A 288,358-nucleotide genomic window follows, 5' to 3' on the forward strand; every position below is an offset into this window, starting at 1 on the left:
GCTTAGCAACTAAGCCCGATGGAACTGCTCCTACTGACAGGAGAAGGGCAAAGGTGAGTTACTGGTGCTTTAAAACCAGTTGCTTTGGGTAGATGAGGTTCATCAGCTGTGGGTGCAGTTCATGTAGGAGAAGGAAAACTCGGATCTCAATCCTTTGCTGCCTTGAGGATATGCTCACTTATGGGGAAGGCTTTGGGAGTAAACCCCAAGGAAAAATCTGGAGCTGGAATCCTTAAGGAAGTTTTACGTTGAGTTCAATGATGACTAGCAACTCCTGTGACACTGCTGATGCCAAACTGTATGAGTCTCTGCTGTTCTTTTGCATTCATCAGCTGTCTGGAGAGGGGGAGCCTGATGCATGGGCAAACCCTTGCTCTCCATATCATACAGCCTTGTCTTGTCTACCGGTCCGTGTATCAACTTAGATAGATGAGAGGCAGTATCCATGGTCAAATCCAACCAACGGAGGGCCTATGAATCTCTCACAATTTGCTTGGATTCAGATTCAGATTTGTTTATTTATCATATGCAAATTGAAAAATACAGAGACATATCCAAAGATTCACTATGATATGAAGAGATATTGTCTTGTCTCCATACTCAAAGGCTAACCCCTGGTTTTACTTTACTTTACTTTATACTTTATTGTCACCAAACAATTGATACTAGAACGTACAATCATCACAGTGATATTTGATTCTGCGCTTCCCGCTCCCTGGATTACAAATATTAAATATTAACAATAGTAAAAATTAGTAAATATAAAAATTTAAATTATAAATCATGAATAGAAAATATGAGAGAAATTTGAGACTATGAGCCCACTCCCCAACTTTTCTACTTGTATAATTTTATTTTTCCTTAAATTCCATGTGTCAAAAAGACAAGCCTTGTTCAGTAACTCCAGGCTCGATGGGCTGGATGGCCTACTTCTGCTCCTATTTTTCATGTTCTTATGTAACTCACCAAAGATCTAAATGAGGTTGACTGACACACTCGAGTTGGAAATAACACCAATACCAATGTTATTCAGAAGCAAGAGATCTGCCATTGATCCAATATTGATACAATTAATGGGGGATATTGATAGAATTACATTTCATAAAGTCCTCTTCTGTAACATTCCACCTCAATAATGTTCTTTTAGAGATAAATCCCATAGACTACCACTGAAGAACCAGAAACATTAGGAAATATGCAGAAAGAAAAAACTTCATGCATTCATCTGATTTGTACATTATTTCAACAAAAAAAACTTCTTTAATGAACAAAATCCATTGAAAAGATACCTCTTTTTAAAGTCATTATATCTGGCCAGTGGTAAAGTGATATCCGCACTGGACTTCGAGGCAAATGGTCCCGGGGTTTGAATCCAGTCAGCTCCTTGCAAACTTTCCATCCGTGCTGGGTTGAGCATTGAGCTAGTGACTTGGCCTCATAAAACAGACAAACTTTAAAGAAGCAGCAAGGTTGTTGCCCGATGCATCAGTAAAGCACGGGAGGATATTTATTATATTATTATAAAATCATTCTGATGACTTTAATAATTAAAAATAGAATTCTGGAATGCTTGACACTTGAAAGTGTGTGAAGTCAAGATAAAAATTGCAGTTAGGAGTATGTGTTGCCCTCTGTCATTTGGTGAGAGGGAATACGGCCCTTGAAGGACCTTTGAGAATGGCAGCTTTCTGTAGTTCTCTCATCCTTGCTGCCTCGTCTTTGCTCTCTAGTCACAGTTAGATAATGGAAATTGGAATGATGAGGTCAAGATCTGAGGTGCTTATTATTCCACCAAAAATAAAATATAAAGTAGTAACATGGATATATTAATGCATCTGCTCTTTAGAAGATAACCATTTATCGCTCCGTACCCTAACAATCTTCCACCTCAATTTAATGCTTGATGAATGGGGCTTGTTTTATTCAAAGAGATTGTTGCCTTTTGATTTCAATATCTCCAGGTTTTTTAGTGCTTTAACAGTCCAAAAAGTCTTGTTGAAGAAAGAAGGAAATAGAAATTTCTATGCACTAGAAAGCATACTTAATTCCTAACACAATAAATGCGCTTATAATCCAAATAGTCAACAATGGTATGACTGAAAATCAACACTCATGAGACTTTAGTAGTGCCAAACTGCGGATTGTTCAGACGATGGGATATTGCTCCTATTAATAGCAATGATTTTCCAATTCTTCATAATATTAGCTTTATTTATAGAGCACCTTTCATACAAATGATGTAGTTGAAAGTGTTTTACAAACAGATAAAAGTACAAACACGAAAATAAAATTATAATTAAAAATAAACATGAAAGTAAAAGACAAGAAAACATTAGTTAAAAGAAAGTTAAATAAATAAGTTTTGAGCTGGCATTTAGAAGTGTCAAATGAATCCGCATCGCTATAGTTTTAAGTATTGAATCCATAGAGGTTATATAGCAGTATAGTAAATATACAGTATACTGTACAGTGGTATAATAATGTTTCCGGTAGACTGTGGTCCAGGTGAGTTTAAAGGCAGTGTGGAAATCCTGGTGGTATCCGGGAGGGGTTGATAGGCATATGGGTAGAATGAAATATTAATAAATATGCAGAAAGAATGAACTTAGTGCTTTTAAAAATGCAAACATGAGAAATTCTGCAGATGCTGGAATTTCAAGCAACACACATAAAAGTTGCTGGTGAACACAGTAGGCCAGGCAGCATCTCTAGGAAGAGGTACAGTCGACGTTTCGGGCCGAGACCCTTCGCCAGGACTAACTGAAAGAAGAGATAGTAAGAGATTTGAAAGTAGGAGGGGGAGAGGGAGATCCAAAAAGATAGGAGAAGACAGGAGTGGGAGGGATGGAGCCAAGAGCTGGAAAGTTGATTGGCAAAAGGGATATGGGAGGATCATGGGATGGAAGGCCTAGGTAGAAAGAAAGGAGCAGAGGGGAAAAAAACCCAGAGGATGGGCAAGGAGTATAGTGAGAAGGACAGAGGGAGAAGAAAGAGAGAGGAATATATATATATAAAATAAAGAAATAAATAACAGATGGGGTATGAAGGGGAGGTGGGTCACTAGTGGAAGTTAGAGAAGTCAATGTTCATGCCATCAGGTTGGAGGCTACCCAGACGGAATATAAGGTGTTGTTTCTCCAACCTGAGTGTGGCTTCATCTTGACAGTCGAGACCGTGGATAGTGCTTTCCACGCTTAGTGCTTTCACTTGATTTGTAAATCATTCCAAACAACTAGTGTCAGTATAGTTTGATCACTCTGGGCTTATACTCACTAGAATTCAGAAGAATGAGGGGGGATCTCATTGAAACCCATCGAATTTTGAAAGGCCTTGATAGAGTGGATATAGAGAGGATGTTTCTTATGGTGGGGGAGTCTAAGACTAGAGAACACAGCCTCAGAATAGAGGGATGTCTACTTAGAATGAAAATGAAGAGGGATTTCTTTAGCCAGCAAATGGTTGCAACCAGGTGACTGTTGAATATAATTTTTTTTATTGTTACAGTGCACTTACGTATTCGCCTTGGTAATGCTAAAATAGCTGCCTGCGCCTTTCAGAGAAAACAGTGATGTCATTTGCATGGGTGGAGTAGAACAAACAGTTGCCAATGTTCCAGAAAGGACGACGTTCAAATTCTTTTCCCAGGATTGGTGAGGAAAGATTTTCAAGAGTAAATTGATCAGTGCTGGATTGTGTGATTGGGTGCTGTTCCTTATCGGCCTACTAGCATGAGCGAAGAGAACTTATTCCAAGGTCTAGCCTATATGTGTTTGGAAGTTAAGCACGTGTGTGCCAAATAATTGCCACTACTATACTGGTTTTGTATATTTTGTTTTAGTTATTTTCATGCTGCATACGTAACAAAGGTGTGGTCCGAAATTAAGCTGAGATTTTAACAGCGGGAACTGTATTTTTGAAATTTATTTTGTTGTTTTTATTTTGATATCCTCTTTCTGCAATAAAATATCAAAAAGAGATAAAGGAATTTAAGATCGGAAAAAGTATTTGTTGTTCTGCGTGTGTATTTTTCCCTAGGCTATAAAATGGTGAAACTGTGATATTCATTGCCATGGGTGGTCATGAAGGCCAAGTCACTGGGTAAATTTAAGGCAGAGTTTGATAGATTCTTGATTAGTCAGGGTATGAAGGGATACAGGGAGAAGGCAGGAGATTAGGGCCAAGAGGGAAATTGGCAGAGCAGTCTCAATGGGCCGAACAGCCTGATTGTGCTCCTATGTCTTATGGTCTGATGGTCTCAATGAGTGTTTGATAGTCCGCATGAACTCAGTGGACTGAAGGCCAGTTGCAATGCTGTATGTCTCTGAAAACACAGAGGGAGACATTTCAGCCCATTGCTACAAGGTCAAAATTAGTGAATTGGTTTATTATGATCATATGCACCAAAGTACAATGATAAACTTTGTTTTTTAATTACATTCAATGGTGATAGAGGTAGAAACATTAGGGTCTTCTAGGAGATGTTTATATAAGCACATGTGTGTGAGGTAAATGGAAGGATATGAACATTGCGTAGCCAGAAGAGATTAGTGAGCCATTTGATGACTAATTTAATTGGTTCAGCACAACATTATAGGCTGAAGGGCCTGATCCTGTGTTGTACTGTTCTATATTCATTTATTCTGAATTACAGCACAGTAATAGGCCCTCTGGCTCAATATGTCCACACTGACCAATTACACACATGTGACCAATTAATCTACTAACCCTGGTTATGTTTGGAATGTGGGAGTAAACCATAGCACCCAGAGGAAACCCGCATTGTCATGGGGAGAACATACAAACTCCTTACATACAGTGGCGGAATTGAGCACAGGCCACTGGTGCAGTAACATTACACTAATGACTACGCTACCACATTTTGTATGGCATCTGTAGTGTATTTAATATTTCAGTAATATTGTAAAATATATTCTTTGAGAAAGCATTATTTATTTATTATGAGTTATGTGTAAAAAGTACATGAATTGCATATGGTGTCACAATAGACAATAGACAATAGGTGCAGGAGTAGGCCATTCGGCCCTTCGAGCCAGCACTGCCAATCACTGTGATCATGGCTGATCATCCACAATCAGTACCCCATTCCTGCCTTCTCCCCATATCCCTTGACTCCGCTATCTAACTCTTTCTTGAAAGCATCCAGAGAATTGGCCTCCACTGCCTTCTTATCATAATACCACATTGTATGTCCACATCTTGCTTAAACGTGGTTAGACTCACACTTCAGACTCCTATGTCTTTTGTTGAATTAGTTTAAATATTTTGAAGTCATTTGAGGTAAATAAAACAGCATCTATAGCCAGCCGGTGGTTTAGTGGCATCAGCACCAGACACCGGAACTCAAATCCGCCCAGCTCCTTGCACACTTTCCTTTTGTGCTGGGTTCAGCGTTGAGCTAACAACTTGGCCTCATTAAAAAAAATAGACAAATGCTAAGGAAACAGAAAAAATGTTGATATGAATCTATGTTCTGAGGTAGTACGAGGGGAGAAAGTAATAGAATTCTGAATAAAGTGCTACTGTGGTAGAGAAAATGCGGTGCAAGTAGTTAGTAAAGTGCAAGGTCATAATGAGATATATTGTGCAGTTAAGGGACCATTCAATAATATTGTAACTACAGGATAGAAGCTGTTCTTGAGCTTGGAAGTACATCCAGTCAGGTGTTTGCATACTCTATTGATGGGCAATGTGAGAAGTGAGAGTTTTCAGAACGGAAGGGAGTATTTGACTATTTTGGCTGCTTTGTCAAGGCAATGAGAAGTGAAAAAGTGGTACCAAAATGAAACCTACTTTCCATCTTGTAATTCATAGTTCTGCACCATCTCACTTCCAGTGTGAGGAGGATTTCAGTCTCTACCAGCTTTTCACACGGCAAGCTTTTTACCTTAAGTGCACGTCATCCGTTTTTAACTGTCAGCTTAGAGAATAGATTCTTCTTGTTGACATCATTTATTTATTTGTTTGTTTGTTTATATTTATTTATTTATTTGTTTGTTCATTTACTTATTTATTGATACAGTGCGGAATAGGTTTTTCTGGCCCTTCAAGTCACACCACCAAGCAATTTAATCTTAGCCTAATCGTGGCACCATTTACAGTGACTAATTAAGACCGTAAGACAATAAGACAATAGGTGCAGAATTAGGTCAATTGGTCAATCGAGTCTGCTCCCCCATTTCATCATGGCTGATTCAATTTTCCTCTTAGCCCCAATATCCTGCATTCTCCCCATATCCCTTTGTGCCCTGACCAATCAAAAATCTAACGACTTTTGCTTAAATAAGCATACAGACTTGGCCTCCACAGCTGCCTGTGCCAACAAGCTCCATAGATTCATCACTCTCCGGCTAAAGAAATTCCTCCCCATCTCCATTCTAAAAAGACACCTCTCTGTTCTGAGGCTGTGCCCTCTCGTCTTGGACTCTCCCAGCACAGGAAATATCCTCTCCACTTCCACTCTATCAAGGCCTTTCACCATTCGTTAGGTTTCAATGAGGTCATCCCTCATTCTTCTGAATTCCTGTGAATATAGGCCCAGAGTCTTCAAATGCTCTTCAGATTACAAGGCATTCGGACCTGGGATCATTTTTATGAACCTCCTTAGAACCCTCTCAAGTTTCAGTACATCTTTTCTAAGATAATAGGCCATTAGTGGCGGACCAATCGATTCACCCAGGGAAAGAGAGAGCTTCGCGCAGGTCGGGGAGAAAAGTTAAAAAAAGGAGCGTTTCGGGGGGATTGACTCATTAGCGCCAGACCAGCTGATTCACAAGAAGAGAGAGAGAGAGAGAACTTTGCACCGGTCAGGGAGAAGAGTTTAAAAAGGAGCATTTTGCGGGGCTCAACGCATTAGTGGCAGTTCGCAATTCATTAGCACGAGCAAATAAATGTAAAGCAGGGTCAAAGTAGAGCAGCCATCGTGTGGGTGCATGAGTGTAGGAGTGGGAACTTGAGGCTTTGGCTCAAAGGGCTTTGGCGAGGAGGCTCATGGAAGTAGCAGGTAAGGCTTTTATAGTGTTTGAATAAGAAATCACTAAATTACAGCTAATTAAATAAAGTAGGGATGATGCAGGATCAGCTGATGTGCTGTAGCTGCATGCTGTGGAAGCTGGTGGACCCCATTGTGGTTCCTGGTGACCACATCTGCAACAAGTATTGGCTGCTCGAGGAACTCAGGCTCAAAGTTGATGGCCTGGAATCTGAGCTTCAAACACTATGAAACATCAGGGAGGGGGAGAATTACCTGGATTCTCTGTTTCAGGAGGTCGGCACCCATTAGATTAGCTGCCTCAAATTCGGCTGTGGTTAGGGACAAGAGGGTGTGACTGCGAGTGAGGCAAATAGTGGGATCCAAGAGAGAAAGGTGGAGGAGCCTCAACCCCTGAGCTTGCCCAACAGGTCTGAGATTTTTGCTCCCTGTGTGGATCAGAGTGGGGGCTGTAAGAAGGACGAACAACCTAACTGTGGCACTGTAGTTCAGAGAGCCATTTAAGAGGGGGGAGAGAAGAGAAATGTAGTGACAATTCAAGATAGTATAGACAGGGGAATAGACAGATTTCTCTGCCGTGAGGACAGAGTGTCCCAAAGGCTGTGTTGCCTGTCCCAGGACATGTAATCTGACCTGCAGAGGAATTTGCAGTGGGAGGGGAGATGATTCACTTGTCGTGGTCCACGTGGGTACCAACAACATATGTAGAATGAGGGAAAAGGTTCTGCTGAAGTAATTGGAGCAGCTAGGGACTAAATTGGAAAGTAGAAACAAGAAGGTGCTAATCTCTGTATTACTACTGTGCCACATGCAAGTTAAAAAGCGTCAAGAAGATTGAGAGTTAAATGCATGGCACAAGGATTAGTGTGTGAGAATTAAGTTTGAATTCATGGGAAATTGGGACCAATATTGGGTAAGGAGGGAGTGGTACCAATGGGACGAGCTCCACCTGAGCCGTGATGGGCCCTGGATACTATTGAATCACATAACTAGGGCTGAGGATAGGGGATAGTAGGGGAGTGGATTCGACAGATTGGAGAAGTATGGATAAAGTAAAAAAGAAAAGTGTGGATAAAGATAAAGTAAAAGTAAAAGCAAAGATAAAAAAAGAGAAAAGTAAGAGTGCAGTGAAGAAAGGACAATTGCAAAAGAGTAAAAGATTACAAGATTTTAAAAGCATAATGAGTGTAAGGTCACTTTATTTGAATGCCAGCAGTATTCGAAACAAGGTCAGTGAACCTGTGACACAAATCAGTACAAAGGGATATGATTTAATGGCTATTACAGAGACAAGGTGGAGAGGACTGGGAATTAAATATACAAGGATAGCAAGTAATATGGAAGGATAGTCAAGAAGGTAAGGGAGGTGGGGTAGCACTCTTAATTGAAAATGAGATCAGGGTGATAAAGAGAAACGATATAAGATCTAAGGAACATAATGTTGAATCCATATGGGTAGAGATTAGGAACAGTAAAGGAAAAAAATCACTGATGGTATTTGTTTATCAGCCACTGAATAATAACATTACAGTGGCACAGGCAATAAACAGAGAAATATCTGAGGCATGTAAGAATGGAACAGCAGTTATCATGGGGGACTTTAACTCCTTAACTTGATCATAAATTGGGTGAATCAAGTTGGTCAAAGTAGTCTTGAGGAGGACTTCATAGAATGAATCCATGATGGCTTTCTTGAACAGCATGTTACTGAACCTACAAAGGAACGTGTTACCTTAGATCTGATCCTGTGCAATGAGACAGGTAAAATTAGTGATCTTGTAGTTAGGGATCCTCTTGGAAAGAATGATCACAGTATGACTGAGTATCTCATACAAATGGAGGGTGCAATAGTTCGATTAAAACCAGTGTGTTATGCCTAAATGATGGAGACTACAATGGGATAAGGGAGGATTTGGCTAGTGTAGACTGGGAACACAGATTATATGGTGGGATGGTTGAGGAATAATAGAAGACCTTCAAAGAGATTTTTCACAATGTGACAAAGGCCCGTCACTGACTACGGACAGCACATGGTGCACTCGGTAAAACACCTCCTCTTCTGTAATCTGTATAGGGTCGTGAAGTGGATGCTCTTTTGCCTCATTTCTATAGATTCCGTGTCTGTCTCCTGAGTAAATACAGATGCAAAATAAAATGTATTTAAGATCTCTCCCATCTTGTTTGACTCCATGCATGGATTACCATTTCTGATCTTCCAGAATCGAAAGGAACTAATTTTGTTCCTTACAATCCTTTTGCTCTTAACATATCTGTAGAATCCCTTAGGATTCTCCTTCTCATTGGCAGCTAGGGCAAAAATCGCATACTTTCTGATAAAAGATCAATATTGTAGAGCATTTGATAATTAAACATGGATATTTCTTTACGGACAAATACTTGATTTAAAAAAAAAATTGCAAGAATCCAATGATGCTAATTAGCTACACTACATAACGAAACAAAACCATTCCCATCAACAGCCCAACCCTTAAAAACAAAGAGTAATATCTCAGGAGACTAGGCTGTTACACAAGATTAAAGTCTCACTGGAGAAGGAAGTGCAATCATCTGAGTGGACGTAGAAGTTCCAGACCCTGCTTGTTAGTCATCCATCTTGGCCCACCTCATACTAGGTTCCAGGCCAAAACTTCAGGGAGGCACAGGCCGTCAGTTAGTGCCCTACCAAGCAGGTCTGGTGATAAAGTTCACACTGAGGTTTACCCCGCTGCTGTGCAATGTGCCCCATGTACATCCGTGATCCTCTGCTGTGACAGATCTCAAGGCAAGGCACTGCAGCAAGGAAGGCCGTTTCACAGTGCTTTGTCACTGGTTATTCCTGGTGTTAGTTTTACCTGAGTAGGAGGTAAGATGCAAGTTGACCAAGCCTTACAGCAGTAACAATGCACACAAGGCAACGGCATTACAACAGCAGGGCTTAACCTCAGCATCCTCCTATCTTGGTAATGTCCACTCCTGATCTTTTCGTTATTTCCATTGTTGTGAACACCTCTGCACAGGTTGGATGAATGCCAATGAGAATGTACAAACTCCTTTCAGGCAGCGGTGGGAAGTGACGGGCCTTCGTCACACACAGTTCTCAGATAAAAGCAAGGGCAGTAAGGGTGGGGAGAGCCAGCCTTGGATAACCAAGGAAGTGAAAGCAGGCATCAGATTAAAAGCTCATGCATATGAAGTGTGCAAAAACAGTGGGAAACTGAAAAATCAGGAAAATTTTAAAAAAGCACCAAAGAACCAATATGATAGGGTCTTTTAAGAGACTCCTGGACAGGTATATAGAGCTCAGAAAAATAGAGGGCTATGGGTAACCCTAGGTAATTTCTCAGGTAAGAACATGTTTGGCACAGCTTTGTGGGCTGAAGGGCCTGTATTGTGCTATAGGTTTTCTATGTTTCTAACCACTAAGCGAGCAATAAAAAAAGCTAGATTATGAAAATAAACTAGCACAAAATATAAAAATGGATAGTAAAAGTTTTTTATAATTATATAAAATGGAAAAAGGTGGCTAAGGTGAACATAGGTCCCTTGGAGGACAAGAAGGGGGAATTGATATTGGGTAATAAGGAAATGGTAGAAGCTTTGAATGACTACTTTGTGTCGGTCTTCATGGTGGAGGACCTCGATACAATAGCTATCGCTATAGAGGTTGTACTGAGCATACATGTGAGCATGAAGATAGATAAGTCCCCTGGTCCTGATGGAATGCATCCCAGGGTACTGAAAGAAATGGCAGAAATTATAGTAGAGGCATTGGTGATGATTTACCAAAATTCTCTGGACTCTGTGCAGGTCCAGTGGATTGGAAGATGGCAAATGTCACACCACTGTTCAAAAAAGAATGCAGGCAAAAGGCAGGTAACTATAGGCCAGTTACTTTAGCATCTATAATTGGGAAAATGCTTGAAGTTATCATTAAAGAAGAAATAGTGAAGCATCCAGAAAGAAATTGATCCATCGGGCAAGAGCAGCATGGATTCAGCAAAGGCAGGTCCTGTTTGACAAACTTACTGGAGTTCTTTGAGGATATAATGAGTGCAGTGGACAGAGGGGAACAGATGGATGTTATTTATTTGGATTTCCAGAAGGCATTCGATAAGGTGCTGCATAAAAGACTTATCCATAAGATAAGGATGTATAGAGATGGGGATGATGTATTAGCATGGATAGAGGATTGAATTATCAATAGAAAGCAGAGAGTTGGGATACATGGGTGAGGAGGAACTGCTTTTCCCAGAGGGTGGTGAATCTGTGGAATTTTATGCCCAATGAAGCAGTGGGGGCTACCTCAATAAATATATTTAAGACAAGATTGGATAGGAGAATTAAGGGTAATGGAGAAAAGGCAGGTGGGTGGAAGTGAGTCCATGGCCAGATCAGCCATGATCTTGTTGAATGGTGGACCAGGCTGGACAGCCCAGATGGTCTACTCCAGCTCTTATTTCTAACGTTCTTATGTTCTTTTGTAAAACTGCTCACAATACTCTGAGTGCTTTAAGAAGTCTCAACATAACATCCTTGATTTTATATTCTAGTCCTTTTGAAATAAATGCTAACATCACATTTGTCTTCCTCACCACAGATAACCTACTAATTAACTTTTAGGGAATCCTGCACAGTCTCTCTGAAGTCCCTTTGTGCCTCAGTTTTTTGAATCTTCTGTGCCTTTAGAGAATAGCCAAATCTTTCATTTCTTTTACCTAAGTGCATGACCATACCCTTCATGTCTCTGTATTCCATCTGCCACTTTTTTTGCTCATTTTCATTATCTGAGTCCTTCTATAGCCTCTCTATTTCCTCAAAACCACATGCCCCTCCACCTTTCTTCGTATCATCTGCTAACGTTGCAATAAAATATCAATTTCAACATCCAAATCACTAATATAAAATATCAAAAGAGTCAGTCCCAACACAGAACTCTGTGGAACACAACTAGTCACCAGCAGCCAACCATAAAAGGCTTCCTTTATTCCCACTCTTTGCCTCCTGCCAATCAACCACTGCTTTATCCATGCTAGAATCTTCCCTATAATACCATGGGCTCATAGCTTGTTAAGTAGCCTCATGTGTGGCACCTTGTCAAAGCTCTTCTGAGAATCCAAGTGCAACCTAACTAATTAATTAATTAACCTACTAACTGGTTTGCTTTGTAATTTGGGAAGGAACCAGAGGAAATGAACAGTCACAGGGAGAATGTTGAAACTTCTTACAGGCAGCGGTGGGAAGTGGGCTACTTATAATTGCATAAAACTCCTTTCATTCTCCTCTGCTCCAATGACAAATACTGGCATAGCTAATCAGTCCCCATAGCTAAACCTTTCCATCCATGGCAATATCCTCGTACGTTTCCATTTTGTCTTTTTGAGTGCTTTCATGAGCTCTCATGACTTTTCGGCCTTAAATGCATTCAAGTAATAGTATTTCATCAATTTGTTACAAGGTTTAGGATAACTTCTCTGAATCCAAAGTCATGTCAATTTTACATGGGTGCAAGTTAGAGCATTCTGGAAATAATCAGCAGCGGAGGCAACATCTTCAGGGAGAGAATATTTTAAGTCAATGCTCTTTAATCTGATCCAGGAAAGTTAAAAAGACTTACATAAGTGTTCCCAAAATTTCTGCTGCAACTTGAGATGTCTCTCCATGGACTCTGCCACCATAGATGAGAAGGAATTCTGTTAGACAGAGGATAGTGAATCTGTTGAATTCATTGCAACAGACGGCTGTCCCGGCCAGGTCATTAGATGTGTTTAAGGGGGCGGTTGATAGCTTCTTGATTAGTCAAAATGTGAAAGGTTATGGGGAGAAGGAAGAAGAATGGAGTCGAGAGGGAAACCATTTTCCCATCATGAAATGGCAGAACAGACTCGATGAGCTGAATGGACTAATTCTGCTCCTATCTCTTAAGGTCTCATGGTCTTACCGCCATGATGAGGCAAAATGCAGGTTGCAAGAGCAACTCCTCATAATTCCACCTGTGTAGCCTCCAACCTAACAATATGAACATTGATTTTGCACACTTCTGGTAAACTCTCCCCTCTCTTTTGTTTTCCCTCATTCTGGTGACCCTTTCACACCTTTTTTGTGCTTCCTCCACCTTCATGACCTATCAATCACCTCTTTCTGGTTTCCCACCTTCTTCCTTTTCTTCCATAATCAACTGTCCTCTTCTATCAGATTCCTTCTTCTTCAGCCGTCACCTCTTCCACCTATCACCTCCCAGCTTCTCTTAACATTCCCTTTAATTACCCCCTCCCCCACTCACCCACCTGGACCCTTGCCTAGACTTGCTTAGATTCACCTATTGCTGACAGCATTGCCATTGCTCCCCTCTCTCTCCCCACTCTTTTTTTCTGGTTTCTGCCCCTTCTTTTGCAATCCTGATGAAGTGCCATAACCCAAAGTATCGACTGTTTATTTCTGTCCATAGATGCTGCTTGACCTGCTGAGATCCACCAGTATATTGTGTGTGTTGCTTAGCAAAACTACACCTACTCTCTTTTTATCTTAGTGATACCAAATTTCAGTGTTTATCCAATACAATTATCACACTGATGTGGGAAAAACAATTATATCTGCCAAGAGATACTAATTCAAAAGTATTGGAAGGACTGAATAATGACACATGGTATCCTGTTGGCACCTCCTAAAGCCACAACCTTCCCTCAACAGGGAGAAGGTCAACAGCCTAAACAGAAGAGATTCTGTAGATGTCATGGTCCGGTCCGTGGACCAGGACTCCGGGTCTTCCAGCTGTCCCTTGTTTGAGTTAATCACAGGCACCTGATTCCCATCTTGGGGCTTGGAATATAAGTCGCCTTGGGGTTGAGTGTGGGCTACTGGTTTGTCTTGTCAGTCCCCCTTTGAGTAATCTGCTGATGGAAGGTTAGTGAAACTATTTGTGGTCTCTATGCCTGGTTGGAGGACCACTACTTCATGAAGCCTTGTTGCCACTTGTTGGAGTAGTCTTTGTGGTATGGGTTCAGCTGTTTCCTGGGCCAGCTGAGTGGCCATCAACCACTCTGAGCTAGGTAGGGATCTGTCTATTTTTGTAGCTAGTGGAGATTGCTGGCTGTAACTGTGACTTGGAGCAGCCCTGAAGCAGAGATAGAACTGTCTGTTGTTCTTTGGTGTTTGTCTCTTGTCCTTGCCTCCATGGGGTAAGTCAGGCTGTTTTGCTGTTGCCCTGTGGGGGACATGTCTTGTCTTTGCCCCTGCTGGGTAAGTCTGGCTTTTCTGCTGTTACCCAACAGGTGGACCTGTCCCACCTTGGTGTAGAGAGGTTGAGTCCCAGCTTGTCTAGTCAAGTCCTGTTCCCTGTACTTCAGTGGCTGTGTCTTGGAGTTGGGTCTGTTCCCAGCACCCCATTGTGACAGTAGATGTTGGAAATCCAGAGCAACACACACAAAATGCTGGAAGAACTCAGCAGGTCAGGCAGCATCTATAGAAAGAAATAATCAGTTGATGTTTCAGGGGAAGACCCTTCTTCAAGTCTGGAAAGGAAGGGACCAATACATCAAATAAGGTGGAGGGAGGGGAAGGAGGAATAGTTTGAAGATATTAGGTGAAACCAGATGAGTTGGAAAGGTAAAGGGCTGGAAAAGAAGGAACCTGTTTGGAGAGGAGAGTAGACTGGGAGAAAGGGAAGAAGGAGGGGCAGCAGGCAGAGGTGATAGGTAGGTGAGCAGATGGAGTAAGAGGCCAGAGTGGGGAATAGAAGAGGGAGAGATTTTTTTCACTGGAAAGAGAAATTGATGTTCATGGCATCAAGTTGGAGGCTACATAGATCTCTGGTGATAGATGGTAAGTGACATTTTATGCCACATACATGGTAGACAATGACAATATCCAGTAAGAGAAACTTCAGCTATTATCTGTCAATCAGTGGCATTACTATTACTGCATTCCCCTACTATCATTGTCCTGGGGTCTACCATTGGCCAGAAACTGAACTGGAATAGCTACATACATAGAAAAGTACAGCACAGGAACAAGCCCTTCTACCCACAATGTCTAAAGGTTAGAGATTAGCTTTGCTTATCACATGTATATCAAAACAATCAGTAACGATTGTGCTGGGCAGCCTACATATGTTGCCAAGCTTCTGGCACCAATATAGCATGCCACAGCTCATTAACCCTATCTATATATCTTTAGACAGTGAGGAAACGTTAAGACCCAGAGGAAACCCATGTTGTCACAAGGAGAACATGCAAGCTCCTTACAGATAGTGTGGGAATTAACCAATCTTTGAGCTGGCACAGTAAACCAATTGTGCTAACCTCTATGCAACTGTGTCATCTATGCCAACCATGCTGCCAAATTAAACTAATCCCATCTGCCTGCCACATGGTCTACATCCCTCCATGTCCATGCGCCTGTCTAAATGCCCTTTAAATTCCACTGTCATATCTGTCCTCACCTACCAACCCTAAGGATGAATTTTCAGTTGCCATGGCCCCTCGATGTTGGGTGTTGCTCCTCAAGTTTGTATTAGACCTCACTATGACAGTGGAAGAGGTCAGAGACAGCAATATTAGAGTGGAAACATGCACAAGTACATCTATGAACAGGTGCTATGAAAAAGCTTGCGTAGCAGCACAACAGCAACATAACATCAGATACACAACATTCACTAGAAAGATATAAATTATCTTTTGTATAATGCAAAAATTATACAGGAATGAGAAAAATAGAACCAAAACAGAACAAAGTCCATTGTAGTGTATGGTGATCATAGTGTTGATATATTGAGGTAGTTATTAGGATTATGCGGTTTGGTTCAAGAACCAAATGGTTGAAGGAAAGAAGCTGTTTTAAATTCGGTGGTGTGGGACTTCAGGCTTTGGTACCTCCTTCCCACAGATAGCTCATAAGAAGATGGCATAGCTGAGATGGTGGTTGTCTCTGATGATGAATGTTGCATTCTTGAGGCAAATTCTGTTGATGGGGGAGAGGAATGTGTCTGTGATGGATTGGGCTGAGTCTACAACTTCCTGCAGCTTCTAACATTGCTGTGCACTCAAAATGTTGTACAAGATGGTTTAATTATAGCTGATGAATCTAGAGGAAATGCCAACAGAAGCTGATGAATGAGAAGGTAATAGTTTTCTTTAATCCTGACTGTCAGTCTAATGTCTGTTTCTTTCTATTTCAATGTCTTCTAAATATCACTAAGTATTATTGACATCAAACGTTTAGATAGTTTCTCTTGTGTTCAGTGCCTCAGTATCCTGATAAGTTGAAATGCTGTCTCTAAGTTATTCTAATCTTTTTGACCATGTGTTGTTTTCAAGTAACTTAAACTTGAATACAGAAAACAAAAGGCAGAAGATAAGATGGGAGAGAATAAAGAGAACTGAGAGGTAACTTCTTTACACACAGCATAGTGGGTGCCTGGAACAAAATGCCACAGGAAGTGGTCATAGTGGGTACAATTGCAGCATTTAGGAGGCATATGGATAGATATATGGAGGGTTGAGGGATGAACATGAGCCATTGGGACTAGCAAGGAGGATGTTGTGGTCAGCATGGTTTGATTGGCCGAAGGGCATGTTTCTATGTTGTAATAACCTGTGATTCAATCTATAAAATCAGCTCATGGTTAAGTCCGGTAAACAGAAAAGCTGTTTACATTTGCAGGTAGTTTAAGAACTGGAGAAAGAGTAGACCATGGGGGTGGGAGTGATGGGTAGTATGGTCACACAGCAGTTAGCATGATGCATTACAGCATCAGTGATTGTGATCAGAGTTCAATTCCTGGAATTCCTGCTAAGCCATTTGTATTTTCTCTCTATGCCTATGTGGCTTCTGTTAAGGTGCTGTTTCCACCCACATTCCAAAGACGTGTGGATTATTAACTAGTGGGAATGCTTTGTTGTGACTGGAAGCATGATGCCCCCAGCACATCCTCAGACTGTGTGGGTCATTGATGCAAAAGATGCAGTTTACCATGTCTGCCAATGTTTTGACATACATGTAACATGTAAAGCTAACCTTTAATTGTTACCTTTAGATTCAAAGTGATGGTTCTAAAGATTAAAGAGGAAAATGAGGAATATGATTTTCTTGGACAAAGAATATAATACTGAACTTGCCTACAAGTTGGGGTGTGCATGGTGATCAAACTCTATCAGAACTAATGTAGAGGGAGCTGGATAAGTTTTGGAGAGACAGTTATGTGCTAACTGTGGCAGAAGAGCAGAGAATCTGAACAGGTATAGTCTAGTGTCTCGTGCTGAAATAAATCTATAATGCTTAATTGAGGAAAAAATATGAAAAATTCCAATCATTCAATTGACTTCATCTTAAGTTTGGATGACTTTTCAGAGAATCTGGTCATAATATTTAGATATTTTCATTTTAGCTTTTCTGGCTTTTCCTTTTAATTCAGATTCATTTGTTTATCATATACTGCATACATTGAAACATAGAGTGAAATGTGCTGTTTGCATTAACACACACACCAAATTGTGCTGGGGGCAGACCCCAAGTGTTGCCACATATTCGGATGCCAACATAGCATGCCCACAATGTTCCACAGAACAACACAAACATTAACAACAGCTAAACAAAACAAGCCCCCTTTCCCATCCCTCCTGTTTCGCCTGTCAACTGGGAGAAACTGGTAGTATGGAAGTCTTTATTTGGCACACACACTTGGAATCACTCAAGAGAGAGGTTCCCTGACCCAACATTACATCACATTTTTACATGTTGAAGAACAAAGATAACGAAAGGACAACTTCTATCATTACAATGCATTTACAATGCTTCCTTTGAGTTACATATACTTTACAAATACCTAGATCTTCATAAGAACACATCCAAAATGAGTGTTAAACACTATAGTCTCTGAACTGCATTCATGCATCAGCAGACATCTCTGGTAAGTAGGGTATTTATTGCATTCATGCATTGAGTATTTCCTCGCTGCAATTAACCCCAAAATGCAGGTGAAGGAAGACAATTGTACTGAGCTTCATTTTAAATTCAATCTATAATCCATATTCAGATCTGAAGACTGGTTGCAGTTGAAATTAATAATTGCTATATTCTATAACCCCAGGATATGCCCTAACACCTTTCAATCCTACCACCCACTCGCATACCCAGACAGATCTCCAACCCCAGGACAAGCACTTGTCAAAACATATAGACCTCTAGATTGGACCATTGTAATATTTGGGATCCATAACTATTTAGGAATTCTGAAACAAACTCCCACTATTTGATTTTCTTCTAATTACCAAACACTTTGAACTTTATTCTGTTCTATTTCCCATGCTAAATGTACATCAAAGTCAAGGTCAACATTCAATGCCTAATTCCAGCTGACCTTCAATAGGAGATGGCTAGGAATCGAATTGTAGGTCTGGAGTCATTGACAAAGCAGATAATGACATTAGATTTCTCCTAATAATACCCTGAAGCTGTTTACTTTGCCAAGCTCAAAAAGGCAAATTTATATAAAAGGCTCATTAAACTGAGCAAACAACTGTGGTGATCATTGCAGCACATGTATGTCTGTAAGCCCCAAAAAATTAATAGGCGTATGGTGTTGTTGCTGCTCATTCTTCAAGAAAAAATTCGAGTTTGCATAGCCATCAGTGGATGAAGGTGGCCTGAGCCCATGTTATTTTTCATTTATGTATTTGTAACCTTGAGAAAAAGCTGGGATTCCTTGGGTTCTCTATGATGACTGCAACTCTTATTAACTTCCAGCTCTTCTCATGTCAAACCTTTTAGCTATTGAGTTCCAGACAAATAACCCTCCCCACCCATAACCTTCTGGTAGAAGAACCTCTACCCCAATCTCTTTCAATTATTCCAACTAATTGTTTATTCACATGCCTCCAGTTGTTGACCTATCTACGAATGCCTTCTAATTGGTGCAATGCAGTGACATCACAATTATCAAGCAACTTGGTGGTGATAAGACATTCCCCTGTCAATCAACTATTGTTATACATTATTGAAAATTTCAAGTTGGTTTTCTGACTGAGGCCATGATCCTCAATATAACCATACAACCATATAACAATTACAGCACGGAAACAGGCCATCTCGGCCCTTCTAGTCTGTGCTGAACTCCTGCTCTCACCTAATCCCACCGACCTGCACTCAGTCCATAACCCTCAATTCCCTTCCTATCCATATATCTATCCAATTTAACTTTAAATGACAACATTGACCCTGCCTCAACCACTTCTGCTGGAAGCTCGTTCCACACAGCCACAACTTTCTGAGTAAAGAAGTTCCCCCTCATGTTACCCCTAAACTTTTGCCCTATAACTCTCAACTCATGTCCTCTTGTTTGAATCTCCCCCACTCTCAATGGAAAAAAGCCTATCCACATCAACTCTATCAATCCCCTAATAATTTTAAACACCTCTATCAAGTGCCCTCTCAACCTTCTACGCTCCAAAGAATAAAGACCTAACTTGTTCAACCTTTCTCCGTAACTTATATGAAACCCAGGCAACATTTTAGTAAACCTCTGTACTCTCTCAATTTTATTGACATCTTTCCTATAATTCAGTGACCAGAACTGTACACAAAACTCCAAATTTAGCCTTACCAATGCCTTATACAATTTCAACATTACATCCCAACTCCTATACTCAATGCTCTGATTTATAAAGGCCAGCATACCAAAAGTGTATGACCGTGCACCAGCTGAAATTTAAATTGATTTAAATACTGAAAGGGGAAGGAGGGGTAGATGGCAAATGAATACTATGCCGTTAAAAGATGAGGATTTTAGTGATAAGTTGGCTGAGGATCTGACTTTGTTTTTTGAATTGAACGTAGGGACCACAGTAAAGCTGTGGTATCTAGGGGTCAAACTCAGTCAGAATTTGGATGAAGTAATCACTATAAATTATCATCCATTATTGAGTAGGATAAGAAATAATCTGGATAAGTGGGGGGCACTGAGACTGTCACTCTGGAAAGTCTCCTCTTCCGGTCAAGGCATATGGCATTGTCTTACCCAGCACGGCAGATTCACCTACCTGGGCAGCATCAATTGGCAGGATGGTGGAACCAAGGACAATATCCAGGGCAGCCTCAGCAAAGCTAGACGCGTCTTCAGATCAACAAACAACATATGGGGATCAACCAAGTGCAGTGTCAAGCAAGGTGAAGCTGTACCAGAGCTGTGTCCTATCTACAATCTTGCACGGGTCAGAATGCTGGCGCATGACAGAACGACTTTGCCAAGCTGTCGTCATTCCACACTATGAACCTTTGGATGATCCTCCTTATTTTCTGTCCAAAAAAAGTCTCCAACCGCATTTCAGCATCACCAAGAAGACATGGCCACAATCATCATGAAGAAACTTTGGAAATGGATTGGGCACGGGATGAGAAGGGAGACCAACTCCATCATCAAGTTAGCACTTCATTGGACCCCGGAAGGGTGGAGAAAACATGGGAGACCTAAAACAACTTTGTGGTGTACCACTGAGCCAGAAATGAGGACTTTAAGCCACACTTAGAGCACAATAGAGAAGATAGCCAAGGACTGACAGAGAGAGGACTTTCATTGCTGCTGTCCTGAAGGCCAGTGGTGTAACAGGCAGTAATTATCTATCTATAAGTCACCACCCTCCACTCACTGTTTATATTGGGAAATGTTACATTCATGAATTTTGTTTCCTCTGTCCTTGAAATAAAACAGTCTTCGTTTTCTTTAAAAAAAAGTCCATTCTGTTTGTTCTGATCTCATTTATATTACCTGCTGTGTTTCAACCAACCAGCTGAAACTGTTGCCAATAGATGCTCTACTTTAGCCAACTTGCACACAGTGCAATTTTTTTCTCGAACTGTGGCATGACTGGAAGAAAGTCTCAGGAGTTTTACTGCACTTGCTCCAAAAGCTGAACATTTAAACTGAAATTTAAAATTAATAAACTTGGAGAAAAAGAGAGTAAATGGACTCCCTATTGTGCATTGTTTCATACAGGAAAACTTGCATGGTTCTACACTGAACCAGTGTTAATAACACTGAGAGCAGATGGTTGTATTACTGTTCTTAAAGTGGTCCACATCCAGTGGTAAATAAAACAGCCTTACATGTGACAAGTCTTGAAGGGTCTCAGCCTGAAATGTTGACTGTTTATTCCTCCCCATAGATACTGCATGACCTGCTGAGTTCCTTCAGCATTTGGTGTCTGTTACTCTGGATTTCCAGCATCTGCAGAATCTCTTGTTTTTATGAACCTAACCCAGCCAGTTTCATGAATTTTAATTAAACATGAAGGATCAGATGGGCAACCTCTGCTTTTATTTTCTTTTCATCCTCTCACTCTACTTGTTCTAAACTCCAACATATATGACCCAGGAAAATGAATCTCTACTCATTCAGCAAGCCCAGTGCTCCAGGAAACAACTGGTGAACATTCACTGCTTTCCTTCCAAAGTAGGTATGCCCTTTCTTAAGTATGGGGACCAACACTGTAAGCAATAGTCCAAATATTGTGTCTCCAAGATCCTGCAGCATCCTTGTCCTTTTTTCCTTGGAGCAACGGAGGATGAGAGGTGACATGATAGAGGTGTATAAGATGATGAAAGGCATTGATCGTGTGGATAGTCAGAGGCTTTTTCCCAGCACAAGAGGGCACAGTTTTAAGATGCTTGGAAATAGATAGAGGTGATATCAGGGGTAAGCTTTTAACACAGAGTGGTGAGTGCATGGAATGGGTGGCTGGCGATGGTGGTGGAGGTGGATATGGTAGGGTCTTTTAAGGAATTCCTAAACAGATACATGGAGCTTAGAAAAATAGAGCTATGGGTAACCCTAGGTAATTTCTAAGGTAAGGACATGTTCAGCACAGCTTTGTGGGTCGAAGGGCCTTTATTGTGCTGTAGGTTTTCTATGTTCTATTCCAGCAAGACATCCCTAACCTTGTAATCAAATTCTCTTGCTATGAAGGTCAATATATACCCAATGGCAACCTTATTAGGTACTTGCTGTACATAACAAAGTGGCCACTGGGTGTTTATAGAAACATAGTAGTTAAGAGCAGGAGTAGGTAAAATTGGACAGTTTCACCATTCAGTATGATCTGGCCTTCCAACATCTGCAGAATCTCTTGTGTTAATGACTTGTGGGTTTTGTAAAGTTGTCATATCTGGGAAAGGTAGTGGGGATAAGCTCCTACTACCTATTTAATGCTCCCAAAGCTGTACATCTCAAATAGCCTTTGACAACCAAGTCCAACTACTGGCCTTCAGATGTGGCTTAGCTACTAAGCCCGGCTGAACAATTTTTACTGGCAAAAGAAGAGGCAGAGGTGAGGTTACTGACACTTTTACAGCAGTAACTTAAGGCAGATGGTTGACAGCACATTTAGGTGAAGGAAAACTCTGATCGCAACACTCCACTGCCTTGTGTCTATACCCATTCATGAGGAAAGCTTTGGGGAAAAATCTGGAGCTGGAGTCTCTAGGGCAGACCTATATTAATTTCAGTGCTGAGTGGCAACTTCTGTGATGCCACTGGTGCCAAATTGTATCAGTCTCTGTTGTTCCTTTGGATTCATCAGCTGCGTGGAGAGGAGGAGCCTGCTCCATGGCTAACAGCTTGCTCTCCATATCGTACAGCTCTGGCTTGCATATCACTTACAGCTAGGATGGAATATCTATGGTTGACCTCAACCAATGGAGAGCTTTATTTTATGACATGTGACAGAAGCTCTTGTTGATTGTATCTAAGTTCTGTTTTGTGCATTGTTAAAAATAAATTTTCCTGTAATTTTATTCAACTCAATTTAATCCTCCCTCAGTCTCTTTCGTTCCAACCTTAGCCTATCTAATCTTCCCTTGTATGTAAAATTCTCCATTTATATGCGGGGGCGGGGGGGGGGGGTACGCCTGCAAAAGAATGACAGACATTGTAAACACCCAATTCAGTTTAAATCTATTGTTTCCAGACGCCTTCCATGTAATATTTCCATTTCTTAGCTGGCTTTGAGCAGCGAGGTGCAAAATAACTGTCTGATCCCCCACAGTTCAAACAACATCATCACACACACTAACATTCCTCATCCTTTTCATATCGTTTTGAGGTTTGGGGGGGGGGAAACAAAATTTGAAATTCAATCAGTCTGCAAGAAGCAGATTGAGAGCAAGAGCTCCTGTGACCTGTGTGTTCTTTCTCAGGAATCAGGCAGTCCTTTCAGTCAATTGACCACCTGGTTGTCTCTGCTGGTTGACTGACCTCTGATGCTATTGTATCCTCACTCCCTACATGTAATTTGAGAGGATTAGAATGCGAAAACAAGGATGTAATGTTGAGGCTTTATAATTCTTCGGTCAGACTACATTTGGAGTGTTGTGAACAGATTTTTAATCAATTAGTCAATTAATTGATTCATTTTTTTTGTCTACTTGTTTGCTTTATCTATTTATTTATGCTTGTGTTTGATGACCTATACTCAAGTGGCCACATTATTAGCTACACATGTACACCTCATTAAGGCTAATAACTAATCAGCCAATCATGTGGCAGCATCTCAATGCATGAAAGGTTCAATTTGTTAGTCAAGAGGTTCATTTGTTAGTCCAAACATCAGAATGTGGAAGAAACCTGATCTAAGTGACTTTGACTACGAAAAGATTGTTGCTGCTAGATAGTGTGGTTTGAGTATCCCAGAACCTGCTGATGTCCTGGAATTTTCACACACAACTTCCTCTGGAGATTAGAGAATGGTGCAAATAAACAAAGAAGGAAAATCCAAACAGCAGCAGTTCTGTGGGTGACAACAAGTTGTTAATAAGATAGATCAGACGAGACTGGCCTGACAGATTCAAGCCAGTAACTCAAGTAACCCTGCGTTACAACAGCGGTGTGCAGAAGAGCATCTCTGACTGCACGACATGTCGAACCTTGAAGTGGATGGGTCACAGCGGCAGAAGACCACAAGCATACACACTTTACCCAGTTTATTTAAGGACTGGAGGTAACTAATAAAGTGGCAACTGAGTGTCTCCACTTATCACTCTGAGGTTCATTTTCTTGTGGGCATTTACAGTATAACACAGGAATATGATGGAATCAATGAAAAACTACATGCAAGTAAAGAATGACAAACAACTAATGTGCAAAAGGAGATAAACTGTGGAAACAAATAAACAAATAGATAAAGGAATGATTAAATGTTTAAATTATTAAACAAAAAACACAAATAATTAAATATATAAACTTAAAACATGAGTTGTAGAGTCCTTGAAAGTGAGTCTGTAAGTGATTAAATCCATTTGGTGTTGAGGTGAGTGAAGCAGTTTGGGAGACTGATGGTTGTAGGGTTGATGGTGGTACCTGTTCCTGCACCTGGTGGTGTGGGACCTAAGCCTCGTTTGCTGCTATTTACCATTGGTTAGCAACAACGCTCGACATGTTCAAGCACAAGTGAACAAGTTGGACTGAAACCCGTTTGCAGCCTCTCTGGGGATGCCATTTGTTCTCTGAATTACTCTTGGTGATAAGCTATTTTATTCTGTTAATGTCGCCAGCTCTTCCACTGCCACATTTTCATTTTCTCTTTATTTCCCTCTGGGTCTCTGTTTTCCCATCTCCTGCCTCTGTCCCTGTGGCTCGGAGCTGTTGCTTTAACTTAGCATTACAGATGGAGCCACATCTCCACTAATCTCAGAGCAATGAGGGTTGCAACAAATAAATACATGCAGTATAATTGAAGAGATGCATAGACTGTACAGTTCACTTCATTTATGATGAGTTATTTTTAATGCTGTACATTTAAGTCATTACTTTACCACATAAACTCTAATCGAAGTGAAACCTTGCTTTTTAAGATTATAAGATGAACTTTATTTGTCACATGTTTAATGAAACATCGAAACATATATTTAAATGTATTGCTTAAGCATCAACAACCAACACATTTCAAGGATATGATGAGGGCAGCCACAAATGTCACCGCACTTCTGGCACAAACATAGCAATCCTGCAACTTACTAACCCATACATCTTTGTGGAACACCCAGAGGAAAGTCACATGGTTGTGGGGAAAATGTACAGACAGTGGTGGGAATTGAACCTGGATCAGTGCACTAGCTGCCACGCTTCTGTGCCACGGTTACACCAGTATTGCCCTCACTGTCTATCACTGGTGCTTTGTGGCGACAAAAGAGATACGCTTTTCCAAATGGCCAAGGCTTGTTTAATGGCACCTCCAAAAACCATGACCTCTGCAACAAGGTCAAGAAAAATAAGTGCAGCACCACACCGGGTCTACTTTCAAAGAAACAAAATTCTGCAGATGCTGGAAATCTTGAGCAACACAAAATACTTCAGGAATTCAGCAAACCAGGTGCCATCTCCGGAGGGGAATAAACAGTCAATGTTTTGGGCCAGACCGTTCACCAGGATGAAGAAATCTCAGTCCTGATAAACATCTCAGCCTAAATCATCTATGGTTTATATTTATACCATAAGACATGGGAGCAGAATTAGACCATTTGGCTTATCAGCAAGAAACCTGGCTGATTTTGTGCTCCAGCACCACCTCAGCTGAAGGCTGTTGAATCTCACCATTGTCCATCTACTGCAAATCTGAGTTATACTGTAATCACAAGTCAAATTTAATGTTCTCGCAGGGGATGATTCCCCTAACAAATACACTTAACCTTGTTTAATGTGGGGAGGTTGATGCATATAGTTATTATTCTATAAATTTGATATGTCTACAAGACAATGAATCTCAGGGTTCCATATGGTGACATATATGTACTTTGATAATTAGTTTCCTCTGAACTTTGGTTGGATTGTTCTTTGTCTGGGACCACCTTAAACCTACGGCCATGGGTGACCCTACCAGATGGCATCATTTTTGGGAACTCAGGAGCTCACAAGCCTCTGCACCATGACAAGGAGATCTTCCTTGGAGAAGGCTCTGAGTTATTGGGAAAGTCTGAGTAGGTTAGGACTTTATCTTCTGGAGTGCAGGACAATGAAGGCAGATCTTGTAGTGGTATACAAACCTCTGAGGGGCATAGAAAGCTTGAATACCCGCAGGTTTTTCCTCTCAGGTTAGTTGAGATTAGAGCTAGAGGTCATAGGTCTAGGGTAAAATGTGAAATATTTCAGGAGAATTTTGAAGGCAACTTCACTCAAAGTGGTGTGAGTGTGGAATGTGTTATGATATAAACCCAACTGCGGCAGCTTCCAGTGTTTAGACACACTAACTCTCTGGAATATCGATAGCTGCTGCAGCCCCTTTAAGGGTTTAGGACCATCCCACAATTTGACAAACATGTTTTGGGTGCCAAATATTCAGTATTTACAGAGCACCTCAACTGATGTTTGGTGTTCAATTGTAATCCTAAACAGAGATATTGTCTAGCATTTTGTTTTTGCTCAGTTGCCGATCCAGCTTAATATTGTGTCCCGATTCCACCCTCAGATACTCCTGCACTAGAACCTAAACCATCTTTGTCAAGGTCTCTCATTACAGAATGAACTGTAAGCAGAAGTGGTACAAGTGTCACTTGTAACATTTAGGAGAAGCTTGGTTAGGGAGGGGTTTGGAGGGATATGGTCTCGATACAGGTAGATGGTACTCGGCTGAATATGCAGTGAGGACTGGATGGGCCGATGGTGTGTTTCAGTGCTGTGGTGCTCTCTGTCTCCACCATTCTATGATTCTAGCACAAGACAAAATGGGAATTACCGCACACAAATAACAACCTTTATTCTTGGTTTTCTCTTGATAAAAATAAATGTATTTGGACTAGTCACATAAAATTATTGCTTCAAAAGCAGGTTAGATGCTACTATCCCCCTACAGTGTGTGACTCACATTGTCTCCACAAAATTCCTCTGAAACAGACAAGAAATTTCATTCCTAAATTTATTTAGGGATACATCATATTTTCAGGCCCTTTTGGCCCATTGAGGCAGAACTGTTCAATTACACGCATATGAACAATTAACCTACTAACCCGTACGTTTTTGGAATGTGGAAGGAAAATAGAGCACCAGGAGGAAGCCCATTTGTTCACGGGGAGAATCTATGAACTCTTTATAGACAGCAGTGGAACTGAACCCAAAACACTGGCACTGTAATAGTGTTATGCTAACCACTATGCTACCATACTGTTCATGTTGGGAGAGGTGGCATATTCTTCAGCTCCACGTGAAAGTGCAGCTCCAAGGAAACAAAAACCCATTGTAGAAACTGCAAAGCAGCCCACTTCTCCTCTTAAGTGCTCACTCTGCCCACCTCTGCATACTGTGCCTGCAGTGTACACCTTGTACAGTTCCACAAGTGTTGTCCCACAGGTCCAGACACTCGTAGCAGTGTCATCTAAAAGGTCCTTAGCTGGTTCAGAAGATGATTGCTTCCCTACAAATGTCACCCCATTATGATCTGGACAAATGCTATCTTTTCCTCAATCAGATCAGCTTTATTTGATGTGTACATCAAAGCATACAGTGGTAAATTTGCATCAATGGCCAACATATCTGAGGATGTGCTGGGGACAGCCCACAAGTGGTCTAATCACTGGGACAAGCTCCTTACCTACCAAATGTGCAACAAGTATTGCAGTGGTTCAGGCGCAAGGGGTCTCCCCTCTATCTTTCCAGATTCAAAATTCAGGACTGCTTAATGTTATTTCCAGTACACAAATATAATGGAGAACAAAGTGTACGGAGCGAAGGCAGCTTTACTACTCGGGGTAAAAGAGGCGAAACTGCGCAGATGCGTGAAGTCAGCCAGTAGAGTGGAAAAAGTTTAAAAAGACCACCACCATATCCAGTGGGCAATGGAGTGAGGTAGCAGTGTGATAGAGCTTTGGCTCAACGGGCTTAGGTGGTAACGAGGTGAAGTAGGTCAACCTGTGTTTGTGGAAAGGAAGTATTATGTGTGTGAGACCGGTTTTCTGCGCTCGGTGTCAGATGTGGGAGGTCCTGGAATCTTCCAGCCTCCTGGATGGCCATACCTGCACCCGGTGTGTCGAGCTGCAGCCCCTGAGGTACCGAGTTAGGGAACTGGAGATGCAGCTCGATGACTTTCAGGGAAAGCGAGGAGGTGACAGAAAGAAGTTATAGGCAGGTGGTCACACCGGGGCCATGGGAGACAGACAAGTGGGTAACAGTCAGGAGAGGGAAAGGGAAGAGTCAGGTACTAGAGAGTACCCCTGTGGCTGTACCCCTTGACAATAAGTACTCCTGTTTGAGTACTGTTGGGAGGGACAGCCTACATGGGGGAAGCAACAGTGGTCGTGCTTCTGGCACAGAGTCCAGCCCTGTGGCTCAGAAGGGTAGGGAAAGGAAGAGGGAGGCATAGTGATAAGGGACTCGTTAGTCAGGGGGTCAAATAGGTGGTTCTGTGGACATAGGAAAGAAACTCGGATGGTAGTTTGCCTCCCAGGTGCTAAGGTCAGGGATGTTTCAGATCGTGTCCAAGATATCCTGCAGTGGGAGGGAGAACAGCCAGAGGTTATGGTATATATTGGTACCAATGACATAGGTAGGAAAAGGGAAGAGGCCCTGAAAAAAGACTACGGGGAATTAGGAAGGAAGTTGAGAAGCAGGACCACAAAGGTAGTCATCTCAGGAGTACTACCTGTGCTACGTGACAGTGAGTATAGGAATAGAATGAGGTGGAGGATAAATGCGTGGCTGAGGGATTGAAACGGGGCAGGGATTCAGATTTCAGAATCATCGGGACCTCTTTTGGGGCAGGTGTAACCTGTACAAAAAGGACAGGTTGCACTTGAATCCCAGGGGGACCAATATCCTGGATGGGAGGTTTGCTAAGGCTACTGGGGAGAGTTTAAACTAGAATTGTTGGGGGATAGGAATCCAACTGCAGCGACTGGGGAAGAGGCGGTTGGCGCACAAATAGAGAAAGCTCGGAGACTGTGTGTGAGGGAAGATAGGCAGGTGATAGAGAAGGGATGCGCTCAGATGGACGGTTTGAGATGTGTCTATTTTAATGCAAGGAGTATTGTGAACAAAGCAGATAAGCTTAGAGCGTGGATCAGTACTTGGAGCTATGATGTGGTGGCCATTACAGAGACTTGGATGGCTCGGACAGGAATAGTTACTTCAAGTGCCAGGTTTTAGATGTTTCAGAAAGGACAGGGAGGGAGGCAAAAGAGGTGGGGGCATGGCACTGTTGATCAGAGATAGTGTCACGGCTGCAGAAAAAGTGGACATCGTGGAGGGATTGTCTACGGAGTCTCTGTGGGTGGAGGTTAGGAACGGGAAGGTGTCAATAACTTTACTGGGTGTTCTTTATAAGTCACCCAGTAATAACAGGGATATCGAGGAGCAGATAGGGAAACAGATCCTGGAAAGGTGTAATAATAACAGAGTTGTTGTGATGGGAGACTTTAATTTCCCAAATGTCGACTGGTATCTCCCGAGAGCAAGGGGTTTAGATGGGGTGGAGTTTGTTAGGTGTGTTCAGGAAGGTTTCTTGACACAATATATAGATAAGCGTACAAGAGGAGAGACTGTACTTGATTTGGTATTGGGAAATGAACCTGGTCAGGTGTCAGATCTCTCAGTGGGAGAGCATTTTGGAGATAGTGATCATAATTCTATTTCTTTTACAACAGCATTGGAGAGAGATAGGAACAGACAAGTTAGAAAAGTGTTTAATTGGAGTAAGGGGAATTCTGAAGCTATGAGGCAGGAAATTGGAAGCTTAAATTGGGAACAGATGTTCTCAGGGGAAAGTATGGAAAGAATGTGGCAAATGTTCAGGGGATATTTGTGTGGTGTTCAGCATAGGTATGTTCCAATGAGACAGGGAAGTTATGGCGGGGTACAGGAACTGTGGTGTACAAAGGCTGTAAGAAATCTAGTCAAGAAGAAAAGCTTACAAAAGGTTCAGAGTTAGGTAATGTTAGGGATCTAGAAGATTATAAAGCTGACAGGAAGGAGCTTAAAAAGGAAATTAGGAGAGCCAGGAAGGGCCATGAGAAGGCCTTGGTGGACAGGATTAAGGAAAGCCCCAAGGCGTTCTACAAGTATGTGGAGAGCAAGAGGATAAGACGTGAAAGAACAGGACCTATCATGTGTGAGTGGGAAAATGTGCATATAACCGGAGGAAATAGCAGAGGTATTTAATGAATACTTCAGTATTCACTATGGAAAAGGATCTTGGTGATTGTAGTGCTGACTTTCAACTGACTGAAAAGATTGAGCATGTAGATATTAAGAAAGAGGATGTGCTGGAGCTTTTGGAAAGCATCAAGTTGGATAAGTCACCAGAACTAGATGAGATGTACCCCAGGCTACTGTGGGAGGCAAGGGAGGAGATTGCTGAGCCTCTTTGAATAATCTTTGAATCATCAATGGGGACAGGAGAGGTTCCAGAGGATTGGAGGGTTGTGGATGTTGTTCCTTTGTTCAAGAAAGGGAGTAGAAATAGCCCAGGAAATTATAGACCAGTGAGTCTTTCTTCAGTGGTTGGTAAGTTGATGGAGAAGATCCTGATAGGCAGGATTTATGAACATTTGGAGAGGTATAATATTAGGAATAGTCACCATGGCTTTGTCAAGGGCAGGTCATGCCTTAGGAGCCTGATAGAATTTTTTGAGGATGTGACTAACACATTGATGAAGGAAGAGTAGTAGATGTAGTGTATACAGATTTCAGCAAGGCATTTGAGAAGGTACCCCATGCAAGGCTTATTGAGAAAGTAAGGAGGCATGGGATCTGAGGGGATATTGCTTTGTGGATCCAGAACTGGCTTGCCCACAGAAGGCAAAGAGTGGTTGTAGGTGGGTTATATTCTGCATGGAGGTCGGTGACCAGTGGTGTGCCTCAGGGATCTGATCTAGGACCCTTGCTCTTCGTGAATTTTATAAATGAACTGGATGAGGAAGTGGAGGGATGGATTAGTAAGTTTGTTGATGACACAGGTTGGAGGTGTTGTGGTTAGTGTGGAGGGCTGTCAGAGGCTACAGCAGCACATTGATAGGATGCAAAAATGGGCTGAGAAGTGGCAGATGGAGTTCAATCCAGATAATTGTGAAGTAGTTCATTTTGGTATGTCAACTTCTATATGATGGCAGAATATAGTATATATGGTATGACCCTTGGCAGTGTGGAGGATCAGAGGGACCTTGAGGTCTGAGTCCATAAGGTGCTCAAAGCAGCTGCGCAGGTTGACTTTGTGGTTAAGAAGGCATATGATGTATTGGCCTTCATTAATCATGGAATTGAACTTAGGAGCCAAGAGGAAATGTTGCAGCTATGAAGGACCCTGGTCAGACCCCACTTGGAGTATTGTGCTCAGTTCTGTTTGCCTCACTACAGGAAGGATGTGGAAACTGTAGAAAGGGTGCAGAGGAGATTTACAAGGATGCTGCCTGGATTGGGGAACATGCCTTATGAGAATAGGTTGAGTGAACTCGGCCTTTTCTCCTTGGAGCAGCAGAGGATGAGACGTGACTTGATAAAATAGTATAAGATGATGAGAAGCATTGATCGTGTGGATAGTCAGAGGCTTTTTCCGAGGGCTGAAATGGTTGCCACAAGAGGACACAAGCTTAAGGTGCTTGGGTGTAGGTACAGAGGAGATGTCGGGTAAATTTTTATGCAGAGTGGTGAGTGTGTGGAATGGGCTGCCGGCAACTGTAGTTGATAACTGTAGTTAGGAGGCAGATTCAATAGGGTCTTTTAAGAGACTTGGGTACATGGAGCTTAGAGAAAGAAGGCTGTGGGGAAGTCTAGTAATTTCTAAGGTAGGGACATGTTCTGCACAACTTTGTGGGCTGAAGGGCCTGTATTGTGCTGTAGGTTTTCTATGTCTTTTTAATATATTTTTAAAATTTTTAGTGATAGTGTGGAGTTGGCCCTTTTGGCCCTTCCAACCATGTTGCCCCAGCAAACCCTGTCCAACTCAATTAACTCTAACATAAGCAGGGGACAATTTGCATTCACCAATTAACCAACCTGGTACGCCTGGTATTGTGCGTGGAATCCGGGGCAAACCCACACATTCTATAGGGAGGACGTACAGGGAGTCCTCACAGAATAGCACCGGAAATGAGCTCCAAACTCCAGAATGCTCAAGCTGTAATGGCGTAATTGTTACTCCAGATCTGATACAGCACAAAAAAACACGGAAGATAAAGAACACAAGAATAAAAAAAACAATAAATATAAATATAAGATGACTTGTATATAAATAATGATTGTATGTTCATAAAGTGACCCTAGGCTATACATGAGGTGACTGATGGGAAATAATATAGTAGTGGTGGAATTAGTAGGTGGAGGTTCTGATCATTCTTACTGGTTGGGGAAAGTTGCTGTAGGGTCTCAGCCCAAAACGTCATCTGTACTTTTTTCATAGATGCTGCCTGGCCTGCTGAGTGCCTCCAGCATTTTGGGTGTATTTTTGAGTCTGGTGGTCCTGGCATGGATGCTACGTAGCCTCCTCTCTGATGGGAGTGGGACAAAGAGTCCATGAGCAGGTTGTGTTACTGACAGTTTCCGGCACCTTTCTGTATATACGTCTGTGATGGTGGGTAGGCTGGTGCCAGTGATGCAATGGACTGTTTTGACTACACGTTGTAGAGCCACCTTGTCTGTCGCAGTGTAGATTCTGTACCAGGCAGTGAGGCAGCTTTTCAGGATGTTTGCTACGGCACAGCTGTAGAATGATGTAAGCCTGCGTGTACAAAGCCCAGCACTCTTCAGGCTGCTGAGAGAGTAGAGGTGTTGGTGAGCTCTCCTGACTTGTGTAGGATCTGTTCTGGGAACATGAGAGTCTGTGTGATGTGCACTCCCAGGGGTTTCATGAGGCAAGTGGTATATTTTATGGCTACTAACAGACACAGTGAGACATGGGGGTGTTTGGGACTCAAGTGAGAAAAAGCAATAACCTCATCACTCTGTGAGACCTAATTGCAATCAGATTTGCACACTACTCAACATATTCTTCTTGTCATCTTCATTAGACATCCAGCTGTCATAAGCAATGTTTCACACATCTGATAATTTGCTCCTTTAATTAAACAGGACCAGCTCCTACATTAGATAGCCACCTGCCGACAAGGGATCTTTGCTCAGGCAATCAGCAGAAAGACTGTTTTGCAATTGCAGGTTATTAAGAGAGATGCAATTTTGTACTCCATGGCCTTGTGATGTCAGGTTCCAACAATATTGAACACTAACTTAGATATTAACACTACAATTTTAGCCTTGTTTTGATAAATCTTCCAGTACCTTGCCACTCCCTCCCTCCATTGTCTCTTCCAGCCCAACAACACTCAAAGAAAACACCAATCAACCTGGTGACCAAGCTCCATTTTAATTGCTCCACCCTTGTGTTTAACTAATTGGGTCTTGGGCTTTGAAATTATTACCCGCCCTCCCTCCTAGCAGCACCAATGTTGTGGTAGTTAATAGTGTTATTCCTATACCAATCAGTTAGCCACTCCCACATGGAAGGCATTTGCATGCTGTACAAACAGGGAGTCAATAAAGTTCAGGTGAATATCCTGTAAGGCTGGTAACCTGTTGTGCTCTCTGCTATCACTCATTATCGAACACAACAGCTACCATAGCAAATCTATCACTCTCTATAGCTCAAGCACTAGAGATTCTGCAGATGCTGGATACCTTAAGCAACATATTAAAAAATTTGTTGGAGAAACTCAGCAAGACAGGCAGGATCTATGGAAAGGAATAAACAGTCACCGTTTCAGGCTGAGACACTTCATCAGGACTGGGGGGAAAAAAGAGACAGACTGGGGAAACTGCTTTGCTAAGCAGTCTCATTGTGACTACCCATTTCAATTAAACTTCAATTCATATTGACATAATTGTCAATGGCCTCCTCTACTGCCATGATGACTATAAAACCATAAGACCTAAGAGCAGAATTAGGCGATTCAGCCTAGTGAGTCTGTTCCGCCATTCCATCACGGCTAGTTCTCTTGCCCTCTCCTGGTAACCTTTGACACATTTACTAATCAACCTCCACTTTAATTATACCCAATAAACTCCACAGCCATCTGTGGCAATGAATTCCACAGATTTACCACTCTCCGGCTAAAGAAATTCTTCCTCATCTCTGTTCTAAATGGACTTCCTTGTATTCTGAGATGTGCCCCCTGGTCTTACACTCCTCCACTATAGGAAACATCCTCTCAACATCTGCTCTATCTAGATCTTCTAACACTTCACTGCAAAATTCCTAATTCATCTAAATTCCAGTGAATACAGGCCACGAGCCATCAAACACTGTTCTCGCATTAACACTTCTTCCCAGTATCATTCTCATGAGCTGTTCTATGAAAAATATACAACAATTTAATTTCTTTAAGCTTCTCTTCCTCACCTCAATTTGAAATTATATATTGCATTTTGCTGCATTTTCTGCAATCAATTTGTATTTCTGGTGGGAAATAGTGCAGTTCTATTGAATGAATAGCTGGCATTTCAGACTGAGAACTCCCTGATTCCCACTGTTAACTACAGCCCTCCTAAGGTGGACGGTAAGAAGTATTGCCTCTATTTACAGTGGAGATAGGGAAGATTGGACAGTTGCTTATAACTCTCATGACCATAAGTTCCTGATATCCATTTACACAGCTCTGTAAAGAAAAATTCTGACACTGTGCTAACCTGTTACATGTCAGACAGCGGAAGATGCATTGTGTTTTCAGATTAAATGAATGCAAATACTCTGTTAGAAACACCATTATCTGCTACATGACTCTTTTCAGTAAAGTGTCTGTTTTGCTAGCAGTCTGAAATACTACCCATTAAATGCCTCTCGGCTCCAGATGAATATTGTGGTGGATTATGTTATAAAATATATGACTCATGCATGCCCTCGCAAAGGGATAAGTATATCTGTAAATTCTTGGAGAGTGATTAGAAAGAATTATTCAGAGGGATTAGGATATATACATGTTGTCTGGAAGAAACGACACAGCAAAAAGCATTTAATAAGCTGGCCAGTGGTGTGGTGGTATCTGCAGCAGATTTCAAGGCAAGTGGTCCCAGGTTCAAATCTGGTCGGCTCCTTACACGCTTTGTACCTGTGCTGGGTTGAGCTTCGAGCTAGCCACAGCCTCATAAACAAATAAAAATGCTAACGAAACATGAGGAGTGCCTCCCGATGCACTACAAGACATGCAAAGGAACAACAACAAAAAACATTTAATGGAAAGATTGAGAAGTAGGTGATGGAGAAAAGGATAGAATATTGAAAAAGGGGAAGTTCAAAGTAAATTTATCATTTTTTTTTCTGTTTAAACACAGGACTAAAATGGTTTCTTCTACTTGCAGGACAAAGATAAATTCTGTTTCAATAGGTATATTTAATGTCAGAAATGTATACAATCCACGAAACAAGAGTGCCTTAAAGAATGAAAGACAGTTAAATGTTAGAACTCCAAAGCCCCCCCCAATGACCCCCTCCCTCCCCCACCAGCAAAAAAAAAGCATGTGCACCCCCGCACCGAGCACTCTAGTGTGCAACAAAGTATCAATAAAGACACAAACTTCCAGTACCCCAAAGTCTATTTGTTCACCCAGTAATATGACATACCACAGTCTCTCCCTCTCTTTCCCTAGTAAGGGAAAAAGAGGTGTCCCTGTTTCACAGCGAGAGGGGAGACATAACAAAGCAACTCGCTGATTTATGGTGTTAAAAGCCTGTTGCGTCACTTTTTCCGAGATCTGTGCCAAAGAACTCTGGTCTATGGGCACACAGCCAGCAGCCAACTTATTGCTTTCGATCTTCCGTGTACTCCCACAACACATCAGGCGGCAGCACCAGCCTTGAATCAACCCATCTCCAGAGCCACGAAAAACCAGCGCCCTGAAAGTGTGCTAGTCTTCCAGGCTGCATCCTTTGCATATTGAAAAGCAACTGGTCGTGAGGCCCCGAGAGCTGTTCCCATTTCCGCAAAGAACCAAAGTCAGTGTGTAACTCCAGGTCAGGGTCTTCAAAAGAACCTTGAGAGGGGAAAAGAAAAAGATATCAAATATAGAAATAAAGAAAGCTGTTTCTGAAGATGCAGGCATCATCTTCCTAAGCTCCATCCACCTAAGTAACATGAACGACCCCTGACAAAAAAGTACCTATATGTCATCATATACTATCCTGAGATTCATTTTAGTGTGCATATTTAAAAAAAAAAAAAAAAAAAAAAAAAAAGTAGAATCAATGAAAATCTCTACGCTAAGTGAGGTTCATGAGAAGTTTAAACATGGAGTGCGACTTCTAGGCCAGACGACCTGTCAAAGTAAAAGAAACTTCATTGTCTCAAAGTACATATGTTACTAAATACTACCTTGAGATTAATTTTCTTACAGGCATTTACAGGAAAATAAGGAAATACAATTAAAGTAACGTAAAATATAATTTCAATCATCTACGTGCTTAAATAGAACAATTTGTTGTTGTGAATTAGTTGGGCCTGTATCCATACTGTATTGCTCTATGACTAAGATGCTGTGTAAAATGCTAGAGGAACTCAGCAGGTCAGGCAGCATCTATGGAGGGAAATGAACAGTTGATGTTTTGAGCTATGGGCTCCTGTCTGTACAGTGCATGTCTGGTACAGAATGGGTCAACTTAAACAATGGAAATAGATCACCTTCTGGATTCCTCCTGAAACAGGCCCTTAAGAGATTTAGGAACAGGATTGTATAATTTTTGTGTTAATTGCATCATTTGTAATCTAATCACCAAAGTTGGCGAGTCCAGAGCAAGAGAGGAAGCCCAGGGCAGAGACTGTAGGTTGGTGGCCTGGCCTGATATCTGCAAATCTGGGAGTCTGGGCCAGAGGCTGGATGGTGCAGGTCCCATGTCAGTGAGTTAGAGGGTTTAGGGTCAAGCACAGGTGACTCAAAGGCAGCCTGTCCTTGAGCTGGAAGCCTGCGAGTGTGAAGGGGTGGACGGATGGGAAATGCGCTTGTTTTTGATGCTGTTGTTCTTGTGTTGTGTTATGGGATGCTATGTTGGCCCTGGAATGTGCTTTAGCACTTGGATGTGTTGTTTGTTAATACAAATGACATACTTCACTGTATATTTCAATGTCTATATAAGATTATAACCATAAGACATAGGAGCAGAATCAGCCCATTAGCCCATTAAGTCTGTTCTGCCATTTTATCATGGTTGATTTATTATTAATCTCAGCCCCATTCTCTCACCTTTTTCCCATAATCTTGGACACCTTTACTAATCATGAACCTATCAACCTCTAAATATACCCAATGACCTGGCCTTCACAACTGTCTGTGGCAATGAATTCTACAGATTCACCATCTTCTGTTTAAAGAAATTCTTCCTCATCTCTCTTCTAAAAGTGCATCTTTGTATTCTGCAGCTGCACTCACTGTTCCTTAGCTCCTCTTCTATAAGAAACCTCCTCTTCACGTCCATTCTATCTAGGCCTTTCAATATTCAATAGCTTTCAATGGGATCCCCCCCTCAATCTTCTAAACTCTGAGCACAAGTCCAGAGCCATCAAATGCTTTTCATGTGCTAACACTTTCAATCCCAGGATCATACTCGTGAACCTCCTCTGGGCCCTCTTTAATGCCAGCACATCCTTTCTTTGGTAAATAAATCTGAACGAGTGAATACATAAAGTCATAGACCAGCGCGCTCTGAGGCAGCTGTTCCACCAGCGCGCTCTGAGGCAGCTGTTCCACCAGCGCGCTCTGAGGCAGCTGTTCCACCAGCGCGCTCTGAGGCAGCTGTTCCACCAGCGCGCTCTGAGGCAGCTGTTCCACCAGCGCGCTCTGAGGCAGCTGTTCCACCAGCGCGCTCTGAGGCAGCTGTTCCACCAGCGCGCTCTGAGGCAGCTGTTCCACCAGCGCGCTCTGAGGCAGCTGTTCCACCAGCGCGCTCTGAGGCAGCTGTTCCACCAGCGCGCTCTGAGGCAGCTGTTCCACCAGCGCGCTCTGAGGCAGCTGTTCCACCAGCGCGCTCTGAGGCAGCTGTTCCACCAGCGCGCTCTGAGGCAGCTGTTCCACCAGCGCGCTCTGAGGCAGCTGTTCCACCAGCGCGCTCTGAGGCAGCTGTTCCACCAGCGCGCTCTGAGGCAGCTGTTCCACCAGCGCGCTCTGAGGCAGCTGTTCCACCAGCGCGCTCTGAGGCAGCTGTTCCACCAGCGCGCTCTGAGGCAGCTGTTCCACCAGCGCGCTCTGAGGCAGCTGTTCCACCAGCGCGCTCTGAGGCAGCTGTTCCACCAGCGCGCTCTGAGGCAGCTGTTCCAATGTTCATGCCAGTTTTGTTATTTAGTTTATTCCAATTTCCTGATCTTTCCCCACAGCCTTGCAGATTGTCTTAAATAAACTTTATAATAACTTATCATTGCCTACCAGGTCAAATAATGTGCATTCCCTTCTTCCCTAGGCTCTCTTGTTTACTTGGTTGGAGTTGTTGACAATGGGCCAGTCCAGTGCTTGGGAGTCTTTTTGTTGTAATGTTATTGAAGGATAGTTCTCTAACCTGAAAAAGGATAGGGAGTTTTATAAACTGTGTGATGTGGATATTGCCATGGTAGTGTAGTGATTAGTCATGTTATTACCATACTGGCAACCTGGATTCAAATCGATTGCTATCTGTAAGGAGTTTGTACATTCTCCCTGTGACCATGTGGGTTTCCTCTGTGTGCTCTGGTTTCCTCCCACATTCCAAAGACATACTGGCTAGTAGGTTAATTTCTTCTCACATATGTATAGCTGGGCAGTGCGAGCTCATTTGTTGAAAGAACCTGTTACTGTTCCTTACCTTAAGCCCATTATGCTTACTGGGCATTGGCTGCTGGCAGCAGATCACCAGAGTCCTTTGTCTTGGGCCAGTCTTTCAAATTGTCCCCAGGTGTAGCCCTTCTTCGAAGATCCTTCCTCACGCAAGGCTGAGGTCTTTGGAGCTTCTGTTGCCATTTCTGTAGCATTGGGTTTTTAACAGAATGCGTTTGCTAGCCCCATGCCCAGCCCTTCTCCTTTCGCACCCAGGCTTCCCCCATTCTTCTAAACTCAGGTGTATACAGGCCCAGACCCATCAAATGATCGTCATGTATTAACCCTTTAATTCCTGGGATTGTTCTCGTGAACCTCCTTGGGACCCTCTGCAATGCCGGCACATCCTTTCTTAGATGGAGCTGAACGAACAAACACATAAATAAATTTCCACACCAGTTCTGCTCAGAAGCCATTCCAATGTTCACAGTGGAGATCCTGTTGCCGTGCTGTATCTCTAAATTTAAAAAGTCTGGGCTAGAAACGTTGACTGTGAACTTTTCTCTCCACAGATGCTGCTTGATTCATTGAGTTCCTCCAGTAATTTATGTTCCTCCAGATTCAATCACCTTCAGTCTCTTGTCTCTCGGCCATTAGCATTTACTAGCTACATACTGAAGTGAGTTGTTTTCTGGTTATTTTAGATGGAAGTTAATCGGTTAAACTCTGCAATAAAAGATCTCCAACAAATCAGTCTTGAGTTGCCTATAAATAAATTAGACCTGGTTAAGATGGCAGAATTTCATAGCCTGATTTATTTATATACAACTATGCAAACCAGATAGAGATAAACAACCATCTTCACAGTTTCATGGTTACCGTTAATGTTATTGGATTTTTGCTCCAGATTTTTAATTAATTAAGCAATTTCTGTAATTTCTCCAGCTGTTGCAATGAGATTGAATTCACTTCTCTAAGTCAGTAATCCAGGCCAGTGGATTAATGACTGGTTGATTAATGTAGCCATTTTGGTACCATGCCTTCTATTACAGGCAATGAATGTGCTATTCCTGGAATAAGCGAGAGGGATTTTCCCTGGCGTTTAAATGGAGAAAGCCTTGTGCTGCTGCCAAGGTAAGGTCTCCAGAGTCTGGTTAGACTGTGAATTAATGTCCCTGCAGGTCCACACCGCAGTAACTTCTGCCCAAATGTGTAGGGACAATTGATGATGGATCCCTGTTCCATTCCCATTGTCCTGCACCCTCAAAATGCTCACTCTAACAAGGAGCTTAGGGACTTGTCTATATTACTTCTACTGAAGTTCCTCCTACCCAGGTCTCTGTTGCAATCCCCAGATAGCCTATCTTCAGTGATATTCCAACAAAAGTACATTTGCTTCACCTGTCTCACTATTGGTGCTAAAACGAGAACTGTCCTACATTTGCCTGGAATATTCTGTTCCTCTTTATTGTTAGCACTAAAACTGAGAGAATGTTAAGTACTGGAGAGTGCTGATCAACATGAGAGATTCTGCAGATGCTTGAAAACTTGAGTGGCACACACAAAATGCTGGACTATCACGGCAAGTCAGGCAGCATCTATGGAGGGGAGAAAACCGTCAATATTTTGTGCTGAGACTCTTCATCAGAACTGGAACTGAAGGGGGCAAAATCCAGAATAAGAAGGTAGGGGAGAGGAGTACCAGATGAGACCAGGTAAGGGGGAAAGTGGGTCGGGGGGGGGTGGGGAGGGAAGTGATGAAGTTAGAAGCTGGGGTGGGATATTTGAAAGAGGTAAAGAGCTGAGAAGAGGGAATATGATAAGGGAGAAAAGTAGACTGGGGAAGAAAATGGAGGAGAGGATCCAGAATGGGGAATGAAAAGAGGGAAGAGGGAGGGGGTGAAATTACCAGAAGGTAGAGAGAGTGATAATCATGCCATCGGGTTGGGGGTTAACCAGATAGAACATGAGGCTCTATTCTGGACCACTTCCTTTCCAGTCCTGATGAAGGGTCTTGGCCCAAAACATCGACTGCTTACTCCTCTCAGATGTTGTCTGAGTTGTTGAGTTCCTCCAACATTTTGTGTGTGTTGCCCCTGAGAGCATTGAATACCCAGGATGCATTGCTGCACAGTGATGAAAGGCAACATTTAAGATTTGTCTAGGTGAACAAATAATTCATCTACACATAGGCCGCTATGGACCAAGTACTGGAAGATCCCATTGATATAGATAGGTTCCCACTGGTCAGTGTCAGACTGCTTCCTTGCTGTCCCATTCCATGACTCTGCGATACATCAGTGCTGATCCAATTTTAACCAGCAACAGAATCAGAATCAGGTTTATTATCACTGGCATGTGTTGTGAAATTTGTTAACGGCATCAGCAGTTCAATGCAATACATGATATAGAAAGAAAAAATATGTAAATCATTTATAGTAAGTATATGTATGTATATTGAATAGATTAAAAACAGTCCAAAAGCAGAAATAATATGTATTAAAAGAAAGTGAGGTAGTGTTCATGGGTTCAATGTCCATTTAGAAATTGGATGGCAGAAGGGAAGATGCTGTTCCTGAATTACTGAGTGTGTGCCTTCAGACTTCTGTACCTCTGTCCTGATGGTAACAATGAGAAGAGGGCATGCCCTGAGTGATGGGGGTCCTTGATAATGAATTTCGCCTTTCTGAGGCACTGATCCTTCAAGATGTCATGGGTACTACAGGGGCTAATGCCTAAAATGGAGCTGACTAATTTTACGACTTTCTGTAGCTTCTTTCAGTCCTGAGCAGTAGCCTCCCCCACCCCATACCAGACAGTGATGCAGTCTGTCAGAATGCTCACCACGGTATATCTATAGAAGTTTTTGGGTGTCTTGCTTTCTTTGTAGCTGGATCGTAATTTTGGGGCCAGGTTGGATCCTCAAGGATCCTGACATCCAGGAACCTGAAGTTGCTCTCTCTCTCTCCACTTCTGATTCCTGAATGAGGATTGGTTTGTGTTCCCTCGTCTTAACCTTCCTGAAGTCCACAATCAGCTCTTTCATCTTAGTGATGTTGAGTGCGAGGTTGTTGCTGTGACACCATTCCACTAGTTGGCATATCTCACTCCTGTAGGGCCTGTCATCTCTATCTGAGATCCCACCAACAATGGTTGCATAATCAGCAAATTTATAGATGGTATTTGAGCTATACCTAGCCACACAGTCATGGGTACAGAGAGAGCAGAGGAGTGGGCAAAGCAGACATCCCTGAGATGCACCAGTGTTAATTGTCAGCGAGGAGGAGATATTTTCACAAATCTACACAGTCTGTGTTCTACCAGTTAGGAAGGCGAGGATCCAATTGCAGAGAGAGGTACAGAGGCCCAAGTTCTATTACATTAATCAGGATTTGGGAATGATGGTGTTAAACACTGAGTTACAGTCAATGAGCAGGTTGGGAATATTTATGGTGTTTAGCAAAAACAAAAAGCAACAATGGACTCCAATAGCTTTCAGCTTAAAACCTTAAGACCATAAGACATTGGAGCAGAATTAGGCCATTCAGCTTATTGTGTCGGATTTACCATCCAATCAGTGCTGAATTATTTTTCCCCTCAAATCCATTCTCCTGCCTTCTCATAACCTCTGAAGCCCTTACTAATCAGCTATCAACTTCCATTTTAAATATACTGAATATGTTGTCCTCCATAAGCGTCTGTGGCAATGATTCCACAAATTCACTAACCTCTGGCTAAAGAAATTCCTTCTCATCACTGTTCTAAATGGGTGTCCCTCTATTTTGAGGCTGCACAACCTGGTCTTGGACCCCTCCCTACAAAGGAAACATCCTCTTCACATCCACTCAATCTAGGCCTTTGAACATGTGAAAGGTTTCAATGATAACCCCTCATTCTTCTAAATTCTAGTGAGTCCAGGCCCAGAGCCATCAGTCGCTGTTCATAGGATAACCCTTTCATTCCTGTAATCATTCTCATGAATCTCCAATGTCAGCACATGGGAGGGGGGAGGGAGGGGAGGAAGAAGTACAAGATTGTAGGTGATGGGTGAAACTGGGAGAGGGGGAGGGATGAAGTAAAGAGCTGGGAAGACGATTGGTGAAAGAGATAAAGAGGTGGAGACGGGGGAATCTGATGGAGGTCAGAAGGCCACAGAAGCAAGGGAAGGGGGAGGAGCACCAGAGGGAGATGCTGGACTAGTAAGGAGATGAGGTGAGCATGAGAGGGGAATGGCAAATGGTGAAGGAGGAGGGGTCAATTCCTATGCTACATCGACAACTGCATTGATGCTGCTTCCTGCACCTACACTGAGCTTGTCGACTTCACCAACTTTGTCTACAACTTCCACTCTGCCCTCATATTTACCCATTCCTTATCCGACACCTCCCTCCCCTTTCTCGATCTCTATCTCTGAAGACCATTTTTCTGCTGATATATTTTATAAACCCCTAATTTTCACAGCTGTATGGACTATACCTCTTCCCACATTGTCACTTGGAAAAAATGCGATCCCCTTCTCTCAATTCCTCCGTCTCCACCACATCTGCTTTTAGGATGAATCTTTACAGAATTAATGAGATGAAAGCAGCTTTCCTTCCTTGATCATCAACACTGCCCTCAACCCATCTCTTCCATTTCACGCATGTCTACTCTCAGCCCATCCACCCATCACCCACCACCCCACCAGGGATAGGGTTCCTCAGGTCCTCAGCTACCACCCCACCAGACTTTGCATCCAGGACATAATTCTCCGTAACTTTCACCAACCCCAAAGGGGTACCACCACCAAGCATATCTTTTCCTCCCCCAACTTTCCAATTTCTGCAGGGATCACTCCCTACATGAATCCTTTGTCCAATCATCCTTCCTGGTGCTTATCCTTGCAAGTGGAACAAGTGCCACAGCTGCCCCAATATCTCCTCCTTCACAACCATTCAGAGTCCCAAACAGTCCTTCCAGCTGAGGTGATACTTCACCAGTGAGTCTGTTGGGATCATCTACTATATCCAGTGCTCCCAGTGTGGCTTCCTGTATAACGGTGAAAACGGACATACGTTGGGAGACCAATTTGCTGAGTACCAATACTCCATCCATTAGAAGAAGCGAGATCTCCCAGTAACCACCCATTTCAATTCTACTTTCCATTCCCATTTCAACACGTCAGTCCATGACCACCTCATCTGCTGCGATGAGGCCACACTCAGGTTAGAGGTGCAACATTTTATAGACAATAGGTGCAGGAGTAGATCATTCGGCCCTTTGAGCCAGCAACACCATTCACTGTGATCATGGCTGATCATCCACTATCAGTATCCAGTTCCTGCCTTATCCCCATAACCTTTGATTCCGCTATCTTTAAGAGCTCTATCCATTTTTTTTTTTTTTTTTTGGAAAGTATCCAGAGACTTGGCCTCTACAGCCTTCTGGGGCAGAGCATTCCACATATCCACTACTCTCTGGGTGAAAAAGTTTTTCCTCAACTCTGTTCTAAATGGCCTACCCCTTATTCTTAAACTGTGGCCTCTAGTTCTGGTTCTTTACTTATATTCCATTTCAGTAGCCTCTAACCTGATGGAATGGACATTGATTTCTCAAACTTCTGGTAATTATACACGCACACGCACACACACACACACACGCGCGCGCGCGCACACGCACACACCTCTCTCCTTTTCCACTTCCCTCTCACCTCATCTCCTTACCTGGCCAGCACCTCCCTGTGATGACCCTTCCCTTTCTTCCATCGCTTTCTGTCCTCTTCTATCAGATTCTCCCTTCTACATTTCTTTTCCAGTCCTGATGAAGGGTTTCAGTCCGTACATCGATTGTTTACTCTTTTCCATAGATGCTGTCTGGTCTACTGAGTTTCTCCAATATTTAGTGGGTAATAATATATCAAGAGGCTGACTAGGGGAGGGGCCATACTGGATCTGGTGCACAGCAATGAACCAGATCAGGTGTCAGACCACTTGATGGGTGAGTATTTTAGAGACAGTGACCATTACTCCTTCAGCAGCACTGGGGCTCCACAGGGGACTGCCTTGTCTCCCTTTCTCTTCACCAGTTACACCTCAGACTTCAATTACACAGAGCCTTGTCATCTTCAGAAGTTTTCTGATGACTCTGCCATAGTTGGATGCATCAGCAAGGGAGATGAGGTTGAGTACAGGGCTATGGTAGGAAACTTTGTCACATGGTGTGAGCAGAATTATCTTCAGCTTAATGTGAAAAAGACTAAGGAGCTGGTGGTAGACCTGAGAAGAGCTAAGGTACCAGCGACCCCTGTTTCCATCCAGGGGGTCAGTGTGGACATAGTGGAGGATTACAAATACCTGGGGATATGAATTCACAATAAACTGGACTGGTCAAAGAACACAGGCTGTCTACAAGAAGGGTCAGAGCTGTCTCTTTCTTGAGACTGAGGTCCTTTAACATCTGCCTGACGATGCTGAGGATGTTCTACGAGTCTCTGGTGGCTAGTGCGATCATGTTTGCTGTTGTGTGTTGGGGCAGCAGGCTGAGGGTAGCAGACACCAACAGAATTAACAAACTCATTCAGAAAACCAGTGATGTTGGGGGGATGGAACTGGAATCTCTGGTGGTGGTGTCTGAAAAGAAGATGCTGTCCAAGTTGCATGCCATCTTGGACAATGTCTCCCATCCACTACATAATGTACTGGTTGGGAACAGGAGTACATTCAGCCAGAGACTCATTTCACTGAGATGCAGCACAGAGTGTCATAGGAAGTCATTCCTGCCTGTGGCCATCAAACTTTACAACTCCTCCCTTGGAGGGTCAGACACCCTGAGCCAATAGGCTGCTCCTGGACTTATTTCCTGGTATAATATACATATTACTATTTAACTATTGTTTTATTACTATTTAATTATGGTGCAACTGTAACAAAAACCAATTTCCCCTGGGATCAATAAAGTATGACTATGACTGAATTACCACGATCATGGTGAGGGATAGAAGCAAATGGTATTAGAAAGTATTTAATTAGTGGAGGGGGAAGTATGATGCTATTGGGTAAGAACTTGATCGCATAATTTGAAAACAAGTGTACTCAGAAATGTGGAGGTTGTTAGGGGAGTCCAATTTGGTTGGCTATTTATTTGTCTGTTTGTTTATTTAATCTTTATTTAATGAGATATAGCATGTAACAGGCTCTACCAGCCCTTCAAGCTGTGCTGCCCAGCATCTCCTGATTTAACCCTAGCCTAAACATGGGACAATTTACAAAGACCAACTACACTACCAACCAGTATGTCTTTAGGCTGTGGGAGGAAACTGGAGCACCCAGAGCAAACCCCTGCAGTCACAGGGAGAACATAGAGACTCCTTACAGGCAATGGTGGGAATTGAACTCGTTGTTGTTAGGTGCTGTGCTAACCACTACACTACCACAACACCCCTGCATCAGTTTTGAATAGGGATCTGGATAGGTTGGTCCCATTGAGGCAGAGAAAGCATAGTAGGATGAAGGAGCCATGCTTGACAAGAAATGTGGAAAGTCTAGTCAAGAGGATGAAAAACTTAAAATATAGGAAGCTAGGTTCAGACAGGGCTTTGGGTAGCCAGGAAATAGCTGGAGAATGGTCATAGGAGAACTAGAAGGGGACATGAGAAAGCTTGACAAGAAGGATTAAGGAAAACCCCAAGATGTTCTACGCACATGTGAAGAACAGGAAGGTGACTTGAGTGAGGGTAGGATCCATCAGGGATGCGTCGGGAAGGTAGGGAATTCCTTAATGAATAGTTTGTTTCATTAATCGCTAGTGAGAGGGAGCTTGATGATTGTGAGGATAACATAAAATAGTCTCATATGCCAGAACATGTCAATGTTAAGAAAGAAGACCTACTGAAAGTTTTGGAAAAACATTAGGATAGAGAATTCCTCGGGGCCAGATGGAATGTAACTCAGGTAGTGAGGGATAAGTTTGCTGCAACTTTGATGGTCTTTGAGTCTTCAGTGTCCCCAGGAGTAGTCCCAGATGATTAGAAGAAGGCAAATGTTATTCCTTTATTCAAGATAGGGAGGAGAGTAAGCCTGAGAATTATAGTTTTGTTTGTCTGTCTTCAGTGGTGGGCAAATAATCAGAATCAGGTTTATTATCTTTGGCATGCATCATGAAATTTGTAAACTTAGCAGCAGCAGCTCAATACAATACATAACATAGAAGAAGAAAAAAATTAATCATAAGTAAATCAATTACAGTATATGTCTATTGAATGGATTAAAAATCATGCAAAAAACAAATAATATATATAAAAAAAAAAAGTGAGGTGGTGTTCATGGATTCAATGTCCATTTAGGAATCGGATGGCAGACGGGAAGAAGCTGTTCCTGAATCGCTGAGTGTGTGCCTTCAGGCTTCTGTACTTCCTACCTGATGGTAACAGTGAGAAAAGAACAGCCCTGCGTGCTGGATATCATTAATAATGGACACTGCCTTTCTGAGGTACCGCTCCTTGATGTCCTGGGTACTTTGTAGGCTAGTTCCCAAGATGAAGCCAACTAAATTTACAACCCTCTGCAGCTTCTTTCAGTCCTTTGCAGTAGCCCCCACCCCCCATAGCAGACAGAGATGCAGCCTGTTGGAATGCTCTCCACAGTGCATGTATAGAAGTTTTTGTGTATTTGCTGGCATACCAAATCTCCTCAAACTCCTAATGAAGTATAGTTGCTGCCTTGCCGCCTTTACTGCATCAATATGTTGGGACCAGGTTAGGTCCAGGTTAAGTAATGGAGAAGATTCTTACAGACAGGATTAATGAGCAATTGGAGAAGCAGTCTGATTTAAAGATAGTCAACATGGATTTGGGAGGCGCATGAAATGCCCTTCTAGGAGTGGTGGTAGAAGTAGATGCATTAGGGACATTTAAGAAATTCTTAGACACATTGATAGTAAAATGGAGAGTTAAGTAGGAGGGAAAGTTTAGATCAGTGTTTCCCAGTCTTCAGCCTAACACCCCACTAAAGCACTTTCATACTTGACAACACCCCCCCCCCCCCCCCCCCCAAGCACCATTGTACTTGCCAACACCCCTCTTAGGCACAATATACTTTCCAGCACTCCAATAATGTGCAAACATGTTTATCATATGCTAACATGAGAAAAAGGATTCTGCTTTAAATCTTTATTTGTTTTTAAACCTAACTTACACAGTACCTGTGCACTGTACAGCAGCTTTGACATCAATGTGGTCTTTGAGTTCGATGGTTTTTAGCAAAAAATTGAAATATCTGGTTCAAGTTGAGACAACAAAAGAGTTAAATCCCCACACATAACAATGTCCAAGCAGTTTGTGTGTGTGTTTTTTTTTGTGTGAGTATGTGGTTCATTGTACTAAAGCCTCTTTCAACAAGGTAGGAGGATGGAAATGCAATGAAGAGTTGTTTGGCTCTTCTCCAAAGACCAGGAGCCTTTGTATGACAGTACAGCTGCATACCACAAAAGCTGACGACATTGAAAAGCATTTTCGCTGCTTCTTGCTGTTCAATAATTTCATCTTGTAAGTTCTCAGCCTTTTCTTCCATCTTGCAAAGAAACGGGTTAATTTTCCCAATCCAGAATTTCCAGACTGTTGAAATCCTTGAATTGATTCAGAAAATCCTTCTTCCGTGACTGGAGGCATAAGCAGTACACTTGCAAATCATCATCTGTGAAAGAGAATGCCATACTTTCCATGCAGGTAAACTATGAGAAAATCCTTCTCCCAATGCTTTGCTTATATTTTTCCAATTTCACAATTTAAAAATAGGCACTGCTCTTTTTGCCTGGATTAAATTGAAATTCTCACCCTGCAGTATCATATTTAGAATGATCATTTTGTCATACAGATTGACTTGCTATACTACAACTCCATGTTATCTTCATCATTACCTTGCCATAATGGGCAAAATATTTTGCTGTCTAACAGATGAGCATTAATTTTGTTGATAGCAGATATTATAAGAGTCATGCTTGAAGAAAGTGTCTGGCTGAGGTTTTTGGCTGCGAAATGTTAACAATGAATTACAGAAAGGGTTGTAAATAGACTTGGAATTTATTTTTTCATAAATGCCTCTAAACCAACACAGTGACCTGTCATATATGGTGCTCTATCTGTTGTACAAGAAATTATGTCCCTAATTTGAATACTTTTATCCCCAGTATACATTTTGAGCTCATCATTGATTTTACCATTGGGATAGAGTACAGAATGGCAATGTTGACTAATGTGGCAATATTTTAAGTACTGATTCAGGAGATGTTGATTGTGGTGGGAGGGAGCTACATTAAGCTATATGGCACTGCCATAGCTGCCCAGTGGAGAGCTGAGTTCATCGAGTGCTCACCATAGACAGGTTTTGAAGTCCACATGAATCAGTAGCACACAGGGCAGCTGTTTCTCCCATTAACTCCTCAGTGGAATTGGAATACGTTTTTAGCTTTTAGTTTTTAATTAAGAAAACACATGGCTCACAGTTTTCTCTGTTCTCCAGACTTCGCATACTACCTGTCAAACTTCCTGCTGAGGTGCCGATCTAATTTAACAAGATTCTGTCATTTTGCACATTGATTAGTTTGCAATTGGATCTCCTCAGACAGGGGCTACTGAGTTCAAAATCTTCTGTTTGTATTTGCATTTCTAGGTTAGAATAAAACATGTCAAGATATTTTCATTTGTTAGAGATAGCGTTGGCATTGTCTGCTTTGATCATTGCAGTTGTAGATCATGCCCACTTGTTTGTTGACATGCTAAGATACTTAAATAGTTTAAAAGGCTGAACTCTTTTTGATGCTGACAAAATCATTAAACATCAGGTTGCAGGAATAAACCAGGCAGTTGGAAAGCTCTGTCAGCTGCCTGCAAATGCAAATGACAAAATGAAGCAGGTGAATTTGCAATTTACTAAATATTTTAATGAGGTGTGAGGGGCAAGCTTTTTACAGAGACTGGTGGGTGCCTGGAGAGGTGGTAGAGGCAGATACATTAGGGGCTTTTAAGAGACATTTGGGCAGGCACATGAATGTGATGGAAATGGACATGTTGTTAAGCAGAAGAAATTAGTTTAGTTGGCTATTTGATTACGAATGTAATGAGTCCTGAAGAAGGGTTTCAACCTGAAATATTGACTATTTACTCTTGTCCATAGATGCTGTCTGACCTGCTGAGTCCCTGCAGACATTTGACTGTATTGTTTTTGATTACTAATGTAATTGATTTGGCACAATATTGTGGGCCTGTACTATACAGTTCTATGTTGCATTTTATTTATTTAGATATACAGCATGCTAATTGGCCCTACTGGCCCAACAAATTTAAACCCATGTGACCAATTAGCCTACTAGCCCATATCTCTTTGGAATGCAGGAGGAAACCTAAGTGGTTGCAGGGAGAACATACAAACTCCTTATAGGCAACTCTGGAATTGAACCTGTGTCACTGACACTGTAACAGTTTTACACTAACAGCTGTGCTGCCCCATATTGGGGAGACTTAAACTCTGAAAGCAAACAACAAGTGCTGAAAACAGTCAGCAGGTCAGGCTGCATCTACAGAGAGAAAAATCAAGATACTGTTCCAGCTTGATGGTATTGTCAAATTTCAAAATACAGTGCTGTGCAAAGGTCTTAGGCACCCTAGTTATATATACATGCACCTAAAACTTTTGCAGGGTACTGTAGTAATTTTATGTATTGCGCTGTGCTGCTGCCACAAAAAAGATAATTTCATGACATATTGCATGTGAGTGATGATCAACCTGATTCTGATATGGGTCTCTGTTTTGGACTGAGAGGGTAGGGGGCACAGAGAGTGGATTCGTGGCTGGGAAAATGGAAGGGAGGAGGGAGTGGGAGGCACCAGAGAGACATTCTGTAATGATCAGTAAACCAATTGTTTGGAATCAAATGACCTTGCCTGGTGTCTCGGCTGGATGTGTCTGCACGCACACCACCTCCCTCCCATCCTTGGCACTCCTTCTCTGCCACCGGTCTCACATCCCTCCTGCAGTGCTCCATTCCCAACAATCTTTGCTCCTGCCAGATTTACAAAGTCACTCTCCACAATGCACAAAAATCTTTGTGTGTGTGTGTGTATATATATATATATATATATATATGACTTTTGCATAGTACTGTAAATCTATTAGCAAAGTATGTACACTGTATACAACTTTAAAATTTGTCTTCTTACAGACAGCCACTAAACAAAGAAACACAGTAAAACCCATTATAATAACCCCAATGTGGAAAAAGAACAAATTGTGCAAACATTAACAAAGTAAAGTAACACACAGTACATTAACCATAGAGTCCCCAGAAGTACTGAAAAAAAGTTAGAAATACAAAAAACAGTCAAGCCAACGCATAAAGTGCTAGAGGACCCAACAGGTCAAACAGCATCTATGGAGGGAAATGGATGGACAATGTTTAGAGTCAGAACCATTTATCTGAACAAGAAAGGAAGAGGGAATAGCTTCTACAAAAGGATAGTGAAGCAATAGAGCAAGAGCTGGCAGCTGATAAGTGTAGCCAAACAAGGGAGGTGATAGGGAGATGAGGGTGGGAATGATGTTAGAAACTGGAAGGGGATAGGTGGAAGTGATAAAGGGATGACTATGAAGAAATCTGATTGGAGAGGATAGTGGACCATGAAATAAAGGGAGTGAGTTGGTGAGAGGAACTGGTTAGAAAAGTGCATGGGTGATGGGTAGAAGGAGAGGGATAAGTTTTGGATGAAGGAAAGGGAAGATATAGGGTGTAAGGGTCAGTTCAATTTGGGGAGAAAATACTGCACTTTCTCTGTAGCTGTTATACTTTATTCTCCATCGTTATTGTTTTGCCTTGTTCTGTCTTGATGCACTGTGTAATGATCTGAACTGTATGAACAGTATGAAAGACAAGCTTTTCACTCTATCTTGGTACAATAATAAACCAATATTAATTCCAATTGGGAGATGAGTGAAATGATAAAAGAAAAAAAAGTAAATAAAATATTGGAAATGGGAGATAGAGCTGGTGTTGATTATTATCTGAAATTATTGAATTCACTGTTGATCCTGGAAAGCTGCTGTGATAGAGATCTAGGGAAGGATGGTTTGGACACAAGTGCTGGAGTATCCAAGACTGGAATCAAGACGTGGTACAAGACTGAAACGCAGCATAATTCTAAACTAGATGCTAGACGAGAATCCAAAGATGAGTTGATGATTGAGCACTAAACTTCAAATTTTCCTGGTGTTAAAACATGGCTGCCTATTAGCAGGGCAGGCCTGAATTTTTAAAGGGGTCTCGCCAGCTATCCATACTGCAGAAAGTTAGAACATCTAAACCCCGGAGGCTGGGGCGGTTGGGTGCGTGTTTTAACAACTGCATTGTACAAAGTCAGAAGGTAAGGTGCTGGCACTCGAGTTCAGACTGAGCATTGTCTGAACTTTAACATTGTTTGTTAATCTTTAAACTTGGAGGTGAGAGGTGAAGACTGAAAATGATGGAATCTGAAGGGGCTAGGATAGTTGCTGACGGCTGTCTGTAGATGCTGGAATCTGGAGTCCAACAGCACATATGGAGGGGAAAGGTCAGTCAACATTTTGAGTGAAGACTCATCTGAACCAATTTATTTATTTATTGATGTACAGTGTGGAACAAGTCCTTTCAGCTCTTTCAAGCTATGCTGGCCAACAATCCCCCAATTTAACTCTAGCCTAATCGAGGGATAATTTGCAATGACCAATTAACCTCCCAACTGTTATGTCTTTGGAATGTGGGAGGAATCCCACATAGTCATGTGGAGAATGTACAAACTCCTTACAGACAGTGGCGACAATTGAACCCGTGTTGCTGGTACTGTAAAACACTGAGCTAACTACTACACCATGGTGCCGCCACAAATTCCACTGCTACATTGACATAAGAAGATCAAACAGCATTGGCAAGATTCCTTAGCGGTTGTATTGGAGACTACTATGTACAAGAATGATTTTGTGCATGCATTTGACACCCTGTGGATCAGGAGGGAAAAAACAAATCTTTATCATGATATGATGTAGATCCATTACTCCCAGATGAAGGAAGCGTAGTGAGCCCCTGGTGAGTAAAGGAAACACTTTGAAGATAACATCAAAATCAGCCTGAAGAAACTGAATATTACATTTAAAAATTGGGGAGACGTTGCACTCAACAGATACACCTGGAGGAAATCTGTTTAAGAGGGCTACCTAAGAATGACCTTCCCTGTGCCGCAGATACCAAGTGGCTGCTGTGAAAGGAAAGACTGAAGAACCAAAAGAACTAACCACTAACCACAGCCACACTTGCACACATTGCACCACAGTATGTGGATTTTGGACCAGCCTCACTGCCACTGAGGACCCACCGATAGGAATCCTCTTTGAAGAACATCTCAACTTGGGAGATCACACTAACTTGGGAGAATTATGATAAGTAATCTTAGATCTGAATTGACTGCTTCACTTTTCTCTTCCATTTTAAGATGACACTGGTGAACACACTGAATACTTGCTGGCAGTAAACAAAATTGCTAACTATTTATCACACTTTTTCTGGAAAGTGATCACTGCAATCAATAGTCTGTAACTTCCTTTTTGGAGTTGAGCTTTTGAACCACCTGTATGACCTGGTATTTTTGCAGAGTGAACTGAAGTCTCAAAGTTGCAGGATGATTGTAGTGTAGCATGTACGGGTTGAAACGAGGCACAGGGGCCTGCACGGTCTTTTTTGTTTTACTGGGTTCTTTTGGGTTTCTTGGTTTTGTGGCTGCCTGTAAGGAGACAAATCTCGTTTGTATACAGTATAAATTCTTTAATAATCAATGTACTTTGAACATTTCCAGCATCTAATGTTTTTATTTAAGATGTTCAGTATTTAGCTTTCTACAATAGTTTTGATGGTAAGTGCCCTATAAAAACTGCAATTTAAAAAAAAATAGATACTAAAATCTTAGGGGAATAATTTAGCAATGAACCTTTGGCTGAACTTGGAGAAGGCTTTGGGTTTGAAGAATCAAGCACAAAATTCCAGGCTCGTTCTCCACTGCAGTACAGAGAGGTGGTGTGGGGAGGGACAGGGTTGAGAGGGGGCATGCAACGCACTGCTGGAAGTGCCCTCACTTGGCTGAAAGGATAAACTTACCCATCTGCTCTCTTCAGTGGGTGTATTGATACCACAGCAGTATCCTTAACACCAGTGACGACAGTACAAAGGTGATTAATCAGCCGTTAAGTGTTTGAGGGATTCATGGAAGCAGTTCTATAAAGGTAGTCTCTATTTATATTCCTATTGCCTTTTTTATCATGTGCATTTATTATGTGCAAAAATAAATAATTGAAGTTATGCTGGGTCTGTTATTCTGTGGACAAATCACTGTTGTTGTATTGATGTAGAAAATATTCCATCCTGGATTTTAAGCATGATGTGTGATGCACATTGATGTGGCCCAATAAGTATGGAAAAGAGGAAAGAAAACCAGGTTGTGTTGCTTGAAGTTTTCTTGTAATTTAGTTCTTGAAAGTACAGCAGCTTGAAGGATTTTTCTCCAGAATTGCATGTGAGCAATTCAGAATGTCGGCTGACGGAGGATGTTTTCGAAATTCCAAGACGTATGTGATTATTGGTGTGTACTGTAGTTTATATTGGTCTCCTTCCATGCTTCTGTTTTCTTTCTTATTGCTGACTGGTGGGTGGGCAATATGTTCCCTTTTCTGGGTGAGGGAGGGGTGGAGGATTTGATTTCTGATTTTGTTGTTGGTGTTTTACTGTCTGAGTGATTTGTTACATTTTTGTGTGTGAATCTCTTACTAACTCTTCCTTCAGTTAGTCCTGACAAAAGGTCTCGGCCTGAAACGTCAACTGTACCTCTTCCTAGAGAGGCTGCCTGGCCTGCTGCGTTCACTAGCAACTTTGATGTGTGTTGCTTGAATTTCCAGCATCTGCAGAATTCCTGTTGTTTGAGTATTTGGGGTTTGTTGTTATTGTTTCTTTTTGCATGTTACGGACTTGGGGGTTGGGAGATTTGATGTTTTAATTGCTATGTCCAGGTGAATAATCTAGTTTTTGTCTGACGGAGCGGTTTGCAAGCTTTTTTTTTCCTTTTCATGTGACAGGTGGGTAGTTGATGTCTTTACTTTCAACAACTTAGTTTTTCTTTATTTCCTGGCTGTCTGAATAAGACAAATCTCAGTTGTACTCTGTGTTCATGCTTTGATATTAAAATGTACCTTTGAACAGCAATATAATCCTTAAGAAGACTGGAAGAAGGATGACACAAAAGAACAGGTTGAGACATTGGCAGCAGCAACCCAGGAACAACCATTGCAAGAAGCAGGAACACAGAAGACTACCAACTGGATTGAATATGGCCAGTTTTATCCCAACAGCTTGAATTTAAATCCAAGCCATAAGTCTTGTATTTTAATATAAGAAGTGATAAACATGCAAACTTTTGCTGTTCCAGCTTAAGTAACTCAAGTGGTTCACTAGATTAAGTTGTAGTGAAATGTCGATCCATGGCCCCCTCTTCTGCCAAGATGAGGCTACCTCAGGGTAGAAGAGCAGCACCGCCCGGGTAGCCTCTGACCTGATGACATAAATATTGATTTCTCTTTCAGTTTAATAAAAAAAAAAAATCTTCTTTTTTCCCCACTCCAGCCTTTACATCGTCTCACCTGCCTATCACCTCCTTTTACTGCCCCTCCTTTCCTTTCTCCTATGGCCCACTCTTCTCTCTCCTATCAGATTCCTTCTTCTCCAGCTCTTTACCTTTCACACTCACCTGGCTTCATCTATCACCTTCTAGCTATTTTCCTTCTCCTCACCCCACCTTTTTTATTCTGGCATCTTCCCCTTTCCTTTCTAGCCCAGGAGTGTCTCAGCCCAAAATGTTGACTGTTTATTCATTTCCATGGATGCTGCCTGACCTGAGTTCCTCCAGCGGTTTGGGTGTGTTGTAATGAAACTCTGTTTAGAGCCTTCTGTTCAACATATCAGTTGCTACACAATGGAAGAAACAATCCGTCTTTTGGGATGTCAAGAGATGAGTTTCTCCACACAAGACATCTCATCTCCAACATAGTCATTTAGACATTACATTGAGTAGCAAATTGACCTCTTTTCTCAATCATATTTTTGCCCTAAAAGCCTGCCAAGGTCATCCATAGGACATAAAATAGTACAACACAGTGCAGGTCCTTTGGCCCACGATGATATGCCAAACTTTTAACCTACTCCAAGATCAATCTCCCTCCTAGACTTCCATTTTTCTTTCAGAAAATTCTGATTTTCAAAGAAATGAAACTAATACAAAACAGGAATATATATTTTTTCTCTCACATCTGAGTTACTGTCCAGAACTATTTCCATTCCCATCTTTGCTAATAACTATTTGGCTGTTGTTGTAGGAAGTCCCTCTGAGCTTCAAGATTGTTTAATGTAATTTCCTGCACACAAGTGTAAGAAGGACAAAATAATTGTTACTTTGGATTCAATGCAGCAGAAAATAAACCGTAGAAAGGTTAAAGAAAATATGTCCTAATTATAAATGAATACAATGGCCTATATATATAGTTTGATTGTATGTCTATATAGTGACCCTAGGCTGTACATAATGTGACTGATGAGAAATAATAGAGGTGGCGGGTTAGTGGGTGGAGGTGTCGATCAGCATTACTGCTTGGGGAAAACAATTGCTTTTGTGTACGTACGGTGGTCCTGGTGGCTCCTCCCTGATTGGAGGTGGACAAATAGTCCGCAAGCAGAGTTGGTGGGATCCTTCATGATGTTACTGGATTTTTTTTCCAGCACTTTTTGTATATATCTCCTTGATGGTAGGTAGGCTGGTGCCAGTGATGTATTGGGCAGTTTTAACTACTCTTATGCATTCCCTGGCCTGGTAAATTGTCTCTGAATCAGGCACCGAGGTTTTATGGAAACTGACAGTGTGATTTTTTTTTTTTATCACATTGCCAGGTACCTTAGCCATTCAATACCATTTTCACAGTCTGCTCCCTGATCCTGTGTTAATATTTCACACCAATTAAAAAAAAAAATAAAAATATCACAGGATGTGATCCGGAAATCTGAGACATTGCAGACATTCAGGAACAGATGTGAGAATTGAATCTGAGAACTGAGGTGACAAGTCTGAAAGGCCAAGCCTTGTTTGTTGATGTTTGAGTTGTGATTGCTAAGAATTTAACCCAGCCTAAGGCTCTCCTCTGGACAGTCTCTCACTTTGGAATGAAGGCAATTTGTTCCCTGCTTTGACTTATAAAATAGATCTTGCATTTTTGTCTCTTGAATGTAATCATTTGATTATGTGAATAGTCAGAGGCTTTTTCCCAGGGCTGAAATGTCTAGAATGAGAGGGTACAGTTTTAAGGTGCTTGGAAGTAGGTACAGAGGAGATGTCAGGGATAGGTTTTTTACACAGGGTGGTGAGTGCATGGAATGGGCTGCTGGAAACGGTGGTGAAGGTGGGTACAGTAGGGTCTTTTAAGGGACTCCAGGACAGGTAAATGGAGCTCAGAAAAATAGAGGGCTATGGGTAACCCTAGGTAATTTCTCAGGTAAGGACATGTCTGGCACAGCTTTGAGGACCGAAGGGCCTGTATTGTGCTGTAGGTTTTCTGTGTTTCTATTTATCATCGGTTAGAATAATTCCTGTCTTGACTCTTCTAACTGAAGGTGGAGGGGAATTCCTCTCCTGAAGTGCCTGATGCCTCCTGGGACATGCATAGCTCTTTTTTTTTTCCTGATATTTCTGAATCCTGATGGAATGTTGTTCCATATTCTCCTGAGGTTCAGATACCTGCTGTAGTTGCTGAAACCTTCTCCTTGAGGTTGTAGTTCCTCATGAGGAGAAAATCAGAATCAGGTTTATTGTCATTGACAAACATTGTGGAAAAAATTGTAGTTTTGCAGCTGCAGTACAATGCAATACTTAGCAATTGCTATAAATTACAAAATGAATATATTAAAAGGACAAAAAATGTGAAATAAAAGAGTAAAGTTCTGCTCATGGATTCGTGGATCATTCAGAAATCTGATGGTGGAGGGGAGGGAGCTCAGAATCAGGTTTATTATCACCGGCATGTGACATGAAATTTGTTAACCTAGCAGCAGTAATTCAATGCAATACATAGTCTAGCAGAGAGAAAAAATAAAATATAATAAATAAACAAGTAAATCAATTACATATATTGAATAGATTTTTTTAATGTGCAAAAACAGAAATACTATATTAAAAAAAAAAAGTGAGGTAGCGTCCAAAGCTTCAATGTCCATTTAGGAATCAGATGGCAAAGGGGAAGAAGCTGTTCCTGAATCGCTGAGTGTGTGCCTTCAGGCTTCTGTACCTCCTGCCTGATGGTAACAGTGAGAAAAGGGCATGCACTGGGTGCTGGAGGTCTTTAATAATGGACACTGCCTTTTTGAGACACTGCTCCCTAAAGATGGTACTTTGTAGGCTAGTGCCCAGGATAGAGCTGCCTAGATTTACCACCTTCTGCAGCTTCTTTCGGTCCTGTGCAGTAGCTCCTCCATACCTGATGGTGATGCAGTCTGTCAGAATGCTCTCCACAGTACAACTATGGAAGTTTTTGAGTGTATTTGTTGACATGCCAAATCTCTTCAAACTCCTAATAAAGTATAGCCACTGTCTTGCCATCTTTATGACTACATCAATATGTTGGGACCAGGTTAGATCCTCAGATCTTGAAGCTGCTCACTCTCTCCACTTCTGATCCCTCTGAGGATTCCTAAAACTTCGAGTGTGTGACTTCAGGTTCCTGCACCACCACCTTGATGGTAGCTATGAGAAGAGGGCATGTCCTGGATGGTGAGGATCCTTCATGATGGATGCCTCCTCATTGTGGCATCATGTTTCAAAGATGTCCTCAGTGTCATGGCCCAACTCGTCCATGCTGACCAAGTTATCTATCTGACCTAGCCCCATTTGTTGTGTTTGGCCCATATCCCTCAAAATATTTTATTTCAATAAACCTGTGTTTGGAGGTAGAATATAACTCTACTGCAGAGGATGGGAATAGAAAAGGAAGGATGTAATGTTGAGAATTTATAAAGCACTGGCGAGGCCTCACTTGAAGTATTGTGAGCAGTTTTGGGCCCCTTATCTGAGAAAGGATGTGCTGAAACTGGAGAGGGTACAATGGAGGTTCACAAAAATGATTCCAGGATTTAATGGATTGTCATATGAAGAACATTTGGCAGCATTGGGCCTGTATACACTTCAGAAGAATGAGGGATGACCTAATTGACACCTGTCAAATTGTGAAAGGCCTTAATAGAATGGTTGTGCAGAGGACCTTTACTATGGTGAGAGAGTCTGAGACTAGAGGACACAGCCTCAGAATAGAGGGGTGTCCTTTTAGAACAGAGATGAGGAATTTCTTTAGCCAGAGTGTGATGAATCTGGAATTCTTTGCCACAGGCAAGTGCAGAGGTGAAGTCTTTATGTATATTGCATTTAAGGCAGAATTTCTTGATTGGTTAGAGCATGAAGGGATATGAGGAGAAGGCAGGCGACTGAGGCTGAGAGAGAAAATGAATCAGTCATAATGAAATGGTGGAGCACTCAAAGGGCCAAATTGCCTAATTCTGCTCCTATAACTTATGGTCTTAGTTTTAGTATTCTTACATACAAAGCTGAAATCTAACACCTAATTTTTGCACTGACAATGTGAAAATCATTAAAAAAAAAACAAAGCTGGATCTGAATAATATCGATCTCAAAAGTTGTAATTATAACCCCCTCTAATGCATCCTCCAGTAGCTTGTTCTATATCCCCACCACCCTTTGTGTGAAAAACCTGCCCCATTGGCCCCCTTTAAATCTTCCTCTCTCAGCTAAAACAAATGCCATCTAATTTTAGACTTCCCTATTCACAGGGGAAAATAAACTGACTATTCACCTTATAAAATCGCAATAGGTGTAGATAAGTCTCGGTAAGGTCATCCCTCAGGCTCCAACACTCCCAGAAAAACACATGCTATCGCTAACCCTAACCCTAATGCACCAGCCTACCTAGTCTGTACAACCCAAACCCTCTAGCTTTGGTAATATCTTTGTAAATCCTCTCTGCATTCTTTCCAGCTCAATGATCTTATTATCCTGAGGTTTTGGATTCCTACTGGTTTGGCATTCCACTTTTTTTCTGAGATTTTGATATCACCTGAATGGGTTCCCTCCTCTCCAATTCAAATTGCAGAACTTAAAGAACAGTAAAGCACATTACAGGCTCTCCAGCCCATAATGTTCTATCAACGGATAAGCCTATTCCAAGTTCAATCTAACCCTTCCCTCCTGCAGAGCCTATAACCCTACATTCTTCTTTCACCCATGTTTCTATCTAAGTGTCTCTTAAATGTCCTTAATATTTCAGATTTTCCACAGGCCCGCCATCTTGCTTTTATGCAGAGATCTCTTTGGGTCTGGTCCTCTTTTGAGTGTCCTTGCTACTTGTGAAGTCGCCCTTCCTCACGTGGTTGGCTATAGAGGGCCTTTCTCCAGACCATACTTCTAACAGGTTGATGGTTGCCAAATTATTTTAACCGTTTTTAAAATATGTTTAATAGAGGCATTTATAAACAATTCAACTAAAATTAACCAATGAAAATGACATTTAAAAATATAATAAAAGTTCCCAAGTAAAACCTTTATTGGAAGCCAACAAGATGCCAATAGGTAATTGGAATTTTAGAAAAAATCAAACACTTGCATTATTTCCCATTCAGCTGTGCTCATCAGTTTTTCAGTGATTTTCTCTGACTTATGATGAAAGATGGGAATTGGTAAGTGGTTTATTATTGTCACAAGTACTGAGATACGGTGAAAAACATGGTGTTGCATTGCATTCATACAGATCATTTCAAATGTGCACTCTGGCCACTTTATGAGGTACACCTGCTCATTAATGCCAGTTACTTGTGAATACTGGTGCATGCTCTCGAGGTCTAGTCCCTCTGCATGATGGAAAAGAGGAGAAGAGTGAATGCATGGGGTGGGAGCAGTCTTTGATATGTTCATTGCTTTCCTGAAACAGTCGGAGTGTCCATGGAGGGGAAGCTGGTTTCTGTAGTAAACTTGGCTGTACTTTCCGAAGGATTTGACAAAGTGCTGTACATGAGGCTAGGCTACTAAACACGATAAGAGCCCATGGGTGTTATACCAACAAGGGCAGAGGATAGGTTGATTGGCAGGAGGCAAAGAATGGGAATTAAGGGAATGTTTACTATTTGTTTGCCAATGACTAGTGGTGTTCTGCAGGGGTTGGTGTTGGATCTGTTACTTTTCATGCTATATGTCAATTATCTGGATGGTGGAATTGGTGGCTTTGCGGCCAAGTTTGTGGGGGATATAAAAATGGGTAGAGAGGCAGGTAGTGCTGAGGAAGCAGGAAGTCTACTGAAGGACTTGGATAGAGGAGGAGAAGGGGTAAAGTGCTAGATGGGTTACAGTGACAGGAAGTGTATGATCATGCACTCTCATAGAAAGAATAAAGGCATAAGACTACTTTCTAAATGCAGAGCAGATTCAGAAATTAGAGGAACAAAGGAACGTGGGAGTCCTCGTGCAGACTCTTACAGAAGGGTCTCAGCCTGAAACGTCGACTGTACCTCTTCCTAGAGATACTGCCTGGCCTGTGTTCACCAGCAACTTTGATGTGTGTTGCTAACAATTAACTTGCAGGTTGACTCAACGTTAATGAAGGAAAATGCAATATTAGCATTCATTTTGAGTGGATTAGAGTATAAGAGCAAGGATGCAATGCTGAAACTTTATAATGAATTGGTCAGACCATACTTAAAGTATTGTGAGCAGTTTAGGACCCCTGATCTTATGTGTTGGTATCCAGAAGAGATTCACAAGAATGATTCCAGGAGTTAAAGTATAAATGAATGAGTGGTGTTGATAGCTCTGGTCCTGTACTCACTGGAGATTAGAAGAATGAGGGGGACCTCACTGAAATTTACTAAAAAAGCCTAGATAGAGAGGATGTTTTCAATTGTAGATGAGTCTGGGACCCGAAAGCACAGCCTCAGAGCAGAGGTATGTCCACTTACAATAGAGATGAAGAGGAATTTCTTTAGCCAGTGAGTGTTGAGTCTATGGAAATCATTGTTATGGATGGCTGTAAAGGCCAAGTCATTGAATATTTGTAAAACTTAAGTCGATAGATTCCTGATTAGTAAGGGTGTTAAAGGTTACAGGGAGAGGGATAATAGATCAACCATGATTGAATGGTGGAACAGAACCAATGGGTCTAACAGCCTAATTCTGCTCCTGTATCTTCTGCTGTTCACATTTCTCAGAAACTGGATGCAAAATGTATTCAGATACACTTTATAGAATCAGCAGAATTCAGATTATTATGCGACCCAACATTATTTTTTTCTTTGCTCCTGTGTGTATTGCTTTATGAAGGGTGCTATAAAAAGGCAGTGTTTTTATGACCTGGAACGTTTTTTGGAGGTGCATTGTAATAACAAGTAGTTCCAGCTGTTATAAACATGCACACCCCTCAGTAGAAATGGATCAATGTTAATCACCTCTCTCCCTGCACTTTACTGTCCCAGCAGGGAGCACTGAGAGAGGACGACAAATAGGGAATTCAGACTGAGGCATAACAGTAACATTCCCAAGCCAATTTAATCGCAAACACAAATGCTGCCATTAGCTCCCCCACTAATTTGCATTTATATAGATTCCTTGGCATAGAAAACACTGCAGTTTAACTGGGGCGTTATTGAGCACAAATTGGCATCGGGGCACAGCAGGAAATAGAAAAGAACACCTTGTAATTCCAGAGCATGTTCTGTGACCCTCAGAGGTAGAGCCATGTAGATGGAATTCAGTGAGCTAAAGCAGCAATATGGCTGTAGTGGGGTGGCGGTTTGAACATGCGTCTCTTCCAAAGGAGGTTTAAGATGCTTCTTCCCTCTGATATCCTGCAGTTCACCCTTGGGTAAAGAGTAGCACCTGCTCTGCCCCCCCCACCAACCCTGATCAGGATCATGTGAAGCCACAGGAGCAGGTGGTGGATGGGTGGATGGTTGCACAAGCAGGTGGTCATATCACAAGTCCTAGTTATCAATCACTGAGGAGTGATTGATAATAACTGGGGTCCCCCGTAAAGACACTGCCCAGGAGGAGGCATATCAAATCAAATATCAAACTGTAGAAAAAAAAATGCCAAGAACTGTCATGGACACCATGATCATTTATGACATGGCACAGTTATATTGCAATTTTTCATAAATTTTGTAATTGTTTATTTGCATCTTAAGCATGTGCTTAGTGATTGCCTTCAAAACAGATACTGATAGGTATTTGGATATTACACAAGTGTACAGGGTTAATGCAGAAAAATGATATCTGAAATGGAGATCAGCTTTGACCTTGTTTAATGGTGAGACGAGGTCAGAAGACTAACCTTCTCCCCTTTCTTACATGTCTTTCTTTGGATGTTCTCAAGACAATTGACCAAAAATCAGTTTCAGAATCAGGTTCCATATCACCACAGGCATATGTCTTGAAATTTATTAACTTGAAGCAGTACAGTGCAATACATGATAAGTAAACAAAATGTGAGTTGCAGTAAGTACATATGGATATTAAGTAGTTAAATTAAGATAAGTAGTGCAAAAAACAGTAATTTAAATAAAAGGGAGTGAGAGATTGCTCAATGGTTCAGTATCCATTTAGGAATCAGATGGCAGAAGGGAAAAAGCTGTTCCTGAATTGTTGAGTGTGTGCCTTTAGGCTTCTGTACCTCCTTCCTGATGGTAGCAATGAGAAGAGGGCATGTCCTGGGTGGTGGGGGTCTTTGATGATGGAAGACAGTTTTCTGAGGTACTGCTCCTTGCTTGGGTACTATGAAGGCTAGTAGCCATGATGGAGCTGACTTGTTTAATAGCGCTCTGCAGCTTACTAGGAACCTGTGCAGTAGCCTCCCGCCCCCCCCCCCCCCCCCCCCCGCCGGCCGATATATCAGACGGTGATGCAGTCAGTTAGAATGCTGTCCTCAGTATATCTGTAGAAGCTTTCAAATGTTTTAGGTGAAAAAAAAATCAAATCACCTCAAATTCCTGATGTAATATATGACCTTCAGTCACAAAATACATGAGAGAGTAAAGGAGGAATGGGTGAGAAAGAGTATGACTGCATCCCCTAGACTATCAAGTAAGGACAATATGGTAGCATAGTGGTGAGCATAACACTTTATGCCAGTGAACACAGTTTGGTCTTCAATTCCTGCTGCTGTCGCTCAGGAGTTTATAAATTCTTCTTGTGACTGTGTGGGTTTTTACCAGGTGCTCTGGTTTCCTCCCACATTCCCTAAAGGGGTAGTAAGTTGTAGCCATGCTATGTTGGCACTGGAAGCATGGCAACACTTGCGGGCTGTCACGAGCACATCTTTGCACTGTGTTGATCTTTGATGTAAACATTGCCTTTCACTGTAATTAATGTTTTGCTGTACTGTACATGTGACAAGTAAAGCTAATCTTTAATATTTATCTTTAACCCTGGCAGCTGAAGGCAACATCTGAGTAGAACCTCAGGGCTACACCTAAAGTCCCTGAAGTTCAACACTTTATTTACAGTAATGCTGACAGATCTTTGATAACAGCTTCTTTGCCAAATGTTTTGAAGACTTGCTACCTCACTTTTTGAACTTGGAGACTAATGAAGATTGACAATGTGTTACATAAAATCTGGAAAGCTAGCCAACAGAGGAGGTGCCACTCAGCAATAAGCCGCTTGGCCAAGTGCTTAAAGCTATGACTTCAGTTGATTGAAACAATGATATTCTCTCCATATAAATTACATTGGAAATTTGGAAAGTAAAGACACATTGTCACAGTTGAATAAAAATCAGAAAATTTAGCTTAGGCTCTCCAACAAGGAGTGACGATTAGAAACGTCACTCTCTTGGCAGAGGGTGATTGAAGCTTGATATACTCCTGGAAGTAACAGCTAACATTGGACCATTAACACTTGAAAGTCTGCAGATGCTGGAAATCCAAAGCAACACACACAAAATGCTGGAGGAACTCAACAGGTCAGGCAGTATCTATGGAAATGAATAGATAGTTGATGTTGCAGGCTGAGACTCTTCTTCAGGACTGAGGAAAAGGGAAGATGCCAGAATAAAAAGGTGAAGGGAGGAGAGAGAGAGGCTAAATGGAAGTTAATAAATGAAGCCAGGTGGGAAAGGTCAAGGGCCAGAGAAGGAGGAATCTGATAGGAGACGAGCGTGGACCATAGATGAAAGGGAAGGAGGGAGGGGATCCTAGTCATAGTCATACTTTATTGATCTGAGGGGAAATTGGTTAAGGGGGGAAAATAGGCAGGTGAGAAAAAGCAAAAGATCAATGTAGTGAATAGACTCTCATTTCATTTTAATCTGCTAGTTATTCAATATTTGCAGAAGTTTGACGGAGTCTTGAGAAAGGTTGAAGAAAATCAGCTAGGATGCTGAATGGTAGAAGTACCTTTGGGATAAACAGAATTTAATGGGTCTATAAACAGGAGATTCTGCAAATGCTGGAAATCCAGAATAGCGCACACAAAATGCTGGAGGAAAGCAGTAGGTCAGGCAGTATCTACAGAAAGGAACAAAAAGAAACAGCTGTGTTGGGCTGAGACCATTCATCAGAATCTGATGAAATCCAGATGAGTCTTAGCCCAAAAAGTCAACTGTTTATAGTTTTTCATTGATGCTGTCTGACCTGCAGAGTTCCTCCAGCATTTTGATGGGTCTATGTTCTCAGGACTGTGACTCATTGGAAATCCTATCAAAGAATCGGCAATGCTTATGGTTCCGTAACCCTACACTCAGTGGCCATTTTATTAGGAACCTCCCGTACAAAATAAAGTGGCCACAGTGTATATTCATGGCCTTCTCCTACTGTAGCCCAACAACTTCAAGGTTCATTGTGTTGTGCATTCAGAGATGCTCTTCTGAATACCACTGTTGTATTTGAGTTACGATCACCTTCCTGTCAACTTGACCCAGTCTGGCCATCCTCCTCTCACCTCTCATTAAAAAGGTGTTTTCACCCACAGGGCTTCCACTCACATTTGCATTTCACACCATGCTCCGTAAACGCGAGAGGCTGTAGTGTATGAAAATTCCAGGAGCACAGCAGTTCCTCATACAATCTAACCACCCCCTTCTGGCACCAGCAATCATTCCACAGTCAAAGTCACTTCAAAAATATTCCCCCCCATTCTGATGTTTGGTCTGAACAACAACTGAGTCTCTTGACCATGTCTGCAAACTTTTATGCAATGAGTTGCTGTCACATGATTGAGTAGATTTTTGCATAAACGAACAGGTGTACCTAATAATATGGCCACAATGTATATTTCAATTTGAAAGTACACTATTTCCAATTTTCTGTTACATGAGCAGTGTTACTTCATGCCTGATTCCATTTTAATGACACGCTGACTGCAGCAAAGACTCGGACCATATGGCACAGGTAGAGGATTGATCTTCAAGTGTCTGGAACGAACCAGTGATGCTAACTGAAGATTAGTCTCGTGTGAAGGGAGCATCTGGTTGTCAATGAAATACATTTGCAGAGTATTCTTTAAAATCTGGCCCAGTGTATATTTCGATAAAAGCACAGGAGACATCAATGGGATGAACATTCTCTGCCATTAAAGGGATGGTTAACTAAACACAGCCTCCAAAGTGCAGAGTCTCACTCACTGGGACTGCAAGGAGAAAATCAACTGTTCAAAGTACATATCAAATATATAAAGCAAATTGAACTTCTCCCAAAAGAATGCAGAGCAAATTACCCTCAAATGTTCAATACGAAGCACTGGAGGATGATTTCCAAACTTGTTCAGAATTGTTGATGGATATTAAAGTTAACTCTTCTTGGCAATGTTTGTTTAATAGCAGGCTGCCATGGTATCGTAATGGTTAGCTCAGCACTTTTGCAGTATTCCAGAGTTAGGAGTTCAGTTCTTGGTTTAATTAATTTGAACAGAAAATCCTACAAAAGGTAGTGGAGTTGGCCCAGTATATCACAGGTAAAGCCCTCTCAACCACAGAGCACATCTACATGAAATATTGTTGCATGTAAGCAGCATCCATCATCAGAGATTCTCACCACCTCGGCCCTGCTCTTTGCTCATTGCTGCTATCAGGTAGAAGGTACAACAGCCTCAGAACTCCACCACCAGGTTCATGAACAGTTACTAGCCCTACAGCCGTCAAGCTCTTGAACAAGAGGGAATAACTACACTCACTTACTCATACATTGAGATGTTCCTACAACCAATCGCTTCACTTTAAGGACTCTATCTTGTTATTTCATTTTCTTGGTTTTTGTTGCTGTTTATTTATATTTGCATTTGCACAGATTGTTGTCTTCTGCACCCTGGTTGATCTTTCATTAATCCTTTTACATTTTCTAATTTATAGATTTGTGGAGTAGTCCCACAGAAAAAAAATGGGTTGTATATGGTGACATATATGTACTCTGATAAGAAAATTGAATTTGACCTTTGTTGGTAAGGAGTTTGTATGTTCTCTCAGTGAACGCATGGATTTTCTCCAGGTGCCATGGTTTCCTCCCACAGTCCAAAGGCCTATTAGTTAATAGGTTAATTGGTCATTGTGAACCGAACTGTGATTAGGCTAGTTTTAAATAGCTGGGTTGCTGGGCAGTGCGGCATGTTGGGACAGAAGGGTCTGTTTCATGCTGTCAACGTTTCAGGCAGTGATCCTTCATCAGGACTCGACAATATTCCTCTGTAGTGAAAGGTGAATAAAGTGGTCATAATTGTGCTTATTGGAGTGTGCAGGGTAGTTCAACTGAATGACTGAAGGAAAATCACTATTCTTAAACTAATCCCTGTTTCTTGGATACTGATGGTATTCATCATCAGAACAATTGGCCTCAGTTAACCTTGATCTGGGACTGCCTCTCCATCCACCTTTCATTGTTAAGAATAAGTTATGCTTTCCTACAATGCCTCACACAGTCCAAAAGATCACCTGCACAATGTACTCCCAACTTCACAATATCTACTTGAAATGCATTTACTCCAGTCAGTCTGATGAGGTGACCAACTGCACCAATCACTTCTAGACAAATATGTACTGGCAAAATCTATTTGTCCAATATTTTTTATAACAACAATGATCCAGTAAATGAGAAAAATATGCTTATTTTTTAATCAAGCTTTTTTTGAGTTTTCCAGCAGTGTTCCTGAATATTTTGGAGTAATACTGGACAAGATAACTCAGCCACTGGGCAAATGCTACAGAGGGCCGTAACCCCAGCCAGGACCACCATGGGCACCAGGCTCCCCACCACTGAGACATCTTCAAAAGGTGCTGCCTCAAAAAGGCAGCATGCATCATTAGCATCTCCCACCACTCAGAACATTCCTCTTCGCATTGCTACCATCCGAGAGGAAAACAGAAACCTAAAGGCATACACTCAATGATTTAGGAACACTTTCTTCCCCTCTGCTATCAGATTTTTGAACAGACAGTGAACTCCTGAACACTACTTTACTACTTCTGTTTTCTTTTTGCACTGTGTGTGGTTTTGCACATGACACTATAGGAAGACTATTGTAGAGCTTGAGAGGGTGCAGGGATTTCTAAATGGTTCCCAAACTGCACTATTCCTCTTTTGCACTTGTTTATAAAGCTTATAATCATTTTTATATCTTATACCATCTGCTGCCATATACAATAAATTTTACTACATATGTCAGCAACTAATAAACTTGATTCTAATTTTGATGTGAAAATAATTCAAGTTTAAGTTCAAATTTAATTGCCATTCAACCAAACAAAGAGTGTAATGCTGGGGCCAAAGGTGCAAACACAGTACCAACAGTCATACGCAGTACAAGGCACACACAGAACACAACAAAAAATATAGTTTAAGTTCCTGAGTCCATGAATGTTGATGCAGTCTACAGTCGAGCACAATACATCTTGTCTTCTGCCAAGTGAACACTAGAGGGCAGCACCATCTCAGCAAAACTGCCGCACAGCACCGCCTCCAGTGGAGTGGAGAGCATTGACCCTGACGTTTCCTTTCTGCATGGATGCAAACAGGCAATACCATGGCTTTTGGCCTAGTCCTCACTATGACCGAGGTCACAACGTCTGCCTCTGCCATTCACCAATAAAACAGAGAACTAGACTTGCAGCTTTCCAAATCACCAATGTCCAACAGGGTCTTGTACCATGAGAAAGAGACAAAATCACTCACTAGACTGCACATCACCTTCGCACACCGATGGCTCTCTGACGCAGGCAGCAGCATGATCCATACCAAGTCCAGCTCCTTCAGTTTCTCCACCAATGAGCAACGTGTTGATGAGGTAGACCTGCAGTACTTTAAAGTTCTTAATATCCAGCAGGGTCTTGGGATTACAACAAATATGTTCTAAAAAGACAATAACTCCTTTGCTGGCCCCATAGAAACCATTGCATCTGAGGACACCGCCATCTTACTGGAAAGAAACAATAATAATAAACCAATAATAAATAAGTAATGTGTAAAAGGATACAATCCTAATCTGGACAAATGAGATTTGTGTAGACAAGGAAAAAGAAGTCAGCATGGTTGTGCTAGGCTGAATGGTTTTATTCTGCATACAACTCTGTCTTTGAATCAATGGACTGGATCCCTGACTGAAAGACTTAAGCTCAACTGAATACACTCACATTGCAGGGCAAAGTAGAGGAAGGGAGATTAAAAAAAAACTCATCGGTGGCTGAATTGCCTTCCAAAATCTGGTGACTGTGCTGCTGAAAGAGAGGAGATTGAGGAAAATTCAACTTGGTCAGCATCCTAGCAGAAATGACAGAGAAAAAAAAAGATGTTGAAAACCTTTCTCTTTAAGCTAATGGTTCATGCAAAATAAATCCTGCAACCTGTTGAATAAAGCATAGCCCCTGCAGTGATGGTGCATCGAGCTCTACTTTGTGTGTAACATCTCTTGTTCAAAGCTCAAAGCTCCTCCAGTCAAGCAATAAATATTTCTTCAATAATGGTCTTAGTAGGATTTTCCCATCGTATTGTGAAGTGTATGTGTGTGTGCCCATCCGTCAGCAGTTCTACAATAGTATTCAGATTTATTTATTACATGTACATTGAAATATACAGTGAAATGTGTCATTTGCATTAATAATGAACACACCCAAGGATGTGCTGGAGGAAGCCCACAAGTGTTGCCACAGAACAGCACAGAACACAGCAAAGCACACCCACTCAAACACCTGTGCACATACGCTGTCCTCAAACTCCAGGATAGGCTGTCTTCCGCCCTCAGCCTCCAGTAGACACGTGGGTTTGCAGACATTGAGCCTTCAACTCCCTCAGCAAACTCGCAGAGGTTCACAGCCATCAGGCCGTGACCTCCAATTGACCTTCAGGTTTCGAATTGGAGTTCCTTGTAGTAAATCTCTTACCCCCTTAGAACCCTGACACACCATCTGACCAGGCAAAGAACATCACCTCACTGCTTTTTTTTTTGCTCTTTTTCTCCTTTTTGCACATCGTATTGTATATGGGTACTAAGCCGGACAGAACTGTTTCTACTGACAGGAGAAGGAGCAAAGGCGGGTTACTAGGTGCCCTAAAACCAGTTGCTTTGGGTAGATGGATCTTGTCAGCCATGGTTGGCAGCTCACCTGATTTTAAGTCCCCGCTGTCTTGTGGCTATACGCACTCATAGGGTAGGCTTTGGAAGTAAACATGAGCGGAAAAAAATAACCCAAGCTGGAGTTCCTGAGGCAGTCCTAAATTGAGTTCAATGCAGGCTGGCAACTTCTGCGATGCTGCTGGTGCCAAACTGTGTCTGTCATTCCTTTGGATTCGTCAGATACATGGAGAGGGGGATCCAGCTGCATGGGCAACAGCTTGTTCTCCATATTGTACTGCCCTGGCTTATCATACCCAGGCAGCTAGGGTGCAGCATCCGTAGCCCACACTAACCAATGGAGGCCTCAGAATATCTATATATTAATACTGCACTGCACTGCCGCCACAAAACAACAGTTTTGACAATATATGCCAGTGATATTAAACCAAATTCTGATTCTGACATACAGACACTGTACAGTGCAGCTAAGATGTAACTCCTTAGCCAAGATGATTAGGAACCTCTTTGTCACCATAAGATAATCTGACATTGCAGTGTGCAGCTCTAAGTGCCAATAACCATGATGTGACAGTCAGCCTGATTATTGTAGTGAGACACCTGTAGTCTGTCCATATCCTGTAACAGCCATTAAGCCTTGTACTTTATTAGATTGACCTAGGGGAACAGGGTAAATGGAATTTGTGTCTTTTACAGCCTCAGTTTTTCCAAAGTGTCTTATGTTCAAATAAATGCAGTTGAATTGAAAACTCTGACATGTAGGAAATGCTGCTATTACAGAAAGATAATGACCTGAATCCTAATTATCCCAGATCACTGTCTGATCTCACTGGCCTCTCTCCTCCAGCTCTCTCTCTCCTTTCCACACGGCCTATACTTAGCTAGGTTGGACACAGAAGGTTATTAAAGACTCCATCTAGAAGTCAGCTCTGCCTACTGAACCTCAGCGATTCAGGAACAGCTTCTTTGCTCTGCTATCTGATTTCTGAATGGACATTGAACCCATGAACACCTCCTCTACTTTTTTTTCTCCTTTTGTACTACTTATTTATCTTTTTAAAATATATGTATATACTTTTTACTGTAATTTACAGTTTTTATTAGGTATTACAATGTACTGCAGCTGCATTACAACAAATTTCACAATATATGCCGGTGATTTAAATCTGATTCTGATTCTGCACTTCCACTGTTTATTTCTGTGTGTCAAATTCCTTTCCTGTTGCCCTTTGTCACCTTCACCTATCACCTCTCAGTCTCTGTTGCCCTCTGTCAAATTCACCTATCACCTCCCATTCTCCAGTGCTCTTTGTCACATCTACCTATCACCCCCCAGTCTCTATTGCTCTTTGTCACATCTGCCTATCACCTCCCAGTCTCTGTTATTTTTGTCACCTCCACATATCACACAGCTTCCATTGATATTTCCACTTCTCCCTCCTCCAGCTGCCTATCACCCCTCCCTGCAACCCGGACCCACCTGTCGCTTGCCAGCGCTGGCTCCTCTCCTTCCCCGAATGTCTCAGTTTGCAATCATACTGGGTGTATGAAATTATGAATATCATAATTATGGATTAACAAAAATAAGAACCGTATTTCAGGAAATAAAACTTGTAACAACTTAACTTCCAAATGATCCTTTGTGGCTAGTGAAAATAATCCTTGTGTGTGGGACATTCTAATTCTGTATTTATTGAAACTACATAAGGAAAGTTAAGAGATGAATGTTCCTGTTCCTCTATTGTTAAAGGTGTGTCACTCAGGACAGATCTGTTTTGTCGTTAACCTTCTGGTTAGTTGTATATTCACAGAACTGTTCCTCAACAGTGCAACAAAAGGGGTGCCTGAAGTTGTTACTAAGGCTTTTGGAACAGACTCCAGTATTGAACACCCAAAGAGGTTCTGCTGGATGAGATGAGCTCCCCTTGTAAATATATAATTCTTTACCACACACGCACAAAATGCTGGAGGAACTCAGCAGGTCAAGCAGCATAATGGAAAAGAGTGAAGAGTCATTTGGGCCTGATGAAGGGTCTCGGCCTGAAACATAGACTATTTATTCATTGAAACCTTCAGAGTTTCTCAAACATTTTGTGTGTTGTTCTGGATTTCCAGCATCTGCAGATTTTCTTGTATATGTAATTCAGTAAATTCTTGATGACATTCAAGATGTTATAGTGAAGTAGGTGATTATTTAATTGAAACTGTAGTTAACCTTTAGTATTATCTTTGTGTTGAAGAAGTATGAAACAGCTTGTTGGTAGAGTGAGATTCCCTTGGATTCTCTTGGACTTGCTCTCACCTGGAGTTTTGCTGTGTGAATAAAAACATTTCTATTTCCCAGTTACAGATTTCTTGTGGCTCAGTTATAGTCAGTCACTAAAATTCTCTGTTTTTTTTTTGTAACTCCAGAAACTAATCAGAAAAAACACAGGAGTCAGAATATTTGCCTGCTTGAGTTTTCTTCAGCGAGGCAATCACATATGTGTAGCATAATGACATATGCCATGCATGTACTTCTTACATATTACCCATTATGAATTATGTAAACCAACAAAGAATGCTTAATCAAACAATTGATTTACAATATGACTCCAGTATTACTGAATCCTGCTCCTGCTGCTCTGGGCTCCAGGACACTTACACCAGTATCTGCTTTGTGGCTGTCTGTAAGGAGATGAGTCACAAAGTTGTATAATGTATGATGTATTCATACTTTGATAATAAATGTACTTTGAACTTTGAATATGCTGCACTCCTCCCTGCTTAGCTATAAAATCCAGCTCAATATAGCATGCATCCCAACTCAAATATGTAATGTATTGCCCTCTAGTCATTATATGTACAGTACTGTCAAAAGTCTTAGGCACATTCATACTGTACTATGCTGCAGTGTTCTATGTAACATGTTTTGGTTTTTAAATCTGCCTCCATTTCAGTCACAGACAATTCTACTGCAAGAACTTCGGGTTCTGCATGACTGCTCTATCAGAGCTGCTTGTTGGTCAGAGTAGCTAGTCTGATGTCAGTGGCGGAACCAGCCGAGGTGTCAAAGAGTCGGGCCGGGATGCTGGAGAAGGAACCGGTCAAGGTGCTGAAGGGGCCGAATGGGATTTCAGGAAAGGAATTGGCCGGGATTTCAGGAAAGGAGCTAGCTGGGTTGTCGGGAAAGGAGCCAGCCAGGATGTTGGAGGAGTCCGCTGGGATGGCAAAGGTGCTGACCTGGCTGCTGCCCATATTGCTGCTTGCTACTTGGAGTTGGTGCGTGAAGGCAGCGTACAGTATAGCAATAGGAGATTGTCTCGGACATTTCACTTGTGATCTCAAGGCTCTGTTAGACAGTGATAATGTAAGTTGCCTCAGACCTGATACCCTTGTCTGGTGGTGCAACAGATAACATGGAAGCTGTGTAGCCTTTGTTGCAGCGAGGCTAAAACCGCAGCCTTGCCTACTTGCTGCAGACCAGGTGAGGAAATGCTGGAGGCGGTGCAGCGTGGCGTCAGTACTCAGCTGGAACCTGGATTCTCCTGTCAGTGCTGCCCACTTGTGTAAGTCTTGTGCGCCCATTGTGTGACCACTGTAAGTGATACTTGCTTTAAAGAATTTACACTTTTTGTGTCTTGCTCTGTGAACATAATCTTCTAATCTTTTTCACACTGTCTTGGAATGTTCCTCATCATCTTTTCCGGTAACAATAATGTCATCCAGGAAGTAATGAGTGCCTAGCCTACCTTGCAGTACCTGGTGGAACCATTGAACAGTACAGCAGAGAAAACAGGCTATTCTGCCCTTTTAGTCTGTGCCGAAACATTATTCCCCTAGTCCCATTGACCTGCATCCAGTCCATAGCCCTCCAGACCTCTCCCATCCATGTACCTATCCAATTTATTCTTAAAACGTAAGAGTGAGCCCGCATTTACCATGTCAGATGGCAGCTCGTTCCACACTCCCACCACTCTCTGAGTGAAGAAGTTCCCCCTAATGTTCCGCCTAAACCTTTCCATTTTCACCCTAAAGCCATGTCCTCTCGTATTTATTTCCCCTAATCTAAGTGGAAAGAGCCTATTCACATTTACTCTGTCTATACCCTTCATAATTTTGTAAAACTCTATCAAATCTCTCCTCATTCTTCTATACTCCAAGGAATAAAGTCCTAACCTGTTCAATCTTTCCCTGTAACTCAACTCCCGAAGACCCGGCAACATCCTAGTAAATCTTTTCTGCACTCTTTCAATCTTACTGACATCCTTCCTAATTTTAGGTGACCAGAACTGTACACAATACTCTAAATTTGGCCTCACCAATGTCTTATACAACCTCCCCATAACATCCCAATTCCTATACTCAATACTTTGATTTATGATTGCCAGGATGCCAAAAGCCTTCTTTACAAACCTGTCTACCCGTGACGCCACTTTCAGGGAATTAATGTGTTTGGTCTATAGCTTTCTGCCAGTGTGCAGGTGCAGATGCTACCCCAAAAATAAGTCATTTAGAACGAAAAAGCCTGTTGTGAGTGTTTATGGTGAGACACACTTAGGAGACTGCTTCCATATTCATCTGTAGGTAGGCCTCAGCTAAGCCCGCTTTGCTGAAGTCTTTTCCTCCAGAAAGGTTTGCAAAGATGTCCTTTATCCTGGACAGAGGCTATTAGTTGTAGAATCAACACAGATCCTGACAGACCCATTCTTCTTGGTTACAGGGACCACTGGTGTTGTCCATGGGCTGCACTCAACCTTGGAAAAAATTCCTTCAGCCTCCATGCAATCTAGCTCAATGGCTACTGTATCATGGATGGTATAATGTACCAGATGCCCTTTGTAAAACTTGGATATGATATTTTCATTTAGCACTATTTTACCCTTGATGTGTTTGAGTTTTCTAATGCCATCCTTGAACAGAGCTGTGGCATCATCCAGTACTTTTCTTAGTTTGCTTCCAGTTGACTATTGCAGGGGTTGTGGCATGCATTTGGTGGATGGATCTCCAATCAAGTTGTAGTTGTCTCAGCCAATCCTGGCCCCACAAAGCGGGCCCTCCTATTTTTAACACAACCAAGCCCAAAGTGGCTGTTATGAATGTCATTCCCACAGGAGTTGACTTCTCTCCATTACAAGTTATTAGTTGTTAGTTGGATATCTGCAGGCTTGAGTTCAGTTTTGGGTCCAATATCTGAGAAAAGATGTATTGGTGTTGGAGAGAGTCCAGAGAAGGTTCACAAGAATGATTGCAGGAATAAAAGGGTTAACATATGAATAGAATTTCATGGCTCTGGGCCTGTTCTTGCTGGAGTTTAGAAGAATGGAGGTGGGGTGGGGAATCTTAATGAAGCCTATCGAATACTGAAAGGCCTAAATAGAATAGATGTTTCCCATAGTGGGGGAGTCTAAGAACAGAGGGCACAGCCTCAGAATAGAGGGATGTCATTTAGAACAGAGATGAGGTTGAATTCCTTGAGCCAGAGGGTAGTAAATCTGTGGAATTCATTGCCACATATGGCTGTGGAGGCCAAGGCATTGGATATGCTTTAAGTGGAGGAGGTTGAAAGGTTTTTGATTTGTCAGGATGTCAATAGTTATGGGGAGAAGGAAGGAGAATGGGATTGCGAGGGAGAATAGATCAGCCACGATGTAATGGTGGAGCAGATGTGATGGGCTGAATGGCCCAATTCTGCCCCTGTGTCTTATGGTCTTATATTTGAAATGCCTTTCAAACTCATTTTGTGGAATGACTGAAACAGCTGAGCCAATGTCTAATTCCATTTTAATTAATTTGCTGTTCACTTCTAGTTTAAGCAAGTTGCTTGTCTCTTGTTAGTTTACACATTCTAAATCTCAAAGCTACCCAGTCCTGTCACAAACAAGAGAAAATCTGCAGATGCTAGAAATCCAAGCAACACCGACAAAACGCTGGACGAACTCAGCAGGCGAGGTTGCATCAGAAACTTCGCAGTGTAATGATCGATAGACTTCGTAGTGTAGTCCTGCTGAAAGGTTTCGGCCCAAAACAATGACTGTACTTTTTTCCATAGATGCTGCCTGGCCTACTGAGTTCCTCTAGCGTTTTGTGTGTGTTGCTACCCAGTCTTGTGTCATTCTTGTTATTATCAGCGTTTTCATCAGCAACATGCTGAAGAGTGATCTTTTTCCTACTTTGCTGCATTTTCTGCAAGTTTCATCTTTAAATCTGCATCAGTCTGCTGTATGTCAGTCCCTGCAACAACAGTAACACAATTTGTTCTGCCAAGCAGTTTTCTGTATAGATTTTGCAATTTTGTTCATGTTTATTTTCATTCTTTTTTATATATAATTTTTATTGAGTTTTCAAACTTGATTTCATGGAATAATAATACCTACCCTCCTCTCCAACCCTTCCCCCCGATATATACCCCTACTTAAAAGAAAAAGAAAAAAAAAGAAAGAAAGACTTCCTGGATATTGAAAGGTCTCCACATGCTCCATGGGATTCAAAATAAATTTAATATATTTATTTGTTACTTTCCCCAGAGGACCAACATCTTTATCATCCGAGCACCTATATATGCCAACCTATCTTTTGTAAATAAGGGCGCCAAATATTCAAAAATGTATCATATTTATCTCTTGAATTATAAGTAATTTTTTCAAGTGGAATACAGCTAAAAATTTCATTATTCCAACGATCCATACTTAAAAACGAATCCGATTTCCAAGTAACTGCTATAGTCTTCTTGGCTACTGCCACGGCAATTTTTATAAATTCTTTCTGGTATTTATTCAATTTAAGTTTCGGTTTTTATCCCTTCAATGTCACCTAATAAAAATAATATAGGGTTATGTGGAAGTTGAGTTCCAGTAATTTGTTCCAATAAAACTCTAAATTTATCCAAAAAGGGTGAATTTTGGAACAGGACCAAGTAGAATTTAAAAAAGTATCAATTTCTTGATTACACCGAAAATATTGATCAGATAAGTTTGAATTTAATCTATTTATTTTTTGCGGTGTAATATATAATTGGTGTAGAAAATTATATTGTACTAATCTGAATCGAACATTTATTGTATTTGTCATACTTGTCATTCAAGGGTTAAAGTTTAAGAGTTGGGGGGTAGTGATGCAGCTCTATAAAACTCTGGTTAGGCCACACTTGGAGTACTGTGTCCAGTTCTGGTTGCCTCACTACAGGAAGGATGTGGAAGCATTGGAAAGGGTACAGAGGAGGTTTACCAGGATGCTGCCTGGTTTAGAGAGTATGCATTATGATCAGAGATTAAGGGAGCTAGGGCTTTACTCTTTGGAGAGAAGGAGGATGAGAGGAGACATGATAGAGGTGTACAAGATAATACAAGGAATAGATAGAGTGGACAGCCAGCGCCTCTTCCCCAGGGCACCACTGCTCAATACAAGAGGACATGACTTTAAGGTAAGGGGTGGGAAGTTCAAGGGGGATATTAGAGGAAGGTTTTTTACTCAGAGAGTGGTTGGTACGTGGAATGCACTGCCTGAGTCAGTGGTGGAGGCAGATACACTAGTGAAGTTTAAGAGACTACTAGACAGGTATATGGAGGAATTTAAGGTGGGGGGTTATATGGGAGGCATGGTTTAAGGGTCAGCACAACATTGTAGGCTGAAGGACCTGTAATGTGCTGTACTGTTCTATGTTCCATACTGTCAAGACATAGTCTTGACCAATTTGTTTCATCAATATTAATACTCAAATCCGTTTCCCATTTTTGTCTTGACTTGTGGATTCCTTGTTTAAGTGTCTGTTTTTGAATCAGATTATACATAAAATAAATATTTTTTAAATTTTTCCTTTTTGAATTAAAATTTCAATTTCATTAGGTTTCGGCAAAAACATTGTTTGACCCAGTTTGTCTCTTAAATAAGCCCTTAATTGAAGGAAACAAAAGAAAGTGTTATTTGATATTTTATATTGACTGCAACTCAATTACATCTCTGGCTGTTGTTTCCATTGATGCAGTGATTTCAACTGCTCTTTTAAATGTGAGATATGCTTCAGTAAGAGCTGCTTTTGAAATCTAAAACTAAACAAATAAAAATTCCACAAACTAAGCACTCTTTCAGCCCATCATTAAGTCCATTACTGAACTGACAATGCTCAGACAACTTCCTCAATTCAGCAACACTCACAACACGCTGGAGGAACTCAGCAGGTCGGGCAGCATCCGTGGAAACGATCAGTCAATGTTTCAGGCCGGAATCCTTCATCAGGACTGTAGGAGGAAGGGGCAGAGGCCCTATAAAAAAGGTGGGGGGAGGGTAGCAAGGAGAAGGCTGGTAGGTTCCAGGTGAAAAACCAGTAAGGGGAAAGATAAAGGGGTGGGAGAGGGGAAGCAGGGAGGTGATAGGCAGGAAAGGTGAAGAAGGAATAGGGGAAAGCACAATGGGTAGTAGAAGGAGGTGGAACCATGAGGGAGGTGATAGGCAGCTGGAGGAGGGGGCAGAGTGAAACTGGGATGAGGGACGGGAGGGGGAGGGAATTACCGGAAATTGGAGAATTCAATGTTCATGCCAAATGGCTGGAGACTACCCAGATGGTATATGAGGTGTTGCTCCTCCAACCTGAGTTTAGCCTCATCGTGGCGTAGAGGAGGCCATGTATGGACATATCCGAATGGGAACGTGAAGCAGAGTTGAAGTGGGTGGCAACCGGGAGATCCTGCCTGTTGTGGCGGACGGAGTGGAGGTGCTCGACGGAGGTGCTTACTTCTACGGATGCTGCCTGACCTGCTGAGTTCTTCCAATGTGTTGTGAGTGTTGCTTTGACCCCAGCATCTGCAGAGTATTTTGTGTTTATGATTCCTCAATTCAGCTACGTAAGATGAAATGGACTCCCCGTTCTTATGATGCTTAAAGTGTCTTGCAATCAACAATTGTTTCTGTTCAAAATGTTCCTGCATTGCATTCACGATATCAGCAAAGCTCATTTTGGTTGTTTGGAAGATTTAAACTTCTAAGCAAACTATATACTTTTCCACCCATTGCACTCAGAAACACTGACACTCGTTTTTCACCAGCTATTTAATTTGTTTCAAAATATTGCTGAACTCCTTCAGTATATGCTATCCATTTATCTGTTATGCAACTGAACAAGCCGATTTTTCCAAAGTAGCCAGCCATTTATGTTTTTTTTAAAATTTATTATTATCACTTGTACTCACTGTTTATAAAGCCATGACCATATTCATTGCTTGTGAATTTCATCTTTTTTTTCTGCCTTTGTTAACTCTAACATCTGTCTCCTCTTCCAAAGGAAAATCTGCAGTGTTTTTTTTTACTTCTCTCTCTCTCTCTCTCTCTCTCTCTCTCTCTCTCTAGTCATCTCATGTTCATTTTAAAACTTTATCATTGCCACTGTTATGTTTTGGAACTCCAGAAACTACTCAAAAGAAAAAGACAGAAGTTGTGATATTTGCCTACTCAGTGGTTCTTTGGTGAGGTGCTTACATATGACATGGTGAGTTAAGGATGTATAGTGTGCCTTTCATGTACTTCTTATATCAGCAAACAAAAAATGCTTAATCAAACAATTTAGTGACATATTACTGAAATATTACCGGAAGATTGAATACACTGGTCTGTATATGGTTATCTCCCTCTGTTTCTCAGTCCAGGTGAAGGATTTTTACCCACAATGTTCACTGTCCATTTGATCCCACAGATGCTGCTCAAACTCGAACCATTGAGTTCCTCCAGTAAATTGTTTGCTGCTTCAGGTTCCAGCGATAGCTGTCTCTTGTATATCCGCAGGACCATTTTGGCAGATAGTTCTCAAGGAGAACACTGGATAAACCTCTTACCCCGTGCCCAGATATCCTGATATCCTTTGAGAGAGTGCAAGGCTGTGGCAAGGATAAAGGGTGATGGGGGTGCAGTTTTTTTAATCAGTGGGGTTACAATCAAAGGCTTTTATTTTTAGTTACCTCTGTGTCTGAAGTGCTTGTCTTGAAACTTGTTAAATGTCCTAGAGTCTCTGCCGTCCAGTGGTGTGTTCACGATTCCAAACACCTGCTGGGTGGCAAAGACAAGCGAGTAAGAAACAGAGTATCAAACATCAAGTCGTGGAGTCCTTGGAACAGTCTAGGAATGGTCAATCTATTTCAGTTCAGTTCAACTTAACGCTGTGTCATTCATTGCCTGCAGTCCACAGAGACAGTTTGCTCCGATCAATATCATACAAAGTATCAATAAAAAAAAGTGACCAGAAACCAGAAACATATATAACATGAACTTGGTAGTTTCAACTTGATCATGGACAAGGATAGATCTGGTCCTAGGGTTGAGGTTCTTAACTAGAAGAAGGTCAAATTTGAAGAAATGAGAAAGGATCTAAAAAGCATGGATTGGGACAGGTTGTTCTCTGGCATGGATGTGATCGGTAGGTGAGAAGCCTTCAAAGCAGAAATTTTGAGAGTGCAGAATTTGTATGTTCCTGTCAGAATTAAAGGCAAGGTGAATAGGAATAAGGAATCTTGGTTCTCAAGGGATATTGCAACTCTGATAAAGAAGAAGAGGGAGTTGTATGACGTGTACAGGAAGCAGGGAGTAAATAAGGTGCTTGAGGAGTATAAGAAGTGCAAAAAAATACTTAAGAAAGAAACCAGGAAGGCTAAAAGAAGACATGAGGTTGCCTTGGCAGTCAAAGTGAAGGATAATCCAAAGAGCTTTTACAGGTATATTAAGAGCAAAAGGATTGTAAGGGATAAAATTGGTCCTCTTGAAGATCAGAGTGATCGGCTATGTGCAGAACCAAAGGAAATGGGGGAGATCTTAAATAGGTTTTTTGCGTCTGTGTTTACTAAGGAAACTGGCACGAAGTCTATGGAATTAAGGGAAACAAGTAGTGAGATCATGGAAAATGTACAGATCGAAAAGGAGGAGGTCCTTGCTGTCTTGAGAAAAATTAAAGTGGATAAATCCCCGGGACCTGACAGGGTGTTCCCTTGGACCTTGAAGGAGACTGGTGTTGAAATTGCAGGGGCCCTGACAGAAATACTTAAAATGTAGCTGTCTACAGGTGAGGTGCCGGAGGATTGGAGAGTGGCTCATGTTGTTCTGTTGTTTAAAAAAGGATCGAAAAGTAATCCGGGAAATTATAGGCCAGTAAGTTTAACATCGGTAGTAGGTAAGTTATTGGAGGGAGTACTAAGAGACAGAATCTACAAGCATTTGGATAGACTGGGACTTATTAGGGAGAGTCAACATGGCTTTGTGCATGGTAGGTCATGTTTGACCAATCTATTGGAGTTTTTCGAGGAGGTTACCAGGAAAGTGGATGAAGGGAAAGCAGTGGATATTGTCTCAATGGACTTCAGTAAGGCCTTTGACAAGGTCCCGCATGGGAGGTTAGTTAGGAAAATTCAGTCGTTAGGTATACATGGAGAGGTGGTAAATTGGATTAGACATTGGCTCGATGGAAGAAGCCAGAGAGTGGTGGTAGAGGATTGCTTCTCTGAGTGGAGGCCTGTGACTAGTGGTGTGCCACAGGGATCAGTGCTGGGTCCATTGTTATTTGTCATCTATATCAATGATCTGGATGATAATGTGGTAAATTGGATCAGCAAGTTTGCTGATGATACAAAGATTGGAGGTGTAGTAGACAGTGAGGAAGGTTTTCAGAGCCTGCAGAGGGACTTGGACCAGCTGGAAAAATGGGGTAAAAAATAGCAGATGGAGTTTAATACTGACAAGTGTGAGGTATTACACGTTGGAAGGACAAACCAACGTAGAACATACAGGGTTAATGGTGAGGCACTGAGGAGTGCAGTGGAATGGAGGGATCTGGGAATACAGATACAAAAGTCCCTAAAAGCAGCGTCACAGGTAGATAGGGTCGTAAAGAGAGCTTTTGGTACATTGGCCTTTATTAATCAAAGTATTGAGTATAAGAGCTAGAATGTTATGATGAGGTTGTATAAGGCATTGGTGAGGCCGAATCTGGAGTATTGTGTTCAGTTTTGGTCACCAAATTACAGGAAGGATATAAATAAGGTTGAAAGAGTGCAGAGAAGGTTTACATGGATGTTGCCGGGACTTGAGAAACTCAGTTACAGAAAAAGGTTGAATAGGTTAAGACTTTATTCCCTGAAGCGTAGAAGAATGAGGGGAGATTTGGTAGAAGTATATAAAATTATGATGGGCATAGATAGAGTGAATGCAAGCAGGCTTTTTCCACTGAGGCAAGGGGAGAAAAAAACAGAGGACATGGGTTAAGGGTGAGGAGGGAAAAATTTAAAGGGAACATTAGGGGGGGCTTCTTCACACAGAGAGTGGTGGGAGTATGGAATGAGCTGCCAGACGAGGTGGTAAATGCGGGTTCTTTTTTAACATTTAAGAATAAATTGGACAGATACATGGATGGGAGGTGTATGGAGGGATATGGTCCGTGTGCAGGTCAGTGGGACTAGGCAGAAAATGGTTCGGCACAGCCAAGAAGGGCCAAAAGGCCTGTTTCTGTGCTGTAGTTTCTATGGTCTCTTTGGTTTCTATGAACTTCTGAGTCCTTTAGAAGTGAGTCCAACCCACAATCTGCACTGATCAAACCTTCCCACAGACAAAGACTCCTGCACCTTCCTCCAGCAACAGTGAGTGAGAGGGAGAGGAAGACAAGTCAAATTATTATTAACAACAATAAAGTTAAAAATAATACCTGAAAACATAGAATTAATAGATGCAATGATGCTACTTGATCTGTTGGGTGTGTCATGCATTTTCTGTTTTTCAGTATTCTAGCTTGTGTTTTCCTTTAATTTCTGTTGTGTTTGTGCACAACTACGTGTATATTAAATAAAAGCATGCACACTGTAGATAGCATTAACTGGTGTATTCGCAATGTAGCAAGAGAGAGGGGACAAAGCACATGAGTAGACAACAGCACAAATGCAGACAACAGATCAATACATAGTGCTAAGGGGAAGAGCTATTGCTCTAAAAGAAATAGATCCATACATTACACTTCCTCTCCCTTTAGATTAATGCAACATAACACTGTATATGTACAAAACATTCAATTTCCCTTTCACAAATCCATAGTACAAAAACAAGTAACTTCACAGTTCTAACGACACAATCTTTTGGGTGGCACTTTATTTCTTTCAGGATAGCACTTATGGACCTGTGGAATGGCATCAGCTTTGGTAGGTGTCTTGTTTAAGACAACGTCCTTGGTTCCAGTGTCATGTAGCTGTCAGTGACATTATCAACTGTCCCCCTTCTCTCTCCCCTTTCCTCCTCCAGCTAAAGCATCAACCCCTACCACACACCATGCAACAATAGCAAAGCCCTTCAGAGACCATCATCTAGAGTTCGTCAAAAACTGCTGTCAATCCCAACATCTACTTGACATCTCAGACAGGCTCTCTCTCTCACTAGCGAGGGAGAGAGAGAGATACTGCTTCTGCCACAACAAGATGGGAGACCACCACCTCGCTGTTTCAATGTTATAATCTTCTGCTTCGCTTTCCCAAGCCCTCCGACGTGAGGAACAACAGACCTTCACCCACTGTTGGGCCTGTGCACAACTACGTATCAATTAAATAAAAGCATGCATGTGGGGAATGGTTTTAACTGGCGTATTCACATTGCAGTGAGAGAGAGAGAAAGAGAGAGAGAGAAAACAATGTGCATGTATGGGCAACAGCAGAAGCACAGACAACAGATCAATAAGTGAGGGGGTGGGGGGGGGATCATTGCTCAAAAAGAAATAGATCCATACATTTACTTCCTCCCCTTTAGATTAACGCAACATAAAACTGTATATGTACAAAGCATTCAATTTCCCTTTCATAATCCCATGTTCCAAATAAACATGCATTCACAATACCATTCTATAACTAACTTCACACTTCGAAAGTTTCAGTTTCAGAAAGGTGGTGTTTTGTTTCTTTCAAGATTGTGCCTCCGGACCTGTGGAATGGCATCAGGTTTGGCAGGTGTCCTGTCAACAATAACATTTTCATTGCGCCTCTGGATCTGTGGACTGGCATCAGGTTTGGTAGGTGTCTTGTCTAAGACAACATCCTTGGTTTCCGGTGTCATATTATTGTCAATGACATCATCACTGAGAGAAAAGTCTGATGACTGTAATGTGTCCATCTTGTTGGATGCGGTCGACTCCGGTGTGTTTTTCAGTTATGCATCCAGTTTCTGGTCCACATGACTTCTCCATGTCTAATCTCCAAAATCCACGTCAGTGGTCCAGTTCCTGTAGCTATCCTACAGGGTGTCCACTTGTTTTCTCAGTAATCTTATGTTAGGACTTCCTGTCCAAACTCAAATCTCCTTGCTGCTTCACTTGGCAACTGGTTGAACTGTTTATTCTGCACTTCCCTCCGTAGATCTGGTTTCAGGAGGTCTATGTGAGATCTCTGATTCCTGTTCACGAACAGAGTTGCAGGTTTTTGTTTTGTGGGTTGTCCACTTTGTGCTGTAGAGAAATGTACTCCTTCTCCATTTTTGGATAAACCCAGTTAACCCATTCGTTGCTGAACGGTGGGGAGCTGACTTGAAATATCTGATGCCATTTTTCTTCATGAACAATCTGAATTATTCTGATATGTGGTCCGTTGTCATTCACAGTTTGTTCTGGTAAGCCACTTCTGGTGAAGATAAGGTGGTTGACTTCATTAATATAAAACCTGGCCACTTCAAATGAGCATCCACAGCAATCAGGAACATGGAGTCCATGAATGGCCCAGCAAAGTCAATATGTACTCTTTGTCATGGTGATGATGGCCACTCCCATGGGTGTTATAGTGCCTGTGGGGTGCATCTTGAACTTGTTGCCATCCCGAACAGCTTTTGCCTGAGTTTTCAATCTGTTTATCTATTCCCTTCTCAAACACCTTCTGATTATCATTAAGCAGGTGTGACAGCCTCTAACAGTTGGGCTGCTATTGCATGTTGATACCTCACTGAGAGCATTGATTGAGTGCCAGTCTAGTTGGATTTTTCGCAACCATGCATATTCAAAAAGTGCTGGACCTCCATTTCTCAATACATAAAGCTTTAATTGCGGTGTTTGGTCTACATCTATCATATTTTCCTTCAGTTTGCCTTTGGGGGCACTTTTTTGCCTTTGTAGTTCTTCAGCATCACTGAGGCTTCTCTAATGTTATCCTTGAAAACAGTCTGTTGTAGTCAGCCTCTGAAATTATAGACACAGCTGATTGTGTCCAGTTCCATTTTCAGTTCTATGAAGGGTGATTGATAAGTTCGTGGCCTAAGGTAGAAGGCGTCCATTTTAGAAAACCTAGCACATTTATTTTTCAACATAGTCCCCTCCTACATTTACACACTTAGTCTAGCGGTCATGGAGCATACGAGTCTTGGACCTCCAGAAAGTGTCCACAGCCCGGGGGGTGGGGGTGGGGAGGTGATTGATAAGTTCATGGCCTACAGTAGAAAGAGATGAGTTATACAGCTCTCTTTACATGTGCATGCAGCTCAACTCTTTGATTATGCAGAATGTTTGAAGTTAATAACCATCTCCTTCTACCTTAGGCCACAAACTTACCAATCACCTCTGATGAGTTATTAACCTCAAACTTTCTGCATAATCACTCAAAGAGTTGAGCTGTTTGTGCATGTAATGAGAGCTGTATAAGTCATCGCCTTCTAACTTAGGCCACTAACTTATCAATCACTCCTGCTGTGGACGCTTTCTGGAGGTCCAAGATCTGTATGCTCCATGACCGCTGGACTAAGTGTGTAAATGTAGGAGGGGACTATGTTGAAAAATAAATGTGCTAGGTTTTCTAAAATGGACTCCTTCTACCTTAGGCCACAAATTTATCAACCACCCCTCGTACACCAGATACATCTATTGTGATTCAGATAATTTATGATCTGCTTCAGTTACGCTATGCAGTTCTTGGCATGACAGTTCATCTTTGTCAGACTCCACATTGTCTGATTCCGTTTTATAACTTTATGCATTTGGTTAGTTTTGCATTTCAGACTTTTCACTCAGTTGTGTTTTTCGTCTGCCTTGTGCACTCTCTCTATGTGACCTTGTCTGTGACACGTTCTACAGACATTTTCTTTAAACTAACGGTTATTTGCATCATGGGAAGACTTGCCACATTGATAACATTTTTAGCTTCTTGCACCATTCGGGGACATTTTGTCCATTTCACATTCTAACCTCCTTTTCTGTAGTTCTACTGCATCCTTTGCTGCAGTCTCTGATGCTATGGTCAGTATGTAATGGTCAGTACCCGAATAAAGTAATGTTTCTTTTGGATAGTAACTTCTTTTGAGTGCTTTGATTATCCGTGTCACATACAAGCCTATCCCTTAAAGCATCAGAAAGCCCATCTCTAAAGTCAGAGTACTGGGAAAATTTGTGAAATTCCACAATGTATGTATTCAGAAATGTTTTCATCTTATGATGGGTTCCTTTTGTAAATACTAAGTAATTCAGCTATTACCAGCGGTTCAGGGCTCAAGTGACTTTGCCTTTCTTGCTGGCTTTGCCCGGGTTACTAAATTGCTTAAGAGACTGTATGTTCTTGGTCCTATTAAACTAAGAACTATAGGGGCCTTCTTTTACTCCTCCTTACAATACAGTTCACTTGATATATGACCCCCACCCTTCAACTATCAAATTTGTCAACTTTCCCGACTGAAGCCATCGCCACATTATTTTCACTTTAAATTCAACACGTCTTTCACTGTTACTATGTACTGCTTTCATGCGTTTGTTAGCACCTGTGACTGTCTTCTCATGCTGTTTAACTCTCGTTGTTTTGTCCCGTGACTGCCAGTGCAATTCACAGTATTTTCTGACATTCAGGTTTGTACTAGTCACCAATTTGTTGTGTCTGTGCATGACTACATATATATTAAATAAAAGCATGCATGTGGGAGATGGCTTTTACTGGTGTATTCTCATTGCAGCGAGAGAGAGAGAGAACAATGAATATGCGTAGACAGCAGCATGTGAACAAACAGCAGATCAATACATGGTATTAAGGGAGAGAACATTGTTCTAAAAGAAACAGACCCATACAGTACAATTTCCATTTTTAAATATTAAATTAAATTATATTATTAATTTTAAAATGGAACTTAAGTTCAGTTTGAATGAAAACAGAAAATACTTGTTTGGTTGGGAAGCATCTGTAGAGAGAGAGACAGTTAGTGTGCGATGTTGTTGAGCTGCAGCCACTTGCTTTCCAAACTAAAGTCTTGTATATCAAGGCACTAGACCACTTTCTGGTAAATTAGACCAGTATCGATGGATGCTTGATTGTTAGTATGAACAGTGGGGGAAAGGGCCTGTTTCTATATGACTCTGAATAGCTTTGCAACTTTTCGCCAGAAGTGAACTCTCACATGGCTGGACTTTACTGTTGCCCCTCACATGGGATCCTTCATGGAATAACTAGAAGGATCCACTGCTGAAAATTTTCTCTGTTGTCAATTGGTGAAAGGAGAGATATACTGATGTTTATTTAGTTAAACACTGACAGAACTCAAAGAATGGCTTTATTAAAGATTGTCACATGTACATCAAAGCATGAAAACGTACAGTGAAATGCATTGTTTGCATTAAATCAAATCAGCGACGATTGTGGTGGGGCATTCTGCAAATGTTGCCATGCTTCCAGCATCAACATAGCATGACCACAACTCCCTAACCCTATCCTGTAAGTCTTTAGACTCTGGGAGGAAATCAGAGCACCCAGAGCAAACACATGGTCACGGAGATAACCTACCAACTCCTTACAGGCAGTTGCAGGATTTGAACCCCCGTCAGCAATTACAAACAATGTAAAGTGATGTGCTAACCACCATGCTAATGTGCCACCCCCTCTAGTGTTTGGCACAGGTGGATCATTCATTTAATTTCCTTTTCTCTGCTTCACCCACCATTTCAAAGCACACCTTTAGGTGAATTTTAGCACCTAAGAGGATTGATTGAATCACTGCGATAACAAACGTTTTTTTCAAGAGGACAGAGGAACAATGTTGCTATTAAGATCAGAAGCAAAGAAAATCCACACAACTGCATGGAATCTTGTGTTCCAACATTTGAATTGCATAATTATAGGGCTCAAATATTCACATCTTCCTGGTCAACCTGATTCAACCCTTTCTACACTGTGGTAGCAGGTCATTAGGAGAAGATTGCTTCTTAGGGTTATAATGCATTCATTATAAAAAGGGTTTCATCTTTGATATTCCTCTTGAAAAAAATATCAACTAAAAGGAAACAATATTCTTGTCTCTTCCAAATTGATAAAAAGGACATGGCAATAAAGGTTTGCTAATCAGGCAACAGCATTCTGGTGTCAAGCTCTGATGAAGTGTTTGTAGTGGTACGGTGCTTTAACACATCAAAGGACACTTTGTATAATGATTTGCTTGTGAGATGAATTTACTGTTGTTATCGCCGAAGATAATTACTACTTATTAATGGTCACCACATGCAAAAGACCATTACTGAAGCTATCAAAAAAAAGGAAAGGTGGAAGTGCTACGGTTCTAGACAGTCTCCGCCATGAATATATCTTACTTAACTTAATCAGTGAATATTTATGGCACAAAAAGGAGGGAATTGTTTCAATATGTGAAAGCAAAAGAGCTACTCGGTTCACACTCCATCTCCTGCGCTCGTTTTCTCTTGTTTCATTTTGGCTGCCACTTACACCATCATTCCACTTTCACACATGGACTTTACGTTCCGTGTTCAATGGTGACTCTCCTGGATGACTGGTTCTGCCGCTTCCACAGACTTGTGCCTTTCATCACGTGACTTTGTTGGCCTTCTAGGTGAAGATCCTTCATTTCGAAGGGACAAAGTTTAAGGAGCTTCAGCTGGCGTTTCATTAGCGGGAGAGGGTTGCGAGCCCATGCCCAACCCTCCTCCTCTCACAGCTGGGCTTGGGACCATCCATGGCAAGGTTCTGCACTCATTTGTTGAATGTCCCTCCCTCCACTCCCTGCATGTCTGCTTTAATAGAACTGAAGCACCATTATTATTTCTACTTTTGCCACCACCCCTTAGCAGCATGTTCCAGAACCCATTACTCTCTGTAAAAAAAGCTCCCCTGATGTTTGACCAGTTTAAGCACTGGGCCAGATTGGAAAGGTTGGGTACAGGCTGGATTGAAGCAGCAGGGTTCGGGCCCAAGAGCATATTGAAGTGGTAAGGTTCAGGTCCGAGTGTGAAGAACGAGTCAATTTTTGGCCAATTTAAGCACTGAGCCAGATTGAAAATGTCAGGATATTGGGGCCAGAGGCAAGGGATGGGCCAGTGTTCAGCTCTCTGCTTGGTGAGATATACTCATCTTTGTGCTGAACTGAAGCTGTGGCCTGCAACTAACAGGCTCTTGGACTGGCTGCAGTGAAGAGTGGCTTCATGGCTGTGAGCTCATTTACGTGAACTTTAGTTCTGAATGTTATTTGCTTACTCTTTATTGTTTGCATGATTTGTTCTTTTTTTGCATATTCGGTCTTTGACGGTCCTCTTTTTTAATGGGATTCTTTGTTTTGTAGCTGCCCATAATGAGACAAATCTTAAGGTTGTACATAGCATACATACTTTGATAATAAATGTACTTTGAACTGTGAACTTGAACTTTAAACTGAACTTTCTTCCGCTGACATAAAATGGATGTCCTGTAGTTTTTGACATTTCTGCTCTGAGAAAGCAAAAGCTTGCCACTTTAAATTTACTTGGTCATGAGGCCATAAGACATATTAGTAGAATAAGGATATTCGGCCAATTGAGTTTGCTCCGCCATTCCATCATAGCTGAGTTATTATCCCTCTCAACTTTGTTTTCATGCCTTCCCTCTATAACCTTTGATGTCCTTAGTAATCAAGAAACTATCAACTTCTGCTTTAAATATACCAAATGACTTGGCCTCCACAGATGTATGTGGCAATGAATTCCATAGATTCACCATAATCTAGCCAGGTTTAAGGTATGGTGGATAGGACTGTTAAACTGTTATTTTCTTTGTACTGTAACAATTAATTGCTTGCTTGTATTTTATAACTACTTATATAGAGTACATGCAACTGTTTAATATGTTTCCTAATGGTTACAGTATGTATATGCAATTGTTTAATGTGGTTATAGTTCCCAGTATCATTCTGGATGGTTCTGGATGGTTCTCCGGTGTTTAAGTTACTTGAATAGGGGCTGTCTGATTGGTTAATACTTATCTATGAATTTGAATGGAATGTGTCTTAACTAGGGGATATAAGGGTAGAAGGCATGGCCCTGCCATCTTTAGTTTTTCTGTTCTCTGTCTGTTCTTAGCTCCTAGACTTTTGCAACTCGACATTTCCAATTCTCTTTGTCCTCTTTGTGCTTAATAAAATTATCATGAAGCTATAGGTTTTCTTTCTCTTTCCTAACTTCTGAAAGAACCTTGGATTCAAAACATCAGAATGCAACAGATAAGAAGAAGCATTTTTGCAGGGTATCTCTGGGGTAAGTTTTCTTGCACAGAGGGTGGCTGATACCTGTCACATGCTGCCAAAGAAGGCGGTGAGGACAGATCCAAGCAATATGTTTAATAGTCATTTCGCCGGACACATAGGATTCGGAGGATTCAGTCATAATATTAACAAATGGGATTAGTGCAGATAGGGATGAAGGTTGGCATGGGAATAGTGGGCTGACGGGCCCATTTCTGTGCTGTACATCTGTGACTCTCTGTAACAGGGGTCGCCGACCTTTTTTATGCAATGGACTCTACCATTAACTGAGGGGTCCATGGACCCCAGATTGAGAACCTGAAGCTTTCTGTATCATGGTCAAGTACATGGATTAATTTGATATCATCTACAAAGTTCTCTATTATGAGCCTTATATTTGCAGTAAGCTGCATTCAGGCACTTCTCTAAGGATCTTCACCTTGTTGTGGTGGAGAGGTTCTGAGGTCCTGAAATCCTGAGAGTGATGCTATCTGGAGTTTAGCTACTTGCACTTAACTCCTGGTAGGGTCTTCCATGATGATAAGGTCAAGGGGAAAGATCTGGACAAAGAGCGATCCAAGGCCTCAGTGGTGAGCTGGTGGAAGATGATGACAGGTCACAATGGCAGTGAAGAATGCTCAGTCATCTTGCATTCCATGCCACTGGACTCTGACCCCATCTACTGAGGACCCATGCATCAGTCACACAGTGTTAAACAGAGTCACACATGAGCATTCTCATTTAAGGGAATTGACCGTAATATGTGGATCATGGTTCAGCCTCTACAGCCACCTGAGGACCCATCAATAGACAACCCCTTAAGAGAACTTCATACTCGACTCAAGTGAATGCACTCTTCTTCGGTTGTCTATCGAAATCCGATGACGACGTCCACTCCTTTAACGGTGAGATCTTTGATGACTATACAGTCCTATCCTGGACTCACAAGGGTGGGACATGTATATGTGGTAGTGGTGGTAACCATGGCTGCATTTCTCCTGGCTCTCTTCTGCTGTCTTCTGGTTGTTCTTTCCATCTCCAGAATACGAACCCCATCCCTACACAGCTGTCGCCAAGTGGAACGGTCAGCAGCAACATCCTCCAGGTCCTCGGGTCTGATCTTGCGCTTCCTCAAAGCATTCTTCATCTGATCCTTATAGTGCTTCTTCAACCCTCCAGCTGAGCGTCGACCATGATGTAGCTGGCCATATAACATTCTGTGGGGTAGCCGACATGGGGGGCATCCTCATCACGTGCCCCAGCCACTGCAGCTGACGCTGGGTGATCATGGCCTCAATACTCCTGCAGTTGGTCTTTACAAGTATTTCAGCGTGAGGCACCTGCTCACACCAGGTAATTCCCAGGATGCGCTGGAGGCAGCTTATGTGGAAGTGCTCCAAGGACTTGTTGTGATGGCTGTAGGTTACCCAAGCTTCACAGCTATAAAGGAGGGTGGTGACACAGACCGCTTGGTATACGGCGACCTTTGTGGAGGGACAAAGGCTCCTGTTCTGAAAGACTCTAGGCCAAGGTCTCCCAAAGGCAGCTGATGCCTGTTTAATGCGGCTCTGGATGTCGTTTTCAATGCTACTATCCTCAAGAGAATGCTCCCCAGACTGCAGAGTGCACTACTACATTGAGGTCACACATTCACAATTTAGTCAGAAGCCCTGTCAAAATAAAATTTGTACAGAATAAACTGTATCAAATCTGTCGTTAATTGGAGGGCATGTACTGTAAACAGAGGATGGACAAACTTAGGTTGTTTCTTCTGGAGCGGCAGAGGCTGAGGTGAGACCTGATAGAGATTAGCAAGATCAGGCCACAAGCTTCGGGCTTTGGCCCCAGGGGAACTCTGTCTCATTCAGCTGTATCTATGTGCGGGTTGAACAATAATTAAACTTGATTTGATTTGATTTGAAAGGCCTCTTCCTGTGTTGTACTGTTTTATGTTCTGTTTTCTATATTCTATGTTCTATGGAAGAGTATTGAGCCAACACTCCAAATATTAATCTAATAATATAACCAGCTGCATTTGAGTTAGATAATGTTTTCTGATCCCAAATGCACTGGAATTGCTGTGTTTTGTCTATACCTGATCTCCTGCATCCATAATCACAATGTTCTGCTCTTTTCATAATGAGAATTTGGTTGTTGGCCAGGTGATTAGAGGCAACTGTTCACATCCTTCACATTGCCGATTCTGATGGAGCAGATTGCAGGCGGCATCCCATAGTGTGCTCCTCCTTCATCAGAGGTAAAATATGGCCTCAGTGCTGGCACGCGAGGAATGCATTGACTGAACAACCATATGCCGCTGCCGGAGGAAAATTGTGAAGAGATTAAAATCCTGGTTTAGGGTCAGGCAGTGCCTTGAACTTCAGTAAACAGGTAGAAATTTGTGGAAGGTAACTTAAAGAGAAATTAACAGAGATTAGCTTTATTTGTCACATGTACATCGAAACATCAAAACATATAGTGAAATATGCCATTTGCATCAATGACCAACACAGTCCAAGAATTGTGTTAGGGACAGACTGCAGGTGTGGCTATGCTTCCAGTGGCAGCATAGCATGTCCACAACTAACTAGCCCTAACCCACCTGTCTTTGGACTGAAGGAAGAAAGCGGAGCACCCATACAAATCCCATGCGATCAAGGGGAGAACGTGAAAACTCCTTACAGACAGCAGGGAGAGTTGAACCCTGATCAGTGATCGTTGGCACTGTAAAAGCAATGCAGTAACTGCTATACAACTGTGCCGCCTGAACACGTTGAGTAGATTTTAACTCTAGAGGAGTGGACGAGCTAACTATAGAACCAGAAGATTTTGCACACCTGTTCAACTCCTCCAGTTCAGCAGCGAAGCAGTTTAATTCTTTTTTTCATGTTCCTTTTTCCCTTTTTAGAGGTGGCTAGGGTCCCGTCGGAGTTTGTGATCGACCGCTGCAGATCAAACTACGGTTTTTCATGGGCGGTGGGTTCTTCTCAGAATTCGCCAAGAGGCCTGGTGTTTCAATATCTCCAGGTTCAGTCTGGAAGATGTGCACCTCAGGGTGCAGCCCTGTGGATGACTGGATACCTCACTGATGTTGTGGCAGAATGGAAAGTCAAGACAGCAAAGCAGGCGGTGTATGGTGTTGTTGAAATGAAAGCCCTATACTCGAGCAACCTCTCTCACTCGATGGTGAGTGCAATGTATGGATCTTTTTTTTTTTACAGCAATGACCCCCCCCAACTTAGCACTACGTATTGATCTGTTGTCTGTGCATGCACTGTTGTCTACATGAGTGTTACTCTCTCTCTGCAATGTGAATACACCAGTTAAAGCCATCTCCTGTATCCATGTTTTGATTTAATTGATATGTAGTCCTGCACAACAAATTGGCGACCAGCATGAACTTGAATGTTAGAAAATATCATGAGTTGCATCGGCAGTTATGGGACAAAACAGCGAGAGTTAAACAGCGCGAGAATGCTGAAGGAACGTGAGAGTTATAGGGAAAGACTGTCATGCCTAGAACTGCGTAGCATAAATGAAGCAGATCATAAAATCATCTGGATCACAACTGATGTGTCTGGTGTAAAACTGAAAATGGAGCTGGATACAGTGTCAGCTTTGTCTATAATTCCAGAGGCTGACCACAACAGATTGTTTTCTAAGATACCATTAAAGCAAACTTCAGCGATGTTAAAAAGAGTCCCACAAAGGTAAACTGAAAGTAACTGTGATGCATGGAGGACAAACACCACAGTTATGGCTTTATGTATTGAAAAGTGGAGGACCAGCAATTTTTGGATGTGAATGGTTGAGAAAAATCCAACTAGACTAGCACTTAATCAAAGTTCTCAGTGTGGCATCAAACTGCTAGCACGAACCAGGGGCTGTCACACCTGCTTAATGCTAATCAGAAGGTGTTTGAGAAGGGAACAGATAAGCAGATTGAAAACTCAGGCAAAAGCTATTCAGGATGGCAAAAGTTTCAAAATGCACCCCCACAGGCACTGTTACACCCATGGTAATGGCCGTCATCACCATGACAAAGTGTATATTTTGACTTTGCTGGGCCATTCATGGACTCCATGTTCCTGATTGCTGAGGATGCTCAGTCGAAGTGGCCAGAGGTTATACCAATGAGGTCAACTACCTCAGCAAAGACTGTCTCCACCTTGAGGACCATCTACACCAGAAATGGCTTACCAGAACAAGTTATGAGTGATAGCAGAACACAATTACACGTCAGAAGAGTTCTGAATGTTCATGAAGAAAAATGGCATCGACATTTTGCCACCCAGCAACAAATGGGTTAGCTGAAAGGTTTATCCAAACCTTCAAGAATTCCATTAAGGTGATGGACAAAGAGAACATTTCTCTACAGCACAAGGTGGATAACTTCCATTTTGTGTATCGTAACTCTGTTCATGTGTTGACAATTCTGTACCATATAGCCTACTGTATAATACGGGACTATTTTATGTCATAGTAACACCTTATTGGGCATGTGCTATTAGACGTGTATTGATCAGTGTATATGTGTTCAGTTTGGGTTCCGTAAGTAAAAGCCCCTGTTAACTAAGCTCCAGTCTCTAGCATTTTTATTAATGATATTGTTTGGTAAATGGCCACATACACAACAAATTGGCGACGAGGTTAATGAAACTGCATCATATCGGAACACCGTATTTTAATTGATAACGGCACTCAGAAGAGGCAGAGTGAGGCCACGAGTCTGAAAAGAAATGGGAGTTCAGCCGGAGTTGGGAATGTCGGGAGACCAAAAGATACAGTCGGAGCCGTGGCGCTTCCAGGTGAGACCACAGCCGGCGCTGATTCCCAGGGCTGAGGGTCTGCCTGCCTCAGAAGATTAAAAAAAAGAGTGACACACACATATAGCCAGAGTACGCTCACAACACTAGCAAAAAAAAAAGGTCAGGTGAGTCAAAAAGAAAACAAGGGACTGGGGTTAAATTAACAAGGGACCAGGGCTAAATTCACATAACAAGGATAAATTAACACAAAAAGGATGGCGTTAATTGGAACCATGGCAGCATTTGATAGTGGCATTGAAGACTGGGCAACTTATATTGTAGGAATAGAGTTACATTGTGATGCTAACACAAGAAAGCCAGCATCTTACTTAGTGTAATGGGCGCGAAAACATTTGGCCTGCTACGGAGCTTGTTAACCCCTGAAAAGTCAGCTGACAAAACTTTCAAGCAAATAGTAGACACTCTCCAACAGCATTTAAACCCCAAACCACTGGTCATTGCTGAAAGATTTGAATTCCATAAACAGAATCAGAGCAAAGATGAAAGCATTTCTGAATATTGTGCTGAATTGTGCAAATTATCAGAACATTGTCAATTTGGAGCTAGTCTATCAGACGCATTGAGGGATAGGTTAGTGTGTGGCATGTACTGTGAAACCACACAGAAGCAGCTCCTGCGTGAAAAAGACCTTATGTTCAAGAAAGTGCTGAACATCTCAATATCAGTAGAAATGGCAGCACAAGGTGCTTCAGAGATACAACAAAAATCTCTGGAATATGCTACGAATAAAATGTCACTGAACAGAAATGAAGGAAAGAAATGTTACCGTTGTGGGAACAGGTCACATGACCCTGATGGTTGTTGGTTTAAAGATAAAGAATGCCAAAACTGTTGCAAACAGGGCCACACTGGTAGAGTTTTCAAAGCCAGTAAACAGCAGGAAAAGGGCAAAATACAGAGAAACAAAAAACCCTAGAAAGGAAAATACAACAATGTGCACAAAATGAAAGAAAGCAATTCTGATGACAAAAGTGAATTGTCTTGTCTGCCTCTTCACAGCGTGGAAGAGACAGATGATTGAAGAGTAATATGGATCACTCCACAAGTGGCAGGCATGAGACTGAAAATGGAGTTGGACGCAGGCTCAGCCTTAACAGTGATATCTGCACGCGACTACAAATGACTGTTTTCTCACATACCTCTGAAACGAACTAAGCTACTGCTAAAGGCTTACACAGGGCGGAAAGTGCGTCTCGAAGGCAAAATTAAAGTGACAGTGACCCGTGGAGGGAGGAGAAGATGGCGGCGCGACGTAGCACGTGCGGACGTTCCGAATTGATATCGATATGTGTTAACTAGGGGGCCATGCACAATCCTGATTTGATGGAGACAGCCGTGAGAAGCACGGAGGATCACCTGGAGAAACTTCTGAAATGCCCGCTTCGCTGCCACTGTGCCATCAAGAATCACCGGAAGGGAAGGTGCCAAATCCTCGGCTTTGCCTATTGCCGGGCCGGGGTCGAAGCGTTTGGCAGAGATGGTGCTCGGTGTCGGGGAGGTGGTCGGAGGCTCGGAGGCTCGGAGTTTTCAGATGGACTCTGAGTCGGACTGTGGTCTGATGCTTCCAGGATGCTGCATTGGCAAGTTTGCGGCGCTGGAGGTTCACCGTCTGCGTAAGATGATGGGACTTTCGAGAGACTTTGAGACTTTTACCGTGCCCATGGTCTGTTCTTACCAATTTACAGTATTGCTTTGCACTGTTGTAACTATATGTCATAATTATATGGTTTTTGTCAGTTTTTAAGTCGGTTTGTCATGTGTTTCTGTGATATCATTCTGGAAAAACATTGTATCATTTCTTAATGCATGCATTACTAAATGACAATAAAAGCATGTCCACATAATCTAAAACACAGCAACTGAAGCTCTACGTACTGAAAAATGGAGGACCACTGTTGCTGGGACGTGAATGGCTCAGGAAAATTCAGCTGGATTGGCACACCATCAAAATCACAAGATCACAAGACAAAGGAGCAGAAGTAGGCCATTCAGCCCATTGAGTCTGCTCCACCACTCCACCATGAGCTAAACTATTCTTCCATCTAGTTCCAATTTCCAGCTTTTTCCCCATATCCTTTGATACCCTGACTAATTAGATACCTATTAATCTCCTCCTTAAACACCCTCAATGATCAGGCCTACACAGCTGTATGTGGCAAAGAATTCCATAAGCCCACGACACTCTGGCTAAAAAAATTTCTAAGGCTGTGGCCTCTTGTTCTGGACTCACCCACCAAGGGAAACAACCTTTCCACATCTACTCTGTCCAACCCTTTCAACATTCCAAATCAAAGCACTAAATGTGTCAGCAAAGGAGGGCAGCAAGGCTCCATCTGAGAGACTGTCGCAATACTTACTGACTCTGAGGAAGTGTTCGTGAAAGGAATAGGAACACTTCAGGGCATGAACGCAAAGATTGAGATTGAGGAAAATGCATGTCCAAAATTCCACAAAACCAGGCCAGTGCCATATGCAATGCGTCCTACAGTAGAGGCAGAGATTAAATTGGACCGCAAAGTTATCCAATGTGTGATGAAAACTGGCCAGCAGACTATCAGCACCCAGTTGCCCACCATTGAGAACATCTACCATAAATGCTGCCTGGGCAGGGCGAAAAGCATTATCAAGGATGCATCTCACTCTAACCATGGATCTTTTACTCTCCTCCCATCCGGTAGGCACTTCAGGAGCCTCCACTTCCACCCTAGCAGGCACAGGAAGAGCTTCTTCCCTGAGGCTGTGCCCCTGCTGAACCTCTCATCACAGCGCTAAGCAGTATTGCATCCATATTGTACTGTCTCAGTACTTTTATATTTGTGTGCTGTAGCACTTACTTTTTATTCGCAGATATTTTGTAAATAACACTATTCTTTGCATCTCTGGTTAGTTGCTAATTGCATTTCATTGGCTTTGTATCTGTACTCGGCACAATGACAATAAAGTTGAATCTAATCTAATCTAAAAATCTGGAGCAGACTGGGGTTCTGTCAAAGGTGGATTGGAGTGAAAGGGCCACACCTTTTGTTCCAGAGATGAAGAAAACCTCGAGCACAAAACCAGGGAAACCAAGCAAGGTGTGCATAGGTGGAGATTTTAAAGTGACTGTTAACCCAGTTCTCCGCACAGTACAGTATCCTCTACCTTGTATTGAGGACACCTTTGCTTCCCTGTCAGGAAGGGAACATTTCACAAAAGTTGATTTGACCAAGGCTTACCTTTAAATGGAAATCAAGGAAGCATCCAAGAAATACCTGACAATAAATACACACAAAGGACTTTACCAGTACAGCAGGTTGGTGTTTGGGATAGCATCAGCTCCTGCAATCTGGCAAAGGGCAATGGACCAGGTTCTGCAGGGGATTCCAGGGACTCAGTGTTACCTGGATGACATCATTGTCACTGGCAAAGATGACGACGAACATCTTTCTAACCTAAACCAAGTGCTCACAAGGTTATGAGAATATGTGCTCAGAGCTAATCGACAGAAATGTGAGATTTTCAAAAAGGAAATTTCATACTGTGGGCATGTGATCAACAAGAATGGCTTACACGTGTCTCAAGACAAGATAGAAGCGGTGCTTAAGGCACCACCACCCAAAAATGTGTCTCAGCTGAGAGTATATCTTGGTCTAGTGAACTACTACCACAAGTTCTTGCCTAACCTATCCAGTCCTACACCCACTAAATCAGTGGTCCCCAGCCTCCAGGCCACGGACTGATACATTGCTGCGAAGCATGCAGGGGTGCAGCTGTGGCCAGAATGCACCCAGCACATCTTTAAGAAAAAAGCCGAAATAAACAAGCTAATTGATTAGGTGCCGCCCGGCACGTAAATGTCGGCCCAGATCAGAGGTGTTGCGTCTGATATCTCTGCAAAGAGGGGTTTTCTGCAATAAATGCAATGAAAAATATATTGCAGAATAGACTGGACACAAGGAACTCCCTTCGAGTATCGCTGTCTCCCATCACCCCTCGATGGGACCGTCTTGTTGCAGGGAAACAAGCCCAGGGCTCCCACTGATTCAGTGATATTGGTGTGTTGCAATGATTTTATATGTTCATATGAGGAAAATATGCACTGTGTGTTTAATATCCAAACGTTACTTAAAATGTTATGATGCTATTGACCTATAAGTGACTTATAATTGACTTATCCCTATATTCATGTGAGGAAAATATGCGCAGTGTGTTTAATATTAAAATCGTTAGATAGACCCTTTTAGAAATGAAATTGAGTGTATTAGCCACCTATAAGTGACTTATAGTTGACTTATCACCTATATTCTGGTCGTGATTTACACCCCTCTCCCCCCACCCCCCCACCCCAGTCATCCGATTCGCAAGAATATTGTCAATATTAAACCGGTCCGCAGCGCAAAAAAGGTTGGGAACCCCTGGTATAGAGTACAGGCGGGAGAGAATGTATGGAGACGTCATGTGGATCAAATCCTGAATGCTCAGGTGGAAAACACAACAACATCTTGCCCGGACTCCCCGGACACAGAAGCAAACACTCCCGATGTGACCACATCAGCCTCATCCACAGATAAGCCTGTCATCAGTGCTGAGGACTCACCTGACGTACCTGTGGAGAATAATTCCCCAAATCAAATGTTGCAGAGCTGACGTTACCTGGGGAGGCAGAGAAGGCCTCCCCAGAGACTTCAGTTATAATTATTATTATGTTACGCTGTTATAATTTCATATTATTAAGTTACTAATTAAACAGTTGGTGGGCATTTGTATATTAAGGGTACACATACAGTATTTGTTTAGCGTAGTGCCCCTAACAAAAAACAGTTGATACACCTTTAAAATAAAAGGGGAGGAGTGTACCATATAGCCTACTGTATAATATGGGACTATTTTATGTCGTAGTAACACCTTATTGAGCATGCACTATTAGACGTGTATTGATCTGTATATATGTGTTCAGTTCGGGTTCTGTAAGTAAAAGCCCCTGTTAACTTAGCTCCAGTCTCTAGCATTTTTATTAATGATATTATTGTGTAAATGGCTACATACACAATAAAATCAAACATCTGCAATGCTGTTCTTGAACAGGGATCTGAGATCTCACATAGACCTCCTGAAATCAGACCTCTGGAGGGAAGTGCAGAATAAACAGTTCAGTCAGTTGCCAAATGAAGCAGCAAGGAGCTTCGAGTTTGGACAGGAAGTCTTGCCACATGATTACTGAGAAAACAATTGGACACCCTGTGGGATAGTTACAAGAACTGGACTACTGACGTACACAGTGGATTTTGGAGATCGGACATGGAGAAGTCATGTGGACCAGAAACTGGATGCCCAACCAAAGAACACACCTGAGTTGACTGCATTCAACAAGATGGACACATTACAGTCACCAGACTTACCTCTCAGTGATGATGTGACTGACAGCAACGTGACACCGGAAACCGAGGATGTTGTCTTAGACAAGACACTGGCCAAACTTGATGTCACTCCACAGGTCCAGAGGCGCTACCTTGAAAGAAACAGAGTGCCACCCAAAAGACTGAACCTTTAGACCTGTGAAGTTAGTTAGTAACAAGCAGGATCTCCCAGTAGCCGCCCATTTTAATTTCACTTCCCATTCCGATATGTCCATCCATGACCTCCTCCACATTCGTGATGAGGCCGCGCTTAGGTTGGAAAAACAACACTTTATATTCTGTCTGGGTAGCCTCTAACCTGATGACATGAACATCGATTTCTCAAACTTCTGGTAATGCCCCCACCCTCCCCACCTTCTTCATCATTTCCCATCCCCTTTTCCCTGCCTCACATTATCTCCTTGCCCGCTCATTGCCTCCCCCTGGTGCTCCTCCCCCTTTTTCTTCCTTCCATGGCCTTCTGTCTCTTTCACCCATCAACTTCACAGTTCTTTACTTCATCCCTCTCCCTCCAGGTTTCACCTATCGCCTTGTGTTTCTCGCACCCCTCATCCCACCTTTTAAATCTACTCCTCAGCTTTTTTTCTCCAGTCCTGCTGAAGGGTTTCGGCCTGAAACGTCGACTGGACTTTTTTCCATAGATGCTGCCTGGCCTACTGAGTTCCTTCAGCACTTTGTGTGTGTTGCACAACACTCTAAAAGTGTGGTATACCCAATGCCTTATAGAGCCTCAGCTTTACGTCCTTGCTCTTACAGTCCAGTCCTCTGGAACTGAATGCTAAGTCATTGAAGCTAATCACTGAAGTAGCAACAGCAAAAAAAAACACAGCGTTTTCCAAATGACCAAACTCACAAACCTTAACAGGACTAAATAAATAAATAAATACATGGGGAGAAAGAAAGGTTTGCATTAATACAACACCTTCTGAAACAACAGACTCAATCATGCTTCATCATCACTTAAAGTCCTCTTGAAATACATCAGTGTTGTAACGTGGCAAACTTGATTCCCAATTTGCTCAATCTTCTGAAAACAGTAATCTGACTGTGACTAGCTAGAGCCAGCAGTATGAACACAAACAGAGTTTTGAGTTGTCAGGCCTTTAAGGATTCAACAGCTCGGGGCGAGATGTCAAACTGAGCCTTAGGTTTAGAGGCGAGACACTCTTGTGCAATATAGAGTCCACTGCATCACTGGAGCCATAATCAGCAATCACACAGTGGAACTGACAAATGTTTCCCTCAACATCTCTGTAACTCTTGTCGGCACTGTTGCTTCCACAGCTGAACACGATGGTATTATTTTAATCACCCTTCTCCAGTGTATCCAGATAGCCACAGGAACAATGCTAAGCCCATGAAACCATTGCACTTTAACAAATTTGTGTAAACTGTTGAAACTATTGCACTTCAAATATCATGTAGTATAAATAGCATTTGAAGCAAGCAATTGTTCAGTGGGTTGAAGTACAGATTGTGCCAACGTGGGGATTGCATGTACAGCTCTAGTTTAATTATATTGTTTGAATTTTTTAAGAAAGAATTTGCTATGATTTTCCCAGTATACATGTACATTCAGTTATTAGGTACTTCCTCTACCTTCTGTAGGTAACTACATAAAGTTGTTGCTATAGCCCATCCACTTCAAGGTTCAAAGTGTTGTGCATTCAGCGATGCCCGTCTGCACACCACCATTGTGATGTGTGGTTATCCGAGTTATTTCCTCCTTTCTGTCAGCTTGAACCAGTCTGACCATTCTCCCCTGACCTCTGTCATTAGAAAGTCATTTTAGACCATAAGACCATAAGACAAAGGAGCAGAATTCGGCCATTTGGCCCATCGAGTCTGCTCCACCATTTTATCATGAGCTGATCCATTCTCCTATTTAGTCCCACTCCCCCGCCTTCTCACTATAACCATTATTGCCCTGGCTACTCAGATACCTATCAATCTCTGCCTTAAATACACCCAATGACTTGGCCTCCACTGCTGCCCATGGCAACAAATTCCATAGATTCACCACCCTCTGACTAAAAAGTTTCTTCGCATTTCTGTTCTGAATAGGCGCCCTTCAATTCTTAAGTCATGCCCTCTCGTACTAGGCTCCCACATCAAGGGAAACAACTTTGCCACATCCACTCTGTCCATGCCTTTTAACATTCGAAATGTTCCTATGAGGTCTCCCCTCATTCTTCTGAACTCCCAGGAATACAGTCCAAGAGCGGACAAACGTTCCTCATATGTTAACCCTCTCATTCCCAGAATCATTCTAGTGAATCTTCTCTGTACCCTCTCCAACGTCAGCACATCCTTTCTTAAATAAGGAAGCTTAAATAAAGTGCCCACAGTACTCCAAGTGAGGTCTCACCAGTGCCTTATAGAGCCTCAATGTCACATCCCTGCTCCTATACTCTATTCCTCTAGAAATGAATGCCAACATTGCATTCGCCTTCTTCACTACTGACACAGCCTGGAGGTTAACTTTAAGGGTATCCTGTACAAGGACTCCCAAGTCCCGTTGCATCTCAGAACTTTGAATTCTTTCCCCATTTAAATAATAGTCTACCCGTTTATTTTTTCTGCCAAAGTGCATAACCATACACTTTCCAACATTGTACTTCATTTGCCACTTCTCTGCCCATTCTTCCAGTCTATCCAAGTCTCTCTGCAGACTCTGTTTCCTCAGCACTACCGGCCCTTCCACCTATCTTCGTATCATCAGCAAACTTAGACACAAAGCCCAGAGAACTGCTACTCTCTAGATTCTTTTATTTTGCACCGTTCTCTGCAAACTCTAGAGACTTGTGCGTGACAGTCCCAGGAGATCAGCAATTTCGGAGATACACAAATCACCCTGTCTGGCATCAAAAATCATTCCATGGTCAAAGTCACTTAGATCACATTTCGAACACATTCTGCTGTTCGGTCTGAGCAAGAACTGAACCACTTGACCATATCTGCATGATTTTATGCATTGAGTTGCTGTCACGATTGCTTAATTTGACATTTGATTTAACGATCAGGTGTACAGGTGTACTTAATAAGGTGGTCCCCTGGATGTATATGTACAATCTCTTGTGAGGTTGACCTTTGGAAGACATCACAGCATTATTTGCTGCTACTGAACTGATGAGACATCAGGTTATTTCTTGCTTTTAAATTATTTTTACTTTTGTTTTGTTAGTTAAGTGCACTGTTCAGATTTAAGTGATGGATTTAATGTTTCGTGCCAGATTCAGATTCAGAATCAGGTTTAATATCACTGGCATGTGCTGTGAAACTTGTTAACTTAGTGGCAGCAGTACAATGCAATACATGATAAATATAGAAAAAAAAAGTAAATTAATTACAGTAAGTATATATATCTATATGTAGTAGTTAAATTTTAAAAGTAGTGCAAAAAGCAGAAATAATTACAAAATCATGGGTTCGATTCCAGTTAGGAATTAGCATGGGGGAAAAAACTATTCCTACATCACTGAGTGTGAGCCTTCGAGAGGTCATGTCCTGGATAACAGGGGACCTTAATGATAGATGCCATCTTTCTGAGGCACCACTCCTTGAAGACATCCTGGATACTACAGAGGTTAGTACCCAAGACTGAGAAAAGACCCAGAACCGTGCCATCAAAATCAAAAGCCACTTTACTCTCTTTGTCTGGTGTTACCTAAAAAGCACAGCCCTCTTTTTTAAAAAAAAATTTCTGTTGCAGCCTGTCACCATTTGTGATATTTGAGGAAGTCATAAACCATCAAGGTGATGAAAACATACAGATCTTACACAACAGGAGAATATCCTTCAATATGCAGATCTTACACAACAGGATAACTTCTTGAATGTACAGATATTACACAAAGGGAGAACCTCAGAGGTGCAGAGGGATTTAGGAGTCACCGTGCAAGACTCCCAGAACGGTAATTTACAGGTTGGTTCTGTGGCAAAGAAGACAAATGGAATGTTGGCATTTATTTGAAGGGGAATAGAATATAAAAGCAAGGAGATAATGTTGAGGCTTTTTAAAACTGTAGTCAAGCCGCACCTAGAGTATTGTCAACAGTTCTGGGCAGCTCAGAAAGGATGTGTTGTCATTGGAGAGAGCCCAGAGGAGGTTCATGAGGATGATTCCAGGAATGAAGGAGTTAACATATGAGGAGCATTTAGCAGCTTTGGGCCTGTACTCACTGGAATTTAGAAGAATGTAGGAGGGAATCTCATTGAAATCTACTGAATGTTGAAAGGACTAGATAGGGTAGATGTGGAGAGGATGTTTCCTACAGTGGGGGTATCCAGAACTAGAGGACACAGCGGCAAAATTGAGGAGCGACCCTTAAGAACAGGGGTAAGGAGGATTTTTTTTTAGCTAGAGAGCAGTAAATCTATGAAATTCTCTGCCACAGACTGCGGTGGAGGCCAGGTCCGTGCATATATTTAGGGTGGAAGTTGATCGTTTCCAGATCGGTCAGGACATCATAGGATATGGCGAGAAGACAGGTGTATGGGGTTTCGGGATCCAAGATCAGCCATGATGGGGTTGCAGACAAGACTTAATGGGCTGAATGGCCTAATTCTGATCCTACGGTTTTATGGTCTAACTTCCTTCAATATACAGATCTTACACGACAGGAGAACTTCCTTCATCAAGTTTGATGTGATTTGAAAAGAACCACATTTCATTCACTACCATATAACTTTTTTCTATCTAATCTTTCTCTCTTAGCTTCTGAATAATACAAGTCATCTTCCCTGTGTGAATACATGAATGCAAGAAAAAAGCTGATTAAAACAGTGAAGCTTTTGAAATTTACTAATTGGGTGTCCTGGTGGAAATGTGATAGTGTATTTGTCAGATTTTGCTCATTAAATAAAGCACTATCAGGTTTGATTTGGAGCCGTGGTCTATCACCAGAGCCTTAGTACATTCCCACATAAAAGGAACTGTTGAACCACATCCACAGTAAGCAGACTTGGCTGTCCAGAGGGTTATTGGAGAGGGTCACCAGTGTCTCCCTCGCCACTATTTGTGACATTTTTGGGGAGCATTGTAGTTGAAGGGTCTGAAGCATTGTTGAGAATCCCTACCACTCATCCCACAATCTCTTTGACCCACTACAGTCAGGAAAGAGATACGGGAGCACCAGGACTAGAACTGTCAGACTAGATAGCAGCTTCTTCCCTTAGGCTGTGAGCCTAATGAATACCCTATTACCACTGAACTCTCATCATTAGGACAGTGAGCTGTTTACTGTTCACAGTGAAACAACAAATTTCATGACCTATGCCGGTGATATTAAACCTGATTCTGATATGGTAGTTTACTGTTTACCTGTGTTGTGCACAGCATTCATTTTGAATTATATTTTATTTACTTGTGGTAATATTTTGTTTTATGTGCTGTGTGAGATATATGTTTTGTGGGTGCACCATCGTCCAGAGGAACATTGTTTGATTTGGTTGTATATATAAGAACATAAGAACATAAGATCATAAGGAAAAGGAGCAGAATTAGGCCATTTGGTCATCAAGTATGCTCTGTCATTTCATCATGGCTGATCCATTAATCCTCTTAGCCCCAGTCACCTGCCTTCACGCCGTATCCCTTCATGCCCTGACCAATCAAGAATCTGTCAATATCTACCTTAAATATACATAAAGACTTGGCCTCCACATTGACAAGGAATTTCATGGAATCACCACTCCCTAGCCAAAGAAATTCCTCCTCATCTATGTTCTAAGAGGGTTCCCCTCTATTGTGAGGCTATGCCCTCTGGTCTTAGACTCTCCCACCATAAGAATCATCTTCTTCACATCTACTCTATCAAGGCCTTTTACCATTCGATAAGTTTCAATGAGGTCACCCCTCATTCTTCTGAATTCTGGTGAGTACAGACGCAAAGCCATCAAACGCTCTTTATATGACAAGCTATTCAATCCTGGATTTATTTTCATGAACATCCTTTGAACTCTGTCCAGTTTCAGCACATCCTTTCGAAGATAAGGAGAACAAAACTGCTCACAATACTCCAAGTGAGGCCTCACGAGTGCTTTATAAAGTCTCACCATTACATCCTTGCTTTTATATTCTAGTCCTCTTGAAATGAATGCTAACATCACATTTGCCTCCCTCACCACGGACTCAACCTGCAAATTAACCTTTAATGAATCCTACACAAGGAATTCATGCTGACTATGGCCTATCTTATCATGTGTTTCCAAGTACCTCGAAACTACATCCTTAACAATCGACTCAAACAGCTTGCCAACTACTGAGGTCAGGCGAAATGGCCTATAGTTTCCTTTCTTCTACCTTTCTCCCTTCATAAGGAGTGGAGTAACATTTGGAATTTCCCAGTCTTCTGAAACCATTCCAGAATCTAGTGAATCTTGAAATATCATTACCAATACCACCACAATCTCTTTAGCCACCTCTTTCAGAACCCTGGGGCATTCACCATCAGATCCAGGTGACTTATCTACAATCAGTCCTTTCAGGTTTTCAAGAATCTTCTCTCTAGTAATGGTAAATTCACACACTTCATGAACCCTGACACCTAGAACGTCCACCATAAGGGTAGTATCTTCCACATTGAAGATTGATGCAAAATACTTTTTCAATTCGTCCACCATTTCCTTGTCCCCCATTACTCCCTCTCCAACATTGTTTTCCAGTGGTCCAATATCCATTCTCGCCTCTCCTTTACACTTTATGTATCTGAAGAAACTTTTGGTATCCTCTTTAATATTATTGGCCAGCTTACTATAGAGCCTCAAAGGAGGAAAGTGCAGGAAGATCAGAGAAGCATTCAAGAAAAATAGCTACCCTATGCACATAATTCAGAAAGGAATGAAGTGTAACACAACATCGTAACAGAGATAACCTTCAGGTAGAAAGGTTATTTTGCCATGCAGTGCCAGCTTAACTGAAAAGCTAAGATGAATTTGCAAAAATATGGTCTCCAGTTAATAACAAAAGTGAGGATGCGATTAGAAAAAGGCTAATTAAGGTGGCACCTAGAACTGTGTCACGTTGTATACTCAATATCTCTATCACCATGCCAAAAAGTATATATTGGTGAGACTGGAAGGCCATTGAAGACCAGGATAGTAGAACATAAAAGTGCCTTAAAAACTTGACAGCAGAATAAAATGAGATTGCTGAACAATGCCTATTATGCTCATGTAGACCAAGGTTTGATAAGGCCAACATCATTGGCAAGGAAGAGAATGCCTACAAGAGAAAGATTAGAGAATCACTGAAGGTGGAGCATATGGGAACCTAAATTTAGGTTCTAAGAGTGTCGAGATAGCTCCAGTCCGGCACCATACATTCCTAAAAAAAGGTTTGCCTAAAAAATCAACCTATCAGAACAATGCCAATTCAAACTAACCAATCAGGAATAGGCAATTCAGATCCTGCGAATCAGGATTGAGCATTAAGCCCCGCCAGTGCACTGCTCACACAAGAGTGTATCTAAGGAGGTGTCTCCAAGGAGACTTGTCATTTGGTTAACTTGTGCCTGAGGAACATTGTTGGGTTTACTGTTGAAATATTGTAATCAGTATTTGTAAGTATGTGACTGTTAAGGCCAAAGGATAGTATGGGTAGATTAGCTTACTTTTGACTCTATGTCACCTCTTTTTAATGATTCAATTTAAACTTTTTACCAGCAGAACAACGCTATCCTCCAACATCATGCATGTCAATTTGTAACTGTGCCACAAGTTCATCTACCTTATTCCGTATACTGAGCGCGTTCAAACATCACATCTTCAGTCCTGTATTTTCCCTTTTTGAATTTGACTGCCTTTTTGTTGCAACTCATCCTGTTGACTGCAATTTTGCTCTATCAACAGCCTCCCCTCACTACACATTGCTTCTGTTTGTAAACCAGCTACCTCATCTTCAGCACTATCATCCGCCTTTCCTATGATACTACTGGCATTGAAATATATGCAGCTCATGACACTAGTCACATCATGCTCAATCTTTTGTCTAAGGTCTTACTAACATCTGCCTCAACAACCTCTCCACTAACTGTTTCTGACACACTGACTCCCATCCCCCTGCTACTCGAGTTTAAACCCCACTGTGCAGCATTAAGAAGCCTTTCCACTAGGATATTAGTACTACTCCAGTTCAGGTATCAACTGTCCCTTCCATACAGTCCCATCTTCTCTGGGAGAGAGCCCAATGATCCAAAAATCTTATACCCTTTCTCATACACCAACTCTCTAGCCATGTATTAAACTGTATAATCTGCCTAGTTCTGTCCTCATGTGGCATGAGTACCAATCCTGAGATCATAACCCTGGCCATCCCACCCTTTAACTTAGCACCTAACACCCTGAATGCTCTATGCAAAACTTTGTTACTTGCCCTACCCATGTCCTTGGTACCTACATCGACAATGACTACCGGCTCTCCACAATCCCACATAAGAATGCCGAGGACTGGATCCAAGATATCCCGGACCCTGACACCTGGAAGGCAACATACCATCCGGAAATCTTGTTCTCACCCACAGAACCTCCTGTCCATTCCCCAACTTATATGTAACTACGTCTCTATATATCCTATCTATTGCCCCTTCAGCCTCCCGAATGATCTGAAGTCCATCCAGTTGCAGCTCCAACTCCTTAATTAGGAGCTGCAGCTGGTTGCATTTCTTGCACTTGTAGTCATCAGGGAAACTGGAAGTCTCCCTGCCTTCCCACATCCTGCAAGAGGAGCATTCCACAGTCCTGTCTGACATCTCCACAGTCCTCGCTGAGCAGATATAAAGAAGGGAAGGAGTCAAGAAAAAAAAACAGAACTTTCTCTGACTGAAGCCTCTCTTGGTTGAAGCCTCAAAGAGCTAAAACCTCAAGATCACCACTTTGTCTCTGTCCATTCAGACAATGGGCACTGCGACGATGGTCTGCGATGGTAGTTTATGACAATAAACTTGAATTTTAACTTGAATAACAAGACAGAAGCCTCAGCAACTGTCTGGAAGTCAAGGCCTGATGGGTGAAGCCCTGGGAATGTGACTTTGCAAGTCCACTGGGGAAGCCAGAGGCCCAATTTCTGAGTCCACAAGTCTAGTGGAGGCTAGAGCCCTAAAGGCTACCCGGCTCATGATTGGAGGACTGTCTGTGCTTGCGAGTGGAAAGGGACTTATTTTGCTTTGGCTTTGTTGCTGTTGTTCTGCTGAACATTGTTGGCTTGCTATGTTTGTGCCAGAACGTGTGGTAACACTTGTGTTAATGCCCCCAGCACATCCTTGGGTTGTGTTGGTTGTTAACACAAGCAACACGTTTCACTGTATGTTTTGATGTACATGTGATAAATAAACAAATCCGAATTTGAATCCGAATCCAAATCTAAATCAAAATCTGAACTCTGACCTGTGCAGAGATGGCATTTAAACTAAGCAAAAGAAGAAATTCTGAAATTTGTATGACTTGTTTGGAGGGTCTTGGAGTTAGAAAGGGCCAGAGCATTTTTTCTACAGGCCTTTTCTAGTTTGGAATCACTTGCCAATAAGCAAACTTTGACATGCCATCTTACCATTGACTATAAGATATAGGAGCAGAGGAGCCCATTGGGTCTGCTGACTATTTTTAAAACCCTTTGTTCCCCTGCCTTCTCCCAGTAACCCATAACCCTTTTAGCAATCAGGAACTTATTACTTTCTGCCTAAATCCACTCAATGACTTGTTTTCCACCACTCTCTATGGCAACAAATTCCATGGAATCATCACATTCCAGATGAAGAAATTCCTCCTCCACTGAGATTTAAGGAAGGGTTCTTCTCTTTATTCTGAGGCTGTGCCCTTAGATCCTACACTCTCCTACTAATGGAAACATTCTCTCCATGTCCACTCTGCCACCCTGTTTAGTTTTTTTGGTATCTGGTAGACAACAGCATATAAGTAAGCAAAAATTTAACCACGCTCAGTAACTTAGAGACACTTTTTACATTAATTAGTTGGACAGGGATTGGAATTGTTTTTTTTACAGCCACGTGTACTGAGATACAGTGAAAAACTATTATCAACATGCTTATCAAATCAATCATTCCACATATAAGTACATCATCATAGTACAAAAGGAAAACAGAATACAGAATATAGCGTAAACTCATGAAATCCTGCTAATGCTGGACAATCAGAGCAACACACAAAATGTTAAAGGAACACAGCAAGTCATACAACATCTATGGTGAGGAATAAAGAGTTGATGTTTCATGCCTTCATCAGGACTGGAAAGGAAGGGGGCAAAAGCTAAAATAAGAAGATAGGGAGAGAGGAAGAAGTATGGAGGAAGGGGATGGAAAGTACTGGAAGTTAGGGAAATCAAAGTTCATGGCAGCAAGTTTTTTTTTGAAATGTAAAATTTAAGATTAAGGGGCCGGCTGGTGGTGCAGTGACATCGGCGCCGGACCCGGGAGCGGAGGTTCCCGGGTTCGAAACCAGTCGGGTCCGCTCCTGAGTACACTTTCCATCCGTGCCGGGTTGCGTGTCAAGATCGCAACTCGACCTCATAAAATAAAGGGAAAAATACTGCGACAATGTCTGTGTGAGGAGTAGCATGCCACACAGTCTCCATCTCGCTCCGCGCCTTGTAAAAGCCATGAAAAAGACACCGTCGCGGACGCACGCACGCACACGCAGACACACATGCACAGACTCGCACGCACACAGGCACACGCCAAAAAAAAAATTAAGATTAGCTTTACTTGTCACATCAACATCGAAACATCAAAACACAGTGAAATGTCAATAACCAACACAATGTGAGGATGTGCTTGGGGCAGCCGGCAACCGTCACCATGCTTCTGGTGCAAACAGAGCATATGCACAACTTACTAACCCTAACCCATACGTTTTGAACTGTGGAAGGAAATCCATGCAGTCACAGGGAGAACATACAAACTCTTTATAGATAGCATGGCATTGAACTCGGGTCGGTGATACCGTAATAGTGTTATACTAACTGCTGCCATATTTTAAGTTGGAGTATACCCAGACAGAATATGTTGTATCACTCCTCCAAGACTTTGGATATTATATATATCCATCTATATCTATATATTGTAACTGCCCATATATATGTATCTATCTTTATCTATCTCTCTATCTCTATCTATCTGTACCTAACTATCTGTCTATCCACATCCAGAATATAGTGTTATAACTACCAAGAAAGTGTTCCTTCAGAAAACTAACTCATGGGACAGGAGGCCTAGGGAGAAAGAAAAGGGGGAGGGGGGGGGAGAAAGGCCAGAGGATGGGCAAGGGGTATAGTGAGAGGGATAGAGGAAGAAAAAGGAGAGAGAGAAAAAGAATGTGTGTGTATAAATAAATAACGGATGGGGTACGAGGGGGAGGCGGGGCATCAGCGGAAGTTTGAGAAGTCAATGTTCATGCCATCAGGTTGGAGGCTACCCAGACGGAATATAAGGTGTTGTTCCTCCAACCTGATTGTGGCTTCATCTTTACAGTAGAGGAGGCCGTGGATAGACATATCAGAATGGGAATGGGACATGAAATTAAAACGTGTGGCCACTGGGAGATACCTACACCATCATAGCACACTGCTTGAACTGACAATGTACCAGAGATCTTTCAGATAAAGGTTTTGTTTAACTGCTGAAGTAATTGCAAAGAGATTAACACGACTTCAACCTTGAAGTTAACTGGCAAGTTGTAAAAAATGTTGGGAGAAAGTTAATGCAGAAAGTTGGGAGAAAGTTCAATTTACTGACAAGACAACAATAATTGATAAGTAATGATTTCTACAGGGAAAATGTAAGTACATAGGTAGAATATTAGAGTACACTAAAGGGCAATGTTGTGTCAACCATTTAACCTATACTAAGATCAATCTAACCTTTGAACCATTTTGAGGTGGCATGATAGCGTAGTGGTTACCATGACACTTTACAGCACCAGTGATCATGATCGGGGTTTAATTCCCACTGCTGTCTGTGAGGAGTTTGTACATTCTCCCTGTGACCGCGTGGCTTTCATCGCACATTCTAAGGGCATACGGTTAGGGTTTGGATTAGTAAGTTCAATGCATACTGTGTTGGCTCTAGAATCCTGGCAACATTTGTAAGCTGCCCTCAGCATATTCTCAGACTGTGTTGGTCACTGACACAAACAACACCTTTCGCTGCATGTTTTGATGAGTATGTGACAAATAAAATAAACTTTAAATTTATTTCCCTTATTTTAACATTTTTCTTACTTCTGATAGTTTTCACTCATTTTGTTTCCGGTTCCAATGTTGCTTTCATAAATAAAACTTTCTGGTCTGATTTTAGTTCCGTGATCAAAGTTTTAAAAGTGAAAATTGTATTTTTTTTAAATCAGCAATCTAGACCATACTTTCATAAACTAGGCAAGGCTTTGTACTCAGGTACTCATAAAGTCCGTTCATATTAAAATGACTGCAAGTGCTTTTTAATAGTGATTGTTAACCTAGTTCATAGATTCTAGCACAATAGCTCTTGAGTAGAAACTGATTTGGTCCATAGAAGACTGTCAGGTATGAGTTTATCTAACATCAGCCTAATATATCTGAGCTTGTTCCCTGCGCTTCATGGAATGAGATATTAATCAGACTGCAATCAGTCATCCATCACAGATCACCAAACTATCAGTTTATTCAAAAATGAACAAATGATCAAAGAGGAGCACAATTTCAAAGTTGCTGATGAAATCCAGATGAGGCTTCCCACTGAGGTGGCACAGAGCTCTCTTACTCTATCAGTATCTCACTTATTCACTACCTCATATTTTTCTTTATATTTATCTTTTTATATTTTTTTCTATTTTGTAATTTATAATTTTGCAAGAACAATCATGGTCATGGAAAGACCAAGATCACCTATGTCATACGACACATTCTGAACGAAATAAATTCGAAATAAATAAATATATATATATATATATATATATATATATATATATATATACACATACACACACACACACACATACACCATTTGTAATTTATTATTACTTTATTATGTATTGCAATGTACATATACACATTTTGTATATATATTAGGGTAACGGAGTGGAGATACATCTCAAGCAAATGTAGTGTAAGGTGCTCCCTCCCTCCACTAGCCTGCAGGTCACCCTTGGGCAGGGTGTAGCACCATGCTTAGCCCCCCAATCAGGATCATATGAAGCCCTGCGACCACATGGTAGATGATCATATGAGCGGCTGGTGCACATCACAAGTCCTGGTTATGCGACCACTAACGCCAAGCAGCCAATCTCTGAAGAGTATTGATAATGGCTGGGGTCACCCCTCTTGTCAAGACACTGCCCAGAAGGCCATGGCAAACCACTTCTGTGGAAAGATTTACCAACAGCAATCATGGTCATGGAAAGACCAAGATCGCCTACATCACATGACATGGCACATAATGAACATAAATATATATTACACTTATTCTTTTTGTAATTTATACTTTTAATATTATTTGTTGCACTGTACTGCTGCCACAAAACAACATTTTTCACCACAGATGCCAGTGATAATAATTCTGATTCTAATTGAGTGTGGGTTGATACATAGATGCAAATAAGTATAATTTTAAGGGAGGTTCAGTTCAAGAGGCCTTTCAACCCATTGTAGTTCTGCTGTTAACCTGCATTAGTGACCTCTAATAATACATCTAAATAAAAAGCTGACACAGGAAGGCAGCATCTGTCATCATCCTCCACCATATGGACCTTGTTGTTTCTATCAGGCAGACGGTACGGAAGCCTGAAATCCAATACCAGGTTCAGGAGCAGCTACTTCTTTAAAACCACCAGGCCCCCAAAGATAGAGAAACCTGTACAACAGTAATCCCACCTCAGCAAAGGAACACCTCTTGATCACCAAGAACTTGTTTCTAGTTGTTTTTTTTCATGCTCATGTCTTGTATTGTACAGATATTTTTTCATTGTCTTCTTTAATTTATAAATAAATACATTTTATATATTTTAAAAGATAAGGTGTATATATTATAAACCCACTGATTCTCACAGCTACCTCTTCCCACCCTGTCACTTGTAATAATGCCATCCCCTCCTCTGCCTCCATACATATGCTCTGAGGAGGAGGCTTTTCATTCCAGAACGAATGAGATGTTCTCCTTCTTCAAAGAAAGGGGCTTTCCTTCCTTCCTCCACCATCAATGCTGCCCTCACCCATATTTCTTCCATTTCACGCATGTTTGCCCTCACCCCATCCTTTTGCCATCCCTCTTGTCCTCACCTACTACTCCACCAGCCTCCGCATCCAGCACGTAATTATCCATAATTTCCATTATCTCCAGTGGGATCCCTCTACCAAGCACATCTTTCCCTTCCAACCATCTGACCACTTCCTACTTTCCACAGGGATCGCTCCCTACACGACTCCCTCATCCATTTGACCCTCTCCACTGATTTCCCTCCTGGCACAGGTGCTACACTTGCCCCTACACTTCCTCCCTCACTACCATTCAGGGCCCCAAACAGTCCTTCCAGGTGAGGCAACACTTCCCCTATGAGTCTGTTGGGGTCATCTATTGTGCCTGGTGCTCCTGCTGTGGCCTCCTGTATATTGGTGAGACCTGACGTAGATTCGGAGACCACTTCACTGAGTACCTATGCTCCTTCCGCCAGGAAAAGTGGGATCTTCTGATATCACCCATCTCAATTCTACTTGCCATTCTCATTCTGACATGTCAGTCCATGGCCTCCACTACTATTGCAATGAGGCCACACACAGACTGGAGGAACAACAACTTGTATTCCATCTGGGTAGCCTCCAACCTGAGGACATGAACATGGATTTCTCGAACCTTTGGTAATTGCCCCACCTTCACCATTCCCCTATTGCCAAGAACAATAATGGTTGAAGACTATGATCACCTACATTGTACAACATGGCACATGATGATAATAATGTACCACACCATATTCATGTATATGACAATAACTTGACTTCTCTACAGATGTAGGTATCTTAACCCATCATGTCCCTGAATAAACAACAAGTACTTATTTATAATTTTTTTTCATTTGCCAGCATAGTGTTTGTAGCTTCTCTGCACTGGCAATTCCCGCTTATCTGCAGTAGATACTTCTTAACTGCTGTAAAAGCATCTACCTCCACTGCCAGTAAAAGTGTGTCCTACATCCCCACCAGCTTCTGGGTGAAAGAGTTCTTCCTCATTTCCATTATCATCTTGGGAGCTATAGCCAAAACACAGCTCTTCTCTATTGTTGATACCTCTGCTCTGAGGCAACCGCAGCAAAAAATATTTGAGCCTCAAATATTTAATCTTCTGATATTTTACTTCAACCTCAGCATCCTGCACGAAACTCGCACTTTTGATTGTCTCAATATTTTTAAAAACAATAGCGTATACTCAGGTTCCAGGCCCACACATTCCTCCTGGGCTAATTCTAAAATATTATGCATCTGAGTGAAGAAATCATGTGTCATGGCCAATCCCTAGTTTTGAACTTACTTGTCTTTTGTTTAGAGATATGACAGTCTAATCAGCCCTTCCAGCCCAACGAATCTAGGATGCCCAATTGACCTACTAACCTGTAAGTCTTTGGAATGTGGGAGGAAACTGGAGCACCGGGAGAATGTGGTTGCAGAAAGAAGGTTCTAACTCCTCACTGACAGTGGTGGACTTGAACCTGGGTTGCTGGCACTCCAATAGCATTACACTAACCACTACAGTACTGCATTGCCCTTATGACTCCTGGTTCTAAACAGAGGAAAGCATCAACTCTGCACCTACTTTGTCAAGCCTATAAGAATTCCCATACTTCAGTGAAATCACCTCTAATTTTTCCAAGTTTTTTGACTGTTTAGCCCCTTTCTGGATGACAGTCACCTTATTACAGGAAGATATGGAAGTTTTAGAGAGGGTGCAGAGGAGATTTATTGGGATGCAGACTCTGTTGGAGAGCATGTGCAATGAAGAAAGGCTAAGTGCGCTAGGACGTTTCTCTTTGGAGGGAAGGAGGATGAGAGCTGACTTGATAGAGGTGCACAAAATGATAAAGAAACATTGATGGAGTGGATAGCCAGTGTTTTATTTTTTTTTATCTCAACAGTGGAATTGGGTAATAAGACAGGGCACAATTTTTAAGGTGATTGGTGGAAAGTATGGTGGAGGATTTCCCCCCCCCCCCCCCCACAGAGAGTGGTGGGTGTTTGGAATGCAATGGCGGTATGGAGGTAGAGAACAATACATTACAGACTCTTAGATTGGCGCATGGATGAAAATAAAATGGAGGGCTATGTGGGAGGGAAGGTTAGAATATCTGGGAGTAAGTTAAAATGTTAGCCTGTATTGGGTGTACTGTTCCATGTTATTTGTTATTGCTTGCATGTACATTAACTTCCATTGATCTGCATACGAAGTTTCAGGTCCTTCTGAACACTAAGATTATTCCATGGTAGACCATTCAAACAGTACTCTTTTATGCTAATACACACTGTAGATGTACTGTTGAAAGTGTCTTGACTGGTTGCATCATGGCCTGGTATGACAATTTGAATATGCAGGAATGTGAGATGTTGCAGCGAGTAGTGGACTCGGCCACTATATATCATGGGCACATCCCACTCCACCATCAAGAGGAGGTCCTGCCTCATGAAGGCAAGATATATCATCAAAGATCCCCTCCCTTTGAGTCTTGCTATCTTCTTACAACTGCTATTAGGTAGGAGATTCAGAAGCCTGAAGTCGCACAGCTCCAGGTTTAGGAAGGACTACTGCCCTTCAGCCACTGTTTAACCAATCAGAACCACCCTATCTTCACAATTAACAGCATTATGATCACATTGATCAGTTTACACTAAAATTGACAATCTTGTCTTGATTGCATTTTCTTGTAAAAATTCTGCATTTATGCTTAATTTACATTTTCCCTCTGAATGTTTGGAATGTGCTATGTGATTATGATGTTGCTTCAAGTCTTTCATTGAATCTGTGCATACATACATTTACTTGTGCACATGACAATAAACTCACCTTTCAAGTTGAATGACTGATCTCATTTTTCATTCCATAACATATTCCACTTCATATATTTTTGCCCTTCATTTAACCTATATCCACCTGAAATGTCCTTGCATTCTCCTCAGTCCTCATGTTTTGTATCCAGCTTTGTATCATTAGTAAATCTGGACATATTACACATGAGAAGCACACACTAAATGCTGGAGGAAATCAGCAAGTCAGGCAGCTTCTACGCAGACGAAAAATTGTTTCGGGAAGAGACCATTTATTAGTCCTTCATTACCTGCTGAGTCCTCCAGAATTTTGTGTGTTACTCCTGATTTTCAACATCTACAGAATCTCCTGTTTTTATAATAAATTACACTTGAACCCCTTAACCAAATTATTAATACAATTTATGAATGGCTTAGGATCCTAGCATTAAGCCCTGCAGAGTTCCACTGATTGGCATTAGAGTTAGTCGCAGCTTTCAAATCAAAAATGACCTGTGAATAACAAGAGAAAATCTGTAGATGCTGGAAATCCAAGCATAACACAAAATGCTGGAGGAACTCAGCAGCCCAGGCAGCATCTATGGAAAAAGTACATTCAACATTGCAGGACAAGACCTTTCAACGGAACTGGAGGAAAAAAAAAGATGAGGAGGGGTGGAAAAGGTAGGGGAGGGGAGGAAGAAACACAAGGTGATAGGTGAATCCAGGATGGGGTAGGGTGAAGCAAAGAACTGGGAAGTTGATTGGTGAGAGAGATACAGGGCTGGAGAAGGGGGAACCTAATAGAAGCGAACAGAAGGCCATGGGAAAAAAAGGGACGAGGAGCACCAGAGGGAGACGATGGGCAGCAAAGGAAATAAGCTGAGAGGGGGAAAAGGGGATGGGGAATAGTGAGGGGGTAGGAGGTGGCCATTATCTTCTGAAGATCGAGAAATCAATGTTCATGCCATCAGGTGAAGGCTATCCAGATGGAACATAAGGTGTCATTCCTCTAACCTAAGTGTGACCTCATCACGACAGTACAGGAGGCCATGACCCTTCATCTACACTAGGAAGGAAGTGGGGTAGAAGCCAGAATAGGAAGGTTGGGGGGTGTGGAAAAGGTACAAGCTGGCAAGTTATAGGCAAAACCAGGTGAGGGAGGAGATCAATGGGTGGGGAGGTGGCTGAGGTGAGAAGCTGGGAGGTTATAGATGGAAGAGGTAAAGGGCTGAAGAAAAAGGATTCCAATAGGAAACTGGATCAGGGAAGAAAAGGAAGGAAGGACACCAGATGGAGGTGATGGCCAGCTAAGCAGAAGAGAAGTGTTAAGAGGAGAGCCAGAATTGAGAATGCAGAAAGAAAGAAGGGGAAAGGGGAAGAAATTACTTGAATTTAGGTAAGAACAGTTGGAGTTCTATTCCTGATATGGCAGAAGGAAGTCAGTGTGAGGGCGGATGCCCAGGAAATGGAGGAGGAAGGGAAACCCCATTCTTTATGAAGGAGCACATCTTAAATGTTCTGGAATGCTAATCTTCATCCTGGGAACAGATGAAACAGAGATGGAGGAAATGAGCATTTTTGGTGGCACATTCAGCAATGACACAAAATAACAAAAGAAAAACATTCAAACTCCTACAGCAGCTCCCTCAAGCCTCAGTGTGGATAGTTGATAAAGCCTTGGAACTCACTATGTGCCCACATCCTGAACAATGAATAAAGATAAATTATCCTAATGTGTTTACAATTCTTAATGTTCTTCTGAAGTATTGTACATTATAGTTACTCAGGAAATGAGACAACTAAATTATATAAAATGTAATTATAATCAAATGATCAATTGATGTCGGGTATCAGCCCGAAATGTTGACTGTGTATTCCTCTCCATAGATGCTGCCTGAGCTGTTGAGTTCTTCCAGCATTGTGTGTGTTGCTCTGGATTTCCAGCTTCAGTAGAATCTCATGTTTAAAATTTCCTTTTGTTGTTTGAAGCATTATGGCTGACTCTGACACAATGGATAATCTCTCACCTTGAATGGTCAGTCACAAGATTGTTTGCGTACCATCCACCTCAGTGAGCTTCTTGTTACCGTTCCATTCTCGAGTCAATGACTCCAACAGCATGACATTCCCTTACATCACACTGACATGCTAAATTCCTAGAGTGAGTCAGGCATCTGGCAGCCCCACATTAGTGTGTCAGTTAATGCAACACTACTATATCTTGGCGTGTCAGAGTTCAGAGTTCAATTCCAATGTCATCTGTAAGGAGTCTGTACATCCTCCCCATGGGTTTCCTCCGGGTGCTCCAGTTTCCATCCATAGTCCAAAGACATATCGGTTGGTAGGTTAATTGGTTATAGTAAATTGTCCTGTGATTCAGCTAGGGTTAAATCAGGGGTTGCTGGGTGACACGGCTCAAAGGGCCAGAAGGGATACAACTTCACGTTGTATCTCAATAAATAATAAAACCACCACAGCCAACCAGTCATTCCTGAGAATTATGTCCTAATTTACCAGTTTGTGGAACCAGAATGACCTGATTGAAAGGATTCAAAAGATGGCACTTGGATCAGCCCAATACTTCTTCAGTTTTGAATCAGAACACAATAACCATCACCATCCAAAGTTGTGGTGGGACAGCCTGCAAGTGTTGCCACACATCTGGCATCAACATAGCATACCCACATGCTAACCTTTGGACTGTGGGAGGAAACTGGAATACCTGGAGGAAAGCCACACGGGTAGGGGAGAATGTATAAACTCCTACAGACAGTGGAGGAATTGGAACCAGGTCACTAATATCTATAATTATGGCTCAGCCTCTGCAGATTAAACCCTTTGTGTTTTTGAAGATATTTCAAAGTTTTGTTTGAATGACTGTAATAAATAAGCAAATTATCTCCAATAGGCAATGTAACAGCATTGTGGTGTCACAGTCCCAACCATTAATTCCCTATTTTCTCCTAATTCCCTTTGATTGTGCCACAGTTCCAACTGTCAATTCCCCATTTTCTCCTAATTCCCTTTTGATGGTGGCACACCTGGTTTTCATCAAGACCTGCAGCATACGAACCCTGGCTTTGCACCCACTAGTTGCTAGATTGTTGGTTTTGCCAGTGTGGTAATTAATGCTTCCTGGCCGCTTAAGACTGTGTGTCCTAAATTTTGCTTCAGTACTGAGATTTATCTGTGAAACTCAGTCTCTCCATGTCAAGATAAATTCTGCCTGTTTCCTGCCTTCCTGCTCTCCCTCCTGTTTTCCCTTCAACACTTACTCCCACGTCTGCATCCTAACTAAATCTCCATGCCTGTGTCCTGCGCTTGGGTTCGCCTCATTTGTTACAACAGAACGATCTAACCACTATAGACCCAGCGGACACGAATACCCTTCAACAAACCCCCGCAAGCCAGGGCTCCCTACTGGGTCTGCATGACCAACTCCTCTGAGAGGTCATGGAGAACCTCCGTTCCCCGTCTGCCGACGTAACAAAGATCGGTGACCAGATGGACCATGTATCCACTCATTTTACCCCATCCACTTCTGGAACCCTGTCTAACCAGCCCAGACAGCCTATAGTGGCAACCCCCCCCTGCCAAGAGAGCCTTGCGTACCTGAACTGCAGTACTACGCTGGGGATTTGAGGAAGTGCCGGGCCTTCCTTCTTCAGTGCTCCTTGGTGTTTGAACAGCTGTCATCCACGTATGCCACAGATAAGTCAAAGACTGCTTAGATCGTGGGGTTGTTGCAAGGAAGTGCCTTAGCGTGGGCTATAGCTGTTTGAGATAACCAACTGGATATCCGCTCTTCCTTCACCACCTTTATCGCGGAAATGAGAAAGCTCTTTGACCACCCCGTCCGTGATAAAGACGCCGCCAAGCATCTACCTACTTTCTGTCAGGGCTCACGTAGTGTTGCTGAATATTCCGTGGAGTTCCGGACGTTAGAGGCCGACTGGAGGTGGAACGATGAGGCACTCCAATGGGTATTTCAGAATAGTCTCAGCGACATAGTAAAAGACGAGTTGGCGGCAAGAGACGACACCGACAGCCTGGATTCCTTGATCGCCCTAGCCACCAGGTTGGACAATCGTCTCCATGAACAGCATAGAGAAAGAATTGGTCGTCCACCACCTTTAGCCACTCCTCGGCACTCATTTCCACCTCTCACCAGAACAAACTTCTCTCCTCCTCCTGCTCCTAGAGTAGCTCCCAGCCCAGCCATTTCCACCGCCCCGGGAGAGGAACCCATGCAGCTGGGACAGAACTGCCTTTCCCCCACAGAAAGGTTATGGAGATTGAGGGCAGGGAATGTCTATATTGCAGCCAGTCCGACCACTTCCAAGCTACTTGTCCTCTTCAGCAAAAAAGGAAAGGCTCACCAATAGAAAGGTTGACCCTAGTGAGCCAGACAACATTCCCTTCCAATCTCCAAACCCGGATGCAGATCCCAGCTACTTTATATTACAACCAACAGTCCCTGCCTCTGTCAGCACTAGTGGACTCCAGCACTGACGGAAACCTTTTAGATGAAGACTTAGTTTTCCGGGCCAGAATTCCTCGTGAGCCATTGAGCGCCCCCCTGGAAGCCCGGGCACTGGACGGTAGACTACTGGCCCGAGTCACACACTGCACATCACCCTTCTCTCCTTCTGTCCGGAAACCACTGGGAACAGGTACGATTCAATTTAATTTCCTCTCCTCAAGCTTCTATAGTTCTTGGGTACCCCTGGTTAAGCAGTCATAACCCCCACATTGACTGGTCCACCGGGAAGATAGTCAGCTGGAGTTTGTTCTGTCATTCTACTTGTCTACAATCAGCCCTTTCCCCAGTGGAAGTCACCGTGACCTTGTCTGCTTCTGAATCCCCCAACTTATCCAAGGTTCCAGCAGAGTATCATGATCTGGGAGAAGTGATTAGCAAACAACAGGCTCTTTCTCTGACTCCACACCACCCTTATGATTACGAAATTGACCTTCTCCCCGGAGTCCCTCTACCCACCAGTCGGCTGTATAACCTATCCCCACAAGAAAGGGAAGCAATGGAGGCTGACCTAAATGACTCTCTCGCAGCTGGTATTATCAGACCCTCATCTTCCCCTGTAGGCGCCGGTTTCTTCTTCGTGGGGGTAAAAAGACAGCTCACTGCACCCCTGCATTGACTACCGTGGCCTGAATTGCATCACCATAAAGAATAAGTATCCACTGCCCCTTATCAACTCTGCTTTCGAGCCCCTTCACGGAGCCACAATTTTCTCTAAGTTGGATCTGCAGAATGCCTATCACCTGGTTAGGATAAAGGAGGGAGTTGAGTGGAAAACAGCTTTTAACACCCCGTTTGGTCATTTTGACTATCTGGTCATGCCATTCCGTTTCACCAATGCCCCCACCGTCTTCCAAGCCCTTAGGGACTTCATTAACAATTTTGTTTTTGTTTATTTGGACAACATCCTAATCTTCTCCCACAGTGTTCAGGAACACACGCACCATGTCCGTCAGGTTCTTCAGAGGCTTTTGGAGAACAAGCTATTTGTTAAGGCAGAGAAGTGCGAGTTCCATGTCCGTTCTGTCAGTTTCCTGGGGTACATCATTGAGAGCAGGCAAGTGAGGGCAGATCCTGAGAAGATCCGGGCAGTGGCAGAGTGGCCAAAACCCATGACTCTCAAGCAACTCCAGCGATTTCTGGGGTTGGCAAACTTCTACCATTGCTCCATCAGGAATTACAGCCGGATGGCAGCCCCCCTTACTTGACTCACCTCTCCTGCAAACCCTTTTCACTGGACCCCCGAAGCAGATTCGGCCTTCTCGGAGCTAAAGAGGCATTGCATTTCGGCTCCCATCCTGGCCCAACCTCACCCCTCTCGTCAATTCATTGTGGAAATCGCGCCTCTGACTCTGGGGTGGGAGCGGTCCTCTCCCAATGCTCCGACCCAGACCGAAAGCTCCATCCCTGCGCCTTCTTCTCTGGTTGTCTATCCCCCACCGAACAGAACTACGACATTGTGAATCGGGAGATGCTGGCCGTCAAACTCACTTTGGAGGAGTGGAAGCACTGGCTGGGGGGAGCTGCACATCCATTCATCATCTGGACAGACCAGAAGAACCTCGCATACATCCAAAGGGCCAAACATCTAAACTCCCGCCAAGCCCATTGGGCATTATTTTTTGGCCTTTTCAGATTCACACTCACCTATCGTCCGGGCTCCAAGAACGGGAAGCCCGATGCTCTCTCTCGTCAATATGTCTCCGAGGAGGGCCTTCCCAAACCCGAGACCATCCTGTGTGGTGGCTGCCCTCACCTGGGAGATCGAGTCCATAGTCAAAGAGGCCCAACGGACTCAACTTGACCCAGACAATGGACCCTCCAATCGCCTCTTCATACCTGAATCTGTTCGGTCTCAGGTTCTCCAGTGGGGGCACACTTCTCATTTCGCCTGCCATCCTGGAATCAATCGACCTCTTCCTTCTGAAGAGACATTTCTGGTGGCCCTCCATGAATGCTGACACTCGCTCCTTCATCTCTGCCTGTTCGGTATGTGTCCACTGAAGCACCTCCCATCAACAACCTACTAGGTTGCTTTGTCTCCTACCTGTCTCATGCTGCTCTGGATTTCGTTACTGGACTACTCCCTTCACATGGGAACACTGCTGTATTCACCGTGGTGGACCGCTTCTCCAAAGCCGTGCACTTCGTAGCCCTTCCCAAACTCCCTACAGCCTGTGAAACAGCCGACCTCCTTGTCCATCACGTCTTCTGCCTTCATGGAAGTCCCTCTGACATCATTTCCGACCGGGCCCCCCAATTCATCTCTCGAGTCTGGAGATCCTTTTGTAAAGCCTTTGGAGCCTCAGTAAGCCTGTCTTCTAGCTTCCATCCACAGACTAATGGTCAAACAGAATGAGCAAACCAAGATTTGGAAGCAGCACTGTGCTGAATAACTGCCAACAACCCATCATCCTGGAGCACCCATCTCGCTTGGGTAGAGTACGCCCACAACTCCCTGGTCAGCACCACCACCGGAATGTGTCCCTTCAAATGCTCCCTTGGTTACCAACCCCCTCTGTTTCCTGCACATGAAGATGACCTTGCTGTGCCTTCTGTTCAGGCTCATCTCCGCCAGTGCCGCAAGGTCTGGAAGGATATACACGCGGCCCTGTTCCACTCAGCCGACCGCAACCGGAGGATTGCCAATCACCATCGAATTCCTGCACCTAATTATCAGCCTGGTCAGAAGGTTTGGCTCTCTTCTAAAGACATCCCCCTCAAGAATGAATCCAAGAAACTCGCCCCTTGCTACCTCAGGCCATTCAAAATTGAGAGCATCATCAGCTCCTTGGTGGTAAGACTCAAACTGCGCAGATCCATCCACATTCATGCCACATTCCACATCTCCCAGTTGAAACCTGTGTCTGTCAGCCCTTTGTGCCCATTTGCTGAACCTCCTCCACCCATCCAGATCATTGAAGACTGCCCAGCTTATACCGTCCGGCGAATACTGAATGTGAGCCACTGAGGCAGGGGTCTCCAGTATCTGGTCGATTGGGAGGGATACGGCCCTACGGAGTACACCTGGATTCCCCACTCCATCTTGGACCTTTTCCTCATCCGTGATTTCCATCGAGACAATCCAGACAGGCCTAGTGGTTCGCCTGGAGACTCATGTTGGGCAGGGAGGTACTATCACAATTCCGACTGTTAATTCTCCATTTTCTCCTAATTCTCTTTGATTTGCCATGGTTCCAACCGTTAATTCTCTATTTTCTCCTAATTCCCTTTGATGACGACACACTTGGCTTTCATCAAGACCTGCAGCATAAGAACCTCGGCTTTGCACCCACTAGTTGCCAGATTGTTGGTTTTGCCAGTGTGTTTGTTAACACTTTCTGGCCACTTAGGATTGTATGTCCTAAATTTTGCTTCAGTACTGAGATTTATCTGTAAAACTCAGTCTCTCCGTGTCAAGATAAATTCTGCCCTTCTCCTGCTCTCCCTCCTGTTTGCCGTTCAACGCTCATGCCCGTGTCTGCATCCTAACTAAATCTCCGTGCCTGTGTCCCCTGCTTGGGTTCGCCTCATTCATTGCAACATGTGGTTATCAACTTTGGATACAGAAACTTGGACTGTTGATGCAGAGACATAATTTTGAATCTCATCACGACAATTGAGAAGGTTAAACTCAAAAAAAGAAAATCAAGCTGTTGTCAACACTGAGGTTTTGTTAAAACCCCAGTAGTTGTGTTAATCCAGTTAGGATATGACTTGTGCTTCAGTCTGATCTGCATGTGATTCCAGAACTCTCAAAGGCCCAACTTCTGCATGTCTGAATCTGAGTCTGAGTCTAAATTTGAGTCCACCATAGGCTGGTGGCTCAACAGAATGGTCTGCCTTAGGGTCAGAGGGCAGTGTATGTTTATGAATAGGAGGGAGGAATAGGGCTTGTTTTGCAGATTATTTTTGTTTGTGTTCTGTGTTGTTCTGCAGAACATTGTAGGCAAACTACATTGGCACCAGAATGTGTGGCGACACTTGCTGGCTTCCCCCAACACACTTGGGTGTGTTAGTTGTTAACGCAAACAACGCATTTTACTGTGTTTCAATCTATACATGATTAACAAACTTGACTCTTGAATCTTTAACTATTTGTTTCGCTTTAAACTGCTTTCCCCATTTGGGTTATGAGATTCAGACATTAACCACTGGCGTTCCGTTACATGCTAAGTAAATCACTTCAATAAAATCATGTGTCTTTTACTTCTGGTTTCTTAACTTGGATCTAGCCCTAAAATGTCTGGATGAAGGACTTTATTTTCTGCTAACTGTACACTCCATACCTAAAATCAATTCTCTGACTTGACTTTAAAGAATTCAGATTTTGAAATGGTCAATAATAAAAAAAAAAGTCCTGACTTTAGAATCAGAGCTAGATTGATCTCTAGGGAAATTATAGATTGTAAATAAATTTACTTTACTGATAAAGTTATCAATGATTTCTGAAACCTTTGCAATCTTTAATGGTACAGTATGGATTCCTAAGATTGTTACAATGGATGGGGGTTTTCAGTAATATAAAGAGAGCTGAGAGTTACAAAGTTAATTCTTGATCTAACTGTATTAATCAAAGTCATGGAATTAATGATCTCACATGTATATAGTCCCTATAATAATACTGAATACACAGTGACTATGGAGGAATGTCAAAGGTTGGCATTTGTTCCGAGTAACTCATCTCCAGATTCAACTCAGCCCAAAAAAAAATGTCAGATGTGAATAAATCCTCTCCAGAATCAGAATTAGAGTTATTGTCATGGATCTAAGTTGCAAAATTTAGATCAAAATTTATTTTGCAACAGCAGGTTATTGTAGGCAGAACAAATTACTATAAGTTTTTTCTGATGAACTGGGATAGATCAGTAGATCGAGCAGAGTGCCATGCACTGTTCAGGTTATATGCAAAAGTATGTGAATGGCATACGTCATTATGCCACTACGTCATAAGGGCATGTCTTATGAAAAATAAAATAGAATTAAAGTACATTTATTCTGGACTCCACATGTCTTTCTTTCAATTAATTTCTAGAATTAAAAGACTTAACAATGGTGAAGAGTAGGTTTTAAAACTAACCTGATATGATTACTTACCTGCTGAAATGCAGTGAGATGATCAAGTTTTAAAAAAATGTAGAAAATTAAAGAAATTCACCAGTTCAGAACAGCGAGAAGTGGGAGATGACAATAAAAAGAAATACAAAAGCAGAAATGGCTGGCTACGTTGGTTCGATAGATGCACTTATATTGCACAACAGATATTTGGGTCATGCACAGCAGAATGAATGAATTGAGCAGCATACTGAAACAATGTAAATCCAGTCCCAGTTTAGTTTTACTAAGTGTAATAGATGGTAGGTAATACAGTTTGCTTAGTGGTCTAACTGCTCCAGCCAAACTAACCGAAATGAGCTTTGCTGACCGTTATCATGAAAGCATTGCAGAAACATTTAGAATCAAAGCCATTATTGATTGCGGAACGCTTTAGGTTTCGCCAGCAGAATCAAAAGGAAGGGGAGTCCATTTCAGCGTGCATGGCTGAATTGAAGAAGACTGAGCGTTGCCAGTTCTGTGGAATCTTACAAGACAACATTCAAAACCCACTCCTAACTGAAGTCCAACTCTCAGTTAAAAGAGTAGTTGAAATTGCTAAATCAATGGAAACAGCAGACAGAGACGTAATTGAGCTGCAATCACAAATTAAAGTTAGCGCGAGCAAAATTGCAGTGTTTAGATGGAGGCCTGCCTGGCTGAACAAATTGTTAGCATTGTGGCAGGGGCTCACATAAACCAGGCCAATGCAGGTTTGAAGGTGAAACTTGCAAAAAATGCAATAGTGTAGGACAAATACAAATATCTTATGCAGACAAATATAAATGGACTGCAGAGAAGAAAAAAGATAAAAAGTCAAATTGCAGTTTCAAAAAGAGCATAATGATGCACACTGTTGGTGAAATATTTGATAATGTGAGAGTTACGCAAGACTGACTGGCTTTGAGAGATTTACAATGTGAAAATTAACAATAGACAAGCAATATGACTTACACCAGAAGTAAACAGCAAATTATTTAAATTGGAATTGAAAAACTGGTTTAGCTGTTTCATTCATTCCATAAGATGTGTTTGAATGGCATTTCAAAGATACTGAACAGAAGCCTGCAGATATCCAACTAAGGATTTATACTGGAGAAAAGGTAACTCCTGTGGGAATGACAATTGTAACAGTGAAATACAACAACCAACAAGTCATTGGGCTTGCATGTGATAAAACCAGGAAAGCCAGCACTGAGGGGCAATATTGGCTGAGACAACTACAACTTAATCGGCGATTCATCCATCATTTGCATGCCACATATCCTGCAATAGAGTCAAATGAAAGCAAGTTAAGAAAGTTACTGGATGATGTCACAGCAGTGTTCAAGGATGCCTTTGGAAAACTCAAACATATCAAAAGTAAAATAGTGTTAAATGACAATTCCACAGACAAGTTTTTCCAAAGTCTGTCCAGTTCCTTATACCATCCGTGATAAAGTAACCAGTGAGCTAGGCCACATGGAAGCTGAAGGAATTCTTTCCAAGTCTGAAAAGAGCCCATGGGCAATGCCAGTGTCCCAAAAGCCAAGAATGGGTCTGTCAGGATCTGTGGTGATCTTAAGGTCACCATCAACCTGGTACTGAAAGTAGGTCAGTACCCTTTGTTCAGGAGATATCTTTGCAAACCTTTCTGGAGGGAAACACTTCAGTAAAGTGGACTTAGTTGAGGCCTACCTACAGGTGATATAAGAAGGTGGATACAAGGTGGAAATAAGAGTCCAAAGTGTTTCTCACCGTAAACACACACAAGGGGCTTTAACACTATAATAGGTTATTTTTGGAGGAACATCTGCACTTACACTCAGACAGAAAACTATGGACCAGGTGCTGCAAGGCTCTCCTGGTACTCAGTATTAATGGTGAGCACGACAAGGAATATCTTCAAAATCTCAAAGCAATGCATAAAAAAGAGCTTAGAAGATTGTGGGCTCAGAGCATGACGCAACAAGTGTGAATTCATTAGAGAAGGTATTATTACTGTGGTCACACCGTTGAAGCACAAGGCTTACCTTACACAAGTGTGCTGAGAAAACTCATGCAGCAGTGAATGCTCCAAAGCCAAGGGATTTGTCACCGTTGCAATCCTTTTTTTAGGATTTGTCAATCACTATAATATAGTTTCCTACCAATGTTAGCTACTGTGCTCCACCCCTTGAACTAATTACTACAGATTGGGAAGAAATGGCAATGGACAAAACCATGTGAGTGGTTTTCCAAAAGGCCAAGAAAATGGTGACCAGCAACACCTTATGATCCACATAATCAGTTAAGTTCGCTTGAGTGAGTGAATACAAATGCAAAAAAGTACTTCCCTATCTCTTTGGCTCCATGCGTAGGTTACCACTGATATTCCAGAGGACTAATTTTGTCCCTTGCTTATCTTTTACTCTTAATTTATCTGCAGAATCCCTTAGGAGTCTCCTTCACCTTGCCTGTTAGGACAACATCATGCCATCATTTAGCCCTCCTGATTTCTTTCTTAAGTGTTTGCTTGCTTGCATTTCTTATACTCCATAAGTACCTCATTTGTTCCTGCCTGCCTACACCTGCCTATGCACCTCTCTTTCTTAATCAGGGCCTCAATATCTCGACACCTGAATGAACAATCCTTCCCACCGTTGAGGAAGTCTTCCAATAGCTGTGCCTGAAGACGACCACAGCCATCATTTAGGTTCCTCACCAGTAAGCATGTTGTCTTATCATTACAACAATCACAGAGGTGGTGCAGGAGTCTGAAAATGCATACTCAATATTTTAGGAAAAGATTCTCTCTACCACAAGATTTCTGAATGGTCCATGAATCCATAAACCCACAAACATTAGCTCACTGTTCATTTTTTGCAGTATTTATTTTTTTTATTGTAACTCATCTTTATTTCTCTCTTCCACTCTATTGCTGCCAGTACAATAAATTCCATGACACTTTGTCAATCGGTGATAATAAACCTGATTCTGATTCGTAATCGGATTTGGAATCTGAAATGGATGTAGTGACAGTCTGGCAGGTGATGTTTAGAGGCAACTAAAGGCTGCAGATGATGGAATCTGATAGAAAAGAAAGGTTGAGCACAGAACCAAATAAGGGAGAATGGTGGCAGATGGAACAGTAGAGGGAGTAGACCCATTGGGAGGTATGTATAGGTGGTGGGCAGATGGAATGTGTAGAAAAGGTGAAAGAAATAGTGTGATCAGAAGCTTGTAGGAGAAAGGGTTTGCTGGAGAGTTGTAGGTGGAAGGAGCTGGTTAGATCAGGTCTTGGCCAAAATTAATCCTCAACTAATATAGAAATCAAATAACCTGTTTATTATCAGATTGGCAACAAAATCTCCTCACAATCACTATCAGTGAAGATGCACTACAACGATGTGTGCTTGGCCCCTGCTCTATTCACTTTATACTTAAGGCTGTGTTGCTAGGCAGTGCTCCAATGCCAAATTTAAGTTTGCTGTTGACACCACTGTCATTGGCTGTACCAAAGGTGGTAACAAAACAAATTAGCATGTAGGAAGTTCTTGATTAGCCAGGATATCAAAGGGTATGGGGAGAAGGCAGGGGAGTGGGGATGACCAGAAGAATTGGACCAGCCCTTGATTGAATGGTGGAGCAGACTCAACGGGCCAAATAGCCTACTTCTGTCATAAGGGCGATGCTGGGAGCAGACCCAAATGCAAGACACAGACATTGAAGTACTAGGAACAGGACTCGACTAATGAGCTGGGACAAGAATAGAGACTTGGGCTAGGACGTTGGCTAGGCAAGCGGGACCAGGACAAGGAACTGACACCTAGGAGCCTGGGCTTGGACTCCGAGCAGGAGACTGGACAAGGATCCAGAGCTGGGTCTCGACTTGGACTCCGGAACTAGGAGAGGACATGACTTGGCTACAGGACTGGACATGGTTTGTGTACTTCAAGGCTTGGGTTCTTCGAGGCGAGGACACGACAAGGCTTGGGCTCTTCAAGGCTTGGGCTCTTCAAGGAAAGGACACTCCAAGGCTTGGGCTCAGACTCTGAGCCAGAGACTGGACAAGGACCCAGAACCTGGGTCTTGACTCAGGCTCGGACTCTGGAACTAGGCGAAGACATGACATGGTCTTGGGAGACAGGACTAGGTGGGGCTACAGAACAGAACAAGAGACTCCTTGGCAGGATGAGGGAACTCCAGCACAGGATGAAGCACATGGACAGGATGAGAACACAAAGCCTTGACTCAGTACTTAGGAACAGCTGAGCCTTGGTCTTGTGGAGGATAGGAACACAGAGCCTTGGACAAGAGAGAGGAATACAGGGACATAGAACACAGAGCCAGGATCCCTCCTTGGGAACAGGACTTGGGGCCAGGACTTGGGGACACAGAATGCTGAACATGACGAGACAGTTCCCAACACTAGGTAGCGACAAAAGTCCAGAAGGCATAGACACAGACAGTTCCCAACACTAGGCAATGGCAAACAGCTGGACCTACCTAGCGCAGGCATAGACACAGAGACGGTTCTCAACACTAGGTAGCAGCAAATGGCCAGACCTACCTAGTGAAGGCATGGTCACAGACAGTTCCAACTCAACGATAGACAGTTCCTTATCTTGACACAGCAAGGCTCCAGTCTCACTCCAGTGGTAGAACTTGACCAGGTCACAGGGCAAGGCTCAGGTCTCACTCTGCTGGTGGAACTTGACTAGGTCGCAGGGCAAGGCTTCAGTCTCGCTCCGATGGTAGAACTTGACCAGGTCACAGGGCAAGGCTCCAGCAGGAAGGGGGAAGGCAAGGGAACAGTCCAGCCTCAGGGAAACAGCAAAGACAGCCTGGTTTACCAAACAGAGGCAAGGACAGGAAGGGACAGATCCAACTGCAGGGTAATGACAAAGACAGCCTGACTTACCCCAAAGAGACAAGGACAGGATACTGACAAGACAAACCAGCCTCCACACTCAAACCCAGGGCCACTTATAATCCCAGCCCCAAGATGAGCATCAGGTGCCTATAATTAAGCCCAACTGAAACAAGGGACAGCCGGAAGACCTGGAGTCCGGAGTCCACAGACAGGACCGTGAACCGGAATGCGGATTTCATGGACCGGACCATGACAACTTCTGCTCCTATATCTTATGGTCTTATGGTTTTATAGGAAGGAGATTTAAAATCTGGCTCAGTGGTGCCACAAAAGCGACCTCTCACTCAATGTCAGCAAAACCAAGCAACTGATTATTGACTGCAGAAGGAGGAAACTGAAGGCCCATGAGCCAGTCCTCATCGAGAGATTGGAGGTGGTGAGGGTCAGCAACTGTAACATCCTCAGTATTATCATTTCAGAGTGTCTATGTTGGGCCCAACATGTAAGTGCATTTACAAAGAAAGTACAGCGGTGCCTTTACCGGCAAAATTCAGTATGATATCTAAAACCTTGACAAACCTCTACAGATGTGTAGTGGACTGTATATTGACTGGCTGCATCGTAGCCTGGTACGGAAACACCAATGTCCTTGAATGGAAAATCCTACAAAAGGTAGTTTGTATGGCCCAGTCCAACATGGGTAAAGCCCTCCCCACCATTGAGCATATCAACATGAAATTTTGTCTCAGGAAAGCAGCATCCATCATCAGGGACTCCCACTATACAGGACTTGCTCTCTTCTCACTGCTGCCATCAGCAAGGAGCTACAGAAGCCTCAGAACCCACACAACCAGGTTCAGGAACAGTTATTACCCCTCAACCATCAGACTCTTGAGGGGTTAACTTCACTCACCCAAACACCGAATTGTTCACACAACCTACGGACTTACTTTCAAGGTCTCCTCATCTCATGTTCTCGATGTTTATTGCTTATTTATTAATTATTATTTTTTTGTTTCTTTGTAATTACTGTGAATGCAAGGAAATGAATCTCAAGCTTGTATATAGTGATATATCTGTACTCGGGTAATAATTTAACTTTGAACCTTGAACTTTGAGTCTCATTGCTGTTAATTTTATTTTCACATTTGTTACCCTGAAGAAGAGAAATACTTCACTGATAGTGGAGAGGTTTCTGTTGGCCTTGAGCATATGAAAGGTCGAGAAAAATATAAGTCCTTTTTCCATTAGTCAAGCACCTCATTGTGATGGACACTCACCCACAAAAAATGCCTATATTAATAAGCTCTTTCAGTTCAAAATTGTGTGATTGTGTTGTCCTTTAGAGACAACCAATGCTAAATATTAGAACCACAAATCCTGCTGTTTGCCTCAAACTTAATAATGAAGATTATTGATTCATGGCATTTAAAACATGAATTGTAGCTGTCGCAATTGAGCGAACCAGCTTTTGTTGACCTATAATTCAATAAAACATATCATTGAATATCAATTGTTTGGCTATCTTCCCTCTTTTGAAATCATACTGTGTTGCATGATGCAATTGTCACATTTATTTTTCTTCATTCAATGTGGAGTTCCTTGGGAAATTATTTTTAACAAGCCATTATCTTTCATTTTCCTACACACTCAGTAAATCTCGTGGGTTTTTGACATTTTTAGAGCTATTTCTGAAAAAAGAGATTTTTCAATGTGATGAATGCAGGGAACTTTTGATCCTATTCTGACTGTCCTCTATGGAATCTGTGAGCTTTCATTTTTCTCATTGCTGCCTAGTCTTCTGTTGAAAATTTTGGTTAATGCCATTGCTACAAGTCTCTATCTCTCTCCCTCTACCACTCACTTACCGTAGATGTCTACACTCATTGCTTTTCCCCTATCTCGTGACGTCCAGCATTGAGAAAAGCCAAAATAATTTCAAAGATTTGAAGTATATTTAATATCAAAGTATGTATTCAGTATACAACCCTGACATTCGTCATCCTGCAGCCAGCCACGAAACAAAGAAACATCTTGGAACCCTTTCAAAGAAAATAACAAACATACAACCAGCAAAAAAAGAACAAATTGCACAAATGACAAAAAGATGAGTGAATAACACACAATATATTAAGCATTATACTGCAGAATCCTCAAAATGGTCAAGGAGTGTCCGGTTTAGTGTTGTGTCATTCATCGACTGCAGGCCCCAACCAAATCACGCAAAATTGCAAAACAAAGAGTAACAAAAAAACAGAAATGCATGTAACTTGATCCACAGAGTCCGCCAGAACTCAGTGCACAGCTACGAGCTGCACCGATCAAACTTTGCAGCTTGAAGAAGACTCCTGTGCCTTCGTCCAGCAGCAGCGAGCGAGAGAGAGAGAAAGGAAGACTGATAAAATGCAGGCAGATGGCACTGAACACCCACTCACCTTCTGCTCTCATCCTCTTTGATTTCAATCTTGTTCGACTCTTTAACCATTGAGGAGTAATGGAGCCGATAATGGGTTCACGCTCTACCTTTAGGCCGCACGCTCCGCTCTCAACCTCACCGAATTCCCCCAGAGACAGCAAAAGCAGCAGATTTATTTATTTATTAAATACAGCATGAAGGACGCCCTTCTGGCCTAATTGAATCCTGGCCTACTCACGGGACAACGTACAATGACCAATTTACCTACCAACTGGCCTTTGGTCTGTGAGATGAAACTGCAGCACCTGGAGGAGCCCATGAGGTCACAGGGACAATGTACAGGCAGCGGTGGGGATTATACCCCAGTTGCCTCTACTGTAAAGCATTGTGCTAACTATTACGCTACCTTGCAGCCTCAGTTCATTCAGCTGGCCCAAAAATACATCATTAAAATGTAAATTACAGGTTTCAGTCACATGCAGTTTAGTATAGACGCATATTTAAAAGACTAATAAGAAGAAGAATTAGTAGTTTCATGAACTGTTTGTAGGACATTGCCATTCGTTAGGTTGGTCTTTATCACCATCTTGTTTGAAAGGGGAAACTCTTTCTTCTTCTGATTCACATCGAAGCCGAGGCCAAACGTCACTTGGCTGCTTCATGGAATTTCCACCCCCACACCAAGCTGAGGGTACTAGGATCAACAAGGCACAGTCACTCAACTACTCAGCTTAACCATGAGCAGGCAACCAATGCGACCTCAATCATATCTGAAGGAAAACTCAACACCATGGTTCTTCCATCAAACTCACCGTCTTTCATTGAGTGAATTATTCATCAATGCCTTCACTCAATGAAAGATGGTGATCTTGATGGGGTGATGGAGACAGAAGAACACACCAAGTATTTGATGAGCACTTGAAAAACTATAACCTGCAGGGAGTTGGATCAAGACCAGGGAAACATGGTTACTGTGGAGTCCATTTTAGGCTGATATGAACAAAAATGTCTGAGTCTCCTCCCCTGTGCTGTCAATGCCTACAATTCTATTATGAGGGGCCTATATGCCAAGAATAGAGAAACAAACTGTTTCTCTTAGCAAAACAGTCAATACCCAAGGACTTGTATAATTGGTAATTGACAAAATAATTAGTTGGAAGATTAAAGAAAAGTATTACAATTCTTTTTTATCTGAGGTAGTCTGGGTGTGAAGTTCATTAACTGAAAGGATGGAGGAGGTAGAAACACCCGACTGTTTTAGAAGATACCCAGAGGAGAATATGATGGGCTGGTACTTTGATCGATAGCCAATTAGACCATATGGCACTTTTTCATTGGAATTTATCAAAGTCAGTCAAAGAACAGAAAGTTAACAATATGATTGAAAAAGTACAGAGAAAATTTACAAGGATGTTTCCGGGACTTGTGGACCTGAGTTACAGAGAAAGGTTGAATAGGTTATGACTTTATTAATGTGAGTGGGTTTGATAGAGCTATACAAAACTATGAAGTATGTTCATTTGTTTGTTATGTGCCATATCGTATGATGTGGGCAATCGTGGTCTTTCCATGGCTATGAATGTTCTTGACAAACTTTTTTACAGATATGTTTCTGGGCAGTGTCTTTACAAGACAGGTGACACCAGCCATTATTAATACTCTTCAGAGATTGTCTGCCTGGCTTCAGTGGTTGCATAACCAGGACTTGTGATATGCAACAGATGCTCATATGACAATCCACTACCTGCTCACATGGCTTTATGTGACCCTGAGCAGTGAGATAAGCAAGTGCTACATCTTACCCAAGGGTGACCTGCAGGCTGGTGGAGGGAAGGAGCACATGACACCTCCTTTGGTGAAGACGTATCTCCATCCCACCATCCAATGAAAGGTAAATGCAAGCAAGCTTATTCCACAGAGGTTATGTGGGACAGAGCTAGAGGTCATGGATTAAGGGTGAAAGGTAAAACAGTTGACAAAGTGAGGAGTAACTTCTTCATTCAGAGAGTGGTGATCCTGTGGAAGCTTCTAGTAGTTTGATTTCAACACTTAAGAGAAGTTTGGGTAAGTACATGAATTGCAGGGTATGAAGAGCTAAGGTCCAGGTGCAGGTCAATGCGACCAGGGGGATTAATAGTCCATCATCAATTAGGTGGACTAAATGGCTTATTTCTCTGCTGAAGTTCTCTATGACCATGCCTCTATGACAGTCAGAGATTGGGCAATAATTGTCAATTTTTTCCATGATATCCTTAGCTCTAGCCCAGGAGCTCAAAGCCTCAGGAACTCAGGAACACTCAATCTATTCCATTATGATCTTGCACTTATTGTTTACCTACACTGCATTTTCCCTTCAGTTGTTGTACTTTATTCTGCATTGCTATTGTTTTACCTTGTTCTAATCTACTTCAGTGCACTGTGCGAGGATCTGATTTGTATTAACAGCATGCAAGGCAAGCTTCTTACTGGCTTTCTCAGGAGTGAATATTACCAAAAGCCTGTCCTAGTCCAGGCATGGCAAAGAAATCTCCCTGCTAGCTCTACTTCCTCAAGGAGTTAAAGAAATTTGGCATGTCCTCCTTGACCTTTACCAATTTTTATCAATTCACCTATCTGGATACATGACAGCATGGTATAGCAATTGCTCTGTACACAACCGCAAGAAACTGCAGAGAATTACCTCAGTAGAACAGCTAACAGAACCAAAGATCTCACACACCCAAGACATTCTTTAGTCTCCCCTCTCCTATTGGGCAGAAGATACAAAAGCCTGAAAGCACATACCACCAGGCTCAAAGACCGCTTCTATCCTACTGTTGTAAGACTATTAAATGGTTCCCTCATACAACAAGTGGGACTCTTGACCTTGTAACCTATCTTATCATGATTTTTCCCCTTAGCGCTTGCCTGCACTGCACTTCCTCTGTAGCTGTTTTGCATGCTATAGTCCCGAGGAGTCACTGGATTGCGTAGAGGGAGAGAGAGTCTGAAGGAAGTGAAGGGAGGAAGTCAGCACATTTGGTGCACCACAGTTCCTGAGGAGACATTGAATTGTACATAATTAAGCAATTGGCAAGGGCCAACAAAAAAAACAGTTAGATTTAAGAGGAGCAGCCACTGTGAGATTAGCAATTCATTGAGTGGGTCAGTGATGGAATGGAGAGTTAAACCTTTGACTCATTGAGGCTTCGGTGTGGAGAGGTGTAGACAGTAGATAGAGTTTTATTTTTGCTGTTTATTCTTTATTTTTTTCTTATTGCTCATTTAGAGAAGTTGAAATGCCAGACAAGAGAGTGGAATGCTTCACTTTCGGGATTTGCGAAGGCATGGAGATCTCTACTGTCCCCAACAACTACACCTGCGAGAAGTACATCCAGCTGCAGCTTCTAACAATCCATGTTAAGGAGCTCCAGATCATTCCGGAGGCTAAGGAGTTGATAGGCAGAACATACAGGGAGGTAGTTTCACCCAAGGTGCAGGACACAAGTAACTGGGTGACTGTCAGGAGTGAGAAAGGGGATAAACAGTCAGTGCAGAGTGCCACTGTGGCCATACTCCTCAAGAGTATTATCACTTTGGATACTATTGGGGTGGAAAGCCAAAGCAATCAAGGCTAAAGGCTTGATTGAGGCTAGCTCTCTGGCTCCGAAGGGAAGGGAGCAGAAAATGTGAGCTGTAGTAATAGGGGATTCATTGGTAAGGGGAGCTAACAGGAATTTCTGTGGACCAGAACAGCTGTTAGCACAAGTGGTGAGTGCAGGATTGATTTCAACATTTAAGAGAAATTTGGATATGTATATGGATGGGAGGGTCATGGAGGGCCTCCACTTTAAATATACCGAGTAACCTGGCCTCCACAGCCATCTGTGATAATGAATTCCGCAGTTCACAGCTCTGGCTAAAAAAATAAACCTTCATCATCTCTGTTCTAAATGGACATCCTCTATTAACTGATGAAACTATTACCTCCACGGTCATTCCTAACTTCTGGTACTATCCAGTTCAACTCTGTGTGTTCTCACCATGACAATGTTGTTTATTTCAGATGCTTTGGTTTCCTTCCACACATCCTAAAGATGTAGGGTGGTATGATTTTTTTTTAACCACTGTTATCGCCTCTGGGGTTCGTGAGTGTTGGAATCTGGTGGGAAGATTTAAACAGGAATAGTGCAAGTGAGTGCTTGACGGTCAGCCAGGACTCGATGGGCTGAAGGGCCTGTTTCCCTGCTTCTTGGCTCAATGACCCCAGCACACCTGGCATAGCCAGTGCAGTCAAGCATATAGGAGGCTTGAGATGACCCAAGCCTCAGCCAGCTGTCAACTGGTGGTCTGCGACAGACTGCTCTTGTAGCTGCAACTGGACAATCTCATCCTAAAGCAGTAACCGAGAGCCTTTCCACTGTCAGTTTGTGGATTCCTCTGGAGTTCTCATAGAGGTGTATAGAATTTTGAAAGGCATAGGTAGGTTAGAATGTCAGAATCGGTTTTAACGTGAGGGGGGAAAAGTTTAAAGGGATGTGTGGGGCAGGATTTCACGCAGGTGTCCATGCCATAATTACATAGGAGCAGCCCATACAGCCTGCTCCAGCATTCAATCCTAGCTGATGTATTTTCCATCTTAACCCTATTCTCCTGCCATAACACCATAAGGCATACAGTAGGTGGCTGGTGTGGGCTGCCAGGGGTGGTGATGGAAGCAGATATGACAGTGCAGGTTACGGGGCACTTAGGCAGTTGCATAACCATGCAGAAAGTGGAGGGATTATGGATCATGTGCAAGCTGCTGGCATTATTTTAACCACAAGAGATTCTGCAGATGCTGGATATTTAGAGTAACACATACAAAATGCTGAAGGAACCCAGAAGGTCAGGCAGTATCTGTGGAGAGGAATAGGGAGCCAACGTTTTGGGCCAGGACCCTTCATCAGGATCAGCTGTGAACTAATTTAATTTTGAACCGTGGCTGGTATGGACCCAGTGGGCCGAAGGGCCTGCTCCAGTCCTGTACAATTCAGTTCCAACTAGTGGCTGGAAGCACAGGCCGATAGAACTGCAGAAGTATGCAGTATGTCCCTACCATTCTGAGCTGCAACCAGGAGTCGATAAACAATCTGCAAATCAGATTTCTTCAATGCCCTCCTTCATCCCAATGCCTTAATGCCTTCCACTTAGCCTCGAGTTATCTGAATTATTTCCTGGCAGTATCTCTTTATGTTTTGCACATTGGCAGAGATGAAACCTTATCACCATTCATTAACCAAAGCATTGTTTGCATAGATAGATAAGGCAGAATCATGCTTCTATGTAATCGAATAAATGAGATACAGTGCCCAATGTCTGTTTCCGAATGCTCTAGATTTATCTGCAGCACAGTGAATCACATCGACAGAAGTAAAACAGAGTGCAGTGTGAAGAATGATTTTTGTTTTGTTAACTTTATGTGGAGTTACAGACACAAAATGCTGGAGGAACTCAGCAGGTCAGGGAGCATCAACAGAGACAAATAAACAGTCAACATTTCAAGCTGAGACCCTCAGCCTTAATGAAAGGGCTCAGACGGAAATGTCAACTGCCTATTTCTCTCCGTTGATGCTGCCTGATCTGCTGAGATCCCCCAGGATTTTGTTTTATGCCAACACAAGAGATTCTGCAGATACTGGAATTTCTGAGTTACACATACAAAACATTGTTATAGCTGGGAGTTGTAGTGGGGACAAGTTCTCACTAACTATTAGAAGTTCCCAGTGGCGTGCCCTTCAAATAGCTCCTGACAACCAAGCCCAGCTCCCAATCTTTATGTGCAGCTTAGCTACTACAACCCGGGGGAACCGTTTCTCCTGACAGGAGAAGTGGCAAAGGCGGGTTACTGGTGCCTTAAAACCAGTCGCTTGGGGCAGATGGCGCTCATCAGCTATGATTGGCAGCACACCTAGGAGAAGGAAAGCTCCAATCTCAAACCTTCACTGTCTTGCAGCTATACCAATGCATGGGAAGGCTTCAGGAGTAAACCCTGGGGAAAAAATCTGGAGCTCGAGTCCCTAAGGCAGTCCTACATTGAATTCAATGCTGACAGGTAACTCCTGCAACACTGCAGGTGCCAAACAGTATCGGTCTCTGCCTTTCCTTTGGGTTCATCAGATGTGTGGAGAGCGGGAGCTTGCTCACCATTATGTACTGCCCAGGATTGCAAATCTAGACAGTAGGGACACAGCATCCATGGTTGACCCTGACTAACAGAGGCCTCAGCTGAACTCAACCTACATACAAAATGCTGGAGGAACTCAGGTCTGGCCCCAGTAATGGAAATGAATAAACAGTTTCAGGCCGAGACCCTTCATCAGGTCTCCCGTTCTGTGTGTTGCTCTGGATTCCAGCATCTGCAGAATCACTTTTATGTGGAGTCACATTTTATATGATCTAATGCTTTTAAGATCTAAATGGGAGTGAGAATATAACAACCTGAGTTCATATTTAACCAGAAGAACTATGAATGCTTGGACGAGACAGAAAGAAGTACTGCATACTTAATCATAACTGTAAAACCAGACACCTCTACGTTCATTTAAAACCAAGTTAAAGCTGAAATTTGAGTGCCTTCAATGTTCCATAAATTTAGGTAATTGAAAGATTGGGAAGGTTCTCAGTGGAACAATTATTCATATAACCTGGTGTTAAGTATTTCATGGGAATGTTTGTCTTGTGCTGGTTAATTATCCCCAAGCATTAAGTCACTGAGTTATACAGCACAGAAACAGGCCTTCAGCACAACTTATTCATGCCAACCAAGATGCTAACACAAGCTAATCCTATTTGCCTGCATTTGGCTGGTATCCTCTAAACCTCTTCTCTCCATTTAATGATTTTTAAATGTTGTAGTTGTATCTGCCTCACCATTTCCTTTGGCAGCTCACTCTGCATACCCACCACTTTCAGTGTGAAAAATCTCTCTCTCAGGTCTCCTTTAAATCTTTCCCCTCTCACCTTAACTTTGCGCCCTCTAATTTAGCTCGCTGTATGCACAAAAGAAAGCCGACCAGTGGTGTAGTGGTATCTGCACCGGACTTGGAGGCGAGTGGTCCGGGGTTTGAACCCGGCTGGCTCCTTGCACGCTTTCTATCTGAGCTGGGTTGAGCATCGAGCTCGCAGCTTGGCCTCGTAAAACACAGACAAAAATGCTGAAGAAACGACAAGGTTGCTTCCCCATGCGCCACAAGGAACAACAACAATGTACAAGAGGTCAGAATTAAGGGATGCAGCAATCACATAGCGTTACAGGAAGAGGAGAGACGAGGATGGCTTTTAAGGCATGGTTCAAGATCTTCTCTAAAGGTTTCATATTGGTTAAATAGAATTTACAATACAGCAGACGGTGCAGCAGATGAGGTCAAGGTTCCAGAGTTCAAATCAAAAAATCACCTCAACAGCATCTAGTATTCCACAGCTTTAAGAGTAAGTGTCACAAATAAAATTCATTCCAATTCAATTCAGTTGCAATCAAGTGAAAATGAAAATTTTAAAAATGCAGTTTCTGGAAATCAGAATTAAAAATAATAATTGCTAGAAACTCAGCAGGTCATCTATGGACAGTGTAAAAAAAAAAGTTATCATTACAGATCAGAGAGCTTCTTGTCAGACAGAGAGTCTCAGACCTGAAATATAAACTCTGGTTCTCTTTCCACAGATACCGCCAGACCTGATGAGTGCTTCCAGCACTTTTTTTTCTTTTATTAATTCAGCAGCGACTCCATTGGGGTTGCCGTGGTAGCAAAGCAATTAGCGTGACTCTATTACAGCTCAGGGCTCACAGTTCAATTATGTGCTACCTGTAAAGGGCTTGTACGTCCTCCCCATGATCACATGGGTTACCTCGGGGTGTTAGTAGATTACTGGCTCATTGAAAATTGTCCTGCGAATAGGCCAGGGTTAAACAGGTAGGCTGCTGGGCACTGTGGCTTGCTGGGCCAGAAGGCCTGTTCTGCGCTGTATCTCTAAATAATAAATAAAATAAATAAATTATAACCTCAGTAAAATGAAACAGGGTGATGTTGGGCAAGGATTAAACTGGAAATGTGTTGCTAAATCAGCGTTCTAGTCAAGTGAGCCTTGAAATACTTCTGAGTTCACTGAGTAAGAAGCTGTCACTACCCACTGAGATGACAATTCCCACAAGTGAACAGCGAGTATAATAATCTGCAGATGATTTATCACAGCAGTTCCCAGCTGCATACACCAGCCCTCAATTAATGCAAAGACCACTTCAGACCTAAGGGACCATATTGGCACAGAGAATAAATAGCGTACCTCACTGGTGACAGTTCCTTTGGTATTCTTTCATTAATACTAAAGACTGTCATAATTTGCATCAAACCCCAGTAATGCTGTTTTCGAGTTCACTACCATCCACGAACAGCTGGTAATTGGTAATTGGTTTGATAATTGGTTTATTTATGTGACATTATTCTGAGATACAGTGAAAAACTTTTGTTTGCATGCATCCTGATCATTCCAAAGCATAAGTGCAGTATGAAAGGAAACTTCTCTGAGGAGCAGTACCTTCGTATGGTGGTACATGGTGATACTGAATTCCTGAGGTTCTGAGAGGGATATGTTTGGAGATTAGTTCCTGGGCGGGCCACCCCTGGTGGTAAAGTCAAGGCGGGGTTTTCCGGACAAAGAGCAATCCGATCAAGACCTCGACGATGAAACTCGAGGAAGCTGGTGACATATCACAACAGCAGTGAAGGCTGAGGAAGGCTGCAGCAGTGAATGGTCCCCAATCATATAGGATTCAATGCCATTGGACCCTGACGTCGATCTGTCAAGGACCATGTTGTGACTGCCCATGTATCAGCTTCCTCATGTTAAACAAAGTCACACGCAGGCATTTTCTGTTAAGGGAAGAAGCCTTGAGGAGAACACCATACTCAAATGGAGTGATTGCACAACTATAAAAGGGAATAAACAAAACAAAGTGCAGAATATGGAGACACAAGAGATTCAGAATCTCTGTAACACTATTCACATCCCTTTAAGAGCATCCCAAAATAATTGCACAGTTAACAATGCACATTCAAGGTCTAGTTACTGTTGCCAAATGGGAAAAATAATGCCCAATTAATGATGGCACACCCAAAACAAGACATGAATGTGACCAGATCAAAGTGACTAGATCATCAGTTTTGGTGATGTTGAGAGGCAGATAAATATTGCCCATTATTAATTCTATACAACTCGCGATCTCAGTAAAACAGCCAACAGAAGTCAAGTCAAGTCAAGTCACATTTTATTGTCATTTCAACCATAACTGCTGGTACAGGACACAATAAAAACGAGACAACGTTTTTCAGGACCATGGTGCTACATGAAAAATACAAAAACTACACTGAACTATGTAAAAAACAACGCAAAACTACACTAGACTACAGACCTACCCAGAACTGCATATAGTGCACAAAACAGGGCAGACATTACAATAAATAATAAACAAGACAATAGGCACAGTAGAGGGCAGTAGGTTTATAATTATAAATAAATACAGGTGTCAGTCCAGGCTCTGGGTATTGAGGAGTCTAATGACTTTGGGGAAGAAATTGTTACATAGTCTGGTCGTGAGAGCCTGAATACTTCGGTGCCTTTTGCCAGATGGCAGGAGGGAGAAGAGTTTATATGAGGGGTGTGTGGGGTCCTTCATAATGCTGTTTGCTTTACAGATGCAGCGTAAATCAAAGACCCCAACCACCTCAGACATTAGTGATTAGTGGAAAGTATGGTGGGGGGGGTGAAGGAATGTCAGAGGTAAGCTTTTTACACAGAGGGTGGTGGTTGCATATAATGCACTGCCAGGAGTGTTGGTAGAGGAAGGTACATTAGGGGCATTTAAGAAGCTGTTAGATAAGCACATGGATGGAAGGAAAAAGGAAGGCTATGCAGGAGGGAAAAATTTGTTTCATCTTAGAGAAGGTTAAAAGGTTGGCACAACATCTGAGGCCAAACGGCTGATCCTGTGCTGCAGTGTTTTGTGTTCTATGTGGAACGGGCAATGAAAGGCAAGTAAAGTGCTTGGGTCATGACAAGTTGGATTTGAGAGGTCAGGAGTTCATCTTTATCATTTAAAGATCTATTCAAAAGACATATCAAGGGGATAGAAGATGTCCTTGAACTTGGTGGTGTCAATCCTCACTGTGATCCTTGAAGTGCTCTATATCTTTAGTCAAGTATTTTAATCAATGGAGGTGTGAATCCAGAGATCCAAAGGTTCAAGTGTGCAAAGTTAATTTATTGTCAATGTACGTACAGTATGGGGTGGCGGGGTGGGGAGATGTCTCTACCTAAGGAGGTGTAAGCAAGTGCTTCCCTCTGTTAGTCTGCCTGTCACCCTTGGGCAAAGTGTAGCACCTGCTTAGCCACACCTCACCTCCCCCTAACCCCCACCAATCAGGCTCTCAAAGCCATGGGAGCAGGTGGTGGATGGTTGTATGAGCAGCTGATGCATATCACAATTCCTGGATATGTGACTCCAAATGCTGGGAAGATAATCTCTGGAGAGTATTGATAATGGCTGGGATCACCTGTCCTGTAAAGACACTGCCCAGTAAAAGACAATGGCAAACCACTTCTGTGGAAAAAAATTGCCAAAAAACAATCATTTTCATGAAACCATGATTGCCCACATCATACGACCCGGTACAAAATGATGATGATGGTGATGATGATGACATGGTATATGTCACTGTATACTACCCTGAGATTCATTTTCTTGCAGGCATTCATGATAAATACAAAAAAACACAACAGAATCGATGAAAAATTGCATACAACATGCAAGACAACAAATTTGGCAAATATAAAAGAAAAATAATTATAATAAATAAGCAATATATATCAAGAATATGAGATGAAAAGTCCTTGAAAGTGTGACCATTGGTCGTGGTAAAAAAAAATTAAATTAGCTGCTGAAAGAACTGGTCAAACCTTAGTAAAAGTGAAAAGTTTTAAAGAACATCGAGGAATGTCTACAGCTTAGAGGTTAATCAGCTGGAAACACAGCTGACAATGTTATGTCAAAGACACATTGTGATATACAAGAAATTGTTGGCATTTAGCTGCAGTGTTGGGCTTGAGGAAGTTGTGGAAGCAAAAGGGGTGAAGGCATGGAAAGATTTGAAAACAAGTTTGAGAATTTTAGCCTTAAAGTATAGCTGAGCAGGAAACCAAACCGATCAGCAAACACAGAGCTGACAGGAACTACAACTAGTTCATAAAGTAAACATTTTTCTGAACCTTTACATATAAGTATTTGGACATTCAAGCATCTGTGGGAGTAATCCTTATGCGGCTTCCAGTCAGTTCAGTACGAAGAAAAATAGTGTGAATGTTGGAAATCTAAAATGGCCCATGCCCTGCTGAGTGTTTCTAATATCTTCTGGCTTTGCTCAGTTGTAAACCTGCATGACGCAAACAAAGTCTCAAGATTTTGTTCCGAAGTTTCAGCCAAAGTGTTTGTGTGTGTGTGTGTGTGTTCAACTGACTTAAAGCAAAGTGAGGGTGTTAGAACAATATTTTAGAAGTCTGTTGCATCAATTATTAACTTTATTCTAGGAAATTAAAATAAAAGGGCAAGTAAACTTATGCATTTATATAAGCACATTATCACATCTCGCAGAACTGTCTCTCAAAAAAGCTGTGGATGCTAGAAATTTAAAATACGGTAAGAAAAAAAATACTAGAAATACTTCGAAGGTGAAGTGGTGCCTGTGGGGAGAGAAACAGAATGAATATTTCAAGCTAAGGGCCCCTTTCTTTGAACTTAGCCTCTCCTTGAGGACTTCTATTGGTCAGAGTCAACCATGGATATTGTTTCCCAGTTTACTATGTGATACTTAAGCCAGCTGTTGCCCATGTAGCAGGCTCCCCCTCTGCATGCAGCTGATAAAGGAATGGCAGAAACCGATGCAGTTTGGCACCAGTGACATTGCAGGAGTTGCCAGACAGTGTTTAACTCAATATAAGATTGCCTTAGGAACGGCAGCTCTGAATTTTTCCCTCATGGTGTATTCCCAAAGCCTTCCCCATGAATGGGTATAGCCACAAGACAGTGGAGGTTTGCGATCAGAATTTTCCTTCTCCTAGATGAACTGCCCACCACGGCTGATGAGTCCCATCCCCCAAAGCAACTGGTTTGAAGGTGCCAGTAACTCACTTTTGCCCCTTCTCCTGTCAGAAGAAATGGTTCTACCAGGCTTAGCTCCACTATCCGCTCATCCAGCTATGATAAACTTAAGGAACCTTAGCTTTTCCTCTACCATTGTTTACAAAGCCCTTGAGCACATCCCAATAATATCCCACACCTCTGCTCCCATGACTCTCTTCTGTAGAGGAGTACAAGGACTTTTGTTACCCTGGTCTCACAACCCACTCCACTAATCTCCATATTCAACAGATTTTCCTCCTCAATTTCAAACCTCTTCAAAAGGATTCCACCAGCAGACATGCCTGTACTTCATTAGGAGTTTGAGGAGATTTGATATGTCATGAAAGGCTCTAACGGTTTCTGACTGGTTGCATCACCACCGGGTAAGGAGGCTCCAATGCGCGCAGGATCTAAAGAGGCTGAAGAAGGTGCCAACTCCATCATGGGAACGTGCCTCCCCAGCATCGAGGTCATCCATCATTGAGGACCCTCATCACTTTGGACCTGCCCTCCTCTCATAACTACCTTCAGTGAGGAGGTACAGGAACCTGAAGAGCCAACATTTTTGGAAAAGCATGCTACTTTGCCCTACCTTGTTTGCACTACTTATTTATTTAGTTTTATCGTGACTCATAGGCAGATGGCGGGGAAGTTGTGCGGCCTCAGTCATAGCAAGGACTAGGCCTCAAGCTGTGGTGTTACCTGTTTAGGAGAGAAGTAGCAGGGTCAGTGATCTCCAGCAGAGGTGATGTGGTGCAGCATTCAAACTGGAGCTGGTGCTGCTCCCTAGTATTTGCTTGGCAGAAGGCAAGCTGTATTCTGTTTGACTGTATATTTCTGCAATATTCATTGACTCAGGGTCTTCAACTACATTTTTCGTGTGTCACTATGTTTTACTGATACTTTGTGTGTGTTATATATGCCTAGTGCTATGCGTGATTCTTGGTATTGTATTTTGCACCTTGGCCCAGCGTAATGCTGTTTTGTTTGGCTGTATTCATGGGTATTCATGTATGATTGAATGATAATTAAACTTGAAATTGAATTTCTTGTGTTTAGTCTTTTTTTTTATATTTTGCAATATACTACTGCCATAAAAAAGCAAATTTCATGTCATGTATCAGTGATAATAAACCTGATTCTGATTCAGGTTCTTCTGCCCTATACAACATTCCACAGGAATGGTTCGTTTTGTCACTCACTAGTTCGCACGTTTGTTCCCATCAGCCACATCCACTTCTTACAGCACTATCCCTGCAACCACTGGCAACCCAAGACTTGTCCTTACACCTCCTTAATTCTCTCCATCGATGTACCTAAGTAGTACTTCCAGATGAAGTGGTGATTCATTTATACTTCTTCCAAGCTAGTGTCCTGCATTCAGTGTTCTTAGTGAGGTCTCCTTTACATTGAAGAAGCCGAACATAGACTGGGTGTTTATTTTGTGAATTACTATTGTTCTGTGTATGGCAGCAACTCTGAGCTTCCCGTTGCCTTCCACTTTAACTATTCATCTTGCCTCCCACTCGGACCTATTGATCTGCAGCCTCCTATGCTGTTACAGTGATGCCCAATGCGGGTTTGAGGAACAGCATTTTGTCTTCTGTAGCCTTCTGCATTCAGTATTGACTTTAACAGTTTTAGGTAAGTTGATTTCTCTCTGTATCCATCATCCATCTATAATACTGGCTCATGATCAACACAAGAGGTTCTGAAGATCCATAACAATACACAACGTGGTGGAGGAGCTCAGCAGGTCAGGCAGCATCTAAAGGGAGGAATAAACAGTCAATGTTTCAGGCCAGGACCCTTCATCAGGACCAAATTTTGATGGAAGAAGCTCTTACGAAAACATTGAGTGTGGGTGTTCGGGCTCCTGTACTGCCTTCCTAATGATAGTAATGAGAAGAGGACATTCCTAGGCGTTAGAGGTCCTTAATGTTAATGATGGATCGCATCTTTTTGTGCCACCAATTTTTTAAGGTGTCCTCAATGGTCGGGAAGTTAGTGCCCATGATGGATCTGGCTGAGTTCACTATGACAATGGTTTATTCCAGTTGCCAGCATCTCTGAACTGCTTTGAGTGCATTAACATGCTTCTTAAATAGTGAGAATGAGACTGTGCACAATATTTATATGTAGTCTAATCAATTTTGAAGAATAACATCCCTACTTTCGTATTCAATTCCCTGTGTAATAAATGATAATATCCTGTATCTCTTGAACTAATTGCAATATCTACATAAAACATATTGTGAAACATGCTCTAGGACACATTGATCCCCCTGCACCTCAGACCTTTTCAATAATTTTTTGTTTTTCACTCATGCCAAGATTGACTATTTAATACTTTTCTACATAATACTCAATTTGCCACTCATCTAACTTAATTCTGTCTTCTTATTGCTACCGTCAGAGCAGAGGCACAGAAGCCTGAAGACATACACACAGCAATTCAGGAGCAGTCTCTTCCCCTCTGCCATCTGATTTCTAAATGGATATTGAACCCATGAACACTACCAGACTACTTTCTTTTTCTCCTTTTGTGTTACTTTTTTAATTTAACTTTTTAAATATATGTAATATAATACATACCAATTCACAGTTTTATTATTATCTGTTGCAATGTACCGCTACCGCATAACAAGAAAAGTCACGACATATGCAAGTGATAATAAACTAATTCTGATCCCTTTGTAGCTCTTACATCCTCTTCACAATTTGTATTTTATCCATCATTGTGTCATCAGAAAATATATCAAAGATACCTCAGGGTCTTCATTCAAGTTGTTTCTACAAATTGTAGAAACTTAAGGCCCCGGGATTTATCCTTGTGGTTCACTGCTCGTTACCTCTTCCAACCAGAGGAAGACCCATAATTATCCAGTCAATCCTTTTAATATCGAACACATTACTTCCTGCATCATAAGCTTTTACTTTCCACCATAAACTCTAATAAGACACCTTGTCAAATACATTCTGGAAACTTGATTTGGTTTATGCACTCTGAAGCCACTTTATTATACCTGCTCGTTAATGCAAATTTGTAATCAACCAATCATGTGACAGCATCTCAATGCATCAAACCATGCAGACTTGCTCAAGAGTTTCAGTTGCTGTTCAGACCAAACAAGAGAATAAGGAAGAAATGAAATCTAAGTGACTTTGACCTTGGTATGATTATTGGTTTGAGTATCTCAGAAATTGCTGCTCCAGGGAATTCCATCTACCAGGCTCTTGAGATTACAAAGAATGGTGCAAAAAAAAAACCCAAAAAATCTAGTGAGTAGCAGTACTGTGGGAAAAATTGCTATTAATGAGATAGGGCAAAGTTCAAAGTAACTTTATTATTAACATACATATATGTTACCATACACTACTCTGAGATTCATGTTCTTGTGAGCATTTACAGTAAATAGACCCGTTGCTTAACGAAGCCTGCTGAATAATCACAGGCACACTGCACCCCACACCCACTAATATCATTTACAGACTTGCAGGCATTGCTCCCCCAGAGATCCGAAGACACACTACAACAAAAATTGAAAAAGGTAAACAGAACTCGGATCCACGGCACCCACTACATCATCATGTGCCAGTTTCCAACCGCCTGAAATTGAGGAAAAGCTTTGCTACAGTGGAGGAACTACTGCACGGTACATCTCCCCAAACAGGATTGACCTCTGGCAACAAACAGAAGCCAGAACCCCACCAAACAATACAGTGCAAGTCCTTACAGAAATGTTGCCAGATGGGGCACTGCTTGACGGACGGAAGTGGTGCACTCTCAACAGAGCGAGAGCAGGAGTTTGTAGGATGGGAGACAATATGGTGAAGTGGGGTTTGAAGACCAGAGGATCCTGTTCCTGTGAGTGTGGCAAAAGGGTGCAGAACATTAAACACTCTCTGCGCAACTGCCCACTCTCACCCGATTTAGCTGATACTGACCTGCTCAACATCAACGAAACAACACTGGAGTGGCTGGCTGTCTGGTGTGACATGCTATGATGATGACAAGTAGCTGCAAAGAAACACAATAGAATTAATGAAAAACTGCACACAGCAAAAATGGACCAACAACCAAAAGAGAACAAATTGTGTTAATGCAGAAACAAATAATAGTAATAAATAAATAATGAATAAATATCAAGAACACGAGTTGTGGAGTCCTTAAGAGTGAGTCCATAGATTGTGGAATCAGTTCATTGTTGTGATGAGTGAAGCTACCCCCCGCCCCTGCAGTTCTGACGGGTAAAAGCTGTTATGAATCTGGTGCTGTGGGACATGAATATAATCTACCTCATTCTTGATGGGTTCTGATTTCCTGTGACAGCACTCCTTGCAGCTGTGCTCTATGGTGGGGAGGGCTTTACCTGTGATGAACTGGGGTGAATGCACTACTTTTTGTAGATTTTTCGATTCAAAGACACTGATGTTCCTATACCAGGTTGTGATACCGTGAACCAATCAGTATGCTCTCCATCCCGCATTTATAGACTTTTATCAAGCTTTAGATGGCATGCTGAATCTGTGCCAACTTCTAAGACAGTAGAGGTGCTACTGTGCTTTCCTTGTAATGGCCCTTATGTGCTGGGTCGAGGACAGCTTTTCCAAAATGATAACACTAAGGAATTTAAAGATGCTGACCCTCTCTACCTCTGATCCCTTGATAAGAACTGACTCATAGACCTCTACTTTCCTCCTCTTATTATCAATAATCAGCTCTTTGGTTTTGATGACATTGCATGGGGTTTGTTGTTGTGGCACTATTTAGCTAGATTTTCAATTCGTCACCACCTTTGATTTGGCCCACACCAGTGGTGTCATCGACAAATCTAAATATGGCATTGGAGCTGTACTTAGCTCACTGTCATAAGAATCAAGTGGGTAGAGTAGAGGGCTAAGCACACAGCATTGTGATGCACCTGTGCTGATGGAGATTGTGGAGGAGATGTTGTTGTCAATCCAAACTGACTGGGGTCTGCAAGTGAGGAGCTAGTTGCAAAAAGAGACATTGAGGCTGAGGTATTGAAGTTTATTGATATATTTTGTGGGGATCCTAGTGTTACATGCAGAGCTGTAGTCAAAGAAGAGCCTCCTGATGTATGCATCTTCACTGTCCAGATGCTCCAGAGTTGAGTGAAGAGCCAATTAAATGACATTCACTGTTGATCTGATGTGACAGTAGGTAGTTAGAAAGACCAGACTAGTTCAAGCTGACAAGAAAGCAGAAGTTACCACAGTGGTGGGCAGAAGAGCTTCTCAGGATGCAGACCATATCAAACCTTGAAGTGGACAGCAGAAGGCAACAAACTCATTTGTCACTTTATTAGGTACAGGAGGTATCTAATAAAATGGCCTCTGTGGAAATTTCTTGTTCCATTTTTGCTGCCTGATCTGTTGATTATTACAGAATTTTTTAAACAGACATTGGGTTATCTGCCCTGGTGCGACTCCTCTGGCTTGGTCAAATTGTTAGTTATTGTTGCACTTGTAAGGCACTTCACCAAGCTTAATTTAGATAAATCTTTTTGTAAGGAGCTCTTTTTGCCTCTCTGCCTCAATGAAGTGTCATTTCACAAATTTATTGTTCAAAGTCAACAAGTTTCAATTCACAAAATGTCTTTAGCATTGCCAAGATTCCCAAAATGCTTCACAAGATCTATAATTAGTCAGAAAGGGATTGATCAAGAAGTGATTCACTATGCAGTGTGACCTTCATTACACATCTGACAGAATAACTTCTGAGATTCACAGGAACTTGTCTGCTTGGAATCAAGGCTCACGAAATAGCTCAACTTTAATAGTTAATTATATTTACCAATATAATACAATTTTTATGCTGCTTTTCTTTTTAACACTGTGTTGTCTTTAAGTTTAAATGGAACTCACATGCATTGTCCTCCAGCAGTCCAGTTTATTTTGAAGACTATTGTAATATCATGGTTAAGATTTTTACAGTTATGCTGTGAGGTATATGTATTTTAGCAGTTTTCTGTAAAAGCAAAGTGACCCGCTTGTAAGAGTGTTTTAGCTTTGGCTAAAGATATGGAGACATATTGTCAAACTTCAGAATGTTGAGTCAGCCAATCGGGGTTGTCCTGGTGTGTGTTGTATCTTTCTGCCCAGTGGGGATGTCATGGAACATTTGAGAGAGCTTGGCGGGATCAGATTTCTGAAGGACTGTAGTCTGGTATGAGGTCTTTTGGTGAGAGCTGCAGAGCAGCGCACAAAGGAAGAGGCCTGCCAAATGCCATTGGAAGAAGACACCCCATTGCAATAAGTACTTTTTGCTATGCACAAAGGTTCTAAAGAGGAAATGTCAATACTCCTGAGTTAGACAGTTTGTTTGAGATGGGCTTTGAGGGAAGTTCAAACTGTAGCTGGTGTCTTTCATGCAGAAAGTGGGTTCAGCACGTGAGTAAAGTGATACATCTGACTGCTTCTAAAATGAGCCCCAATGGTTACACGTACATTGGACTGGTTTAACTGTAATGGGCCCTTTTATTGTTTTCATTTCCTGTTAACTGTTTGATAAAGTTGAAAAATTGGTAAATATCCTCTCTTTTTAATTATACACTGGTGTACAATCTGTCATTTCTTGGCACCCGATTATTTTATATGGGGCAGTATTTACACAGCATTCACTACAATCAATAATCCTTAATCAGAACATCCCAACTTTCCTATTTGGTGGAACCGAAATCATACTGACCCTAGACTTATGGAATGTGGCCTTCTCATCGCTGAGTCATGTGGCTGTTAGTAGAGTTAGCCAGTGAGCAAGGTTTGTATGCTAGGCCAGTGATCAGACTGCACTATTCATCCCAGTGATCACTTACCTATCCCCATCTGTACAGTTAATAGAGCTTGTCAGTTGTTCACTGACAAGTTGCTAAATTTTCACCAGAATTTCTATATTATTTGTATTAAAAAAGTGGCATTCATGACAATTTAACTGAGGGAATATCTCTGCTGCCACCCATACAGCTTCTCACTTCTTTCCTTCTACTTAATCAACCTACGCTTAAAAAATAGCTCACTTCCCTGTCTGTGGCAAGGTCTAGCTGCCAATACCCACTGTTTGAGTGGTGAGATCCAAACAAGAAGACAATACTTCCATCTAACGAAGTATCTTAAACACAGTTTATTTTATTTTTAATGATACACATTTCATTTTAGACAAATAGTTCTTAACACACATTTAACCCTCACAGAGGATTTCTGATTGATATAAGATTTCTGACATTCAAAATATTTACAAGCTACAAAGGATTTCAAAACATTGGTACAATTCTAACAGACTAGACGAACATGAAAAAAAATTTGCAGGCAAACTAGTTGTCCATTGCAGAAACCGAAGACTAAGTAAGGAATGCATTCCAGCTCTACTTTCTGTCACCCCATCTTCCCTTGTCCATGTTATTCCTAACAATCCCCAATGCTTCTGATATCTAGACTTGGATTTATAGTTTTTTCTATGAAATAACATCATCTGCATGTAGTGATTTCTAGATACATTTACCATGACAAATTAACTCACACTGATGGTCTTAAAAACTTCTGGTAATAGAGATCCCTAACATTCACAACTAATGCTGTGAGGGCTGATCCTTTGAGTACACAAACATCCCTCCTTGGAACCATGTTAGATGTGCTGAATGACATAACCCCATTCCCTTATGTTCTGCTAATGTGGATGGGAAGTCCCTTGGTCACTTCATTTTGCAAAGCAGACTTGCTGTGGCCTAGCAGCCTATATTCTGTAGTATTGTTTGCAAAGTTACGTCCACAACTTCAAACTGAATGCTGCTTACAATTTACATTAAGATCTGGAGACTGGTTTTTGTTTATGACAAAAAGTTAATCAAAGGATATTTAGAAACATAGAAAAACTACAGCACAATACAGGCCCTTTGGCCCACAATGCTGTACTGAAAATATACTTACTTTAGAAATTACCTAGGGTTACCCATAGCGTTCTACTTTTCTAAGCTCCATGTACCTATCCAAAAGGCTCTTAAAAGACCCTATCGTATCCACCTGCACCACCATCGCTGGCAGCCCATTCCACACACTCACCACTCTCTGCATAAAAAATTTACCCCTGACATCTCCTCTGTACCAACTTCCAAGCACCTTAAAACTATGCCCTCTTGTGATAGCCATTTCAGCCCTGGAAAAAAAAAGCCTCTGACAATACACATGATCAAAGCCTCTCATTATCTTATGCACCTCTATCAGGTCACCTCTCATCCTCGTCGCTCCAAGGAGAAAAGGACAAGTTCACTCAACCTATTCTCATAAGGCATGGTCCCCAATCAATCTAGGCAACATTCTTGTAAATCTCCTCTGCACCCTTTCTATAGTTTCCACTCCTCTGCACCCTTTCTATAGTCTGCATAGTACTAGTTCCATAGTTCTATAGTTTCTATAATAATTATTACATCGCGGTGTCTTCCTCAAATGACATTTAGCAGGCCCCTCCCCTTGTGCGCTGCTCTGCAGCTCCCACCAAAAGACCCCATACCAGACTACTGTCCTTCAGAAATCTGATCCCTCCCAGCTCTCTCAAATGCTCCATGACATCCCCACTGGGCAGAAAGATACAACACACACCAGGACAACCCGGATTGGCTGACACAACATTCTGAAGTTTGACAACATGGCTCCATCTCTTTAGCCATAGCCAAAACACTCTTACTAGCAGGATGTTGCTTTTGCATAAAACTGCTAATATATATATATACCTCACAGCATAACTGTAGAAATCTTAACCAGGGTATTGTAATAGATTTCAAAATAAACTGGATTGCTGGAGGACAATACATGTGAATTCTGTTTAAACTTAAAGACAACGAAGTGTTAAAAAGAAAAGCATCATAAAAATTGTATTATATTGGTAAATATAATAAGCTATTAAAGTTGAGCTATTCCGTGAGCCTTGATTCTGACAAGTTCTTGTGAATTTCAGAAGTTATTCTGTCAGATGTGTAATGAAGGTCACACTACATAGTGCATTACTTCTTGATCAATCCCTTTCTGGCTAATTATAGATCTTGTGAACCATTTTGGGAACTTTGGCAATGTTAAAGACATTTTGTGAATTGAAGCTTGTTGGCTTTGCACAATAAATTTTGAAATGACGCTTCATTTGTTAAAAGTTTAACTTTTTCACTAACAACTCTGACCCTTTGGAAAGGTCTTGCAGATGTCCTGGAAAGCTGAGGTTAGCAATAAGCTCCTCAGGTCCTGGAAAGTGAATATTCAACACAACACACAACACATTCCCACACAGGTTTACCCACTTTTTTCATCTTCTCCACACGCAAACACATATACACTCACACATACACATGAACACATTCACACACAAGCATATGTAATGCCCTGGTTACGGTTTTTACTGCTATCCTGTAGGTATTTCATTTTAACAGTTCTATAAGTGTTGACTGTACTGCTCTCAGCTTGTCTGGGTTTCAGCTAAGATAAGGAGCTTTGTTATTCAACTTAAGAATGTGGTGTCAGCCAATCAGGATAGTAGATTTGGGAGGAGGTTCTAGAGGACGCGGGTGAGGCCGTCTGTGACAGTGGGAGATGGGAGAAGGCAGGGGTTAAGATGGCCGAGGACACCATTGCTGTTGCCTAAGGTGCTTTGCAGAGATGAATGGTTTCTAGAAGGAAGGACCAATACTCCCATGGAGACCCGTTTGTTTCAGATGGATTTCGAGGGACGTTCGGAAGGTGGTGTGTGCTTTCACATAGACCGAGGGTCCAGCGCGTGAGTGACAGAAAAGTTCAAGATGAGCTCCAACTTAAGTGCACACTTGACTGTTTAAGAGTAATGTGCCTTTTTTCTTTCTTTCATTTAATAACTGTTTGCTTAACTTAACATTCTTAAATATACTTCTTTTTAATGGTATGCAGTGTACCATCTGTTCTTTCTTGCTGGGGGCATTCACACAAAACAGGGTTTGGGTGGGCAGAAAATCTCAACCTTATGGATTGTGGGGGCCGAAGCTGTATACTCCCTAAATGTATGAAGCTGGAGAAAGGTGGGTTTATTGCTGTGGATTTCAGTGTCTATTAAAGAAGGGCTGACGAGTCAGTTTTCCACAGATGTCCAGCATAAGGGGGTTTCATGTACAAGATGCATGCATATTCACACAGGCACCCACTTTTATTTTGAGCATCATTATCTCGAGCTGTTATAAATCTAGGATTTAGCTGACAATTATTACAATAAAAAGGGTTTAGGTGGGGAGAAGTGCTGAATTTAACAGCATTTTGAAAGCTTGGTGAATGGTTTTCACTCTGACATTAACACTTCCACAGACTGCAGGGAGTTATTCTAATTTGGTGATGACATGTTTGTTACTTGTGTGCTGATTTATACAACTTCTGAAGGGCAACACTTTGGGATTTCAGTGAAAATAGACAGACACTTAAATATAAATGAACAAATGCCTTAGTGTGGCCTGATGACTCTATTTCCTTGGGTTAGTAGATTATATTTGTGTCTATGCATGAATAATCCCTCCTGAAGGTTGTTCAGGTCACAGCCTATTTTATTCATTAACTCTTGCTAGTTCGTCATTCTGGAATACAAGTTTTGGTCAATTTTTAAGTTGAATGTTCAGAAATCTGCCTTTAGCGTATGGTTTCATGAACCTTTAATATTGGTTCTCACAGAATTTGAAACATCAGGACTAGAGCTTGGTTTAGAGGAAGCTTTCAAAGAGACTCTTATAGGATATGAGAGAGGTGGAAAGGAATTCCAAGCTTCACTTGTCAGATAGTCACTAATGCATCATGAGGTGCTTGAAGAAAACACTAGAGGCAGAATTAGAGAACAGAAGAACTTCAAGGAGTTGAAATTTGGGCAGAGAAACAGTTGATGATATTTCACCTAGACAAACCTGAGGTGCCGCAGTTTAAGAGGTCAAATGCAAGACAAAGATGCATAGTGAAGAGAACCATAAGACGATAAGGCGTAGGAGCAGAATTAGCCATTTGGCCCATCGAGTCTACAACATTTGATCATGGCTGATTTATTTTCCGTCTTACCCCCATTCTCCTGCCTTTGCCCCATAACCCATCGATCAAATCAGCCTATGTTTTTAGTATACCCAATGACTAGGCCTCCGCAGCCATTTGTGGCAATGAATTCTACAGATTCTCCGCTATCTGGCGAAAGAAATTACTCTTCATCTTTGTTCTAAAGGAATGTATTTTTATTCTGAGTCTGTGCCCTCTAGTCTTAGACTCCCCCACTATTGTAGACACTCCTTCCATGTCTACTCCATTCAGTCCTTTCAATATTTGGTTGGATTCAATGAGATTGCCCCTCATTCTTCTAAACTTTAGCGAGTACAGGCCCGGAGCCATCAAATGATCCTCATCTGTAATAACAAGACCCTTTGGAGCATAGATATACAGAAAGAATTTGGGTGTAAGTCCATAGTTCCTTAAAGTGGCAACACCGGTGTTTCGGATGGCAAAGTACTCATTCTTGTCTTCAGTGGTTGGGGTGTTGTGTATAATGATTGATTACATTTGGACAATTGTGTTCAGTTCTTGTCACAACACTATAGGTGTAATACAGAATATGATGCAGAAGTAGATCCAATAATGACACTTAAGTGGCATTTTGACAGATATGAACAGCCAGGGAATAGAGGGAAATGGACTAGGAACAGGCAGATAGGATTAGTTTGGCATTATGCTTGGCACTGTAGTAACCTATGTCCTAATTTAACTCTCCTTGCTTCTCTGCAAAAAGTCACTCCCAGTCTATGCGCTAACTATATCTGTATTAGTGATCTTCAGCTATGCTGGGCACCTGATCGCAGACGCATCCAACAAGGCAGCATTCTTGTGTACATATGTATGGCTGTATGACAGTTAAACCCCAACTTGATCTTGAAGGTGTAGCAAGGCACAAGGCACATATAGGTCTCACACAGAATTCTCCCGAGATCCTGTTCTTGAGGTTCCTACACAACATTCAACAGGAGGCTAAACTAGGAGTGGTCTCTATTACAACATTAAACTGCATAACCATTATGTTTATTTTTAATACAACATTACTTAGAATAATTTTTTTTAAAGTCTTGCAAAAATGTTGGGAAGATCTATAATTAGGCACTAAATTACAATGAGTAATTACAAAAAATATGAAAATCAAGTTAAGTTAAAATAGAAAATGGCTTACGTTTCTCCTATAATCTCAAGGTTGGGAAGTCTAGTCAATGGAGTGGTCAGACCCGCTGTAAAGGCTAATATTACAAGTGGGATTCCTCAGGTGGATTCTAGTGATGGGGCATCAATCTTGTCCTGAAGTTGTATTAGCAGCTTTAATTAGTGACTTACCTAACTGAGAGTGAATAAGCATCAACTCTTCCTTCAGACCTGCCAGCCACATCCAGAATGTGGTCAAAACATTGAAATTTTTGTGGCAACTATTAGTCTTGCCTTGATTCTCTGATCTAATTTATTGTGATTCGATATTTAATTTTGGACATGCATCCAGCATTTATATTCACCCAGAACCTCATCTACAAATCGTACTAGACAGAAGCAGTGACATATTTTGCACTGATACCAAACTCCAGCAGTGTAGCTGGCTTCAGCGAAACCACATTTCTGAAGTCCGCTGCATTTGATGCTAATAGATCAAGGTGACCTATGGTCAGTTTATGCTCCCTGTTCTTGTACCAAGGGTGATTTCATTTTACTATTTGACAGCCAACTGCAAATTGGAAGACATACAACAAAAATTATCTTTAGCCTTAATCTTGACTAGATTCTACATCACTTTCATTCAATTAGTACCTTAACAGCCTTGGAGATGAGAAATAATCAAAGATCAGCTTTATTTTCTATGTACTGTATGCTTACATGAATTAAGAACTTGATGTAGTGTGCTGGTGAGACATGCAATAAAAACTACTCAGGGAGCGCGACGCAGCCTTCAGGTCAGGAGACAAACAAGCCTACAGTGAAGCACAGGGGAATCTCCGCAGGGGCATCAGGGATGCAAAGTGCAAATACAAATAGCGCATTGAAAATCAATCTGATAACAACAACCCCCGCAGTACGTGGAAAGGCATCAAGGTGCTGACAGACTACAAAACCAATAATCTGCTGCCAGATGATGACGCCACACTGCCTGATGACCTAAACCAGTTCTTTGCCCACTTTGATACCCAGAGGGAGGAGGCTGCTCCACTCATCAACCCACCTGACGATGAGTCCACACGGGTCCTTAAGCAACATCAGGTGAGATTCACCCTGAGGAAAGTGAATGCGAGTAAGGCAGCTGGCCCAGACGGAGTGCCCGGCCGGGTACTGAAAGCATGTGCCGACCAGCTTGCTGAGGTGTTTACAAGTATATTTAACCTCTCACTGCAATAAGCATTAAAAAAGTGGTTAAAGTGTTTTCAGTGCAGTGACTGGAATAATAGATAGAGTGGGTGTGGGGTGCTAACTAGAATGATTGATCTGACCAGGGAAAGAGACTTTCAATATGGTGTGAAGTTTTTGCTTTAATAGCTCTACAATGCTTTCCAAAAGGCAGCTTTCTGTAAATAGCAGTGATTTCAGCATAACTTGCTTGGACTGCAGGCTGACATCTATAAAAAATTCAGAGTCTTGGTAAATCCCATGTCTTACACTGGAATCCTGGATGCTTAGTTTAAGAATGAATTTCTCACATTTCAGTATAAGGTTTGTTATCACTACCATATGTCATGAAATTTGTTATTTTGCAGCAGCAAGGCATAAAGAATTACTATGTTACAATGAGAAATATAAAAATTTAAGTTGTACAAGCAGAGGGCAAAAAGTGAGATAGTGTTTATAGGTTCATTTTCCATTCAGAAATATAATGGTGGAGGGGAAGAAGCTGCCCCTATTATAATGAGTGTCTTTAGGCTCCTGTACCTCTTCCATGATGGTAGCAAAGAGAAAAGGGTAGGGCCTAGATAGTAAGGGTCTTTAGTAGTGGATGACACCTTCTTGAAGCTTTGCCTTCAAAGTTGTACTCGATGGTGAGGAGGCTAGTTTGCATGATGGGGCTGGGTGAGTTTACCACACCTTGCAGCTTTTTCCAATCCTGTGCAGTGGCCCCTCCATACCAGACGGTGATACAACCAGCTGAAATGCTCTCCACATTACATCTATAAAAATTTGCTGAAGTCTTCAGTGACGTACGAAATCTCCTCAAACTAAGATTCATTGGTGCTTCCTGAGAGCGCACGAGTATAAACGGTACAGGATAGACAGTGTGGCAGAAAGGCATGTCTTTTGTGCTGTGTGGTTCTACAAATCAATGCAAATCATGTCAGTTGTATCAATAATAACTTTCGAAGATAGTGAACTAATGTCTTCCCCTCCGCCATAGATTTCTGAATGGACAATGAACCCATGAACACTATCTCAGCAATTCCTTCCTTTATTTTGGTACTACTTATTTAATTTATTTTTTTCTATATACATCTTATTGTAATTTATAATTTTTATTATTATGTATGGCAATATACTACTGCTGGTGGGCATGTGGCCAAGTGGTTAAGGCATTGAACTAGCAACCTGAAGGTCGTGAGTTCGAGCCTCAGCCGAGGCAACGCGTTGTGTCCTTGAGCAAGGCACTTAATCACACATTGCTCTGCGACGACACTGGTGCCAAGCTGTATGGGTCCTAATGCCCTTCCCTTGGACAACATTGGTGTCGTGGAGAGGGGAGACTTGCAGCATGGGCAACTGCTGGTCTTCCATACAACCTTGCCCAGGCCTGTGCCCTGGAGAGTGGAGACTTTCCAGGCGCAGATCCATGGTGTCGCAAGACTAACGGATGTCTTTTTTTTATACTATTGCTGCCAAATAACAAATTTCATGACATATGCCAGTGATTTATTCATTCAGTTATTCAGAGAATAGCCCCTTCTGATTGAACTAGTCACACCGCCAGTAACCCCCGATTTCACCCTAGCCTAACAATGGAGCATCTTACAATGATTGGTATGTCTTTGGACTTTGGGATGAAACTGAAGCTTCTGGAGGAAACCCATGTATTCCACAGGGACGATGCACAAACTCCTTACAGAAGACACCTGGACTGAACTCTGAACTTTGACGCCCCAATCTGTAATAGCATCGTGCTAACCACTACACTATCATGGCACTCAAATTGGGGTGGTATGGTGACACAATGGTTAGTACAACACTTTACAGTACCAGTGACCCAGGTTCAATTCCCACAAATGTCTGTGAGGAGTTTGCAGGTTCTCCCCGTGACCGTGTAGGATTCCTCCGAGTGCCCTAGTCTCCTCCCAAAGACGTACTGGTTGGTAGGTGAATTGGTCATTGTAAATTGTTCCGTGATTAGACTAGGATTAAACTGGGGATTGCTGGATGGTGTAGCTTGAAGGGCTGGAAGGGCCTATTCCATGCTGTCTATCAATAAAATAAAATTAAATCTAATATTCTGAGGTCCTGTCATATCCATTCTTAAGGAAAGCAAAATAAAAGTTATTGCCATGCCCTGATCATTATTAAATCTTCAGTACATCAAAACAGATTATCAGGCCATTGTCACACTGTTTCTGGAATCACTTGTGCATTGACCTCCATATCATAGTAATGACAATCCTTCTAAAGTGTCTATTGGACTACGAAGTGCTTTGCTAAACATTAAAATGGTTGTGGCGGGGGCAATATAAATACAAGTTTATTTTACCGATATTCACTGAAGTTGAGATTGTGGTACAGCTAAGATGTAATTGAATTGCACTGGGTAGATTTTCCTACCATCCACCCTTACGATGCATTCTATTATTTTGCCTGTCAAAAGTGAAAAAAAAAATCAAAAGTGCTCAGATTTAAGGTGAAAGAAAAGAGTTTTAAAGGGGATTTGAAGAAAATGTTTTCTTATACACAGAGTGCACTTGGGTATCTGGAACTTCCCACCAGAGGAGGTGCTGGAGTCAGATACTGTCATACTTTTCAGACAGTTCAACAGACACTTTAATAATTGAGCACAGAGATACGGATCTAATGCAGGCACATGGATGAGTGATGATGGGCTAGAAAGATGTAATGGGCTGAAGAGCCTGTTTCTGCACTATATCACTCTATGCCCCGACTCTATAACTTACAGGCTGAAGGGCAATTAGAGCTGTTGTCCTTTTAAGCAGGGTTTACTTGCTTCTCCATGACAACTGTCAGTGCCTCATAAATTTTCTCCGCCTTTAGTACATTATGTATGCAACAACTGAGCTGGGCCATTTACTAATGTTTACTCACCAACATTTATCAAAGACTGACTTCAGAATCCTGTAGAGCATTGGCTATGGTACCGAGGCATTTTAATTGGAGCATGAGATAAGGACGGCGCTCTCTGCCCTCTGCTCTGTCTCAGTGCCTTTCTTCTGCAATGACCCTAAATCCCTCACATCTCATAATATTGCACAATATGTCAATCACAGGATGATATAAAGGGTCCCATAGAACCATACCAGAGAAAACAAAGAAAGTTCCTGCTGAAATCCTGAGGTCTATGAAATCACTCTCAGTTTAATATAAACAGATTATATACATTTTGGGATCTTGCCATGCACCAACCAACAGCCACAGTTCCCACATTACAATATCAATTACGCTACAGAAATACTTGATGAGCCTCCTAAACTCCCTTGGGAGCAGTAATCCAAATAGTCAACCATCAGTTTTATTTGTCCAATGTACATTGGGTATAGAAGCATACAGAGAAATATGGCATGTGCATTAAATCACATCAGCGGGGACTGTGCTGACTGTACGGCTTGTGAATGAGGGAGGAAAATGGAGCACCCAGAGGAAACTATGCAGTTATAGGGAGAATGCATAGACGCCTTATAGGCAGCGATGAGAATCGAACCCCAAACTTACAGCTGGTGCTAGCCATGATGCTACCGTGCTGCCCTTTTGAGAAGAGACCCTGACGATTATCACCATCCTCTAGGCCCCATCTCAGTCCTGAGCAGCCAGACTCTCATGAGATTCCTGTGGGTCCCATCTCAGTTCTGTGTAGCCAGACTCTCATTACATTCCAGACCGCACAGCATTGGGTAACACCGTTCTCTGTAAGAATTTTCTGTTTCAATGAGATCACCTCTCATTCCTCTAAACTCAAGGGAGTACAAGCCTAATCAGATTAATGCTTTCTCAGCTGACAAGCCTGTCATCATAGCAATCAATCTTCTGAGCCTTCGCTGCAGTCCCTGTATTGCAAATCTCATCCTCCCTCGACAGAGGGACGGCATGTGAACAATATGCCAGGGCCCTATACAGTATATTTGGAGCATGACTTCTGTCGTCAAATTCCCTTTCAGTATCCACCAACGTACACCATAGTTCACCTTGCTAATGACATTTCTCATGTGAATCCTTTCAGAAAACATCCACTTTAATAATAATTCCTCTCATTTATCTTTGCTTCATGAAACTTTGTTAGCTTTTTAAATTGAACTCTCTCACATAAGTAACCTTTTATTAACATTAATGCCATCAGAATGTTTACAGCTGGCACTTAACTTGCATTCTCAAGTGTCTTGGAATTAGAATTAGAGTTGATATATTATTGTCACATATATCAAGATAGAGTGAAAAGCTTATTTCTGTATGCCATCTATACAAATATTTTCAAAATGTAAGAGTACTAAGATAGAACATGCAAACATAGAACATAAAACAGAGAACATTACAATGCTGTTACAGGCCCCTCAGCCCTCAATTTGCGCCGAACTTTTAAGCTACTCTAAGATTAATCTAACTCTTCCCTCCAATAGAGCCCTCTATTTTTCTATCATCCATTTGCCTGTCATCCTCATTATTCCCAGAATCAACATTCTTGGAAGTATGTCCGAAATTCAAAGGTCAATGTCAATTTATTATCGGAGTACATTTACATCATCATATATGACCCTGAGATTCATTTTCTTGTGGGCATACCTAATAAATCCATAGAATAATAGTAACAAAATCAATGAAAGACAGCCCAGCTGGGGGGGGGGGGGGGGGTTGAACCAGAGTGCAGAAGACAACAAACTGTGCAAATACAAAAGATAAATAAATAAATAAATAAATAAATACTGTAGATAGGTAGACAGACAAACAAATGAATAAATGAGCAATAAATATCGAGAACATGAGATGAGGAGCCCTTGAAAGTGAATCCATAGGTTGTGGGGAAATTTCAATGATGGAGCAAATGAAATTATCCCCTTTGGTTCAAGAGCCTGATGGTTCAGGGATAATAACTGTTCCTGAACCTGGTGGTGTGAATCCTGAGGCTCCTATACCTACTTCCTGACAACAGCAGTCAAAAGACAGCATGTCCAATGTAAATGAACACGAATACGCAGCAAAATAGGAACAGGAGTCGGCCTACAAAACCTGCCCTGCCATTCATGGCAGCTCGACACTGGCCCTCAACTTCTCTTTTGCCCCAGTTCCCATTACCATCAGTGCCTCGGGTCTTTCAAAGATTTGCCTATCTCTTACTAAAATATATCTAATAATCTGGCCACACTGTCTCAGAGGCAAAGAATTTCTGAGACTGATCATGCTCTGACAAGAAATTTCTAAATGCCCCAATTTTAAATACTGGGCCCTTATCTTGTTGTTATGTCTCCTTTTTCATGACTCTTGCACTCATGAAAACATGCCAACATCTATTTAGACAAGGTCCCTTAGAACATCAATTGTTTAATTTTACCTCAAATTCTTCCAGATACCTGATGATTTAGCCTCTGTATTAATATGTTGTTGAAAATCAAAATTGTACATAGTTCTGCAGGGAGACAAGAAATTCTGCAGAGTCTGGAAATCTAGATCAACACACACAAAATGCTTTAGGAACTTAGTTGGTCAGACAGCATCAACAGAGAGGGATAAACTGCTGACATTTCATTCCCTCCATAGATGCTGTCTAGCTTGCTGAATTCTTATAGCATTTTCAGATTCAGAGCTTCAAAATCAGATTCAGATTAATTTATTTATCACATGTATATCAAAACGTACAGTGAAATGCTTCAATTACGTTAACAACCAACACAGTCTAAGGATGTGCTAGGGCAACCCCCACGTGTTGCCGTATATTCCTGTACCACCATCATAGGTCCATCATGTTCACAGAATACACAAGCATCAACAACAACAATGGAACAGCAGCAAGCGTGGTTCCACTAACATCACCTATATTCTTGTACATAGCCCACAGAATATTGTCCTGGTTCATCGGTGTCATCTCAACTCCATTGTGGTGTGTTCCATTGATTCTGTTATGGTTCTTGGATTTATTGAATATTCCTGCAAGAAAATGAATCTCATGGTTGTATATGGTGACAATTAAGTGATCTGATTATAAACTTACTTTGAACATTGATTTTTAACAAGACCATCGCTACACTCCAAGCTATGTTCAGTAAGTCAGTCAACATTCCATTTGCCTGACTTATTATTAGCTAGATCCACTTGCTAACCTTTATAGTTAATGTATGAGGACTTATGTTTCACATTTATTTGGTTGACTATCAACAAGCAAGCCATTCTACTGCAAGAGAACCAAGTACCACCCTGCTAATCCAACGAGAGATGGGTAAAGCTCACCACTCAATTGCACAACCCAGCTTTGAATACTGTATAAATAGATCAAACATTGTTAGTTGAGACGTGAGAAACCAGTCTCTCTACCATAGCCTCTGCCCACACTTTTTGCTGCCTCAGAAATATAGATAACCTAATCAAAGACCCCATACACACTGGACTGCAAATGTCTATGCCTCTGGTGATACGCACGTTGAATATTGTGTGTAACATTGGTTTCTTCACCCAAGAAAGACTGTTCTTGCTATGGAGGGATCTTAGAACTTAGACCATTACATCACAGGGAGTGTAGCAAAGGTTCACCAGATGTATTCCTGGGTCAGCAGCCTGATGTATAAGGAAAGATTGTCTCAATCAGATTCAGATTCATAATCATGAGTTTTGAAGAATAAGAGAGGATCTCATAGACACCTACAAAGTTCAGACTGGATTGACAGCACAGTGGCCCAATGCTTTACTGTACTAGTGACCCGTGTTCAAATTTCTGCCTCTGCCTGTAAGAAGTTTGTACATTTTCCCCGTGACAGCACGGGTTTCTTCTGGGTGTACCGGTTTCTTCTCACAGTCGAAAGACTGGTTGGTAAGTTAATTGGCTATTGTAAATTGTCCCATGATTAGGTTAGGATTAAATCAGGGAAATGCTGGGCAGTACAGCTTTATGGGCCAGAAAGGCCTATTTCCTGTTGTATCTCAATAAATTAGAAGGAAGAAGCATGATCCCAATAGCCAGGACCAGGTCTAGGAATCAAACCTAAGGATGAAGCAATTTGAGATTGTTACAGACTTTTTCTCCCATTGAGTGATGAACCTGTGAATTCTCTACCACAGAAAGCTGTTGAAGCCAAATTATTATAGAGTTATATATTGTTTTAGCATTAGAGGGATCAAGGGATTTAGGAATAAAGCCAGAACAAGATATTGAATTTGGATGGCCAGCCATGATTATAATCAACAATGGATAAGGCTTAAAGGGCCAAATAGTCTATGTCTGTTCGCATTGTATATGTTTGTTTCTCCTGTCTACAAGGGAGACAAATGTAAGATTAGATTAGATTAGTTTATTGTCATATACACTAGTGTGCAATGAAATTCCTTCCTCACATGAAACTCATAAAATAAACACTATACATGTTAATAATAAATACAGTAAGTACAATGATGAGCACAAAACACAATTACAATAGTATATTTGCTTCAAAAAGACTTCACCGGCTTTCATAATCACAAGAGATTCTGAAGTCGCTGGAACACCTGAGCAACACACACACAAATGCTGGATGAACTCAACATGTCAGGTAGCATCTATGGAGAGGAATAAATAGCTCCCTCCATATATGCAGCCTAACTTGCCAAGTTCACTGGCTTTAATATATTTTGCGATATGTTGACATTTTGAAAGCTCTCTATGAATGTAGCTCAATCTAAACGCTCCCTAACAAGACTATCAAAGTAAACTGATCTTCCTAACTCCCTCTTCCTATAACCATATTAATGTAACACTTACACTATATTCCCCCCTCTTCAAATAGCTCCTCGTAAAATAATTTTGTCTGTTTCGTTTCAAACTTTCCTTGTTAGAATGAGAACCATACTCTAACCTTTCGCTATGTGATATCACTTCTCCAATTTTTCCTTTTGAGTTCATTAGCACAAATCTTAAATTGGTCACTTCCTAGTTTTGATCTGCCATGTTAGAAGCTAAAGAGTCAACACTATCAAATAATTTCAGAATCTTAAATCTTTCTCTGAAGCTACCCCTCAACCATGACTTTTTGACAGGGAAGAATTTCCTTCCTGATAGAAATAACCTCTCAGAATTCTTGTAAAAGCAGACTCAAAGATGAGAGTAACACATTTGTCCATTCGTCCCTCCCCACTGATCTCCCTCCTGGCATTTATCATTTTGTGGGTGTTGTTCCAGCATCTGCAGATTTTCTCTGGTTTATCAAAGGTGTGAGGTGACTTTATAGAGGTGTGCAAAATGATAAGAAGCATAGATTAAGTGGACAGCCAAATAATTATCCCAGGGTGGAAATGACTAATACGAGGTATAATTTTAAAGTGATAGGAGGCAAGTATAGGGGGGATGTCAAAGGTAATTGTTTTTTTACACAGAGAGTGGTGAGTGAATGGAACACCGACTCAGGTGTGATGAGAGAGTCACATAAAAGAGTGGAATTAAAGAAACACTTAGATAGGAACATGAATAATAGAAAAATGGAGGGCTATGCAGGAGGGAAAGTTTAGATGGACCTTGAAGTAGGTTAAAAGGCTGGCACAGAACTCTGGGCTGAAGGGCCTGTTGTGTGCTCTAGTGTTCTATGTTTCTATGTTCAAAGGTATTGGACTAGCAAGTGGAAGATGCAAATGCCAATAATTCCTTTGCAGCACATTCTTTCAGTGTGTTCCTAAACAATCCTCAATAAATCACATATGAGCAGTGTGACAAATGAAGCTCTCACTTTGCTGGGACGGGGCAGGATGGCGTAGTGAGGCAACATAGCCCAAGTTTTACACCCACTCCATCTAGTCCACACTGCAGATGACCTGGGAGAATAACCTAGGGTGTGATGTGTGATGTGTAATGCGTCGCATCTCCAGGGTTGATTGGACTCACCACTCTGAGCACGAGGAAACACATTTAGAATGGAAGCATATACAGAACACAAAGGTAGCACATGCTGGAAATCTGGAGCAGCACACAAAGGTAAAGGAAGAACTCAGCAGGTCGGGCAGCATCAGTGAGAGGAGATGACTGAGGACAAGATGTAAGGAGCATTGGAGAGATGAGGTCACAAGAAACTGCAGATACAAGAGAAAATCTGCAGATGCTGAAAATCCAAGCAATACACATAAAATGTTGGAGGAACTCAGCAGACTAGGCAGCATCTATTGAAAAGAGTACAATTGATGTGTCAGGCCGAGACTCTTCGGCAGGACTGGAAAAAAAGATGAGGAGTAGATTTAAAAGGTGGATGGAGGGGAGAGAGAAACACAAGGTGATAGGTGAAATCTAAAGAGGGAGGGATGAAGTAAAGAGTTGGGAAGTTGATGGTGAAAGAGATATAGGGGTGGCGATGGGAGGGTCTGATAGAGAGGACAGAAGGCTATGGAAGAAAGAAGAGGGGAGGAGCGACAGAAGGAGCATGGGGTAGGTAAGGAGGTAAGGTGAGAGAGGGAATGGTGAAGGGCAGGGGGGGCATTACCGGAAGTTAGAGAAGTCGATGTTCATGCCATCAGGTTGGAGGCTACCCAGACGGAACATAAGGTGTTGTTCCTCCAATCTAAGTGTGGCCTCGTCAAGACAATGGAGGAGGCTATGCATAGACATATCAGAATGGGAATGGGAAGTGGAATTAAAATGGGTGCTATAAGGCGTTACATTTGCGTTGCTCAAAATGCTGGAAGAGATAGAATCTCTCAGCTTCAATACTTACTTTCCCCTCTTCTACCTTCTTATTTCTCCACCCACCTCAGCTGGATCCACCTATCACCTGCTCTACCCTTTCAGTACAGCTATTTATACTGTCTATCTCCTCTGTCTCTTGCAGTCCAGATGAAGGGTCTTGTTGCATATTTAATATTTCAGTATTGTGTATTTAATATTTCAGTAATATTTGAGTAAAATGGTAAATATATTGTTTGATTAAGCATTCTTTGTTTGTTTAATGCATTCATTATGGAATATATGTAAAAGTACATGAATGGCATACATAATCACGTCACTATATCATAGGTATGCACCTCAAATTTTAAAAAAATACATAACTAACATACAAGAGTTATCCAAGCTCCGTATTTTTTTGAAAATTAGTTTAACATTTTGGAGTTACAAAACTTAACAGGTCTCAACCCAAAACATCAATTGTCTACTTCCTTCCACAGATGCTGCCCAAACTGAAGTGATTTATTTGTTTGTTCATTTTTTTTTTATGTGCCTTGTCATATGACATGGATGATTATGGTCTTTCCATGACCATGATTGTACTTGGCATATTTTTCTACAGAAGTGGTTTGCCATTGTCTTTTTCTGGGCAGTGCCTTTACAAGTCAGGTGACCTCAGCCATTATTAATACTCTTCGGAGACTGTCTGCCTGGCGTCAATGGATACATAACCAGGACATGGTATGAACTGACTGCTCATATGACCATCCACCTCCTGCTCCCATGGCTTTACATGACCCTGATCATGAGGCTAAGCTGGTGCTACACTTTGCCCAAGGGTGACCTGCAGGTTAGTGGAGGGAAGGAGCACTTTACATCTCCTTTGGTAGAGGCGTATCTCCACCCCACCACCCCAAGATTTATTCATCTATTAAATTAAGGGTCAGGTACTGAAAAAAAGAGGTTGTAACCATATATTAGTCAATAATCCTCCTTCAAATAGTAGGGCATAACAAGAATAAAATGCTTATATAAACCTATTTCCTTTATGGGATCTACTGAGGTACAAAATGGTAACAGTGGCACAGTGATTACACTGAAGATAATTATCTGGTTGCAGAAACCTTTGGGTTATTGCTGTCATGACCAAAGGTTGTTGCAGATTGACCAGGACTTTATACACTGTTTGCTATCAACAGCACATTTTGCAATACGCAGCAAGCCTTGTTAGTGAGAGAAAGCCTCTGGGATGCTGAACTGTTGGAATGAACAGTGGTTTTGATGTACTGCAAACAATAGTGTCTTTGGGGGGATTTGCTATTACTTGTATAATGGGTGGCAGTGGGGAGGAGTTGCTGATGCTTTCTGTTGGAACAAGTGTCAATAGTTGATGCTTTGCTGCTACTTGTGCGTGGAGGAGAGGGGGCTGGGTTTCTTACGGTTCCCTGTCATTCTTTGGGGCTTTTCTTCTGTTTTGTGGATGTCTGCAGTGAGTAAGAATTTCAGGTTGTATACTGTATACATTTTCTGATATTAAGTGGAACTATTTAACCATCACAAGGTTTGGGTCCAATTTTTAGTATGTAGAGTCATAGAGCAATCTAGCAAAAAACAGGGATTTTAACCAAGCAAGATGCCAAACTAAGCCAATTCCATTTGCCTGTGTTTGGCACATATTTCCCCAAGCCTTGTACTTATCCAAATGTCTTTTAGATGTTATTATTGTAAAACATAGCCACTGAGTAATAGAGCATGAAGTAGGCCCCGTGGCCCAGTTCGTCCATCCCAAACAAGGTGCCAAACTAAGCCAGTTCCACTTGCCTGGGTTTGGCAGATATCCCTCTAAACTATGTACTTGTCCAATGCTGGAGGAACTCAGCAGGTCAGGCAGCATCTATGGAAAAGAGTAAACAGTCGACTTTTCAGGCCAAGACCCTTCATCAAGCTACCACAGCTCGACTGGAATCTGCCATCTAGCCTCAGCAAGGAGGAGATCAGGCCAATGCCTTAGCCAAAAAATGTTAACTGTTAATTCCCATTCATAGCTGTTGCCAGCTTTTTGAGTTACTCCAGCATGAAGGGTCCTGAAGAAGGGATCTGGCCCAAAATTTTGACTGTTCGCTCTTTTCCGTAGATCTGCCTGGCCTGTTGAGTTTCTCCAGCATGTTGTGTGTGTTGCTTTGGATTTCCAGCATATGCAGATTGTCTCGTGTTTGTAATCTACTTATCTAATTGTCTTTTAAGTGTTGCTCTCATACCCTCCTTAGCTACTTTCTCTGATGTATTGTTCCATACACACACCACTCTCTAAGTGAAGAAGATGCCTATCATGTCCCACTTACATCTTTCCCCTCTAACGTTAAGCCAATAAAGGCAGGAGATTCTGTAGATTCTGGAAATATTGAACAACACGCATAAAATGCTGAAGGAACTCAAAAGTCAGGCAGCATCTATGGAGGCGATTAACCAGTCAACGCTTTTGGATGAGACATTGGACTGAACTCTACCTTTGCTGAAGCCAGATGGCAGCTCTCAGACAAGATGTCGTAGCCTGGTGTACTGACCTTTACCTTGCTGAGGTAGGTCACCTACTCTTACTTACGCCTTTTACAGTACTTATGAAGGGTCTCAGCCCAAAATGTAGGCTGTTTATGCCCCACCTTAAGCCTATGCCCTCTGGTTTTTGCTTCTCCAAACTTGCAAAAAACTTTGTGCGTTCACCCTAACTATGACCCACATGATTTTATACATCTCTATAAGGTCAATCCTTAGTCTCCTACGTTCCCATGAGTGAAGTCCTAACCCACCCAGGACTCAGTTTCCCTAGCGCTGGGAAGATTCACTTAAATCTGATATGGCAGATACGCAGTTTCATTGTGCTAACCTCTGGCTCCTCAATCAGTCCTCTTCCCTTTAGTTTCCTGCTCTCCACTAGTGAAGTATTTAATTTTCTCCAAAGCAACATCAGGATGTTACAAAAGGTGCTATCTGGGTTGCATGGTAGCAGATCAGTTCGCAGTTCCAGCGGCACAAGTTCAGTGAGGAGATCGTACTTTCTTCCCACGACCGCATGGGTTTCCTCCAATTACTTTGGTTTCCTCCTACATTCCAAAGATGTCCTGGTTAGTAGATTAATTGGTCACATGGCTAATTGGGTGGAACATGCTCATTGGCCAGAAAGATCTGTTACCTTGCTGTATCTCTAAATAAATAAAAATTAAACATATATTCTTTCTTTGTAACAGCAACTATATCATTGTCCTTTCAAAGGAATGGCTGATATATCAAAAAGACAGAGACGAGAGAGAATACAGCCCAGATTTTGCCTCCCACACTAAATAGTTGAATTCCTTGTTGCACCATTGGTATTTGACTTGGATGCCCTGTTTGAAACCAATTGGCGAACACTGCCAGTACACTCTGCACTGTTACACCATGAGACCATAGGACATAGGAGTAGAATTAGGCCATTTGGCCTATCAAGTCTACTCCATCATTTCATTTGTGGCTGATTTATGAACCTACCCAACCCCATTCTCCTGCCAGGTTCCAGTTCTAGATCCCTGTGTAAACAAATTAGTATAAAATGTCCCAAAAAGGCATCCGACAGTATCACTGGCAGGTGATAAACTCAACCTACAGCTCTCAGTTGTCACAAAGCCGCCAACTCTTCTGGCTGCTTTTGATCCTTTTAGCTAATTCGGAAGGGGGAATGGCAGTGCAATGGGTCTGAAATGACACCCAGAATTCCAAGCCATTAACTTTGAAGAAAGGGATCAAATCCCATCATGGCATGGGAATTTAAAATCTATTAAACTAACCTGGAATTTAAATAAAGGGAACTAATAACAGCATTCAGATAGTAGTAAATCCCCAGTGCGTTGACTAAAGTGCTTCAGGGAAGGAAGCTTACCAGTCCTATCCTGACTGAATGCGACCATTGATAGGGTTGATTCCTAAGTGTCCTCTCTGCAATTAAGGACAGGAAATCACTATGTGAATGAATAAAAAATGAAGAACTGTTCAGGGTGAAAGGTGAAATGTTTACTGGGAACATGAGTGGGAACTTCTTCACTTGGAGTGAGAGTGTGAACTGAGCTTCCAGTAGAAATGGTGGGTGTTGGTGGGGTTGATGGCAGGGGTATCGAGGGTAATGGTCCGGGTGCAGGTCTGAATCAGAATCAGGTTAAGTATCACTGGCATATGTCATGAAATTTTTTTGTTATGTGGCAGCAGTACCCTTGCAATACATAATGATAAAAATGGTGAATTACAATGAGTGTATATATTGAACTAAATATGTATATATGTATTAAAAATTATTTAATATTAAATAATGTGCAAAATATGTTGTGAGGTACTGTTCGTGGGCTCAATAGCCATTTAGAAATCTGACGGCAGAGAGGAAGAAGCTGTTCCTGAATCGTTGGTGGAACCAGGCAGAATAATTGTTCAACATGGACTAGATGGGGTGAAGGGTCTTTTTCATGCTGCAGTGTTCTATTAATGTAAACAGTTTTTTAAAGAGAAAAAACACCAAGCATCCTCCTCACCATCCAGGACAAGTCTTCTTCTCATTACTACCTTCAGGAGACCCATAACCCTTGCTTAACATTTTAGGAACAGCCTCTTCACATCTCCCATCAGATTTCTGAATGGTCATGAACCCATGAACACTGTCTCATTATTCTTCACTTGCACTATTTGTTTATTTTTGAAAAGTTCAAAGGTTCATCTATTATCAAAGCAAGTATCCATTTGTATTTGTATTTCTCCAGAACCTTTGAACCTCTTGAATTTTAAGAATGTAAGAACTCTACTCAGACAACATCCAATTCCAGGTTCAAAGCCAGGTCACTAGTACGGTAAGACAACAGTGCTAAACACCATTTCAACCAGCTGCCCAATATTTATATTTGAAACTTACAAAGGAACTAATAATTCAGAAACATCAACAGCCCACAACTCACTCAAATGTCTAAACAGATTGACATGAGGAGAATTATAGACAGGAACAATGACATTTCAATGTTCATTAGGAGCATAACTAACGAAAGAGAGGGTAATCGTAGAGTCGTAGAGAATTATAGCACAGAAAACGGCCCTTCGGCCTATCTAGTCTATGCTAACCTGCTCTTCTGCCTGGTCCCACCTACCTGCACCCAGACCATTGTGCTGCATACTTCCTACATCCATGTACTTACCCAAACTTCACTTCAATGTTACGAATAAACTCGCGTCAACCACTTATACTGGCAGATGATTCCACACACACACCACCCTCTCAATGAAGAAGATCTACCTCAGATTCCCCTTAAATATTTCACCTTTCACCCTTAACCTATGATCTCTAATTCTAGTCTCACCCAGCCAGAGTGGAAAATGCTTGCAAGCATTAACAGTATCTTACCTTTCATAATTATGTGTATCTATAGGACTACTTAAGGATAGAGGCATCATGTGCTCAGAGGTGGATGATGTGGTGAGCTCCTAAATGAATAAATTGTGTCAGTATTCACTCAATGTGGCATGGTGGAGATACATCTCTACCAAAGTAGGTTTTAAGATGTCCTTTCCCTCCACTAGCTTGCAGGTCACCGTTGGACAAGGTGTGGCACCTGCTTAGCCCCTCCTCCCTGATCAGGGCCATGTGAAGCCAAGGGAGCAGGTGGTGGATGGTTGTATGAACAGCTGGCACATATCACAAGTCCTGGTTATGCGACCACTGATCCCAGGCAAACAATCTCTGTAGAATATTGATAATGGCTGGGGTCATCTGTCTTGTAAAGACACTGCCCAAAAGAAGGCAATGGCAAACCGCTTCTGTGGAAAAATTTGTTAAGAACGTTCATGGTCATGGGAAGACCATGATTGCCCACGTCACACGACTTGGCACATAACAAACAAACTAATGAATTCACTAAGGCATAATTTTAAGGCGATTGGAGAAAAGTATCGGGGGATGTCAGTAGTAAGTTCTTTTACACAAGGAGTTGTGGGTGCATGAAACATGCTGCCACGCGTGGTGATAAAGGCAAATACATTAAGGACATTTACGAGACTCATAGATAGGCACATAGATGATAAAAAAAATGGAAGCTAGATTGATCTTAGAGTAGCTCAAAGGGTCCACACAACATCATGGGCCAAAGACTTGTACTGTGCTGTGCTGCACTTCGTTGTACGTTCTAAGGAGATGGATGGTTAGAGCAGCATGGAGTGAGGAAGTATGCTAGGGCATTTTGAAATGCAATAAGAGGTCATGTTGGGTCTCTTGAAGTAGGTTACAGCGGATAAGTCCCCAGGACCTAATGGAATACTCTCCAGGTTATTGAGAGAGGCAAAAGATAAAATTGCTGTGTTCTTGAACAATATCTTGTGTCCGCTCTTGGCACAGGCATGTTCCTGGAGGACTGGCAAGTACTTAATTGGAAGAGATAAATTTAAGTAGTTCAAAAATAAAGATAAGGATGTTGAAATTGATTGAACTGATTTTTAATAAGATCACAAGACTTAGGAGCAGAATTACGCAATTCAGCCCATCGAGTCGGCTCCACCATTCCATCATGGCTGATTGATATCCTTTTCAGCCCCTACCTTAAACACACCCAGTGACTTGGCCTGCACAGCACCTGTGGCAATGGATTCACCAGATTCACCACCCTCTGGCCAAAGGAATCTTTCCTCACCTCTGTTCTAAAAGGACGTCCCTCAATTCTGAGACTGTGCTTTTTGGTCCTAGGCTCCCTTGCAATAGGATAAGTAATGGAGACTGCCGGTGAAGATATGATTTCCACTGAAATTCTGAGATCATTTGGTCCAAAGGGAAAAACAAACTTTTTAACAATATTAAACAACAACTATATGACAGGAAACCTTCCAGAGGACTTTCTCAAATCGGCATTTATCGCCTTACCAAAAAAGCCAAGGACGATAAAATATAATGAACACAGGACAATAAGCATAATGCCTCATTACTTCAAGTTACTTTTGAAAATATTGTTCAGCAGAATGAAAGGAACAATCAGCGATGAAATTGGTGAAACACAGTTCGGTTTTTGTAAAGGCCCAGGAACAAGGGAAGGAATATTTGCGTTGAGAAACATCATGGAGAGATGCATTGAGGCACAAAAGACCATCTACTTATGCTTTATTGACTATGAAAAGGCTTTTGATAAAGTAAAACATGAGAAAGTAATAGAGGTGTTGAACAAGTACGATCTAGGATGGGAGAATGTGCAAATAATAAGGAACTTGTATTGGAAACAGAAAGCGGCAGTGAGGATAGAAAATGGGCTATCACCATGGGCTGTATTAAATGAGGCGCAAGGCAAGGCTGTGCTGGCTTGCCGGATTTGTTCAACCTCTACAGAGAATGGATTTTTCGGGAATGCTACAATCAGGAGACAGGTATTCAAATTGGAGGCCGGAAGGTGGATAACATCAGGTATGCGGACAACACCGCGTTGTTAGCTGTCTGCGAATGCGAACTGCAAATTATGCTGAATAAAATGAATGAAAAAACCTTGAATACGGACTAAAAATCAACCCTAAGGAAACAAAATCGATGATGGTAAGCAAAACAAACACTAAAGACTTATTCATGATGGTATCATTACAAGTGAAAGGACAGGGCATTGAACAAGTGCAAAGTTTGATTATCTTGGCAGTTGTCTGACAGATGACAGGAGATGTGAAGCTGAGATCAGAAGGAGAATAGGTATGGCTAAGACCCAGTTTATGAAGCTAAAAGATCTACTATGCAATCGGAAGGTAGGCATCCAAAGTAGAATCAGCTTCCTCGAGTGTTACGTATGGTCAGTGCTGAGGTATGGATCAGAAACATGGACTCTGAAGAAGAATGACATGAAACAAATTTATGCTTTTGAAATGTGGTGCTATCGACGAATGTTGAAGATCAGCTGGGTAGAGAAAGTTTCAAATGAAAGGGTTTTGTCAAAGTTGATAGACCACGGGTATTGCTGGAGAAGATCATGAAATTCAAAGTTGCTTATTGTGGACAAGTTACGCGGAGAGATAACATCTTGTCGAACTTGCTATATGGAAAGGTGGAGGGAAAGAAAGGAAGAGGAAGGCAAAGAACAGCGTGGCTGGATAACATTAAGGATTGGACCAAGCTGGACAAGGCGAGGGATGTTGTGGACAAGTGTCGGGACAGAGCGGCGTGGAGGGAAATCGTCTGCCAACTGGAGATTCCAGATACAACCTAACAACGACGAATAGAGACTGAGAAAAGCTTAGACAAAGAAGTTTTTAATTAAGTAAGGATATAGTAATCAGAATGATGAATGAGTTGGAGTTTCTGAAAGATGTTGAGAAATTGGCTCCAAGCTCGTTAAAGAATTAAGCTTTACACTGTAACACACACAAAATGCTGGAGGAACTCAGCAGTTCGATGTTTCAGGCTGAGACCCTGCATCAGGACTGAAAGAAAGAATCCCTTGTGTTTATAAGCTTCACTGTGTTGAGAATAAGATTAAATTCTTGGCAGAGTAGCAGCAGAGCGGGTTAATGATATGAAAATGGAAGAAGGCCATTTGGCGAACAAAATGGAGAAGGACACTTAGTTTGGGACTCAACAGCTCACCATACAACAAACAAGATGTGGGGGGATTTCAGCATCTGTGGAGGGAAATGGAGAGTCAAAATTTCCAAGCTAATCCCTCTTTCTAGACCAGAGGTTCCCAACCTTATTATGCCATAGACCAATACCATCACGCGAGGAGAGCGGCATGCTCCCCAGGTCGGGAACCTCTGTTCTAGACTCAAAAGTCAACCATCCATTTCCATCCACTGGTCTGCTGTGTTCCGCTAGCAGATTGTTTGTCACTCCTGATTCCATCATCTGCAGTCTCTTGCATCTCCAGCTCACTAAACAACCTAACAGCCAGATGTGACAGATAAGGAGACCAGCAGAGTTAAGAACAAAATACCATGGTAGCTGAAGAGTCTTCATCAAATGGGTTCATTTTGTTCCAGCTTAGATGAGAAACTCTTGACATTACACTCAGGGTGTCATCGAATGATATGTGTCAGATGCTGGTTAAATGTCATCCAGGGCACCAAGGAGAACTTCATCATCCCTAAAGCAAACAAACTGCAGATGCTAGAAATCCAAAATAAAAACAGAAAATGCCAGAAATGCACAGGAATTTAAGCAGCACCTGTGGAGACAGAAAGGGAGTTAATGTCTACTTTATTTTTTTTAGATGTTCATTTAGAGAATTAACCCTTCAGACCTGATGAGCCCATGCCGCTCAATTACATCCATGTGACCTATTAACCCATATGTCTTTGGGATGTCGGAAGAAACCAGAGCACCCAGACGAAAGTCACACTGTCATGGGGAGAAGGTACAAGCTCCCTAGCCGGGAATTGAACCTGGGTTGCTGGCTCTGTAGTTGTGTTACGCTTACTGCTACACTACTCTGCCGGTAAAGGTTGCTGACCTTTTATCCGATGATCCATCTTTGAAACATCCTGAAAAATTAATTCTTTTCCCATCTCCACAAGTGCTGCTTGACCTGCTAAGTATCTTCAGTGTTTTCTGTTTATAGTTCCATTTTAAGACATCTCATTTCCTCTTCAACTGATGCAATGTGCTCTTTGATGGCCTTCATTGTCCATTCAGAAACCTGATGGCAGAGGGGTAGAAGCTATTCCTAAAATATTGAGTGTGTGTCTTTTGGCTCCTATACCTTCTCCTTGATGGTAGCAATGAGATGAGTGAATGTCCTGGGGATCTTATTGATGGATGCTGACTTTTTAAGGCATCAACTTTTCAAGGTGTCCATGATGCTGGGGAGGCCAGTGAGCATGGTGGAGCTGCCTGAACCTTTTCCAGTCCTGCGCAGTGGCCACTCCACACCAGGTAATGCAACCAGTTAGAATCCTCTCCATGGTACAGCTGTAGAATTTTGCAAGACCTCATCTGCAAGACCACACCTCAAAAAATAACCTGCTGTTTCTTGAAGCTCATGAGAGGCTGTTTATTTTTTTTTTTCTCAGAGTTTTGTCCAATCTAAGCAGAACAGACATTAAAAATTCTTGGCAAATCTGCGGAAATGGAATCAAAAATAGGCTTCGCACTCAATTTAAACTAGTTTGGTGAGAACTGCATTTCTTTAATCACAAGACTGCATTGCTACACATCACCAGGAGATTTCAGCACGTATGAATCATTTATACAATCTCCTGCTGTGTACATTTAAAAGGCACATGGAAACTATTGATCAGAAATACCAACATTTGTATTTAAGTAACGCTCCACTTCCCCCTTTCAGACTGACAAATAAAATGAGCTCTGAGCAGCTGAGGTATTTTTAGGAGGAATGACAGAATAATTGAAAGGGAAGAAAGGTTTCCAAGGCAGGAATCAACAAATCTTGATTTGCTGAGAGAAGATACAAAATACTTTAAGCATATATTTTTAGGGAAAGTAGCAATGGTTGTTTGAAGAATATGGGACAATGCCAAGAATTTGACATAAACAACAATGGCCTCTTTATTTGGTATCTCCTTTACCGAACAAAGGGCCACTGAGTGTATGTTCATTGTTTTCTGCTGCTGTAGCCCATCCACTTCAAAGTTCAATGTGTTGTACATTCAGAGATGCTCGTTTGCGCACCATTGTAGTAAGGCATGGTTATTTGATTTATTGTCACCTTCCTGTCAGCTTGGACCAGTCTGGTTATTTTCATCTGACCTCTCTCATTAACAAGGTTTTTTTGCCCACAGAACTGCCACTCTCTGCATGTTATTTGGTGTTTGCACTATTCTCTGGAAGTTTTAGAGACATCCCAGGAGATCAGCAGTTTCTGAAATTATCCTATCTGGCATTAACAAACATTCCATGGTCAGTCACTGAGATCACATTTCTTCCCCTTCCTGATGTCTGGTCTGAAATACATCCAAACCTGTTGATCACGTCTGCTTGCACTTATACATTGAGTTATGTCACAAGATTGACTGATTAGATTTTTGCATTCATGAGCAAGTGTACCTAAGAAATCGGCCACTGATGTATTTTCAGGAATGTAGCAAAGTACAGATGTCGGGGGTGGAGAAAAGTCTCTACCAAAGAAGGTGTAAGAAGCTCCTTCCCTCTGCTAAACTGCAGGTTACCCTTCTGGCAAGGTGTAGCACCCGCTTAGCCCCTGGTGCATATCACAAATCCTGGCTATGCGACCACTGACGCCAGGCAGACAATCTCTGAAAAGTATTGATAATAGCTGGGGTCAACTATTTTGTAAAGACATTGCCTAGAAGAAGACAATGGCAGACCATTTCTGTAGAAAAATTTGCCAAGAACAATGATAATCATAGACCATGATTGCCCATATCATTCTACATGACTTATAATGATGACGATGCGCAAGGTTTGTTTGAAGCATATGGGACAATGTCAGGGTCATGAAATACATTAACAGAAAAGACAGGCGGGATCTAAAGAGGATTGTCTTTAAAATTTAACATCTTCATTTATGACTGGCATCTGGTAACGTTATGCTTGTGAGTCTTCAATGGAGCTTCCATAATAATTTTAAAACAGTTTATCAATACACATTACTGGCTATCTGCAATGGGAGGACTGGGGAAGTACAATGTTTGAAAGATGTTTAGAAGACATTTGGATAGGGACATGGACAGGGAAGTCTGAAAGGAAATTGGGCCAAATTCCCATTCTGACATGTCAGACCATGGCCTTCTCTACCGCCAGGATGAAACCGCACTCAGGTTTAAGGAGCAAAGTCTTTTATTCCATCTGTGTAGCCTCCAACCTGATGGCATGACATCAATTTCTCTAATTTCTGGTAATTACCCCCCCCCCCAACTTCTCCTTCACCATTCCCCTTCACCATTCCCCATTCCTGTTTCTCTCTCTTGCCTGCCCAACACCTCCCTCTGGTGCTCCTCCCCCTTTCCTTTCTTCCATGGTCTTCTATCCTTTCCTATCAGATTCCCCTTTCTCCAGGCTTTTATCTCTTTCACCAATCAACTTCCCAGGTCTTTTACTTTACCCCCTCCCCGTCCCTTCTTACTCTAAATTCTCTGCTTCCTTCCCAGTCCTGAAGAAGGGACTTGGCCTGAAACATTGATTGTTTACTCTTTTCCATAGATGCTGCACGGTGTGCTGAGTTCCTCCAGTATTTTATGTGTGCTTCTTTGGATTTCTAGTATCTGTAAATTTTCTCATGTTTACAGAGTCAAGACTAGCTCAGCAGGCATTCTGGTTGGCATGGATGAGTTGTGCTGAAGGGCCTGTTTTGTGCTGTATAACTCTATAATGCTGTAGAATTAAAAGGTGTATACAGGCACAATGTGACTAAAGATTTGTTCTTTTGTTATGTGCCATGTTGTGTGATGTGGGCAATCATGGTCTTTCTGTGACCATAATTGTTCTTGGCAAATTTTTCTACAGAAGTGGTTTGCCATTGCCTTCTTCTGGGCAGTGTCTTTATGATGACCTCATCAATTCCTTTCACATATTGTTTGCCTGGTGTCAGTGGTTACATAACCAGGACTTGTTATTTACACGAGCAGCTCATATGACCATCCACCACCTGCTCTGATGGCTTTGCATGACCCTGATCTGGGGGCTAAGCAGGTGCTACACCTTGCCCAAGGGTGACCTGCAGCCTAGCGGAAGGGAGGAGCTCCTCGTACTGCCTTTGGTAGAGACATACAGTATCTCCACCTCAACACCCAGACTAAAGAATAGGGTGAATATAATTTGAAATATTTTGTGTTTTGATGGCGAATCTATGAAATTTGTTATCACAGAGGCCTGAGCAGGCCAAGCCACTTGGTGTACTTAAGGCAAAGATTGATAATGATTGGTAAGACGTTAAGATTTATAGGCAGAATGGGGATGAGAAAAAAATCAGCTATGATTGAATGACAGATTAGACTTGATAGTCTAATGGGCTACTTTACCTCCTGTATCTTATGGTCATAGATGGTTGGATTGCAGTTGCTCTCTCTTAATATATGAACATTAGCAACAGTAGGCTAGTGGTTAGCATGACGCTTTTACAGCTGGGAGCGTCAGAGTTCAAAGTTCAATCCCAGCTATCTCTGTAAGGGGTTTGTACATTCTCCCTGCAGTATGCGTGAGTTTTCTCTGGGTGCTCCTGTTACCTCCTAGAGTTCAAAGATAAACCAGTCATCATAATTGTCCTGTGATTAGGTCAGTGTTAAACTCTTTGTTTTCAGGGGTCACCCCGGAACGTGGCTCAAAGGGCCAGAAAGTCCTGTTCCACGCTGTCTCTCTAAACAAGTAAAGAAAGAGATCTGAATAACGGTTAAAAGCTGGACTAGATCATTTAGTACTTCAACACTGTCAATCATTCAGAGGAGTTATAGGTGATCAGAATCAGAATCATATTTATTATCACTGAAATATGACATGAAATGTGTCGTTCTGTGGCAGCAGTACAGTGCAAAGACATAAAAATCTATAAATTACAGAATTAAATCAATAGTGCAAAAAATGAATAACATGGAAGAAAAAATAAATAACTGTCCATTGACCGTTCAGGAATCTAATAGTGGAGGGGGGAAAGGCTGTTCTGAATTGCAGAGTGTGGGACTTCAGTCTCCTGTGCCTCCTTTCAGATGGTAGAAACATGAACAGGGCATAAAGAGATGAGAGTCTTTAATAATGGATACCACCTTCTTGAGGCACCACCTTTTCAAGATGGCGGTGGAGAGTGTTGTACTGTCCCCCTGAGAGAACTGCCTGAAACTACAATCCTCTGCTGACTCTGCAATCCTATGCATTTGAGACTCAGTTTCAGCTGCAAGGCCACCAGTCAGAATGCTCTCCACATCTATAGGAATTTGTAAAACCTTTGGTGACATATCAAATGGGTGGCACGGTAGTGTGGTGGTTAGCACAACGTTTTACAGTGCAGGCGACCCAGGTTCAATTCCCACTGCTGCCTGTAGGGGATTTATACATTGTCCCTGTATCCAGCTGACTCCTTCAGCCCAAAGGTTAATTGGTTATTGTCCCATGATTAGGCTAGGATTAAATCGGGGGATTGCTCGACGATGTGCCTCAAAGGGCTTATTCCGCACTGCATCTCAATAAATAAATAAATCTCCTCAAACTCCCTACAAAGTAGGAAGGTCATTAATGTGCCTTATCTATCATCATATCAATACATTGGGATTGGACACGGGATAGGTTCCCTGAGATGTTGATCCCCAGAAACTCGAAGCTCCTCGCCATTTCCACTGAGCCCCTCAGTGAAGACTGTTGTGTGTGTTCTCATGAATTGGCCTTCCTGAAATCCACAATTAGTCCCCCGGTCTTGCTGATGTTGAGTTGGTGACATAAGACATTTTATCTCAATCCTGTAAGCCCACTCATTGTCATCTGAGATTCTACCAGCAACATTTGTGTCATTGGTGAATTTATAGGTCTTACCTTTGCTTCAGACCATTTTTCTGTGTGCTGACTCCTTGCAGATGAAATAAAAAAATCAACTATCTTGATTCTGAAAGTATTCTGTGCTTCAACCTCCACTGCTTTTTGGTGTAGAGAATTCCATGGAGTTGCAAACTCCATCATCAGTGGGGAATTCTGAACTGAAGAAATATTGAATATTTTTGTTTGTATTTTCAAACAAGGCTCGAGCAGCAGGTATTTGGCTATTGTGTCTGAGCTAACTTTGGTGAGGTACTATATTAATCCCATATTCCTCTTTCTAAATAGAACCTCAAATATTTATGATATATGTCTTTGTCCAATACTATTTTGAATGTTATCACTGAAGACATACAGCAGACTCAGCATGTTTTTGACAGTTAATGAAGTCTTCTGGGGCACTGACAAATTTCATGTGGGCGACCCTGCTGTATTTAAGTGCTACAGCAGTTAAGGAAAGCTTGAAATTTTCAATAACTGTGGAACTTAATGAACTAGGGATCAATCAATACTGCAGATGTGGATGACTTAGCTTTAAATCAGCTACATTATGAAATGTCAGTTTCCGCAAGTAAGGAGGAATATGCCTCTGTGATTCTCTATAACCCCAAGGATATACTTGCATTAGAGGCATTTTGTGAAAGATTCACCAGGGGTTATTCATGAAAAATGGTTCAGAGGTTTCAACTGATATTTATTAGTTTGGAAGAATAAGTGAGTCAGAACATCATAGAATCATAGAGAGAGATACAGCATGGAAACAGGCCATCTGACTTCTTTGCCCTCCTATATTTCAGTTCCTATATTAAGACCACATTCTTCTAATGCTGGAAGAATTCAACAGATCAGACAGCATCAGTGGAAGCCAAAGGTGTATGTTGATGCTTTGGGTTGGCACCTTCAGTCCTGACTGACAAATACACAAATTAATTCTATAAATCATGCTCTCAGTATTATATACTTATTATTTTATTTGTACAGTTTGTCTTCTTTTGCACATTGATTGTCGGGCAGTCTTCGTTTACGTATACTTTTTCATAAAATCTGTTGTATTCCTTATTTTCCTGTTAATGCCTGCAAGAATCTCAAGATAGGATATGGTGACATACACTCAGTGCCTGTACTATTAGGTCTCTGTTGGTGGTGCAGTGGTATCTACACCCAGAGTTTAGAAGAGGTCCTGGGTTCAAATCCGGCTGGCTCCTTACACACCTTCTATCTATGCTGGGTTGAGTGTCAAACAAGCAAGTCAGCCTCATAAAACAGAAAATCGCTAAAGAAATGATAAAGGTTACTGTCCAATGCACCAAACAAGGCACGGGGAGCAATGTTACATTGTATCCACCATGTTATTAGATAAGCCTATACACCACTCATTAATGCAAACATCTAATCAGCCAATCATTTGGCAGCAACTCAATGCATAAAAGCATGCAGATATGGGACAATGAGAATGGGAATGAGAGGGCTGAGGATGTGGAGATTAGTATACTAGTTGTTGCAGTGTGTAGCGTGAAGTATGAGGACGGACAAGCAGATGATAGGACAAAATTGCAGTTTGTAGGATGAGTTGAAGTGCAACATGCGGGCAAAATCATAAAGGGTGATGAATACAGGAATCAAAGTGTTATATCTGAATGCACATCGTATATGGAGTAAAGTAGATGATTTTGTAACATAGAACATAGAAAACCTACAGCACAATACAGCCCCTTCAGCCCACAATGCTGTGCCGAACACTGTTAAAGATTGGCAGGTATGATATTGTGGACATCATTAACTTGTGGCTGAAAGGTCATAGCTGGGAGCTTAACATCCAGGAACGTACCTTGCATTGAAAGGGCAGGCAAGTAGGCAGAGGGGGTGGGGTGTCTCTGTTGGTAAAAAGTGAAATCAAATCCTTAGAAAGAGGTAACATAGGTTCAGAAGATGTAAAATCCTTGTGGATAGAGTTATGAAACTGCAATCATATAAGCCCCTGATGGAAGTTATAAATAGGCCTTCAAACAAAAGCCAGATTATGGGATATAAATTTCAAAAGCAAACAGAAAAGGCCTGGAGTAAGGGCAATGTTCTGATCGTCATGGGGATTACAGTATGCAGGTAGATTGGGAAAATCAGGTCGGTGCTGGATACTAAGACAGGGAATTTGAAGAATATCTATGAGTTGGTCTATTAGAGCAGCTTGTGGTTGAGCTTACTAAAAGATCAGCTATTCTGGATTTGGTATTGTGCAATGAACAGGATATGATTAGGGAGTTATTAAGATAAAGGAACCCTTAGGAGACAGTGATGAAAATACGATAGAATTCACTCTGTAGTTGAGAGAGAGAGAGGCTAAAATCAGATACTTCAGTACTACAGTGAAGTAAAGGGAATTACAGGGGCATCAGAGAGAAGCTTTTAAAAATCTACAGAGGGCAACAAAAATACGTAAGGGGAGAGAAGACGAAATATGAAGCTAATCTCACCAGCAATATCAAAGAGGATACTGATTGGTTTTTTTTGGATATATAAAGAGTTAAGGAGAGGCAAAAGTGGACATCGGATTGCTAAAAAATGATACCTCAGAAGTCATAATTGGGGTGCAAAGAAGCGGAGGACAAACTTAATAAATATTTTGTGTCAGTCTTCACTGTGGAAGAAACTAACAGTATGCCAGAAATTCAATAGTGTCAGAAGTGAGTGTAGTTACTGTTAGTAAGAAGAATGTGCTTGGGAAGCTGAAATGTCTGAAGGTAGATAAGTCACCTGAACAGATGAACTACACTTCAGATTTCTGAAAGAGGTAGCTGAAGAGACTGTGGAGGCATTAGTAGTGATCTTTCAAGAACAACTAGATTCTGGAATGATTTCGGAGAATTGGAAAATTGCAAATGTCACTTCACTCTTTAAGAAGGGAGGGAGGCAGATGAAAGAAAATTATAGGCCAGTTAGCCTGACTGCAGTGGTTAAGAAGAAGTTGCAGTCCATTATAAAGGATGAGGTATCAGAGTTCTCTGAGGCACATGATAAATTAGGCCGAGGTCAGCAAGGTTTCCTCAAGCGAAAATCTTGCCTGACAAATTTGTTGGAATTCCTTGAGGAAATAACAGGTCGGATAGACAAAGGAAAGTTAATGGATGTTGCTTACTTGGATTTTCAGAAGGCCTTTGACAAGGTGCCTTACATGAGGCTGCTTAACAAGATAAGATTCCATAGTATTATAGGAAGGATACAAAGATACTAGCATGGACAGAAGTTTGGCTGTCTGGCAGGAGGCAAAAGTCAGAATAAAAGGGGCTTATTCTGGTTGGCTGCTGGTGACTAGTGGTGTCTACAGGAATTGGTATTAGGACCATTTCTTTTCACATTATATGTCAACGATTCAGATGACAGAATGATGGCTTTGTAGCCAAGTTTGTGGACAATACTAAGATTGGTGGAGTGTCAGTTAGTCTGCAGAAGGACATGAACAGATTGGGAGAATGCGCAAAGAAGAGGCAGGTTGAATGTATGTGGTTATGAATTTTTGGTAGGAATAAAGATGTAGACTATTTTCTGAAAGTGGAGAAAATTCAAAAATCGAAGGTGCAAAGGGACTTAGGAGCTCTTGTGTTGTATTCCATGAAGGTTAACTTGCAGGTTAAGTTAGTGGTAAGGAAGGCAAATAATGTTAGCATTCATTGTGTGAGGACTAGAGTGTAAGAGCAAGGATATAATGCTGAGGATAAGGCATTGGTCAGACTGCACTTGGAGTATTGTGAGCAGTTTTGGGCCCCTTAGCTCAAAAAAGATGTGCTGGCATTCAAAAGAATCCAAAGGATGTTCTCAAGAATTATTCCAGGATTGAAAGGGTTAATGTATGAGGAGTGCTTGATGCCTCTGGTCCTGTAAACACTGAAATTTAGAAGAATGAAGAAGAAGAAGTATAGCCCTTAACCCAGCAGTGGAGTTATCGGGGCACTGTCTTTTGACTATGTTTCCGTAACAAGCTATTCTTGTTTTTACGAGGCTGTTGCTAGCTCGATGCTCAACCCGACTTGGATTCGAACTGGGGAATCTTCGCTCTGGAGTCCGGCGCTGATATTATTGCACCACCAAGCAGGACTTAGAAGAATGTGGAGAGACATTATTGAAACCCATTGAATTTTGAAAGGACTACGTAGAGTAGTTGTAGAGATGATGTTTCCAGTAGTGGGTGAGTCTAGGACCATAAGGCACAGCCTCAGGTTCAAAGGTTCAAAGGTACAATTTAATGTCAGGGAAATGTATACAATATACATCCTGAAATGCTTTTTCTTCGCAAACCTCCATGAAATCAGAGGCGTACGCCAAAGAATGAACAACAGTCAAATCTTAGAACCCCAAAGTCCCCCCCCCAGCTCCCCTCTCCTGCACATAAACGGTAGCAAGCAACAATCCCACCCCCCGCCACCAACAAAAAAAAGCATCAGCACCCGCCACCGAGCACTCAAGCGTGAGCAAAGCAACAGCAAAGACACAGACTTGCAGTTAGCCCAAAGACTACATTGTTCACCCAGCATTTGATATACCACAGATTCTCTCTCTTCCTAATAAAGGAGAAAGAGGTGTTTGTTTTCACAGCGAGCAGCGAGTCATAACAAACAACCTGCAGGTTTACGATGTTTAAAGTCCGCCAAGTCGCTTTTTTCGAGCTCTGTGCCCAAAGATTACGAGTCTCCGGGCACAAAGCTGCAGATATTCTGACTACCCTGACGACACACAGTTCTCCTGTCATGACACCAATCTTCAATCTGCCCATCTCCAGAGGCCCGAGATCTTAGGCTTCCAAAGCCAAGCTGAATACTTAGGCCAAGCCCTTGGTGTGCCGAACAATGTAGAGGGACATCCAGTTAGGACAGAGATGAGAAGGAATTTCTTTAGCCAGAATGTGGTGAATCTGTGGAATTCATTGTCATAGACAGCCGTGGGGGCTAAGTCATTGAGCAGTGGTTGACTGGTTCTTGGTTAGTCAGGGTATCAAAGCTTACAAAAAGAAGGCAGGAGAATGAGGTTGAGGGAGATAATAAATCAGCCATGATGGAAAGGCGGAGCAGCTTTGATGGACCAAGTAGCCTAATTCTGCTCCTATTTCTTATGGTCTCATGATCAAGAGGTTCAGATGATGTTCATATCAAACATCAGATGTTGAAGAAATGTGATCTAAGTGACTTTGACAGTGGAATGATTGTGGATGACAGACGGGGTGATTTGAGTACCTCAGAAACTGCTGAGATTTTCATGCATAACAGTATCCAGAGTTTACAGAGAATGGTTAAAGAAACAAAAAAACATCCAGTGAGTGGCAGCTCTGTAGGTAAAAACCTCTTGTTAATGAGAGAGGACCGAGGGGAATGGGCAGAGTGGTTCAAGCTAGCAGGAAGGTGATAATAACTCAAATAACCATGTGTTCCAACAGTGGTGTGCAGAAGAGCAGCTCTGAACTCACAACACACCAAACCTAACAGCGGCAGAAGACCACAAAAATACACTCTATGGCCACTTTATAATGTACCTCCTATACCTAATTGCTAACATAAAGTAGTCACTGAACATATCTATACAGTAATAATAAATTTACTTTGACTCAGATGCACTTTGCCCTAAAAGAAAATCTCCTTCAGAGAAGAAAATGCCCTTCTCAACTCCATCCCTTTAGCCTTAATGTGACTATAGACCATCAGACACTATTAACTTAAAGTTCAGAGAACCACTGGGTTCAAGGGTTGAATACAATAAGTAATAGAGTTGTAGTGTCTATCACCAAAAAATAAGGCTCCTTAGCCCTTTTGTCCTTGGATCTTAGGAGGATAAGTGATAACTTGATAAAGGTGTAGAAGATGATAAGAGTCACAGATCACATGGACAGCCAGGGACATTTTCCCAGGGCAGAAATGGCTAATACAAAGAAGCATAAGTTTAAGGTGATTAGAAGAATGTATAGGAGGCATGTCAAAGTAGTTTTTTTTGCACTGAAGGTGGTGGGTACATGGAATGCCCGACAATGGTTGGTGGTAGAGAAATAGAGTAAGATTGATTTGGTGGATGGGCATTAAAACTCTTCCTCATAGGCTCCTCTCCAAATCGCTCATTCCAACTCCATCTCGGACAGCAATGCCAACTCCGACTACAACCCTGTCTTGAACATGTTGCGCCTTCACTTTGCGATGCACCCGCAAGGCCCATCCTTCAAATCAGCTTTGCCACTGCTTGCTTCTTCGTTGCTTGCGATGATAGCTTACCACAATTTTCTTCGGAAAATATATTATTAGTAATGGCTTTAGTCAAATTTCTTGCCTTTCCAATTACCAGTAAGCTGTCACATGCCTTCAGTAGCGCCACCTTAAACCAGAAGCAGCATATGTAAAACAAATACCTATCTCTATCCAACTTTATAAAACTCTCATTAGGTGACATCTAAAGCAGAGCATTCAGCACTGGTAGTCACATTATAGGAAGGACATGGAGACTATGGAGAAGGTGTAGAAGAGGATTTTACCAATATTCTGCATGGATTCTGAGGGTATGAGTTATAAAGAATGACTGGGCAAACTAGGGCTTGCTATCTCTGGAGAGGTGCATGTTGAAGGGAGACCTGATATAAGTTCATAAGATGAAAAGAGGCATCGATGCTACATTAAAGTAAGCCGTGGGAATTTTGATGCTAGTATCTCCGAGTAAAACGAAACGCATTAAAACCTACATTCAACTTGACAGGTTTAACATGAACATCATAGCCAAAAGGCCTGTATTGTGCTGTAATGTTTTATGTTGTATGTTTTATGGCAAACTACGTGACAAAGTTGGAAATTAAGCCCACAGGAGAACATAAGAACATAAGAAATAGGAGCAGGAATCAGCCATCTCACCCATCGAGCCTGCTCCACCATTCAATAAGATCATGGCTAATCTGGCTATGGACTCAGTTCCCTCTACCTTCCTTTTTACTTAGAAACATAGAAATATAAAAAACCTACAGCACAATACAGGCCCTTCGGCCCACAATACTGTGCCGAACATGTATTTACTTTAGAAATTACCTAGGGTTGCATATAGCCCTCTATTCTTCTAAGCTCCATGTACGTATCCAGGAGTCTCTTAAAAGACCCTATCATATCCGCCCCCACCACCATCGCTGGCAGCCCATTCCACGCACTCACCACTCTCTGCGTAAGAAATTTCCCCTGACATCTCTTCTGTACCTACTCCCAAGCACCTTAAAACTGTGCCCTCTCATGTTAGCCATTTCAGCCCTGGGAAAAAGCCTCTGACTATCCATGTGATCAATGTCTCTCATCATCTTACACACCTCTATCAGATCACCTCTCATTCTCCACTACTCCAAGGAGAAATGGCCGAGCTCATTCAATCTTCAATCCATGGCATGCTCCCCAATCCAAGCAACAGCCTTGTAAATCTCCTGTGCACCCTTTCTATAATTTCCACATCTTTCCTTTAGTAAGGTGACCAGAACTGAGCACAGTACTCCAAGTGGGGTCTGACCAGGGTCCTATACAGCTGTAACATTACCTCTCAGCTATAAGCCCAATCTCACTTATCATCCTTAATTTCACCATTAGGTAAAAAAAAAACAACCTTGTCTTAAATATAATTAACAACGTAGCCTCTACTGCTTTCCTGAGCAAAATATTCCTTAGATTCACTACTCTCAGGGAAAATCAGTTTTTCCTCATCTCCGTCCTAAATCTACCCTTTGAACTTTGAGGGTATGTTCCCTAGTTCCAGTCTTGCTTACCAGTGGAAACAACTTACCTGCCTCTGCCTTACATAATTTTATTTATCTCTGCAATTTCCCTCCAATTCATCTGAATATTGGTAAGTCCCAGGTGACTCAATCTCACCTCGTAAGGCATCCTCCTTTAATCAGTAGGTCACGTGCATGGGTCTGTGCTTTCACCCAGAAACATCCTGCGTTTGTAACCATTTGGTTCACAGTTCTGTTTTTCACTGACCTTGTATTTGCAGAACCAATCTAAATCAAATAACAGCAACAAGGATAGAAAATCACCCTTTTTAACAAACAGGCAAGACGAGGAAATCACTTTAACCTCTTTTCCCAGGACTCCAGTTGCGCTGCACTGATGTCTCATTGGATATTTTTGATGGTAGTGTGCCCCAAGAAGTAATTGTTTCAAAGATTAAGCGACATCCGATATTGAGGCAAGAATGCTTTTATTTGATTCAGGATACAAGGTCATTTACACCCACCAGCAAGCACATGCCGGATATTATGACAAAAACATTTATCACCAAACATATCCACCTCACTTCATTAGTTTGATCTTTTAGCTTAAACCTTCACATTTCCCATGGGTTGCTGAGAGTACATTTATATGCACTTCCGATTATCATTATTGACCTTTCTATAACCTTTAAGTTATCACTGAAAGATCCCCTTCGATTGCATGTTAGCACACAAGCATTCCCAAATGATGCATCCCCATTGATTACATTAGCCAGGTTTTGTTTTAATTTTTAAGACCTTTTTGGGGTCATTCTAAGGTTGCAAATCAAGCTCAGGAATTTGGGATAGTGAGGTTCCTTAACAAAAAGAACCACTTGTGTTCCCATGGAAACTTCCACACCCTCAGGGTGCTCAGTGGTTGGGTGGTAAAGCTGTCCCCACCACTGAGCACATCTACAAGGAGCACTCTCACAGGAAAGCAGCATCCATCATCAAGGACCCCCACCATCCAGGCCATACTCTCTTCTCACTGCTAACATTGGAAAGAAGGTGCAGGAGCCTTAGTTTCCATACCATAAAGTTCAGGAACAGTTATTACCCTTCAACCAGCAGGTTCCTGAACCAGTGTAGATAACTTCACTCACTTCTACACTTTACAGATTCCACAACCCAGGTACTCACTTTCAAGGACTCTACAGCTCATGCTCTCCGTATTATGTATGTATGTATTTATTTATTATATGTTTTTCCTGTTTGCATTTGTGCAATTTGTTGCTTTTCCACAATGGGCAGGAAGAGAAGATGGCGGCGCGACGCAGCGTGCGCAGCTCTCTGGTGAAATGATATCATATTTGTAAGTAGGATGCTGTGTACAATTCTGATTTGATGGACATAGATGTCAGAAGCACAGAGGAGCATCTGGAGCAACCTCTGAAATGCCCGGTTCGCTGCCACTGTTACTATGCGATCGAGAATCTCCGGAGGGAAGGCCCCAAAATCCCCGGCTTTGCCTACTGCTGGTGACCGGGGCTGAGGTAGAAGCATTCAGTAGAGATGGTGCTCGGTACTCGGTGTCGGAGGGCTGGTCGGAGGCTCGAAGTTTTCGGACGACTCAGAGTCGGACTGTGGTCGGGCATGGCAGGGAGAGTTTTCTTCCTTCTCCCGTCTGTGTGAGATGTGGGACTTTCGAGAGACTTTGAACTTTTTTTACTGTGCCCATGGCCTGTTCTTCATCAAGTTATGGTATTGTTGCACTGTTGTAACTATATGTTATAATTACGTGTTTTTTGTTAGTTTTTCAGTCTTGGTCTGTCCTGTGTTTCTATGATATCACACCAGAGGAATATTGTATCATTTCTTAATGTATGCATTACTAAATGACAATAAAAGAGGACTGCGTGTCCTCATAATCTAATCTAATCTAATGGTTATTTGTCCATCTTTGTTTATGCATAGCTTTATATTGATTTTATTGTGTTTCTTGGTATCACAAGAAAATGAACGTCAGGGTAACATGCAGTATGTTGACACTCATTTACTTTGATAATAAGTTTACTTTGAACATTATGTATCCAAGGAATTACTCATACAAAATTCTGGAGGAGCTCATCAAGTCTGGCAGCATCTATAGAGAGGTAGAATAAACAGTTGATTTTTTATCGGGGCCAAATATTAGTCTGTATCCCTCCATAGATGCTGCCTGACCTGCAGAGTTCCTCCAGCATTTTGTATGTTGCTTCAGATTTCCAGCATCTACTGAATTACTTCTGTCTGCAACATCCAGTTAAGTACTGTTATTTATGGTTACTGGTGTAATATTGGAAATACATGCAGTGGTCATTTTATTAGGTATAGGATGTCTTCTGTTGTTCAAGGTTCAACGTGTTGTGGATTCAGAGATGCTCTTCTGCACATCATGTCGTTACTCATGGTTGAGTTACTGTCATCTTCTTGTCAGCTTGCACCTCATAATCAGGTCTTTTTTGCTGACAGAGCTGTCATTCACTGAATAGTTTTTGATTTTCATACCAATCCCAGTAAGCTATAGTGATTGTTGTGCATGAAAATCCCAGGACATCGGCAGTTTCTGAGATACTCAAACCACCCCATCTGGCACCAACAATCATTGCATAGTCAAAGTCACATAGATCACATTTCTTCCTCATTTTGATGGTTGAGAGACTTGCAAGTTTCTGAGACCCCAGGAGGGACGCCATCTGGAGCTTAGCTCCTGGTAGGGTCACCCAGGGCAATAAGGTCAAGGGAAAGGTTCCAGACAATTAGCAGTCCAATTAAGATCTCAACAGTGGAGCTGCCAGAAGGTGATGACACCTCACAACAGCAGTGAAGGCAGAGGAAGGCTGCAGCAGTCGAGGATCTCCAGTCCTCTTGAATGCCAAGCCATTGAACCCTGACCCCAATCTGTCAAGGCCCAGGTGGTGGGTACCCATGCATCAGCCTCCCACATTAAACAAAGTCATTCCCCATTAAGGGAATAACTCCTTAGGAGAACATCCTCTCTTGACTCAAGTGATCACACTACTCCTATCCCTACTACTACTGCTACATTTTGGCCAAAGTGCCTTATCTTCTTCAAACCTTCCTTCCCCGTTGAGTTGAGAAGTGAACCTGTATAATGTTCAACCTATTCACAACTTGTCAGAAAATAACACACACAACACTGAAGGAACAATGGGTCAGGAAGCAGCTAGGAAGGCAAATGGATGTTCAATATATTGAGACAGTTCATTGGGAATTGAAAGATAGACAATAGATAGCCAGTATCTATTTCTCCCATTTGATTCCATTATCTTTTGTCCTCTGTTACTTTTGCCTATCACCTCCAAGACTCTGCCTCCAATCTCACTCTCACTCCCCTATCCATCCATTATGACCCCCTCTCACTTGGATCCAGTTATCTCCTTTCCTTGCACCTTTTTATACTGACTACCTCCCTTCTATCTTTCAGTCCAAATGAAGGGTTTTTGACCCAAAATCCATTTGCCCCAAAGATGCTGACTGACCGACTGAGACTCTCCAGCATTTTGTGTGTTGCTCCAATCTCCTACATTTGCAGTCCCTTCCTCCTTCATCAGAAAATGTACCAGTTTGAGCCTGCACATAAGATAGTGGCATGATCCCTTGTGCTTTTCGACCTCTTGTGCTTTTTGATCTCCTCAATTGAGATTCAGATTCATGCAACCCTGCCACTTTGATCTGGCCCACTCCTTCATTAACCAGGTCCAACACTTGCCTTTCTTGGATCTTGCCCCTCCTGACACAGGTCATCAGGTTTGTGGGGGTCTGGCCGGGGTTAATCGAGGTGTGCCTACGGTTTGTGCCCCCTTTTTTTTACCTTAGGATTAGGTTTGAGTGTTGGGCTGGTGGATGTATATGGGTGGCTGGGAGAGGTAAAGCTGCGGAGTTTTGAGTGGTGAGGTATGAGGTGCTATGGCAAGTAATACCTGTGTCACACAAGAGCCAGGTATCATCGGAAAAATAAATCTATTAATGTGCTCTGAGGCCTGCTTTCAATCCTAATCACGGGTACTGCCTGAGTGGAGCTTGCACATTCCCCTTATCATCACGTAGTTATCTCCGGGTGCTATGCTTTCCTTCTACATGACAAAGATTGTGTGTGCAGCAAACAAAACAATTGCAACAGAAGCTCAGCAGGTTTGGCAGCATCAGTGAAGGGAAATAAACAATCAAGACCTTTCACCTTCAAGAACAAGGAATCAGAAAGGAGAAGACCATGGGAAAAAGGAAAGGAGGTGGGGCACAAGAAGAGGGAGGTGGTGAACAGGTGAGGAGAAGTGAAAGTGTAAGAGGGGAGCCAGAAAATGGAACAGAAAAAGAAAGAAGGGGGAGAGGAAGTGAAGAGGGAGGGCCCCTTCCCTCTTCCACCTATCACCTCCCAGATTCTCACTTCATCCCCACCGATCTACCTCCCCACACCTCACCTGTTTCTACCTATCACTTGCCAGCTTGTACTCCTTCCCCTCCCCCACCTTCTTATTATGGCTTCTGCCCCCTCTTTTCCAGTACTTATGAAGGGTCTCCCCCTGAAACGTCAACTGTTTATTTGTCTCAATAAATGCTGCCTGACTTGCTGAGTTCCTCTTGCATTTTGTGTGTGCAATGTTTAAAGTAGCCTTAAGGCCTAAAGGTACAATTTAAATGACTCCTCTATACCAGATAGGTAATTCTATTGAAGCAATATTTACACTCACTTGTCACTTTATTAGGAACACCTGCACACCTGCTCATTAATGCAAATATCTTATCATCTAATCATTTGGCAACAACTCAATGCATAAAAGATCAGATCAAACATCAGAGTGAGGTGGAGTGAGGTGGAGTGGAGTGGGGTGGAGTGGAGTGGAGTGGAGTGGAGTGGAGTGGAGTGGAGTGGAGTGGGGTGGAGTGGAGTGGGGTGGGATGGGGTGGGGTGGAGTGGAGTGGAGTGGAGTGGAGTGGAGTGGAGTGGAGGAGGAATATGATCTAAGTGACTTTGACTGTGGAATGATCGTTGGTGCCAGGTGATGTGGTTTCTGTATCTCAGAAACTACTGATCTCCTGGAATTTTACAGAAACTACTGACTCTATAGATTACGGGAATGGTGCGAGAAACAAGAAACACCCAGGGACCGACAGTTGTGTGGGTGAAAAGATCTCATTAACGAGAGAGCTCAGAGGAGACTGGTTCAAGCCAGTGGTGTGACAGCAACTCAAATAACGGCACATTACAACAGCGGTCTGCAGAAGAACATGCCTGTACACACAGCACATCGAAAGTTGAAATGGATGGGCTACAGCAGCAGAGGACTGTGGACAAACACTGGCCAAGAGGTACTTAATAAACTGGCCACTGTGTATATATTTAACAGAAGACAAATTGATTCTAAGTCAGAGATGCTACTTCTCCTTAAAACTTCTCCTCCTGTGAACACAGATGTTACTCAGTTGCAAACTACAGTGGCATGAGAGAGGAACTGGCCAAAGTTGACTGGAAAGAGACACTGGCGGGAAAGACGGCAGAGCAGCAGTGGCTGGAGTTTATGCGAGAAATGAGGAATGTGCAAGACAGGTATATTCCAAAAAAGAAGAAATTTTCGAGTGGAAAAAGGATGCAACCGTGGTTGACAAGAGAAGTCAAAGCCAAAGTTAAAGCTAAGGAGAGGGCATACAAGGAAGCAAAAATTAGTGGGAAGGCAGAGGATTGGGAAGTCTTTAAAACCTTACAAAAGGAAACCAAGAAGGTCATTAAGAGAGAAAAGATTAACTATGAAAGGAAACTAGCAAATAATATCAAAGAGGATACTAAAAGCTTTTTCAAGTATATAAAGAGTAAAATACAGGTGAGAGTAGCTATAGGACCGATAGAAAATGATACTGGAGAAATTGTAATGGGAGATGAGGAGATGGCAGAGGAACTGAACAAGTATTTTGCGTCAGTCTTCACTGAGGAAGACAGCAGGATACCGGACACTCAAGGGTGGCAGGGAAGAGAAGTGTGCACAGTCACAATTCCGACAGAGAAAGTACTCAGGAAGCTGAATAGGCTAAAGGTCGATAAATCTCCTGGACCAGATGGAATGCACCCTCGTGTTCTGAAGGAAGTAGCTGTGGAGATTGCGGAGGCATTAGTGATGATCTTTCAAAAGTCGATAGATTCTGGCATGGTTCCGGAAGACTGGAAGATTGCAAATGTTACTCCGCTATTTAAGAAGGGGGCAAGGAAGCAAAAAAGAAATGATAGACCTGTTAGCTTGATGTCGGTGGTTGGGAAGTTGTTGGAGTCGATTGTCAAGGATGAGGTTACAGAGTACCTGGAGGCATATGACAAGATAGGCAGAACTCAGCATGGATTCCTTAAAGGAAAATCCTGCCTGACAAACCTATTACAATTTTTTGAGGAAATTACCAGTAGGCTAGACAAGGGAGATGTAGTGGATGTTGTATATTTGGATTTTCAGAAGGCCTTTGACAAGGTGCCACACATGAGGCTGCTTAACAAGATAAGAGCCCATGGAATTACAGGAAAGTTACATACGTGGATAGAGCGTTGGCTGATTGGCAGGAAACAGAGAGTGGGAATAAAGGGATCCTATTCTGGTTGGCTGCCGGTTACCAGTGGTGTTCCGCAGGGATCAGTGTTGGGGCCGCTTCTTTTTACATTGTACATCAACGATTTGGATAATGGAATAGATGGCTTTGTGGCTAAGATTGCTGACAATACGAAGACAGGTGGAGGGGCCGGTAGTGCTGAGGAAACGGAGAGTCTGCAGCGAGACTTGGATAGATTGGAAGAATGGGCAGAGAAGTGGCAAATGAAGTACAATGTTGGAAAGTGTACGGTTATGCACTTTGGCAGAAAAAATAAACGGGCAGACTATTATTTAAATAGGGAAAGAATTCAAAATTCTGAGATGCAACGGGACTTGGGAGTCCTCGTACAGGATTCCCTTAAAGTTAACCTCCAGGTTGAGTCGGTAGTGAAGAAGGCGAATGCAATGTTGGCATTCATTTCTAGAGGAATAGAGTATAGGAGCAGGGATGTGATGTTGAGGCTCTATAAGGCGCTGGTGAGACCTCACTTGGAGTACTGTGGGCAGTTTTGGTCTCCTTATTTAAGAAAGGATGTGCTGACGTTGGAGAGGGTACAGAGAAGATTCACTAGAATGATTCCGGGAATGAGAGGGTTAACATATGAGGAACCTTTGTCCGCTCTTGGACTGTATTCCTTGGAGTTTAGAAGAATGAGGGGAGACCTCATAGAAACATTTTGAATGTTAAAAGGCATGGACAGAGTGGATGTGGCAAAGTTGTTTCCCATGATGGGAGAGTCTAGTACGAGAGGGCATGACTTCAGGATTGAAGAGCGCCCTTTCAGAACAGAAATGCAAAAAAATTTTTTTAGTCAGAGGGTGGTGAATCTATGGAATTTGTTGCCACGGGCAGCAGTGGAGGCCAAGTCATTGGGTGTATTTAAGGCAGAGATTGATAGGTATCTAAGTAGCCAGGGCATCAAAGGTTATGGTGAAAAGGTGGGGCAGTGGGACTAAATAGGATAAAATGGATCAGCTCATGATAAAGTGGCAGAGCAGACTCGATGGGCTGAATGGCCTACTTCTGCTCCTTTGTCTTATGGTCTTATGGTCTAAACACATAATTAGGAAATGGTATTGAAAATTTTCTGGCCAGAAAAGTGAGGTTTTAATGCACCACCCAGCATGTTTATGAGCAGTACAATCTGGTAAAGTCCTGAGATTTTATTTTTGATCTGTGCTAATAAGCCGAGCTTAAGTTTGATCCTTAGTTGGGCAACGAGGGAGAGTCCATAGCATAAACAGGCAGACGTGGATCCTGTAGCATTCTAGCCTCTACAGTAAACAGAGTTGATCAGATGAGAAAATGAAAATGGTGCAGAGTTTTACATATACACTGTGGTCTCTTTATTAGGGACACCTGCTCATCAAAACAAGTATCTAACCAGCCAAACATCTGACAGCAACTCAATGCATAAAAGCCTGCAGGCATGGTCAAGAATTGTTGTTCAGACCAAACAACAGAATGTCGAAGAAATTCTTTGACCATGGAATGATTGCTGATGCCAGACAGGGTGGTTTGAGTATCTCAGAAACTGCTGATCTCCTGAGATTCTCACGCACAGCATTTTCTGGAGTTTACAGAGAATGGTGTGAAAAACAAAAAAGTATTGAGTGTGCAGCAGTTCCATGAGCGAAAATGTCTTGTTAAAGAGAGAGCTCATCGAAGGATGGCCAGACTGGTTCAAGCTGACAGGAAGGCAACAGTAACTCAAAGAACTATGCCTTGCAACAGCAGTGTGCAGCAGAGTATCTCTGAATGCACAACATATTGAACCCTGAAGCAAATGGGAGACACCACACCAGGTTCCACTACTGTAGCCACTTCATTAGTACTCAATAAAGTGGCCACTGAGTGTAGTTGCAAAGACAACATATTCTCCCTGTGAAGTTGTAGAGTGCACATTGCACAAATAATAGCAAGGAAATTCTTAAACCCCATAGCTATCCTGAATGTGTGACAGAAAACCTACAGGCTCGTTTAGCCATTTCCAAGGAAGTTGCCAATTTGAGTTAAGACACAGGCTGCAGTTTGGTTCCACTGAATCTGATGAAGAGTTGCAGAAATTCTGCAAATGGAGTCCATTCAGCCCATTGTGTCTGTACTGGCACTCATACTGTAACCAGGAGCTCATTTTACTGAAAGGCTTTAGAGAGCCTTCAGCAAGTTTACTTTAACTTTATGGTGAACCTATATTAACCTAAAGTTGACCAACATTTCTATCCCAGCATGCTCTAATATTAACTTTGAAAACAGGCTATGAGCTGAGAGGAAATGATGAAGACAGAGTTTATACAAACACAAATCTGGTACAGTTGGAATGTACATGTGATTTATTCTCTGGAACAGTGTGTGCATGGCTGTTGAGAACATTCACAAAGACCAACCATAGCTCTGCCAAGTGTGGTTTTGTCCCCAACAGTCTTTGAACATGTTAAACATTGGAATCGCTGTTACATGGAGGAGTGGAACTGAACAGCACAGAGGCATCCACAAGGAAGCTGGAAGTAAGGATGTGTGGATGTGTGTGTGTGTGTGTGTGTGTGTGTGTCTGTCTGTTCAAAGTTCAGAGTAAAATTTATTATCAGAGTACATACATGTCACCACATACAACCCTGAGATTCTTTTTCCTGTGGGCATACTCAGCAAATCTATAGAACAGTAATTGTAAGCAGGGTCAATGAAAGTGCAAGAGCCTAGAAGTCAACAAACTGTTGAAGTGCAACTATAAATAAATAGCAATAAATAATGATAACACGAAATAACAAGATACAGAGTCCTTAAAGTGAGATCATTTGTTGTAGGAACATCTCAATAGATGAATGTAATTATCCTCTTTTGTCCAAGAACCTGATGGTTGAGGGGTAGTAACCGTCCTTGAACCTGGTGGTGCGAGTCCTGAGGCTCTTTTATCTTCTGCCTGATGGCAGCAGTGAGAAGAGAGCATGTCCTGGGTGGTGAAGCTCTTGATGATAGATGCTACTTTCCTACAACAGTGTTTCATGTAGATGTGCTCAATGGTTGGGAGGGTTTCACCTGTGACATACTCAGACAACTCCATTAACTTTTGTAGGATTTTCTATTCAAAGGCATTGGAGTTCCCATACCAGGCCGTAATTCAGCCAGGCAATACACTTTCCACATCACATCTATAGGTGTTTGTCCAGGTGTTGATGTCATGTCGAATATCTGTAGCCTTCTAAGGTAGTAGATGTGTTGTCATGCTTGCTTTGCAATTACATTTTTTTTAATTTTATTTTTATTTGGATAAGGTATTCACAAGTAATACGCAATCTTTTTTTACATATATAACCTTTTCCCTTTTTTACGTGAGTAAATCTATATTAATTTGTACATTCACAAGTACACAGTGAGATAATATAGAAAATAATTAGGCACTCAAATAGATGTTTATGTGCAATGGTAATTCCACTCTATTATACCACATAACAGTAATAGTTATTATAAAAATATTAAAAATAGTGGTTGAATACTAATTTCCATGTATCTTTTCTGGTCCATTTCTTTCTGGTCCAAAATTTCCCCAGATCTTTTCTTTACTTGTGTTAACAGTAAACATTCGAGCCAAGGGTGCTTACGTTAACACTATAACTATGTTGGTGAGACAAACAGTATAAACCATTAGGAGAGTCATCTAAAGTCTGCTCACTCTGGGGTTATAAATTCAATCCATTTATTCCAAATTTGATAAAATTTTTCCTTTTGAATTCTCAGAGAGTAGGTCATCTTTTCCATTTTAAATATTTCCAAAGTGATTTCATGCCAATCTTCTAATGTAGGTGATGCTGGATTTAACCACTTTCTGGTGATTGATTTCTTACTTGCCGCTAAAAGGGCCTGCGGCAGCTTTATATCTTTCTTCTGTTCCAAAAACAATATATGCCCCAAGTACAGAGTCTCAAAGTTCAGAGGTATCAGAGTCTTAAATACCTTGACTAATGTTCTGTGAATACCTTCCCAATATAAACTTAATTTAGGGCAATCCCAAAAAAATATGGAAATGATTTACCTCCTTGGAGCCACACCTTCTCCAACACACCACATTTGCAATTACGTTTTTATGGTGGGTCCAGGATAGGTCCTCTGAGATAGTGACACCCAGGAATTTAATATTACTGACCTATCCACCTCCAATGCTCTGATGAGGTCTGGTTCATGGACCCCTGCTTCCCTCTCCTGAAGTCTACAATCAGTTCCTTGGTCTTGCTGACATTGAGTGAGAGGCTGTTGTTATGATATCACTCAGCCAAATTTTCAAACTCCCTTCTGTATGCTGATTCATCACCGCCTTGATGCGGCCCATAACTATGGTGTCATCAGCAATCCCATGCATAGTGTTGGTGCTGTACTTAGCCACACGGTTATAGGTGTAAAGCAAGTGGAGCAGAGAGTTAAGCACACAGCCCTGTGGTGTACCTGTGCTGATGGAGATTGTGGAGGAGATGTTCCTGCTAATCTGAACAGATTGGTGTCTGCAAGTGAGGAAATCCAGAATCCAATTGCACAAGGGGATATTGAGGCCCTGGTCTTGGAGTTTACTGATTAGTTTCAGTGGGATGATGGTACTAAATGCTGAGCTGTAATCGATAAAGAGCATCCTGATGTATGCATCTTTGCTGTCCAGATGTTCCAGAGTTGTATGAAGAGCCAATGAGACGGCACCATGGCACCTGCTGTGGACCTGTTGCTCCTAATCTGGAAACAGGTGTGTGTGGGTGTGTGTAGCATAATGTTAAAACAATTCATACACAGACTCCTCCTCTCCTCCAAACTGGTGTATGAGCAAATTGTCACCACGTGTGGGGAGACAAGAGAGAATGAAAAGGGACAACAGCTCTGTGGATTTTCTACGGTAGACCCACCAGTTGTATTCATATGAAGGTTTTAATCAGAATGTTACTATCAAGTACATATCTTGTATTATTGCTTCACATTCAGGATATCTTCTCCATCCTCTTTTGTAGGGGAGGAGGCACAGAAGCCTGAAGTCTGACACCACCAGGTTTAGGACCTATCAACCTCTACTTTAAATATAACCAATAACTTGGCCTCCACTACAAACTGGCAATGAATTCCACATATTCAGCACCTTCTGTCTAAAGAAATTCCTCCTCATCTCTGTTCTAAAGGAACATCCTAGTATTCTGAGCAGTGTCCTCTGATCCTAGACTCCCCTACTACAGTAAACATCCTCTCCATGTCCACTCTATCTCGACCTTTCAATATTCAATAGCTTCCAGTGAGATCCATCTCTCATTCTTCTAAACTCCAGCACTTACAAGCCCAGAGACATTACACGCTCCTGATACTCTTTCATTTCTGGGATCATTGTCGTGAATTGCCTCTGGACACCCTGTAATACCAACACATCCTTTAAGGGGCCATAAACTGCTCACGGTACTCCATGTGTTCTATACCTATATATCCTACTGTAAGCAAGAATTACATTGTACCTATACTTCATTACACTTGGGCATGTGATAATGAATTCAGTTTGTGCTTGAACCTGGTCTTTCACGTGAAAGTCAGATTAAACTCATTCTTACCTATGTGGTCCAAGATTAGCTTGAAGCAATGCAATGCGATTAGGTAGAATCAGTGTACAGGAAGTTAGTTACAGAGGGCAGTGCCACAGTGGTAAGAGTAAGGATCCGCGACTTTGATATATGATCGTTCTATTGATGTGGTTTCATTCACTCAAAACAAATTAAGACAATTGTTTGAAATAATCGCCTCCATTTCAAAATTGCCTTTGATTATCATTCAGATGGTCCCTATGCGTAATGAATATGAAAGGGATTAATTAAAAGCACTTTTGCAATGCACGTAATGATTTTCTTTTAATTAATATAATCTGCTGAAATGTAGTCATTGAGAGATACATTGTCAAATCCAGGACAAATAAAGTTAAGCTAATATCTTTAAAGAATAGATAATAAAGTTTTCTATTCTCAATGGCAACAGGGTTGGCCATGATCCAAAAGTAGAAGCCTATTCAACCTTATCCCTCCCATCTATTGTATCTTACCAGCCTCATGGTCCCCTAAGTCAGTGTTCCCCAAGCTCCGGGCCATGGACCGATACCGGGCCGTGAAGCATGCAGGGGTACAGCGGTATCCAGAGTGCACCCAGCACATCTTTAAGAAAAAAGCCAAAATAAACAAGCTAATTAGTTTTCTCTGGTATCTTTAATTATGAAATGCATCAAAAATCTGTGCTGAAGTTTATTTTGAGGATCATGGTTCCCTTAATTCCAATTAGAGAGTGGGACAGTGTACAGGAACTTGCTCAAATAACCCATGGCCAAAAACAAGCTCATGAACAAAATTATAATAAGTTAAGTTTAGCTTTATTTGTCAGGTCCAAACATCAAAACATGCAGTGGAATATGTCATTTGCTTCAGGTTGACATAGACTAAATGGCTTGTTTTTGTACTGTAGAACTCTATTAGGCCACAAGACCACAAGATACAGGAGCAGCATTAGGCCATTTTGCCTATCAAGTCTGCTTCCCCATTACATCATGGCTGATCTATTTTTCCTCTCTGCCCCAGTCTCCTGCCTTTCGTCCCCATATCCTTCCATGTCCTGACCTACCAAGATCTATCAACCTCTGTCTTAAATATACATAAAGACATGGCCACCACAGTTGCCTTTTCCAAAGAATTCCACAGATTTACCACCCTCTGGCTAAAGAAATTCCTCCTCACCTCTGTTCTCTGTGTGTCCCTTTATTTTGAGGCTGTGTCCTCTGGTCCTAGACACTCCCACCATAAGAATCCACTCCACATCCACTCTATCAAGGCCTTTCACCATTTGATAGGTTTCAATTTGGTCACCCCTCATTCTTCTAAATTCCAGTGAATACAGGCCCAGAGCCATCAAACACTCTTCATGTGACAAGCCATTTAATCCTGGAATCATTTTCGTGAACCTCCTTCAAACCCTCTCCAGTTTCAGGACATCCTTTCTAGGATAAGGGGCACAAAACTGCTCACAATACTCTGTGAGGCCTCACCAATGCCTTATAAAGTCTCAACATTACATCCTTGCTTTTATGTTCTAGTCCTCGTCAAAATGTATGCCAACATTGCATTTGTCTGCCTCACCACTGACTCACCCTGAATCTTGCACAGGGACTCCCAAATCCCTTTGTGCCTCAGATGTTTGCATGTACTCTCTATTTTGAAATTAGTCAACCCTTTCATTTTTTCAATCAAAGTGCATGATCATAAACTTCCTGACACCATATTCCATCTGCCATTTCTTTGCCTGTTCTCTTAATCTACTTAAGTCCTTCTTTAGCCTCCCTATTTCCTCGAAACTAACACATCCCTCCTCCTATCTTCGTATTGTTGCAAACTTTGCAACAAAGCCATCAATTCTGTCATCCAAATCATGACATATAACATAAAAAGAATCAGTCCCAACATTGACCCATGTGGAACACCACATGTCACCCGCAGCCAACCAGAAAAGGTTCCCTTTATTCCCACTCTTTGCCTCCTGCCAGTCAGCCACTGCGTTATCCATGCTAGAACCTTTCCTGCAATACCAGGGGTCTGTAGCGTGTTAAGCAGCCTAGTGTGTGGCACCTTGTCAAAGGCCTTCTGAAAATCCAAGTAAACAACATCAACCGATTCTCCTTTGTCTATCCTGCTTGTTATAGCTTCAATGAATTCCCATAAGGTGAGAGACCCCAGGGATGGATGTAATCTCCTTGAGGCACTGCTTCAGGGAGGTGTCCTCATAGTGGAGAGGGTTGTACCTGTGATGGAGGTGGCTCAGTCTACAACCCTCTGAAGAGTCATATTACCCCACGTCCACAGGAACAGGCACTTCAGCTCATAACATCTGTGCTATATCTGCCAAATAAAACTGTTCTGATGAAGGGTCTTGACCCTGAACCTGCCTGTTTCCATAAAACCGTGAGAACATAAGATACAGGAACAGAATTCGGTCCTTCAAATCCTCACTGACAGTTTATTATGTCTGATTTATTCTCTCTCTGAACTCCCTGGTTTGCCGAGTTCCTCCAGTATTTAACGTGCTGCATTAAATTCAATTAAATCCCTTCTTCTTCTTGCACCTGATCCATATTCATTCCTTCCCTCCTTGCCTATGTATCTATCTAAAATCCTTTTAAGTGCCATCATTGAATTTTTTTCCACCATACTGCATCCCATTCAAAAGACCTATTACTCACTGTGTAGGAGCATGACCTGCACTTCACCTTAAACCACCCGGCCGGTGTGTGACTAAGCACACAGTCATGATGTGACTAAGCACTCAAATGGCATCTATAAACTGGCAGGAGACATTGTTGTTGTTGGTGAAATCTCAAATGGCGACAAGGAAGCTGACTGGAGTGAGATAGCTTGACTGGTTGAGTGGTGTCGCTGTTGTGTTCTTTACACGTACCGTGGGTTACTAAGAACAAACAATATTCTGGAAGAATTAAAACCAGAACGTTGTCCAATCACGTTTTTACACGTGACACATGATATCTCCACAGTCACAACAACAGCTTTGCACTCTGAACATGGAACATAGAACATAGAACGGTACAGATCAGTACAGTGCTCTGGGTGGGGTTTCAACCACTCACCATTCACCTGGAACACAACCTCCCCTGCTTCACCCCTGGTCCCTTTGTAATGTTTCACCCTCCACAGCGACTGACTGACCTGCTGCCCATTAGGCTCTTCGGCTCACAATGCTGTGCCAAACATTTATCCTTCTTCAAGGTTCATCTCGCACATTGCCCTCCATTTTTCTTTCATTCATATGTCTACCTAAGTGTCTGTAAGTTTCCCTAATGTAGTGAGTTGATTGTGGATTTCAGGAAGGGAAGTCAGGAGAATATTCACCAGAAAGGGTTAACATCCTTTAAACTTTGAGTGTCAACATCTTGGAGGATCTGCCAGCCGAACATATTGATGCAATCACAAAGAAGTCATCAGCGGTTCTGTTTTGTTCGGAGTCTGACATGATTTGATATGTCAGTAAATTCTCTTTAAAATGTCTATCGGACATTAAGGAGGTGATAGAGAGGAGTTGCAGGCAGGTGGTCACGCCGGGGCCACGGGAGGCAGACAAGTGGATCACGGTTAGGAGAGGGAAGGGGAAAAGTCAGCTAATAGGAAGTACCCCGGTGGCTGTGCCCCTTAACAACAGGTACTCCTGTTTGAGTACTGTTGGGGGGGGACAGCTTACCCGGGGGAAGCGACAGTGGCCGTGCCTCTGGCACAGAATCCGGCCCTGTAGCTCAGAAGGGTAGGGCAAGGAAGAGGAGGGCAGTTGTGATAGGGGACTCGATAGTAAGAGGGTCAGATAGGCGATTCTGTGGATGCAGTCCAGAGACCCGGATGGTAGTTTGCCTCCCTGGTGCCAGGGTCCAGGATATTTCTGATCGTGTCCAAGATATCCTGAAGTGGGAGGGTGAGGAGCCAGAGGTCGTGGTACATATAGGTACCAATGACATAGGTAGGAAAAGGGATGAGGTCCTGAAAGGAGAATATAGGGAGCTAGGAAGGGAGTTGAGAAAAAGGACCGCAAAGGTAGTAATCTCGGGATTACTGCCTGTGCCACGCGACAGTGAGAGTAGGAACGCGATGAGTTGGAGGATAAATGCGTGGCTGAGGAATTGGAGCAGGGGGCAGGGATTCAAGTTTTTGGATCATTGGGACCTCTTTTGGCGCAGGCGTGACCTGTACAAAACGGACGGGTTACACTTGAATCCTAGGGGGACCAATATCCTGGCAGGGAGATTAGCAGGAGCTACTGAGGTGACTTTAAACTAGAATGGTTGGGGGGTGGGAATCAAATTAAAGAGGTTAGGCGTGAGGAGGTTAGTTCACAACAGGGGGATGGGAACCAGTGCAGAGAGACAGAGGGGTGTAAAGTGAGGGTAGAAGCAACAAGTACTAAGGAGAAAAGTAAAAGTGGCAGGCCGACAAATCCAGGGCAAGCATTAAAAAGGGCCACTTTTCAGCATAATTGTATAAGGGCTAAGAGAGTTGTAAAAGAGCGCCTGAAGGCTTTGTGTGTCAATGCAAGGAGCATTCGTAATAAGGTGGATGAATTGAAAGTGCAGATTGTTATTAATGATTATGATATAGTTGGGATCACAGAGACATGGCTCCAGGGTGACCAGGGATGGGAGCTCAACGTTCAGGGATATTCAATATTCAGGAGGGATAGACATGAAGGAAGGGGAGGTGGGGTGGCATTGCTGGTTAAAGAAGATATTAACGCAATAGAAAGGAAGGACATAAGCCGGGAAGATGTGGAATCGATATGGGTAGAGCTACGTAACACTAAGGGGCAAAAGACGCTGGTGGGAGTTGTGTACAGGCCACCTAACAGTAGTAGTGAGGTCGGAGATGGTATTAAACAGGAAATTAGAAATGTGTGCAACAAAGGAACAGCAGTTATAATGGGTGACTTCAATCTACATGTAGATTGGGTGAACCAAATTGGTAAAGGTGCTGAGGAAGAGGATTTCTTGGAATGTATGCGAGATGGTTTTTTGAACCAACATGTTGAGGAACCAACTAGAGAGCAGGCTATTCTGGACTGGGTTTTGAGCAATGAGGAAGGATTAATTAGCAATCTTGTCGTGAGAGGCCCCTTGGGTAAGAGTGACCATAATATGGTGGAATTCTTCATTAAGATGGAGAGTGACATAGTTAATTCAGAAACAAAGGTTCTGAACTTAAAGAGGGGTAACTTTGAAGGTATGAGACGTGAATTAGCTAAGATAGACTTGCAAATGACACTTAAAGGATTGACGGTGGATATGCAATGGCAAGCATTTAAAGGTTGCATGGATGAACTACAACAATTGTTCATCCCAGTTTGGCAAAAGAATAAATCAAGGAAGGTAGTGCACCCGTGGCTGACAAGAGAAATTAGGGATAGTATCAATTCCAAGGAAGAAGCATACAAATTAGCCAGAGAAAGTGGCTCACCTGAGGACTGGGAGAAATTCAGAGTTCAACAGAGGAGGACAAAGGGCTTAATTAGGAAGGGGAAAAAAGTTTATGAGAGAAAACTGGCAGGGAACATAAAAACGGACTGTAAAAGCTTTTATAGATATGTAAAAAGGAAAAGACTGGTAAAGACAAATGTAGGTCCCCTGCAGACAGAAACGGGTGAATTGATTATGGGGAGCAAGGACATGGCAGACCAATTGAATAATTACTTTGGTTCTGTCTTCACTAAGGAGGACATAAATAATCTTCCAGAAATAGTAGGGGACAGAGGGTCCAGTGAGATGGAGGAACTGAGCCAAATACATGTTAGTAGGGAAGTGGTGTTAGGTAAATTGAAGGGATTGAAGGCAGATAAATACCCAGGGCCAGATGGTCTGCATCCTAGAGTGCTTAAGGAAGTAGCCCAAAAAATAATGGATGCATTAGTGATAATTTTTCAAAACTCGTTAGATTCTGGACTAGTTCCTGAGGATTGGAGGGTGGCTAATGTAACTCCACTTTTTAAAAAAGGAGGGAGAGAGAGACCGGGGAATTATAGACCGGTTAGCCTAACGTCAGTGGTGGGGAAACTGCTGGAGTCAGTTATCAAGGATGTGATAACAGCACATTTGGAAAGTGGTGAAATGATCGGACAAAGTCAGCATGGATTTGTGAAAGGAAAATCATGTCTGACGAATCTCATAGAATTTTTTGAGGATGTAACTAGTAGAGTGGATAGGGGAGAACCAGTGGATGTGGTATATTTGGATTTTCAAAAGGTTTTTGACAAGGTCCCACACAGGAGATTAGTGTGCAAACTTAAAACACACGGTATTGGGGGTAAGGTATTGGTGTGGGTGGAGAATTGGTTAGCAGACAGGAAGCAAGGAGTGGGAATAAACGGGACATTTTCAGAATGGCAGGCGGTGACTAGTGGGGTACCGCAAGGCTCAGTGCTGGGACCCCAGTTGTTTACAATATATATTAATGACTTGGATGAGGGAATTAAATGCAGCATCTCCAAGTTTGCGGATGACACGAAGCTGGGTGGCAGTGTTAGCTGTGAGGAGGATGCTAAGAGGATGCAGGGTAACTTGGATAGGTTGGGTGAGTGGGCAAGTTCATGGCAGATGCAATTTAATGTGGATAAATGTGAAGTTATCCACTTTGGTGGCAAAAATAGGAAAACAGATTATTATCTGAATGGTGGCCGATTAGGAAAAGGGGAGGTGCAACGAGACCTGGGTGTCATTATACACCAGTCATTGAAAGTGGGCATGCAGGTACAGCAGGCGGTGAAAAAGGCGAATGGTATGCTGGCATTTATAGCGAGAGGATTCGAGTACAGGAGCAGGGAGGTACTACTGCAGTTGTACAAGGCCTTGGTGAGACCACACCTGGAGTATTGTGTGCAGTTTTGTTCCCCTAATCTGAGGAAAGACATTCTTGTCATAGAGGGAGTACAAAGAAGGTTCACCAGATTGATTCCTGGGATGGCAGGACTTTCATATGAAGAGAGACTGGATGAACTGGGCTTGTACTCGTTGGAATTTAGAAGATTGAGGGGGGATCTGTTGAAACGTATAATATCCTAAAGGGATTGGACAGGCTAGATGCAGGAAAATTATTCCCGATGTTGGGGAAGTCCAGAACGAGGGGCCACAGTTTGAGGATAGAGGGGAAGCCTTTTAGGACCGAGATTAGGAAAAACTTCTTCACACAGAGAGTGGTGAATCTGTGGAATTCTCTGCCACAGGAAACAGTTGAGGCCAGTTCATTGGCTATATTTAAGAGGGAGTTAGATATGGCCCTTGTGGCTACGGGGGTCAGGGGGTATGGAGGGAAGGCTGGGGCGGGGTTCTGAATTGGATGATCAGCCATGATCATAATGAATGGCGGTGCAGGCTCGAAGGGCCGAATGGCCTACTCCTGCACCTAGTTTCTATGTTTCTATGTTTACTGTGGAAAGCTTTCTGACAGGTTGCGTCCCAGCCCAGCCTGGTATGGAGGATTGCAAGCATCTACAGAGGGCTATAGACTCAACTAACTCCATCACAGGCACAGCCCTCTCCATTATTGAAGATTTCTCCATGAAGCAGTGCCTCAAGAAGATTACATCCATTCCAAAGGACCCTCACCATTTGGGACAGGCCCTCTTCTCCTTACTGCATCAGGAAGATGGTACAGGGTCTAAAGACCCACAGTGAATGATTCAGAGATAGTTTCTTCCCCTTTACCAAAAGATTTCTGAATGTTCTATGAACACTACCTCATTATTCCTATTAGTCATTTTATTGTTGATGTTCCTTTCTGCGTCTTGTGGCACATTGGGCAGAAACCTTGCCATTTCTTTAGCATTGATCTGTTTTTATCAGGCCGAGTTGCTAGTTTGATGTTTGACCTGGCATAGCTGGAAAGTGTGCAAGGAGCTGGCTGGATTCGACCCCGGGACAACTCCCCTCGAAGTCCAGTGTAGAAGCTACTACACCTCCAGCCGGCTTTAGTTATTTTGTAATGTATACTAGTTCTATGTCTGTGCACTGTGTTGCTGCCACAAAACAACAAATTTCAGGTCATATAAAACGGTGTAAATAAACCAGATTTCGGCTCTGATGTGACATTTCTTACATACAGCTACGTATTATTTTTTCACATTATTCAGTCACATACCCAGGTTATTACCCCACAAAACAAGAATGTTGCCCATGTTTCCCTTTGCTGGAAAGAGAACCAGAACACATTCTTTAAGCTGTGTCCTTAAGATTAGTCTTGTGTTTGTCTGGGACTTGACACAGGAAATCAATTACGTATAGTGGAACTGAAACTCACCTCTCAGTCTGGGTAGCACTGTAATAACAATACAGGAATAATAAGAGAGAATTTCATATCAGAAAGAGGGAGGAAGGGATTTATATCTGACACGCTGATGTCTAATATGTTGGATGCTCTACTTTATAACAAACAATGCTTGTCATCTTCACCATTCAAAATGTGCCAGCCCTCCCATTGTATCACTTCTATGACATGGAGTAACAAATAATAAAGTTAACATGGATTTCTTCACCTCCCTCAAGCAAAATCTGAATTAAACATCTCAATCTGCAACCCACCATTGCTGTTTTCTGCAAAGCTTCCAACAACCATCACCACAGAGGTGTACAGGATAATTAGAGACATGGATTGGGTGGATAGCCAGAGAATTTTACTTGGGAGAAAAGTCCAGTGCAAGGGAGCATGATTTTAAAGCGAATGGAGGAAAATGTAGAGGGAATATAGAAGGAAACCAATTTCCCCCGGGATCAATAAAGTATGACTATGACTGTGACTATGACTATGAATGTCAGAAGTAAGATCTTTACACAGAGTGATGGGTGTGTGAAACATCCTGCTAGCGGTTGATAGATTGGTGACGTCAGGAATTCTTAGATAGGCACTTAGATGATAGAAAACTGGGGGGTTACGTAGGAGGGAAGGGTTGGATCAGGATTTCCCAAACTTTTCCATGCCATTAAGCAAGATGTTTTTGGACCCGCTGGTTAGACTGATCCCAGAGCAGGTTATAAGGATAGCACAACTTTGTGGACCAAAGGGCCTGCACCCTGCTATAATGTTCTATGAAAAATATTCTGTATAACTAAAGAGGAGTTACATCAATCTCACAGGATATTGGTTAGGTAAACCCGAATGATAAGAATTTCTGATAAAGTGACCTTTCATTCTCAGAAGCTGAATCAAAACTGATGAAACTATATTCGTAAATTGGTTTGATTATTGCACATTTACCAATGAGCATTTGAAAAAACTGGACTTGCTCACTGTTCATACAGATCAACTACTTGCAATAGTGCAGAGTGAAGCACAACAGTGTGAAATTCAAAAGATTGTTTTTTTAGTCACGTGCATCGAAACATCAAACCATACAGTGAGATGCGTTCTTTTGTGTCAAAGACCAACACCATCCGAGGATTGTACTGGGGGCGGCCCGCGAGTACCAGCACCAACATAGCATGCCTTAAGTTCTAAATATCATCTGACTGGGTTAGTTAAGCTCTCAATGCACTTGAAGAAGTGCTTTGCAAATCTACCAACATTTTGTTAAGTTTAAGTATTAATTTATTATTCTCATCTGTACCTAGACACAGTCCTGATGAAGATTCTTGGCCTGGAAAGTTGGCTGTTTATTTCTCCCCACTGATGCTGCCTGACCTGCTGAGTTCATTCAGCATTTTGTATGTGTTACCCGAGACACAGTGAAATGCTTTTGTTTTGCATGCCCTCCTGGTAGATCATGACATTAATGTAGTTAAAAAAAGAAAACATAATACAGAATGTCAAGTTGTTCGTCCATCGTCGATGTCAATGAGGACCTTGACACCATTATGATGGTGTCAAGAGTAGCACTTGATTTGGATTTAAGTGAGGGAGAGTTGTGCAGCGTCAACCTCACTCTCTCTTCCCAATTCCCATCTGGATCCAGTGGCAAGACAAGAGTTGAGACGGCTGAAGATGGGACTAGGTGCAGTGGATGACCAGGACGTCTTCTGTGTCTTGTCCTGCTCTACACATTCCACGACGCTTGCAGAGACCACCCTCTTGACCGTTGGACCTTCCATTGGTCTCGTCTGCTCAATCCGCCGGAGTCTGTCCTCACATGCTGGGATAGACAGCTTCCTATCTCACTGAGGATTTGAGGCTCACCGGCTACCCTCACCTGGTTTAGCCGGCTTGTCGAAGCCGTTGCCCGGGGTGTGGCCGCTGTGGCATGCAAACAGCTACAGGGAGCCACAGGTGAGAGTTGAGTGCCAGGTGGGGACCAAGGGTGGACTAACCACCTTGAAAGGGATGTGACATGTTCCCATTGTAGTTACAGAGGAAATGAAGCACAAGTAGATGCAATACTTGCAAGCTGTTCCCAGCACACCCTCTGACGATGTTGGTCATTGACATAAGTAAAGCATTTCAAATAAAGTTAATCTTTCCTTAGATCTTTAAAAAATACAGTGCAAGGGCTACAATGAGGTTGAGTGGGAGAGCAAGAGCTTAACAGTTCTGTTGGAGAATTCACAATGTACACAAAACAAAAAATGTGTATGCAAAATCCACAAGTGAACTTGCAAATGGGTACACAAAATAAAAAGTGTATTCTTGACTTTGAGACATGTTGAGGTCAAGAATGATGTACAATTAACCTGGTGGCACAAGAGTCTGCTGTTACTAGAATATGGTGTACACACAAACTCTGGAGGGGCTCAAAGAGTTAGGCAGTAGCCTCCCTACTATCGAGGACATCGTCAAAATATGGTGGCTCAAGAAGGTAGCATCCATCTTGAAGGATCCTCTCCATCCAGGACATGTCCTCTTCTCTTTACTTCCATTAGGGAGGATGTATGGGAGCCTGACATTTTAGGAACAGCTTCTTCCCCTCCGCTATCAGATTCTTTACTTTAGGATAGTGTAGAGGGCAGTTTGCTCAGAAGAGCATGCGCAGAGTCGCCAGTTACCGGCGCCATCTTGTTCAGAAAGATGGGTTTATAGACTTTACAGTCTATAAGCTCATGAACATCACTATTTTTCACAATATACAGTATCTATTTTCAAATATATTTCTTATTGTAGTTTATAGTCATATGTCTTGCACTGTACTGCTGCTGCAAAACAAATCATGACATATGTGTAACACTCCAGGAGAGGTTTCACTGTAACGTAATGGTCTCTCTGTGGAGTCCGTGTTTGGGTTATAGTTTTAGATAACGGGTGCTTTAGAATGTGAGCCGTCCGATGAAGGGGGTGCATTTTTCGTATTGTGTGCCTGACACCCGTGTAGGCTGGGGTTTGGTTCAGCGGGAGATGAAGGGAGAAGACACCAGATAGAAGGGGTCGTAGGACTCAACCCAGAACAGGACAATGATTCGATGAAGCCTGGGGAGATTGAAGGAGGATCGGCGAAGGGGAAACCACGAGCTCCAATTTGAGCACATTAGCCAGTTTCATTAGAGTAGGCCCTTTTCCTTTTTTGTTTTTTTCTTAACTAACCCTTTCATCAAATTAAGAATTAGAAAGCTAAATTGTTTAATTGTATGTGGTGTACTGTCTGTTATTTTGTGGTACTTATTTATTATAGGGTAACAAATTACACAGCATCCACACAAACAGAGGGTTTTGATGGGCTTGTGCTTCAAGCTCCCATGTTTGACAGGGCTGGAGATTGTCTTCCCGAGACAGACCCAGAGTGTTTCATATGTCAGTGACAATAACCTTGATTCTGATGCTCTGGTTCTGCTGGTAAAGTCCAGATCAAAGGTCTTTGACCAAACCATTGATGGCCCATTTCTCTCTACTGATGCTGCCAGATCTGCAGATTTCCTCCAGCCTTTTATTTTTAGAACAATTCCCATGACTGATGTGCTCATCAGACTTCCTTTCAGGTACCCATTGGCAAATAGCTTCAACAATGACACTTTCTGGAACCTTTTAACTAGCATGTATGGTCTGGCTCTAGCCCTAGCCCTAGCCCATTTGCTAGCTGCCTCCTTATAAATTCTTCTGTTGTCTCCCTCTTGTTTTCATTCCCTTTCTATTCTAATTATTTTCCTTCCAGCATTGCCAAAGTGTTACAATTTACACATTTAATGTGTAGAAGATCTTGAACCCCTACTGTGGAATTCTACAAAGTGATACGCCTTCCTCATATATTCAACTGATTTCATTTCCCAATACAATCTACTGAGGATCTTGCAAGTACTTTTCTCAAATGTTTATTAGTGTCGGCTTTGAGATTCACAGCTTGACATAATAATAGACATAACTACAAATATGATTTCACCGGAGAGAAATGCTGGAGGAAATTTGCAGGTCAGGCAGCATCAATGGAGTGGAATAAACAGTCAATGTTTTGGGCAGAGATCCTTCATCAGAACTGGAAAGGAAGGGGGAAGAAGTCAGAATAAGAAGGAGGGGAAGAGAGGAAGGAGTACAAGCTAGCAGGTGATACGTTAGATCATGTGGGTGGGTGGCGGAGGGTGTATGAAGTGAGAAGCTGGAAGGAGATTTGTGGAAGAGGTTAACAGGATGAAGATGAAGGAATGCAAGGGTGCAAAGGAGATTCACCTGGATGTTGGGAACACAAGAGACTGTAATGCTGGAGCCTGAAGCAAAACACAAAAAAACAGGAGATGAGGCAGCATCTGTGTAGGAAAAGGAGCAGAAGACATGTCAGGCCAAGTCTCTTAATCTAGACTGAGAGAGTTGAGGAAAAATAGCTATTCTGAGGAGGTGAGTAAAAGGGGTCTGGCACAGGGTGACAGGTAATAGGGGGATTGAGATGAACATAGAACATAGAACAGAGGGAACTACTGCACACGACAGGCCCATCAGCTCATAATGTTGCACCAATCTATTAAACTGTTCTACCATCAGGGAGAAAGCCCAGATATTAAACTATTCTACCATCGGAAGGAAGCCAACATATTAAACTATTCTATCATTGGCAGGAAGCCAACATATTGAAATATTCTACCATAAGCGAAGAAGCACAGAAGCTTGAGGACTGACACTTAATATTTAACATTAATGACACTTAACATTAATGATGCCTCAGGGTAAAGTGAATGAAGCTTCTTCCTCTCTGCCATCAGCTTTCTAAACCTTCTCTCCTCCATAGATGTCCATCTTTCAATCATCCATATGCCAATTTAAGAGTTGCTTGAATATCTTTATTGTTTCTGCCTCTACCACCACCGTTGGCAGCACGTTCTACACATCAAGCACTCTCTGTGTAAAAGACTCACCTCTGACTTTCCTACAGTATTTTCCTCCAATCACCTTAAAAATGTCTTCTTGTATTAGCCATTACTATCCTGGGAAACAGGAAATTGGAGTGAGGTACAGGATGGAGGGCAGGAGATAATGACAGAGGCTGGGAGATGATGAGATAACAAAGGGCTGTGGCTGATGGAATTGAAAGGATGTTGCCAGCAATGGAATTTTTAACCTTGGTAAATTCAACACCTTCTGCTGACTTTTGACTGGTCACTATCTCCTCGTTCGCTCGTTGCTTCCAGAAGGAGGTGTCGATGTCTTGGGTCTTGGGCGAAATTTGATCAGTGCCGTTTGTGGATAGAGTGTAACACTGTTATCATGATGGCACATGATTGAAATCTCAATGGACCAGACAAAGTAAAGATAGTAGGCTTCCTTAACAAACTAATGATTCAAAGGACACTAATGGTTCTCATTTTAATCTGACAGCTCCTTGGACACATTCTGTTGGGTGCAGACTCAGGAGAAGCCTCACATTGTCTGACAATCAGTTCTATTCAGAAGTGGTCATTGGTGACCTAGAGCAAATGTGATAAACCTTCAGAGTGCCTGGAGACAGCTTCTCCCTCAATCTCCTTGCAAATAGCATTTCTTTATCATAAATGCTCCAGATGCTATGACAACCAATTTTCTTTTCACCTTCCTTTCTTTTCTATTCTTTCCTCTCTTTTACTCCTACTCTTTATCTTGCTTTCTTTCTATTTTTCTCTTCTTTCTGTTCTTTACTCTTTCCCCTACTTTCACCTTGTCTTTTTCTTCCTTACTTCTCTCTATTCTTCCTCCCTTCATGTCTTATCTGTTTTTTTCATTCTTTCTTCTTTTCTTTTTTTACACTTTCTCCATCTCTCTTCTGCTGCAGATCTAAATCAAATACAGAACACTGAAATCTCAGGACAAAGCTTTGTCAGAATAGCTGAGGTCATGGACTATGAAGGAGCTCTACAAGAGGATTGTTCTGTGTTGATCAGTGGTGAATGATGCCTCAGGGTAAAGTGAATGATGCTGAACAATTACAGATGCAGTGATATGTTCGTGTAAGTCATTGCCTTGTGTTAGGCCTTTCTCAATATCACTTATGTCATCTTCCTACTCCATAAACAGAAGGGTGTATTGTTCAGGGAATTTCCCAAATGAATTGACTTCCTGATGTGTCATTGACTATCTCATGAAGATTTATTTATTTTGTTTTGCAGTATGAGGAAGAATATTGCATTCATCCACTGCTGCATTTGAAATTTCCCTCACAATCAATGTCGACATGAAATTATCCTGGGTCACAGTTAAGCTGAATTCTAAAGGTCCTTCAAAATTTTCCTTAACTTTTGTCTATCCCATATTGACAATTCAATTTACTAATATGATCTCCTATTTCTCACAAGGACATATCTTAAGCAAGCTTATTTTCTTTTATTAATGCTGTCCAATCTCAAGCAGTCCTTTATTTCAAAGGACTTGGAGGACAGCTGATAACTGGACCAGGATGTGTTAACATTATTCAGGCATGCTGGTCTTACACATTTTGTCATTTAGTTTTTCTTAATACATATGTATTTCCAGTGGATGGCCCTCTGCTTGTTTTGACACTGTTTGACTCCCAGTGTGAACTTGCTATCAGGAGGGAGGGAGGGAATTACCATCCATTATGCCTTACATGTTAAATGCCATTGTAATACCATACTGTACAAAAGTCTTAGAGATAGATATATATATATATATATATATATATATATAGGACTGGATGTGCCTCCACCCACACCACAGCCTGCCCCGGCAGTCCTTTTCTACCATCTACCCTACAGCCCTTCCGTGCGGCACAAGCCTTGTCATTCCTGATGTCCTTTTTCCTGCCAGTTTTACAAGCTCGCTCTCCACTCTACATTGACAAATACAATACTGTGCAAAAGTCTTAGGCACCATAGTTTTTTTTATACTTTTTGACTTTTAGACTTCTGCTCAATGCCTTAAATGGCAATGAGATTCATTCCCTGATTCGCTGGATGCCTTTTATGCTTGCTGTTTGGGAGTATCTGGAGTTACGTGAATATAGAACATATTAATTTTTTAGAAAGTCTTCAGTTCTTAATGTAAGTTGTAAGTTGCAAGCAGTAAATTGAAGTTACAGTGTTGTGCATAATTCTTAGGCAACCTAGCTATATATATGTCTTAGACTTTTGCACAGTACTCTATTTTTTTTGTCTGAATGTGGATATTACCCAAGATTTCTACAGATGCACCATCGAGGGCATTCTGACTTGCTGTGTTACCATCTGGTATGGTGGGGGCCACTCCACAGGATCGAAATAAGCTGCAGAATGTTGTAAACTCAGTCAGCTCCATCATGGGCACTAGCCTCCTCAGCATCCAGAACATCTTCAAGAAGTGATGCCTCAAAAAGGCAACATCCTTCATTAAGGACCCCCATCACACAGGATATGCCCTCTTCTCACTGCTACCATCAGGGAGAAGGTTCAGGAGTCTGAAGGCACATACTCAATGATTCAGGAACAGCTTCTTCCCCTCTGCCATCAGATTGTTGAATGGACATTGAACCTATGAACACTGCCTCACTACTATTTTGCACTCAACACACAAAAGTTGCTGGTGAAAGCAGCAGGCCAGGCAGCATCTCTAGGAAGAGGTGCAGTCGAAGTTTCAGGCTGAGACCCTTCGTCAGGACTAACTGAAGGAAGAGTGAGTAAGCGATTTGAAAGTTGGAGGGGGAGGGGGAGATCCAAAATGATAGGAGAAGACAGGAGGGGGACGGATTGAGCCAAGAGCTGGACAGGTGATTGGCAAAAAGGATATGAGAGGATCATGGGACAGGAGGTCCGGGAAGAAAGACAAGGGGGGGGGCCCAGAGAATGGGTAACGAGTATATTCAGAGGGACAGGGGGAGAAAAAGGAGAGAGAGAAAGAATGTGTGTATAAAAATAAGTAACAGATGGGGTACGAGGGGGAGGTGGGGCATTAGCGGAAGTTAGAGAAGTCGATGTTCATGCCATCAGGTTGGAGGCTACCCAGACGGAATATAAGGTGTTGTTCCTCCAAGCTGAGTGTGGCTTCATCTTTACAGTAGAGGAGGCCGTGGATAGACATGTCAGAATGGGAATGGGATGTGGAATTAAAATGTGTGGCCACTGGGAGATCCTGCTTTCTCTGGCGGACAGAGCGTAGATGTTCAGCAAAGCGGTCTCCCAGTCTGTGTCGGGTCTCGCCAATATATAAAAGGCCACATCGGGAGCACTGGACACAGTATATCACCCCAGTCAACTCACAGGTGAAGTGTTGCCTCACCTGGAAGGACTGTTTGGGGCCCTGAATGGTGGTAAGGGAGGAAGTGTAAGGGCATGTGTAGCACTTGTTCCGCTTACACGGATAAGTGCCAGGAGGGAGATCAGTGGGGAGGGATGGGGGGGACGAATGGACAAGGGAGTTGTGTAGGGAGCGATCCCTGCAGAATGTGGGGGGGGGGGAGGGAAAGATGTGTTTAGTGATGGGATCCCGTTGGAGGTGGCGGAAGTTACGGAGAATAATATGTTGGACCCGGAGGCTGGTGGGGTGGTAGGTGAGGACCAGGGGAACCCTATTCCTAGTGGGGTGGTGGGAGGATGGAGTGAGAGCAGATGTACGTGAAATGGGGGAGATGTGTTTAAGAGCAGAGTTGATAGTGGAGGAAGGGAAGCCCCTTTCTTTAAAAGAGGAAGACATCTCCCTCGTCCTAGAATGAAAAGCCTCATCCTGAGAGCAGATGCGACGGAGACGGAGGAATTGCGAGAAGGGGATGGCGTTTTTGCAAGAGACAGGGTGAGAAGAGGAATAGTCCAGATAGCTGTGAGAGTCAGTAGGCTTATAGCAGACATCAGTGGATAAGCTGTCTCCAGAGACAGAAAGATCTAGAAAGGGGAGGGAGGTGTCGGAAATGGACCAGGTAAACTTGAGGGCAGGGTGAAAGTTGGAGGCAACGCTAATAAAGTCAATGAGCTCTGCATGCGTGCAGGAAGCAGCGCCAATGCAGTCGTCGATGTAGCAAAGGAAAAGTGGGGGACAGATACCAGAATAGGCACGGAACATAGATTGTTCCACAAAGCCAACAAAAAGGCAGGCATAGCTAGGACCCATACGGGTGCCCATAGCTACACCTTTAGTTTGGAGGAAGTGGGAGGAGCCAAAGGAGAAATTATTAAGAGTAAGGACTAATTCCGTTAGACGGAGCAGAGCGGTGGTAGAGGGGAACTGATTAGGTCTGGAATCCAAAAAGAAGCGTAGAGCTTTGAGACCTTCCTGATGGGGGATGGTAGTATATAAGGACTGGACATCCATGGTGAAAATAAAGCGGTGGGGGCCAGGGAACTTAAAATCATCGAAAAGTTTAAGAGCATGAGAAGTGTCACAAACATAGGTCGGAAGGAATTGAACAAGGGGGGATAAAACCGTGTCGAGGTATGCAGAAACGAGTTCAGTGGGGCAGGAGCAAGCTGAGACAATAGGTCAGCCAGGACAGGCAGGTTTGTGGATCTTGGGTAGGAGGTAGAAACGGGAAGTGCGGGGTGTGGGAACTATAAGGTTGGTAGCAGTGGATGGGAGATCCCCTGAGCGGATAAAGTCGGTGATGGTGTGGGAGACAATGGCCTGGTGCTCCTTAGTGGGATCACGATCGAGGGGTAAATAAGAGGAGATATCCGCGAGTTGTCGCTGTGCCTCGGCAAGGAAGAGGTCAGTACGCCAGACTACAACAGCACCCCCCTTATCGGCGGGTTTAATAATAAGGTTAGGATTAGTGCGGAGGGAGTGGAGAGCAGAGCGCTCCAAAGGAGTGAAGTTGGAATGGGGACAAGTTGCGGTGAAGTCGAGACGATTGATGTCCCGTTGGCAGTTAGCGATAAAGAGATCAGAGCAGGCAGAAGATCAGAGCAGGGTGTCCATGAAGAAGAGGAGGGTTGAAGACGGGAGAAGGGGTCATCGGTGGGGGTGGAAGAGTCCTTGCCGAAGAAGTAGGCTCGGAGACGGAGACAGAAGAAAAGTTCCACATCATGGCGAACACGGAACTCGCTGAGGTGTGGGCGAAAGGGGCCTTACTGAGGATAGAGCATTCTGCCTCAGACAGTTGAAGGTCGGAGGGGATGGTAAAGACCCGGCACGGATTTTTGCACTGTTTTGCACTGTTTACTTAGTTTAATTTTTAAAATGTATACATCTATATTCTTCTCACAGTAATTCATATGCATTTTTTTCCATTCCCAATTCTGGCTCCCCTCTTACCCTTTCTCCTCACGTTCCTATCACCTTGCTTTAATGCCCTTCCTCCTCCCCTTTCTCTCATGGTCCTCTGTCCTCTCTTATCAGGTTCCTTCTTCAGCCCTTTAGCTCTTCCACCAATGCCCTCTCAGCATCCCACTCACACACATGGTTTTGAGATTCTCTCTCACATGGTTTTACCTATCATTTGCCAGTTTGTGCTCTTTCTGCTCCCTCAATCTTCCTATTCTGGCTTCATTCCATTTTATTTCCAGTCCTGAAGAAAGGTCTCAGCCTGAAATGTCAACTGTTTATTCGTCTCCATAGATGCTGCCTGACCTGCTGAGTTCCTTCAGCATTTTGTGTCTGTTATTCTGGATTTCCAGCACATGCAGAATCTCGTGTTTATCATGTGATTAGATAGTTAATGTTACCACTGAGTGCTGGCAAAATTTTTGACTGAAATTGCATAAAATTTAAAGCATAGATGAAGAAGAAATATTTACAATTAAAGCAAACTTTCACCAATCAGACTTTAATGCAATTCTGAATGGTTCCACTTTGTATAAACCTGCTATTTTCTATTCCACCTATTGTATCCTAGTTTCTTACATCATGCCCTTTCCCCCCACCCACCTGGTCTCACCTGTTACCTTCTAGCTTGTACTCCTTACCCTCCTCCCACCTTTTTATTCTGGCATCTTCGTCCTGTCTTTACTGTCCTGATGAAAGGTCTCGACCTGAAAGTCAGATTGTTTATTCCTCTCCACAGACACTGCTTGACCTGCTGAATTCCTTCAGCATTCTGCATGCGTTGCTCTTGAACTCAAATCTTTGGGTAAATGCTGTCGAACCTGTACAAGTTGGACCATCTCAATTCTACTAAGAAATGGTGAAACAATGTCTGGAGTTTTTGCAGGAAGCCTTTGGGCAGAAGGTTGCTGGAGAGACAGGAATAACAGCTTTAAAAGAGGAATTTCTGATGAGGTTACTGCAGGAGGTTGAAAGAAACCCTGCAGTTTTTGAATGTATTCAAAATGCAGATCAAGATTCTCAAGTAAAGTTCACACTGAGAATCTTTGCAAGGCTGTCATCTTTTGTCTTATCCCTTCCTTTTTCAGCATTGATTTTAAACTTCCCTACTTACTACAAAATAATTCTTTATTTCTTTTCAAACCGTATGCCCTATCTTAGCCTCTAGAACTGTCTTTTGCTGCTTTGCCACTTAATTCTAATTAATCTCAAAAACTCTTTCTTTGTAATATGTTCAGTTTGAAGTCTAATTTTAATGATACCATCTTCAATTTCACCTGCAGCAGATCTACACAACATTCATCTCCAAGGTGTCTCTGCATGCCCTATGCTAGTAATAGTTTGAGAATACATTGCCAACAAAACTTTGTGTTGCTGGAAGATGGCTCTAAATTTACATATGACCCTGCTTTCATCCTAGTGATCAACCTTGATGCTATGTTTGAAAACAGGGCATTGAAACAAAGGGTACGTGAGAGAATACCTCATCTTCAGCATACACCAGTCACATCTCCTCCGGAGACTTACAATGAGCTAGATCATTAGTCACAACTTACTTAATTCCTGTTATAACACTGGCACTTAGGGTAGCAATGAAGGTCCTCCATTTCTGGCAGTGGTTAGGGTTTCCTTCATCTTGTCAGTACAGTTTCATTCTTAACAAAATTCTACAGATGTACTGTTGTAAGTATTCTGACTAGTTGCATCATGATCTAGTAATTCAAATGCGCAGGAATATTATAAGTAGCAGGGAGTACTGGACTCAATTCTGTACATCATAGGCACATCCCTCTCCACTATCTGAAGTACCTGTAGGAGACACTGCATCAAAAAGAGAACATTTGTCATCAAAGATACTTACCATCCAACTATTTTCTCACAGTTACCGTTGGGTACAGCAACCTGAAGCCTCACACCACTGAGTTTAAGAACTGTTATATCCTTTCAATACTTTGTTTCTTCAACCGACTTGCTCAACTCTAATCCCTATCTCAGTATAGCAGCACTATAACTTTGAACACTTTTACGGTAATCAAAGGTTCATTTATTATCCAAGTATGCATGTACAATACAATTCTGATATTCATCTTCTCCAGGTAGCCATGAACTACAGAAAAAACCTGGTTGTTGAAAGAAAAGACATCAACCCCTCTCCCCACACAAAATAAGAAAACGGTACAGAACTCACAACCCCAAACCTTCACTCCCTCCCTCACTCCACAAAAAAAAGCTAACAGGTTGCCCACTGGGGAGAATGGCAGCTGGAACAGCAAACCCCAAAATCCCCAACCCCTCCCACCCACGAAAAAAACAACAAATAGCACTTTACGTAAGAGTGGACTTTTTTGTGTTCTAATTGTGTACTCCTTGACTAATGTTGTAAAATTTATATTGAAATTATGTTTATTGTGTGAATGTTATGTCTGATGCTATTGTACTTGATGCTATGATTCTTGCTGCTAGTGTGTTTTTCACTGCATCTGTGCATACGTGGTAAAAGAATTGAATTATTGTTGTCTTTTGTTATTGTCACAAATAGCAAGTTGCAGTGAAAATCTCTGTTTTTGTGTGCCAGCAATACAGGTTATTCCATCACATTAATGCATTGAGGTAGAACAAGGGGAAAGAAATACCAGAATGCAGAATAAAGTGTTAAAGAGAACATGGCAGACAAGGTGCAAGGACATGATGAGGTAGATGGTGGAGTAAAGAGCTCACTAGGTGACTGCTCAATAGGTTTATCATAGTGGGATAAAAGCTCTCCTTGACTCTGGTGGAATTGCTTTTAGGCTTTTGTATCTCCTGCCCACTAGGAGGGGGAGAAGAGAGAACCTCCAGGATGAATGGGGACTTTTATTATCATGGTGCTTTAGAAAAGCTGTGATAAATAAACAATCGTGCAGACAATAAAACTCAACTTTGACTTTAAATTCAACTCCAGACTCCTAGAATGATTATACAGTTATGAAGGGTGAATAGTGGACTTTCCTGACCAATGTTCCTAAAGCTTGCCTATGGATCATTCCCAGGCTCTCTATCCACTCCCATGCCTATGATAGATAGATTTTCTATGCTTTGACATGATCTCGGGGCCCAGGCAAATGGGACTTATCAGCTGTAGTTGGCAGCTCATTCAGGAGAAGGAAAACTCAGCTCTCAAACATCAACAGTCTTGTGGCTATACCCACTTATGGTGAAGGTTTCTGGAGTAAAGCCCGAGGGAAAAATCTGAAGCTGGTATCCCCAAGGCAGTCCCACATTGAGATCAATGCTGACCGGTAACCTCTGTGACACCACTGGTGCCAAACTGTACAAGTCTCTGCTGTTCCTTTCATCAGCTGTGAGGAAAGGGGGATCCTACTACATGAGCAACTCAATATCATACTGTCAATGCTTACGTATCAACTGACAGCACTGAGACAGCCATGGCCAACAAGGGCCTGTATGATCTAACAAAGCTCCTCTTGGTTCCCTGGATCCATGAAAGGGGTGTTAGATATAGCCATAACATTAGTGAGATCTTGTGGCATTTACATTTGGATATTCTTTTGTTTTGCAGCTGGTTTTTCATGAGATTTATGTACTGGCATCATGACATTCACATTATAAGTCAAGGGTTCCCAATCTATTTTATTCCATGGACCCCAAGTTTGGAACCTCTGTTATAAGTCATGGCACAGTCACATAGGGATTAGCTCAATCACTTTACATTGCCAGTAATCACTGATCATGGTTCAATTCCCACCACTGTCTGTAAGGAGTAAGTACATTCTCCCCATGACTACATGGGTTTCCTCAGGACATTTCGGTTTCCTCCCACATAGTAAGGGTTAGCGAGCTGTGCGCTTGCTTTGTTGACTGGCTGAGAAAGCTCATCAGAACAGGAAAGGAGAGTGTCCATGGTAGTGTAGAGGTTAGCATGATGCTATTACAGTAGAGGGTGTTAGAGTTCATAATTCAATTCTGGCATCCGCTGGAAAGAGTTTGTTCATTCTCTTCCTGATTGTGTGGGTTTCTCTGAATACTCGCACATTCCAAAGGTATATCAACTGGTAGATTAATTGGTCATTGTAAATCAAACTTCAAAGTAATATTTATTATCAGAGTATATGTCATCTCACACAAACTTGAGATTCTTTTCCTACAAGCATACTTAGCAAATCTATAGAACAGTAACCATAAACAGGATCAATGAACAATGAAGTGTGCAAATGCAGATAAATAAATTGCAATATATAATGAGGGCATAAATTAACAAAATTAAGAATCCTTAAAGTGAGACCATCAGTTGTGGAAACAGCAGAAGTAGAATGAGTACGGTTATTGTAATGTATGGATCTATTTTCTTTAGAGCAATGACTCCCCTTAACACAACGTATAGTCTGATAACTTGCCTATGCACATTGGTCTTCTGTCTATGCATGTGCCTTGATTTCTCTCTCTCTCTGAATGTGAATACTGTAGTAAATCCATCTGTGTGCATGTTTTTATTTAATTGATACGTAGTTGTATAGATACAACAAAATGGTGATGAGTAGGAACCTGAATGTCAACGAATATCACCAGCTGCACTGACAGTTACGGGACAGGCTTCAGAGAGAGACAATGTGAAGAAAGAGTTAATCAAAACAGAGAAGGCCATCACAGATGCTACCAAAGGGATGCGTGAGTGACACAGTGCACAGTACAGAGTGAGACACACACAACTAGCAAAGCTAAAGTGAAAGTAACATGACAATGACCGTATTTGGGAAAGCTGATGAATTTGATAGTGCTCATGAGGGCTGGGAATCGTATATCAAGAGGGTTGAATTGTATTGTAATGCAAACAACATGGATGAGGAAAAGAAAGCCGCCATGCTTCTTAGCTTAATGGGTGCTAAAACGTACAAGCTTTTACACAACTTAGTAACTCCTTAAAAGCCAGCAAGATGTTCAATGAAATTGTTACAATTTTATAAAATCACTTGAGCCCTAAAGTGCTGATAATAGTGGAGAGATTTAGATTTAACAGAAGGAACCAAAGGATGAAAGCATTTCTAAACAAATTGCAGAACTGCGCAAACTTTCCCAATACTGTCACTTTAGAGCTGGACTTTCTGATGCATGATGGGACAGGTTTATATGTGACATGCATAGGCAAAGCACTCAAAAGAGGCTACTGTCAGAAAGAGACCAAATGTTAGAACGGGCTTTGACCATTGCAATATCTTTAGAGACTACAGTAAAGATGTAGACCTACAGCAGCAGACCTACAGAAAATGTCTTTAGAACGTGAAATGTAAAAAAAAATCCCTAAATCATGCAAAAAGCTGCAAATGTTATTGATGTTGCAGATCCTCCCACGATGCAAATGACTGCTGCTTCAAAGAAATAATTTACAGAAGGTGTCACAGACAAGGTCACATAGAGAGAGTGTGCAAGTCAGACAAAAAAAGTACAACCAAAGAGAAAATAAAGAGGAAAAAAATAAGAATGAGAAGTTTTAAACACAAAACTAAACAAATGTACAAAGTGACTGAATGTGAAATAGAATCAGACAACACAGCATCTGACAAAGGTGAGCTCTCATGCCTAGAACTGCACAGTATTACTGAAGCAGATCAGAAAATCAAATGGATCACAGTAGATGTGTTTGATGTAAACTGAAAATGGATCTGAACACATGGTCTGGTACGTCTATAATCTCTGAGGCTGATCACAGCAGATTGTTTTCTAAACTACCATTAGAAAAGAGCTCAGTGATGCTAAAGACCTACATAGGTGAATAAAATGTCTCCCAAAAGCAAACTGAATGTAAATGTGACATACCAAGCCAAAACACAGCAGTTAAAGCTTTATGTGTTGAAAAGAGGAAGCCAGCACTTTTTGGACATGAATAATTGAGAAAAATCCAACTAGGCTGGCAATCAAAGCTCTCAATATGTCATCAACAGGCAATTGCAGCCCAAATGGTAGCACTAACCAGTGAATGTCGCAGTTGCTTAATGCTATTGAGGAGGTGTTTGAGAAAGGTATTGGTAAACTCAAAGACACGAAGGCCAGAATTGAACTGGATGAAGCAGCAACACCAAGATTCCATAAAGTGCATTCAGTGCCTTATACACTCCATCCTAAAGTGGATGCTGAACTGCAGGGCTCGGAGGTGTCTCTCCATGGTCATTGTCCCAGTGATCAAGAAAGGAAAGGCCAAAGCTGATCGTGTATGCAGGGACTTCAAAGTGAACATCAAACCTGTGCAGTACCCCTGCCATGAATAGAAGACATTTGTGCAACTTTGGGAGACGTGGAGAGATTTTCAAAGATCGACTTGTCTCAAGCCTATCCGCAAATGGAGATTGAGGAGTCAAGCAAGAAGTTCCTCACAATCAACACTTACAAGTGACTGTTCCAGTATAATCAGCTTTACTTTGGCATCGCTTCATGAAATCCTATATTGTGGACATATCATTGACAAGCATGGCCTACATAAGTTACAAGAGAAGACTGAAGCAGTGCTGCAGGCACCCAAACCAGAAAATGTGTCACAACTCAGGTCATACTCGAGCTTTGTAAACTACTACCACCGGTTTCTCCCAATCATTGCTACAGTGCTGCACCATTGAGTGCACTGTTACAGACAAGTTAAAAAATAGGAATGGTCAGAAAGATGTGAAAAAAGCATTCAAGGAAACAAAGAGACTAATAAGGACAAACTCCAAGGCAGAGTACAAAGTAAATGGCAGGATACTTGGTAGTGTGGAGGAGCAGAGGGATCACAGGGTACATGTCCACAGATCCCTGAAAGTTGCCTCACAGGTGGATAGGGTAGTTAAGAAAGCTTATGGGGTGTTAGCTTTCATAAGTCGAGGGATAGAGTTTAAGAGTCGCGATGTAATGATGCAGCTCTATAAAACTCTGGTTAGGCTACACTTGGAGTACTGTGTCTAGTTCTGGTCACCTCACTATAGGAAGGATATGGAAGCATTGGAAAGGGTACAGAGGAGATTTACCAGGATGCTGCCTGGTTTAGAAAGTATGCATTATGATCAGAGATTAAGGGAGCTAGGGCTTTACTCTTTGGAGAGAAGGAGGATGAGAGGAGACATGATAGAGGTGTACAAGATAATAAGAGGAATAGATAGAGTGGATAGCCAGCGCCTCTTCCCCAGGGCACCACTACTCAATACAAGAGGACATGGCTTTAAGGTAAGGGGTTGGAAGTTCAAAGGGGATATTAGAGGAAGGTTTTTTTACTCAGAGAGTGGTTGGTGCGTGGAATGCACTGCCTGAGTCAGTGGTGGAGGCAGATACACTAGTGAAGTTTAAGAGACTACTAGACAGGTATATGGAGGAATCTAAGGTGGGGGCTTATATGGGAGGCAGGGTTTGAGGGTCGGCACAACATTGTGGGCCAAAGGGCCTGTACTGTGCTGTACTATTCTATGTTCTAACATCTGATGAATTGCTCACCCATTATGACCCATTGCTGCCCATCACACAGGCTTGCGATGTGACTCCTTATAGCATTGTAGCTGCTTTGTCACACACTATGAAGATGAATCTGAGCAATCGATAGCATCTGATTCAACATCTCTGATGAGCGTAGAATGCAACTACGCACAGATCGACTGAGAGGCCCTTAGTCTAGAATGAGGAATAAAGAAGTTCCACCACTGCCTCTACAGACAAAAGTTTACACTAGTGACATGTCACCAGCCCCTTGTGTCCATTTGGAATTCCAGTGATGACTGCCACCCTGTTAAAACACTGGGCATTCTTCTAGGAGTTTTCTCTTATGACCTGGACTTCAAGGGTACGAAACAACACAGCAACACTGACAGCTTGTCAAGTCTTCCACTGTTGGCAACTGAAGTAGTCTTCATACTGTGACTCAGCAGAGGTTTTCCACACCACATTGGTGGACCAGTTATCAGTAACAAACCCTGAAATACAACGAATAAGAAGGAATGACCCAACATTGTCAAAAGTCTATGACATCATCATGCAAGGCTGGCCAGCTCATGGTAATCCTGTGTTTTTGGAGTCCTCAGTGAGATGAGTCCAACTGCCTGTATGTCAAAGAACATTGTTGTGTAGATCTTGTATTGTGATTTCCTTTAAACTGTGCACCAGAGTGTTAGAGAATCTGTAGAACATCCATGAAAGATGAAAAATTTCACCTAGAGCTACATGTGGTGGCTGGGAATAGGTAGACAGATTGAAGACTTGACAAAAAGATGTCTGGGATGGCACAAAGTTCAAAGTACACCCCCACAAGCTCTGTTACAATGTGGGAGTGGCTGTTTTCACCGTGGCAAAGAGTACATATTAACTTTGCTGAGCCATTCATGGACTCTGTGTTTCTGATTGCTTGCTGTGGATGCTTATTCGAAGTGGCTGGAAGTTATACCAATGATCTCAACCACTTCAGCAAAGACTGTCTCTGTTCTGAAGTCTAACTTCACCAGAAATGGCTTGCCAGAGCAAGTTGTGAGTGACAACAGACCACAATACACATTAGAAGAGTTGAGACTATTCATGAAGAAAATGACATTGAACATTTCCAAGGTCAGCTTCTCACCACCCTGCAATGAACGGGTTAGCTGAAAGGTTTATCCAAACTTTCAAGTCCATTAAAGCTACAGTCAAGGAGCACAAGGTGGGCAATTTCCTTTTTGTGTATCGGATCTTTGTTCATGCGACAACAAATCAAACAGCTGCAATAGTGTATATGAGCAGGAATCTGAAATTTCCTATAGACATTCTGGAACCAGATCTATGGCGGGAAGTACATAATAAACAATTCAACCAGTTGCCAAGTGAATCAGCAAGAAACCTTGAGTTTGGACAGGATGTCCTAGCACGTGATTACTGAGAAGACAAGTAGACACCCGGTAGGATAGCTACAAGGACTGGATCATTGATGGACATAGTAGATGTTGGAGATCCAGTATGGAGGCGTCATGTGGACCAGATACTGGATTTCAGCCAAAAGACGTACCTGAGTTGACTGCATCCAACAAAATGGACACATTACAGTCACCAGATTTACCCCTCAGTATTGACCATGTCAATAACTGCAATGTGTCACCTGCAACTGAGAAAGTTGTCTTTGACAAGACACCTGCCAAACCTGATGCCACTCTGCACGTCCAAAGGTACTATCCTGAAAAAAAAAAAAGTGACACACAAAAGACTGAATCTTTAGTACAGTGAAGATAGTTATGGACTGTATTGTGAAAGCATGCTTATTTGAACTTGGTCTGTTAAAGGGAAATTGAATGTTTTGTTACATGTAAAGTTTTATGTTACATTAATCTAAAGGGGGGGAGGAAGTGTGATGTATGGATCAATTTCTTTTAGAGCAATGAATCCCCTTAACACTACGTATCAACTGATAATTTATCTATGCACATTGATCTGTCTACACGTGCCTTGATCTCTCTCTCCCTGAATGTGAGTACACCAATAAAACCATCTCCACATGTGTGGTTTTATTTAATTGATATGTAATTGTACAGAGACAACATCTATCCCCTTTTGTTCAAGAGCCTGATGCTTGAGGGGTAGTAACTGTCCTTGAACATGGTGATACGAGTCCTGAGGGTCTTGTATCTTCTACCTGATGGCAGCAGCGAGAAAAGCATATGGCCTGGATGGTGAGGATCTTTGACGATGGATGGTGCTTTTCATCGACAACATTTTATGTAGATGTTCTCAATGATTGGAAGGTCTTTACCTGTGATGTACTGGTCCAAATGCACTACCTTCTGAAGGATTTTCTCCTCAAAAGTATTGGTGCTCCCATACCAGGCCGTAATGCAGCTAGTCAGCATACTTTCCACCACACATCTATAGAAGTTGCCAGCGTTTTTGATGACATGTCAAATCTCCACAGTCTCCTGAAGAAGTAGAGGCACTGTCGTGTTTTCTTCACAATTATATGTAGATGATGGGTCCAGAACAGGTCCTCTGAGATAATGACACCCAGGAATTTAATGTTACTGACATTCTCCACTTCTGATCCAATAAGTACTGGCTCGTGGACTTCTGTTTTTTCTTGTCTGAAGTCTACAATTAATTCCTTGGTCATATTTACACTCAATGAGAGTTTATTGTTATTACACAACTCAACCTGATTTTCAATCTCCCTCCTGTAGGCTGATTCATCACCACCTTTGATACAGCCCAGAACAGTGGTGTCATCAGTAAACTTGCATATGGTATTGGAGCTGTACCTAACCACAGAATCATATCTGTAAAGCGAGTAGAGCGGGGGCTAAGCAAACATTCATGTGGTGCTCCTGTGCTAATGGAGATTGTGGAGGAGATGTTTTTGCCGATACAAACTTTCTGAGATCTGCAGGTGAGGAAGTCGAGGATCCCATTGCACAAAGGTTTATTGAGGCCCAGGTCTTGGAGTTTACTGATTAGTTTTGAGAGGATGATAGCATTAAACGCTGAGCTGTAATTGATAAAGAGCATCTTTGCTGTCCAAATATTCCATGGTTGTGTGAAGAGCCAATGAGCTGGCATCTGCTGTGGACCTGTTGCTTTGGTAGGGAGATAGGAACTGAAACTAGCCGCCACTCAGACAGGAGCTGATATGTTTCAACACCAGCCTCTCAAAACACTATCGCTGTGGTTGTAAATGCCATTGGACGATTGTCATTGAGGCAGGTTACCAAGCTCTTCTTTGGCCCGGTAAGATTGAAGCCTGCTTGAAGCAGATGGGTACCACACACTCCCAGGGCAAGAGGTTGAAGATATCTGTGAATATCAGGCAATTGGTCAGCACAGGTCTTTAGTACTCGGCCAGTACTCCATCCGGTCTGGATGATTTCCTTGGATTCACTTTCTTGAAGGTAGCCTACATGTCATCTTCAGATACTGAGACCAAAGGGTCATCAGGATATATGGGATGTTCAATGGTTCCTCCCTGTTCTGGTGCTCAAAGCAAGCATAGAAAGCATTGAGCTCATCTGGAAGTGAAGCTCTACAGTCCCCTATGTTACAAGTTTTAACTTTGTCGGAGGTTACGACATTCAAACCCTGCCACAGCCGGCGAGCATCCCTCATTGATTCCAGTCTAGTCCAGAATCTCCACTTGGCCCATGAGATGGCTTTCCAGAGATTATACCTTTACCTCTTGTAGCATTCTTGATCTCCAGACATCTGATCTGACTTTCAGCAAATTCCAGATTTCATGGTTCATCCAGGTTTCCAAACTGACTGGGATATGCAGCTGAGGAAATCCGGGATCCAATTGTCCTGTGATTAGGCTAGTGTTCAGTAGGTGGGTTGTTGGGTGATGCGGTTCACTTGGCTGGAAGGGTCTGTTCCATACTTTATCTCTAAATAAATAAAAATATAAGCCAGAATAAGAAGGTGGGGGAGAGTAAAAAATACAGGCTGGGAGGTGATAAGTGAGACCAGCTGAGGGGGGAACGTGGGTGGGTGAGAGAGGGGGAATAAAGTAAGAATACTTCAAACTATTTATTCTCCTTAACTCTGCTATGGATGATCCCAAGCCCAGATGCAAAAGGAGGAGGGTTGGGCATAAGGCTACCCCATCCTGTAAAAACCCAGTGCCTCAAAAATGACAACAGCAGCTCTAAAGAACTCATCTGTAGGAGAGGAACATTTGGGATAATTTGCAACACTGACCTCAAGCTGCTGTCAGCAGCAGCCAGAAGGTGCGCTGGGTTTAAGGAAGTATAGATGCTGCCTGACTTGCTAAGGCTGACTGACTTGCTGAGTTCCTCCAGCACTTTGCATCTGTTGTTCTAGTTCAACGATTCTCAACCTGGGGTCAATAGACTCCTTGCTTAATGGTATTGGTCCATGGTGTAAAAAGGATGCTCTAAATTTCCAGCATCTGCAGAATCACTTGTGTTTGTGAAATGGAAAGATGGAACTGTGAACCAAAGGGCTGAATAAAGAAGTAATTCATGGATACTAAATTCAATAAAGCAGTGTTAAGGAGTGTAGAAATTGCTTCAAGGGTCACACATGAGAGGACATCTTGACTCCTTCATCTTCAATGACTTTCTCCTGTATCTGTTCTGCACCATTTTCAAGGTCTATGTGCACCCTTTATTTCAAAGACAAATAGCATAATCAGCTAAAGAGCATCTTGCAGTGAGTGTGTCCTTTCCAGCAACAAGCTTATGTTACAAATCTGAATTAAATGGGTACCCTTTGTCATTGTGATTTCTGTCTTCTGCTGTGTCCAGTGACTCCAACCTACACAGAAGGAATTATATTGTTCCATTAAATAATGGACATAAATGTAAAAGCTTATTGATTTCTTGCAATTCTGCACAGAGTTCTGGGATGTTGTCGATGGAGACCGATAATGATATATTAATAATAAAACTTAGAGACCTGAAGAAAGAAAATAGCCTCAATTTTAAAATCTGACCTTCATTTTCCAATTTCTCCATTATTTCACCTCCGTCATCTCTGAAACCTTTTCTAACCATATCCATTCATGTGTGACCCTTGAAATGATTTCTACACTACTTAACACTGCTTTATTGAATTTATTATCTATTAATTGCTTCTTTATTCAGCCCTTTGGCTCACAGTTCCATCTTTTCATTTCATAAACAGAAGAGATTCTGCAGATTTAAAGATTCAAGGTCAAAGTACATTTATTATCAAAGTATGTAGGCAGTATATAACTCAGATTCGTCTTCCCACAGATAGTCAAAAAACAAAGAAAACCATGGAACCTGTTAAAAGAAAAACATCAAACCCCCAAAGCGTAAAAAAAAGAACAAATTGCACAAATGACAAAAAAAGGGAAAAAACAGAATATCAAACACCAAACCACAGATTCCATAGAACCATAGAAACTACAGCACAGAAACAGGCCTTTTGGCCCTTCTTGGCTGTGCCGAACCATTTTCTGCCTAGTCCCACTGACCTGCACATGGACCATATCCCTCCATACACCTCTCATCCATGTATCTGTCCAATTTATTCTTAAATGTTAAAAAAATAACCATTTACCACCTCGTCTGGCAACTCATTCCATACTCCCACCACTTTCTATGTGAAGAAGCCCCCCCTAATGTTCCCTTTAAACTTTTCCCCCCTCACCCTTAACCCATGTTTTCTGGTTTCCTAGACTCCTCATCGAAGGAGTCTAGGCATATTCAGTTCAGTTCAATCTAACACTCTCTAGGCCGTAGAACCAGTCTGCCCTGATCAAAGTCACACAAAATAGTAACAAAAAAGGTATAACCAGAAATCATAAGTACATCATGCCGTGAGCTACAGAGTCCAATCCACAATAACTGTGTTGAAAACCTTGCCCAAAACCCAGGATTCCGGTAGCATCAAGCAAGAGTGTGTGTGTGGCCGGGGGGGGGGAGGGGGAGAGAGGGGGAGAGAGAGGGGGGGGGGAGGGGGAGAGAGAGGGGGACCATTTGTATGCAGGGCCCTTTCTCCAGTAGCAGCAAGTGAGAGCGAAAGAGAGACTGGCCACTCAGTCACCTTCCTCTGGGAGTACAAGGTGAGAGGGAGATGGAAACTGATCCCATTCAGGTGGACAGCACTGAATACCCACCCGCCTTCCATTCCCCTGTTCGTTGATTTCAATCTTGCTCGGCCATTTATTCAGTGAGAAATTGAATCAACCATCAGCTCACGCCCTATCTCCAGGCTTCTTGGCCTCCAGACCACACATTTTGTCCAAAACTTCACCAAAACATCTTGGAGACAGAAAAGCAGCAGGTTGCTCAATTAACCTGAAAGCACACCACCAAAATAGAGATCACAGGCTCTGATAGAACCAAATTTGTAAGAAAAGGAAATATAAATGAAAGTTTTATAAATTGTCTGCAAGATGCCATCAACACCCTGGGCCTCAACCTTTAAGAATACATTGCTCTCTATTTTGCCTCCTCTCCTCTGATTTTAAGATACTCTGCCAGTAAATGTGAGGCCATCCACTTTGGAAGGAAAATTGGATGAGCAGGTTAATATTTAAATGGCAAAAGATTGAGGCATGCTTCTGTATAGGGGGACTTGGGAAGTGCTTGTGCATGAATCAAAAAAGGTTGGTTTGCAGGTGCAGCAAGCTATCAAGGCAAATGGAATGTTGATCTTTGTTGATAGCGGGATTGAATTTAAAAGCAGGGTAGTTATGCTGCAGCTGTACAGGGTACTGGTGAGGCCGCACCTGGAATACTGTATGCAGTTCTGGTCTCCTTGCTTAAGGATATACTGGCTTTGGAGGTTCACCAGGTTAAGTCCAGAGATGACAGTGATAGACTATGAGGAGAGACTACAGTGTAATACTGAAAATATACTACAACACTATATAAAATAATTAGTGCAAAAGTAGTGAGATAGTATACTTTTATGTATTTAGAGCTAGTGTAGAACAGGCCCTTCTGAATAGGTCCTTTCAGCCCAAGACACACCATCCAGCGACCTGCATGTTTAACATGAGCTCAAACACAGGACAGTTTACAATAACCAATTAACCAGTACATCTTTGGACTGTGGGAGGACACTGCAGCACTCGAAGGCAACCCATGCACTCTCAGGACTCTGAACAAGCTCCTTGCAGCTGGTGCCAGCATTGTACTCTGGAATGCCATGAACTGGAATTGCATCACACTACTTTCACAGCTTCCTTGTCCGTTCAGAAATCCGATGGCAGAGGGAAGAGGCTGCACCAAAAACATTGAGCAGTTGTTTTCAAACTCCTGTATCTCCTCCCTGATGATAGCAATAAGGAGAGCACATGTCCTTTGTAGGGTGAGTCCTCAATATTGACCTTGAATATTTCAGCTAATATTTGCTGGGTTGGGATATTAGAAATGTTGTAACCATGAATTCAAACTTTGAATTGTATTGTGCTTTCACATTTGCTTCTGAAACTACTATTGACCAAAATAAAGTGCACTGCTGGTAATACTCACCTTAGTCAATTGAGTGTGATTCAAACTCCTTCTACAGAAATCTGAATGCAGACTCCAGGCTGCTAACCAAACACAGTATTGTAGCACTGTGGAAGTATTGGAACTGTGCTCTGGAAATACACCCCCAGATAATAGTGCTGAGAACACTGGCACCACATTGATCAGAATACACTATCTGTAGGTTCTGCTTTTATCAACACACCAATTCATACCTAACTGAAAAGTCCTACTGCACAGGATTGAACTAAGCTGCAGAGAGTTGTAAACTTAGTCAGCTACATCATGAGCACTGGCCTCCATAGTATTCAGGACATCTATAAGGAGCAATATCTCAAAAAGGCAGCATCATTAAGGACCCCCATCACCCAGCTCTGTACTCATTACTACCATCACAGAGGAGGTATGAGAGCCTGAAGGCACACACTCAGTGGTTCAGGGACAGCTTCTTCCCGTCTGCTATCCAGTTTATGAATGAACATTGAACCCACATATCACGGTACACTCACAAAGGACTAGACCCTATTGCAAAGGAACAGCAGGCTCCTCAGAAAGAGTCAGAAACAAAAAGTTAAACATCAGACTCTGGAAGGAGTAATTGAGCACACCACAAGACAACTCATTTCCTCCAACACAATAACATCTCCACCCAAAGGTCTGTCTGTATCTTGCTTTACGGCGATATATATACCTACATCCCCAGCTCCCTTAATTTATTTCTCATCATCTCTCTCTGTATCCCATACTTCCTGCAGCTCAGAACTACATGTTCTACTGACTCCTCTTCCTGACATTCCTCACACAATCCTGTCCGGTGTTTCCCTATCATTTTCAATGTTTTGTTTAATGCACAATGCCCCAGCCTTAACCTAGTCCACACAATTTCCTCTCTTCTGTTTCCATTACCTACCCTAGTAACTGCAACACTCTTTTTTATTTGATATAAATGCCTCCCTTTCCCCTCCCTGTCCCATCTTTCTTGCCACATTCGGTTGACTTTTTCCCCAGATTACACACTTAACCTCTGCTTTACTGATACTAATGTGCATTTCCACATTTTCTTTCTTTAACACCCTCTTTGCCAACTCATCCACCCTCTCATTCCCCTTCACCCCTACATGTGCTGGAACCCATAGAAATTTTACCTGACCTCCCTGATTTGCAATTCTTGTAACTAACTGAAGGACTTCATAAAATACATCTTGCTGACTGTTTGTGTGAAAAGACCTTAAACTTGCTAGAACTGAGGATGAATCTGAACATATCAATGCTTTGGTTGTCTGGCTTTCTGCACCCATTGCAACGCAACCAACACTGCCAGCATCTCCACTGTAAACACCCCTAACTTATTAGATATTCTTCTGCTGATTCCAATTTCTTTTGCTGGTGTTACCACCCCAAACCCTGTCACTCCTGTTGCAGGTTCCTTCGCACCATCCGTATAAATGTGAGTATAATCACTATACTTTTCCATCACATGACAGTTAAATGCATTTACCATATCTGTTTTATATCTTTCTTTCCTTTTTACCTCTAACAAATGCCAGTCTATGTCAGGCCATACAAGCTTCCATGGAGCTACAACTGGATAAACTACTGAAGGACTTATCCTCAGATCAAACACTCCACATTCTTTTGCGATATCATTCCCTACCCGACTAAAGGTATCCCTCTGAAACCTCCCATTTTCCCAGCACTCCTTTAGTAGGGTGAGAATCATTGTGCCCCTGCAAGTTAGCCCAGTAGTTTGCCATCAGTTGCATCCTTCTTAGTTCCAAAGGCATTATTCCCATTTCTACCTGTAGTGCTGACACTGGTGACATTTTAAAAGCCCCACTGCACACTCTCAAGGCCTGAGCCTGAATCACATCCAGTTTCCTTATATGAGACCTAGCTGCTGATCCATATACTATATTTCCATAATCCAATACAGATCTTACTAAAGCCACGTACTTCTCTTCAAAGCTGAACTTGCTCCCTATTCCCTACCAGTCAAACATCTCATCACATTTATTACTTTTTTACATTTCTCAACTTTCCTGATATGGTCTGCCCATGTTAATCATGAATCAAATATAACTCCCAGAAATTTAAATGATGCAACCCTTTCTAATTCAACCCCATACATCCTTAACTTCTTCCCTACCTCAACCCTTTTCCTGGTAAAAAATACAGTTTGAGTTTTATCTACTGAAAATCTACATCCCCAATCATAACCCCACTCCACCACTTCATCAATTGCTTCTTGTAGTTTCCTGATTATATAGTCCATGTTCCTGCCTCTTTTCCACAAGGCCCATCATCCACAAACAGTGACCTACCTATATCCACTGGTACCGTTGTGAAGACATCATTGATCATAATGATGAAAAGTAATGGGCTAATCACACTACCTTGAGGTGTCCCATTTTCCACTATGTACTGTTTTGATAATTCTGATCCAATCCGAACTTGAATTTTTTTACCAAACAAAAAATCTTTAATCCAATTAAAAACTCTCCCACCAACCCCCATCTTGTGCAGTTTAATTAATAATCCTTCCTTCCACATCATATCATAGGCTTTTTCAAAGTCAAAGAACACTGCCACTACTGACTCTCTATTTGCCTGGGCCTTCCTTATTTCAGTCTCTAACATAATCACTGAGTCCATGGAATTCCTTCCCTTTCTAAAACCACTCTGATAACTTGCCAGCATTCCCCTTTTCTCAAGCTCATATGATAACCTTTGTTATCATCCTTTCCATTATCTTACATATACTTGATGTTAATGCAATTGGTCTGTAGCTAGTGGGTTTTGACAGATCCTTGCCAGGCTTCCTTATTGGAATTACTACTGCTTCTTTCCATGCACTTGGTAATCTTCCCTCCTCCCACACTCTCTTATAAAAATGCAGCAACTTCAAGTGCGCTCCTTCTCCTAGATTTTTTAGCATCACAGAGCATATCAGATCTTTCCCTGGGGAGGTTGGTCTCGATCTCTTTATTGCTCTCACCATTTCTGCTAATGTAAATGGATCATCAATTATATCATCTGTTCGTTCCCTCCTGCTTAACACACCTGGGTGTTGGCTCATTATTCTTTCCCTTCTTCAGACAGATTTTCTGAACTGTGTATCAGTACAAATGACTTGGCCATGACCTCAGCCTTACCCCTACTGGAAACTGCAGTTTCCTCCTCAGATATCATTACTGGATATTCCCATTCCCTTCTATCTCCTCCCATCCTCTTAATCATTCCCCATATCTCTCCCACAGGTGTTGTTCTTCCTACCTTGTCGCAAAAACTCCTCCAACTTGCCCTTTCAGCTTGACGTATAGTTCTTCTCACCACTGCCTGTGCTTTCTTATATTGAACCAAATGCTGCATATTATGGGTTCTTTCAACTAGCCTGAATGCTCTATTTCTGTTTTTTACAGCCTGACAACATTCCTCTGTCCACCATGGTACCAGTTTTCTATTCATCCTATTTTTACTCCTAGGTATAGATCCTTCTGCTGCCATGATAATTGCTGAAGTCACCTGACTGTTTAATTCATCTACATTTCCAGAAATATCAATCTTTGTCAACCCTTCTTCACTCAACTTCTGGAACTTACCCCAATCAGCTTTTTCAAACACCCACTTTGGGGTTCCGCCACCTGGTCTTACATCAACTCTTTCACCCACTGAACACAAAACTGGATAGTGATCACTGCCTACTGTTGAAGCAGTCCAAACTCCCCAGTTACTAATGCCAGCCAAGGTATTAGACACTAACGTAATATCTAACACTGACTCAGTTCCTGTTATGTCTATCCTTGTGCCGCTACCATCATTCATACACACCAAATCCCTTTCTTCCATCAAATCTTCAATTACCTTTCCATTTGGATCTGTAATCTGATCCCCCCATATTGTGCTATGAGCATTGAAATCTGCACACCACACTACTTTATGTCTGTTTTGTCCTTGTATCTTTAATAGGCTGTCCAAATCCAACCTTTTACATGGATTGCAGTAGTTAATTATAACCACTCCCTCCCCTCTCCCACACTTTCACCACTATGTATTCCTGATCATCTCCTTTTTCCAGTACCCTATATGGTATACCTTGCTTGATTAACATAGCACAACCCCTCCTCCCCCTAGATTTCTATCTTTCCTTATCATTGTATACCCATATACCACAAAGTCTAAAGTTGGTTTTAACCAAGTTTCCTGAATACACACTACATCCGGTTTTACAACCATTTCTTTAATAAAGTGCTTGAATTCCTGGCTATTGGCCAGTAAGCTCCTTGCATTCCATTGTAAAAGAATCACCATAATTAGTATTAACCAACACATGACACTTGCCGGCTTGACTGATTACTGAGGTTCTCCCTCACTTCCTCCCATGTCAGTCCTACTAACTCTAAATGGTTTACTGCTGCTTTTACCACCAGCTGAATTTTGTCACTTTTTGACTTTACCTCAGCCGTACTATTAATCACTCCTGCAATGAATGTTACTAGAGCCTTTTTGTCTACATAAATCCTGTCATTTGTTCTTTGTTGCATCTCTCATATCCCTATTGCTCCTTGTTCATTAGGAGCATTATTCTGTTCTCTTGACATTCTTACAGCTTCTGCATAAGTGATCTTTCTTTTCACTCTTATTTCTTGAATTTTAGTCTCCCATCTGACAACCTCACACCCACTATATGCAACATTATGACCCACTATATGCAACATTATGAGCTCCTCCACAATTGCAGCATTTTGGTTGAACTCCTGTTCTGCACTTTCCATATTCATGATCACCCCCACATCTAGCACATCTCCTCTGCCTTTTACAGTTTTTAGCCACATGTCCAAACCTTTGACAATTATAGCACCTCAGTGGCTTTGGCACATACACCCTTACTGGGTAACTCATGAAACCCAGGAACACATTCCTTGGCACTCTTTCTTCTTCAAATTCAATCAATACAGATGCACTTTCCTTTTTCACTCACTCCTTTGTTGTTTTCAGTCTTTGAACATTCATTATTTTCCCTCCTTTGATATTCCTCTTTATCTCCTCCATATTTATACTCATTGGTATCCCCATGATCACTCCTTTACAACCACTTTTTTGTGCTCCCACCCTCCCAGTGTATTCCACCTTGCATTTTCCTATCTCTTTTAGCTTGAGTGCTTTCTCAAGTTGTTCCTCATTCACACATCTTACCGATAAGTTACCATCATTAAGGACTTTTGCAAATACTATTTCCCCTACCTTATTTGTCAGAGTTGTTGTTAGCACAAACAGGTTAATTTTCTTCATATGTCCCTGAGCCTTCTCATTAAACTTAATTATGACAACACCTCCTCTCTGAGCTTGTTCATCTTCCTCACTCTCAGAGCTTTCTCCACTATCATTTCTTATTCTTTTATTCCCTTTATCTTAGTTTTTATTCATCCAATCCCTCACTACCTCCTCATTCCCTTTATTTCTCCCTTCACAATAATCCACCTCTCCCCAGCTGCCTACCTCTGGTCCCAAGTCTCTATCCCTCTCCTTCTCCACTTTCTTTCCCTCTCCTTCTCCTTCTCCACTTTCTTTCCCTCAACCCCACCTCTTATCTTGTCTACCATTATCAGACCCACACAACCCCCTCCCAGCAATTTCCATTCCTTCCCCACTCTTTCCCTCAACATGTTCCAAACCACATTCACACATCAAGCAAAACACAACCACCCCACTCCAGCAGCCAGGTACCTCCACCCAAAGGCCATGGGAGATCTCTTTTAATAATCATAGAATTCAGGCACATGTGCCAGCTACAATTAACTTGACAAGTTAAAATTGAAAGCATAAGAGCTTAACAACTCTAGTTAAGATATTGATTAGTAAATACAGGTGCTCAAAACCCCTAGAAGCTCAATGTTCTATGGCAAACCGCAGGGCTCATGATGCCATGAACACTACCTCATTACTTCTTTTCTTTTTTTCTCTTTTTATACAAATACTTACTCTAATTCACAGTTTTTTCCCTATGATCATGTATTGCATTGTACTGCTGCTGCAATGACAACAACTTTCATAACATATGCAGGTGATATTAAACCCGATGCTGATTCGGATTTGGATTCTATTCCTTAATTGTAGGATCTAAAATTTTGGAGCTCTCCTCATCATAGTCTTGTAGGAACACTCTCGCTAGGAATGATTTAAGGCATCCACTTCTCAGGGGTATTCTGAGATAGGATATAAAAATTGGCCTAGTAAGCAGTGTTTGCATCTTACAAATGACTAACACCCCTGTTTTCAAAATCAATTGCAGAGGTGGAGATAAATCAGCCAAGTGTGAGGTGTTTCACTTTTGGAGACCAGCTGTACAGGGACAGTACACAGTCAATAGCAGGACCCTAAACAGTGTAGATGTACATAGTGATCTCGGGGTCCAAGTCTATAGCTCCACAAAAGTGGCTTCAAAAGGTTAAACGGCTGGTAAAGAAGGTGTATAACTCTACCATAGAGTGTCCCACGCCTGGCTGTGAAAGGGGGTGCATTGGCTGAGCAATTCTATCCCATATAAAACCAGAGCTACAGAAACACCAACAGAAGCTCCATAGACCTGATCCCTGGGAGAGGAAGGATACACAAGGATATAGCAAGAAGATAGGCTATACATAGAGAGATTGGCCCAGGATAGAGGACCCTGGTGACCAGCCTATACTGCTGTAAGTGTGATGGGTCTAAGTAAGTCAGTAAAAGAAGGTGTATGGCATACTTTCCTTTACTCATAGAGCAGTAAGTTCAAGAGTCAGGGAGTCATGATACAGCTTTACAGTACGAAACTGTGTTAAGGCCGCATCTGGAGAATTGCATTCATTTCTGGGCACCTCATTATTAGAAAGAACATGGAGGTTTTGGAGAACATGCGGAAGCGGATTACTAGGATGCTTTCTGGATTAGATATTGGACCTGTTAGGGTTGTTTTCTCTGGAGTGGAAGAGGCTCAAATAGACCTGAGAGAAGGATATAAGATCATGAGAAGAATACTTAGATTGCCAGGATCTTTATTTCCAGGGTCAAAGTGTCTATTACTAGATGGCATCATCATTGATATGTGCCATGCTGTACAATGTGGGTTACCATGGACTTTCCGTGACCATGATTGTTCTTGGAAAATTTTTCTACAGAAGTGGTTTGCCATTGCCTTCTCCTGGGCAGTGTCTTTACAAGATGGGTGACCCCAGCCATTATCAATACTCTTCAGAGCTTGTCTGCCGGTTGTCAGTGGTCGCATCACCAGGACTTGTGCTAAGCACTAGCTGCTCATATGGCAATCCAGCACCTGCTCCATTGCTTCATGTGACTTTGATTGTGGGGGGTGGGTACTAAGCAAGTGCTACACCTTGCCCAAGGCTGACCTGCAGACTGGTGGAGGGAAGCAGCATCTTACACCTCCATTAGGAGAGATGTAACTCAACCCAGCCACCCACTAATACTGAGGGCCATGCACATAACATAAAAAGGGGGTAAGAAGATGAGTGGAACAAAGTTTTTACACAGAGAGTGGTGGGTGCCTGGAATGCACTGCTAATGTTGGCATGGAGGCAAATACAATAGAGATGTTTAAGAGTTTCTTACATAGGCACATGAATGTGCAGGGGCAGTCAAAATCAACTAAACCAGACTGGTGTTTCCAACGAGTGGACAGTCACAAGGCTGCTGGACCGAACAGCACCCCCGGGCGGGTACTCAGAGTGTGCACGGCACAACTGGCAGGTTTGTTTACAGGCATTTTTAATCTCTCCCTCTCCCAGTGTAGAGTGCCCTCCTCCTTCAAAAGATCCACCATTGTTCCTATACCTTAAAGGACCAAGATAACATGTCTGAACAACTAACATCCTGTCGCACTCACCTCAATAATAAACAAATGCTTTGAGATGTTGGTCAAGGACTACATTTGCAGCATGCTACCACCCAGAACGGACCCCCTACAATTCGCCTACCAACACAACCGATCAATGAACAACGCACTAGCCACAGCTCTACACACCGTCCTTGCACATCTGGAGAAGAAGGATACTTATGTGAGAATGCTGTTCTTGGACCACAGCACAGCATTCAATGCCATAATCCCCTCCAGGCTTAACTAGAAACACAGAGGCCTCGGCCTTCACCTGTCTTGTGTAGCTGGATCCTGGACTTCCTTTCAGATCACCAGCAGGTGGTAAGAGAGGGCTCCCTCACCTCTGCATCTGTGACCCTCAACACAGGGGACTGTCTTGCCTCCCTTTCTCCTCACCAGTTACACCTCGGACTTCAACTACTGCACAGAGTCTTGTCATCTTCAGAAGTTTTCTGATGACTCTGCCATAGTTGGATGAATCAGCAAGGGAGATGAGGCTGAGTACAGGGCTATGGTAGGAAACTTTGTCACATGGCGTGAGCAGAATTATCTGCAGCTTAATGTGAAAAAGACTAAGGAGCTGATGGTAGATCTGAGGAGAGCTAAGGTACTGGCGACCCCTGTTTCCATCCAGGGGGTCAGTGTGGACATGGTGGAGGATTACAATTACCTGAGGATATGAATTGACAATAAACTGGACTGGTCAAAGAACACTGAGGCTGTCTACAAGAAGGGTCAGAGCCGTCTGTATTTCCTGAGGAGACTAAGGTCCTTTAACATCTGCTGGACGATGCTGAGGATGTTCTACAAGTCTGTGGTGGCCAGTGTGATCATGTTTGCTGTTGTGTGCTGGGGCAGCAGGCTGAGGGTAGCAGACACCAACAGAATCAACAAACTCATTCGTAAGGCCAGTGATGTTGTGAGGATGGAACTGGACTCTCTGACGGTGGTGTCTGAAAAGAGGATGCTGTCCAAGTTGCATGCCATCTTGGACAATGTCTCCCATCCACTGCATAATGTACTGACTGGGCACAGGAGTACATTCAGCCAGAGACTCATTCCACCGAGATGCAACACAGAGCGTTATAAGAAGTCATTCCTGCCTGTGGCCATCAAACTTTACAACTCCTCCCTTGGAGGGTCAGACACCCTGAGCCAATAGGCTGGTCCTGGACTTATTCCATAATTTACTGGCATAATTTACATATTACTATTTAACTATTTATGTTTTTATTAATATTTAATTACTTACGGTGCAACTGTAACAAAAACCAATTTCCCCCCGGATCAATAAAGTATGACTATGACTAGGTACCCCTCAGGGCTGTGTCCCAAGTCCCCTCCTTTACTCTCTATATACCCACGACTATGTCACCACCCTCAGCTCCAATCTGCTAATTAAATTTGCTGATGATACTACACTGATTGGCCAAATCTCAAATAATAATGAGGCAGCTTACAGAGAAGAAGTCATCTCCCTGACACAGCGGTGTCAAGAAAACAACCTCTCCCTCAAAAAACAAAGAAGCTGGTTATGGATTACAGGAGGAATGGAGACAGACTAACCCCTATTGACATCAATGGATCTAGGATTGAGAGGGTGAACAACTTCAGTTTCCTCGGCATCAACATCACCAGGGATTTCACATGATCTGTACATACCAGCTGTGTGGTGATAAAAGCACAGCAGCGCCTCTTTCACCTCAGATGGTTGAAGAAGTTTGGTATGGGCCCCCAAATCCTAAGAACTTTCTACAGGGGCACAATTGACAATATCTTGACTCCTGCATCACTGCCTGGTATGGGAACTGTACTTCCCTCAATTTCAGGACTCTGCAGAGAGTGTTCCAGACAGCCCAGCGCATCTGTTGATGTGAACTTCCCACTATTCAGGACATTTACAAAGACAGGTATGTAAAAAGGGCGCGAAGGATCTTCGGGGACCCAAGTCACCCCAACCACAAACTGTTCCAGCTGCTACCATCTGGGAAATGGTACCGCAGCATAAAAGCCAGGACCAACAGGCTCTGAGACAGCTTCTTCCACCAGGCCATCAGACTGATTAATTCACGCTGATACAAGTGTATGTCTATGTTATATTGACTGTCCTGTTGTACATACTATTTATTATAAATTTCTATAAATTGCACATTGCACATTTAGGTTGAGACATAATGTAAATTTTTACCTTTCATATATGTGATGGATGTAAGTAATAAAGTCAATTCAATTCAGAATCAGAAAGCACCAGAGATTAATGACTCTCATTAAGACAAACAATGTCAGGTGGTCCAAAAACCTCAACATTTAATGTTCTCCATCTCCCTACACAGGCCAGAAGAGCTCATTACAGAAGGAACCTGATAGTGTGTCCTCACACCTTGCTGTCTACCTGCTCTGTACTTATTCTGCAACTACGACACTTTATTCTGCACTCTGTTATTGTTTTACCATGTACTACCTCAGTTCAGGTGTCCAGGGAATGGTGGCACTTCTGCTGAAGGGGCACGTCATGTTCATTCTGGGACACCTCACTCACCTTTGGTCCCACCAGTCACTCAGCTCTCACCTGTGACTCCAAGTAGCTGTTGGTATGTGACAGCAGCCACACCCCAATACAGGTGGGCTAAACCAGGCGAGAGTAGCCAGCGGGACTCATGCTCCAGTGAGATAGGGACACGCCTGTCCTAGAATGTGAAGTCTGCTCTGGCGGAATGGGTGGATGAGATCAACATTGCGATCCAACAGCCAGAATGGTGGTTCTGTAATGCTTCGTGGGGAGCAAAGGGCATGACAGGGCGCAGAGAAAGTCATGATCATTCAATGCAACAAAGGAAGTCCTCAATTTGAGATGACCACTTGTATCGCTGGACCCGGACTTTTGAGGTCTAGAGAGTGGAATTGCCCCAGTGCAATGGTATTTCCACTTTAAAATCTTTCCCGCACAGGATTGCTGTCTTTGCTGGATATGATGTACAATGTCAGTTTATCACTGTAATGAATTGATCTGTATGGATAATATGCAAGATTAGCTTTTCACTGCAGTTTGGTATACGTGACAATAATAAATCAAATTACCAATATTATAAGGAGCATCAAAAAAGTAGATAGGGAGAAACCTTTTGCCATGGCAGATGTTTTTAAGCCTAGATAGCACAGGCTGAAGGTGAAATGTAAATGGGATTTGAGGAAGAACATTTTTACCTGGAGGGCGGTTGCAGTCTAGAATACATTGCTTGAGAAGCTGGTGGAAAATTTGGTCGAAGAGCAGGAGAGATTACCATGTGAGGGATTTCATAGTGGAGCATTGAAGTAGAGGCACAAGACGTTGCAGACACTGGAATCTTGAGCACTCAAAAGCTCTTGGAGAAACAAGATGGGTCGAGCAGCATCTATGGAGAGAAATAGACCATCGATGTTCCTGGCTGAGACTGGAGAGAAAAGAGGAAGATTTTTAAATGCAGTATATCAAACTTCATTCATCACAAAAATATATCTGCAGGAATAATCCATAAAATGCATTTTCATTCTTTACATTCACAGTCAATGCTTTCAGTACTGTTCTATTGTATTCCTACACATCAATAACACAGCTGCCACTCATGTGGCCCCTTGGGTGGAACACTACTACAATGATTGAGGTGGATAATCATCTCGTGTTCTCAATACTTATTGCTTGTTTATTATCATATTATTCACTTTCTTCTTTCTATTTGTATTTGCACAGTCTGTCGTCAATTGCACACTGGCTGTCTGCGCTGTTGGTGTGGTCTTTCATTGATTCTATCATGGTTGTTGGATATGTTAAGCATACCCACAAGAAAATGAATCTCGGGGTTGTATATAGTGTCAATGTAAAATCTGAACTTTATACTTTAATTATGGAATCCCCTATCACTGCCGCATTCCCCTTCTTCCTCCCGCCACCACCCTTCCCTTCTGAACCACAGAGACAGACTCTGTGCGGACTCCCCCGGTAGGTAGTTCCACCACTACCCCACCCCCCCATCTCTCCATGCAACAGTTTCCAAAGCAGTATAGTTATTATTGAAGGGAATGTTCACAGGGGTACTCTGCACTAGCTTCCTATTCCTTTTTTCTCTCCTGAATTTTGTATGTGGAATTTCCTCATCTTCAACCCAGTCCCTCTCTCTCCAGTAGCAGAGGAATCCTTCCCCACCAGGAGTTATTATTATTATTTTATTTTTCCAGTACTTGCTGAATTTTGATTGCTTTATAACAGCTTCAATGCATCTTGCATTTGGGAAGTTTTATTGGTGCACAAGTGGCTTTAGTAAAGAAACGCATCTTTTGGTATGCTAACTGAAATTGATAAGGCATAATTAAAATACCACAGAAAAATAGATCTGATGGAGTCAGATGATAACTTTGTGAATGTTTCCATTGCATTTCGTGTTCTGCATAATCAGCACCAATGTCCTTTAAGATGGATCTGGTATCAGAAGATAGAGGGATTTGGAATTCTAATTGCTTACTACAGGCCTGATAAACTTAGGTGACAAACTGTTAGCAATTATCCCCTTAGCAATCACTTAACACTGTGCATAATAAAGAAAATTGTAAGGTTCTTCATTCAACACATTAGCACTTTATAATGTATTTTGTCTAATACCGACTGAAGAAATTAAATTAAAAAGGCTATTTACCCTAATGTGGCACTTAGTTAACTTGCATCTGTGTTAAATGGAAATCAGTTTGTCTTGGCTTTTATCGCTCCAGTTAATTTCTGTAGCATGTCTAAATGGCCAAGACACAAACAAGACAAACTCTGCAGGTGCTGGAAATCAAAGTAACACACACAAAATGCTGCAGGAATTCAGCGGGCAAGGCAAATAGTTAATGTTTTGGAAAAACGATATTAGAATTCAGGATGAGAATTTGGGGGTGGTGCAGAGAGGAGAAGAAGAAGTACGAAATAGTCGTAGTGGCTATCCTTCAAAGTCGAGGATGATGGTCTTCATTCTGTTGATCTACTTATGGGCTCTCAAGTGGCTTATGAGTCCAATCTTGGCTTTGAAAGTTCTTCCGCATTCAGGACAGGTAGTTCCAGATGGCAGATCGGGCTTTGGTTGTTGCTGCTTCTCTTTCCATTTTCTTCTCTCTTCTTCTAATTCTGCACATCTGTTGGTTTCGATAGTTGCTGCTCCTTCTCGGATGATGGCTTGCCAGAGTTTTCTGTCCTTGGCATTGGTTTCCCAATTGTTGATGTCGATGTTACATTGCTTCATGTTGGCTTTTAAGATGTCTTTGAATCTTTTCTGATGTCTGCTCTTTTACGTTTGCCTTCTTTAAGCTGGGAGTAGAAGATTTGTTTCGGCAGACGTTCGTCTTTCATCTGAACAACATGACCGCTCCGTCTTAGTTGGTTCTTGATGACGTAGGCTTCAATGCTTGTTGTTTTTGCTTCATTTAGCACACTGACGTTGGTTCTTCTATCTTCCCAGCTGATATTTAAGATGTTTCGAAGACAGCATTGATGGAACTTTTCAAGTGCCTTCAGATGTCGTCAGTATGTTGTCCAGGTTTCTGATGCATACAGGAGCATTGGGATTACCACTGCTTTGTACACTAACATTTTGGTGCCTGTTCTGATATCATGATCATGAAAGACTCTTGTCCAAAAGCTGTTCCAGTGCATTTAAGACGATGTTGGATCTCGTCATTATGGTCGACATTGGAGGAGAGGTGACTTCCAAGATATGGAAGGTGGTCCACGTTTTCCAGGGTTGTTTCGCCAAGCTGAATTGATGGGTCTATCTGATTTGTCTCAATTGGTGATGGTTGATAGATGGTCTGAGTCTTCTTGGAATTGACGGTAAGTCCAAGTTTCGTGTATGCACAGTTGAATAGTAGGGGGTAGGTGAAACCAGGAGTGGGGGGGGGCGGGGGCAGATGAAGTGAAGAACTGGGAAGTTGATTGGTCAAAGACATAAAGGGCTAGAGAAGTAAAATCTGATAGGAGAGGACAGAAGGCCAAAGAAGAAAGGGAAGAGGAGGACCACCCAAGGGAAATGATGAGCAGGTAAGGAAATAAGGTGAGAGAGGGAAATGGGAATGGGGATGGTGAAGGGGAATGGGTGGGATGTGCAATTACTGTAAGGTCAAGATTGGGGGTTTTCAGTTCTTTTTTGTAAATTTCCCCTGATTTATTCATTTAGATAAATACAGAATACAATGAGCACAACATTAAAAAATTGCAAATAAAACAGTAAATTAGAAGCTGAAGAATAAAAGGCTTGAGTTTGTATAGCACTTTACAAGTGCTTTTCAGCCACCCAATTCGCTTTATAGACAACAAAATGCAATGTCCTGGGTAGAAAATTATTTCTGTTTCAGAGATAGATCTCAATATCTAACCTACCTTACCTTTCCTTTCCCTTTCTGCTACCCTGATATTCGTTTCCTTTAAAATTAGTTGTACGGATAGCATAAAAACAAAGTTTATCACTGTTTATAAACAAAAGAGATTCTACAGATGCTGGAAATTGTGAGCAGTGCAGACAAAATGCTGGACAAACTCAGCAAGTCAGGCAGTGTCCATGGAAAGGAGTAAACAGTGTGTGATTCGGGCTGAGGAAGGGTTCGCTCCATAGGTGCTGCCTGAGTTACTCACTGTTTCTTAGTACTTGTGTCTATAATAAACTGATTACTAGTTGGTATGCTTAACACAACCAATATGTTCAGTGTCACCTCTTCACAGTATCCTGTAGCATTAATGAAAATGTAATAGATTGGATGTTCTCATAGTGTTCTCATCATCAAGGACCCCCACCATCCAGCCATGCTTTGCCTCTGTCACTAGGCAGGAGGTAGAGGAGCATTAGGCCCCTCAACACCAGGGTCAGGAACCGCTGTTTCCCCTCAACCATTAGGCATCTGAACCAGCATGGATGACTTCACTTACGCCAACACTGAACTGACTCCACAACCTATATATGTCCTCACTTTCAAGGATTCTGCAACTCATGTTCTTAGTATTAGTTACTTACTTATTTATTATTATTACTAACTTTTTTTGTATTGCACAGTTTGACATGTGTTGCACATTGATTGGTTGGTTGGCTTTCTGTGTGGTTTTTCATTGATTCCATTGTATTTCTTTGGTCCATTGTGAATGCCTGCAGGAAAATGAATCTCAGGATAGTACAAGTACTTTGATAATGAAGTTAATTTGAACCTTGATAATAAATTTATTTTGTATGTTGTACTTTGTGTACTTTGTTCTCGTATTAATCCCATGTAGGGTAGCTTGTTTAAATGTTCATTTATTTATTTTAATGATACATGGTGTGGAATTGGTCCTCCTGGCCCTTTGAGCCATGCCACCCAGCAATCTCTCAATTTAATCCCGGCCTAATCATAGGACAATTTACAATGACCAGTTAACTTACCGACCGGTAAGCTTTCGGACTGTGGGAGGGGAATGGAGCACTCAAAGGAAGTCCACGTGGTCATGTACAAACTCCTTACAGGCGGCGGTGGGAATTGATCCCAGTCACCTGTACAGTAAAGTGTTGTGCTAACCACTGTGCCACCATGCCACCCTATGTTACCCTGAAATTCGATCTCGTAGCACTGCTTACTTCAGTATTATGAGATTTAAAATATTAGTAAAATGAAATTTTCCAACTCTAGATGATTTCCATATATTCCAGAAATCTTCCTCAGTCTCAGTGTTGTTGTATTTTGCACCTGGCATAATTTCCACTACAGATGGGGAAAAAATGACATCATTTTCAATGAGTGGCTCTTTCTGAAGTGTGGGGATTGTCTGTGAATAACCACTATTGAGCAACCCTGTGAAGACTAAGCTTTGCTGATTTATAAGGATGTTTCTCGGACCAAGGATTTAGTTTATAGGGAGAGGCTGGGCAGGCTAGAACTTTATTACTTCGAATGTAGGAGATTGAGGGTGATCTTATAGAGGTGTACACAATCAAGAGGGGCATAGATATGATGAATGCACCCAGTCTTTTACCCAGGATTGGAAAATCCAGAACGAGTGGGCACAGGTTTAAAGTGAGATGGCAGAGGACGGCAATGTTGCCAGGACTGGAGGACCTGAGTTATTAGGAAAGATTGAATAGGTTAGGACTTATTTATTTGAACGTGGAGGATTGAGCATAGATTTGATAGAGGTATATAAATTAGGAGGGGTATAGATAGGGTAAATGCAAGCAAGCTTTTTCCACTGAGGTTGAATGGGACTACAAATAGAGGTCTTCGGTTAAGGGTAAAACGTGAAAAGTTGAAGGGGAACCTGAGGGGAAACTTCTTCACCTAGAGGATTGTGAGAATGTGGAATGAGTTGCAAGCACAAATGGTGCATGTGAACTTGATTTCAATGTTTAAGAACAGTTTGGATAGGTACATAGATGATAGGAGTATGGAGGGATGTGGTCCCGGTGTAGGTCAATGGGAGTAGACAGTTTAATGTTTTGGCATAGACTACATGGGCTTCCTTCTTGCTGTACTTTCCAGTGACTCTATGACTCCATTTTAAAAGGACATGAAGGGGAAATTTTTCCATACAGTGGGAGACAGTAGTTTGGTACAAGCTGCCAGAGGATGCAGGGAAAACAAGTACACTTGCAACACTTAGTAACAACTGGATAGCTAGTTGGAAAGGAAATAACTGGTAATCCTAATGAAGGTTCTCAGTCCAAAATGTTGACAACTTTATTCCTTTCCACAAATGCTGCCTGACCCGCTGAGTTCCTCCAGCATTTTGTATCTCTTAATCAGGATTTCAAGCAAACCTGATCCTTGTGTTAAAGGTCATTGCTAATTAGATTATTAATGTCACATGTACTGAGGTAAAATGAAAAGTGCTTTGTTTTGCGTGTCATCCATTCAGATAATTTCAGAACATTTGTAAACCAAGGTGGCAGGGAAAGGCAGAACACAGTGTAATAGTTACAGAGATAGCGCAGTGCAGAGAGACATTAAGGTGCAAGAGACATGAAGGGGTAGACTGTGAGATCAAGAACAAAACTCAGGTGATTAGAAGTAGCTTAGATAGGTAACTTGGCTGGCATAGGCTGAAGCCTCTGCTTCCATACTGTATGACTTCGTGACCCTACAGAGCTGAACCATTTTGGGACTAATCTTTCACTCCTCTGGCTATCAAACACCATCCCAGACTCAATGCATCTTCCAATTAACTTATTTTCCAAAACCGATACTTGATCCTTCAGTCTCTCCAGGGAACGCCAAACCTCCTTCACTGAGCACATCTACAAGGAGCACTGCCATGAGAAACAAGCATCCAGCATCAAGGACCTACACCCTGCGTTCCCCCTCACCCCCATCATCTAGGCCATGCTCTCTTGCTTCTACCATCAGGAAGGAGGTACAGGAGCATTGGGTCCCATACCACCAGGACAGGAACAATTATTATCCCTCAACCACCAGGCTCAACTTTCAAGTGCTCTACAACTCATGTTCTCAGTACTATTCATTTATCTTTTAAAAATTATTATTTTCACAGTTTGTCTTCTTTTGCACAATGGTCATTTATCAGGTTTTTGAATTTTTTCATAACTTCTATTGTATTTCTTTATTTTCCTGGAAACACCTGCAAAAATGAATCTTAGGATAGTATATGATGATATGCTGTATATGTATTTTTCATAATAAATTTACCTTGAACTTTGACTTAGACTGCTGATAGAGGACTGGATCTCCACTGGTCACGCCTTTGGCCAATTATCCAGTCATTGAGACCAATCCCCCACCAGGCCCTGACTCAGCTTCTAAACATTTGCAACTCAGAACCTTGACCACTCACACAGGAACACCAGCTTCTTCTTCTGTCATTTCAGGAATAGAAAACAAAAACGGTCACACATTCCTGCTTCCACTGGGAATGGATCCAATGCAATTTGTTTTTGATTTGCTCTTTTCTTACTTTGATGTAAAGAAAGGTAATAAAAAAAGATCTTTTTTAATTCAAGTGCATCATATGAAAAAATCATTACAATCCAGCACGAGGTATTCTTGATGAATTATTGATTTAATACTTTTTTTAATATGATACATTGGATTCACTGTGACGGGAACAGGAGAAAGAATGAGGATAAATGTTTCTACTTTGTTCTAGTCTCTTTATATTTCTTCTGTCTTGTCTCGTTATTGCATTCTCTGGATTATGTTTTTACAAAGCACTGGATTTGTTCCTTTACGCACATCCCATTTTACCAGGGCAAGTAAAAACTCCACATTTAGACACTGATAAAAAATTACTGCTCATATGTTTGTTCATGTACATAATTGTTTATACCCTCATACACCTCTGTAAATTAGTAGAAAGCACAACAACACCTCTATTTCCTTAAGAATTTGAGAGGTTCAGCATGACATCTACAACTTTGTCAAACTTGTATAGATGTGTCGTAGGGAGTATGTTGACTGGCTGCATCACAGCCTGGTATGGAAACACCAAAGCCCTTGAATGGACATTCCTTCAAAATTAGCAGATATAGCCCTAACTATCATTGGTAAAGCACTCCCAGCCACTGAGCACATCCACATGAAATACTGTCACTGGAAAGCAGCATCTGTCACCCAGGTCATGCTCTTTTCTCGTCACTGCTATCAGAAAGAAACTACGGGAGCCTCAGGACTCACACTACAAGATTCAGGGACAGTTACTACCCCCCAACCATCTAGCTTTTGAACCAAAGGGGATAACTTCACTCAACTTCACTTGCCCCATCATTGAAATGTTCTCGCAATCTACAGAGTCACTTTCAAGGACTCTTCATCTCATGGTCTCGATATTTATTTTGTTAGTCATGTTATTGTTTCCTATTTATGCATTTGAACAGTTGTTCTCTTCTGCGCTCTGGTTAAAAGCCCTACTTTGGCAGTCGTTCACTGATTCTGTCATAGTTACTATCCTACAGATTTGTTGAGTTTGCCCACAGGAAAATGAATCTCAAGGTTGTATATGGTGACATACATGTACTTTGATAATAAATTTACTTTCAACTTTGTCTCCTGTTTTTCATATTTGCAAAATTTACTTTGTTATACTCCATGCTAAATCATCAGGCTTGTGCCCTTACTTACCCGGATTCTGTAAAAACATTTTTTAGTGATTCAGCATGAGGTATGCTGTTCCGCCCCTTTAAGCCACACTGCTTCAGCAACCCCCAGCAAATCCAGGTAACCTCCAACCTAATCATGCGTCAATTTATAATGATCAATTAACCTATCCGGCACATCTTTGGACTGTGAGAGGAAAGCAGAGCATCCAGAGAAATCTCATGCATTCCATTGGGGAGGACGTGCATACTCCTTACAGGTGGCACTGGAATTGAACTCTGAACTCGAGAACACTCCGGGATGTAATACTGTCACACGTACCGTTACTGTGGTACCTTCATTATGGAGACAAATGAACTTATGCAGATGCTGGGAACCTGGAGCAATGCAGAAAGATGCTACGGGAACTCAGCAGGCCAGGGGGCTTCAGTGGAAAGAAATGGGCAGTCAATGTTTTTGGTTGACTTTTTGACCCTTCATCTGGAGTGAAAGAGGTAGCCAGTATACAAAGATGGAGGGACGGATTAAAGCAAGAGCTAGGAATGTGATAGGTGGATTCATAGACCACAAGACTATACAATATAGGAGCAGAATTATTCCACTTGGCCCATTGAGTTTGCTCCACTATTTTATCATGGCTAATCCATTTCCCTCTCAGCACCAATCTCCTGCCTTCTCCCTGTATTGCTTCACGCCCTGACAAATCAAGACTTTATCAACCTCTGCCTTAAATATACCTAATGACGTGACCTCCACAGCCATCTGTATGGCAAATTCCACAGATTCTCCACTGGAAAGAAATTCCTCCTCATCTCTGTTCTAAATGGATATCCCTCTATTCTTAGGCTATATCCTCTGGTCATAGACTCTCCCACCATAGAAAACATCTTCTCCACATCCATTCTATCGAAGCCTTTCAACATCCAATAGGTTTCAATGAGGTCACCCCTCATTCTTCTTCAGGTGAGGAATGGTGGAAATATTGAAGGAGACTGAGAAGTGACAATGAGCTGTGGATGATGGAAGCAGAGAGGAAAGAAACTGGAGTATGGAATCAAATGTGGGACGTGAGGTAGGCAAATGGGAACAGTGGAGGAAGGGGAATGAAACAAATGATTGGAAGGTAGAGTGGGTGAGTGAGGAAGGATTTGGGTAGATCGGGGGGTGGGGGAAGTTACTTAATTCAAATATTTGTTTCTGAGAGCAGAGGGGAAGAAGCGCTTTTTAGATGATTGAGTGTGGGTCATCAGGCCCCTCTACCACCTCTTCACAGTTGTAATGGGACAAGGGCGTGTTCCGGATGGCAAGGACTATTTACGGATGCCACCTTCTTGAGGCACCGCCCCTTGAAGATGGCTCTGCTGCTTTGATAGCATGGTGAATTGACTGGGCCTCCATGGAGGACTCTCTCTTTTCACACGACCTTTCGAGTACGCATGTCTTTTTGACTCAGCAAGCCCAGTTCATTGCTCCCACACTAAATCTCCCAGCATTTTTCTGTTACTAACATGACTCAAAAACATCTCTTCCTACTAGTCCATTGTTGTTTTTGCTCCACACATTTTGTATGTAACAAGGTCTATGTGTTCTCAGCTTTTGAACCTTGAGTGGTGAACTTATCAGAACACATACCCCTGATAGGGTAGGGTGCATGTTATGTAAGAATGATGTTAAAAAAACTATATTCAGGATATCTTTCTGATTGAAGAAAAAATTATAAGCAGGCACAGTAAAATCAGTCTTTGTTTGTACTGTACAATATCAGCATGTTTTGGGTGAGTAGAGTCCCATCCGGAAGTTCCTGTATTTGATTCCGTACCATTCAAAATCCATCCAATGGTGCATTGCTCCCCACACCTTGATCACTTGATCAGCCTCATAGTGAGAGTCACCAACTAGAGAAAATCTGCAGGTACTGGGAATCCGAGCAACACACACAAAATGCTGGAGGAACTCAGAAGGCCAGGCAACATCAGTGGGGGAGAAAAAGTACGGTTGACGTTTTGGGCTGAAATCCTTCAGCAAGAACAACGCACATAAAATGCTGGAGGAACAGCAACACGGAAAGAATGCTGGAGAGGCCACCAGTAGCTTCTCAGTTCTTTTCTATTAACTTTCATTATCTTTGGCATATTTACCAAACGGAGGCTTTATCTGTAATTATTTTGTTAGAACTGCAGACTGTGACATCGGTTTTCCCATTATAGCTGGTACATGTTGCTGGACTATAACCAATGGGACCTTATCTATCTCCGCTAGTAATACTGTCCAGAGTTTAGATCTTTCTCAACAACAAAAAAAAATGCAGACATATTCCCCAGGACAATACAAAGTACATTTATTATCAAAGTATGTATAACGTGATGGTCCACGACTCGCAAACATACATCAATATAGGAAGAATGTAGCAGCTGAGAGTTCTAAGGCGGATATGAATTGCTATTTTCTTGTTTGTTAGGATGCTTCTCATTTCTGTAAATGCTGTTCTTGCCATTGCTATTCTTGTTTTTATGTCAGTTTCGTATTTGCCATCAGATGTTACCCATGATCGAAGGTACTCGAAATCGTGAACTTGTTTCAGGATTTCATTTCCCAATACGATCTTACAGTTTGGGATATCAGATTTCTTTAATATCACCTTTACTTCAGTTTTCTTTTTGTTTATGGTTAGGCCAAGTCTTTTGCTCTCTGCGTGGATGGTAGATACTAGTTTCTGTAAATTTACTTCACTGTTTGCTGTCAGTACTGTATCATCCACATAGTGGAGGTTGTTGATATTGTATCCTCCTATACTTATTCCAGGTAGGTCTTGTATGGTTCTCATGATGTTTTCAGCTGCTACATTCTTCCTATATGGCTGCGAGTCATGGACCATCACAAATGCAATGGAAAAAAGAATCAATGCAGCAGCGATGTGGTTCCTCAGAAGAATGCTATGCATATCATATACAGACAGGATAACCAGCAAAGGAGTTCTACAGAAAACAAAAACAAAACGTACATTACTTTAAAAAATCAGAAAACAGCAATCAAAATTCTTTGGACACCACGCAAAGAGAGACATCAGAACATTTGGTTACAACTGGAAAGCTGGAAGGAAAAAGAAGCAGAGGCAGACAGAGAATGAAAATGATAGATGGAATAACATCATGGTTAGAAACAGGGGAGGCAACAACTACAATTCGGAGGGTCAGGGACCGTGATGGATGGAGAAACATGAACGCCTGCGCCGGATGGCAAGGCACCTGAGTGAACGAATGTATAATGTATCCAACCCTGAGAGTCATTTTCTTCCAGGCAGCCTCAAAACAAAGAAGCCAAACAGAATCCATAAAAAAAAGCCCGCACAGCAAAGACCGTCAAACACCCAACGTGCGAAAAAGAACAAATTGTGCAAACAATAAAAAGTAAATAAGTAACACTCAGAGCATGAGCCAGAGTCCACAGCCATAAAGTCAGCTCATCACTGCAGCCCATCCAAGAGCTTGTTAGTTGCAGGCCACAGCTTCAGTTCAGCTCAGAAACAAATAAACTTCACAAAGCAGTGAACTGCACATTGGCCCATCTCTAAGCTTGACACAATATTAAATTCTATTATCAAGGTGCAGATAACCATATAACTCTAAGTACTTATAGTTTCTTCTTCAATCAGAAAGATATCCTGAAGTATTGTTAAGCCCTTTGTATCATCAAGAATCCCACTCACCCATCCAGCATCTTCTTCGACATTCCACCGTCAGGCAGGAGATACATAAAGACAAGATTAGTTAGGATGGAAAACAACATTTTCCCTCTGGTCATTGAGCTTCTGAGCTCCGGGGCACATCATATTCAAAGCATCACCAAGTAATTTGTACTGAATGCTACAATATTTAATTTATGCACTTTACTTTGTTTAACTATCTGTAATGTGGATTTAATTCTTACTTTCCTGAGTTATTGTGTGTTATGTGTACCTCTGTGCTTTACACCCTGGTACAGAGAAACATCTTATTTGGTGGTATATAGTTAAAGGCAATAAACCTGACTTGACTGATGGTACTGTAATGAAATTGGACTCTGGCATGGTTACAGAGGACTGGAAAATTGCAAAATGTGACTCCACTCTTTAAGAAAGGAGGGAGGCAGCAGAAAGGAAATTATAGACCAGTTAGCTTGACCTCAGTAGCTAGGAAGATGTTGAAGCCGATTTTTAAGGATGAGGTTATGGAGTACTTGGTGACACAGGACAAGATAGGATAAAGTCAGCATATTTTCCTTAAGGAAAATCTTACCTGACAAACCTGTTGGAAGTTCTTAAGGAGATTACAAGTAGGATAGATAAAGGGGTTGCAGTGGATGTTGTATATTTGGATTTACAGAAGGCCTTTGACAAGGTGCCACACAAGCTGCTTACCAAATTAAGAGCCCATAGGATGGTTACTAGCATGATTAGAGCATTAGCTGAATGTAGGAGGCAGTGAGTGGGGATGAATAAATCTTTTCTAACTGGCTGCCATTGAGTAGTGGTGTTCTGCAGAGGTCAGCGTTGGGACTGCTTTTTATGCTGTAAATCAATGACTTAGATGATGCAATAGATGGCTTTGTTGCTAAGTTTGCAGACCATATGAAGATTGGTGGAGGAGCAGATAGTGTTGAGTGAAAAGAAAGGCTGCAGAAGGACTTAGACATATTAGGAGAATGGGCATGAGAATGGCAAATGAAATACAATGTTGGAAAATGCTTGGTCATTCACTGTGGTAGAAGAAATAAATGTACAGACTATTTTCTAGATGGGGAGAAAAATCCAAAAATCTGAGATGCAAAGGGACTTGGGAGCCCACGTGCAGAACACCCTAAAGGTTAACTTACAGGTAGAGTTGGTGGTGACCAAGGGAAATGCAATGTTAGCATTCATTTCAAGAGGTGTAGAATATAAGGGTAGGGATGTGATGCTGAGGCTTTATAAGGCACTGGTGAGGAGCATTGCAAATCGTTTTGGCCTCCTTTGGGGTGTCTAGAATGAGCGGCCACAGCCTCATGATAGAGGGGTGTCCATTTAAAACCGAGATGGGGAGAAATTGCTTTAGCCAGAGGGTGGTGAATTTGTGGAATTTGTAACCACAGGCAGCTGTGGAGGCCAGGTCGCTGGGTGTATTTAAGGCGGAAATTGATAGGTTCTTGAATAGCCACAGCATCAAAGGTTACAGGGAGAAAATTGGGGAGTGGGGCTGGGAAGGGAAAAAAGGGATTGGCCATGATTGAATGGCTGAGCAGACTCGACGGGCCAAGTGGCCTAATTCTGCTCCTATGTCTTATGGTCTAATGGTCTTTTGGAAAACATCTGCCATTTATTCTAAAGTTGGTTGAGGAATAATTACTGACTGTGGTTGTTGAGAAACCCTCTGCGATGATCTTTCACTTATAATGGGCTGGGCTCTTGCTTTACGATGGTGCAATATTCTCCTAGTGGTGCATTGGTGCAGCGGCTATGGCTTTGTGCTCACCTCCTCAGTGTAAAACCATAAACAAATTACACTGAGCAAAGATTACTATTTGGTACCTTCTGAGCCACAGAAGACTGCTAAAAAACAGCTGCTATTATCTGTTCTCTTCACAGTTTCGAAATCTGGCTTGCAGAACACTCATTCTCCGAGATCTTTTCTCCTCATTAGTTGAAGCATAACTAATGGTGATCCCTTGCTTCCCAGAGAGTCATAGTTGAATTGACTGAATTCTCATTAGAGTTTAAAAACTTATCTGTTTTGGCTGCCAACTGTGCGTCTGTCATGCAGGAATGGATTATTTAATCTGCACTGTTTTGAATCAGAGCGAACAAACGACAAAGCATAAGAGAATAAAACCAATTTGGGTGGGAGAGTGGAATAAAACTATCAGGGCCAAAGTCGTTTCAATCTTTTTTTCCCCCCAGATTAAAAAAAAATCAATTGAAGTACTGAACAGCCTTGGTGCATGAAAATTCAATGGGAAATCCACAAGGCTGTTTAAGTTTTCTCAGTGCTCCATTACATATCAGGGTGAGGTTTTCAAGCAGAGTTTCAATCTGATGTAAAATTGCAAGTCATAAACACAAGAGAATTCTACAAATGCTGGAAATCCAGAACAACGCATACAAAGTGCTGGAGGAACTCAGCAGGTCAGCCAGCATCTAGAGAGAAGAATAAAGAGCCATCACTTTGTGCCAGTACCCTTCATCAGGACTGGAGATGAAGGGGAAAGAAGCCAGAATAAGGAAGTGGGTCTGGGGTGGGGGGGGGGGGGAAGAGGAAGGAGAACAAGCTAGAAGGTAGGCGAGTCTAGGTGAGGGCTTGTTCGAAGAGCCAGAGAGCAGCAGAGATCACATAGGGGAGCAGTGAGAATGTGTCTGACTGAAGTCACATCTAAGAACAGATTTAAACTTCTTCAGTATTGTGTTTTGTAACTTTAAAACATTAAATTAATTCAAAGGAAACTCATGGAAGTCCAAATATGATGGATATGGTTTGAATTTACTTTAAGCGAGGTGCGCTCGTATGATAACATATGCAATTAGCACATTTTACATATAACTCATAAGTATTATTTAAACAGCAAGAATACTTAATCAAACAATACATATACAAGTCTGCTGAAATGTGGCCGGCTGGTGGCGTAGTGGCATCAGCGCTGGAATTTGGAGCAAAGGCTCCCGAGTTCGAATCCAGCCGGCTCCCTTGCACGCTTTCCATCCGTGCTAGGTTGAGCGTCGGGCTAGCAACTCGGCCTCATAAAAATAAGAAAGTCTGCTAAAAAAAAATGCCATCATGACAGCATCCTGATGACTCCACTCGGAGTTAAAGGTTTTCTTCTTCTTCTGCTGCTGAAATATAACTGAAATATTAAATCAACATCATTCAGGGTAGACATACTTTGAAGAGACTTTGCAATGACGCATCAAATGATAAATTTAAAATTCTGCAGATGCTAGAAAGCATCATTGTTTCTTATTCTGTCAGTAATTAAGTCACAGTCACTGTACGATCTGAAATTGATTTGACTCTTTTAAATGGATTTGAATTATTCTCATCTTTTGGATAAGTGCATAGGAAAAGAAGAATATGTTAAAGGGAAAAAAACACAACTGATAAAACATCTCCAATTAAATTCCATCAATCCAGAGTGCAAAAAAGGCCTGCATGTCTATACCACCTGCTACAGCCTCCGGACATGCCAAGGGCTTTAATAGCCACTGAAATAGTTTCAAGATATTGTCACTGTTGAAATAGAGGTTTGAAAGGAGCAACATCACCGTGCGCATTTTGAACACATTATGGCAAGTTGGAACATGACTTATAGAAGAGTTTTGCCCCTCCCCATCGCTGAGAACATCTGGAAGAGGCAGTGCCTCAGGAAGATGGCATCCACCAGTGAGGACCATCGCCATCCAGGACATGGCCTCTCCTAATTACTACCATCGGGGAGGACCTACCGGAGCTTGAAGAACAACATTCAGATTCAGATTCAGTTATATATCACATGCACATTGGAATATGTCGACTGCATTAACAACCAACACACCCAAGGATGTGCCGAGAGCAGATGGCTGATGTTATTACACATTCCGGCGCCAATGTGTCCATAACTGTTCAACACGACAACACAAAACTACATAAGAAACAGAAAAGCACAAGACACAACAACAACAATGAAGATGGAACAAAACAAGACAAGAACAGCTGAACAAACTCCTTTTTTGCCCTCCCACCCCTTTACTCACACAGGCCTCCAAGTTCCAGACAGCCCACCTGTGGGCCTCCATTCCTTGCCCTAGACTCGCAAGCTTGCAGACATTGCGCCTTCAACATCCAGTCCCTGGTCTAGTCTTGCAAACATCAGGCCTTCAACTCCAGTTTCTAGACCAGACTTACCCTCTGCTTCCGGACTCACCGACTTTGGGCCTTTCGGGCTTTCTACCTCTGGAATCGCCAAGCTCTGGACTTTGACCTTCGATTTCTTATTTATTTATCCATTTATCTAAGTATCTATCCATTCATTTATTGTTTTGTTTCTTTATCTATCTATCTACTTATTGTGGCTTATAGTAATTTTTATCCCTTGCTGTACACTACTGCCACAAAACTCAAAATTTCATGATATTTGTCATTTTTAATAACAACGCAAGATATTCTGCAGGTGCTGAAAATCCAGAGCAAGATACACAGAATGCTGGAGGAAATGAGCAGGTCAGGCAGACCTTGATGTTAAGAAAAATGTGACAGCGATGCAGTACTTCAGAACAGGTGTAATTAATTAATTAATTAACTAGTTTATTGAGATACAATGTAGAACAGGCCCTTCCAAACCTTTAAGCCACGCTGCCCAGAAACCCCCAAATTAACCCTAGCCTAATTACAGGACAACTTACACTGAAAAATTAACCTACCAACTGGTATGTCTTTGGATTGTGGGAGGAAACTGGAACACTCGGAGGAAACACAAGCTGTCACAGAGAGAATGTACAAACTCCTTACAGGCAACAGCAGGAATTGAACTCGAGTCGCTGGTACTGTAAACTGTTGTGCTTATCACTACGCTACCATGCCACCATGCCTGCCTATGCAATGGTTCAATGGCTCAGGTTAATGTCAGAGAACGTATACAGTATACAATCTGAAATTCTTACTCTTCACAGACATCCATGAAACAGAGATAGAAAAAACAAAGAACAAATGACAGAAAAAAATTAGAACCACAAAGCCTTCCTCTCCCATCAACCCAGAGCACGGAAAAGGCTTCCATGTCTATACCACCTGCTACAAGCTGCAGCAAAGCATAAAGTCAAAGAATTATTTCCCATTCGATGGGGTGTTTAAGAATAGCTCACTCACCAATAAAGAGTGTTTGATTCCTTAGTATTGCACTGGTTTTGGTGTTGGTATTGTTACATGTACCAAGATACAGCAAGAAGCTTGTACTGCATACTCTTCATATAGATCAAATCATGACCCAGTGCAGTGAGCTGGAGTTCAGTAAAACAAAAACAAAGCAGAATAAAGTGTAAAAGCTACTAAAACAGTGCAGTGCAGGTAAAGTGCAAGATCATAATGAGGTAGTTTGTGAGGTCAAGAGCTGATCCTATCATGCAAGAGATCTATTCAAGAGTCTGATCGTAGTGGGATAGAAGTTGTCCCTGAGACTGGTGTCTATACTTTCAGTCTGACTGATGGGTAAGGGAGAGGGCAAAATATTCGGGGTGGTGGTCAGACATTTCTTTGAACTGTTTGAACAAGATTTCAACGTGCTTCTGGCATCAGGTTTGGACCTAGAACCTTTAAAGATAAGAGTTGTCTGAACTAAACACCACCATTTAATAAATATTTACAAACAGAGTACTTCTGAACACAAAATACTCTGCAGATGCTGGGGTCAAAGCAACACTCACAACACACTGGAGGAACTCAGCAGGTCGGGCAGCATCCGTGGAAACGATCAGTCAACGTTTCGGGCCGGAACCCTTCGTCAGGACTTTGTCAGTCCTGAAGAAGGGTTCCGGCCTGAAACATTGACTAATTGTTTCCACGGTTGCTGCCTGACCTGCTGAGTTCCACCAGCGTGTTGTGAGAGTACTTCTGACATTCTTCCAATAAGCTCTAGGCCAAGGTTTTATCAACAGTTAATCCGTAGATGACTCATACGAGCTGTCTTTTACCAATAGACCTGGTTATATTTTGAACCCATACATTGTATCTGAAATAAAAGCTAAGATCAATCAAGCGATTCTAAATGGTACAGTGTAGGCTGGTATACCAAATGGAATAAAGGCAAGAAGAGACTAAGAGACGACAGATGCTGCAGTCTGGAGCAACAAACTATCTGCTGGAGGAACTCAGTGGGTCGAGCAGCACCTGTCCAGGGAAAGGAACGGTTGATGTTTCAGTGCAAAACCCTGCATCAGGACTGAGAATGGACAGGTGAGATAGAGTGGGAGAATTATTGAACACTATAGCTCAGAAACAGGCCCATCTTGTCCATGCAGAACTATTATTCTGTCCAGTCCTATTGACCATCTCCCAGGGCATAGTCTTCCATACCCTTCCCATCCATGTACATATCCAAGTTTCTTTAAAATGTTGAAATTGAACCCACATGTAGCTGATAGCCTGTTCCATACTCTCATCAACCTCTGAGTGAAGAAGTTTCCCCTCATGTTCCCCTTAGACATCTCACTTTTCACCCTTAACTCATAGTCTCTAGATCTAGTCTTGCCCACCTCAGTGGAAAAAGTATGCTTGCATTTATTGAATTTATATTCCTCATAATTTTATATACTTCAAATCAAATCTCCCCTCATTCTCCTACGCTCCATTGAATAATGTACAAACCTATTCAGCATTTCTCTATAACTCAGGCCCTCAAATCTCTCACAGCATCTGCCTTGAGTTGTCTTATCCAGTCATTAAGCCCTTGTGCTTTCTGTCTCTACATGGGAATCTGTCACTCCTCCGCTCTTGAGTTCAGTCATCTGTCAGCGCACACTACGACAAAACATCCTTGTAAATTTTCTGTGCACTCATTTAAACTTATTGATACACTTCCTGTAGTTCTGTGACCAGAACTGCACACAATACTACAAATTTGGCCTCATCGATGTCCTTTACAACTTCAACATAACATCCCAACTCCTGTACTCAACACTTCGATTTTGATAACCAGTATAAAGTGAAAAAGGGGAATGGTGAGTTCTTTCCACCTTTCCTGCAGCTTTAGAAGCTTCTTTTGACTCTTTTTTTCAGTTCTGACAAAGGGATCCACCAGAAACATTGACTCTGTTTCTCTTTCCAGCGATGTGGCTTAACCTGTTGAGTACATGGAACATACAATGTAGAAACCTCAGTAGAAAAGAACATAAAATATCAAAACAGTACAGTGCAGGAATAGGCCATTCAGCCCACAATACCTGTGCCAAACACGATGCTGAATGAAACCAATTCTCTTCTACCTGCACCTGATCCGTATCCCTGTCATTCCCACCACATTAGAGTGTCAATCTGACTTCCCCTTAGATGCCAAAACTGTCTCAACTTCCACCAATATCCCTGACAGTTTGCCCAGGCACCTGTAACTCACTGAGGGGAAAAAACCATGCCCTGCACATCTCCTTTAAACTTTCCTTCCTCACCATAAATACAAGTCCTCTGGTGTTTGACGTTTTTACACTAGGCGCCACGGTAGCATGGCGGTTAGTGAAAAGCTGTTGCAGCTCATAGTGTCAGAGTTCAGAGTTCATTTCCAACATCATCTCTAAGGAGCCTGTACGTCCTCTCCATGGCATGCGTGCCTTTACTCTGGATTCTTCAGTTTCCTCACACAATCCAAAAATGTACCGGTAGGTTAATTGGTCATTGTAAAATTGTCCTTTAATTTTGCTAGAGTTAAATGGGGTTTGCTGGGTAGCGTGGCTCCGAGGGATGGAATGGCCTATTCCATTCTGTATCTTAATCAATAAATGAATGAATGAATGATTCAGACTGTCTAAGATTCTGAGTATTGCCAGTATTTTCTCTATTTCTCCTCAAATGCGTTCATTAGTCTACCTGAAACTTGTTGGTCTACCAGCATACTGAGATGACCATGGAGGAATGCCAGTGACTGGCACATTCCAGGCTGCAGGATGGATGCTTTGAAGCTTGGTGCAGCCACTGCTTGGTCGGAGAAGACCACAGTGTCGGATCCTTCCGCTATTGGATAGGGATAGGTCAGCTGGGTGAGGAAACCCCTCAATTACTTTAGGGATGCAAACAAGAGGAAACCTGCAGACGCTAGAATTTCAAGCAACACACTTAAAAATTGCTGGTGAATGCAGCAGGCCAGGTAGCATCTCTAGGAAGAGGTACAGTCGACGTTTCGGGCCGAGACCCTTCGTCAGGACTAACTGAAGGAAGAGCTAGTAAGAGATTTGAAAGTTGGAGGGGGAGAGGGAGATCCGAAATGATAGGAGAAGACAGGAGGGGGAGGGATGGAGCCAAGAGCTGGACAGTTGATTGGCAAAAGGAATATGAGAGGATCATGGGACAGGAGGCCCAGGGAGAAAGAAAGGGGGAGGAGGGAACACAGAGGATGGGCAAGGGGTATAGTGAGAGGGACAGAGGGAGATAAAGGAGAGAGAGAAAAAGAATGTGTGTATATAAATAAATAACGGATGGAGTACGAGTGGGATGTGGGGCATTAGCAGAAGTTTGAGAAGTCAATGTTCATGCCATCAGGTTGGTGGCTACCCAGACGGAATATAAGGTGTTGTTCCTCCAACCTGAGTGTGGCTTCATCCTTACAGTAGAGGAGGCCGTGGATAGACATATCAGAATGGGAATGGGACGTGGAATTAAAATGTGTGGCCACTTGGAGATCCTGCTTTCTCTGGCAGACAGAGCGTAGGTGTTCAGCAAAACACTTTAGGAGTTCTGTAGGGGAGTAAAACTGGTTTTAAGGAATGTAACAGAACATGACTTAATGCATTGTCTATGAATGTAGGAATAATCAGAATTAGGTTCATTATCACTGGCAAATGATGTGAAATTTGTTAACTTAGCAGTAGCAGTTCAATGCAATACATAATATAGAAAAGAAAATAAATAATAAATAAATATTTAAAAAATAATAAATAAGTAAATCAATTACAGTATACGTATATTGAATAGATTAAAAATGTGCAAAAATCAGAAATACTGTATATTAAAAAAAAAGTAAGGTAGTGTTCACAGGTTCAATGTCCTTTTAGGAATCGGATGGCAGAGGGAAAGAAGCTGTTCCTGAGTTGCTGAGTGTGTGCCTTCAGGCTTCTGTACCTCCTACCTGATGGCAACAGTGAGAAAAGGGCATGCCCTGGGAGCTGGAGGTCCTTAATGATGGACGCTGCCTTTCTGAGAAACTGCTTTCTGAAGATGTCCTGGGTACTTTGTAGGCTAGTACCCAAGATGGAGCTGACTAGATTTACAACCCTCTGCAGCTTCTTTCGGTCCTGTGCAGTAGCCCAACCTGCCCCCCCCCCCCCCCCACTATACCAGACAGTGATGCAGCCTGTCAGAATGCTCTCCACGGTACATCTATAGAAGTTTTTGAGTGTATTTGTTGACATACCAAATCTCTTTAAACTCCTAATGAAGTATAGTTGTTGTCTTGCCTTCTTTATAACTGCATCAATGTTGGGTCCTCAGAGATCTTGACACCCAGAAACTTGAAGCTGCTCACTCTCCCCACTTCTGATCCCTCTATGAGGATTGGTCTGCGTTCCTTCATCTTACCCTTCCTGAAGTTCACAATCAGCTCTTCCATCTGACTGGCTGAGTTGTTCCAGTTTCTTTTGATTTTATTTCAGATTTCCTGCATACAGTACAGAGCAATACAATTGTGCTGACCTACTAACCTACACCACGATCAATGTAATCCTACCCTCCCACATAACCCTCCATTGTTCTATTATCCATGTGTCTATCCAAGTCTATTAAATGTTCCTAAACTATCTGTAATGTGGTAGGGTAGAGATACGTCAACCAAGGGATGTGTAAAGTACTCCTTCCCTCCACTAGCTTGCAGGTCAGCCTTGGGTAAGGTGTAGCATCTACTTTTCCCCTAATCAGGATCTTGTGAAGCCATGGGAGCAGGTGGTGGATGGTCATATGAGCAACTGGTGCAGATCACAAGTCTTGGTTATGCGATCACTGACGCTGGGCAGTATTGATAATGGCTGGAGTCACCCATCTTATAAAGACACTGCCCAGAAGAAGACAATGGCAAACTACTTCTGTAGAAACATTTTCCAAGGACAGTCATGGTCATGGAAGGACCATGATCGCCCACGTTAGGCAAACCTATCTTCCTCTACTACAATCCCTGGCAGCACATTTCATGCACCCACCACGCTCAGTGTAACAAAATCTATCTCAGACAGCCCCCTATACTTTCCTTCAATCACCTTAAAATTATGCTCTGTATCAGCCATTCCTGCCCTATGAACAAGATCTCTGGATATCCCCTCAATCTATGCCACCTTATCAATTTGTACACCTCTATCAAGTCACCTGTCATCCTCCTTTGCTCCAAAGAGCAAACCTATTTGTGGCTCACTCAAGCTATTCTCATAAGGCATGCTATCCAAACCAGGCAGCAACCTGGTAAATCTTCTCTTCACCCTCTTTAAAGCTTCCACACCTTCTTATAATGAGGCGATCAGAGCTGATCACCTGCATCAGCATCTACATATTTTTTATTAATTAGCAAAGTTGTTGGATGAGGCATTGAGTGAGCAGATGAAAAGGAGGTCACCTCTGTAAAAAAAAAAGCTGGGCCCTGATTATCAAAGATGGAATGAACCAGTAAGTAAGCTGATCAGTGGACTCAATACATTGCATGTTGTTCAGAGTTAATGAAAGCCACCTGACCATCACATAGCCAAGACAGCTTGAAAGGGTATCAGCCCAAAGGAAGTATGGCAACTCAGCTGCAAAGTTAGTGAGCTCCATCATGGGCACTAGGCCTCCCCCGTATCCAGGACAACTCCAACAGGCCGTGCCTCAAAAAGGCGCATCGACCATTAAGGACCCCTACCTCCCAGGATGTGCCTGCTTCTCATTTCTCCCATCAGGGAGGAGGTACAGGAGCCTGACAACACAATCTCAACATTTCAGAAACAGCTTCTTCCCCTCTACCATCAGATTTCTGAATGGATGAATGGACAGTGAAGCCATGTACACTACCTCACAAGTTTTTTCTGTTTCTTATTTTACTCTCTTTTTGCACTACGTATTTAAATTAATTTATATTTATATAATTGTAATTATTTTATTATCATGCATTGCAATGTACTGCTGCCACAAATTTCATGACATATGCAGGTGACTCTGATTCTGATTCTGGAAGTTGGCAAGTGGGTAACAAATTAGAGCCTCCCCTCTATGGAATCTGAGTATACTTCTTGCTGCATCAATAAAGCAACGAGCAAAATCCAAAACCCTACCCATCCCAGACATCCTCTCCTCTCCACCCTCCCATCAGGCAGAAGATACAAAAGCCTGAAAGCGCATATCATCATACTCAAGAACAGCTTCTACTCTTAACCATTGAATCACCTTGGTATGATGAAATAGACTCTTGACCTCTTGGAGCACTGCAACTTACCGTTTATCTGAACTGCACTTTCTCTGTAGCTGTGGCACTTTATTCTGCATTCTGTCATTGTTTTACCTTGTTCTACCTCAATGCTCTCTGTAAAAATTTAATCTATATGAATACTATGCAAGACAAGCTTTTCTCTCTATCTCAGTACACATGACAATAATAAACCAATTCCATTGAAGGAGAAGAGAGAGTAGTAAAAGGGTTCAGACAAAGAAGGAGAAAATTATACTTGGATGGTGTTACAAGGAGCATTACTTTGTGTTCTGCAGTGTTTTTACAATCTTAAGGTGCAGACAAAGAAAGAGGTATTTCATTGGCTTTGCACTACACAGCACTTGGAGTATGATGTGCAGTTCTTGTCACCCCACTATACGAAAGTTGCTTGTGCTGGAAGGATTTTGCCAGGGTGTTGCCTGGATTAGAAGACTTCACTTATGAGGGAAGATTGGAAACACTGGGCTTGTTCTCACTTGAACAAAGGAAGCTGAGTGGTGATGCATGAGAGGACTGTGGTCTGAAAACACTCGCTTTTACCCAGGATTGGGGAATCCAGAAGTAGAGATATAGACATAAAGAAAGAGGGGAAAGGTTTACTAGGAACTTGAGGGTCAAAGGTGGTGTGTATGTGGAATGAGCTGGCATAGGAAGTGGATGAGGTAGATATGATAACAATTATAAGAGTACAGTTGGAAAGGTACATTGATAGGAAAGGATATGGGCCAACAACTGTCAAAGAGAACAGCTTGATGGGCAGCAGACCAAAAGGCATAGGGGTAGAATCAGGCTATTTGGCAATTGAGTCCACTCTGCCCTTCAATCATGGATGATTTATTATCCCTCTTAATCCCATTCTCCTGTCTTTTCTCTGTAACCTTTGATACCCTTACTAATCAAGAACCTATCAACCTCCACTTAAATATACCTAAAGTCTTGGTCTCTACAGTTGTCTGTGTCAGTGGAGTCCACAGATTCACCACTCTGTAGCTAGGTAAAATCCTCCTCATCTCTGTTCTAAAGGAACGTCCTTGTATTCAGATGCTGTGCCCTCTGGTCCGACACTTCCCCACTATTGGAAACATCCTTTCAACAGTGCAGAACCTGCTTGACCAAACAGAGTTAATGTTTTTGGATTTCTTTTATAAAATGTCTGTGTGATAATGATCTTGGACCATTTGGGCTGAAGGGCTTGTTTGCATGTTGTATGGCTCTGTATTTGCCCCGAATAGTTCAGAGTTCTGTGGTATTCAGTGTTCAATGATCTTAGAGGCTGGAATTGGGCAGAGGTCCCAGAAAAGATCCCTCTGGAACAGCAGTGTCAGAATCAAAATCAGAATCTGGTTTATTTTCACCGGCATCTGTTGTGGAATTTGTTAACTTAGCAGCAGCAGTTCAATGCAATACATAATATAGAAGAAGAAGAAAATAAAATAATAATAATAAATAAGTAAATCAATTACAGTATACTTATATTGAATAGATTAAAAATTGTGCAAAAAACAGAAATAATATATATTAAAAAAGTGAGGTGATGTTCACGTGTTTAATGTTCATTTAAGAATTGGATGGCAAAGCGAAAGAAGCTGTTCCTGAATCACTGAGTGTGTGCCTTCAGGCTTTTGTATCTCCTACCTGATGATAACAGTGAGAAAAGGGCATGCCCTGGGTGCTGGAGGTCCTTAATAATGGACGCTGCCTTTCTGAGACACCGCTCCTTGAAGATGTTCTGGGTACTTTGTAGGCTAGTGCCCAAGTTGGAGCCGACTAAATTTACAACCCTCTACAGCTTCTTTCGATCCTGTGCAGTAGCCCAACCTGCGCGCCCCCCCCCATACCAGACAGTGATGCAGCCTGTCAGAATGCTCTCCACGGTACATCTATAGAAGTTTTTGAGTGTGTTTGTTGACATGCCAAATCTCTTCAAACTCCTAATATAGTCACTGCCTTGCCTTGCCTTTATAACTACATTGATATCCAGATTAGATTCTCAGAGATCTTGACACCCAGGAACTTGAAACTGCTCACTCTCTCCACTTCTGAGCCCTCTATGAGGAGTGTAATGTGTTCCTTCATCTCACTCTTCCTGAAGGCATTGAAACATCTATTCTTGAAAATATTTTTTAAATTCTGAAATTTTATTTTTGGTTCGAAAGATTATCCTTAAAGCGGAACTTAGGATATTTCACTTAGCTTTTGGCTCAGACAATCATCTTAAGGAGGATACCTGTGGGAAACAGTTCCTTCCTTCCCCTAATGAATGTCCAAGCTAATATTTTGTCACCCTCGTTCCCCTGCATTAGCCACACTCAGCGTCTGCATCAGAATTAACAACAGTGCAAATCTCCCAATCGCTGCATTCTTATGGTACGGCTGTCGAGTAACTGCTTGGTTTACCAAGAACTGAGAATCTTCTGTATCGATGGCGCCTGAGCCACAGCAGATGCAGATCCACACCTTACGGAATGTCGGTGATTTTGATCGAATTCTGACGAACTTCTTGCAAGCACACACTCTTTTACACAGGCTGGGGACTCAGTCTATCACAAAATACAGCCTCCTCCCCATGGACTCTGTCAAAACTTCCCACTGTTTTATAATCCCAGCCACTCTGGACATCTTTCTTCTCCCCTTTCTCATCGAGCTGAAGATACAAAATCTTGAAAACAAGCACCAAAGAGGCTCAAGGACAGCTTCCATCCTAATGTTGTAAGACACTTGAAAAGAACTTGTATTGTACAGATGAACTCTAGGTCTCTCAAACAAATTCAGTAAATTTCTTATCAAAATATGTATATGTTATCATAGTCTGCTTTGAGATTAATTTTATTGCAGGCATTTATAGGAAATAAAAGAAATACAATACCATTTATGAAAAAGATATTCATAAGTAGTCAAAGATTAATGAACACTGAAGTATGAAAGTAAAAAAACCTTGAAAACTGAAAATAAAATTCTGGGAACAGGGGTTATGAAGAGTCTTTGAATGTGAGTCTAGGCTGCAGAATCAGTTCAGAGTAGCAGTGTATAAAGCTATCCAAGTCTTTCAGGAGCCTGATGGTTGCCAGGTAATAAATGTTAGTGAACCTGGTGGTGTTGGACCTAAGGCTTCAGTATCTCCTGCCTTGCTGTGGTCTTTGCCCCTTATTTATCTATTTGCACTGCCCTTTATTTATAACAGCAGCACCTATATTCTGCATTCTGTTATTATCTTACCCTTTATACCAATGTACTTATGTTTTGGAGTGATCTATATGGATGGCATGTAAAATGATTTCCACTATCATCTCGGTACAAGTGAGAATAATGAACCAATTATCAATTACCACCACACCTGGAGAGAATATTCATTCAAAAGCTCTGCTTCATGTATTAAGATGTTTGTCAGTATCTGTGAAAAAAACATAATACACCATTTAGAGAGAACAGTTCAAGTCCTTATGAAAGGTCTCGGCCTGAAACGTTGACTGTTAGTTCTTTTCCATCGATCCTGCCTGACCTGCTGAGTTCCTCCAGCATTCTGTGTGTCTTTCTCTAGATTTCCAGCATCTGCAGAATCTCGTGTTTATTATTTAGAGAGAACAGTGATGCAGCAGGTAGTTCTGCTGCTACGCAGCATCAGTAGTAAGACGTTCAATCCTAACTTTGGGTTGCATGTGTCTCAAAAGGTTCATTTTAATATCAGAGGCTGAATACAGACTGATATACTTACTTTATACTTTATATTTCATTGTCGCCAAACAATTGATACTAGAATGTACAATCATCACAGCGATATTTGATTCTGCGCTTCCTGCTCCCTGCATTACAAATCGATAGTAAATATTAAAAATTTAAATTATAAATCATAAATAGAAAATAGAAAAATGGAAAGTAAGGTAGTGCAAAAAAACCGAGAGGCAGGTCCGGATATTTGGAGGGTCCAGCCCAGATCCAGGTCAGGATCCATTCAGCAGTCTTATCACAGTTGGAAAGAAGCTGTTCCCAAATCTGGCCGTATGAGTCTTCAAGCTCCTGAGCCTTCTCCCGGAGGGAAGAGAGATGAAAAGTGTGTTCGCTGGGTGGGTCGTGTCCTTGATTATCCTGGCAGCACTGCTCCGACAGTGTGCGGTGTAAAGTGAGTTCAAGGACGGAAGATTGGTTTCTGTGATGTGCTGGGCTGTGTTCACAATCTTCTACAGCTTCTTTCAGTCTTGGACAGGACAACTTCCATACCAGGTTGTGATGCACCCTAGAAGAATGCTTTCTACGGTGCATCTATAAAAACTAGTGAGGGTTTTAGGGGACAGGCCAAATTTCTTTAGTTTTCTCAGGAAGTAAAGGCGCTGGTGGGCCTTCCTGGCAGTGGACTCTGCTTGGTTGGACCAAGTCAGGTCATTTGTGATATTGACCCCGAGGAACTTAAAGCTTTTGATCTGTTCCACTTCCGAACCACCGATGTAAATTGGTGAATTCCCATGGCACATAGTAGGGACGACACTTCACTGACAGGTGTTCCAGGTCCGGGCTGCAGGAGCTTGTCAGTGCCACTGTGACTGAGCACCACCCAGTGTTGATCAGTAGACAGACACCACCTCCCCTCGTCTTGCCTGAAGATGCCGTGTGGTCCATCTGATGGATCGAAAATCCCTCCAGTCGGATGGCACAGTCGGGGGTGGCAGGGGAGAGCCAGGTCTCGATGAAACAGAATACACAGCAGTTCTGCATCTCCCTGCAGTAGGTGAGTCTCCCTTTAAGATCATCCATCTTGTTCTAGCTAGTAGGATGGTGGGTATAGGGACCCTGAAGCCCCTCAGCTTCAATCTGACCAGCAGCCTAGCTCTTTTCCCACGCTTCCTCGGTAAATAGTGCATCTTTCCAGGTTTCCATCAATGCAGTGTGTTGTTGTCAGCTCTTTGAGGTTGGTGGACGCATCCCGCGGGGATTGATCGGCAGGTTGCGTCATCAGGCGCTCCAGGTCGGGCCGAGTGACGTGGGAGGCTCTTCTGCCACTTCCAGCTGCCAGGGGCTTGGGTTGTCGACTGGGTCGGGCCCTGAAGCCAACACTTAATCCCGGAGGGCCGGACTCCTGGCTGAATCAAGATCGTAAGCCGAGTCACGGTTGCGGAGGCCTCCGCTCCAGCCAAGCATCGGGCTCAATTTCTGAGGTTGGCAGCGGAGGCCTCACCTCCGGCAGCTGTGGATGGCCACCAACGGTGCTTTACTGTGGTCTCTCCTGGGAAGCGTCTGGGGCACCTTGAAGTCTCCGCCGTCACTTCTGTGTGGTCGTTTGCTCCGGAAAGGTGCTGGTCGGAATGGGCCGTGCCTCCAAGATTTCTGGCACGGTAGCAGACCACCGGTCTCCAGGAACGTGGTGGGCCTCGGACTAGGCCTGGCTGGTTGGGTCCAGGTGCGGTCCAGAGTTTAAGAGCAATTCTGGCACGGTGGTCTCCAGCTGGGTCGTTAGCTTCGCCAGGGTGTTGTTGATCTTGCTAGATGTAGCAGATTGGAGGTTTAGAAGGGTTTCTCGGGTATAGGACAGTGTAGAGGGCAATTTGCTCAGGAGAGCATGCCAGTTACCGGCGCCACCTTTACTTACTCTTCACAGACATCCACAAAACAACAGAAGCTCATAGAATGAATGACAGAAACATCAAACCCACGAAGTTCCCTCTCCCTTCGCACAAGCTGCAGCAGAAGCCTTGATCCTTCCCCACTCCCCACCAGTCACACCAGCAGATGCCCGAACACCCCCCACCACCACCACGCAAGCAATAGCAAAAGCCCCAAAAGAGACCTTGATACATAATCCATCAAAAACTACAGTCCATAATACAGACTTTGGTATCTCAGACATGTCTCCTCTCTCTGTCAAGGGAGAGAGAGGTCACTCCTGCAAGAACAAAAGCAGTGACCAGCAAGTTGCTGTTCCGATGTTACAATCTTCTGCGTCTTCCGTGACCACAAAGGTTTCCCTTGGTGCTCTGGTCTCTTCCCACTTCTCAAAATTGTGTGGGTTTGTAGGTTAATTGGCTGTGGTAAAATGCCCAAAGTATAAATAAGGCTTACTCTGCCATGGATGGTCCCAAGTCCAGCTGCCAAAGGATGGTTGGGCATTGGCCTAGCAAATCTATCTGATAAAACCCAGAGCTAGAGAAATGCCAACAGAAACTGCAAGGACTTCATCCCCGGGAGATGAAGGATCTTTGCCTAGAAGACGTATGAAGTCGTGTGGTGTAAGTGGAAGCCACTGGGTGAATCATCCTTCGGCCTAGGACTGAGGAATCCGGCAAGCAGCCCAAGCCCCAGTAGGAATGATGTGCTTAAGAAAAACATGGCTGGGTCGGTGGTGTGGTGCTGAAATAGATTTGTGCAATTAAATTTGTCATGATCTGCATGGATTCAGTGGACTGAAGGGCCTTTTTCGAAGATGATTCCAGGAAGGCTGCATTACACCGAGAATAGCTCAGAAAGACAGGTGCAGTACCAAGCAAACTGATCATCACCTTTTCAACACCCGAGCAAGAAAATCAGTATCTTGCTTTGTCCAGCAGTGTTTGCAAGCTGTATAAATATCACACCACAATGGTCCCCATGTGAATATTATGTTTGGACAAAGAAAGCAAGAGAGAAATGTCAGTGCTTACAATATATGAAGTGGTGTTGCAGAATGTCAGATAATTTGTATTCCACTGAGCGTTTGGATACTCAGATTGTTTGATTTACAGGGGAAAGCTTTGAAGGACTAAGAAAATTTACATAATTTTGCATATTATGCCTTTGAATGAAATTACTCGCTGTAGCATAGCTGCGAAACTACATTTTGCAAAGTCCTTGGATAATTGTTCTTTTTTAGAACGGTTCTATTGGGATACAAATGAAAGAAGAAAGTTGTGCTTTTCAACATTCTTGACTTAAAGAGGTATATCTCTTGCTTCCCAGAGAATAAAAACAAGTTTGAGGTGACTTTGGTCTTATATCTCATGATAAGGCGTAAAGACGATCCCGTCGAGCTGTCCCCTGAGCAGTCCGCCAAAGTCACTTAGCAAAATTTTTCATCAGTTGAACTTTCATGCAAACTTCAAGACGTTACTCTGCTGTAATGAAAAGGGCCTTTGTTCATTTCTTTGAGTACAGTCAGTCTTAATGAGGCAGCATGCTTGGGAAGGCTGTGTGGGAGATAGAACAGTCATTGACCATGGAACAATACAGAACAGTACAGGCTCTTTGGCCCATGATGTTGAACCAATCTTTAACTGGTCAAAGAACACTGAGGCTGTCTACAAGAAGGGTCAGAGCCGCCTGTATTTTCTGAGGAGACTGAGGTCCTTTAACATCTGCTGGACGATGCTGAGGATGTTCTACGAGTCTGAGGTGGCCAGTGCTATCATGTTTGCTGTTGTGTGCTGGGGCAGCAGGCTGAGGGTGGCAGACACCAACAGAATCAACAAACTCATTCGAAAACAACAGGAATTCTGCAGGTGCTGGAAATTCAAGCAACACACATCAAAGTTGCTGGTGAAAGCAGCAGGCCAGGCAGCATCTCTAGGAAGAGGTGCAGTCGACGTTTCAGGCCGAGACCCTTCGTCAGGACTCATTCATAAGGCCAGTGATGTTGTGGGGCTGGAACTGGACTCTCTCATGGTGGTGTCTGAAAAGAGGGTGCTGTCTAAGTTGCATGCCATCTTGGTCAATGTCTCCCATCCACTACATAATGTACTGGTTGGGCACAGGAGTACATTCAGCCAAAGACTCATTCTACTGAGATGCAGCACTGAGCGTCATAGGAAGTCATTCCTGCCTGTGGCCATCAAACTTTACAACTCCTCCCTTGGAGGGTCAGACACCCTGAGCCAATAGGCTGGTCCTGGACTTATTTCATAATTTACTGGCATAATTTACATATTACTATTTAACTATTTATGGTTCTATTACTATTTATTATTTATGTAGCAACTAACAAAAACCAATTTCCCCCGGGATTAATAAAGTATGACTATGACTATGACTAACCTACTTCATGATTAATTTGACCCTTCCCTCCAACTTAGCACTGTTTTTCTATCATCCATGTGCCTATCTAAGAGTTCCTTAAATGTCCTAATGTATCTACCTCTACCACACTCTGTGCAAAATTGCAAAAAAACCTTCCTATAATTTTCTCCACTCAGCTTAAATTTATGCTCACTGCCATTGGCCATTTCTGCAGTGGGAGGAAGTTCTCTGGTTGTCCACTCTGTCAATACATCTTATTATCTTGTACACCACTATCAAGTCACTTCTCATCCTCCTTTGCTCCAAAGAGAAAAATGCTAGCTCGCTCAACTTTCCTCATAAACCATACCCTTTGGTCCAGGGCCTGTCATTTTGGAATATGAAAACACCTTCTCTGTTGTTTATTCCATATTCCCACAATTCTCTGTGTGAAAAAGCTTACCTCTTTTAATCTTTGTCTTCTCATCTTAAATGAATGCCCCCTTATGTCAGATTTTCCTACGCTGTGACCATTGCCCTTACCAAGACTCCTTATGATTTATATAATATATATAAATATCTGTAAGGTCACCTTACAGTCTCCTATGCTCCAGGGATAAAAGCCCATCCCATCTCTCCTTATACAGTACTGTGTAAAATTCTAGGCACATATATATAGCTAGGGTGCCGAAGACATTTGTGCAGTACTGTATTTGTCAATGTGGAACAGACAGCAAGTTTGTAAATCCAGTGGGAGCAAAGTATAATGGGAATAGTGAGGGTGGAATGCTGAGGGAGTGGTGTGGGACAGGCAGAGACAGGGGCATGGGGCTGTGTGGGTGAAGACACACCCAGCGCTAAGACACCAGGCAAGGTAAATTGATTCCAAACAATTGTTTTATTGATCATAACAGAATGTCTTGCTGGTGCTTCCTACTCCCTTTCGTCTCCCTTTCCCTTTTCCCTGCCATAATTCTCCTCTCCCTGTCCCCTTCCCACTCTCAGTCCACAGTAGATACGCATATCAGAATTAGGATGATCATCACTCACATATGTCATGAAATTTATTTATTTTTTCGGCACCAGTTCAGTGCAATACTTAAAATTACTAGAGTACTGTGCAAAAGTCTTAGGCAAATAGCTATATACATATGTGGCTAAGAATTTTGCACAGTGCTGTAACTCAAATCGTCAGTTCTGGCAACATATGGAATCAACCATTCTCCAATGAGAAAGCTTGTCAAATTCCTCAGTGAAGTCCATGTAGACTACAGCATATGTATAATTATAGTTTTTGAGATAAAACTAGGAAATGCTTAATAAGGCAAACACGAGGAATTCTGCAGATGCTGGAAATTCAAGCAACACACATCAAAGTTGCTGGTGAACGCAGCAGGCCAGGCAGCATCTATAGGAAGAGGTACAGTTGACGTTTCAGGCCGAGACCCTTCATTAGGACTAATTGAAAGAAGAGCTAGTAAGAGATTTGAAAGTGGGAGGGGGAGGAGGAGATCCAAAATGATAGGAGAAGACAGGAGGGGGAGGGATGGAGCCAAGTGCTGGACAGTTGATTGGCAAAAGGGATATGAGAGGATCATGGGACAGGAGGCCCAGGAGAAAGAAAAGGGGGAGGGGGGGAAAACCCAAAGGATGGGCAAAGGGTATATTGAGAGGGACAGAGGGAGAAAAAGGAGAGAGAGAGAGAAAGAATGTGTGTATATAAATAAATAACGGATGGGGTATGAGGGAATGCTTAATAAGTTTTACTTTAGACCACCACACTATATCTACCTAAAAGCCACTGCTCTTTGATAGGGAGAAGCTAATTATGTCTCATTAATCCAGGGTTTTACATTACAGAATATTCATCAGTGCGGCCTACCTTATACTAAGAGCCTATTTGCTCCTTTTTGAAACACAGTGGATATTCTGCTTGTGTTATGAACAGGAAACCTTTATATTCATGATACCTCTATAACAGGTCAATTACAATACAAAATGATGCTTGTGAATGTTTCATATATTCACTGACTCATTCACTCATTCACGTTCCAGTGAATAGGCTTTATGTTTAACATCTACAAAATAACTTGACCCTGCTGCAAAACACTGCCATCTGACAATAATCAGAATGAGAAGCAGGTTTATTATCACCAACATACGTTGTGAAATCAGTTCTGTTGTATCGGCAGTATGGTGCAAGACATTAAAAAATCGCAAAAAATTACAAAATAAATAAATAGTGCAAAAGACTAATAATGAGCTGGTGTTCATGGGTCCAGGAACCGTTCAGAAATCTGATGGCGGAGGGGAAGAAGCTGTTCTAAAAATTAAGTATGATTCTTCAGGATGCTGTATCCCCTCCTCAATAGCATCATAGGAAAGAGGGGATTAACTGGGTGGCGAGGGTCCTTAGTAATGAATGCAGCCTTCTTGATGACTTTGATGGCGGGAAGGGTTGTGCCCATGATTGAGCTGGCTGATTCTGCAACTCTTGCAGCTTCTTACCATTCTGGGCTTTGGAGTCACTGTACCAGGTTCAGATACAATCAGTTAGAATGCACTCCATCATACATCCATAGAAACTTGCAAGAGTCTTTGGTGACATAACAAATCAAGGTTCATGATGAGATCTTGGCAAATAGAAACCTCCTATCTTGGGGAACAGCTATCAATCAAGGTAGAGATTGATGACAAAATCAAACATCACCTTCAGTGCATCGACACTGCCCAGCAATATGAGAAAAAATTGTACGAGGAACAAGACCTCGATCCTGATGTAGTGTTCTATGGAGCAGCAATGGTCACTGTATGCTTAATGCTATTGTAATTATATGTGCTAAATATGATTTGTGCTGTGTATGACAGTTGGTACTGTGTTTTGTACTTTGGTCCTGGAGGAACGCTGTTTCATTTGGCTCTAATTGTGGGTAGTCATGTATGGTTGAATGACAATTGAACTTGAAACATAGAAACATAGGAAACCTACAGCACAATACAGGCCCTTCGGCCCACAAAGCCATGCCTAACATGTCCTTACCTTAGAACTACCTAGGTTTACCCATAGCCCTCTATTGTTCTAAGCTCCATGTGCCTATCCAGGAGTCTCTTAGAAGACCCTATTGTTCCGCCTCCACCGCCACTGCCGGCAGCCCATTCCATGCACTTACCACTCTCTGCGTAAAAACCTTACCCCTGACATCTCCTCTGTACCTGCTTCCAAGCACCTTAAAACTGTGCCCTCTCATGCCACCCACTTCAGCCCTGGGAAAAAGCCTCTGACCATCCACACAATCAATGCCTCTCATTATCCTGTACACCTCTAACAGGTCACCTGTCATCCTCTGCTGCTCCAAGGAGAAAAGGCTGAGTTCACTCAACCTATTCTAATAAAGCATGCTCCCCAATCCAGGCAACATCCTTGTAAATCTCCTCTGCACCCTTTCTATGGTTTCCATGTCCTTCCTGTAGTGAGGTGACCAGAACTGAGCACAGTACTCTAAGTGGGATATGAGCAGTGTCCTATATAGCTGCAACATTACCTCTCGGTTCTTAAACACAATCCCATGGTTGATGAAGGCCAATGCACCATATGCCTTCTTAACCACAGAGTCAACCTGCCTAGTAGCTTTGAGTATCCTATGCACTCGGACCCCAAGATCCCTCTGATCCTCCACACTGCTAAGAGTCTTACCAGTAATACTATATTCTGCCATCATATTTGACCTACCAAAATGAACCATCTCACACTTACCTGGTTTGAACTTCATCTGCCACTTCTCAGCCCAGTTTTGCATCCTATCAATGTCTCGCTTTAACCTTTGACAGTCCCCCCACACTATCCACAACACTCCAACCTTTGTGTCATCAGCAAATTTACTAACCCATCCCTCCACTTCCTCATCCTGGTCATTTATAAAAATCACAAAGAGGAAGGGTCCCAGAACAGATCCCTGAGGCTCACCACTAATGACCGGGCTCCGTGCAGAATATGACCTGTCTACAACCACTCTTTGCCTTCTGTGGGCAAGCCAGTTCTGGATCCACAAAGCAACATCCACTTGTATCCCATGTCTCCTTACATTCTGAATAAGCCTTGCATGGGGTACCTTCTCAAATGCCTTGCTGAAATCCATATACACTACATCTACTGCTCTACCTTCATCAATGTGTTTAGTCGCATCCTCAAAAAATTCAATCAGGCTTGTAAGGCATGACCTGCCTTTGACAAAGCCATGCTGACTATTCCTAATCATATTATTCCTCTCTAAATGTTTATAAATCCTGCCTCTCAGGATCTTCTCCATCAATTTGCCAACTACTGAAGGAAGACTCACTGATCTATAATTTCCTGGGCTATCTCTACTCCCTTTCTTGAATAAGGGAACAACATCTGCAACCCTGCAATCCACTGGAACCTCTCCAGTCCTCATTGATGATGCAAAGATCATTGCCAGAGGCACAGCAATCTCCTCTCTCACCTCCCACAGTAGCCTAGGGTACATCCCATCTGGTCCCAGTGACTTATCCATCTTGACGCTTTCCAAAAGCTCCAGCACATCCTTTTCCTTAATATCTACATGCTCAAGCTTGTCAGTCCACAGCAAGTCATCCCTACAATCACCAAGATCCTTTTCCGTAGTGAATACTGAAGCTAAGTATTCATTAAGTACCTCTGCTATCTCCTTCGGTTCCATACACACTTTTCCACTGTCACACTTGATTGGTCCTATTCTCTCATATCTTATCCTCTTGCTCTTAAGATACTTGTAGAATGCCGTGGGGTTTTCCTTAAGCCTGCTCACCAAGGCCTTCTCATGGCCCCTTCTGGCTCTCCTAATTTCATTCTTAAGCTCCTTCCTGCTTGCCTTATAATCTTCTAGATCTCTATCATTACCTAGTTTTTTGAACCTTTCGTAAGCTCTTCTTTACTTCTTAACTAGATTTTTAACAGCCTTTGTATACCATGTGGACAATCTAGCTACCTCAGTTACCTCAAAATGGTGGGGAAATACCATCAATGATGTCTTTGCAGAATCCTCCAAATACAATGACAGGGTGAGAAAACCACATCAGTGTCTGTTCATAGGTCAAAAATTGCATAAACAGGATTTTTGATAATGAATATCAAGTTCTTCCTCTGACTGAAATAAAACGTGTATTTCATTTTGAAAAAGAATAATTTATTGCAATCCTTTGAAGTTGATGCTTTACTATGAAGAATAATTATATTTAACTTGTTATATATGCTTCATTTGTCCTCGAGTGTTTTATTTCTACTGAGTGAAATAAAATGCTATTTCGGAACATAACAGAGCTGCGTGAGTTTGAAGAGATTTGGCATGCCTTTGAAGACGCTTATAAATTTCTGTAGATAGATGATACAAACGTTCAAGTTTCTACAGAATCAAATGATACAGATTGACTGGTTGCATCACAGCCTGCAATGGAGCCTCCAATGTACAGACTTGCAAGAGGCAGCAGAGGGCTGTGGAGTCAGTCAGTTCCATCAAGGACACTCCATCCCCACTATCAAAGCTATCTTTAATGCCTCAAGAAGGTGACATCCATCATGTACATATATTTTCGGTATATATATATATATATGTATATAAAAGTAAACAAGTGCAAAAAGAGAGCAAAATATGAAAAAGATACAGTGAGGTAGTGTACATGGGATTATTGTCCATGCAGCAATTTGACAGTGGAGAGGAAGAGGCTGGTTCTAAAATCTTGAGTGTGAGACTTTGTGATGAGGGTCCTGAACTATGGACACAGACATTTTGAGGCATCGCCTTTTGATAATATGTTTGATTCTGATCCTGATTAGGAATCTATCCACGTTGTTTAATTCTGTTACCAAATGAAACCTGTTCTATTTCATATCATAAAGCTTGCTACCATAGAACACTACAGTGCAAAATCAGGCTCTTTAGCCCAATTTATCCACACAAAACAGATTTTTTTTATTTCAAAATATACTTTATTCAAAAATAAATATATACAATAAACCATTCAATAACTTTTCATCCTTTACATACGTTTCCATTATAGTCAGTACATATCCGTATTTATAGCCACCCACGTGGCACTCCAGTAGTTCAGCTTACCATATCATTGTTGAGGGGTATACTCCCCGCCCCTCGACCCCTCCCACTCCCACGGGTGGAGAAACCTATACTGTGGTCGTTCTCCACCGGGCCCTTGTGGTGGCTGCGCCGAGTTTCAGTGCGTCCCTCAACACGTACTCTTGCAGCCGAGAGTGTGCCAGTCGGCAGCATTCTCCCACGGACATCTCCATGTGCTGGTAGATCATCAAGTTTCGGGCCGACCAAAGAGCGTCTTTCACCGAGTTGATAATCTGCCAGCAGCACCGGATGTTGGTCTCCGTGTGCGTCCCCGGGAACAGCCCGTAGATCAGAGAGTCCTCTGTTACGCAGCTGCTGGGGATAAAACGTGACACTAGCCCGTCCATCCTCCCCCACACCCTCTTTGCGAACTGGCAGTGGTCACAGACTGGTCACGAACTGGTCATAGACTCCTCCTCACTGCAGTCCTCCCGTGGACAGTGGGGTGCGGAGACGACGTTCCGGGCGTACAGGAGGGCTCTGACTGGGAGGGCCCCTCTCACCGCCAGCCAGGCGAGGTCTTGGTGCCTGTTGGTGAGATCTGGCGATGAGGCATTTTGCCAGATGAACTGGACAGTCTGCTCAGGGAACCACCCCACTGTGTCCATCACGTCCTTCTCCTGCAGTGCCTGCAGGACACTACGTGCCGACCACTGCCTGATGGCCCTGTGGTCAAAGGCGTTCTCCTGGAAGAACTTTGCTACGTAGGACAGGTATGCCGGCAACGACCAGCTGACAGGGGTGTTGCGCGGGAGTGGGGCCAGACCCATCCTTCGTAGCCAGGGCGACAGGTAGAACCTGGGCACATAGTAGTACTTGGTCCCCACATACCTGGGTTCTACACACAACCTGATGCAGCCACATACGAAGCTGGCCATCAGGGTGAGGGTGACATTGGGGACGTTTTTGCCCCCATTGTCCAGGGACTTGTGCATGACGGTCCGTCTCACTCGCTCCATCTTGGATCCCCTGACGAATCTGAAGACAGCCCGGGTGATTTCCGAGTTGTAGGAGCAGGGGACGGGCCAGGCCTGCGCCAAGTACAGCAGCCCTGAGAGCACCTCACACCTGATGACCAGGTTCTTGCCCGTTATCGACAGGGAGCGCCCTCCCCACAGTCCCAGTTTCTGTTTCATCTTGGCAGTCCGCTCCTGCCAGTTCTTGTTGTACGCCTCAGCCTCTCCGAACCAGATCCCCAACACCTTCACGTGGTCAGACCTGATGGTGAAGGGGACGCTGGATCGGTCGGGCCAGTTGCCGAAGAGCATGGCTTCGCGCTTCGTGCGGTTGACCCTGGCCCCCGACGCTAGCTCGAACTGTTCGCAGGTGCCAATCAACCTGCGAACTGACCTCGGATCAGAGCAGAAGACGGTGACGTCGTCCATGTACAGGGTGGTTTTCACTTGGGTCCCTCCACTGCCTGGCAGCGTCACCCCTCTTATGCCCTCATCCCTCCTGATGGCTTCCGCAAAGGGTTCTATGCAGCAGACAAACAAGACAGGGGAGAGGGGACAGCCCTGCCTGACCCCAGACCTGATGGGGAAGCTGTCTGTTTCCCACCCGTTGACCTGGACTGCACTACGGATGTCTGTGTAGAGCAGTCTAATCCAATTCCGGATTCCTTCCCCAAATCCCATTTTGGAGAGCACGTCCGCCATGTACGTGTGCGATATCCTGTCGAAGGCTTTCTCCTGGTCCAAGCTGACCAGGCAGGCGTCCACCCCCCTGTCCTGCACGTAGGTGATGGTGTCCCTCAGCAGCGCGAGGCTGTCTGAGATCTTCCTGCCCGGTACAGCACAGGTTTGGTCTGGGTGGATCACCTGTCCTAAAGCAGACTTGACCCTGTTGGCGATAACCTTGGACAGGATCTTGTAATCCACATTCAGGAGAGAGATGGGTCTCCAATTTCTAATGTCCTCCCTTTCCCCCTTCTGCTTGTAGATGAGGGTGATGATGCCCTTCCTCATGGACTCAGACATACTGCCGGCCAGAAGCATAGCGTTGTACACTTCCAGCAGGTCTGGGCCCATCCAGTTCCACAGAGCCGAGTACAACTCAGCCGGTAAGCCGTCGCTTCTGGGAGTCTTACCCGACCCAAAGGAACGGATTGAGCCTGTCAGCTCGTCCAGGGTCAGTGGCTGATCCAGACTCTCCCGCTTGCCGTCGTCTAAGACCTGTGTGATAGACGACAGGAAGTTGCGGGAGGCTGTGGATTCTGTGGCCTTTTCCTCGTACAGACCGGCATAGAAGGACTTGCAGATC

This window comes from Mobula birostris, chromosome 15 (assembly GCF_030028105.1).
Source record: "Mobula birostris isolate sMobBir1 chromosome 15, sMobBir1.hap1, whole genome shotgun sequence".
Taxonomy (NCBI): Eukaryota; Metazoa; Chordata; class Chondrichthyes; order Myliobatiformes; family Myliobatidae; genus Mobula; species Mobula birostris.